Raw genomic sequence first — 288,358 nt, forward strand, 5'->3', positions numbered from 1 at the left:
TCAGTAGAGTCTTAGAAATATAGCACAGATGCTGACAAAGAAAAATCAATGGGTCTCAGCAAATAGCTTGAAAGGCCTGGTCGGAGCACAGAACTTCAGAGTGCAGAAAGTCAGGGTCTTCACAGGGAAGGTCTTCTCTAGTCTAGGAACACACACTAACATAACATTTTGATATTTACAACTAAACCAAATGTTGCAGGTGTCCATTTTTTCCACCAATCATCACAGTAGTCTTCATGAGAACGGAAAACTTCCACTGTCTAAACTGTCCTATAGCAACGATTTATGGATAATCAATGTTAAACGTAACATTATTGACACCATTTTACAAGTCCTGGTTATGTTCCCACTAGTTTAGTATAGGTGAAGCAAAACACTTCACTGTTAAATCTGTCATTCCACAAATGAAATCATCCCTTTCTCACTCATTTCCCTTTTTTAAATGTGGCTTCTCGTTTTAGGCCTACAAAATATTTCTACATAATAAATGCTTTAATTTGTGTTTATTAAGACACTCTAACACAGTTAACCATTCCTCCTTACTCACTCCGTTTGCACCCACAAAATTAGTAACATAGTTGACTCCTGACAGTTATCAATGGGCATAACAGCAGCATTGCACTTTGCCACAGGTAACCTGGACAAACAATCTGCCGCAATTTTTTTTTACCCAGGTATATATTGTACCTCAAAATTGATTTCATCAACACTGTCCACCCACCCTACAATCCTAGGTGTGATGCTTTGATTGTCTTTACATGAAAAACCTAAACCAATGATGTATGATCATTCCTACCACAAAAGGCTAACTTCAACAGAAAAACTTGAACTTCTTTATTGCCCATGCATGCTTTCCAATTAATCACCAAATAGTTGACTTTAGCTCCATTGAGCGCCTTAGAAGCAAACACTATTACTTTCTCCACACCATTACCAATTTGGGAAATATCTGCCCCAAGACCTCTAAGCCTGGCATCAGTAGTCAAAACAGTGTTCCTCCATGTATCAAAATGTCGTAACATTCGTATATTCGCAAGTTGTTATTAAATTTGTTGAAAAGCCATTGCACAATTCTCTGACCATAAAAACATCTTGCCTTTCTTTAAAAGTGATCTCAATGAAGGAACTACTTCTGCAAAGTTAATAATGAATTTGGACTAATGCGCTGCTAGTCCCAGGAATTATCTTAACTGTTCCTTGTCAAGAGGAACCGGCTCTTGAATAATCGACTCAGCCAAGTCCTTCATCGGAAATACTGAGCCCCTGATATCTCACAGTTCCTACTCTGAACTGACAATTCTCTCTGTTGACAGCTAAACCATTCAGTTGTAATCACTTCAAACCTCCAACAACATCTCATCACGCTCTAAACTGTCCTTCCCATATACAAGAATATTATCTTGAAAGAAACTGACCCTAGGGGACCTTTTCAGTACTCATTATCCTCTGAAAACAAGCAGCTGTTGAGGCCAATCTGTGTGGCAATCTTACAAAACGATATGCCCCTAGTGGTGCAACAAATTAAGTAAGTGGCTTTGACTCTTTACTCAAAGCCACTGGATGGTATACTGATGATCAATTCATCACATATAACACAAGTGCAAATTCAATATAGAAATGCCCTTCAGAGATATTAGGTAGAGGTTGTTTGACCACCCATATGCACTTGTTCATATCACATACATCTACACACATGCAAGTGTTGTTGTGTTTGATAGAAGATACACGTAATGCAAGTTTCCAAGTATAAAGTATTTATTTTGTAGAATACAGTTGATAGTATTGACAAATTAAAATGGAAATTACTTAGATTACAGTAAAAACAATTGTGCAATGACTAATGTAAAATTCAAAATTGAAAAGACATGCATTTAAATGTGCAAACAGCTTTGTGTATAGGTCATTGAAGTATTAGAAGTAACTTTCCTTTAAGTAGAAGTGAACTTAATTTAGCTGAACTGCGCACAAATCATTTTGAAGTCTGGCCTTCATGTGACATGCTTGAAAATGTTCGTCATAACTGCAAAATGTTCCGGTTTTAAACAAATGTATTATTTTACTGAGAAACATATTGATTTTGTGATCAAATTTCCAATTTTCACCCTATTTCACATAATGACTGAATAGAATAGCTTGTTCATATTAATGAAGTGCATTACTAAACTGTATTTCTGCAAAGATAATTTTTCTTTCTTTTAAGAATAGTTCATTGTGTATGCAAGGAAACAAATTAAGTTAGAAGGCTAAAATATGATCAATGCCTTTGGGAACTGAGACTTTTGTTTCTAGAACTTAACTTTGTAAGAATGTCTGTAGCTAACTTGCGATAAAGCTTTACAATCTGCATGCATTTTGGTGGGAAAGGCAGCTCTCCTCCTTCCAGAGGAGAGCTGCCTTTGATCGGTCAGGTATGATCATTCTACTTGATTGATTGAGTCTCGGCAAGAGGCGCAACTAGAGCCAAATTTCAGGGGGAGGGGCTACTAAAAAATTCTGGAGGGGGGCGATTCTTCCAACAATATGCAGAAGGGGTAAAAACAAAGCCTCGTTTGCAAGTAAATGGTCTTTTAAAGACCTGTGAAGTACTTGGGTGCAGCTGTGTGTGTTCCCCGGAAGCTGTCTCAGCGTGGCTGACTCACACGACGGGGGGGCTAAAGCTCTTTGAGCCCAATGGGCGTTGCACACCTGGTCTCGGCTGAGTTTCATGAACTGCCTTTTATGGGGAATACTCCTTTCTTTTGAACTTGAACTCTTAATGGGTTCTACTAACTCTGAAATCTGGATTCTAGATTTTGAATAGGGTATATTCCTTTATCGAACCGGCTTGATGCATTATTTGTTTGATTGATTTTAACCAAACCTTTTTATGAGGTTTCTGTATCTTTGAAAAATGTATTAATTAATATGAATAAAGAAAACGAATACAAGAAAATTACTAATCTGAGAAGAAAGCTTTTGAAACATAGCCAAAACTACCATCATTGACTGAACTGGAAATTGTATTTGAAATTTGCTAGTGATGTCGAAATAGCTCTTTCAGTCATAATACAGTGACCAAGATCTGTCACCAGACCAATGCAGAGAAGGGGCTTAACCCTGTAAGTAATGGTATTAGAAATGGTGACCCATATTATTTAAATTTGGCCTCAATCCACTCTATCACAGTCCATCACCCTGGTACAGCAAGTCCTTGTTCAGCTGCACTCCCTCTCAACGTCATCTCCTAACTCCTCCTTACCAATATTCTACCATGAGCTAATACATCTCCATTACATCATACAATCCCCCTACATCACTAAATGAATAACCACAACACCACAAATCTCGATACTGCTGTCATTGTGTCTCTGAAAACCAATGTGCGAGCCTTGTTTTGAAAGAATGAATGAATGAATGAATGAATTGAGTTTTCTAAAGCGCACGTAGCTGCCCTGAGGCGTCCAAGCACTAAGAATACCAACTGAGGCTTAGGTAGCTTGAGGGAGGGAAGTCTTACCCAACTACTAGTTGATGAACAGAAGCGTTTTCAGCTGTTTGCGGAAGGAAGTGATGTCGGGGTTAGATCTTAAATGCTGGGGAAGGGCATTCCATAGCTTGGCCACATGTATAGCTCATCTTACTGTGGACAGAGCGTACCTGTTCTGTACATGAAAACTCAAGAGACCTGACCTACAGCTTTTGATATGTTTAACCTTCTCACACTCTCAAAACCTAAAGTGACATCCACTGCAATATCTGGGTGTTGCTCAGTTGAATATGCATTATAGTTTTTGTATTGAGTGATGAAACACAGACCCTCCCCAAATCATTTTCCCATAAATATGCAGTGTATCGCCCTTGGTGTCTACACTTGCAAGGTCGTTGGTTTGCTGCTAATTTGCAGAGCCTCATGCATACCTGACCCACACACTGCTTTCTATACTCTGACTTTACAGTGGCAGAAAAACAATGTGTCAGATTTACAAGCCCCTTGCGCCTCATTTACGCCGCCGTTGCTTCACTTTTGTGACGTAGTGGCGGCGCAAATCCTGCTCCATGGTGCGGGGGTACTTACAACGTGACGCATCTGGGAGATGTGTCACGTTGTAATGCCCTGCGCCACATGTAGGCGTTCCTGTGCAGGGGGGGGGCCTGAAGCAGGCGTAAGGATTGACGCAGCATTAACTATATAGGGCTCCCAGAGCATTGCTGGAGCTGCGTCGAGCTTACGACGCAACTCCAGCAATGCGTCACTTTTACGGCACAGATGCGTCACGCATCTGTGCCGTTTTTGCCCCTTGGTGCGCCGCATTGTAAATGTGGCGCATACATGATGGCGGAGCTGTGGCGCACAATAACTGCTGCATCCCTGCTGATTTGCAGAGATGCGCCTGTTATTGTAAATATGCCCCAATGCATCTAACTGCTGACTCAATGCACAATGTGTTTAATCAACCCTAATACCGACCATTATCAACTGCGGCTTAGAAACACGTCCACCCCCTCTAACCCAGACTATAATAGGAAATACGATCTCGAAATGAAAACAATTTAACCAACTCAAGTACTGGATCTGATGCATCTAAAATGCCATTGTATAGTCCGCTTTTACAGCTAATAACAATCACTTCAAATGCGTTCATTGCTTGATTCCACTGCTCAAATATTTCTAAATTGTTACTAACTGCTAACAAGACTATTATATGAGCCAAACAAACTTCAGTGATTGATATACAAAACCACACACACCGCCTAATTAATGTAAAAAACACCCCTTGCTTAAACTGTAGTGACAAGAACATATGGATGTCCAGCTGCAAAGCGATGTTTTTAAATTTATTTTAAAAACTGGGTCAGTCTAAATTCTAGCAAAAGAAGGGTCTAAGATAGAGGAGGCAGAACAAGATGTGGCCTATCGACCAGAACTGTCTATTTTAGAACAGAGAAGAGGACTCGAATCCAGGCCTCGGTTCAACATTCTGTGATTCTAACTTAGTCATGCTAAATAAAGACTTAACTGATTCTTGTGTAAAGTGCCCCTGGGTCAATTCATGCATTAAGGACCGTCACATATGAGAAAAGGACATCGGGGCATATTATCAAGGGATTTATGTCTGCTTTTTTGGCTTTAAAAGCCAAGAAAGCGGAGATAAAATTATCTCCCTATCAGCAACAGGGTGCTAACACGCAAATTTGCATGTTAGCACCCTTTTTCTCTACGCTTCCCCTTGCATCTCTAATGAGATTCAAAGGGGTCATTCCAGAGAAAAATAATAGGAGAAATGTTGTTAAGCGACATTTCTCCTATTATCAAGGATATCGCTAACCCTGTTAGTGATAAAAAAGCAGCGCTAACCGCGGTTAGCGCTGCTTTTTTTACACCTGGTATTTTCCTGACTTAGCCATGATATCCTATGGAAGATGGACATCATGGTCAAGATTGTGAGCCCCTATCATCAAGCTAACGCCAAACTTTGAGAGATTATTGTTGGTTTTCCAGCGATAATCTCTCAATTGGCAGTTAGCGCAAGGATTTTTATCACTTCTGAGATAACCGTTGCTAATAGCACGCTATCCCAGTGATAAAAATCCACGCTACCCGGTGATAATTATCCTAGCGCTAAGTGCGCTTTGCGATAATTATCGCTGGGGCTTGATAATATGGCCCATCATTTCAAAAAAAATATTCTCTTGACAAGGATATAACTGTCTTCTTTCACTCACAATAAAGTGTCCCTCATAAGGCTTGAAAAGTCACACATAAACGCACTACACACACAGGAATGTCACACATAAGCAAATTGAAACCTTAGTAGGTATGCAAGACAGACGTAAAACAATTGTAGCTGTGTCAGCAGCAAGTATTTCAGCATCTGGGAAGCCTTACTGTGAAGTAGTGCTCACACAGCTGATAGCCCTTATGGGGCTTCCTGTTCAGAGACATAGAAGTAAGATGAAAATAACAAAGAACAACTAGTCTGCTGACAGAGAACAATAACAGGCCCAATCTGGGAGGGCATAACCAGCTCTCTCCTCTGGTCATCCTTCAGGTCAACTGAAACTATGCCCCGATGTTGCTTGCCCATCCCCATACCACCTCCTCCTACACTGCTTGACCCATCCCTCCAACCCACCCCCTCAACGCTGCTTGTTTACTTTGCTGGCATTTAACCAACACTTTTTTTTTTTTTACAAAGAATGATCGCAGTGCTCTGTACTTAAATTTAACAAGAGATGATGTATGGTGTTATTTTATATTAACTCTCTTTTATATATATGCTGGTACTGCTCAGTTCAAACTTTTGTTGCTTAATTGGATTGTTTGTGTACGTTTTTTGTTTAGTTGCCGTTTCATGGGCTCGCGATGGATTATGCTTTGGATTTTCAAGTCTCTTTTCAGTGTCCAGTCCTGGTTGCATGGTCTTCACTCAATGGCTGAGTCACCCTGATTTTAAAGCTTTCAATAGGTAGCACTTAAGTGAGGCTACCCCATTGTCCATTAAAATTGCCTCATTTAAAGAAGCCTGTAGTACTGACCCTTTGCCATTATCAAAGCTTCGTCAATTGTATACTTCTTTTATTAAGGACAGTCACCATGTATGTTTGAATTGCATTTCTTTAACTGGAGCTTGTCATAAGTTGTTTTGGCATACATTTCTTTAATTGATAGCCATGCAGTGTAATGTTGAGCATATATTACTTTAATTGAAACCTGGCCTTGTGTTTTACTTGCATTTCTTTAGGGCCTGTTATAGTGCACTTTTTCATGCACATTTGTGTAATTCAGGGCTCCCACATCATGTGTACCTATTCATTTCTTTGATTGGGGCAGGGTGACTTCGTGGGACAAGAATTTTTTTTTTAAAGAATCATGATGCATTTGTGCACGTGCATAGCGATGTATGCCTGAAGGTACATCACCACACTGCAGTTTTGTTTTGTTTTCTGATGTTGCTCCACATCAAAAAACAGGTATTTTAATTCTTGTTTTTCCTTCTTTATAATGAGGAACATAGCCAAAAATTCACATACTGAAATTGAGAGGTGAGCCCAATTGGCTTTGCCAATTCTTGTTTTTTTATTCTATTTTTGTATTTATTTTGTACAAATGAAGCACTGGTTATATGGCATATCTATTCCAAATATTGCCTCCCACCAAGCGATGGCTTTCAGTTGCCCTTGCCACTGCCAAGGTGTGTAAGCTACGGCTGGCAATCACCCAACCCAAAATGTACAAAATGGCCTCATATGTACAAATAATAGTTCATAGACTGCAAGGACAGATGGCCACATTCCTCAACACATGGTCACCTTTCCTGAACTCGAAAGGAAGAGGCTAGCTCTTAAGAAAGAAAAAAAAGAAAAAAGAAAAAAGAAAGAAAGAAAGAAAGAAAGAAAGAAAGAAAGAAAGAAAGAAAGAAAGAAAGAAAGAAAGAAAAAAAGAAAAAAAAATAAGAAAAAGAAAAAGAAACAAACAAACAAAGTCCAGTGTTACTCTATGTTATGTCTCATGGATGAACCTCATTGCTCCCATCTCCACTACAGAGTGACAACAGTCCATTGTCCACCATGCAGCTTAAGTGATGTTTGCACTCAGCGTGATGGGTGAACAGAGGAAGTCAAGGCGGAAGGTTGATGGTCGTACACTGGTCTTAGCAGAGGAATCGTATTATCTAGTTTCCCTTTTAAAATACGCCCTCCTATTCTGTTTTGGTATCCCTCTTGTCACCTGCCAGCCTCACTGATCTACTGTGGATCGGGTGTTCCGGTTCTTGGAGGCAGATTGGTACTCTATGCTATCCATACTGATATATTCTCCACACCCCGCTATTGTCAATCCTTGATTAACATGTGATTTCTTTCATTTTCTTGTGTAGATCTTATGTTATGTTATGTTATGTTATCGTGTCTTATAAAGCACGACAGCTGCCCCAGCGAAGGGGCGTCCCAGCGCTATTGCAGGAAGGACTGAACAGAACAAAAGAAGCAGACAAGGAGTAAGACGCAGAGAAAAGATAAGTCTTAATGGCTTTTCTGAATGCTAAATAGATTACAAGGCCACAGATCTGCCCAGGGAGTGAGTTCCAGAGAGTGGCAGCTCTGTAACGAAAAGAGCGGACACCGGTCCTAACTCTATGTGTCCAGAGAACCACCACCAGGTGATCGGAGAAGCCGTGTAGGGGCGTATGGCAGCAGAAGATCAGCCAAGATGGGAGGAGTGGTCAGTTTCAAAATCTTGAAAGACATACATAGGATTTTGAATTCAATGCGTCTGGTCACAGGTAGCCAATGAAGACGGGTAATGGCGTTTGACAAAGAGCAAGATTTGCGCAGACCTAAGAGTGTTCTTGCTGATTCGTTCTGTGCCCTTTGCAACCTCGAAACCTCCGCTTTATTGGATCCTAAATAGAGGGAACAGGCATAATCGAGTCTCGACATAACCGTCGCCAGAATGATGACCTGATGCGTAGATGCGTATAAAAAAAACAGCAAGGGTCTAAGCCCCCGTAGGAGACCAAAACAGGTCCCTGCCATTTATTTGTATGGACCCGATAGTTTAGAGAAGAGTCCAACCAAACCCCTAAGTTTTTTACTGCCTGTTTTGGAGAAGGAGGTGTACCTAGGCTGACTGGCCACCACAGCTCACTCCCCCGACCATGGTCCTTACCTACTAACAGTACCTCTGACTTGTTGGAATTCAGTTGGAGGCAGTTACTGTTCATCCACTCGGCCACTGCCACAAGGTCGACCTGAAACTTAAGGGCGGCTCGCTCGGTGTTATTAGAGAGTGCCACCACCAACTGAGTATCATCAGCAAAGGAGACCATGGTCAGACACCTGCTGCTGGCTACTGCCGCTAAAGGTTGAACATAGATATTAAATAACAGGGGACTGAGGGAGGAGCCGTGTGGCACCCTTGTTTCACTGGATATTCGCCAGAAGCAAACGGGGGGACAGTTACCGTAAATGACCTCTCATAGAGAAATGAAGCAAGCCACTCCAGAGCCAAGCTTGTAATTGCAACCTCCGCGAGGCGTCTCAGCAGTATATCATGAGACACTGTGTCAAATGCGGCGCTTAGATCTAACAAGATCAACGCCGACGTTTGACCCTCATCCTTTGCTGACTAGAGATGTTCTGTAACAGCTAAGAGAGCTAACTCCGTGCTTTGGCCCGGCCTGAAACCATTCTGGGAGGGGTCCAGGATGTTATTCGCGGACAGAAAATCAGACAGAAGCGAGTTCACATAAGCCTCTGTGATCTTTGCTGCCCAGGGAAGCAAGGAAATAGGACAATAGTTTCTTGGTGTGGCTGGGTCGAGTACAGGTTTCTTAAGTAATGGAATTACTTTAGCCTGTTTCCAGGCCCTGGGCACAGTAGCTTGATCCTACTGCAAAGAGCTACCAGTTGATCAACCGGGATCGGCGGAAAGATGGGAAGACTATTAGCCTGTTGACTGCAGCGTGCCACCAGCACGTTACTATGTGCGATCGGGAAGGACCTGTAGATGTTATCCACCTTTTTCACAAAAAAGGTGGCCAGGTCCTCGCACTGTTTATTGGACTTCATGGTCGACCTGGCCATGATTTGCTGGGATTGCAAACTGGCAAGTATGGAAAAAGTTCTCTTAGAGGGATTAGTGCTCTCGCAGATTTGGTTGAAAATAAAAACTGCATGTGCCTGATATAAGGCCTTATGATACCTTTTAATAGCTCAAGTGTTTCAACTTTATTATTTCTTAAAACGGAGAAACCTTCCACCGGAAGGCCATCCGCGGAGCCTGGGGGACATATCCCACATGTATGGGAATGCAGCCCACTTGAATTATAATCGTACACTCCTTGTGAGAGAGTGATACCCCGGAGCACCCTACAACCAGTATAACGTCAACCAACACGAGGTTTGCGCCCTACCAATTCTTCATTCAACGTCCACCTTTTAATAGCTGCCAGATAGATGACTTTAGCAGTCGGACTGGAGTCTCTTCTCCAGATCCGCTCTAGTCTCTTATAACCCTTGCGCATATTGGCAAGTTTATTCTTAAACCATGGAGGTGTTTTGGTTTTACGATTGACTAACCATTTCATAGGGATTAAGCTGTCCAGTGGGTGCTCTATCCACTCAGAGAATACCCTGTGTGCCTAGTTAGTCCTCTGGCAAATTTGGGCGAGTAGCCAAGAGGCAAGCATCAAGGTGATCCCAGTTCAATTTATACCACAGCCGTTCAGAGAGGTGGACTGAACCTTAGTCAGAGCAGAAATGACACCATGCAGGGACATTGAGACCAAAAAATTAACCGTCCATCCCATCATAATCAGTGCATGCATTGTGATTTGAGGTATGTTAGTAAAAACTGGGTCTAATAGGTGCCCTGCAATGTGGGTAGGGCCTGAGACCAGCTGCAACAGGGTTTCTTGCCTTGAGGCCCTCATGGGTGAGTAGTCGCATTCTATAAGATTACTGATTGATTCATTGTTTAGCAAACTCACTTTACAGAGCGGTGAATCAAACAGTGTATGTATTTCATTATTTAAGGGAGTAACACAACAGGACAAGCGGCATGCCAAACAAATCCTCGAAAAACGAAACAGCCGATTAATAGACGGCGGGCGTCAGAAGACGATTTCATCGGGTTTCCAGAGACCAGCCATGGTACTAAACCCTCGCAAATAGGACGGTACTCGAAGTCAATTCTTCGATTCAGGGGAGTTCAACGTTACTGCAATAAACCCGTACGACCGGATGAGCAGCAGCCCTCAGTTCCGGCAGTAGAGTTATCCGGCAGCCTCGCAACAATACAGGAGTAATAATCCAGGACCTAATCACGTCGTTAAGTAGTACCACGTACCCAAATGGCAGGCTCTCACGTTTAAGACTCACAGCAACTGTTGATGTAAAAAAAGGAAAATGCAGAATTCCTGAGGAAGGCGAACGGCCGAAACGCGTTGAAGGGAATATATTCTGTATTTAAAGAAAGAAGTTATAAATTGTTTAGATATTTTATGGATCATTTAATGCAAAATTATTGTCATGTGCTATATGTAAAAAAACTTTGTACAAAAATAACAAAAATGTGTGGATAAAATATAGAAATGAAATAAGATTTAAGAGAAAATAATAGATACACTTTTAAGAAATAAAACTAGAAATACTTAACAGAAGCTACTTGGTGGAAATTGATTTATCCAAAACATCGTCTTCCTTACTCAAAAGTACAAGTGCACGTAACCCGGTGTGTACGGTTCGTTTTTTACAAAAAGTTTCATTATTTATGTACCATACTAAAGTACTAGTTTTGCTTTACACATGAAAAGTTTTAAAAATAATTAAAATAAAAGGGACTGAGTGAAATTCGTTTTTATTTTTATTTCAGACTTAGTCTATTAAAGTGCAAGAGCTTGGTGGGAGGGGGTGACGTAAATATCAATATTTTGTAAGTATATATTTGTATTTGTGCAGAACGTATTGTCACTTGTTGCCATGTGAATGGTCTCACTTGAATCTACGCCCCCGATGTAGCCTGCCTGTAGATGCATGTGGCAGTGTTGTCTTTGTTCATCTGATTTAGAGAGTTTCCATTGGCTGAAGTAAAAATGCATCTTTAAATCTCCCAGGTAACTGAAGCTTCTACATCTCTATAAATAAACCTTGCAATGCGTTTCAATCCTGCAAACCTCTTACTTGACTCCTGGGATTCAGAAACATGAGCCTTCCAAAACATTCCAAACCCAGCAACATTCTAAGAGATTATCCTGTCCTAACATTAATATCCCAAATGGATGTTCTTCACTTGACTCTGGAGGAATTGCCATATTTCATCTTTAGAAAATAAATCTCCTGGAGGCCTCTGTAGGCTTCTTTTAGAGACATCATTGATTACACTCCTGTGTCTTGTTTAAAGAAAGTCAAGGCTCTGTGTACACGAAAAGAAAGAACCCATCCCTCAGCTCTCTTAGCAGCCCTGACTCTTTCAATATCCACTGCAGCTGGGCTCAGTCTGTGCTCCAGGACACGCCTTCTCAGAGAACATTAACACGTTGTATCAATTTATTACCTTTCATATATTAATGCATGTATTCATTTCACGAGTAAGTAAAATTAAGAAACCACAAAAAGACAAACTGGGGGCTACAAAGCTGGCAATATGTGGAAGAGCTGCTAAGTCGAGAGGTTCCGAGTCATTAAAAGTGAAAAGAAATCTTTCTGAAACCATGCACAAAAATGTGAATTACAATGTGTGTGACTGCAACTGTAATACGTGAAGTAATATACTGTTCTAGTAAGCCTCTACCTCTCAATATTTTTATCATAATATAAGCGAGTTCTGTGACAACTCGTTTATACTAAAAAGTTAACTTCACTAGTAACTTGGTGTAAGTAAATAGGTGTGGCGCCCAATTTGTTCAAGGGCACTATCATAGGAAGGGGCTTGTAGAGCATGCAACTCGTAAGTAGTGATGCTGTTGACATGGCCATGGCAGAAACGCAGCATGTATTGTAAGACATTTTATTTTAATTTGTGATGCAACAAATAGAAACACTATCATGAGTACAAAAAAAGGTAAGCATAAATGTGGTTAAACTAGTCATACAAATTAATATATTGTATTTGGGCATTGAATTCAACATTATTTTCTGCATTCAAAATAAATATATGATCTCCCCAACTTCATCAAATCACCACTCTCTTCCAAAATACTCCCTACCTCCACTCTCTGGCTCATCCAAACCTCTTTTACTACTATGAACTCCCAAATAATCCTTTCTAAACTCTTCCCTCCTGTATCCGTCCTTTGCTCTATTTATCTAATCTACAGTCTCTCAGAATCGGCCCAAACCCATTTGACTACTAAGAACTCCCAAATAATCCTTTCTTAACTGTTCTCTTCTCTATCTATCCTCCAGGGGCTGCTCCTCCATTTCAGCAGAGGAGCGTCACCCCACTGAGAAAAGCAGCAGGCCAGAACCCAAAAATAAAAAGACAATAAAGTTTATTTATTACTATTTAATTTTTCAGCAACCAACCCATCCCAGACTGAGTGTCACAACGGGACGGGCCAGTGCGGTCGAGTGACAGCAGGGAACTGTGGGCTTAAGTTTAAAATGTGCATGTCATTTGGCCACCTTGCGATGGCCACCTAGACATCCACAGTTTAAACTCCTCTAACCTATCTGTTGTAGACAGCTCGATTAGACAAAGTGAAGGTCTCCATGCTATTGAGAGTGCTGAGTGAGGCTGCTCCTTCTAATCCTGACGCTGCTCTCAGGCAGGCCAGAGCACCGCCAGGATTGGTTGGGGGAGTTGGCTGGGTCTTGTGCTGCAACTGCCATCAAAGACTGAAGAAGGAGGACGTTGCGTCGCGGAGGAAGGTAAGTCTATTTTCTTTTATTTATGTATTTATTTGTTTTGTCACCTAGTCCACCACCCCCGGTACATGCCAGCCACCACTGATATCGTCTATTCTATTCATCCAAATAACAAACTCACAAGTCTACCTCTCCCACCGCTCCCAACAACTATTTCTATTTCCCCCTAATAATCCACCTCTAATTCACTTCTGGGTTCCAGAATAGCGAGCTACTCACCGAAAATCACTTCAATACTTCTTCAGGGTTAGTAAGCGCTATATAAATTCAATTACAATTACAATGTTAGTACAAGTGTGTTTGGAAAGTACATTTGATAATATGAAATAAATTGCCAGAAAATATGTTTTGAAAAGATGTTTGCATGCCCCAGAAGTACACAAAAGAGGTGTCAGTCAGATAGGTTGCTGTGACAGATGCTTTGTTCTTGGGCACAGGAAGTCTTGCGATGTGACCACCAGCTCAGTAATTGCTTTTTTTTGTTTGGTTTACGTGCACTGTGTCTGCCCATGGTGTCCCTTTGTTATATAGAAGTGAAAAACAGAAGCTAAAAAGACTTGTTGTATATGAATTTAGGACTCTAGTGTAATTTTCCCGATTCATGCTCATATATAGGTATAAATCACCCTATCCTTATATAGGCATAGAAATCATAACCATATTTAGACTTGGCCTATGCAGTCCAAATACGGCATGGATACTTCCACTAGTTCCGAAAATCCACAACGATTTCTTGGAAAAACCCGCCTTCAGCAGTCAGGGACTTCCCCTTGCTTGAATATTGATTTATCCAAGAACTTATGGAGTTTTCAAAGAACTAAGTCTTTGATGATGTTATTATGTCCAAACTTACGTCAAACCAGGCACCTTCAAGGTATAAATATGCCCACACGTGCCCAAGCAAACACATGGTGGTTTGGAGCAGTTCGACTATCTACATACCCAACGCATCTCGCTGAAGCAAGTGCCGAAGGAAGCCAACCCTCCAGCAGACGCACTGAGAGAGACGCTGTCTTTTCTCCTGCCGAGAAATCCAGCTCCAGTGTTTCCAAGCTGCCCTTGCGGGTTGTTGGGAAATCGAGTCCTGAGAGAGGGATACCAGACCTCCTTCATTCTAAACCAAGGTGCGGAGCTGATTAGACCCTTAGAGAATTCTTGGATAGATTCTTGGCAAAGAATACTGAAACTAAGATGCACCTCACTTACTTCTTCCCTCGTACTAGACCTAGGTTAGGTACATCGGGGTAGGCGTATTTTAGAAGCACCAGTTGAGTACTTTTAGTCTTTATTTATTCATGCATGTATTCTATGTATTTAATGGCTTAGAAACCATATCATGCTTTTAAAATATTAATTTATAATACTCTTGGTACTGTACGCATTGTACTTTGCTACCAGTATTAAGATTGTAGCAGTTCATTTCCTCTGCATGAGAAAGAAGACTGTTCAATAAAAACATTTTTATTGAAAACGCCTGTCTCTCTATTTCTCTGCACCTGTGGTGAAACGAAGCATGCACGATTGACTGAGTGAAATAACTATCTATTGTTTCCGCAACTCTAGAGATACATTTCTTATTCTTGGGAAACAAAGTTGTCATGTTTATGCGGTTATCAGAAACTAATCCCTTCTTGTGTATTCGGGAAAGTTTCTAGTGATCTCTGAGCTAGCTGGCACTCACAATTAAGTCTAGTGTATTCGATAGAGACCTAGTAGACCTCAGTCCTACGTCAAAACTATAGGATATATTATTCCAATGCGCAGAGCCTATTGGGAATATAGGAACTACACTACAGATTGGCTCTTTGAAGAGGAGCGGGAGAGAGCACGGTCGCCCTAATGGTGTGGAGTGCAGGGTGCAACCTTCATTTGCACATAGAGTTAGTGGAGCACAGGAAGAAAGAGTGCAAGTTCTCTCTGCACCTCAGTGGGTGTGAGCATTGCAAGCTTTTGTCACACACAAAGCAAAACAGTTATCACATGAGGATCAACATTGCAAGATTCGATCCCACGTATGGTAAGAAATTGTGTTGGTATTCGGATTGTCTATTGGTTTGGATGTTTACATATGTGTGGCCTGGATGCAAGTGCATATTGAGCTGTGTGTGCATTTAGAAGCTTGTACCTATGTTATTCTATCTGCGGGTGTTAATGTATGCTGCTAGGCCTTGTCCTACTCTTTCTGCTTGTGTACATGTATGTATATATGATGCTTCTGCATGCACTATAGAAAGCCAAGCCTATTGGCTTTCTCAATGATTGTTCAGAAATGGCAGCAATTAGGGACCACTGGAGTCAAGCTATCCTGGCTGAAGACGGCTGATACCCAGAAACCGGTCCTAGGGTGCGTGATTCCGGTCCAGGAAAGACATGGCTGGGCAGTTCGGGCTGGACTGTTCCCTTCAACTGTTATTTTTGCATTTGTCACCCTGAGTGGGATGGGTATGCTCAGACGTGAGTCCCATGCTCTCCACACCACTGGAGTCAAGCTATCCTGGCTGAAGACAGCTGATAGCCAGAAGCCGGTCCTAGGATGCTTGATACCGGTCCAGGAAAGACATGGCTTGGCAGTTCGGGCTGGACTGTTCCCATGAGGCACAGGGTCAAGGCTGATTTGCATATGTCCATGTCTGAACTGGGGTGGTGTGGAGTGGAGTGCAAAAAAATGATGGATTTAGGCCCAGATCTCTGTACTGGGGTGAATGTATGACATTGTTCTGCATTCTGTCCATCAACTGTTGTTTTAGCAATTAGGGACAGTCCATAAGAAACATCAGGAAGTTACATGGCAGCTCTAATGGACTCAAAGATGGATGGCATACCTCATATGTGACTGACTAGGAAAAAGCATTTGCCCCAAGACTGACTTTGCTGTATTCAGAGCTCACTGCCGGAAGTGTGCTGGACACTGAAAGAGCTGATGGAGCAAGGTTTCATACGTAACGAAACTTGATTGGATTCAAACCTCTCGAAATAACATGTAACGAAATAACCAACATGTTTTATGAATTCTAATAATTGCACCACACAACATTTCTTGTAGGGGAAGCTTTACTATGTGCTTTTCTAACAAGTAAACCGGGTGTCTTAATATGGCTGCCGAAAACGCGGGAACCCTTCTGCGCATGCTTCTACTGCATCAACGTAGTATGATGTACTTATCTTTTGGTGGAAATTCTGTGCAGCAGCGCAGTAGTGCCAGAAATGGCCGCTTCAAATTTCACATGCTAATGCATATGCTTTTGATTAAACTAAACCTCATGTGCCTTGCTAATTTGCTAATGCAATAGTTAATATAAAGTAATGGGGTTCGAGTAGAAATAAGTGGTATTCAGTGCATTCATGTATTTTTGTATTCTAACGTGTCTCTCTTTGACTCTATTGATAACTCGTATTTGGGCCTGAAGGGTGTTTATATTCTCCATCTTGGATTTGAGGTGCATGCGCACTCGAACTCCGAAAACCTTGAAGTTCCGGCATTGAAACTCTGCCAAGTCCCATCTTACTAGTGATGCGCGTGGGAACCTCACCTCGTGACCCGGAGAAAGGAGGAACTTAAAATAAAATGTTTTACATTGTATATGAAACTAAACGAACTAATGCTGGGTGGAAAAAAATCATGAGAAAGTAAATTATGGGTGGTAACCTAGTTCAATTAACTAAAGGGAAATTACTTCATACTGGTATGGTGTGATGACCTATCGCCGTCTTTCTGACCAATCAAATACAGGGAATAAATGATTTTGCAACATTTGGGGGGTGATACATACCCTGCTGGAAAATGGTATAACTAAGGTAGGCTTAGCCATTTATATTGTCTGACTTGTCACAGACCTGTCACTGACCCAACGTATGCTGAAAAAATAATCATGGGTGCTTCAGACCTCAGAGGGCTGGTCGAGCACTCTGAAAGAAGATTCGGGAGAAGTCTCTGTCCATTAGTAGGAGAACGAGAGTAGCTGCAGAAAGGGGTGTGACGCAGGTGTTGCACTTACCGGAGGTTATCTGTCCTGTCTTTCCTCTGTCCTGACTTGTTGGCTCATGATTAGTCAGGAGCCCTTTCTTGCCAGCCCTTGGCCAGGGGTTGTTCTTCGCACCATTCTAGGTAAATATATATCTGTGTGGTATGACCATGTGCAATTTCCCTTTTTCACCTTTCCCAGGTACCAATGTCTAGAAATTTTACTAAGTCTTTAATAGTGTATTCTTTGATCAATATTTTTCTACTTGAAAAGTCTGATTCTCATGTAAAGTGCTCTGGGTCAAATCATGCATTAAGTACTGTTCCATACGAGAAAACTGCATAATTGAAAACATAATCTCTTGACATGGATACAGCGATCTTCTTTCACTCACAATAAAGTGTCACTCATAAGTCATGAAAAGTCACACATAAACGCACTACACACATGGGAATGTCACACATAAGCAAATGGAAAGCTTAGTAGTTATGCACAACAGACTTAAAATAATTGCAGTTGTTCTCCCGCATCAGCAGCAAATATTTTACCATCTCAGAAGCTGGTTAATGGCTTCTCTGTGAAGGAGCACTCCCACAGCTGATTTCTCTTACGGGCTTCTTGTTCAGAGACATAGAAGTAAGATGACGATAACAAAGAACAAGTCTGCTGACTTAGAACAATAACGTGCCCCATCTGGGCAGCCATAACCAGCTCTCTCCTCTGGTTATCCGTCAGGTCAACTAAAGTTATGCCCCAATGTTGCTTGCCCATCCCCATACCCCCTCCCCCTACACTGCTTGACCCATCCCCCTAACTGGATCCCTCATTGCTGCTTGTTTACTTTCCTGGCATTTAACCCATTTTTTTTTTTACAAAGAATGATCAAAGTGTCCTGTATTTAAATTTGACAAAAAAATATGTATGGTATTATTTTATAGTAACTCTCTTTTGTATATGCTGGTGCTGCTCAGTTCAAATGTTTGTCAGTTAACTGGATTGTTTGTGTACTTTTTTTGTTTAGTTGGCATTTTATGGGCTCTCAATGGATTATGCTCTGGATTTTCAAGTCCCTTTTCAGTGTCCAGTCATCATTGCTAACCCTGGGCGGAGTTCGCGGAGTTGCACTACGCGGAACTCTGCGAAGGTAAAAAAAAACCTCTGCCACACTACCCGGAGCCCTGCAACTGACAGAGTAGGATAGAAAACTGTTCGCAGTAATTGCACAGAGCCGGATGCTTGTTCGCACTGTGCAATCATCGAGAATGGCAAATGCACAATGCAAGAGGTCCCTGCTTTTCTTTTTTGCCGCTCGAGTAGATTTTTTTCTTGAGCGGCAGCTTTCTCAACGCAGACGGGCTGTTACTCAATGCGAGCGGTTGCGAGCATACACGACCACTTGCAATGAGAAACCTGACCCCGCGTTGAGAAATCTCGCCAGGAGGTTGATTTTCCACACTCACGCTCGCCAACTTGATGTTGGCGATCGCAAACGAGGAAAAATCCCGCCGGGAGGTTGATTTTCTTAGCTCGCGGTCACCAACTTGACGTTGACGAGCGCAAGCGAGGTAAGAAACTCCCTTCCTCTATGCGAGGCAGAGTTTTTCAGAACTCTGCGAGCTCCACGTAACGCGGAAAACTCTGCAAACTCTGCGAGCGGAGCGGAGTTCACCGCCCAGGGTTAATAATTGCATGGTGTGCACTCAATGGCTTTGTCACCCTTATTTTAAAGCTTTCAATAGGTAGATCTTTAATGAGGCTACCTCATTGTCCATTAAAATTGCCTCATTTAAAGAAGCATGTAGTACTGACCCTTCGCTATTATCAAAGCATAGTCAATTGTATACTTGTTTATTTTAGGACAGTCACCATTTATGTTTGAATAGCATTTCTTTAACTGGAGCTTGTCATAAGCTGTTTTTGGTATACATTTCTTTAATTGAAAGACATGCAGTAAAATATTTAGCATATATTACTTTAATTGACGCCTGTACTTGTGTTTTATGCGCATTTCTTTAATTGAGGCCTGTTATAGTGCACTTTTCCATGCACATTTGTGTAATTCAGGGCTCCCACAGTACATTTGCTATTCATTTATTTGATTGGGGCCATGGTAACTTCTTAGACAATAATTTAATTTAAAAAACAGCTTCATGATACATTTGAGCACATGCATAGCACACTGCAGCTTTTTTCCCCCCGATTTTGCTCCACATCAAAAAACAGGCATTTTAATTCTTGTTTTTCCTTCTTTCCGATGAGGAAAAGCATCAGCAAAAAGCTTTGGCAAAGCCAAAAAAGCAGATACTGATAGTGAGAAGCGAGACCAATTGGCTTTGCCGATGCTTGGTTTTTTAATTTCATTTTTAATTTCTTTTTTTTTTTACAAATGAAGCACTGGTTATATGGCATATCAATTCCAAATATCGCCTCTCACCAAGTGATGGTTTTCAGTTGCCCTTGCCACGGCCAAGGTGTGTAAGCTACGGCACTGGCAATCACCCAATACAAAATGTACAAAATGGCCTCATATGTACAAATAATAGTTCATAGACTGCAAGATCAGAGGGCCACATTCCTCAACACATGGCCACCTTTTCTGAATTCGAGAGGAAGAGACTAGGGCTTCAGAAAGGAAGAAAGAAAGAAAGAAAGAAAGAAAGAAAGAAAGAAAGAAAGAAAGAAAGAAAGAAAGAAAGAAAGAAAGAAAGAAAGAAAGAAAGAAAGAAAGAAAGAAAGAAAGAAAGAAAGAAAGAAAGTCTAGTGTCACTCGATGTCATGTCTCATGGATGAACCTCATTACTCCAGTCTCCACTACAGGGTGACAACAGTCCATTGGCCACCTTGCGACTTAAGTGATGATTGCACTCAGCTGTAGGGGTGGAGAGAAGAAGAGAAGGTGGAAGGTTGTTGGTCGTACGCAGGTCTTAGCAGGGGAATCAAATTACCTAGTTTGCCTACCCTCTCCTATTCTGTTATGGTATCCCTCTTGTTACCTACCACTCTCCCCGAACTACTGTGGATTGGTTCTTGAAGGCAGATTGGTACTCTATGCTATCCATACTGATATATTTTCCCAAGCCCGCCATTTTCAATCCTTGATTATTGTGATTTCCTTCAATTTCTTATGTAGATCATCTGTTTTGCGCCTTGAGACGTTCATGGGTGAGTAGTCACACTCTATAAGATTACTGATTGATTAATTGTTTAGAAACTCACTTTACAGAGCAGTGAATCAAACAGTGTATGTATTTTATTACTTATGTACCATACTAAAGAACTAGTTTTACTTTATACATGAAAAGTTTTAAAAAGAATGAAAATAAAAGGGACTGAGTGAAATTAGTGTTTTTTTTTAATGCTAGACTTAGTCTATTTAAGTGCAAGAGCTTGGTGGGAGGGGGTGACACATATATCAATAGTTTGTAATAACATATTTCTATTTGTGTAGAACGTATTGTCACTTGTTGCCATGTGAGTGGTCTCACTTGAATATACTTGCCCCTATGCAGCCTCCCTATAGATGCATGTGGTAGTGTTGTCTTTGTTCATCTTTATTACAGAGTTTCCATTGGCTGATTGCTGCAGCTTCTCTGCAGTGTACCAAGTAAAAATGCATCTTTAAATCTCCCAGGTAACTGAAGCTTCTACATCTCTATAAATAAACCTTGCAATGCTTTTCAATCCTGCAAACTTCTTACTTGACTCCTGGGATTCAGAAACATGAGCCTTCCAAAACCAGCAACATTCTAAGAGATTATCCTGTTCTAACATTAATATCCCAAATGGATGTTCTTCATGTGACTCTGGAGGAATTGTCATATTTTTAGAAAATAAATCTCCTGGAGGCCTCTGTGGGCCTCTTTTAGAGACATCATTGATTACACTCCTGTTTCTTGTTTAAACAGAGTCAAGACTCCGTGTACACGAAAAGAAAAATAACTCATCCCTCATTTCCCCTAGCAGCCCTGACCCTTATTTATTTATTTATTTTATTTATTTTGAAGGTTTTATATAGCACGAACATGACCCTTGTGGGTATCAGAGTGCTATACAAGTGAGGTAGTTAAACAAAGGAGACAATTTACAGACGAATAATAGTATTTAGAAATAAAGTCTTAAGTTCCTGCTGGTTGTTCTAAGAGTCCGCATCAATGTTCAAGTGAATTTCGACACAAGAAGAGATTTGACTTCTTTTTTGAAGTAGACAGTTGAAGGGTTAAGTCTGGTTTCTGGGGGTAGTGCATTCCAAATCCTTGGAGCAAACCCAGAGAAAGCACGGTTATAAGTTTTCTTCTTGGCAAATCTTTGAGGCTTTAGAATAAAGTTGCTGGTGCTCCTGGGTGATCTGTTTCCACATGAAAGCTCCAGTTTCTGGGCCAGATACCTCGGGGTGTTGTGATGTATGGCTTTATGCGTCATGCAGACGATTTTTCATTGAATTCTTGCTTCAAAGGGTAGCCAATTGAGCGCTTTGAAGTCAGGGGAGATGTGGTTATTTCTTTTGGAGCCTGTGATGAGCCTGGCCGCTGAGTTGAGTGATGCTCTTAGGGGGGGCAGTTGTAGATCTAGGGAGTCCACAGAGAGTTGCACTACCATATTCTAGTCTGGGAATTACTAGTGCTTGGACTGCCAGTTTGAAGTTGTTTACTGGGAGGAAGTGTTTTAATTTTCTCAGAGTGCTCATCTGAAAGTTTGCTCCTTTTGCTGCGGCACTGATGTGTTTTTGCATGTTTAGGTTACTCTCAGAGATTTTGCTGAATCTATTAAAAGAGGTTGGCAGTTAAACGCTGTAAGTTGTTTAAGCCAATCATGTATGTTGGCTGGTTAGTTAGGTGGGGTGATTAGTAAGAATTCGGTTTTGAGGGAGTTTAGTTTGAGGTGGTGTTCAGTCAACCATGACTGAGTATTTCGGAAAGTTAGATTGAGAGGTTTGATGTCATCCAGAGAATTTATCTTTAAGTATAGTTGAGTGTCGTCTGCGTACTTGTGAAAGTGGATATTTGATGATTCGAGAATCTCAGTGAGCGGCTCCATGAATAAGTTAAACAGTGTAGTTGAGAGGGAGGAGCCCAGCGGGACTCCTAATGTGACTGGGACTGTCATGGACAGAGATTGGTTGACCTTGAACCTTTGGGATCTATTCAGTAGGAAAGAGGTAAGCCAATTCAGTACTGACCCCGATAAGCCCATTCTGTATTGCAAGAGATCTAGAAGATTATCATGTTTGAAGGTGTCACAGACAGAAGATAAGTCAAGCAGGATAAGTAGGCAGGTTTTGTTCTAGTCTAGGATTCTTAGTGCGTCATCTACTATGTAGGTCATAGCAGATTCAGGTAAAAACAAATGATTCCCTTGGTTGTCTCAGTTATCTACTATATCGTCCTAGCACCTTACTCGCTAAGATCTCTTCCTCTAGGTATGTAAAGTTCATCAAACACACTAATCAATCATTCAGCTGTGATGAGTCTTTACTAGAAGTGAAACAACAAAAGCACTTACAATCTAAAAAGGTAAATACATAGCCAAGAAAAACATTCTCTCATAATCTGATTTTTATATAAAAACAGTGAAAACAATAGACTTAATCTGCCACAAAGAATTCAGATTTTTGTCAGTTCGTCATATAATTATTTTTGTGACAGAGAATGAATTTAATCCAAGTAAATACAATACATACATCATATAAGCATTCTATATTTAACAACTAGACATTTTGTGTTTAATCATGTGCAGAAAAAACATATAATATAAAATTCACAAATAAAATTCATTAAAAAGTGTTGACGCGTTTCGGTGGATCCTGCGTCGACATCCACCGAAACTAGAATATGGGATGACGAGTCCTTCAGAGAGTTACACTGAGCCAATGAGGCCTTAAGTAGGTCTGTTTTCAGGAGTTCCGTTTTTTTCGTGAAGGAGTAGGAAAACTCTTTGCAGCTGGGTGGCATACCTTGACCAGCTTAGGGAGGGTGAGCTAAGCCACTAGATTGAGTTTTGACTAGTTCAAATAGTTTTTTGGGTCTGTTCTTGGCTGATTTTTGAAAAAGGTTGCTTTTGAGTGTCTGATCTTTCTTTAATACAAAGGCCATAAACTCAATTTTATCTCTCCCTAAACCGAGGAAAGTTGGAGCAACTAAAGCAATTTTAAAGATTTATAGGCTCCAATGCATCCCAGTGGCAACTTACGGTGCCGAAATTTGGGGGTCAGTAAAAACCCCCTCATTACAAAGAGAAGAGAATCGGCTCTGTAGGAAGCTACTGGGGGCTCCCATTTCATCATCAGGGTTTATTTGTCACTCGGAGCTGAATGCGCCCTATATTAGTGACTTTATTGCAGCCAGGCCTGCATTATTTTGGTTAGCTATCTGGGCAAATGAATATGCCAGTCTAACACATGACATTTTGAGGGAATGTTTAGCTTGTGATAAATGGAATAAGATCCCATGGTTCCGTGGTATACAAGAGAGTCTGTCTAGTATAGGCAGGGGCAACCTCTTTGAAAATCCATCTCATATACAGAGGACTGACAAAAAAGAAGTCCAACTTGAACTGTATGCCAATTACAGGGAAAAAAGATTGTCAGAAGAGATGAAAAAACAAACTGTTGTGTCCTATATTAACAATGGTTTATTAACCCAGCAACTTCCGTTGTATTTGACATTACCAATGTGTTACTGGGAAAGATCTCTATTGTTTAGACTGAAAGCAGGAACGGTAAAATTTTTACTTTGTTTTCCCTTGGGACACACCGTAGATGACAAGATTCCGTGTCCTTGTGACGGAACCAGTAAACAAAACGATCTACATTTCTTCTTCATGTGTAAGTTTTATATGAAATACATTAAATGGTTTCTAGCACCATATTTTAAAAAACGTAGACCTATTTCCTTGAACCAGTCTTATTTGATGCTTTTAAAATTGGAGGACAATGAACTCATATTTCGCACAAGCTGTTTTTTAAAAGTCATTTTTAATGTACGTAGAAGTATGGAACACCCTTGAACTATCAATGACTATTGTTCTTTTCTTGCACTTTTGATGTGCGTGACTCAGTAAATGCACTAATAATGTACTTTATAGTGTCTATTTGTACCTATTGTAACTGTAATTGTAAATGTTAAATTGTTTTTAAAGTGTGCTTTTATGGATTTTTGAAATCCGAATAAAGATTTTTGAATTGAATACGAGTTTCTGGTGGATCGGAGCAGATTGAGATGATCTGTGGAAGGCGATGACCTCCACCCCCTTTCAGCTAATCTAAGGGCTTGTCTGTCCTCGTTGAGTCTGCCGTCATACCAAGGTTTAAATCTTGTGTGGAGATCCTCTGCAACTGTAGAGGCGCGGTTGTATCGAAGACGGAGGACATGGAGTTAAAGTAGTGTTGTGTCAAAGCTTGAACATCAGTTAGGTCTTCCGGGGGAGCAGGAGTTTGACACTGGCAGATGTGGATAGGTCTGTTAGGGTTTTTTTAGATTCCTCTTCCATATGTTAGGTCTCACAGGTTGTACTGAGCGTAGTTTAACTGATTCCTTGATGAAGAAGGTGATGGCATGATGATCGGACCAATCACAAGGGAGGATTGTACTAAGCTGGATAGCTTCTGGGTTGGCAATAACCAAGTCAAGGGTTGAACCTTTGACATGTGTTGTTTTTTTTGCAGATTTGGGTGAGGTCAAGGACGGAAAGGAATGTTTTGAGGCTTTTTTTTGCTGTATTGTTAGGGTCGTTCCAGTGGAGATTGAAATCGCCAAGGAATATTTGGGTATTAGGTTGACCGGTGTGAGTGGTCACAATATCCATAAATTCCTCGATGAAGGTGAAGTTATCGCCTGGCGGGTGGTAGAATATGTGCAATGAGCAAATTGGTTTGTTATTACTTGTGATATCTAAGCAGAGGTATTCACAAGAGGATAGATCTGGTGAAGGTGAGCTGTTCACTGAGAGACTGTTCCGGTGAATGCAGGCAATTTGCATATGGCCATGTCTGAACTGGGGTGGTGTTGAGTGCAAAAAAACGATGGATTTAGGCCCAGATCTTTGTACTGGGGTGAATGTATGACATTGTTCTGCATTCTGTCCATCAACTGTGTTTTTTGCAGGCAATACCGCCTCCTAGTCTATAAGGTCTGTCTAGTCTGGTGATGTCATGATCGGGGGAAACCAGAATGTCTAGGATCGGCGTGGAAGACTCATTTAGCCATGTTTTGGTTAGGAATAGGAGGTCAGGTTCATGAGTGAGTATTAGGTCAGCTATGTCAGCTGCGTGTTTTAAGGCTGATCTACAATTTAGTAGAATGCATTTGAGACGCAGCTTTTTGGTAGTAGGAGGTTCCAGTGTTAATGGAACTTGCATCAGATTCTCCAGGGTTAGACGTCTGTTGTTGTGAGTAGGGGCTCTGTGTGTAATGCAATGGATGGTTTCGATTTGGGAGGGTTTATTCGGATTGAACAGGTCTACTGTGGTTTGGCTGGGTGTGGGGGGATCGTAGGAAAGGAGTAGGGAATGTATATCCTTGGCAGTTAGAGTATTTTTACTGCGGAACAGTCGGGTTGTAGAATTGCGGTTAGGTACTGTTCTCCATCTTGGGGGTGGATGCTTAGGGGATCGTAAATGCACCTGATGCTGGAGTGTGGGGCTGTTGCTGTGAGAGTTCCAGTTCTTATCATCTGCTTGATCTTGTGTTGTTGCAAGATCAGGTTCCGTAGCGTTTGGAGGTCATCTTTAATATATTGTAGAGAGAAGGACCCTTCCAATATCCACTGCAGCTGGGCTCAGTCTGTGCACCAGGAGATGCCTTCTTAGAGAACATTAACATGCTTTAATCATGTATTACCTTTCATATACTAATTTCTCTATTCATTTCACGAGTAAATAAAATTAAGAAACCACAGACAGACAAACTTTGGGATAGAAAGCTGCCAATATGATGGTAAAGCTGCTTCATCTAGAGGTTACGAGTCATTAAAACTAAAAGAAAAACTTTCTAAAACCATGCACAAAAATGTGAATTCCAATGTGTGTGACTGCAACTGTAATACGTGAAAAAACCACTGTTTTAGTAAGCCTCTACCTCTCGATATTTTTATCATAATAAGCAAATTTTGTGACAACTTGTTTATACTAAAAAGTTAACTTCACTAGTGAATAGGTGTGGCGTATAATTTGTTCATGGGCACTATCATAGGAAGGTGCTTTTGGAGCAGGTGACATGTAGGTAGTGATGCTGTTGACATGGCCAAGGCAGAAACGCAGCATGTACTGTTAGACACTTTATTTTAATTTGTGATGCAACAAATAGAAACACTATCATAAGTACAAAAAAAGTGCGCATAAATGTAGTTGAAATAGTAATACAAATTAATAAATTGTATGTGGGCATTATATTCGACATTATGTTCTGCATTCAAAATAAATAAATACATAAATAAATAATCTCCCGAAACCTCATCAAATCACCACTATAGGACTCATCCTGTTCCTTTTCCAAAATATCCCCTACCTCCACTCTCTGACTCTTCCAAACCTCTTTTACTACTATGAACTCGCAAATAATCCTTTCTAAACTCTTCCCTCTATCTATCCTTCTGGGGCGGCTCCTCCAGTTGAGCAGAGGAGCACCACCACTAAGAAAATAACTGAAAAATAAATACTAATACAGTTTATTTATTATCATTTTATTTTTCAGCAATCAACCAATTCTGAATTGAGTGTCAGGACAGGGCGGGGCCAGTGCTGCCCAGTTTAAAAGTCTCATTAGCTGGCCGTCTTGCGACGGCCAGCCATACATGAGCAACTTAAACTTCTCTAACTTAGCTGCCTCATACAGCTGGGTTAGACAAAAGCGCAGGTCTCCAATGCTCTTGAGAGTGCTGAGTGAGGCTGCTACCTCCAATCCTGGTGCTGCTCTCATGCTGGTGAGAGCAGCGCCAGGATTGGTTAGAGGAGTTGGCCGGGTCCCGCACTGCAGCCTGCAATCAAAGACCGAAGGATTGGGACATCGCGTCACGTAGTGGAGTAAGGTAAGTCTATCTTATTGTTTTTTTTTCCGTAACTCGCCTCACCACCCTCGGTACATGCCAGCCACCACTGCTATTCTCTATCGTATTCATCCAACTAAGACTCATAAGTCTATCACTCCTGATAACAATTTATATTTCCCCCTAATAATCCACCTCTAATTCGCTTCTGGGTTCTGGAGTAGCGCGCTACTCGCCAAAATTCACTTCAACACCTCGTCAGGGGTAGTAAGCGCTTTATAAATAGAATTACAATGTTAGTGCAAGTGTGCTTGGAAAGTATATTTGTTAATATGAAAGAAATTGCCAAAGCTATTTTTTTAAAAGATGCCACAGAATACACAAAAGAGGCATCAGATAGGTTGCAATGTCAGATGGTTTGTTCTCACGCACAGGAAATCTTGCGATGCGAGCACCAGCCCAGTAATTGCGGGGCATATTACCAAGGGGGGGACGATAGGCAATTATCGCCGATTTAGCAGCCGTTTCGTCCGCTAAGTGCTGATAATTCTATCGCCCTATTAGCAAGCTGTTGCTAACTGATGTTAGCGACAGCTTTCAGGCGATAGCGAGCGGTTTGGGCCCCGCTTTGCATGTCAGCGATGTTTATTGCTAATGACATGCAAAGTGGGCGTACCCATCCAGTTAGCAACTGAAAGCAGTCGCTAACGTCGCTATCGCCTATTAGCAAGGCAGGCGTAGCATTGGAAATATTCGCACTAAGCGCGAATACTAACACCTGCCCAGACCAGTTCTTAGCCATGGTATCCAATGGGAGGTGGATAAAATGGCTAAGAGCATTTCGTCGCTAATGCATGAATATCGCTGTATTCGCAGCGATATTCGCACATTTTGCCGCTATCGCTGGATATTTTAGCACAATGGAGAAAAACGTTACTAATAGCATGTTTTCTCCGCTAACATATCCAGCGATAGGCAGCGATAAAAAAAATCGTCGCTAAGCCTATTTAGCGATAAATATCGCTACTTGTTGGTAATATGCCCCTGCTTTATTTTTGTTTGGGAAATGTGCACTGCTTCTGCCCTAAGATGTCCCTTTGTTATATAGAAGTGAAAGCATAGGACAAAACGATTGGCTCTTTGAAGAGGAGCAGGAGAAATCAAGGCCAACCTAATGGCGTGGAGTGTGCGGTGCAACCTTCATATGCACCCACGAATAAGCGGAGCACAGGCAGAAACAGTGCAAGTTCTCTCCGCACCCCAGAGGGTATGAGCACACAAACACAAAACACTTATCACGTGAGGATCAGCATTGCGAGATTCCATCACACGTATGGTAAGAAATTGTGTCGGTATTTGGTTTGTCTATGGGCTTCACTGTGTACATCTGTGTGCATATTGGGCAGTGTATGCATTTAGAAGCTTGTACGTATGTTACTCTAGCTACAGGTGTTAATGTATGCTCCTTGTGTCTTACTCTTTTTGCTTGTGTACATGTATGTATATAGGATGCCTTTGCATGTACTATAAAAAGCCATGCCTATCAGCTTTATCAATGATTGTAAGGAAATGGCAGCAAATAGGGACAGTCCATAAGAAACATCCTGAACTTACATGGCAGCTCTAATGGACTCAACGATGGACGGCATACCTCCTATGGGACTGACTGTAAAATAGCATTTGCCCCAAGACTGACTTTGCTAAACTCAGATCTCACTCCCAGAATTGTGCTGGACACTGTAAGAGCCCTGTAGAGGTACCGCTGGCACTGCTCCACGCTACGGCTCATAATCCCGGGCATGTTTGTGCCATCTCCCCCGAGTGATATTAAAATTGCCCACACTGAATAGTTTTATTAATGGGTGATCCTTCCCCTGGCAGATTTGAAACTAAAAATGTAAAAATAAAATATTACCAGGACGTCGGCAGCCTACTTCGCCTACACAATCTCTTTCAACTCACCTCAACCTGACTCTCAACAAAAGTCACATTCTTACAACAAACAACAAAGTGCTGGCATGAATGCTTAAATCAATCTCAGCCGGTGACAGTCACTCGGGCCTCGGGTTGTACTCCAGACCATTGTTTCTCACCACTAGGCCTCTCCAGACAGAGAGCAGACATATGCAAATCAGTCTCAGCCCTACTCCAATGGGAACAGTCTGACCGGCCAGGCCAGGACCCTTCCTGACGGGTACACAAGGAACCCCAGACCAGTCTCAGGCTTCTTAGGCCTCATCGGTGAGGTATAGCTTGAGTCCTGCTGTACAGTGGACGCGGACCTACCTAGGCATACTCTGCAAGGAACAACGAGGTCAAGGAAGGAATCCATCTCAGCTACTAGAGATCCTTTGGGTCCACATGCCAGATCATTGTTTTGCCCACTATGCCACTCTAGGCAGAACTGCCAGGGTGGGTTCCTCCAGATGGGAACATAGGCAACCCCACACTGGTTAGAGTCTACTCAGGCCCTCACAGTGAAGTACAGCTTGAGGCTTGTGGAGTTCAGTCAATTTATTACTTATTCTATTTTGAAAGTGCAAACTTAGCTTCAGTATTTTAGAGAATAATGCATGAGTGATTGGACAGCAAGGGTAGAGATTGACCTTTTCAATATAACATCCACGTTTAGAAAAGACGATCAGTTGGAGCATGGCAAGAATTCAGATAGTGTTCTAGAAATATTTTGGGAAACTGACTTGAAGATCAGACATAGTTGATATACGTTGAGTAACCGCAAAATGGAATATTTAGGGATACTATTTGCGAAGGAGGTATTTAACCAGAGAAATCCTTCGGATTGTTAAAACACCCAATATCTCCTGAAAGAACAATTTGTTTCTTTGCTGGGTCTCACAGAGTTGTATGCACAGTTTAAACCTTTCTAGATACAATCTTTAATACTTCTGTGAAATAAAAAAAGAAAATGTGTTTGGGGACAGAAAATTCATGCTGAACATCAATGAGAGACTGCATGGAATTTAAGGGGCGGATTTACAAGGCCCTTGCGCTATTTTTGCGTCCGTTTTAACATGGGAAAAGTGACGCAAAAGTGGCGCAAGAGGCTTGTAAATCTGCCCCTAAGTTCTTATTTCCCATGTACAGAGCACCTTAGAGAAAGACTCCCACTTAGTTTCAGGCCTAAAGTCAGAGCTCTGCTGCAGACTGCTCCAGGAGACTAGGTACTGACAATCTATGTGGTGTTCCCAGAATCAGAAGCCACACTTTGAATGATAAAGTATTGATTTCCATGGTTCCATAACCTCGGGTGTTCTAAGCATGTTATTAAATGTGTTGTACATAAATAGCAACACCCATAATGTAAAATATTTGAAATACAATTGCATTGATTCATTACATTTTTAGTTTAAGCAAAAAATATTTAAAATAAGCACCTCCAACCCTGCAGTAATCTGATGCTTCCTTAAACAAACTTAGTGACTGACTAGCAATATGAACCAGAATAACTCCAAGAAATTGCTCTTGAGCACTGTAACACGTGCATGGGTCATGACGTTGGGATGTTGAACTAAAAAGCTATTCTTTAATATATGAATTTGCCCAGTGACCTTCAAAAGAGCCAACACTAGCCTAAAACAGATGTTTTTAAAATCCTGTTGATTGTGTGTTGATCACAAACTACAAAAACAGATTGAGAGAACATTTTCAACCAAACCCTGGGTGCTGCAGTATACATCAATGCGGACCCACTTCAATGGCATCTACCAACATCGAGTGCAATAATCAGAGTAACACAGGGGAAGAATTCCCCACATTGATCCCCATATCATTCTTTTTCGGGCGCCCGCACCCTTTTGTATTATCTGCTATGGTTGAAAGTACCCTTTGAATCCTGCTACTGGGGATATTCCCCTCTTTCACTCCTCCCCAACGTCTGTCCAGCGGACCCAAACCTTTGTGAACTTTTGGCGTCTTCCCCTTGCCTGGTATATCAGTACCTTGACCTGTCTACACCACTCAATGTTGAACAACCAGCCCTTCACTGATGGAACCATCGGAATCTCCCTGCATCATATGATACCACGTTGAGGACCTGCCAGGATTATATTACACAGGAGGAGTGGGTATCCGCCAAGGGTCACCTCCCTCCACATGCCCAGGACTATTATCCAAGGAGTGAATGCTAGGGTACCTCCCACCATCCCTGCAAGCCTCTGTTGTATGCCCTTCCAGAAACACTTCACTCCCAAATTGGTTATGGACTCGTTATTAAGAATGGACGCCCTTGGAATGCCCCTTCCTAATAGCGAATCGCTAAACCTATTTTGTGAGTTGTTAATTGATTAGAGACTCGCAAAATAGGGTTAGTAAATTGAGCTTACCTATTTTGCGGTCGGAAAGGGGGCGAAATCTCCTTTGCGACTGCAAAATACAGTCGTACCCAGGCACCTTTAGTTCTCCCTAAGGTGGGCAAAGCTCAATGCCAGATCCGGGTCTGATGAGGCAGCATACATGGCCTCTCCATCCAGAAGCTCTTCCTTCATTTCCAATACAATTTTTGTCCTGACAGCTCTCTTGCTCATCATATTGGCTATGAGTTGGCTCCTCGCAACTGCCTTATACGTCCGCCAGAGGACAACCTTGGCAGCCCTTTTGCACAAGGTTAGGGATCCCAGATGGGGACCCTAGGATGGTAGAGAGGTCCTCAATTAAGGGGATGGAAGGGATACCTCCTCTCTGTCATAAACTCAAATAAACATTAGTATCCCCTCTGGAACCAGGAAGGTTCCTGTAGAAGAGGTAAAGAGATGGGGGATGGTCAGTATGCCAGATGGTAGCACAGAAGGGAAAGAGACCCTTTTCTTTATATAACCCTCACTCACTCTAGTAGTGACATGCTTCATCCTCTGGTTCACCCCACCTCCTAAAGGTCGGGTGGGCTCAACCATGTTTCAGGGAGTACTTATGAAGACTGGGTGTATGGGGGCGTAACTTTAAAGATAAAATTCACTTCCACTCCAAAAGTATCCTTTATTTGTTGGGTGGGAGGGAAGGGTAAAAAAAAGGTCGGTCGGACCCGTATCCGCAACGGTCCGCTTGACATCGAAATAGGGTCCACATTTGTGAAGGTTGAATATTGCTGCATAGTTTCATTTTTACAAAGAATATTCTACGCCCTCCCCCTTAATATCACTTTAAAATAAAATGCTACTTCAGCTTTATGTATATATACATAATAATAATAAATAAATATATATATGCTTTATTGTTTGATTAATAAAAATCATTACAGTAGTGAACGTGTAAACAGTAACAAGTTCAAAATTTATTGATTCCTAAATCCATACATATTGCCTTCTGTGTGCATCTTAAATACAGCCCTTAATCCATTAATAACATCACGATTAATTAGCAGGTGGTGAACAATTAAAGTGTTTAGCAATAAATATTTACAAAGAAAAAACTAGGTCAGGACCCATTCAAATTGAATCGAATTTGAAAAAAGATGCTTGGAATATTTGAAGACACACAGGTTTATGTCATTGTTTATAAGCTTCGATGAGTTGCTCTATAAGTTCTTGCTTTTCTTTGTCAGGTAAGAAGCTGGATTGTGCTGCATTCAGGTTCTGAAAAAGATTCAGTACAATGGAGTATGAGTATGTTTAACCATTGCGCTTACCATATTGCTTGTGCAATAACATTATCCATTTAAAGTTCAAAAAACACAGTTGTGGCCCATATTACTCTATTAAAGTATGCAAGAACATATATGGTCATGATAATCTTGTACAAACACACCTACATTGGGAAAGCCAAATCGTAGATAAAAGAAAACATTTGTTGTGAGTTGGGAGTTAACAATACAACTAAACTCTTCCGGATCCCTGCTTCAGCTTTTGAAATGAAGGGTGCATCAGATGTTTCTAACAACCCATGTAAAATGACCCTCACCTGTAAATTGTATGGTGTTGATATAAAATGTAGAGTACTCCTGGATAATTGTAACATTGTCAATTAAACACGAGGGTGCGGCAATCACAGGTACTACAAACATGCAAACTTTCAGTTCCTGATTACCAAGTAAGCAAAGTAGGCACCAGCCTATGGACCCCACTCTCTTCGGGGGCCCGCGACAACGGATCAAAATAATATTGATTTGTTATTGAAATAAAATTTCAATCAAGCTTTCTGAAATTGAATGCGGAGAGGGCCCCAAAATTTTGATTGCCCAGGGGCCTCCGCCAGGGCTGGACTGGATGTAGCAGGCACAGGGCGTTTACCGGGTGGGCCGCCAGGGTGGGGCCAGTTTCGGACCCCGTGGCGTTTTTGTTACCGGGGGCTGGTTGTGCACCATAGCTGCAATATCGACCTCCTGTAACGAAAGCAGCTGCAGTGTTTTCCTCGCGCACCACCAACCCCGCCCCAACCCCACTCCAGCGATACCGACTCTATTGTCAGGGCCGGTTTGCATTTATTTATTTTTTATTTGCAAAGTTTTATATTGCACTGGCTAGACGCGGAGGTATCAGAGCGCTTTACATGACATGGGGATCTGTCAGTTACAGGTTCCATAATTACATAGATAAGTAGGAGACAAGAAGAAACATGAGATTACACAATAATTTGAGATTATTAGCGCGAACACACATCTTATGGGGAGTGAAGAGGTAGAGGGGAATGGTAAACGGGGGTAGGGAATACAGGTTGCAAAACACACCGAGGAGAGGAAAACTATGTCCGATGTCCGGCTGGGTAGGTGCCGGCCGAGGGGTGAACCAGAGCCAAACTCGTCAATAGCTGCATATGACCGCTCCACCTGGCATCAGCCAAAGTTGCTCTGGCACCGCGGCTTTACATGAGGATAGTTATGCATTCCTAGTCCGGCCCTGGCTCCACAGGGTTTCATCTGGCACTGCAAACACCTTCTGCATCCAGGTTATGCAGTCAGGTTAGGACAACTCTCGCTTGGAATCCCCAGCAGGGGGCGCCCATCTTTTTTATACCGGTCACCACAGAGGAATAATCACCGACTCCAGTAATCTTCTGATGCTTACTGTATGACACTGAAACCCATGCACATGCTGGTCTGGCTCTCTTACCTAGTTGAGGGTAACAGAGCTCTTGAGGTTTGCTGAACCCTGCCGTTAGAGGTTTTAGAACGGTGAAGCTTCAGCAACAAAAACGACTGTGCTTTTAGTCACCGTCTCCAATCCTGAATTTAAAAATAACTTTGTGCCCAGAGTAGCCTACGTATTAGAGTTACTCCATATACTGACGGTTTCATTTGGTAAACCTGCCAGGGAACGGATTTGTTAATGCCTTATGCCTTATGACTGAAATAAGCATTTTTGGGCTTGGGTTACAACCAATACTCAGAGCCACTAGAATTATTATGCAGCAAAGGAGTACCAAGTTATGCAGCAGGGTAACTAAATAATGCAGCAGGAAAAGGTACATTCTTCGGCATAATGCGGGACATTTTGTGATAGTATTGCTTCATTATTTTGCGATATTTACACATAGTAAAACTGTCTGTGCAAAGATTCCACCTTGTTAACAACCAAACACAGCAATAGGCAGCTGCAAGTTGATCAATCAACATTTGCACAGGGCCTTCCACTGTGTTAGACCTGCCAGCCTTGGCGTGATTTCTCCTGATATTTTGCCTTCTGGCCTGTTTTGCTGACTTCATTTTTACTGGCTTTAGGATGCCCTAGGCTCTGTACTCAAAACATGGTAACATTGGTTTATCTACAGTTGGCATATTTAATTTACTTATAAGTTCCTAGTAAAGTGCACTATATTTGCCCATGGCATGTAAATTAAATGGTACTATTGGGCCTGCAGCACTGCTTGTGCCACCCACTTCAGTAGCCCTTTAAACAATTTTCAGGACTGCCACTGCAGACCCTGTGTGTGCAATTTTGAACTTCCATTTCGGCCTGGCAAGTTAACCTACTTCATATAGGGGTTGTGGGGTGCACACCTTTTTCTTCTGGTTAATTTTTTGAAATTGCATTCTTAACCATAATGTTCCTGGTTTGCGTGCTTGTCGGTGCAGTGCCATACCCAAATGGCACCCATATTAGTGACAACATAAATAGAAGGAGCAACATTTTGCTTCAAACCGGCAACACAGCTTCATAGCGCCACTCTGGCAAACAGTTTGTTCCCATCACATTTCAACCAATGTTTGTCAACGTAAACCATTCTCTGCAAATCCATCTAAATATTCAACAGTTCTTTCAATCCACACGTGGGATATTGTGCCATTTTCAACACGATTAGTGCAGGGGTTCATCCAAAACAGCGTTTATTGCGAAAAACCAATGCATTTCGGGCATCAAGTGCCCTTCATCAGGGTAAGCTGGAAACAACAATAAAACAAATGTTCATTACCATCTTAGCAATACTGAACCTCTGAAATCAACACACTGTATCAATACACAATATCAAATTTGTAGCCTTTCCCATACTAATTACCTTCATAGTGGCCTTTAAGGAAAGCAAAACAAATGTTACCCTCGTCTTCATGGAAAGCTGATCTGCCTCCCAAAGGGATTCCCAACACTCCCTCCCGTTCTGGACTACAAACTTTGACCCCTCTTTTGAATGTGATCTGTACATTTCCTAATCCTTGTTACTTATCTCCTGGATGCTTATTCAGAGTTTACACCCAATCCGTTCTTCAAGCCCAATCCCTGTCAGCGCCTCACCTTTCACAACTAATTTCCCTACACTCCTCTACATTCACCCTACTTGCAGCGCATTCCCTACTAATCACCCAGCCTCTTACGTCCTCAATCACCTCCTCCCATTACCCATAATGCAGTTTGCTCAAACGTCAGAATTAATCTGATACGTATGATAATACTACCAAAATTCCTTTACTTATTCCGCTCAATTCCTTTGGCTCTAGGTAACTTATTCTTTAGAAACTTGGAAGGTATCTTCAGTAGTTTTATATGGGGATATCATAAATCCCGCAGATCTATGACTCTCTTAAAAGGGACTATCGAAGCAGGAGGGCTGAACTTTCCGGATTTTAAATGATACTTTTGGTCCGCTTATGTTGGACGCATGAGATACTTAATTAATTCGGAAGGATCAGACAATCGACCTTACTTTTTAACGTTTATGTTCGATAAGAATGCTAAGTTTTTCCTTTGGAGGATTAACAACCCTAATTATTTTAAAAGAGTACGGTTCAAGACCGCAAGAGATTTGGTAAAAATCTGGCGCAATATACAGGCTTTTTGTAATTTGACTTTCTTTCACCCTAATTTAATTTTATGGTGAAATCCGGGCTTACCTGGGATATTTAACGATGGAGCCGCCAATATATGGCGAGCGTACGGAATAAAAACACTCGGAGACTTATATGGCGCCCAAGGGCTGCTGAGCTTTGAGAGCCTTAAAACACTATATAATGTTACTGATACTATGCGATACAAGTATATGCAAATATATGATTTCCTGATTCGAAAAATGCAGCTTCAGAGTATTTCAGAGCCCACTGTTATCTGGGAGAGTCTGTATTCTCAAAAGAATAAGTCCCTAATAAGTCACTGTTATAAACGCTTTATTACATATAGTGATTGTAGTATCTTGGTGGAGAAATGGAGTAGGATGCTAGGGAGTAATATTAGTTCAGCAGCAATCAACAGATCCTTGGGCAATATCCATAAAGTTGTTCTCTCCTCAAGTTTAAGACTGCAACCATTTAAGACAACTTGCATGCGCTATCACACCCCTGAAAGAATTTCTAAATGGGCTTCTAACAGTAGCTATACTGATAGAACTAAATGCCCCAAATGCTCGTTGGCTGCAGCAGACTTGGTGCATATGCTGTATACTTGCCCTAAGATATCTGAATTCTGGACATCGGTCGAGAATGTAATGAAATTAAAATTAGTATGTACATTTTCCCTGGATCCTGCTTTAGTTCTGCTCGATGTTAATATCGCGAACACTCCACATAAGTCTATAATTACAATCGTGCTATCATGCGCAAAACTTATAATTGCCTGCGCCTGGATTTCCCCTACATCCCTACACTTCATGGAATGGTGGTCATTACTTAATGAGATTCATTGTATGGGATTTACTCTGGCTAGGATTAGAGGTAATAAGGCCTTGGTTAAATTTGATAAGATTTGGGGGTCTGTTATTTGCTGAAACGAATACTTATACAAGGCCCACTTAGCACATGAATATTGATTTATAATATTTGCTTGCAACATGAACTACACTTGATGTGTCTGGGTCTAATGAGAATTCATTTATTATGATACGTTTATCCTGCCCATGATCTGAAATTCCTTTTTTTTTCTTCTTCTTTTTCTCATTGTTAACTTCTTGATATGTTTGTTTTTAATTACATTTCTTTCCTGTGCTGTTAATAAAAAATGTTTTTAAAAAACAAATACTTTACACATTGCCTCTTAAGTTTGGCTTGACTGCTCTGTGCTAAGATAGTATTTTCACTTGTCTATTTCTGTCACATAACTCAATTTCTTAAATTTTTCCACTGCCCCATTTTTTCAAACTGCAATATCTTTACAATATCCAAATTTGTTTTTATGGCAATAGTACTTATTTATTTCCCACTTTCCCACTATTGTTACATATATGTCTGATGTCACAACTTACTGCCTCTCTGTCTCACTATGTGAACATAACTTTTTCCTACAATTACACAAACAATCCATTTCATTATAACTCAAGGTGTTTGCACCTCAAACCGTGTGATACTATTTGGAATTTGCGCCAAAATGGAAACCTTTGTTGCTCATTTAAGATCTGGAGGGTAATAAGCCAGCTTCCCAGGTCAGCAGAGGCGTTACGGACTGGCACTATCTTTAGAGATCCATGTCTCCTGGTGGTAATCTCTGTAACATCAGTGCATCCACTGGTGCAGTGGACACACAGATTTCACAGATGAATATCAAGTAGGATCAGTGTTTGTTTGGCTTACTCTGCATTCACTTTTTGTTTTCTCCCTGACCAAGAGGGCCATTGCTTGTTTTCCCTGTCCAGGTTCACTATGTTTCTTGTAGACACGGGCAGCACCTGCCCTACCTTCCAGTCAGATGAGGCTCTGTTGTGGCAAGCCAGCAGTTCTCTTGAATCTAAATGTGGTGGGAAACTGCATGTTTAGTTGGGCAGGAACTCTGCTAATCTTGGGAGTTTCGCCCACACCAATAAACTCTAGTGTGCCTATTCATGTGTAAATCTACAAATGTAGATTTACTGTGTTTAAATATACTCTCACACTTTTGAGTAACTTTACTAAGTTTGGCTACTCACCATTTACAAGTGTAAAGTTACTTACAAGTGGAAACTTACCTGTCAGTACCACCTGAAATAGGGGGTCGAGTCAGTAAAAACAGTGAAATACAACTGTAAAGTTACTAAAAGTATTGACTTTGCGACCGCATTTGATGTTTCGACCACTTGACGTAGGTCTCCACAATGGGGTTGGAGATCACAGTATGGTAAACTATAGAGAACGTTTTGAAGATTGTAAAGTTTTAAATCATTTGAAAATATTTTTTTATGTTGATTATTAAGCTTAAATATTTTATATATTTATTTTAAATGAAGAATAATATGACAAATGTTACAGCATTAATAACTTAGATTTAAATGTAAAAATTAATTATTTTGAATGTATTACATTAAAATAAAATAATTTTTCGGACGTTGAATTAAAAAAAAGCCAACTAAATTTAAAAATTATATTTTAATATTATGTTTTTTAAATGATTAAAAGTGATATAGAGAATTAATTGCCAGTGATTTCATAACATTTAACGTACATTAATGTTACATACATTTTTAAAATGAAAAAAGTGTTATTGCAAGTAAGTACCTTTAGAAGGGCAGCTAGTGAATAGCAATGGATTATTGTTTTGTGGGGGGAGGCATGTCCTTCCCTAAAACCCTTTGTAAAAACCACCCCCCCCCCTTATTCATCCCTGAACTTTGCCACTTTAGAAGCAAGTGCTCCCAATTCCAGCCACTAACCTTTCTCCCTTCAAGATTCACCATGAAAATGTGTTGTTATGTATGTGGAGATCTCCACAGTCGTGCGGAGATCTCCTCACAGAAAATATAGGCGAGGAGAAGGTATAGGGCCTCTATTTTCTAATTCAGCTCTCAATTTCTTCAATCGCTAACATGTATAGAATTCTGGCGCTGGTTGAACCAGTACCCTCATCTCTACACAACGTATTCTGTATGCCAATCTACCCTTCTGCAATTAAAATGATTCTTCATTAGGACTGCAGAAATTGAGATAACTTTAGCTTGAAAATGATCCTTCGCTCAACTCCTAAACACACACCATTTCAAATAACCTTCGAAGGGCACTTCCATTTTTGCCATTAATTAATTGAGTAGCAATGGGGCAGGCACAAAGGAACGACGTTTATACATAGAAAAGTGTTGAACTTGGCCCTCTCTGCAGGATCATCCTCAAACTTTTTGTCTTCACCCTCATTCTTTCTGAACCCGTTTTTGTAGGCTTTTAGGATTCTGCACCCTTAACAACTGCTAACCAGAGCTAATGTGTTTGTGCCCTCACCTTTAAACATGGTGAAATATGGCTTATACCCAATTGTCACATTTAATTTTTTTGTAACTCTCCTAAAGTGAACTACGTGTACCCAGGGCCTGTAAATGAAATGTTACTAGTGGGCCTGTAGCACTGATTGTGTCACCCAATTAAGAAGCCCTTTTAAACATCTCAGGCCTGCCACTGCAGGCCAGAACCTTACTTTTTAATGAATATAAGTCACCACTAGGGTAGGCCCTAAGCAGCACAGAGGGCTGCAGGCACTGCATTTTAAAAGTTGGGCATGTACTTTTAAGTTTTACATATCCTAGTAGTAAAAAAAGCCTAACCTAGCTTTTCATTACAACAAGGCCTACTTAACCCTTAGGATAACATTGGAGGTGCCTTAATGCATTTAATAAGTAATAATTTTCAACTGGGAGTAAGTAGGAATTTTGAGTTTGGTGTCTAAAGAATTGTTATTTAAAACCCTATTTAATGGTAAGTCAGATTTTAAGTCGCAATTCTCAAAAATGACATTCTTACACAGTTTTTTTCACTTTTGGAAAGTTGGCATAGTCTTGCCCTAACCATTTGGTGCCTGCAGCCTGTTATCCTGGGTCACATGACTAGGCGTAGATGGCAGGTGTCCTTTGTGTATTGCTCTCAGACAGTGAGACAAAGATGGAATAGGTGCTGGCAGGATGGGCAATCATCTACCACACTTGCACATTACATAGAGTCAGCCAGAGAACACTCACAAAGGCTTTTACCCTAGTCTTTTATGTCCCCGACAAGCTGTGGAGAGGGTAGGGAGACAGGGCACTGAAGGCCCCTCTGGGGGTGGAAATCTGCAGAAACATTTCCTATTTCAAAATGGGCACCAGTTAAAAATAATGGACCCTCAAACACAACTCTTTAGTACACCTCTGAACCCGTGGAAGACTCAGAACAACAGCTGTGCTGCTCTGCAAGAAGAACTGCTACTCTGTTGCCCTGCTGCCTAAATGAAATGACTAGAACTGCATATTGGTCACAGAACCACCAGAGTCACGCCAAGGGCTTGTTGGCTGGCCCCCTGATCAGGGACAGAAATGGCTCTAACCATCTTGAATCAAGCATCTGGACTCTACTTGCTGTGAGTCTTGCCCTTCAAGTGGCGCCATCCGAGTCCTAGACCTTTTGAAGTGGGCCTGAAGGTTCTCTGCCAGTCCACCTGTTGTCCTGTAAGCAGAACCGATGCAGCACAATGCATCCAAGTGCAGCCGCATTGGTACCGTCACAGCATGACGCATTCTTAATGCAGGCCTTCACATCGCATGCCGCTCACATCGATAGCATCCTCGATGATGACATGGGAGTCCACATCTCATCCTCGCAGCGCCTCCGCACAACGCATCTATGATGCAGGACTGTGCACTGCAAGCACCTCCTCATCAGCATCCTCCACGACAACTCAAGACTCCACATCATAGGCCCGAAGCTCCTTTGTACCACCGCTGCATGATACATCTCCACCGCTGGATCTTGTAATGTTCCGCAACTAGAATTTAAGATACATTGTTCAGCGGGCCAAACTTGGTCCCTGTATCGTGCCCACGCTCCATTACATTTCGCAATGGCCACAGATTGGTTTCCTGGCTGTATAAGTCGCTCCTTGAGATGGTGTCTGATACGCCACTGTTTTCACACAACAGGTGGAAAGTGGAAACTCGCAGGTAGTTTCAAGGGAAAGAGGGGAGAATTATAAGAACATGTACACACAGGTTTGAGGACCCCCCCCCCCGTACACAGTTATACTACCTGCATTTCACTTACCTCACACCCAACAGACCAAATGCAATGCTACATTCAGATGCCATGAGTTGTCATTGTTGTAGTCTTGTGGACTGAGGTCATATTCACATGGTGTACAGTTGCCCATTGTTGGTTCCATTTGGGATTGAGGTTATTGGGAATCTGGGATGTTTTTTAAATAGGAAGGCATTGTTTAAGGTAGAAACATGCCTGCTGAGCTCAAATATCAAGAAATGGGCAAGAAAAAGTGGTAATAATTTTTTTGATTTAGCTCATTGCAACAATGCATTGGTGATCTCTTGATGGACCGCTTCGCTGCATGTGGGAAAAGGATGATAATAAATGTGAGATAGTAGAGGGTGCGGCCCTCAACTGCAAAGAGCACTGTGGAGTGCAAAGAAAACCATTAACAGACCAATTTTGGGAGGCGGTTTAGACCTTTCTTGAAACTGAGGATCAGCATCGAGCATGTTAAACTACTATACTTTGAAGTATGTGATACCACTCCACCCTTTGGTTGTAGATTCGGTATGCCCAGTCATTTAAATGGCCCATTACTGAGTACCAGTACTTTTTTAATTTGAGAGGGAGAGTACCTGCACTTCTCAAGAGAGATGTAATAGCTTTAATTGGGAGGTACCAGAACTTTTCTAAAACAAACAGGTACTGACATTTCTATTTTTTCATTTCAAGCACTGGGTATGCCTATGTGTACTACATATTCTTGATATTCAGGCTTGAAGTAGTGATCTGGGAAAAGATAGGAGGCTGCTAGTGGCTGTGTTGGATTTTTTAGAAGGATATTATCATGAAATGTACTAAGCTGGAATGTTGCATGGAAATTAACAATTATTATTCATTTCTCATCACAATTTTGTCTTCACAATACAAAAAAACATGTAAACGACCTGGGTTTGCCGACACAATAGTTTTGGTACTAACTGTATGGCCTCCTTTACTGTGCAATTGCATCTCTTTCTTATTTGAGGCGAATCGACCACCCAAAGGATGATATGCAACATTATGCCAACAACAAATGAAGATGTTCTTTTAGTTTGGTTACTTGTTTTATGATTCAGGGAGAATAAGTTAATATTTGTTGTCAGTGAATTGCTGTCCTACAACCGGCATGATTACTGTTAGCGGCAAAGGAGACTGGCAGACTTCTTAAGAAAAGGATTCTCCATTTGTTCATGACAGAACATCGTTAGTGATCCAGTGGTTCTAAAATATCAGGTGGTTTACTATATTACTACTTGACTGAGGAAGAGCTGATAAGGATGGGCTAGATAAAGCTAGAGTTGACATCCTTTCCTTATAACTAGATTGATTGAACAGACTTCGAAAGGGGGGCGTGGCCACGGAGGCGACTAAGATGGCCGCCTTTGTTTGAAGCTCCGCTGTCCGGGAAGCTTACTGACGACATCCTGAGGGCCTGAGGCGTCGTTAGCACCGCTCCCCTCATCCATCCCGCAGCTGTGGCGTTTGCTGCCGTTTGACGCCAGACTTGGGCTCGGGGGTGCCCGGGAGGAGACACTACGGTGGAGGAGCAGGTCGCCTCCCCACCGGCGACCGCTCTCCCTGCGCCTGGATCGCGGGCAATTTCTGTGCTGGGGCGCTGCGCCTACTGTTAGGGGTCCACTTTGGGTGCCGGGTGCCTATGCTCCTCTTTCCTGGGTGCCGGCCTGGGGGTCTGCCCGTGCTAGCTCTGAGGTTCTGGGCAGCGCACAGCCTCGGGCCTAGTGCGCGGGCCGGGACCGGCGGCTAGAGTAGCGGCTGCCCCAGGCGGGGATCGGGGGCGGGCCGGGCGCCGGTGGTTCGGGACTGCCACGAGCCTGGGCGGCCCCACCTTACTCCCCCTGTAGGGCCCCCCTATGCCCGTCAGTGGCGCGGAGCGGGGCGAAATCTGATCTCTCGACGGTCTGCCCGCCCTGGGCCGCCATCTTATCTGGTGGTCCCACAAACGGCGCGGTGAGCGCTCTAACGGCCAGCAGCCACACGAAGACCTCACCAGATACACAGTTATTGCAGAGTCGTGCCCGGCCACATGGTCAATTGCGGTGCACTGGAAGACCGATCCCCTGGTTGTTGCCTACCTTATTGCCTGCCTGGGCCTGTCCTAACAACCCATTCTGTCCTGCCTGCACGGCCTACATATTGCAGACACTCTGAACGCCGTGAGCCTTGAATGTCGGTTGCCCCATTGCCGTTCTACTTTGCGCTTCCGCGCTAGGCCTCTACACTTGCCTCCCGCCTGACTAATTAGCTGCGGCAAGCGGCGGGCTTACCCTCGACTGTCATGGGGAAAAGAGATCCTAACCAGCGTAAACTCAGTTTCGATAAAACCCCCCTGCTTAACAGTGATGCTACCATGGGCGCCACGTCGGAAGCGGTGCCACCCACTCAGCTAGACAACGCCACTACACTGGTTGCAACCATGATGTCCGAAATGAGAGCTGGGTTCAAGGCACTAGACAAAAGATTCAATACCCTGGAACAAAAACTCGCGGACATGGGCTCCAAAGTACAGGCCCATGATCGCCGTCTGGACGTGGCTGAAGCCCGCATTACGGATATGGAAGACTCGGGCTCTAAAACACTGAAACGTCTTGATAGAGTAGAGAAGATCTTGAAGGAGGTGGCCATTAAAAATGAGGACTTAGAGGAGCGCAGACGACGCAATACCATTCGCATTTTGGGTGTGGCGGAATCGACCCAAACCTTCCGGATGGACGTCTTTGTGGAAAAGCTTCTCATTGACCTGTTCGGAAGGGACCAATTTACTCAGGGGTTTGTGGTGGAAAGGGCGCACCGATCACTGGGACCGCGACCGCAGCCTGGCCTTCCGCCACGCCCCATCATCGCCAGGATCATGAACTTCAGGGACCGAGATGCGGCCCTGCGGGCCGCTCGAGAGAAAGGTCAAATTCGATGGCAAGGCGACTCACTGTCATTCTACCCTGACTTCACCGCCATGGTCCAGGAGGCAAGACGGAAGTACACCGGGGTACAGGCCACACTGCCAAATCTGGGCCTGAAATACGGTATGCTTTACCCCGCACGCCTACGGGTGGAAGTGGCTGGCAGGGCCTGCATCTTTGACTCCCCATCGAAAGTGCAGGAGTTTTGTCACACCTATAAGGGCAAAGGTTCCCAGAGCTCGAACAACTCCAGGGCGCCGTCACCAGCACAGGGAGACACTCAACAAAGCGTGGATCTGTTCACTGACGCTGGGCATGGCTGACAATTGTTCTCTTAGTTTTGCTCACGCTCCAAGATTGTGGTCCATAAATGTTGCTGCCGGTGACTCACTGGATTGACTACTCCACAATAGTGATTTGATAGCCCGGATGTCGAGGCGTCGCTACCCCCCCTGGCGATCGCCGTATTGACTGGGGAATTTCTTGTTTTTTGTTTTACGGAGGTTTCTACTGCAACTGTGCTTCCACTGTTCATGATGTTATATCTTCCCTCCGCACGGGGTGGGATGGTCCTCTTTGGGTTTTGCAAGAGGCTGGGTGGAGGGAGGGAAGGGGTTTTTGTTGGGTTTTGTTTTGTTTACAGGTGTCCAAAAGTCTATACAGTCACTGTTTCGATACTAACCGGTTCATGCTACAGGTCATTTAGCCCCACTTCACCCCCATGGCCACATTAGGATTACAGTTGGGCCCCTCGGAATTGTCAATAATGACCTGGAATGATAGGGGTCTGAACAACGACAGAAAGTGCAAACAGGTATTGAACTATATAACCAGGAACAAAATAGATATTGTCTTCCTACAGGAGACTCATCTGACCACTGACTCCGCTACTAGGGTGGCCAGAAGTTGGGGCACGCATCGCTTCTTTGCTAACTACAACAGATACTCCAGGGGGGTGGCAATTTACGTCCACAAGCGGCTCCCATTTAAACCGCACCACACTGTCCTCGATAGGGATGGCAGATATGTCATTGTTACGGGAACCCTGATGGGACATAGGATCACACTCATTGGGATATATGGCCCTAATACAGACACTCCCGCTTTCTTCAATGACATACTGGTACACTTATTAAACTCGGACCCAGGCCTACTACTGATGGGCGGTGATTTTAATCTACTCTTCGATCCGCCAAGGGACAGCACGGCGACTACCCCAGACGCGCGACCCCACTCACGCCCCGTCCTACGTGACATCTGCACGCAATTCTCCCTGGTGGACATTGAGGCGTTGCTGCACACTTCTACACCGGCCTATTCCCACTATTCGGGGTTTCACGACACCTGAACCAGAATTGACTATTGGCTGCTATCCCCGGAGGTGGTTGGGTGGGTGACGGACCTACTTACGCTCCCGCGCACGCTATCCGATCATTCTCCCATAGTACTTCGGTTGAGGAAACCGCGGGAGGGGGGTTATGAAAGGAAGTGGCGCTTTCCTGGGTAGGCTTTACTGGATCCAGTTTTCACAGAGGAACTCAGGGAGGCCATAGTTGACTACTTTGACTTAAACACGGGCTCGGTAGACACCTGGGCTGTTCTCTGGGAGGGGTTTAAGGCAACCATCAGGGGTGTATGCATTGCAAAACACACTGGAATGCTTTGTGATGTACGGGCTGCCCTCTCACGCATAGAGCGCGACATAGCGGCGCTGGATACGGCACAGTTTCTTCAACACACAGAGGAAAGGGAACGCAGGCGCTTACAATTGATGGTGGAATTTAGGGAAGAGGCAGAACGAGAGCTCCGATTCTTGACCAGATCGTATACGGCCAGACAATATGGGGAGGGTGATAGACCTGGCAGACTACTAGCACACCTACTCAGTCCCCCCCACTCCTCTTCCTACATCACAGAGCTTAGAGGACCGACGGGAGACATGGTACGCACCACGCCTGAGATCTGTGACACCTTTCTATCCTACTACACCAATCTCTACACCTCCACACTTTCTGACGATGCTGATGAGAGAGGGGATTATCTGAATGAGATTGCAACGGTGTACTTAGATAAAAAGATGATTGATTTTTTGGCGGATCCCATAACAGCAGATAGTGTAGAGGAGGCCATTGACTCTTCGGCCCCGGGGCTGGATGGGTTTTCAGCCGATTTCTACAAGGCTTACAAGGATCTGCTGGTTCCCCAATTGGTGGTAATGTACGCCGAGGCGCTCGAAACTGTTTGTTTGCCCCCCACGCTGAGAGAGGCAGTCATTGTGCTATTGCCTAAGTCGGGCAAAGACGCTACACTCTGCGAATCCTGCCGCCCACTGTCCCTACTGAATCTTGATTATAAGATCCTAGCGAAAGTGCTCGCCATGCGCCTCTCGCTCTTGATGGAATCCATAGTTTCGCCTGCCCAATCAGGCTTTATCCCTCACCGCTCCACATCCCTCAACCTCCGCACCCTATTTTCCGTCCTGCACCGGGTAGACCCCGACACACCAGCGGCTGCGATACTATTGGATGCCGAAAAGGCGTTTGACTCCTTAGAGTGGCCTTTTCTAATGTCTGTGATGCGCCGCATGGGAATCCCGGAATGCTTGGTCAACACAGTTGAATTATTGTATACTCTGCCCGTCGCTCGACAGCGCTTAAATGGTACACTCACTCCCCAGTTCCGACTGGCGCGCGGTACGAGACAGGGCTGCCCCCTATCCCCACTGTTATACATTCTGGTAATGTACCCATTGGTCCGTCATTTCCAGGAGAGGCACTTAAATCGCGGCCTCCAATTTCGCACGGGCCCACTTCTTGTCTCGCTATATGCGGATGATACCATCCTCTATGTCAGACAACCTCAAACCAATCTGGAGCCATTACTCCTAGAAATCACCCGATTTAGCAAATATTCTGGCCTTCGTATTAACTGGCATAAATCGGTCATATTCCCGCTAACACCCAGTACTGTTGAATGGCCCAACTCTTTCCCCCTCGCGTGGTGCCGACATTCCGTGAAATATTTAGGCATCCATATACATTTGGAGACGGATTCCATTCTCAGATTGAATTACAGTACTGTACTGACGGCCCTGGAGGGGCAGGTTGAAAGATGGAATAGACTCCCACTGTCCATGGCTGGTCGCGTCGCTATCATCAAAACGATAGTATTACCTAGGTTTCTATACCTGTTCAACAATATACCCATACCCCTCACCAAGGTTTTATTCACGCAGCTCCGCTCTTTCCTCTTGACACTGGTGTGGGGCAACAAGACCCCACGGGTGGCATGGCGCGTGCTAACGCTCCCATATGAACGGGGTGGACTGGGCGTCCCTGACTTTTATCTTTACTTTCTGGTGGCGCAATGCTCATACGCATACCCATGGTTTCATCCTGACGCCAGAATCCCATATCTGAAGCCAGAGGCCGATTTGGTGTTGCCGGGTTCACTATCTACCACACTCCCGTCGGGCTTCCCGAGAGATCCGAAGGATATCCAGACGGTGTCGGCTACGTGCTGGGCGTGGGGGAGACTGGGCCGCCTGGGCGACCTCCCGCAACTGTATTCCCAGGCCCTTCCGCTGCCGAACGCCACTTGGCTCCTGATAACTGGGGAAACGGTGGTGCGTCAAACGTTGACCAAGTTCCACATAACCTCGATCAGGGATTTATTCCCGGAAGGGCACGCATTCACACTGACGGAGGATCACGTTTTACTGAGAGGACATTCATGGACTCTTTTGTCCTTACCAGACTACGCTCCTTACTACGCGCTTCCTTCTCCTCGTTTCCCCTCCCCCCCGAGGAGATGACACCCCTCACTTTTATCATTCAACACCCATCGAGCGCGCACCTGGTCTCCAAATTGTACCGAATGTGCAGCGACCTCCTTCCCTCTCGAGATCAGGTTGTACGTGCTGCCTGGGAGGCAGACTTGGGATATTCCATCTCGGATGACCAATGGCTGTGGTGCTGCAGAGCGACCAAAAACGTATCTATCAACAGCAAACACAAACTTTTACATTTCAAGTTTCTGCGTAGGCTGTACTTTACACCAGTGCGACTCCACAGGATAGACTCATCACGATCTCACACCTGGCCAATTCGCAGATTTCGCTCACCTTTCATGGACCTGTCCTAAGTTACATGACTATTGGTCCCAAGTACACACAACGCTCAGTTCCATGCTCCACTTAACCCTGGCCCCAATACCGGAAATTGCTCTGCTGGGATATGTGGCGGAATTTCCAAAGGCAGTGCGCAGACTAGCGGCGCTGGGCTTTCTACTTGCCAAACGAGAAGTTGCGCTGGGATGGTGCGACCGGCGACCCCCACTACACAGCTCCTGGCTCCGGAGCATGGCTCATTGCAACCTCAACAGTACTGAATACTCGGAAATGGTCCCTTCCGCATCCAGGCCCGTCGACATCTGGGGCCCATACCGTGCGTATATAGCTAGCACCGTTGAGAGTACTCAACATGCCCCTGCACCCGAGGTGGCCCCGGAGGGTATTGGTTGAGGGGTAGGGATATGCCCTGTTGTTGGCCCCTAGATAGATTCACACTTGGTGGAATCTCCCCCGTTCCCCTTTGGTCAGGTGCCTCGTTGATTGGGAAATTGCTCTGTATATGTGCACGATTGGTAATGCTGAGTGGGAGTGCTGCCCTAAGTGATCACAGTAGATATGGTCCCCTGACGTGGATTTTTATCCCTATCTTGGCCACACAAGTGGAGTATGGTTGGTAAATTGTACAATTAACGACTGTGACTAGAGTAACACCTTATGAACAGTCATTTCATATTGCACTTGTATACTTCTCTTTATTTGTTATTTCTTTTTGGAAAAATTTAACTAAATTACAAGTATGTTTATTCATGAAAATCCTGAAAAAAAGTTCTTCTGTAATGCCACGTCACATCTGTTTTGCACACGGTACATACTGCGTTATGAACATTAATGCCAAACGCCACCGGGCCTCCGGGCTGTCGGTAACGAGGCTGTGTCATCCCATCGCACACCTTGTCATTGCCAATACTGTCATGCTGCCGCCCCCCGGGTTGTATTTACAACAAGGGGTGGTGAGGGACAGAGTCTCTGAATTAAGCAGAAAGCTCTCACCCAGTCAAGAGATCAGGGCTAGATCCAACACCGTTTTTTAGCTCACTGCACCATCCCAGTTTCAGAACCTGGCTGTATGCAAATTAATCTGTTCCTGTCCCAGTGCATGATGGGAACAGGGCAAACCAAACTACAAAAGCCAATTCTTACACTGGGAAGGAAACAAGCTCCCGGGGACCGGTTTCTGGCATTACAGCCGTCTTCGGCCCGGTCTGCTTGAATCCTGATGGTGCAATGAGCAAGGGTCTCACATCTGAGAATACCCTTCCACGCTTAGGGTGGACAAAAATATTTACAACAAGGGGTGGTGAGGGACAGAGTCTCTGAATTAAGCAGAAAGCTCTCACCCAGTCAAGAGATCAGGGCTAGATCCAACACCGTTTTTTAGCTCACTGCACCATCCCAGTTTCAGAACCTGGCTGTATGCAAATTAGTCTGTTCCTGTCCCAGTGCATGATGGGAACAGGGCAAACCAAACTACAAAAGCCAATTCTTACACTGGGAAGGAAACAAGCCCCCGGGTTGTAGGCACAAAAGCGGTGTACCGTATAAAATATGCAATAAACAGTTGAACACCAAAAAAAAAAGAAAAAAAAAAACAGACTTCGAAATCAATTAAACAAAGCAAATGAGCCAACTTTAAAAGTAGGCCACCTCCGAAGTACATGATTATTGATTTAAGTCTCGTACATAGTGCACAAGGAACTTACCTTAGAAGCACAGATTAATGCCACAGTGTCTTCCTGCATTTCAGCTTAAGCTTTTGAGCAACAGTCTAAATGTAATCTCTCCAAATGCAGACATATTGTGGTGGCTGCATCTATCCTGCAGAGGAATGATTATAGTAATGTCTGCAATCTGGGTCTCACTGGCAAACCTCTTGCAGCGATAAAGCTAATTCGAAACACTGGTATCTAATTGGATTTAGCTTTATGAAAGTTTGATCATATTTCAAAGGTCATGCACAAGCTCAAGCTTCACTGGTTACCTGTTGCCCGTAGAATTCAGTTTATGGCTTTAAACCTAGTTCCCAAGCCTCTCCATGGCACAGGGCTCCCTGACCCCCAAGCATGCATCGCAAAACATGAACCAGCAGATTCATTGCATTCTCCTTCAAGATTCTTGCAACAGTTCCTTGGTTTAGAATGGTTTACTTTAGAGGAAACTATTTCTTAATTCTAGCAGCCAAAGCCCAGGATCAACTATCTACCGCTACGCGATTGATCGACGAAAATCTCATTTCATTTGTAGGGGTGCATCATAATCCCATCTAGAACACATCCGCATATAATCTTGCAATTATATCAACGTGAAGTGTTAGGATTGTGAAATGTAATAATGTAACTACGTACATGTTTTAGGTTACTGACAAATCGTATGGAATAAATATAACTAGCAGGTAAAACTAACTTGAAGAATTTGTTTTGTGAAATTAATGTTACTCATATATATTGAATGTGTTTAACAATGATGTTTGTATAATTTGGAAACATGTTAGTTAAAACACAACAGGGTAATGCCAATTTATAATGCTAAAAGCGACAAGTTCTTATGATAGCTAAAATCGTAGGCCTGAAATGCAAGTCCCTGAAAACTCTTGCTTTAGAATTATTAGTTGAATTTCATGTGCACTATAGAATCTATTCTTTCTCATGTTTGCCTTGCAGGTGGATAAACATTCATTTAGGGAAAATAATGCACTTATTTTAGTAGCTAGGCAAGGAGGGAAGAAGTTACAATCGTGTGGCTTGGATCGATAAAGGTAAAGACACCGGGTTTCACAAGGGAGAAGACCTGGGAGCCAAGGAGGAAATGTAGCCAAGGTTGTACATGGAGAACACCCTGGAAAAGTATGACTAGGACTGTACCCAGAGTAGAGGACCTGCGCAAAGTGCACTATGGGAATTCTACCTGTGGAAAACTGTTTGTTGGAATTAGGGAAATGTTCCACTTCTTTTTGCTACCAGAGGGAGAGTATCTCAGAACAAGCTCTTTCTAATGATAGTGGCCTTATGCTACTCGACTCATTGATTTTTTTATTACTTTTCATAAACCTTTTTATTGGATTTCAATCTTATACATGTCATACATTAGTCATACCATACTCGACTGTTGCAACATTACAATCAGAATTATCATTGTCGTAGTAAATAGCAGCGTGGAAGTCCCCCAAGTAGGTATGAATGTAATATATCCTTGGGATGTAATCTGCCACCCTCTCCATGGGGGATGCTGAAAGTTACCGAGGAGGTGGTCGCTGGCATAGTCGTACCCCACCCGTATGACAGTCTATAGTCCATAGTCGACTTCTTAGGAAGACTCCACGCACTGACACCTTTTTCCTTTTCATTGAAAATGCTTACGAAGGAATGTCACAAGAGTAGGGATAGATTAATGCTTCTTACTTATCAACGCTCGATGCAGGTAAATTTGGGCTCATGTTTCTTTATTTTCTGTATCCTGCTTCTTGAATTAATAGTTTTGATCCTGCTGCATCGTCTAAATTGAATACGTAGATTTGGCTTCATGCTAATTCCTTTGTATTTCTGTACTCTTGTGTCTCTATGTACAGCTATTGTTGGCTTCATAAAAAATGAACTAATCCTACATAGTTGTCCACCAGTTATTATGTATCACGGAGAGTTATTGGTTAATTAACTGTATATTAAACGATTTTCTCCCCTTCACACTTTCATGCTGCGAAAAAGAACAATAGGATTGTGTCTTTAGAGAAGGTCTAGAACTAAAGGGTCCGGCCCTTTCACAATCTATTGGGAGTCAAAATACTGTGATACTTGGAATGATACATTATTTTTTCACACAAATTCCAACAGGTTTGACCTGCCAAAGTGTATGTGGGAATATAGTGTGCAGTTTTCACAATTCCTGAAATGCTAATTTAGGGGCTAAATTGTGTTTTTTCTCAAATTTCACTACAGAGACACTCAGACACTAAGACTTCCTGAGAATAATATGCCATCTAGACAGATCAAGAAAAGGGTCAGGTTGGGTGGAAATCCCTTATTTCTAAAGGAAATGCTGACCCTTAAGGGGTATCTGGTGTAAGGATTTCCTCAACCATATGAGTAAAACGATTGTGAATATTTCACTAATGGGTTCTCTGGGTGTATGTCTAAATATCAATCACATCCATTCTGTGTCCTTAATATGGACTATAAATGTATAATCCTATTTGTGGCGATTTCCCATTAACTATAAACAACAGTTAGGCCACAATATTTATGTCTGACAAGATTCTGACAAAGATATTCTGGCACCACACCAGGCTCTTTTTTGGATTTAACACTTCCTCTTGAAATAAGAAGATTTTTGGTACCACTAAATTCTACATTCTGCCCAAATTATGGAATTGACTACATATACTTACTGTCTGTTCAAAATCTTCTTCTGTAAAGCCCATGTATTTCTTGGCTATGGAATAGTCCGTGTCCAAGGTTGAATCACACACCAGTGAACCGTCTGAGCTTAAAGAATAGTTTGCTTTATCTTTCTTAAATCTGTGAATGAAAGAGGGAATATTAATCTAATAACTGCTGGCAGCTTTTATACCAATCTAATCAAAAGACTCCAGTCGTCCCATCTTATGAATTTGTTTATAAAACTGCAATTCATGACTCTACAATCAATAACAAACATCTGGTTAATCTTACAACACTCATTTTCAGCATATTAGAAAAATGTAAGAAGGTGCCTAATAGATGTGAAACCTCTCCATCCCCAGCCCATGTTACTATTTTGTGAGTTGTTATTGTCACTAATCTCTTCAAATTTGTGGATTATTCAAAATGTACTTAGGTACAACAGGGACCTAGGGCCTCATTGAACATTTGGAAGGATCTGAAAATACTCCCATTTCTTGTGGAACTGCAAAGACAGAGGACAAACGGTCAGCTGAATTGCTCCACCACATTCCTCCACCACAGAATCATGTGGTGGAGAAAATTTAGCTGGTGGATTCAACTCTGATAGCTGGGTCAAAGGTGAAGGTACTGTGTTCTTGCAATGCATCCAGTCTCCCATCTCAGAGACTCAACTGCTCCCATTGAGTGGCAGAGAGAGTCCTTGAGTCTTTGCAACCAGAAATATCTTTAACCCCTTGCGTGCGGGGCGTATTCCCCGCCTGTGCTGACTCCGCCTTGCGCGGGCGGAGTCATGACGGAACGGTTCCGTCATCAGCACAGCTCAACCGATGCTGATGACGGAACCGTTCTGTCATCAGCACGCAAGGGGTTAAAAAACCTCTTAGAAAAAAATCAATATGTTAATGCACACCATAACCATAAATTTATCAAACAGTAGAACACAATATTCTGGAAGCAAAGTAATAAGACAAAACATGGTCCTATTTTTAACAGGTTTACACAATTGCCTGGAACGGTCTGCTATTATTTTTAGACACTGTTTGGATTTTGGGTAAGATAAGTTTTTATATTTGTTATTTTGCAACCTGATGTCAATTTTTTCTCTCAAAGTCCTTCATTACGAGCAGCCCAATTAAAGTTGTGAGTTTTATCGTTGCTGATAAAATCTAAATCTGCAGAGTGGGAATGTTTCGGGAGCAATAAATACCACCCCCAATTTTGGGGGGATAACAGGCATATTTTGGTGCTTTCCACGCCGAATCTGCAAACGCCAGCAAATACTAGATGTTTGTCCTTTGATAAATGTAAGCAGATTGGACCTGCCGATAATTATCACAAAACCTATAGTTGTGATATGTGCAGTAACAGGAGTTAACACACAGATCACATTTAAGCAGGCCGCTCATACTGAGTGCCTATGTGTTGAGACGCACTTAAATGTTGATATATGTTTCCCTCTGCCTGTTCAAGGAGGCATGAAATAATAATTGTTTCTTGGTAATCTTCTGGGCAAAGTGGAATGTGTTTTGATTAATATATTTAATGAGTATATTTGAATTCGTTTTTTTATATCACTGAGGGGTCTGTTTTTTACATTCTCAAGCATTGCAGTACAGCAGCCCGAAATTCTGTGCTCTATTACATGAGAAGGAGAGAACAAAACAGCGTGGTGAATTATTATAGGGAACTATTAAATTAATTTGAGCGGTGGACATGTGAGTTTTTTATTTGGATATAAAAAGGATAGTGGAGGGATAGAGAGGGAAGGGTTTGCATATATATAGCGCTTGCTACCCCTGATGAGGTGTTGAAGTGCTTTTCAGTGGGTAGCACGCTACTCCGGAACCCAAGCAGGATTAGTGGGGAATTAGTATAGGGAAATACTAATTTAATTTGAGCAGTGGAAATGTGAATCTGTTAGTTCAATTGAAAAGGATGGTGAAGGGGTACTGAGATATGGCCCTCTCCTCCTCTCTTACTAGCGCTGGCGCACAATCAAGCTGCTGAAGTGTCACGCACACATATTTGCACCATATGCAAAGGTGTAAAGTGAGTCTAGTATAGGTTTTGCACTAGAAGGGTACCCTTCCTGTACAAAATGCTATGCTTCGACTAACTTTAAACTTTTTCTGACTTTGTATGTGTGCTATACAGTGCAGCATAAATGCAAAGTCAAAAGTGAAAGGTGAAATAAAGACGTTTGTCCTTGATCGCGCCTATTAAAAAGGGTGTTATTTTATGATGCAAAAACCCTGTCTGGATAGGAGTTGCACAAAAACTATTGGTGGTTGAATGGGAATGCACATGCACAACCTATGGATCTCCCACCTTTGGCGTTAAGTAATGCAAATCAGCGCTAGGAACTGCTTTGCGCTACTTTCAAATACATTTCCAGTCTATATTTGCATTGGAGCTTGCTAGCAATGCTATTTAAAGTATCAAATTAATAGTCACATTAAATCCAAAAACTTGCCAAATTTGGACTAAATGTAACTATTACAGGAAAGGAGTTTTAAGAACTTACTATACTAAAGTTACCTAAAGTAACTGAAGCAGCCTCTTCTGATTGGTCAGACTCTGAAAGACAGAGCCAAGCTGCTCTCTGAGTAGGTGTGAAGAGGCTGCAACAATACAGCCATTTGGTGGGTGGAGATCTGGTTCCTGGAGAATGGAGAGGAAGGGGATTGTCTGATAAGCTGGATGTCAAAGGCAGCAGAACAGATGTCATAGGACCCAGCTCAGCCCCCACTTCTTGATCTTGAGCCATTTGGCAGACCTGCTAGTATATTATGAGAGGGGCTGGAAGGGGAGTGTAGTCAGACGGCTTTCACTCAGAAAGACTGAACCTGCAGCACTCGCAAGCCTCCACAAAGAAAGGACTATGACTCACTCAAAGGAAAAGATGTGTACGCTCTGATCAGGAACAGGTAAAACAGAGTTGGCAGAAGTCACGTGCCAAACTAAAGAGAGGATCACCTCAGCTGACCAGTTGCAACTCGATCTTTCCTGGACTGTGCAAGTGCATTGTGGCAAATTGAGTCCTAGCACCTAAGAGGCAATCCAGAGTCTCTGAACCCTCAGCCTGAGCTAGTGGAGCCTTATTTTCCTCAAAGAAACTCAGAACCAACAAGATCTCAAAGTTTGGAAACTTTCTGAAAAGTTTTGCAGAAAAACTCCAGGAGGAGACCGACTCGACACCGAGAGTCAAGCTGCCAAGGTCACTTCACGAATCATCATGACCTTGTTCATATGTCCCTCTGAAAGCTCTGGAGCTCTTCATCATCGACACTGAGGACAAACACTTTTCAGAGGTTCACTGAGGTATCATGCTACAACAGGCTGTCATTGTTGAATCAAACTCCGGGTCCGAGAAGCCCGAGGACCCGCTAACAAGCCTGTTGATGAGAGAAAAGCTTAGAGAAAAGGACCAAGTCTGAACTAAACTTTTGAATGGGACCTAGCCTTCAGCCTATCTGACCCACGCTCCATCATGGTTGGCCTTAAACTTTGACTTTGTCCCAGTCCACCATGACCAGATAGACGTGAATGGCGCTTTAATCTGGTTGGCACTAGAATGCACAATTTTTTTATTTAATCATCGAAAATTCATATCTACGTTTCTCTTTATTGGAGTTTTGTTGTTTTGAAGATAAGAATAATGTCTATTTTTAAAAATCAGTGCTCAATTTTTATTGCGTTGTGTGTTTTATTTATTTACTGTTTTGATGGTATTAAATGCTTTACTCATACATGTCTCCTAATAAATTAAGCCTGACTGCTTGTTTGCTAAGCTACCAAGAGTTGAGCAAGGATTAATTTACTGAGACTTGACTGGATCTATTTGTGATTGCGGTATTATTACCAGCCGAGGGTGAATACCACCACCTACTAATAACCCACTTTCCTACAGCATGATGCAGAGTTAGTATTTATTAGAACCTGTTTTTTTTTAAGAAGGCCTATGCCCACTGTAAATGTCACCTGGTTTTACGTGCCTAAATATGTTACTGGGAAAACAATGGGTGCGTGCTGACTATGCGTACCATTGTGTCATATATTGATTAAATGTTGAAAAGAGTTTGGCACAGAGAAACATTTTTATTAATTTGCACCAGCTAACCTATTTTCACAACATTTGTTATAAAAAAGCTTACTTGTTATCACCACCCACTCTTGGTAAAGCTCCATGTTTCCTGCCTAGTTAATGATTCTCTTTAGACTGAATACAAAGTTCTTCTTAGGAAGGATTCTGAAAGAATTCCTATTTTCTACCTTCTACAGTGTTATTTGGGCAACTGCCTCTTATATTTCTAAGTCACAACACTTTAAGCCTATTTGAATATATGTGGGTCATTTTAAACTTTCCCAAAAATGCACTGAAGCACATTCCCAAAATGCAGAAGAGCACAGTAGCTGTGGCATAGAAATGCCATTCAGGTGAAACCTGAATAACACCTTCATTGTAGCCAAGCCAGATATAGTCAGGGGTTGAGCACTTCCGCAATATAATCGATTTTTTGCTGGCTCTGAACTGGTACTAAGTAAAGAAGGGTTTTATTGGCATTGGTCATGGCTAATATCCCAAAATTACATTGCACTTTAAATGACAGAGAGTCCCATTAGGTTCAGGAGGACAGAATCTGTGTCAGATCTCCAAGTTAATATCTAATAAGGCAAACCAGTGGCATTTAGAATAATGGTACAGATGTTATTTTTGTATATAATGGGTTTAATGTGGGGGATTTCTCGAAACTCGTAATGCAAAATTCCCAAAATTATGCAAATTATGCTGGTGTCATTTACATTTTGCTGGTTCCAGATAGTTTACACTATAGAACAGTTAGTGATACCACAACTGACACCATCAACTTCATATATTATAAAGTGTAAAGCAGTTTGAGATATTATTAAATCTTACTGTATCAAAGGATGCTTTGTCAAATCTGGATCACAAGCACCGGTTATGTAACTTGACCATGGACACTGCTGTTGAATACAGGAAATATGGTTGTAAATGTCTGCAATATCTGCCAAAGAGCAGATAAAAGCATTGAAAAGTCGGAGAGATATCGATCATACATCAGTAAAATGTATATCACCTACCGCCCGCTGAGATGAAGAGTAACATAATATAAAGCAACGCACCTTAACATAACAAAACATAACATCGCATAACACAACACAATGCAATGTAACATAGCATCACATACCATAGCATAACATAATGCAATATAACATTACATTACCTATGGAGACTAATCAGATTTTGGAAATTATATTCATTAAATTACTTTTTTTTCCAGATAATGTTACAAGTAACTTTGCTAGTAGGCGATACTTCAGGGGTGACGGTTTACAAGGCTTACAGTAAAAAGTAGGGTTTTAGAATAACAGGATTAAGGGATAGCATGTCAGAGGGTGGTGAGGAGTGGTTTGTTCCATCAAAGTGAACAAGCAAGTAAGTAAGTGAGCATTGACACTTAAACAGTACAATGTGCAGAGCACAACATTTCTGGGTGCTTCTAGACAGTGGTGTAGCTGGGGGGGCTTTTTGGGGGGAGGCAGAGGCGAGCAAGTCGTCTGTTGATAACCTACCCCCTGAGCACAAGTCGTCTGTCGACCCCCCCTCCTCCCGGGAATAAGTCGTCTGTCGACCGCCGCCTCCCACCCACCACCTCCGTTCTCACCTGTACGGGGTGGCAAACACAGGGATCGCCCCGGGCAGCAATAGGTCTAGCTAGGCCACTGTTTACACAATTATAGTGCTGAGATTCTATTATATTCACATGTTTCTGCCCTTGGATATTTGGAGGAGGGGTATTTATAGAGCGCAGCGTTCGCTCCGGAAGGAGCATCATGGCGCTGAAAGTCCTTGAAGCCAGGTCGCAGAGTGGTAGGGGGGAGGCTAGATGGAAGCTTTGGTCCAATCGTCGGGAAGATTAAAGATCCATGTTTTGAGAAGTTTTCTAAAAGGCTTCTCAAATGTCTGAAGTCTTAGGTGTCTGGGCATACTGTTCGAGGCTTTGATAGCCAGGGTGCTTAGGGTTTTTCCGCCTTTAGACTTCAGATTGAACTTGGTGGAGGTCATGAAATTTTCTTGGGAAGATCGAAGGGAACGACTCGGGTTGTAGTGTGGGAAGCGTCTGGTAAGATAGATGGGACCCGTTTTGTTAAAGGCTCGGAAGGCAACGGTGAGGATCTTGAAGAGTATTCTCTTGTGCAGGGGAAGCCAATGTAAGGTCTTTAGGGCTGCGGAGATTGAGGATTTACGAGGTAATTTTAGGACAAGGCGGGCGGCAGTGTGTAAGACACTTTGGAGTTTGGAGAGGGCGGACTTCTTGGTACCTGCCAGGAGGCCGTTACAGTAGTCCACGCGCGAGAGAATGAGGGCTACTGTTACCGTTTTTCTAGAGTCTAGGGGGAGAAAGTCGAAGAACTTTCTCAGGGATTTGATTATGCCGAAGCATTTGCCGGCTACGGTCGTGGCATGATGGTCAAATGAAAGATCAGAGTCAAAAAGAACCCCGAGGTTTCTTGCAGTAGTGACGGTCTGGGGGGGGGGGGGGCAGCTGAGTTGTCAGGCCACCAAAGGGCAGGACAGAAAGAGGCGTTCTTTCCGATGGGGAGGATCTCTGTTTTATTTGAGTTGCAACGGAGGTGGTTTGAGTCCATCCATTGGAATACAGCAGTTAGGCAGTGTTTGAGATTGAGCTCTGCCTTGTTGGAATTGTCGTCTAGGGGGATGATCAACTGAGTATCATCGGCATATGAGGTGACAGTTATGCCGAATGATTCTATCAGAGTGAGAAGAGGGATGAGGTAAATGTTAAAAAGGAGGGGGCTTAGGATGGACCCTTGGGGGACTCCGGAGGAAACCGTTTTCTCATTGGATTGAAAAGGGCCCAGGGTGACAGTTTGGGACCTATCGCTGAGAAAAGATCTGATCCATGATAGGGCTGAGTCAGAGATGCCGATGTCCATTAATCTGTTGATCAGGATGGAATGGGATATGGTGTCGAAAGCTGCCGTGAGGTCAAGAAGGATCAGAATGGCCTTCTTCCTTTGGTCTTGCAGCGTTTTAATGGTGTCGGTAAGTTCAATTAAGGCAGTTTCGGTTGAATGTTTAGGCCGGAACCCGGATTGCTGGGGATGGAGTATGTTGTGGTTTTCCAGAAAGGATTTAAGTTCTTTGTGGACTAGCTGTTCTGTTATTTTACCCAGAGCGGGGAGAAGGGTGATAGGACGGAGATTGGTCAAGTCCACTGGGGATTTATTAGCTTTTTTCATAAGTGGTTTGACAACACCCTTTTTCCATAAGCGAGGAACAGATCCAGAACTGAGGGACAGGTTGAGGATGTCATTGACGATAGGGTTGATCTCATCAATGATTAGATGAAGAATCTTAGGGGGGCAGGGGTCGGAGGGGGAGCCGGATTTGCAGGAAAGAATCGCTTCTCTGGTTTGGGCCAGAGTGACCGGGGTGAAGTTTTTAAGACTGTCAGCAGTCAAGCAAGGTTGATCGGGATGGGGAAGTTTATGGGTGATAAGGGGAGGGGGGAAGTTTTTTTGAATGGAGGTAATTTTTTCGTCAAAGTATTCTGAGATCTTGTCGCATAGCTCTTGGGATGGGGGGATTTCGGGTTGGAGTGCTTTGGGATGGGTGAAGATCTTTACTATCGTAAATAAGGTTTTTTGCTTTTGGCTGGCTTCTTTAATGGTCTTTACGTAGAACGCTCTCTTGGCCGATTTAATGGCGGAGAGATAGTTTTTCCTCTGAAGTATGTAGGCGCTGCGGTCGTCATTGTCGTAGGTTCGACGCCATTTACGTTCCGCTTTCCTGCAGAGTAGATGTGCGGAGGCTAAATCAGGTGTGAACCAGGGGGCTTTGTTTTTAGTTTTCTTCAGGATTCTATCATGATGATTAGTGGGGCTCCGTTTTACAATTTCTTGTGAGAGCCAGTTATGGAAGCGGTCTGCGTCTCTATCGATGTTTCCGGATAGAGAGGGGGAGCTGGTTTGGGAGATGGGATTAAGAATGAGATTTTTCTGCGTTTGCGTTTGCGTTTGCGTTTATTGATGCTTGGAATTTGTTCACTTCTCCTTCCTGGTTCCCTAGGATTACAAGAGCCAGAGTAGGAGGTATATTTTTTACTATTTGTCACCCAAGAGTTGTAACACTCTTCCTTTGCAGTTTCAGACTTTTGGTAAAGCAATAATGAAAATCTTGTTCCTTTCTAAGATCTAGAACTTGTTGACGCTGGACAGGTCCAGGTATGTAGACTAGTCTATTAAAGAATAGTCAGTGCTTTATTTGTAGGAGAAAAAAAAGTGGCAGCGGCCAAGGTATTTCTCACGAGACCACTGCAGCTTGCGCTACCCACTGCCTCTGCCAATCAGGGCCGGACTGGTTTCCCTGTCGGTGGGGGCTAGTTTTGTTGTAGGGGACCTGCCGGTCACATCCCTACTTGCAGCGCTTCTAAATCAACAAAACCGACACCCACCGGCAGTGAAACAAGTCCCTATCCTGCCAGCCCACTGAAGCACACAGTAGCTAGGCCTACCCTGCTGCCAGTGATGCCAAATGCCATAACACTCCTTCAAAGCTCACCTTTAATAATTTCAGGTCACCCAAAGGTATAAGAATATACTGGACGCACAGGAATTATATATATTTTTTGCTGTTACTCTCGCTGATGTCTTGTGCTTTAAAACTGGGTCTAAACTGGGGTGGCATGGTGAGCAAAATACCGATAGATTTAACCCAGATCTCTTGACTAAGGATGAATGTTTGATTTACTCTGCATTCTGTATATCATCTGAGTGTATTTTGCTAAAAACAATGAGTGGTGGACTGTAAAAAACAAGTGCTGGTGTTAATAATTAAGTGCCAGTGCCTAGAACAGCCAAACTGTTAGAGGGAAACGAGGGGAACCCAGTAAATGGCTCGGGACCATGGGTATCTAGTATTTATCTAAGAAAACAAGTGGTCCTTAGCATATAGGAATAAGAAAAGACACAATATTGTATAGACCACAATGGGCTACTATATCATTTTAGATTCCTTGTCCAGCCGGGCAAGGAATGTTTATTGATTTGATAAATTTGTTGGATTTAGAAATACAACACATAACCCAAAACAATAGGGTTATAGTAGGGCACAGTCCTGTGCCGTACGTAGGGAAGAAGGGAAAGTAGGTGAAAGAAATATCAGGCAAACATGGTGAGCTTGCAGGTCACTGATATAAATTTACATTGACAGTGTATCCAGGAGTTATTCATACAAACAATAATACAATAGGGTCACATGTATGAATTACTCTACAAGGAGTCGACGTTTCGATCCCAAGCTCGGTTATAGAGGGATCATCTTCAGGACATGAAAATAATTTTGCCTGAATAGAGCTTTTTTTAGAAAAACGCCTGTTGTGGAAAAAAGCAAGGGGGAAAAAACGTACATATAGTCAATTTTGATATAAGGCAGGTAATCAGTCAGCACTTGCTTTGCAATTACAGTATTCGGAATCGCAGTGACAGGAGTGGCCATTCGGCGTGAGCATTCTGTGCAATCCTTTTTGAGAGTCATGCTACTGTGGGGTTGAGCATTATGTGAACAATCCAGGTTTAAAACAGCTTTCTGGTGGAGACAGTCTCTAAGATAAGGATGTCACGTGAAAGTGATACAGGTTCTAATATTTTGCGCAGAGATAGTGAGGCAGATAGCCGTGATCAAGATGTGATGCCGAGTGAAAGTGAAGGTTAGGTAAAGGGACGTTGTCGTGCTATAAGGGTATCCCTGATAATGATTTGGTAACCAGTGGCAGGGAAACCTACCAAGTTATTGTCTGCGAAAGATCTCTTCAATTGGAGTGACCTGAATGTTGGGACTGCCGAGCGTTGCCCTGTTGGGAATAATGATTTAATTTAGTAAGCATTTTGGCAGTATTGGTGGTCTGAGTGGTCCAAGTGTGTCAAATTTACCGTTTCTAGGTTATCCCTTTAATATGGGGCAATATTTCAGGCGATGCTTGCGGGCTCAGTGAAGGTACCAGGGTTCCTCATTCAGTCTTAGCGTCACTGTTAGATACAGAATTGACTGAGTCATTCACTTGTAAAGGGAAACTTTTAAGTGTAAACCATTAGGTCAGAATACAGTATTACCTGTTGATTACTTTAAAATAGCTTAAAAGGTGCGCCGGAATTATGCATACAATGTGCCAGTGCCGCGATTTTCTACACACATTAGTTGCGTTGCTGTTGGTAAAAGAAAGACTTTATCAGTCATGAGCTTTCTATGGAGATTTTTAATACTGTGGAGATTAGAATCAGCATTACCAGGTGAATAAGCGTCCTCAAAAGGGAAGCACTTATTGAGAATAGTGGCTTGTATTTTGTAGTTGTAGGCTTCTGCCAGATAGGATCACTGTGGGAGTAATGCGGAGAGAATGATTACAAAAAGGTATTGCGGGATAATGGGCGGAGGTACATTAGAACAAGGGCTGTGTTACCGTAAGGATTCCGGTTACAGCCGTGGTGCATGCCCCTTGGGGGTCGCGGGCTGCGGGAAGAGCGATCTCTATGGGGGAAAAATGAGTAAAGGATTAATGTGGAATTGGGAGGCAGCTAGTTACCTAGCGGTGAGCGTTATCTTACCCGATTAGAGTTCTTTTGGAATATGATGCAGGCGTGCAGCGTGGTTGATGGCACCGAATTAGCGGGACGGCCAGAATGATGATGACTGGTATTATTGTTTGTATGAATAACTCCTGGATACACTGTCAATGTAAATTTATATCAGTGACCTGCAAGCTCACCATGTTTGCCTGATATTTCTTTCACCTACTTTCCCTTCTTCCCTACGTACGGCACAGGACTGTGCCCTACTATAACCCTATTGTTTTGGGTTATGTGTTGTATTTCTAAATCCAACAAATTTATCAAATCAATAAACATTCCTTGCCCGGCTGGACAAGGAATCTAAAATGATATAGTAGCCCATTGTGGTCTATACAATATTGTGTCTTTTCTTATTCCTATATGCTAAGGACCACTTGTTTTCTTAGAAGAACAGCCAAACAGCAGCACAAATTAAGCACTGAGAAAATCTCTGTATTTAGATTTAAAAGCACAGTTAGATAAGTGCCTGAATACATTCTGATTTTGCTGTTTGAATTCTACAAGTACCATTCATTCATTCATTCATCAGTAAACCGTGTTTTTTAAGGACCAGATTAGGAGATATCTTCGGGTATCAGGTTTAGAGAGATACACAGTGATACAATGGTTTACATAGAAACAAACCAGGAGATGTCTGAAACATCATCAAGGAACTCTTTTTGTGTGAATACCATGTGCACATAAGCAATTTAAAGATGCCTTAGGCATCTGCAGTTGTATGACATTACAACGCTGGCTTTTATCCCGCGAGCCATTACGACGTTGTTTTTACAACGCAAGTCGTTACAATGACTTGCGCTGTAAGCGCTGGATAGTGGAATAGTTTAATTTTATATTCCAACTCCAGCCTACGTTACAGTAGGGAAGGTGTTAGAATACAAAATTAAACTATTCCTTTTCCAACAGCGCCCTCCAACGCATGTCGTTGAAACGACTTGCGTTGTAAAAGCAGCGTCGTAATGGTAGCGCGTGGTAATGCCCGCATTGTGATGGCTGCTCACCGCATCGGTTGATTTAGACAAGTATATGTTTTTGGGAATGCAATGTGCTTCAGAAGATAGATGTGTGGGCATAGAATTCTCTAGTTGACACATCTTTAAATAAGGCCCTACTTGGTCAATTCGTCACAAGTGCTTGTGCATTAATGGATTGAAACACCACTCAAATGTTTTTTCACCTACTCTTCTCCTGCATCAATCAAGAACTGAGTCCAATTTGAGCTCACAAACATTTTACACTAGATTTTTAGGTATGATGCCACATAAGGGTGGCATGAGGGAGACTAGGAGAGTTGAGGCGTAGGGGGATCTGACAGGAGGGATGGGCAGATAGCATTGAGGTACATACATGGAGTCAGTGGGGCTGGGAGGTACAAGGTACGAAGGTGGTATACAGGCATAGGAGACTAGGGTAGCATCGAGTATAAGGGGAATGCACCAGATGAGGGCAGGTGGATGAGGCACTGCCCAGGGAGAAATGGGCAGGGAGGCACAGAGATTAACTGGCATGGAGGTGCCAGTGGTCCATGCGCAGGAGGCAAAGAGTCATGGAGACATGGATAACGCGACACTGAGGCAAGGGTAAGCATATACAAGGGACATAATGTGGCATGGGTCAATTGAAATAAAGGAATGGGCATTGCCTGGAAGGCAAATTCAGAGAGTTAAGTACTGTAAGGCACCTGAGGGGTGGTGTCAGGGAGGCCAAGGGAAGGTTTCCAGGCCTCTCGTGGGTCATTGTTGCATTAAGGCTGCTGTAGACAGCTGCCTTAAAGGGATATCACAAACGCCCAAAAACGAGCATCAGATTGCACCAAAGGTCTTGGTACCCGGAATAAGGATGCACATGAATAATATTGCCCAGATCCCCAGAAATCCTTGCATCAGTGGTGAGCCTCTCTCAGTGCATTTATTTCTCTCTGTCCGTTGCTCAGCATACCCTGCCACACTTCTTGCCTGCTCCTAAAGGGGCCATTCACTGCCGAAAAAACAGTACTCCTTACCCAGTCCTGCATCACTAACAATCACCAACAACAGGCATTCTGGAGGTATGGTTTGATGATATCAGCTTGGCTTTTAAGATGTATTGAGAAGTCAATTACCAAATGGGCCCTTTAACACCTTCCATGGCCTCAAGCTTGTCTTCCTCCTTGTCTGTCTTACATCCATCCAGTCTGCCCATCTACTCGGCCCATAATAGAGACATTTCACTCTGTATTGCTCAACGATTGCTTACTCAATTTGATGGCTTTCTTGCTCCTTTTCTCTGCCAGGTCGATTTGAGTTTATTAACTGTGAACGAAGCCAGTGATAGATTCAGGATGACTACACTGTGAAAACAGTTCCTGGCCCTTGGCTAGCCTTGTCTTCCTGAAATAGATGCACCACGAGAGGATTGCCTGCAAGCAGGACAGATTTTCCAAAATGCACACATTCCAACAATTTGTAAGTTGGCATAGGCAGTGCCAGTTCTCCTCAAGGAATCATTACACCAGTGTTCAGGAGGGTTAGCTATCAGCATGACCAGCACAGGCCAGATAAAAAACAAGTTTTACAAAATGACAAAGTTAAAGTGCAAATAATAACATTGGTTTGGCATCTGAAATGCTCTTGATGTTTGCTTCCTAGCACGCAAACTATTCATTGGGGTATTTTACCACCTGCCAGTTGGACAACCTGTCCTCAGAGAGGAAAGATTTTGACATAGGCAGGAAAATAATTGTTACTCAAAAAGAAGGACCCTGCTGCAGACATGCATGGACAAACCAGAGGTAAGATAGTCATTGCACTAAGACATTAACAGCAGAAATATATGTACACTGCACATCAAAGGTTTAAATCCCAATAAGATAGCTCACCAGGATAATGCAACAGCAACAAATAATTGAATTTAACCTGCGGGCACAAGTTTCTAATCTCAGTAGGTCACCTGCCCTGCTCTGAGCCATTAAACTAAATACTAAATGTACCTGCAGTCAATGCATAGTTTATGTTAGCATCTTTTCTGGGTATAGTAAATAAGGAATTTTAATAACCCGGCTTAGATATGAGGAGGGTGGAAACTGCATTTTTGTGTAGGTCTGATGGAATAAAAGGAATACATTTCCTGAGTATTTATATCATGAAGAATGATGAAGTGGTAATTGCATTAACATGCCCATCAAAAGAAAGATTACAGTCGAAAAGAAGTCCCAAGTTCCTGATCTTGTCTACGGTAGGGGACTGTGTTCCGAGATCTTGTGCCACCAACTGGAACACCTAAAAGATGAGTTTTGACCAAAGAGTAGAACTGCAGTCTTGTTTGAATTTAACTTCAGGAAACTGTGGGACACCCATATCTTTATCTGGACCATGGAGTCATGACATCTAGAAGCAGTGTTATCCGGGTTATTGGCCACTGACACCACGATTATGGTGTCATCAGCATAGGATACCACTGCAAAAGCTAAAGGATTTGAATAATTTGGCTAATGGAGTCACATAAATGTTGAAGAGTGTAGGGTTCAATGATGAGCCCTGCGGGGACCCACATGGCAGAGAAAAGGAGGGGACGTTGAAATGTTAGATTTGACTAGAGCAATTACCTGGCTTGCTTTCTATGTAAGTATCTAATCAAATATATTTCTTATGCAAACTCTGATTGTGCCCAATGTCCTTTATCCAGTGATTATTAGTTATTACCAGAAGACTGTGAAATAGCATGCAGACCTGGGAATACTGGGTCAAACTCTCAATTTTTCCAGCTTTACGGACAAGTAATGCCCAAATCAGCACATATGTAACCCCTGATTACAGAAGGAGGTAAATGCATAGGTGGCCTTATCTCTCAGTTGTGCTGAAGGGGTGGGTGCTGCCCACATCCCCAACAGCTCTCTTTGCAAGTCCTGGCCTGGTGTCCCAGAGTTTGCAGACCCATTCATTCCATGCCTGGAGATCCCCAAAAATCTATAGTTGCCTGGAGCAGTATTCCTCTTGGGGATACAGCTCCGGACAACTCGTAATTAGGGCCATTAGACGTCCCTCCCAAACTACTTTATCTCTATATCATTTGATCTGCTAGAACTGGGAACATATGCTTGCACTCACTGTTAAAGACTGTACAGACGGTGTCAAATTCTGAACAGGTTGGTCAAGACCCATTGTGAAGTGAAAGAAGTTCCTAAAAAGGGCTTCAGGCGTATTTGCCAAGCAGAATCTGGTAACCAATATCACTGCAAAGGAGAACCGGTGAACCACCTGCAGGTCAGTCTCCTCTTGCCTGCCCAGTACACACACAACTCAACACCCCTCCATGGGATCAGTACAGTAAATCAGTCCCATTTTTTGGGTAACCCCCTTTTTCTGCTACTAGAAATCCCACCAATTATGCCTTACTCCAGGGGTGGGTTACGATCAGCGCTCGAGTCGGGGTACCACGCGGGTGGACGGCGTCCCCCCACTTATTTTACCGGGAGCTCGATAACTATAAACTGCAACTGAGTGCAAGCCACCTTTCGTGACGTCACTTCCTGTTGTGACGTCAGCGTCCCCCCACTTCTTTTTTTGGGACTTGTGCCCTGGTTACAATGAGGTGTGCTGGAGAATTGTACGGATGAAAAGAGGCCGATTCCTTGCCTCACAATCCCTTAAATGTCCCGTCCCAGGCACTTCCTGTTTATGTCAGGCCCTGCTTTAGAGGCAAAACAAACAACAGACTCCCTCCTTGGCCCGCTCCTGCCCTTAGAACGACTGATGGCGCCACTCCATCATTTGCTGGGGGCATCTGGGCAGTTGTGAAAAGCTATTGAAATTGATCAAAACCTAGATATGCAGGATCAACGTTAGATGAATTACCACCAGGAATCTACACAGCGCTAGCCAGCCACTCTCAAACTGCCACACCCTTTTTGACCAGTGGTCTGTATTGAAACATGGACGACATGTCTCTCCTGCTCTCAGTCATTTCATTGGCTTACTGTGTAAGTCAACATGACTGTAGATGGAGAGAGCAGTAACATTCGATTGGACCTCTCCCTTCTGCAGTTTACATGATATTTAAACAGTTTTAAAATGTTACCAATATTATAATCCAACAGAAAAAGCTTGCACTTTGCTATTTATTGGCTTTGTTCACATCTTCATTTTGTTTGTCCCTAAAAACGTTTCTTTTTTTGGCCACACTGGCATTTCGGATTTTTTATTTGTATTTTTTTCTTGGTTTCAAAATTTATGGATACAATTTATTTATTTTTGCTCCCAATGTAACATCCTAAACCACCATTGTTGAACTGGCGCAGTGAAAGTTTACATATATGTTGACCACCCCTTGTCTTGATTTAGTCATTTGAAGAGACGATAGTCGCTCTGAAAGTAGCCATCTTTAACTTCCGGTCCCATTATTGTGGACTTTTTATTGCACCATGGAACTCTGGTAGCATCAATGAGAACACAGATGGACTTACTATATGCTTTCTGGTGCTCCTTAGACGGAACACTGCAGTGCTTAATTTGAGCCATGGGTCCGGTGCTCGGCACCAGCACTTAATTGGTTTCTGGTGCTCTGCACCAGCACTTATTTGCCATCACCACCACACGTATGACACTCTGCCAATCATCTGATGAGCAGGAAAATGGTTATTTACGAATACAGTATACATTAGAAAAGTCAAACCGCTGCCTCCCCAGCCAGTCATTTAGCTTTTGGGGACCTGGATTAAGCTGGACTGTCGCACTTGCAGCCGTGAGAGATGGTTAGTGACTGTTTTTTGTACCGTCATTGGCAGCGATGACGGGGCAATTGGTGATGCAAGCTGCAGTGGTTGTAGTGTCCTGCTGGACACATTTTAGTGTTCTGCCTGTGTTTGCACCCCAAACCAAACACCCACCCATCACAGGCATCACTGGTCAAAGCAAATAAAAGGGGCTGGGTGCACGTGCCCTGGGCCAGTTCCAGTACCCTACTACGGCGTGTCAGTGTGGTAGTTTATCCAGCAGGTAGGCCTAGGGCCCGAGACACCACAATGGCGATGAGCTGGCCGATCCCCGCGTCTGTGCTGGCAGCTCCTTCACTGGTCTTTGGGGGGGGGGGTTGTAGCCCAAGTCTAGGGCATCCACCGCACCAGCTGCCGGCGGCCAAGAGCTATGAAACAGGGGGAAGTGTTACAGCTAGCTCGAGGCGCTTCCCCACTGCCGACCACCCTGCCAGAGGCGAGACATCTACCCGCTCCGACACTGTCCACGTGGCAGAAAGAAAACTGCGCCAACACTGAAGCAGACGGAGTACCCATACTGACACCCGTCAGCTGCCAAATGCCTGCCGGGAAGGAGGAAATAGAACTAGCCACAGCGGTGCAAGAGGTATGACGCCCCCCCCCCCCCCCCCCACACACCTGCTGAAGTGCCCGTTGGCGGCGCTGCCTGCCCCCTTTTCCCCCCAAAGGTGCAGATAGGCCCATAGCGAGGCCTAAGGAAGAGCGACTTCGCCAAGGCTGCCTTTCGAAACCCAGCCAGCTGAGGTGAAGAGTGAGGCCGTGCCAGTGTCTGCAGCCTTTGCGGTAGCCAATCAGAGTGTTACCCGCCACAGGCCAAGAACATAACGGCCAGAGTTTGTGGCCTGAAAAGGACCCCGACATGCAAGATTCGACATGGCACAGCAGAAGCTACCCATCCCCACTTGGCATCTGTGTCCCTACCTGCCGGTAAGCAGGTAGTCTTTGTCTAATTCTGCTGGCTGAGGTCTTCCAACCGCAAGGCCGTCCCCGATGGGAGGCGCTCCACCAGCTGGGGTGGAAATGAAGCGGCACCTGCAAGGCGAGCCCCAGATGATTCCAAGTGAAGCTGCCACCTTGGGAAACGACGTGGAAAGCGTCTGCAGCACCACCTAGTTGACGCTTCGCCACACTACACCCAGCAACTGCTGCCTCAATATGGGGACTGAGCCCTGCTGCACCTGCTAGTGCCCAAGACACGGAGGCTGCTGGGCCTCTCAGAAACCACCTGCAATGTCACCCAGTGACATTGAGCAGTACTGCATTCCAGCAAAAGAGAGCAATCTAGAAACAAGCCCCCATAAAAGTCTCTCCATGCAGACCTACATATGCGGTAATGATGTAAGGACGTCAAGGAAAAAGTTGAACTTTAGTACACACCCAGCACCACAGAAAGTGGCAGCAGCACCCTGGGCAGCCACTCACCACCTTACACTCCAGACAAAAACCACAGCTCCAAGGGAAGAGAGGGATTCGCACTACACAGAGCCCTTGCCAAAAGAGCTGTCAGAGGCACAACAAAAAGCCAAGGCTGTGAAGCCACGGCAGTCATGGATAATCCAGTGTGAAAGACTCAGAAAACCCCTACTGCTGCAAGCCCACGAAGGGCGCAAGGAGAATGTGAGCTGCGCACACACAACCCCAGTGGCTACCGACACCACTGCAGTGGTGAATAACCAACAACGCAAGCCAGAAGAACGGGCATGCAAGTGCCAGAAGAGGACGCCCAAGATGAAGACGGAGTGCACGAAGCCAGAGGTGTGCAGAAGGCCGTACCCGCGAACCTGACAGCAAGGGCAGGCGCCCGGGAGAGAGAGAGTCCTCTCCACAGAGAAGAAGTAATGCTGAATGCAGCAGAGAGCCTCCACATTGCCACTGCACCAGCAAAGCCCCTCAGCGAGCCGAAGACAGCAAAGTGTTCTCACTCACACTGCCTCAAGAAGGAGGCACCAGTGACCCAAGACAGGCTAGAGGAGAGTCGCACACTCCACGTGGCCAGCCACCACCACAACATATACTCCAATGACAGGCGAAACATGGCCAGAAGCCACATTCGCATAGAAAGCAAGGAGTACGTCACTCGAATGGTGACTGACCCCGCCAAGCATGACTGAACAAAGGCAGGATGAAGCACCAAAATGGCGCAGCCACAAAGCACAAGCATGACGCCCTCGAACAAAGATAACCTGCCATCCTGGCAGAGAAGCACTGCGAAAATCCCCAGAGGAGGGGATGGGGACTGAAAGAGATCCAGGAGAAGAAGCATGTCCTAGGGACAGGACAGACCTGCCACAGGTCCGCAGCAAGTAAAGACAGTCCTAAGAACTGGAAACGACCAGCGAGATGTCCATGTGACGCAAACATGAGACATGTGGCAGGACGCAACATCCAAGTGAGGAACCTGGTCGGAAGGAGGAGAAGAGCGTGGCTGAATGCCACTTAGCGACGGAGAAGAGCATGGCAGGACGCCAGTCTGCAGAAGAGGAATGAAGAGTGGCAGGACGCCACAGTGCAAACAACAACCACAGGTGCGCAAGAGGGAAAAGGATAAGAGTGAAAGGACAAAGGACTGGAGAAGGTGATCATCAGCAAAAGCCAGCCACCGGGGTGCAGGGATGTCACTGGAGACAGCTTTGCGGGAGGACCAACCTTAAGCCGCCAGCAAGCGTGATCTGCGTCCAGCTCCCCACGCTTCACAGTGCGACCGTCTACTCACCTGTCACCGGCTGCTTGACATCGATGGCATCACATCTAGCAAGTGCACCTGCCAGAATGGCAAATGGAGAATATCTTCCCATTCATTCCTATGGGCCTCCAAGCCCATAGGAATGAATGAATAGGTATTCCTTATTAGCGATTCTCAATTTGATATTAAGGAATATTAAGGATTTGCTAATATTTTAGCACTTCCTACCTACATTCAATTTTGCGAGTCGTTAATAGTAAAATTCGCTATTAAGGATTCGCAAATTTGATTTTACCTACATCTGGCCTCTAATCGCACTTGGCACCACTAGCACTAAATCTGGTCCTGTTTACCTCTAAGAACTACAAACATGTTTAGATAAATATCAAAGCTTAGAAAGGTACTAGGGACTTTTTTTATCTTCTTTTTAACTGCTCTACCTTCTCTGAATCTGAGGACTGTTTGCTGTACAGGACATTGCCTCTATTTTTGTGTGGTTGCTGTCTCATACCTTACCTCCACCCAAACCAATACACCCTCCTAGAGTAAACCTTGGCTGCTCGATCAAGCTACTGTCAGAGGGTCATGTATGTAAAAGCAGTCTTAAAGTAACCTGTGTAGTGCACAGTAGCCCTGCCCTCTCAACACCAGTGATAAATGACAGTACCCTCAGAGGATAATTCACTGGCTACCACAGGGCCTGGACAGAAGGCCTAATATCATTTGTCACAATTTAGCAAAACACAGAATGGGTTTAATTTGATCCAAGCCAATTGTTTATTTGATTTAGTACTATGACGAAATTATGCCCTCCTAGAGCAAATGTTGTTTTGAGAGCAAGAACAAGAGGTATAAATAGGTGGAACAGAAATATAAAAATAGAAGGAAGGGTAATGTAATTGGGTTAAATTATGAAAGCAAGAAAAATAGAAGGAGGGGTTGAGAAAAATGAAGATTTTAGGAGTAACTAGTAGAGATTATGGCTAGATAAATCTAAAGTAAAACAAGGCAGCACTGTAGGAAAGTCATACTTTTTGCCCTGATCACCCCCATTTTGACTGATACTGGTAGTTACTGACTATTAAAGTGTCCTGCTAACCAGGCCCAGGATCAGTGCTCTGTCATAGATGTAAATATAACTGGACAAGACAGCCTATCAGTAAGTCCCTAGTATATGGTAGGGCATGTAGGTATAGAGAACCCCAGTGAACTTAATGCAGTTAAGTGGGCACTGCTGTGGTGTCTAGTGTCATTTTAAAGCCAGGCCTGCCTTGCAAGCTGCTTTTAAAATAAAACTGTCCAAATTCGACTTTGAAATTATAGGTGGCAACCTAACTTTTTATTACACACAAGTCACCCCTAAGGTCTGCCCTTGGTGCCGCAAGGGTAAGGTGCCTTGTTATAAAAAGCAGGGACATTATAAATTATGCTTTATATGCCATGGTGTGGAACCAAACAACCGAAATTGTTTTCCCCCATTGGCTCCATAGGCTAACATAGGTCAGCTTTATTAAAGAAATAAAGTCTAACTGTTTATTGGAGTTAGCTAGCAACTTCATTCAAAGTATCAAAATAATAGTTACGATAAATCCAACAACTTGCCAAGATCGGATTTATTGTAACTATTATAGGAAAGTCGTTTTAGAATTCACTATCCTTAAGTTACCTAAAACAGTTGTAGCAGCTTCTTCTGATTGGCCTGCCTCTGACAGCCTGAGCTAAGCTGCTCCCTGAGTAGGTGTGAAGAGGCCTGGGACTGAGACAATACACCCATTTGGTGAGAGGAGATTTGCATCCTGGAAAAGCCAGTGAAAGGAAGGGGGCTAGAGATAAAGGGAACTTCAAAGGAAGAAGAAAAGATGTACCAGGACCCAGGCCAGCCCCCATTTCCTTAATCCCTAGCTAAATAGGAGCCCCCCAAATTAAATGAGGAGAAGGGCTGGAAGGTGATTGTAGTGTAATATTATCCATACCTCTCGGTTGGGTTAGCCTGACACACTCTGCAAGGAGATCATTTCTCTATTTTGATTTTTGGAGAATGCTGCATTATCGGTCAAAATATACACCCTTTCCAGGAAGTGGTAATAGAAGAGGGTGGCAAATTGAACCCCATTGTTTGGGGTGCCCCCCACCTCTTAGCAGCCCAGAATGGAGAATAAATATGGGGGGTCTGCAGGAGCCCCTCAGATCCCTACCTGAAATATGTGGAGAAGAAGGACTGTTCTGCTGGACTCTTAGAATGCACAACAGAAGGTTTTCACTCAGAAGGACGGCCCCTGCTGCACTCTCAATGCTCCTCAAAAGAAAGGACTGTGCCTGTCTCAAAGGAAAATGAGTGGACTCCCTGAGCAGCAACAGGTAGAAAAGTGCTGGAAGAAACCACCTGCAATATTCACTGAAAGGACTACTCCAACTGACCAGTTTCACCTGGATCTTTCCGACTGACCAGATGCATTGTAGGAGATTGAGTTCCAGACCTCCAGAGGAAAACTAGAGCTTCTGAACCCTTCAGCTACCCGTCTCGGACGTCAAGGTCAAAGACCTCCAGAGACCCATTGAGGCATCAAGCTGAAACAGGCCGCTGTGGTTGAATCGAGCATCAACTAAGGTAAAATCTTCTCGGGGATCTAGAACTCATTGTATCCAACCCGTGCTCTATTGCAGTCAGCCTGAAACTTTGACTTTGCCCAGTCCAGCACACACCAGATAGCCGCAAGTGGCGCTTTAAGCCTTTTGGCTCTAGAAAGCATTTTTTTTATTTAATCTTTACAAATTCATAATTTTGGTGTCATTTGAAAAATAAAAATATTCTCCATTTTCATAAATTGGTGTTGGATTTTTATGGTGTTGTGTCTTTCATCCATTTATTGTTTTGGTGATAATAGATGCTTTACACACCTGCCTCTTAAGTTAAGCCTGACTGCTTATCTCCCAATCTACCAAAGGTTGAGCAAGGATTAATTTATTGAGACTTGACTTAACGTTATTAGTGATTGCGGTATTATTACCAGTTGAAGTTACCTACCTTCTCCAACTAATAACCCATCTTCCAACAAACGCAAATTGCTGCCCTGCGTGACTCTGCCCCAGGGAGGCGTTCCATGAGTAGGTTTTCCCACATATCCACTCATGTATTGGTATTATCACATTACCAGATTTACCATTAGTAGTAGACCTGGGAATGCATCAGAATGCTACACCTGATGCCTGTCTTGAAGTGGTGGTGGCATCCTGGCAACTCCCTCATCTGGTTCTGGAAAGATCCTGCCTTCCCCTTTCAAGAGTTTATGTTGTCTAGGTTGACAAAAGGCTGGTATCAAGTCCCTTTGTGTGTGTTGGAGGCAGCCCTTTGAAATGTAATTGAGGAAGGGAACAGCTCCACTCCACCCATCCGGGCAGGACAGTCCACCCAGACAACCCGCTTCGTCTTATCATCTATGTGGAATACACCAAGGCCAACTGCCAAGGTATTTACAGTAAACATATCCAGGACACAGACTGCAGGCATCAAATGGTGGGGACAGGTAAATGATAACTTTCTAAAAGTGGCATTTTCAATATTGTGACATAAAGCCTGACTTTACAATTGAAGATTTAAATGACAATTTATTGGATTCCAAACATCATACCTTTAACTGCTCCCAAACAAAAGTTAGCACATATAGAATGTAATAAGGAAATCCAATGTTATCCTATGGGAGAGGTAGGCCTTCGAGCAGTGAAAAACAAATGTAGGATTTTTTTAATACCAGAAATGTAAAACTCAAAAACACGTGTCCTACTTTTTAAAAACAATGCACCTGCCCCTATGGACTGTTTAGGGCCTACCCTAGCAGATGAATTATATATATTAAAAAGGGGGGTTTAGGCCTGGATAAAGGTCTATATTGCCAGGTTGAAATGGCATTTTAAAACTGTGCTACAAGCTGCAATGGGAGTCCTCAGACATCATTTAAAAGGCTACTTTAGTCAGTGGCACAATGAGTGCAGCTGGCTCACTAGTAGCATTTAATTTACAGGCCGTGGGTACAAGTAGTACGACTGCATGTGATTTTACCCCGTGCATTTCTACACCCAGTAAAATGTGCAGCAACAAAGGGACATGTGTGATCAACAGGAGTGGCCACCCACTAGGGGATACCGCTCTGCCTGACATGTAATCAGGCCCAAGTAGAAAGCTGGTCCTCAAAGGAGAGATGTCGAGTGAAATAAGCAGGGTTGTGCAAGAAAAACCAAAACAGTGGAATGTCATTGATCATTATTTGATGTCCCTTAATGCTTTTCCCTTTTTGCACTGGCTTCCTATTAAAAAACGGATTGAATTCGGCAGGCCCTCTTGGCCCGGCCAAACAGTCATGCACACTTTGCACTTTGCATGTTCTCCACCCAGGCTGCATTACAGCCTGGGTAGAGAACATGACCAGGCTTCCACTCTCTCTCTGAGTGCTGAACCACAGCACTCAGACCAATCACAACACTGCTATGATCAGTGTCATGATTAGCCAGGAGTGTCTGGAAGCTTGGGTGCTTCCAGTTCCTGACCTGCGTAGGAGAGGCAGCAACTTGCAACTGCTGGCGACAGCACCAGCAGGTACGTTTAATTTTTTCTTTACTCCCCTCCCCACATTCCCCCGTCCCGCTGTCTCTGTCTCCTACCAACTGCCACTGACTGCATGATTCAGGACCTGAACTTCTTAAACAAAGTTCTCAGTGGTATATACCCAATAGATCCTTGCAGCCTTCATCTGATTTCAATCTTGTGATTCTCAAAGCTAGAAGAGCCACCGGAGGTTGTAGAAGCTTTGTAGCTGGCATGAGCGGCGGAGTGCAATTTCCTTCAAAGTAGTGAACATTCACTTCATGCCTATTCAATTTCATGCCTCTCCCTTGTAAGGAAGTATCTAGGCAGACGTTTGCACCAAATTCAAAGATGGGGGATTCTGTGTGACGAGTGCAAGGACATGGATCAATTGAACACATTTCAATCAAGTTTTTAGCAAAACATGGGACCCATTGCTGATTCTGGTTACTAATAAACCAGAATCTCAGGTCCAGCTCTTCCATTTGGCGAGGTCAAGAAGGAACATTACGGTGCCACCTAGTAATTTTACTAAATAACAGCAAAAGGCCAAATTAAATAAAATTTTGCATGCAGCTAAGAAAATCATTTTGCCATTCATGCTTCAATTAATGTGATTGTTATAAGCAGAAAACATATAAGATGTAACAAATATGGAACCTTAAAACCAAAATAAGATCTAGGCGCAGGAGCGATGTTCTCTATTTCCTGTAACATTAACCCATATTTCACTTACCTCAAAATGCATTTTATTTTCCAACAACTCTTTGTACAGAACTGGGTCTTGGATGGTGTGATAACCATGTCCAATTCGTTCAGCCTTTAGTATTTCCACTGCCTGTCAATACAAAATATTTTATTTAAGGTTGTTTTGTTCAATATTCATTTTACTGGTCTATTTGTGCACTGCACATGACACAGATTCAACAATGACAATATTGGCATATGACTTATAAACATGTCTGTATCATATATGAGGCCAACTACTATCTTACATTCAACCCAGAACAGTTTGTTATTTAGCATCTGGTGTTGTCAATATAGCAACATTGCCAACATATGAGTAAAGTCTTAATCTGCACATATATTTTATGAATGATGTTGGACACTGACCAGTCTAAAGCCCATCCAACTGAATGAGCACGTCACCTACAAATGTGTCAGAAACACACAACTATTCAAACAAATGCGACTTACATTGTGTTCATGCTTCACTCCCTGAGGCTATCAAGAGACTGGGTAGTTGTATTATCTGTACTCAGTAAGACATGGCACCTAAAATACAACGGGGCCGATTCACAGAACTAACTTAGGACAAAATCCTAAACTTACTACTTTTGGTATTCACAGAAGTTAGGATTTTGTCTGAAGTTTGTCTTAAGACAGACTTAAGACAGACTTAAGTTAGGATTTTGTCTTAAGTCTGTCTTAAGTCTGTCTTAAGACAAACTTAAGACAAAATCCTAACTTCTGTGAATACCAAAAGTAGTAAGTTTAGGATTTTGTCTCAAGTTAGTTTTGTGAATCGGGCCCAACATATCTTTACATCAGCAGCACTGTCATTGTTGACTCATGCTATCCCGAAAATATCTGATAACTGAAGTCAAGGTGCCAGGTGCACCATTTTTTGGGAATTTCAGGGGTATATTTACAAAGGTATAGAATGTTACTTGTAGCGACGATCTAGTGGAGCTATGCCCTTCTCCACATTTACAAAGCGGCAGTAAGACATTTTGCGTGCCCCTTTACACGCATCACACATCACTTAGCATGAAAGGGGCAAGCAATGGGCGTTGCTGTGGGCGATCCACTGCAACACCTGTTGCTTTTTTACGGTGCCCCATATTTACAAGGATCTGTAAATCTGATGCAGAGCCAAAAACTAAAGCCATGCAGAAACATTTTATTTCTCTTTGTTTTTGCTCTTTCTATGAGTGTTGCGTTCTGCAGCACACATTGAAAGAGCTAAAACGCCTTTAATGATTGTTTATGGGCAAGAAGGTGTCCCTTCCTGCACATAAACAAACATTAAATAATGACAATTTGTTATTTCTATGTGTGCTGCATTCTGCAATGCAATGCAACGCAGTCACCCTTGCACTATGGTGCAAGGGTGTCTGTGTTGGCCCCAGGCAGCTAATTTTAGCGCCAGTACTAGGGAAAACACAGGGGTGTGCCGAATTATTGAAAATACGGCGCATCCCTAAGTTTTGGAAATGTCGGAGTACGGCTCTTCCAAATTTGGCGCAGCTCCGCACTATGACATTTTATTGTATATATACTGCTACAGTGTGATGAAGCTGCATGAAGCATTGCAAGTCCCCAGCATTCAGTCCAACACCCAGCTTAAAGTCTAGCACTGGGCAAATATTTTCAGGGCTATGAAGATGCCGAAACGGGTTGCAGTGTGATGCTGGAGTGCCTTCTCTACTGCTGGAGGTGTTTAGGATGTAGAGGATGTAGAGGATATCTCGCTGTGGGATGATCAGAGTATTCATTGCAGTTGATAATGATAAAACAATACATTAAAAAGACAGAGTTAGGGTCTAGTTTGTAAAAAAAACTTAAGTGCATGGGCTCTGTGTTTTTAAAACGTAAGTGCATGAGCCTGTTTTTAAAACATAAGTGCATGGGCCCTGTGTTTTTAAAACAAAAGTGCAACGGCCTGTGTTTTTAAAACATGTGCATGGGCCCAGTGTTTTTCAAACATAAGTGCATGAGCCCTGTGTTTTTAAAACATAAGTGCATTAGCCATGCCTTTTAAAAAAAAAAGTGCATGGGCCCTGTGTTTTTCACACATAGGTGCATAAGCCCTGTATTTTTAAAACATAAGTGCATGGGCCATGTGTTTTCAAAATATAAGTGCATGGGCCCTGTGTTTTTAAAACATAAGTGCATGAGCCTGTGTTTTTAAAACATAAGTGTATGGGCCCTGTGTTTTTAAAACATAAGTGCAACAGCCTGTGTTTTTAAAACATGTGCATGGGCCCTGTGTTTTTCAAACATAGGTGCATAAGCCCTGTATTTTTAAAACATAAGTGCATGGGCCATGTGTTTTCAAAACATAAGTGCATGGCCCTGTGTTTTTAAAACATAAGTGCATGAGCCTGTGTTTTTAAAACATAAGTGCATGGGGCCCTGTGTTTTTAAAACATAAGTGAATTGGCCCTGTGTTTTAAAAAAAATGAGTGCATGGGCCCTGTGTTTTTAAACGTAAGTCCATGGGCACTGTGTTTTAAAACCATAAGTGCATGGGCCCTGTGTTTTTAAAACATTAGTGCATGGTGCCCTGTATTTTTAAAACATAAGTGCATTGGCCCTGTCTTTAAAAAAAATAGTGCATGGACCCTGTGTTTTAAAAAAAATAAGTGCATGGCCCCTGTGTTTTTCAAACATAGGTGCATAAGCCCTGTATTTTTAAAGCATAAGTGCATGGGCCATGTGTTTTCAAAACATAAGTGCATGGGGCCCTATATTTTAAAACATAAGTACATTGGCCCTGTGTTTTAAAACAATGAGTGCAAGAGCCCTGTGTTTTTAAACGTAAGTCCATGGGCACTGTGTTTTCAAACCATATGTGCATGGGCCCTGTGTTTTTAAAACATAAGTGCATGGTGCCCTGTATTTTTAAAACATAAGCGCATTGGCCCTGTCTCTTAAAAAATTAGTCCATGGGCCCTGTGTTTTTAAAACATAAGTGCATGGTGCCCTGTATTTTTAAAACATAAGTGCATTGGCCCTGTCTTTAAAAAAAATAGTGCATGGACCCTGTGTTTTAAAAAAAATAAGTGCATGGCCCCTGTGTTTTAAAAAAAATAAGTGCATGGCCCCTGTGTTTTTCAAACATAGGTGCATAAGCCCTGTATTTTTAAAGCATAAGTGCATGGGCCATGTGTTTTCAAAACATAAGTGCATGGGGCCCTATATTTTAAAACATAAGTACATTGGCCCTGTGTTTTAAAACAATGAGTGCAAGAGCCCTGTGTTTTTAAACGTAAGTCCATGGGCACTGTGTTTTAAAACCATAAGTGCATGGGCCCTGTGTTTTTAAAACATTAGTGCATGGTGCCCTGTATTTTTAAAACATAAGTGCATTGGCCCTGTCTCTTAAAAAATTAGTCCATGGGCCCTGTGTTTTTAAAACATAAGTGCATGGTGCCCTGTATTTTTAAAACATAAGTGCATTGGCCCTGTCTTTAAAAAAAATAGTGCATGGACCCTGTGTTTTAAAAAAAATAAGTGCATGGCCCCTGTGTTTTTCAAACATAGGTGCATAAGCCCTGTATTTTTAAAGCATAAGTGCATGGGCCATGTGTTTTCAAAACATAAGTGCATGGGGCCCTATATTTTAAAACATAAGTACATTGGCCCTGTGTTTTAAAACAATGAGTGCAAGAGCCCTGTGTTTTTAAACGTAAGTCCATGGGCACTGTGTTTTAAAACAATGAGTGCAAGAGCCCTGTGTTTTTAAACATAAGTACATTGGCCCTGTGTTTTAAAACAATGAGTGCAAGAGCCCTGTGTTTTAAAACCATATGTGCATGGGCCCTGTGTTTTTAAAACATAAGTGCATTGGCCCTGTCTTTTAAAAAATTAGTGCTGGAGGTGTTTTGGATGGAGAGGATATCTCACTGTGGGATGATCAGAATATTCATTTCAGTTGATAATGATAAAACTATACATTAAAGGGGCAGAGGTAGGGTCTAGTTTGTAAAAAAACGTAAGTGCATGAGCCTGTGTTTTTAAAACATAAGTGCATGGGCCCTGTATTTTTAAAACGTAAGTGCAACAGCCTGTGTTTTTAAAACATAAGTGCATGGGCACTGTGTTTTTCAAACATAAGTGCATGAGCCCTGTGTTTTTAAAACATAAGTGTATGGGCCCTGTGTTTTAAAAACATAAGTGCATGCGCCCTGTATTTTGAAAACATAAGTGCATTGGCCCTGTCTTTTAAAAAAATAAGTGCATGGGCCCTGTGTTTATCAAACATAGGTGCATAAGCCCTGTATTTTTAAAACATAAGTGCATGGCGCCCTGTATTTTTAAAACATAAGTGCATTGGCCCTGTGTTTTATAAAAATGAGTGCATGGGCCCTGTGTTTTTAAACGTAAGTCCATGGGCACTGTGTTTTAAAACCATAAGTGCATGGACCCTGTGTTTTTAAAACATAAGTGCATGGTGGCCTGTATTTTTAAAACATAAGTGCATTGGCCCTGTCTTTTAAAAAATTAGTGCATGGGCCCTGTGTTTTTAAACGTAAGTCCATGGGCACTGTGTTTTAAAACCATAAGTGCATGGACACTGTGTTTTTAAAACATAAGTGCATGGTGCCCTGTATTTTTAAAACATAAGCGCATTTGCCCTGTCTTTTAAAAAATTAGTGCATGGGCCCTGTGTTTTTAAACATAAGTGCATGGGCACTCTGTTTTAAAAACATAAGTGCATGAGCCTGTAAGGATGAGTTTCTCTTGGCCCATTTTTCCAGTGGCATTTGGTTGTTATTATTCCATGATATATGCATTGATCTAAACAGATAAAGCCGCTATCCTTTTCTCATCTGAAGTTTTATTCTTACCTCCTTGACCACTGATGGGGGACCGGCTTCTCCGGCGTGAACTGTTCTATGGATGCCACAACGTACAGCTTCCTGCAAAAACACATGACAAAGGTATCTGAGAACCAGGGTTAAAGTTACTGTAGATACTTCTAAGACTGACTTACATCAGACGTATACACAACTGAATATAGAGTTAGTGACAATGTGGTGGTAAATGACGGAAAAGGTCAGGATCAGTTTCTCCAGCACCCTGATTATGTTTTGCCTAGATACAGAGAAAGGACTAAAACAAGCAGGACTGTCACAAAAGTAGCGGCGGCTCCTCCGCAATGGCGGAGGAGCGTCGTCCTACTGGCTTTGAGCCAGCAGGTGAACATTTAAACGATTACCTAAATCGTTTTGTTGTTCATTTGCCGGCTCTGAGCCTGCGCTTTCAAGGAGGGGTGGGGCCATGGGATGGGGGGGGGTGCTATGTGCACTCTCTAAGTGCGCATATGTGTTTGGCCGGCCATCTCAGGCTGTCCAAACACACATGCGCACTTAGGTTTCTCCAGCCTGGCTGCATTGAACAGGCGGACTGGAGAAACCCCACAGACTCCCTAGTCTGAGCGGAGCGTCTTTTCAGCCCGCTCAGACCAATTAATGCCCTGATCTCATAGCTTGAGAGCAGCGTGGGGATTGCACAGGGAATATGTCCCAGTGCATGCTGGGATCCTGGGACCAGAAAGAGAACACGGAGGGCCAACGCGATGCGGGAGGTAGCCGCAGCCGCAGCCCCAGGTAGGTGGTTTTTACATTTCTTTTATTATAAATACCCCCACCCCGAAGTGCTCACCCTCCCACGCTGCCTCGCACCCCCCTCCACCCACCCCCACCTCTTCTTTGTGTCAGCCGCCACTGCACAAAAGAAGGCACCTGGGGGCCTTGCCTCAAGCCCCGCACATTTTACATGTTTTTTAAATGTCAAAACAGAAGTCCGGATGTCACTTTTTTATGCATCTAGCCTGGCAACACCACTACTTGGTGCCAAATACTCTGTTTTCTTTCCTCAGATTGGTCTTTTTAATTCTGAGGGGATCCTTTCTTCAGACACCAAAGAAAGGTCCCGCAAAAATGTTAGCCAGCAGCTTCTGATATGCCTGATCACAACCATGACAGCGATTGTCCTTCGTGTTGAGTAAGAATAATATTAATTCTAATTCCAAGAAATGAGACAATTATAAAAGAATATTTATTTTTGAGATTAAGATAAAATTATGTTTGAAGATGTTCGCCTCCTATAAATCCAAGAGTACTGGGCACTGTTACTCCACAGCCCGGGGTGGATTTCTCTTCCAACCCTGATTTCCAAACCCACCAGAGGCCCGCGCTTCTAGGGGAGTGTGCACTTGGCAGTCCACAATTAGTGGAGAAATGTGGCTCAGTGGTTAGAGCAGAAGACCCTGATGCAGAGGTCTAGCCCAGGACCAGGGTTCAATTCCCCGCCTCGGCGGGTCTTGGGCTCAAAATTCCACGGACCTGATCATTCTCGCCTCGGTGCCTATTCCAATCATGGAGTCCCACTCTGCAACTCTGGGCAATAGCTTGCTTAATCTCCACAACGGCCCCCACAACGCTAAGGATGCCTAGCCTCCACCTTGGGGGTGCCCAGGAGTGGACGCCTCACAGGGAAAGCCAGGATGGGTTCCACAGTGGTATTCGTACAAGCGCCTTGAGACCCTTGCGGGTGAGTAGTGCGCTATACAAGTATCCATTTACATTTACAATTTACATTTTCAGTCATGTAGTTCTCCCCAAGGGTCCATTTTTGTGCTCTGGTGTAAATGTATGGAGCAGGCGGAGCAGAGCAGGCCTGATCATCTATCCTTGTACAGCAGTGTTGCAGGAATGCACCTTCACTGTAACAGGTAATACACTAACATTAGGACAATAAAGATACATGGCTAACACAGTACCAGGCAACATCTCAGAGCCTAGAACCATGCAGAACCTTTTGACATTTACAAAAGACCAGTAGAGGCCAATGTCAAAGAAGAGTGGCGGGGTGGGGGGAGGAGACGATGACAATGAAAAAAGGGGGAAAAAATAAGAACTTACCTGCCGCCTATAGCCAGCCGCATCGCCGGTCTTCTGCTCCTCTTGTGGCTCCACTGCAGGCCTAGGCTCCCAAACTCCTCTGTCGCCAATCCTCAAGGTGCTCTCATGCATGACAGCAGCCTCAGGATTGGCCTGAGAGCCCTCAATTTGCGCTCCCAGGGAGACCGTCCACCAATGCAGCTCGGTTTGGAGACAGCTTCAGTGCTCAGACGGCCGGCCAAACCGACATGCGCACTGACAGCAGGGCGTATCACTACCCGTCGGTGCCTGTCATCCCACCTGCCCCATCCCAAGACTCAGCTGGGAAACACAATAAAACGATAATAAACCCAAGTTTTTTATCATTTTATTTGTATTTTGTTTATGCGGCTGCCAGGGGGGCGACACTCCTCAACCATAGTGGACGAACCACAGCTGAAAAAGGTCTTCTCTGAGCTCTGAGAGTGGATTCATGAGTTTCAGACTCAGAACTCTATCAGATTGGATGGCGTTGCTCCACATTAAACACGTGCCCATATAAGTATTTCTTAGATAGTAGAAGAGCTAAAACGTGTAAGATACCATATTCCAATTTGGATCCATGAAACGCTGTACAAAACAACAATAACCTTTTACACACTATTCCAGGGACCAAGAACCTTCAAAATCCTCTAAAATTATTACAAATGACCTCCTTGTGGCACTACAACACCAACCGCAAGAGTCTAGTCTGTAAAATAACTAACTCAGACTACAGCTTATCGGTTTTAGTCTGGAATATCCAATTTTAAATATGGAGATACCACAATATCATAACCAACATATCGAGACCCAAGATATGGAAGAGGTAAATATAAATAGGTAAACTATACTATCTATACTAACTGTAGATAACTATACCTAATTCCACATATATGTACCTTCAAGATATATATATCGATATTTCTTCACGGTACAAAGATGTGGGGTCAGCTTCCCAAAAGGTTCATCCAATGCTCCTGATTTTACCTCTTTAGATTAACCTATGTGGGTCACAGCCCAAACGATCAGGTCAACTACAGCCTAGATTTCTTCCAATACATGCACAAACTCATGGTTTAGTGATGACACACTAGTGTTCACACAAGGGCCTCTAGGGCAACTAACACTGCCCAGCTCCCTTACTGCCACTATCCACAACAGACGTACTGACACTGTTCACGTACGTTGCACATTAGGACGTGTGAGCTCCACTGACAAATCTCCCACCCAACGCTCAAGGATTTAGTTGCGATGAATCTACACCCTTTGATTTGGAGCCCCCACACCCCTACTGGAATAAACCTACAGTAAGTATAGTCAAAAAAATAACTGACATGGGGCAGACAAGAGGTAGGGACATGATTAATATCCAATGGAGGCTTCTTCAAAAATGCTACCCACCCCCTGCAGACAACAGCTGCCACAAGAACTGCAAAACTGCACCAAAGGCTAATCATTGGTGAGTGGCGTACTATAAAAAAACTGCATAACAGAACACAGCATAACATGTATTTAATTAAAGTATTCATATGGTGCCAGTGCGTGCCTACCTGTCATGCCAGTGCCCTAAGGTCATAGATCCAACTGCACTTTATCCTACACCATCTGTGACTTTTACATCTTATCTTATCTTATCTTATGCTGTATTTATAAAGCGCACTGACACCAGAGGTTTCCTGGCGCTGTGATTAAGATTGAGGGTGAGGGCCATAGCTTAGATGAGGTTCGAGAAGAGCCAAGTTTTTAGGCTCTTTCGGAAGCTTAGCAGGGTGTCAGAGGTTTTAATTAGGAGGGGAAGGGAGTTCCACAGTTTGGGTGCTAGATAGCTGAATCTGCGGCCGCCCAGTTTCTTTAGTTTAACCACCGGAGTGGTGAGGAGGTGGAGATGGGCAGAACAAAGTTTACGAGCCGGACAGTGAGAGTTGATTAGAGATTTCAGGAAAGCCGGGCCCTTGGTCTGCCGGGCCCTATATACCAGGCAGCCTATTTTAAAAGCAGCTCTTTGTTCAATGGGCAGCCAGTGCAGCTTGGCCAAGAGGGGTCTAGCAGATTGCCATTTGGGGGCTTTGCAAATAAGCCTAGCTGCCTGGTTCTGCACCAATTGAAGACGATGAAGGAGGGACTTAGGTAGTCCCCAGTAAAGAGAATTAGAGAAGTCCAGGCGGGAGAGGACAAGAGAAATAACGATTTGCACCAAGGATTTGTAGGAGAGTAGATGGGAGATTTTACGAATTTTTCGTAACTGGAACATGCTGGCCGAAATGATGGTACCGACATGGGATTTAAGAGAGAGGTCGGTGTACATGTCATACATACAACAAGAATCACTCAATTTTTGTATGTGAATGCGACGCTTACCTCCTAATATGGTTTGAATGTCATAATATATTTAGCAAAAATATGGTCTGAAAGAAATATTGCGTCTTAGTATCGCTTACAAAATTAACTTCCTCTTGGGCGATAATTTTCAAAAGATATTTAGAACCCAGCATCTTTGTGAGACGTTGTGGTTACGATATTCTGGTACCATACCCAGTCACTACTGTGATATTAGGCCCAGATACATCAAACAAAAATCCACTCGCAAAGGAGCAGATTCTCAGAATCTGCCCCTTTGCGACCGGTATTTTTGCATTCGGGATGCATCATCCCAAATGCAAAAATCGCAAATTGAGAATTCGCTAAATTGCGATTACTTGCATTTAAGGAATCTCAAATTAAGATTCCTTAAACGCAATGCAAGTTTAAATAATAGCGATTTCGCTAATAGGGCACGCAAATTACCATGAAGTACAACTTCATGGTAATTTGCAAAAACTTTGAAAAATGCACTAAAGTTCATTTTTCAAAGATTCATGTTTCGCACACACATGCCCCAAGGGCATGTGTGTGTGCAACATATGTGCACAGATCAATTTCAGGGTGTCCTTTGGACACCCCTGCACCCTTGAAATCGCAATCTCAATTTGCGACTCGCTATTGAGGAGGGTGGATTGTCTGGGAGGATCCAGATTGGTAATGGCCTGAGACAGGGGTGTGTACTAGCCCCGTTGCTTTTTTCCCTGTTCCTAGCGGACCTACCCCAGCATTTAAGAGAGGTCCGAGGGGCTAGTCCAAAGATAGGAGGTAACCATATATCGTGTCTGCTATATGCAGACGATTTGGTGATTTTGGACCAGACAGAGATAGGACTGCAGAGGAAATTAAACATGTTCTATAAATACTGCTTAAATAAAACATTAGTAGTGAACATGGAGAAGACCAAAATACTATGCTCCGGCAGAAGTAAGACCCGGTTTTCTTGGTGCCTAGGCACGGAATTACTCGAGAAGGTAACAGAATACAGATACCTGGGAATATGGTTCACGAATAATCTGAATTGGACCACCCATCTGGAAGCACTAAAAATGAGGGCGACGTCTTCCACGAAGGGCTTAAAAAGATTTAATAGTTTTTATGGAGAAATGTCAGACGGGCCTGTTATAAAGGCCTATCTAGCTATGGTCCCCGCGCAATTTCTATACGGGGCAGAGGTCCTTTTTTTGAGCGGGAAAAAATGTTGGGATAAAGAGGAGGGTTTGATCCTGAAAAGTTTGTTCTCACTGCCAAAATCATAATGGTACAAGCAGTAAGATTAGAGGTGGGAGTTACCTCATGGGCAATAACTACAAGGATGGCCCTAATACGTTTCTGGCAGCGTCTAGGGACCGGGGAGACACCTAAAAAAATCTCACAGTGGTGTAAAGAAGAAATTGCCTCTAGTGAGTTACCTTGGGCGAAAGAAACAAGGGCAGCATTAAGAGAAGCATATGGAATGCTGGGATTAGAATTATGTACGCAGCTAGGACACGCCATAATAGGCAAAAAAGAACTACGGGCTTTGGGGTCCGACGTGTCCCGTACAAGCGATAGAGAGTACCTCCTCCAGAAAGTTTCGGTGTCCCATATGACCCAAATATGGGCCTCAGAAGACCAGCCGTATCCCTATTCAGATAAGTTGCTGAATCACCGTCTCAGACGAGAGGTACTAAAAGTGAGATTGGGAATAAACCCTGGCTACGTAAACAATAGGACTAAAAACCTCATGATAAATAAGGATGGTAACTGCACTTGTATGCTAGGTACCCCCTGCGATATTATACACATTTTATTAGACTGTATGATGGTTCTTGATATACGTAAGGAGATTTTATACCCAATATTTAAAAAATACAGGATTATGAATAGGAAGCAAGCAGCCAACCTCTTAGTGGAAATGACAAATTTGGATATAGCCTGTGCCTTGGGGAAATACATGTATAGATTGAGGGCGTTTCTCCAGTGTAAAGAGTCATAGGTGCAAGTAATCCCCCGGATATAAAATGTGATTGCAATTAAATAGTAATGTACACATGGTTGGAAGGTCTTGGTCATATATGTTTTATTCATTGTGATTTTAATAACTTAGGAGGATATTGATTTTTAACAAAAGGAGCCGTGTTATCATCTGGGAAATGATCACGTGCTGCATTTTTATAACTGTGTAATATTATGTGTTTTTATAAAGTTTTATAAAATGTAAAATACACAATTTTATGGTTGTAACAAACCAAATAAAGTTTTCTATGACTGACTGACTGACTGACTATTTGCGATTCGCAAAGTGAGAATGTCTTCCCATTAATTCCTATGGGCCTCTAGGCCCATAGGAATGAATGGTGAGGTATTCCTTAATTGCAAGTCGCAATTAAAGAATTTTAAGAAATCGCAATTTTTTTGGCAATTTCTTGATGCATTGCATTTTGCAATTCCTTATTTGCGAATCCTTTTTTTTCGCAAATAAGGAATAGCAAAATGTATGCTTGATGCACCTGGGGGAAAGTCTTCGAGCTCACATCATGCACAGAAATCCCTTTATTGACACACCTGAAGAGCCCTAGCAGCTCACCTCAACCCTGTTCTGCTCATACACGTCTATCTCACTACTGAGTCATCCGCAGCACTCTCGCGGAGGTACTACATTTTCACTTCCACTATTTATTAAGAAATTCCCCAGGCTCTTGTAGTGCAGGAATTTTCTGGCCTGCATGAAATGAAATGAAATGAAATGAAATCTGATTTGTAGAGCGCATGGCTGCCCGAAAGCGTCCCAGCGCTTGCTTAGGGAACCCGTCCTGGTATTCCTCTGCGAGATAACCCATTACTGGGCATTCCCAAGGTGAAAGCCAGGCATCCCGCTGCGAGGGGCCGTTGTGGAGATTAAGCAAGCTATTGCCCAGAGTTACAGAGTGGGACTCCATGATTGGAATAGGCACCGAGGCGAGAATTGTCAGGTCTGGGGAAATTTGAGGTCAAGACCCGCCGAGGCGGGGAATTGAACCCTGGTCCCGGACCAGACCTCTGCATCAGGGTCTGCCGCTCCAACCACTTGAGCCACACTTCTCCAATAGACATAACAATGCATAGACACAACTTGGATAGTACATCAAGTGATGAGTTCTTTGGAAACAGCAGTTTTCCCTCTTCTGAGCTATTAAGGTTGTCGTTTACCAACCCACGCAATTTTCTACAAGAATCTAAACCCCATTGCATTCTTACAGTTTGCAGAAGAAGTGTAAACCATATATGTTGGGCATGTCCCAGTTGGAGATAAACCCTCATTTGTGTTGGAATTGGAAGATACGTTTGGCCTGAATCTACCTTGGAAGTGGGGGTCCCGGTTCAAATCCCGCCCTACGCTCATCAATCACTGATTCTGGACAAATCACTTAGAGCCTAATCACAACTACGGCGGTCCATCAGATCCCCATAGTCACAGTGGCAGTCCGTAGACCACCAGATTGGCGGTTCACCCACAGTATTAAGAGTTCATTGGTTGGACGGCTGCAACCGCCAAGATCCTTGATCCTGCGGCAGTGGCACTGCGGTCTGAGGCTGCAATATGCTGGCGGCATCACAGTGGCACTGCCAAGCACTTTACAAGTTTCCTCACTGCCTTCCTTTTCATGCCGCCATGAAAAGGGTGGCAGTGAGGAAACGCAGTGCTTGGTGGTGAATGTATGGGGGGCACATGTTGGGCCCGCCTGTACTTTGCACCCTCTGTTCCTGCAAAGAAGCATTTCCTTCCATGCAGGAGCGGGCTACAGTGGTCTCACGGCGGTGCATGTCTAAGACACACCTACGTGCCTTAGATACGCACTGCTATGGGACCGCCGCAGCAGGACCGCCCGACCTGGATATCAGTTGGAATCCGATGGGCGGTCTGACTACGGGTTTGACGGTCTTGCAGGGGGGCGCTGGTGTGACGGGCTGCTGCAAGACCGCCAAACCCATAATCAGGTACTTAACCTCCCTGTGCCTAAAAAACACAAGAAACGTGTAACATATTCTGGTGGGTATGTAAACCCCCTTAGTGCTCTCTGGCTGGATTGGCACTATATAAATTGCAATCAATTTAAAATAAACAAGTTTGTTGCAGCCATATGGTATGCTGACCTCGTCGCCTACCTTTCAGATGCCAGCCATGAGGATATGTTCTGTCAGCTGCTTTACTTCAATGACAACAAAACCCAGTGCTAAGGAGAGATTGACTGGTAGGCAACCTACCAGTTTTCGGGGAAATAAAAAGCCTGATTAGCCCTGAAATACGTATGTGCAACATGTTCATACCTGTTATTTAATTATTTTGGGGTGGAGAGCTGCGCCAGAACCTTCTACTCCATGCACAACATTCTGAATCCCAACAAGTTAGAATCAGCATCCATTAGAGGCCAATAATGGAGGGGAAGACAAAATGGCTAATGTTTCAAAAGAATGTAAGAACGGTAAAACAAAATACCTAGCTCTTCCATGTGGCCTTGAGGTATATCTTAGACCTTTAGCCAACATCCCTTTGCATGCTTTTAATACTGGAAATTCTGTGTTCGAAGATGTTATGTAGAAAGTAAAACTACAAGTCCCAGAATGCACTGTCCGGGCTAGAAGTCTCATACATGACTCGGGCCACTTGGTAGTTACATGAAACAAGATATTTTGCAATAGTTTATAGTATAAGATAGATTGTCACTAGGCCATAAGCGCACTAGACTATACATTAAACCCAATATTATTCGTTTATTCAATGTTTAGATATTACAAATATGGAGTAATACAATAAAAAATTTTTTTTATTTAGTTGAACATTGTACAGCATTTAGCTAGCTATATATTTATGTGCATTTCTAGCCTTTGTAACCAAGTTAAATGTTATTAAACGTATGGCATTAGTCCAGGAAATTTTAGGTTTTCTCGTAACTACCCATCTCGCTGAGGCATTACACGCGACCCGGAAGCAACAGCAAAGGTTTACAGTGGGAACTATTGAATTAAGAAACATTCTTTCCATGGATTTCGTTGAAAAAACAACTAATATTTTGAGAAGTTGGCATAAATAAATTAGCTTGATGTTTTAATAGTCAATGAAGATCAAAGCTAGTCCAAGAGGGCTTGTGTGGCACGTACAAGGCAAGTGTCCTCCTGTCATTCATCAACCAAGAAAAATCTAGTTCCTTCTTGTGGCCAATAGGAGACAACAGGGCCGATTCTATTCTCAACCTACAAGTGACTGGATGTCCGCCCAAACTCAGTAGGCCACCCGGTGGCAACAACTTCCGCTCCTGTGTCAAATGGCCTTTCAAATAATCTTGATTAGAATACATTAACGAGTTTTTGTGATGTGCATGCCTTTCTTTAAACCAAGGAACTAAGGGCATTGTCTGGGGAGGGGAGCGGAAGGTGGGGGCAGGTGGGAAGGGGGGGGACGGAATGTAAAAAAGTAAATATATACCTTACCACAACAACTCTACGTCTCTCCTCCAGCCACGGCCCGTGTAGGGCGTATGACCGGGCGGTGACGTGGGTGTAAAATACGGGAAACGGAAGATTACAGGTAAGTAACATAAAAAATAAATAAAACGAATTTCGTTGCACGTGCTGCAACGCCCAATGCGATGCAGCGCGCGCAACAAAATTTGTTTTATTTATTTTTTAAATTTTTTATGTTACTTACCTGTAATCGTCCGTTTCCCGTATTTTAACCCCCCCCCCCCCCCCCCCCCCACCCCACGTCACCGCCTAGTGGAATGCCCTACACGGGCCGTGGCTGCTCTCCTCTGAGTCGGACTTGAACTACGGGAAGCAGAAAGCACCCAAGAAACACCCAGGCTTCCCTGATCAATCACAACGCTGCAATGCAGTGTTGTGATTGGTCTGAGCACCGTGAGTCAGCACTCAGATGGAGACTGCGGGTCTGGGCATGTTTTCCACCCAGGCTGTAATGCAGTCTGCATGGAGCAAGACTGTTTGGCCAGCCCAAGAGTGTCAGCCAAACATTCATGAGCACTTTAAGTGGGCAAACCACTCTCCCCTGTCCTGCTCAGAGAGCAGAGCAGCCCCACTCTCCCCGTCCGCAAAACAGCAGGAACAAATAAAATGATAATAACATTGACTTATTATCATTTTTCCTTTAGTTACACTGCTTAAAAGCAGTGGGGTGACGCAAATCCACATTAGCGAAGGAGACGCCACTGCTGGGCATTGCATGTTATTCCACAGTCCGAGCCTCATTCGTATAAAGGTTGGTAAAAGGGGTGGTAATGAGGCCAAGCAGTAGTGCATATCCACCACTGGTCTCTTTAATGCCTCTGCATTGCCCCGCCCCCTAAACCAGTGTGTCAACAAGATTCCGATAGGAAGAATCTACTCTACAGCATTCATGACACAAAGTCACCCCTCTTATCCTTGGCCTGCCTTTTAAAATTCTGTGAGACAGACATGCCTATGTAATAGTAGAGCAAAGTTTACAAACCTCATAAGCTTTCCTATGCCCCGGATAGCTCTTGCCATGCAGTGATTCGTCCCCGGCAAGGTCAATGGCAACAACTGTATCATTCCAATACTTCTTGGCAAGTTCAACAATCTCTGGTGACCAATCTGTTAAGAAGGTACATCTCAAATTAAAGTGAGTTATTCAAATACATTTTCTGCATTGCCAAGCCTAAGTTAAGTTTACTTATCAACAAAGTACTGTCTCCAGCATTATCCATATACAGTTCATATTTGCACAGTGCTGGGGGAGGGGGGGGGGGGGGTGAATGCCCTGATTACTTGCACACAATATTCCTCCTCCTCATCACAATCATTATTTCTGAGATAGCAAATGTTTACCCTAAATATTCTATTATTATCATCTTAGAAGCCCTCTACTACTGGGAGAGCATAGACTTGACACCCTCTAGCAGGAAGTCATTAAATATCCTTATAGGCAAAATGACCAAATAAGCAAATGACCAACGCAACCACAAGCCACAGCTCAAGCTTGAGGGAGGTCTAAATGAGGAAAAGTAAAAACTCAGTGTAACGAAGATCACAAGTAAGCAATCATTCAATTACCACCTCATTCCATTTCATAATCACAGTCATTATCGGCGAAAACACACCTAACAGACAAGAATATATTGTCATGCAATACACAAGGATAAGAAATGTATTGCATATGCATAACTTTTAATATATACAAAACATAAAGCAGTTTGATACAATGCACAAAGGAGGACTGCTGTGCAAAACACAGCTCCTGTCTCCCGAAAATGGTGTTTGTAGAGCAGAAGAAATTTGTTTGGAGGTTTCCAGAGGAATCCCGCACACTTATTGGAGCAAACCAAAGTGGGCACTGAAAAGGCTTCCTATTGCTGTCTATTTGACATTTAAAGGGGAAACCTATCCAACATTTCCTGTACATAAATGTGAAAGGCATCTTGTGCTGGTGTCCCAATCCAGAGGTCATGAAAATGGAGACATAAGAGGAGGTACAAGAGAGGTAGTCCCCAAATACCCATCACAAATCACATAATCGATCCCAGACTCCTTGTCTGAAGAAGTTGCAGTACTGAGATAAAACATAACATTATCCTGGTTGTCATGTAAATCTCAAAAAATGTTCCATAAAATTTGGGACAAAGGAGAAGAACTACTCCCTCCAGTAGAAAGCAGCGTAAAGATTTTCTCCGTAAGAAAACCCCAAGTTTTCCAAGTCTGCAAGCAAACATGCCAGTTATCAAAGTGAGGAATTTATAAGATAGAACTATTTTGAATCATTTTAAAAGTGAACAAAGGGAGTCCCTCGCATGGGCCAGAAAATGAGGAGATCCCAAGAAGGATATTGGCCACTCAGCTCCTCCTCGTGGTATTGAAGATCCACAGGAGAAGAGTGGCATAAGGCAATACCTTTTCAACGCTGACCCTGAAAGACCCAAAATCTTTGATGGCTGCCAGATAGTTGCAGAGACAGAAAGTCCCAACAATAATCCTTCCGTCAAGATATCCAGCATTTCACATGCGTCCCTGGAAAGAGGGAGAAGGTGCTACAGCATCTCAGGATAACAGGACACTGTGATTGTTCGATGGCCATGTCTACTTCATTTGGCTAGCCTCTTCACTGAAGCGGCAAGCCACCTTCCAAGACATCAGCCAGAAGAGGAGAATACACACTAATTCTGTCATCGGCCATAGACAGAGAATAAGAATCCACTTCTGATGCTCCTACTGACTTCCTTCAGAGAAGGTAGAAGAAAATGTCCTATGTCCTGAAGGGGTCCATTCACAAGACCCTCTCCTTTGTTCTTTTCTTCAGAAGACTGGGGATCAGTGGAATATGGGACAGGTAACGATCCAGTGATCAGGAACTGACAAAATATACAACCCATGCTTTATGATCACATACTCTGCAGCAGAAAGCCAGTATGTAGAAAGTACCCAAGTCTGAAAATAAGTCCACCAGTGAATTTGACAGGAGGTAGAAAACAATCTATGGATCTCTGCAATATAGCTGGCATTTCGTGAAAAAATATGAATTTTTGATTGATTGTTTGGAAACAGATGAATTTTATTTGTGATGCAAATATATATTTGAGTTACACAACCTTATATTTAGATAGTCTTCTGATGATTGGAAAGGTTGTTCTGTAAATGTTAGTATTACGCATCAGATGCTTGCATCTGCTCTCCAGCAAAATAATGAGAATTTGAAGAACTCTAAAATAATATCCTTCTAAGTAAGGCGGTATCTCACAACTAGCATTTGTGTGACCTGTTTCACTTGCCATGGAAAGAGAACATATCTTATAACCTGTCACTTCTTTTCGCAACACATCCTTTTTTTAAAATAATATTTCTCTATTGGTCATCTTTACTCAAGAGATATTTTATGTTTTATACTTCTCATCCATCATCGTCTGAAGAAGTCTCAAAGCTTTATTGAACCAAATGTTGACTGACAATTTAGTTTGTTGTATCTCAATAAATGTCTTTGTATCCGTGTCTACAGGCATTTTAAATAGTGTATAATTCAATAAGTTTATTACTTACTTACAATTCATTCTAGGTCCATGTACATTCTAAAACATACCACTTTTGCTTGCTAATATGTAAATTACATTTTTATTTCTGAATCTTTCTCCTCCCTCTTTCTCTTTTTTCTCAGCTCCCTCTCCCTCCTCCCTCCTGGTTTCTTTTTTTTGTTACTTTCTTTGATCTGCTGACAAATAATATTTTGAATATTTTGTAATCAAATTGTTATCATATTGATACATCCAGATATCTGTATCTATAGACCAATTTTTACTTGTAATGTCGTTTCTTTCTCATTAGACTATTGAGTACTCTGTATTTTGTGCTAATAAACTTTCTTTCTCAAATTTAAAAAAGAAGGAAAACTGATAAGGAAGAATATGACAAAGGATCTCAAGTGCAGAAGATCAAATGAAGGAATTCAAATGGCCATGAGGGTGAGGGAGGCTGGACCTAGAGAAACCACAGAGAACAGAAGGCAATTAGAAAGGTTTATTGGACTTATTGAATAGCACAAAGAAAGTGTTGCTAGGCGGTAGACTTGAAGAATGGCTCTGGCTCAGCTGGAGGTCCTGTTGAAACTTTACGCCCATAAGAGCCAAGCTTGCATATGCCTTCTGCCTGCCTCCCTCCCTCCACCCAAGATGTGACCTTATGGCCAGAGTTGCCGACTTTGGAAATGGGTAACCAGGTTCGAGTCTCAGCCTCGGCACGACATCCTGTGATTCAGGGCAAATCTCTTAATCTCCCCATACCAATAAACAATAAATGAAAACTGGTGGTCATGTAAAAGCACTCTAAATTGTCGCTATATAAAGACGACGATAAATGAAGAGAGGTAAAAACAAAGCCTTAACATATGGTAAGACAGATCTGCACAAAGTGAATCCAGAAAACCTGAATAAATCGCTGCTTCCTGGCTTAAATTGTGTGATCATAGGAAAAACTCTTTTTTCTTCATTATCGCATATGAATGCACTTTCAAATACGTGAGATCAGAATACCAGTAGTAGAAAAACCTTTTGTGTTAGATTAGACTATAATGTTGCTCTATAACAATATGGGCCAAGAGGGTTTATATGACAATTGTCTTGCCTCTTAGTTCACTAATGGATCATGTTTAAAAACTAACAGCATTAGTAAGCATTTATCGGTGCAGTGCTATAAAGTGACATAATATTGTCAAAGCTTCCACATGATAAAGAAACCCCCCAGGCATTTTGGGGAATGATTGTCCACAGTGGGTTTCGTATTGTTCGAGTATTTGCATATTTCTGCACAAGTAGATTCTCTCCCTCTTTGTAATGACTTTTTACCACAGTGAATGGTTATCAATAAAAAGAAGTTTCAAAAACATAAATAAATAGAACCAACAACTTTCACTCCAGATATATATCAAAACACCGCTGACTCATCCATTTCCGTGATGCGGCCAGTACCATACACAAAACGAAAATCCTGTTTTCTATAGATCTGTTTCCTGACAGGGCTCTCTGGGAAGATTCATATGTATTCAACTAGACAACGTTTTTTTAACGTTTCCTAAAGTGGAGGCAAGCTATAGATTATTCACATGAAGTAAATTGTTATTAGGGTAGGAGATGAGCTCCTCCCCATCCTGCTTTCACTTATTCACTCACCTTTGTTTCAAAGTAATTGCTTTTTTATGCAGTTATGACATTTCTCTTTGTTTATACTAGCTTCTGCTTCATAGCAAAACACATTTTGAGCACTTTAGCTCATAAATAGTTCTCCAATAATAAAGTAACTTTGCTTGAAGTGCTTTCCCCTAATAAAATATAGAGGAAATTGGTAAAACTATTGAATAGGTCGAACAAGGGATAGTAAGAAATGCATATTTTAAAACACTAATTATTGTATGTGTTCTGATATTCTGGAGCCAGGGTAGGGCTCTGTTTTATAAACTTCTGCTGCAGATGAGATCTTCAAGGACAAGCGTTTCTGACTCCTAACACCCCCAGCAGCCAGAGGGCCCTGACAGTTTTCCTTCCGTCCTAAGAAGATGTGTTAGGTAGGTTTCGTTTTGAAGGTTAGAAGAGCTAATTGAATGTGCCCTGCCAGGCAGAGGCCAGCAGGACACACCAAGGACTTGTTGTTTGCTCTAAAAGTCTGAGACATGTTTGTGTTTGCTAAATGTCTAAGGAGTGAACGATTAATGGTCCAACTAGGTACTTAAATGTACAACCGCCCGCAGAAAAGGCAAAACAAAATTGTGTTTAGGCTAGCTGGAGAAAGTAGAGTGAATACATTCTTTCTACTAACAATTCAGTTTTAAGCCTGTATAAAACTACACATCTACTACAGGACTTTAACATACACATATATGCAGGCCTCGACTACAAAGGCATACATTAAATATATGTATTCAACAGTTCCTAGAATTGCTGGGTTGTCAGTGGACGGACGATCAATCAAAATATGAAATTATTTCACAGTGAAAATTTAAAAAAATATTCTGTAATTTATACATGCATCTAATGATGTGAATATTCATCATCTCCATATTAATGATTGGATTTTTGTAATCGGAGAATAAATTCAATAAAAGTTAACTATGCTATATTAAAATACACACTTTTATCATTTCAGCATTCCAAATGTATTGCATTGTAGACAGCTACAAACTATGTAATGACAGAATTGTGGGGACGCGAGGACGATACGCTGGTCTCGCCACCAGAGGTCGCAGCTAACACTGCGCTGACACACAAGGCCGCGACACCGGGGTCGTGTCACATGCCGCGGGATGGATCCTCCCAATGGCTACTGGATGGCAGCGATCATTGGGAGTAGTGACCATTGCCCAGATGCATCAAAGTACTGTTTTGCGATTCCTAATTTGCGAAAATTACCGAATCGCAAATTAGGAATCTCAAAATGGTATGCATCATTTTTTTCGCATTTTTTTTGTGATTCGGTAAAAATCGCAATTTTTACCGAATCGCATAAAAATGCGATTTTCAAATTGCGAATTCGCAATTCCCATTCATTCCCATGGGCTGAAATGCCCATAGGAATGAATGGGAATTGCGAATTCGCAATTTGAAATCGGAATTCAACAAAGCATTTCAAGGGTGGAGAGGGGGGTCCAAAGGACCCTCCCCTGCACCCATGAAATGCACTTTTACCTGTAAGTTACATACACACATGTCCTAAGGACATGTGTGTCTGTAACTTAACAGTTTAAAAAATGCATTTTGTGCATTTTTAAACAATTTTGCAAATTACCACGAGGTTCAACTTCGTGGTAATTTGCACTTGCAATTTGTAAAATCGCAAATGTTTTAACAATGATGCATTGCATTTAAGGAATCGCAAATTTGCGATTCCTTAAAAGCAATCGCATTTTTGGAATTCGCTAAAAATAGCGATTTTCCAAAAATGCTTGATGCATCCCAGAATCCAAATTTAGGAAGTGCAAACGGCCGATTTTTGCAATTCGCACCGTTTGCACTTCCTAAAAAGGTTGATGCATCTAGGCACATTACACTTGACATACCACAAGACCACTGTGACCAACCACACGCCAGTTAACCCCACCTTCACAAGATATGACACCAGTAACACCCTGAGTACAATGATACAATGTGATTGATGTATTGACTGTGTTCTACGCGCCGGGAAACCCTTTTTGGGTAGCTGTTTGCGCCCTACAAGTTTAAAAAATAAATAAAATATAGACTTGTGGAGATTACATGCATTGTTATGGCTTGAGTCAATAAATGATGTTATATTCATGTTATTGTAAAACCAATAAAACATATTCAAACAAAAAAAATGACAGAATTGTGGGAGTTGTACATTACCTGGCATATGCCGCAGACAGCACAAAATGGATCTCACTTTTACGTTGAAGTCACTCTCACCTTCCTTCAACCCCTGATTAACCAGATCAACCACCTCATCAGGAGTGAGGTCTCCTCTGTGGATCGAAAGATAAAAAGATTACTCAGCACAACTTCATTTTCCAGCCGTGGCCCGTGCAGGTAAAGAGCGGTGGGGCGGCAGCTGCCATTTTCAGACCACGCAGATGATACTTTAACACCTGACATTTGGTTAAAAGGTCGATGACAAAACAACAATTTGGGGGCCTCATCTACAAACTTTTGACTTAAGGCAGCACAGCAGGCCTTCCTGCTGCTCCGCTGTGTGTCAAAAGAAAAGGGCAGGTATGCACCTTATCTACAAGATACAGCGCATTACGGTCCTTCTCCCCTGCGGTGGTGCACAAACAGCAGCCGTGCGCCAGCATAGACACCCTTACATCATGTTGCAAGGGTGTCTGCGTTGCGGAGATGATTATTGTTGTGAAGGAAGGGACACCTTCCTGCACCAAAGCAATAACTGGTGGCACTTTCCTCTTACTACATGTGCTGCAGAATGGCGGCATTAAGTTCGTGTAGATATGGCCCTAAAGATCTTTGCAGGGCAATTGGTAGGTGTAAAAGGTGTGGATTGTCGCCCAAGGTCATGTTGGAGCATGGGTGTCAAGGCTGTCAACCCCCAAAGACCTGGGCCAAGTTTTTCTCTGTGAACTGCAGAACCCTAGTGTATCATGAACTAGATATGTTTGATTTTCTGGGACAGTACCGGCCTGGTGCAGACTTTCTCACGGAGACATGGATCAGAGAGGACTCTTCCTCAGACCTACTCCAAGCTATCCCAACAGGTTATGACATTAAAAGGCTAGATACACTAGACAAGGTCAGAGAGGGGGAGATATTGCAATACTTTTCAAGCAAGAAATTCAATGCATTTTATCACAGCTTAGCATTGAGGGAAGTGAAGCAGCCATCTTGTTGGAGCTTTGATTTATCGCCCTCCAGGGACCACCACTACCTTTGTCGCAACAGTAGCAGATGTCTTTGCCCCTAGTTAACCATAAAAGGTCACCTTCTCGTTGCTGGAGTATTGGATGGGGCTTCTAATTAATATATAGCTCAATGAGCAAAAAGAAGAAGAGGAAAGAGTAAATCTTAGGTAATAGTATTTCTCAAGAGTGTGGTAAATAGATAAATGAAGTGCCCTGACTAGGAATAAAAGTTACATATTTAATTACTTCAAAAACTATTTTAAAGGTTTCATGTTTTTTTAATTAAGTTCATCATTAATTTATTGTATTGTGTGTACAAGGCTTACAGATATTAGATGGACTAAGGCCTACTATCATTTAGCAGATGTAAACTCTACTTTTGTCTACGTCATGTGAGCCTAATAGAAACCTTACCATATGCTATATCCATCCTTCTGGTTTCAGGTGTCTAAATGTGCCTCTCTCCTATCCAGAGAACCTACATCCTAGAGCTGCAAACAGTTCTGAAATCTGTGGGTATGCAATCTCTAAGAATAGCGAAGATGTAGTTCAAACATTTTGAAAAATCAATTGTGTCAAAGCTGTTTCCTTTAACCATCAAAGATAAACGTGCCTTGATGATCAATGCCTTTCATCTAAAAATTGCATTCAACAACTTAGTCTGGCTGAAATTCTTAAGTAAAGCCTTTTTCCTATTTTCTACGCTCACTTGCTACGCAATTGTCTCCTTTCATTTTTTTCTTACCATCCCTTTTGTTTCTGCTCCTTCTTCCTTAACCGTATTACCTTCCTCCCTCCTACTTCCAGAGGAGAAATCTTTATATGCCCTCAGGCCTATCCACTTTTTTATGTTTTTCCTCTACTCATTCACCCGAAGTTTACAACCCCGTCACTCGTATTTTTAATCAATCCGTACAAAATTCTCTGTACCTGGATCCTTTACACTCCCTGTGGCCGTTTTTACTTTTTACCTATTATCATGGTGCTGTGTTCCACCATCCGTGCTCTTTCCGTTCTTTAGAATCTACAATCAAAAATTCACCACCCAAAATTATTTATTTTCTGATTTACTTTTCATATCATTCACCCCAATGTCCTTTTATTAGGATTTGTTGGAGGTTTTATTTAATTATTTCATATTTTGTTTAATCCTCGGAAGCATACATTTAATAATGGCTGCTATGTTTTGATATTGTTTTCTACATTCGCGTAATTGCTATTTCTGACAAAACTGTTTTTTTTAATATTCACATATTGTAGTCTCAGAACTGTCCTATTAAACCATATATCACTCTCAATTTCAATGTTGAAACAGGTTCACATAATTCAATATATGACTGACTTTGTAAATCATGAAATTGGAAACCCATATCTTTCTATCGGTCATTAAGTGAACTATATATAGTTAGTTTAGAAAATGTAATTGTTCTGCAAATTATTTACAGATATAAAAATAAGAAACAACTCTGTGTCCCTGAAAAACTAGACATAAGTCAAAAGTGGAATCATAGCCGAATGGTAAGTCAACTTTGGCTACTCTGAAAATGGTGTTTTATCAGTGAATGCAACTTTATGTAAGCCTGATGCTGTTTAGAGACACTTCGAAAGTTACTATGCCTAGTAAGGTTCTTATGTTATTTGGCTCATTTCACATGAGGTCATTTGATATTAATTTAGCGTGGGGAGGGGATGTCTCTGGTATAAACTGTTCACCCAGAATTCACTCATGGTCTGGAACAACATTTTCATATCCATCATGACCACCCCAATGCTGCTCCAATTTAGGAAAGAGTTGAAGATGAACACTACTTCACAACTCATTAACAGGCTTCTAACCGCCCACCTCTCTCCTATCACTTGCTGACTTTATATGCTTGTCTTCGACTGAGTACAGTGCTCCGCAGCCTTTTGTCTAGGTCTGTTTTATAGAAGTACCACATACATACATACATACATACACATGGTTTCTTCAAGTTTAACACGCGCCTTGTAATTCCAAATAAATAGGTTGCCTTGTTATTTTCAGATTTATTATCCCCATTTTTTATGAAGTTTGTTCCCTTAGCTATATAGCCCTTTCAGGTTTGAATGTATCAATTATTGTAGCAGTACAGCGGAACTAGAGCCTACAGGTAAGCAGGGCCCTCTGCTCTCCTACTTTTTGTTTTTTTATTCCAGCCACGAGGTCAGAGGGCGACATATCATAGCACACATATTTCCTTATGCTCCTCACTGACTCTAGGGAGAAGTTTATGTGTACCAGAAGTAGCAGATATTTTTCACTGGTACCACTTCGCATGTATCATTGGCCTACATCCCAGAGACACAGCACAGACCAAACTGACACCAATGATGAAAACAGATACTGCCTCTTAAGGTGGAAGGTGGTTGTGACATCAGTACCTCAAATAAATATGAAATGCAAGTGAGGGAACACAGCGACAGCCATCACCTTTTCTTCCATTGAAAACAACCTACTTGTAGAACCAGAAAGGCTGCCAGCAGTGGCCTCCACCACATACTCTTTGCTTCAACCACTGGTTAAAGTCCCAACAACCCTTGTAAGTAACCCATTTACTGCCCTTTACAGCTGCGGTGGAGTGGAAGTTATATAGTGGAAACCTACCAGGGGAATATATTACTTATGGTTTTACGCGATTAATACAAGATTGTGAACGTCAACTGGAGACTAACATATTTATCTTTTTAAGCAGGGGTAAGCAAGTAATTTAACTTTAATTACATGGTGTTCTTTCAACTACATAGGTAGATTTGAAGACCTCAAAAAGGGCTGCAGCGTAGGTGCTACACCAGATTCCCTTCCTCCATTGACTAGGTAATGTGAAGAAGCATCTTGCTATTTTCTATGCAATATAAACAAATGTTTCAAACCTACAAAATCTGACGGAGGGAAAGCTTCCAATTTGTCAGACCACTAGCAGTCATTCAGGACATCATTCCAACCCATCGTTCTTTTGCTCACCGTGGCCCCCATCAGTTTGGAACCAGCCATATGCAAACAAGTCTTGACCTTGCTCCAAGAGAAACAGCCCAGCCCAACCTGAACCGAAACACAAGCAACCCAAGACACATTTCGCTTTGATATTTCAACTTTGAAGTTATTTCTAAATGATTAATTTTTAAAATCACTACCTTCAAAAGTGAAATATTATAGCCTTGTAGCCCGCCGTAGCGGGCTATACCAGCTATTAAAGGCCCGCTGAATCGTTAAAGGCCCAAGCCGAAGGCGAGGGACTTTAACGAGACAGCGGGACTTTAATTGCCAGTATAGCCCTGCTACGAAGGGCTATAAGGCTATTAGAACATTCTGCCACTAGATGGCAGAATGTTCTAACAAATTAAACAAAGGGTTCTCGAAGCAAATCCCCTCGAGCTTGGAGAAGCCTTTGTAGAACATTGGAATGTTGCTCTGCGGGCCTTCACCGGCCCGTAGAAGCAGGGAGTACTCCATTGTCTGCAATGGAGCTCCCAACATTCCAATGTTCTAATTGTTATTAGAACATTGTGATGTTGGGAGCTCCATTGAGAACAATGGAGTGCTCCGGGCTTATAATGGCTGGTATAAGCCTGGAGCTCCAACATTCCAATGTTTCTTTGTTCACAGCTCTGGCTGTGAACAAAGGCTTCAAGGAGCCTGAGGGGATTCCAATCCGCTCACGCTCCCATAAGGCTTTGTTTTTTTTGTTAGAACATTCTGCCCTCTGGTGGCAGAATGTTCTAATAGCCTTATAGCCCTTTGTAGCTGGGCTATACCGGCTATTAAATTCCCTCTCCCTTGTTAAAGGCCCTCGCCGAGGGCCTTTAATATAGCCTTATAGCCCACCGTAGCGGGCTATACCGGATATTAAAGGCCCGCTGAATCGTTAAAGGCCCAAGCCGAAGGCGAGGGACTTTAACGAGACAGCGGGATTTTAATTGCCCGTATAGCCCTGCTACGAAGGTCTATAAGGCTATTAGAACATTCTGCCACTAGAGGGCAGAATGTTCTAACAAATTAAACAAAGGGTTCTCGAAGCTCGAGGGATATAAATCCCCTCGAGCTTCGAGAAGCCTTTGTAGAACATTGGAATGTTGCTCTGCAGGCCTTTACCGGCCCGTAGAAGCTGGGAGCACTCCATTGTCTGCAATGGAACTCCCAGCATTCCAATGTTCTAATAGCCGGTGTAGCCCTCTACGGCGGGCTATAAGGCTATAACAAATGGCAAACAAAGGATAAGGAGCATTATACAATAAAGGTCTTCCAAGACATGAAATGACTTACTCCTTTTGTCCCCAGGGAATGGGATCCACCTTGCAGTTTGCCAAGATGTGAGGGTTATATCTAACCTCCACGTAAATAACTCCTTCCTTGGCTTTTGTTTCAACAAATTCGTAGGCTATTCTTTTCACTGCTTCGCGGTCACCCCTGAGGAGATAAAACAATACATTTACTAATTGTTCATTATTTCACACTAGAAGTAGGCTTAACATCACAGAGGAAATATTATAATGAAAATAACCAGCACACAACACTATTTTATTCAGTAAACAGCTCCATTATGAGTAAATCGGGACAACACTTAAAGATGTTTCTAGGATACCAGTTATCATGCTTGACCAATCAGGCATATGCATTAAAGTATTCTTTGCTAACGAAAGGGATACTCCTTGTCCATTTTATTGTCTATCCTTGTTAATCAATTAAGTACCATAGCCCTCCCAAATAATGCAAATTGTCAGTTTTTAACACTAGCTTGGAAGAAATGGTAACATATCCGAATATTGAGGATAAAAACATTGACTTACATAAGGACAGACTGCAGAATATCAACTCCCACTCTATTGTGAAGGTGAATATAAGTGCATATAGGTAAATATAGATTGAATATTGTTAACTTCAAATATACATACTTTAAAAAAACAAATGTATGTATGTACGTGTGTATATACATATATATATATCAAACTACAAAGAGGTCCAGAAAACCGAAGACGCACACTATCAGCGGGTGCTCTGCGCAGGGGTCGGACCCAGACCCGTATTTCATTCACTATTTGTTCAAAAGACGCGGCACTCAAGGGAAGATGTAATATTCAAAGTGATTTATTGAATAAAGCTCAACCGACGTGTTTCAGCCTCCACAGCTTTGATCACTGTAGGTGAGTCCCTTCTTTGTGCACTTATTTATACGCCCACATGATCTTAATATTGCATTGTGGGCAATGTAGTGAGCAAATTTAGAAGAAATTACAATTTTACACATCGTAACATTATTGAATGTCACGATGTGTAAAATTGTAATCTTCCTTTTTAATCACTTGATAAGAATGGCTTCTAAATTTGCGCACTACATTGCCCACAATGCAATATTAAGATGATGTGGGCGTATAAATAAGTGCAACAAAGAAGGGAATCATCTACCGTGATCAAAGCCGTGGAGGCTGAAACGCGTCGGTTGAGCTTTATTCAATAAATCACTTTGAATATTACATCTTCCCTTGAGTGCTGCGTCTTTTGAACAAAAAAAAAATATATATATATATATCAACACTATATAAATGCAACCTGTGGCCGTTTTAATTTGTGAGATTAAGTCCCCTTGAATCCTGAGGGTTCTTAGGGTCCAACTAGCCCACTAGGTACCTCCAGTAAGCGCCACAGAGCTGCGTTGCAGAGAGGTGTACAAAGGGGTACGGCCTGGACCACTTCTCTGCAACGCAGCACAGTGGCGCTTACTGGAAACACCTGGTGGGCTAGTTAACCTCCAGGGGCCCGCAGGATTGAAGGGGAATTATTTCCCAACTTAAAACGCGCCACAGGGCATGTTTGCACACGTCACCTCAGGCCCCGTCCACTCCCTTCCCCACTGTGTAAACACGCCCGTGTCCGTTTTAAGTTGGGAGATTAAGTCCCCTTGAATTCTGAAGGTCCCTAGGGTAAAAGTAGCACACTAGGTACCTCCAGTAAGCGCTGTTGCAGAGAGGTGTAAAAAGGGGTACGGCCTGGACCACCTCTCTGCAACACAGCACAATGGCGCTTATTGAAAGCACCTGGTGGGCTAGTTGGCCAAAAGGGGCTCTCAGGATTGAAGGGGAGTTATTTCCTCAACTTAAAACACGCCACAGGGCGTGTTTGCACATCTCACCTCAGGGCCTGTCCCCTCCCTTCGCCCCTGTGTAAACGCTCCCTGTGTCCGTTTTAAGTTGGGGGATTAAGTCCCCTTGAATCCTGAGGGTCCCTGGGGTCAAACTAGCCCACTAGGTACCTCCAGTAAGCGCCACAGAGCTGCGTTGCAGAGAAGTGTAAAAAGGGGCGTGGCCTCTGAACACCTCTCTGCAATGTAGCTCCCTGGCTCATACTGGAGATACCTGGTGGGCTAGTTGGCCCCAAGGACCCTCAGGATTGAAGAGGAATTTATTCTTCAACTTAAAACGCACCACAGGGCGCATTTGCAAATGATGAAGGAAGGGGGCGGGGTCTGAGGTGACATGTCTGCAAACACACCCTGTGGCAGGTTTTAAGTTGGAAAATTAATTCCTCCTCAATCCTGAGGGTCCCTAGGGGCCAACTAGACCACCAGGTACAACCAGTATGCGCCAGAGAGCTGTGTTGCAGAGAGGTGTTCAGAGGCCAGGACCCTTTTACAACACTGTGCAATGCAGCTCTGTGGCGCTTACTGGTAGTCCCTGGTGGGCTAGTTGGCCCCCAGGGACCCTCAGGATTGAAGATAAATTATTTCCTCAACTTAAAACGTGCCACAGGGCGTGTTTTGGACACATATCACCTCAGGCCACGCCCCTTCCCTTCACCACTGTGCAAACGCACCCCGTGGCGTGTTTTAAGTTGGAGGATTAACTGAGGGTCCCTCGGGTGCAACTAGCCCACCAGCTACCTCCATTAAGCGTCACAGAGCTGCGTTGCAGAGAGGTGTAAAAAGGGGCATGGCCTCAGAATACCTCTCTGCAACGCAGCCCCCTAGTGCATACTGGAGGTTCCTGGTGAGCTAGTTGGCCCCCACGGACCCCCGGTATTCAAGAGGAATTTGTTCCCCATCTGCAAACGCGCCAGGGGGCACGTTTGAATAGTGCTGCAGTGAGGGGGCGGGCCCTTCGAGCGATGCCGGGGTTTTTTCCCCTTTTTTTTAAGAAGGGCCCCCTTCTTTTCCTATTTTTTTGGCCCTGGGACCCCATCACCCAGGGCCTGACCCCTTTTTTATTTTTATTTGTTATTAATAATTTGGAAGGGGGCCGCGTGTCCCCCCTCCCAAGGCCTTAATCGGCCCCAGGGACCCCATCCCCAGGGGCATGGCATTTATTTTTTTTGTTAAATCTTTAGGAGGGGGGCTGCATTGCCCCCCTCCTCAGGCCATTTATGGCCCCGGGGACGCCATCCCCCGGGGCCGGCCTTTGTTAATTTTTTTTATTTGGTTTAATTTTATTTTGGGGAGTGGGCCACGTGGCCCCCCTCCTGGGCCACTTATGGCCCCGTGGACCCCATCCCCCGGGGCCTGGCCTCTCGTTGGGGACCGTGGGGGGTCCCCAATCCCCGCACAGTCCCTGCCGGCTCCCCACCTCCTGCGGGAGCTGGCATTGCTTTTCCACATGAGGAGCTGCTAAGATGCAGCTCCCCGTGTGGATCCAGCCGACGAGCCCTCCCCTTCATGTGTACAGGCAATGAAACGGAGGCGCGCAAGGGTCTGTATTGTGGTACGTAAGGCTTTGAAGTTTGAATTTAAGTCTGTGATATTTGCCGCCGAGACGTACCGTGCTTGTGGGTCCATCCCAGCTATATACAATCAGAGGTTTAAAAAAAATGTGTTTAGGGCAATTCATTGGGACACAAGACTCTAAAGAGAAAACCAGAGGGCATGTTTTCAATTATCAAGCTGTTTGCTTTGCAATTAACGTTTCCAGCAGGAGGTTATGTGCATATGATGAAACGAAGGAGCCTTTGTTTTTTAGTATGCTGGTTTGTTTAAACCATACGGGCGTATCGATTAGGTAAAAGCTACTAGCACAATGTGGGGCAGCAACGTGTGCTTTGTTGCTTTACTGGACATGCGATCCAACATGTAACATTCGAAGAACAAAGGCTTGGTTGTTTTTAAAATTTATTTTAGCCATAGACATTGAAAATGTGCAAGGCTACCTAGGGCTCCTCAGTTGAAAGAATTAAAAGGTTAGTTCTTCAGTTCACAAACTCTCGGGTTCGCTACTGGTCCAGATTTCGATGAGCAAGGCCTGCAAAACACTTCCATTCAATATTAATAATTAGATCTGGTGTTAGTCAAAACCTTTTGACTTCAGTAAAATTAATGTATCACATACTTACTTAAAGGGGCTTTCAGGCAACTATCTTCAGCCTTTGGTCTGTTGTCTAATTTACATTTTTTTTACGCACACTACAGCATACAGCAAGGGGCAATGGGTCATCCTACTTGAGCTACTGATTAACTTCACTTTGAGTGACTGCATTTTGCTCCTTCACAATGAGCACATTCACACATAAGACAGTTCTCTTCAGTGCTAGTGTTTTTGTTCTTACTTCATAATCACTTCAGTGTTGAATTTGTTTTAGAGCCTGATGTGCTAGCAGGACGTGTTTAATGTAAGAAAGGCACAGTCCGGTCTGATCAGTTCCGGTATCCTGCCAATGGTGTTGAAAATAACTGTTGGAGTGCGTTTTGTTTATCTGACTCCAATTACTTCACAGCACAATAGGTAGTGTAGATTTCTGTATTAAGTTATGCCTTCTTTCTTTCTTGCAGTCTTTCCTTTCTTTCCTTTTTCCTTCTTTCTGACTTTCCTTCTTTCTTGCTTTTGTTCTTGCTTTCTTTCTTTCTTACTTTCTGTCTTGATAACTTCCTTTTTCTTTCTTGGCTTCCTTCTTTCCTTTCTTCTTACTTTCTCCTATTTGGTTCCTTTTTTTAGCCTTCGTTCTTTCTTTCCTTTTTGCTTTTTTCCTTCCTTCTGTTTTCGTGCGTTTGTTATTTCTTTGTTTCCATCTTTCTTTCTTTCCTATCTCCTTCCTTTGGTCTTTTCTTCTTTCTTTCAATCCTTCTTGCCTCATTTCTTTCCTTCCATCCTCCCTTCTTCCTTTCTTTCCTTCTGTCCTGCCCAACCGACCCAACAAATAAACTGGGAAAACCCAGCCGATGCTCTGGCTTGGCTCTGTGAGCCCTTTAATGAGCAGAGCTATCAAAATATTTCCAAGTGTGCAGAATCCCTTCAATGTTGTTCTAACATCTTCGAACAAAGGTTGATGAAGTTCCCAAAAACCAGGTAAAAAAATGCTTTATTAAAAACAAGCACTGGCAAAACCATTAGGTCTTTAGAAGGCACCGGCTTTTGACTTTGTCAGTGCTGGCCAACCCCTACCATAGATACCCTGGCTGCTGAAGTACAGGAGGATGCATGAGGTAAGAGCTAAACGGTTTTCAGAGGGGAGGAAAGGATCTTTAGTGAGTGGCAGAGTGGCAGACAGTTCACAGACAGGTCCCATAAAACAAGCATTTGCAATTCAATAGGTCTCGCATATACGCGAATTTGAGCTATTGACATTGCAAATAACAAAGCCTTTTATTTGTGTTTTAGTTTTTAAAACAGAAATAAAAGGCATTGTTATTTATAATGCCAATAGCTTAAACTTGCGTACATGCGAGACCTATTGCATTGCAAATGCTTGTTTATATAATTTAGTAGAAACTGAAGCCATTTTGTGTTGAGTCTGAAGCAGAACTAGTTTGGGCTTTGGAGCAGAAGAGAACGGTTGCCTAAGTGCGTATTCACAGTAGGCAACAGATTTCATATAAATACCAATCAATAGCAGTATATTGATGTGCATTTGCGCTTGTGAAGTATACATATGTATGTGTATAAGTAAAGAGAATGGGTATTTAGGTATATATCTATGGGCATGTATGTTAGTGGAACAATATATAGATCTATGCTATGACAGTGAAGATTATTGTGGCTAAATTAAATATGCTACTGGAGAGAATGTATACTAATACATGTATGCCCTCCCCCCACTCCCCTTTTATACCACAGAACAAATGTCAGATTTTCTGTTATTGCCATAGAGCAACCCATCTAATGTGGAAAGAACACTCTTCTTCCTCAGAGATTATTTGCTAGTATGTCTTTAGAGTATACTGCTGATGCTCACAAGGCCTATTCAGTCTGCCTGCATCTCACTTCTTAAATTTGTATTATATATAAATGTATTTGTTTATAACTACTAAACAAGCCATACATAAAGTATGCAAAGGGTAATGTGTTATGTACTACCAAATTTGAGTTAGGGAATAGTCCTCATGATACACTTGAGGTTTTGCTTCTTGTAAATCACCTCCCCTCCCATCCAGAACATTGCTGACAAATAATAGATTACACTTTGCCCATAGATCGATAGATAGATAGATACATAGATAGATAGATAGATAGATAGATAGATAGATAGATAGATAGATAGATAGATAGATAGATAGATAGATAGATAGATAAATAGATGTTTTCTTTCCTGCAATTGAAAAGCTTTCTGTTAACTAATAGATACAGAAGCTAAAAGGAAGCCAGTTAATTGGGGGGACCATGATATTTGGTCATTTAATGTTAGCTGTAAATGATGGATCCCCGATCAGTGTCATGTATGTGCATGTTTGCATTCTGCTGAGGGGATTACCAGGTATTCGTTCCCGCAGCTCTCTGATGGATGTCACATGCGGAGTCCCCAGATAGATCATGTGGTCTGTGTTTTCTCCTTTGTACTGCCGGTCACCGGTGTATTCAACTGTGTAGCCTTGGACCGAGTCATGTATGTGCACGAAACTTGCATGATCGAGGTAACTATTAGCAGTGATACTACGTGTCTCTCGGACCTCTTTCAAGTGCTCGCCGTCCTTTTTCCCAGCCAACACCCCCCCGTACCCCCCCCCCCCCCCTGAGTGGCAGCAATCTGAGGGATAGCCCCGGGCGTCACAAGCTCTAGCTACACCTCTGCCCTTGATATTTAGTTTACAGACCAAACAGTCTACTTAGTGCTTCACATTCTCATTCCTATGGCAGGATGTCCTGCTCAGTTAATAACCATCTTGCTATTAGCCCCCCCCCCCCCCATTACCATTGCCAATAGATTTATCCATTTGAGTGGATTAGAGTCCTACGATTGACTGGACCAAACTGAATCTTTCCAGTCTCAAAGAATCCTGGACGCCCTCCAGATATTTCCATCTCAGCAACCCAAAGAGTCTTATGATGCTGTACTGGAATATTGCAGGTCTTGCTGCTAAGGTTAGTGACCCGAGGTGGGTGTCTTATGACAAACGCTTCCACATATTCTGTCTTCAAGAAACATGGGCAATTGATAATAGCTTTTTTCTGGAGGGATTCACTACTTATTTTGTACCTGTAGTGCCTTCACAGGCCAGTAGGGCCAAGAGGGGCTTAATTAAGTGGCAAGCTCGCACACTGCAGGGTGTACGTCTTACATTGCCGGATATTCTCCAATGGTTTTAACTAATTTCTAAGCTAACAAGGGAGTACGATCTGAGCCCTCCAGAATCCCTCGCCTGGGTCGAGTCTTGAATTCTATATCAGATATGGGTGATGGCCAACCGCTAATCGATTTTAATTCTCACCTATGTAATCTTTCCCCAGAGGGTGGTGCCTCCAATGGTAGTAGTTGGTTGAATGAAGGCTTCAGTTTTGTTCACTCACAGGAGGAGCAGGAGTTAAATGAGCTCTTAGATACTTACAACCTGATCTTCAATAAGGAGAAATTGGCGAATTCCCTGAATTCCACAATTTGTCCAACTTATAAAGGGAGGAGCAGTGGTTCGCTTATCCATTTTATATTGTCTCAGCACCACTATATCTGCTCATTTCTCATTTTAATATCATGTTCAGCCCTTTTTAGCAACCACAATCATTATCATACGTAGTGCTGCAGCGTGGGGGCGGGGCCTCCGCGCAATGCCGTTTTTTTTCCCTTTTTTTTAAAGAAGGGGAGCTGTGTGGGTCCCCTTTATTCCTATTTTTTGGGCCCTGGGGACCCCATCCCCAGGGCCTGGCCTCTTTTTTATTTATTTTTTATAAATAATTTGGAAGGGGGCCGCGTGGCCCCCCTCCCAAGGCCTTAATCGGCCCCGGGGACCCCATCCCCCGGGGCAAGGCCTTTATTTTTTTGGTTAAATCTTTAGGAGGGGGGCTACGTTGCTCCCTCCTCTGGCCACTTATGGCCCCGGGGACCCCATCCCCCGGGGCCGGCCTTTTTAAAAAAAAATAATTCTTTTATTTTGAGGAGGGGGACCGTGACCCCCTCCCCATCCCCCGGGGCCTGGCCTCTCGTTGGGGACTGTGGGGGGTCCCCAATCCCTCCATGGTCCCAGCCGGCTCCCCGCCTCCTGCGGTAGCCGACATTTCTTTTCCACATGGGGAGCTGCTAAGATGCAGCTTCCCGTGTGGAAAAGCAATTTGGTTTGCATTTTGAAAAAGAGAGCAGGTTTTCCTGCTCTCTTTTTCAAAATGAAAACCAAGTTTGCTATGCCAGGGTGGGAGCCACGAGGCTCCCGCCCTGCCATAGCAAACTACAATGTCCCGGGGGTGGGCACCGAGGGACACTCCAGGAGTCGGCCCCTTGGGGGTGGCGGTCCCCAGGGCCATCACAAGGCTCCAGGAGGTTGGCTGCGCGGACCCCTCCCAACCTTTTCAAAGCCCCGGGGGTGGTGGTCCCCGGGGCTTTGGGGTCCATAACGGACCCCTAAATTTAAAATCTTAGTGCCCCGGGGAGATGGAAGTCCCAGGGGCGTATGGGGGGCTCAAGCCGCCCCCACACAGGTTTCTTTAACAACAACAAAATCCCTGAGGGTGGCGGTCCCCGGGGCTGCGGGGGGCTCTAATGAAGCCCCGGGGGGTGGCGGTCTCCTGGGCTTGGGGGGGGCCTTTGAACCCCCCCCCACACCCACTTATATTGAAGCCCTGGGGGGTGGCGGTCCCCGGGGCTGGGGGGTGCTGTGAGCCCCCCGGTACATAATTATTTTAAGCCCCGGGGTTGACGGTCCCCGGGGGCCCCTCTGGACCCCCTATTCACATAAAAACATGGCCCCCGGGACTTGGCCCCCCAGGGACTCATTATTAATGAAGCGCGGGAGCCCGTGCTTTGTTTTAGCAGCAGGATCCGCACACCCTGCGCGGACTTAGAATTCACTCCCCAGCACACGTCTATTGTTAGTAAGGTTTCCCGAATTAGCAAACAGAACAATCAGAGATATATCACAGTCAGATACAAGTGTAAACATTGTTTTTCTTCTTTTCGGTATTTTATTCATGTAGCTTTTCCACCACTGCTCCCAACAGCCAAAACGTGTTTTGTCGCGCCTGAGATGTAGTCCCGCGAATTTCTCAGGGCTAATTAATCCGAGTATAACGTCTTTGATTTGTGGGGATAATTCCGGACCACAAAGGGTTTCTATTGCGAGCGGCGTCCCACTCTGAAGTTCTAGTGGTTCTTAATCCCTTCTATGCTGATGACGGCCCCCGTCCGCCATGCACCACGGTGGGCGTGTGCTGGTGACAGCTGGGGGACGTCATGAACCTGCTCACTCTTCAAAGGCGCAGCACAGCGCGAAAATCGCGGCCGCGCCCAAGGGGTTAAAACTCCTCTTTGTTTCGAAAGTCACCAAGCTCCGTGTGCTCAAATGTCTATCTTTCCTGACGCCACTCCATGTCATCCGAGTATGGCCCAGTGTGGATTTTGCCAATTTAAAGAAATATATATAATTGGGGGCCCTGGGGGTCCTTGTGGGACCCCCTAACCAGGCCTAGGGGGTTTCTACCCTGCCCCCTTTTTGCGTATTGCGCCTTTATTTCTCTGCCAACACTTCCTGATTTGAAGTGTTGACAGCTAATTAGCATACAGCTCGTGATCGGGAGGGTGCGCGGATCCTGCGTTGCCATAGATATATATGTGATTGTACTTTTGATTTTCTCAGCAACTACTGACAGACTCTTATCATCCCTTTTTAGAGACACTAACTGAATTCATAGCGCCAAGACGTCCAAGGGCAATCGTTGCGCTTTACAAATCGCAATACTAAATAAATAAATAAATAAATGAATTTACACCATTTAACAAAAAAGGCACGACTCTGAACCAAGGGCTACCTCTTAGCCAAATTTGGTGTCATTCCGTTCAGCAGTTCGGGCTGTAACCGCGACTAAAGGTTCCTATGGGAAATTGCATGGGGAAAACGCGTTTTGGGACCCCCTTTTTTCTCGGCCCGCGCTTGACGAATCACCCCAAAACTTTAAGGATAGGAGTGGACCGGAGCGCCCCACGAGTTTTGAAAATGTCACGAAGATTCGTCGACCAAAGTTATTGGAAATAGAATGTTGCCGATTTCCTATGGAAAATAGGTCCTAACTATAACTACCCACTGGCGACCGCCAGTTGGTAATATATACAGATATATGTGCGCGTGTCTGCATGTGCAGATTTATATTTTTGTACAGAGTGACACACACAAACATATTGACTGTAACAACAAAGGTTAAAGGTGGCCTTCAAATACTAAAGCTACAGTATTGAAACCAAAAAAAACACTGGAGTATAATTTGCATAATTAGATTTCAGACTTCAATGATGCAATATGTGCAGTCTCCCCAGCAGACCCTAAAAAACCGGATCAACTCCGTAAATTTCAAAAACATCTTCTACCAGTCTGTAGGGAGCTGATTAATTTATTCCTGACCTCGGCATCTGTACCACTCGCATGGAAGCATGCTAAAGTAACACCGCTATTAAAAAAACCTTCTTTAGAGCCATCCAAGCTGGAAAACTTTTGCCCTATATCGCGACTCCCTTATCTGGCCAAAGCTACTGAATCTCATGTGAACGCCATCCTCACAGAGTTTGTAGGGCTCAATGAGATATTGGATTCCTCACAAAACGGTTTCAGATCACGCCACAGTACCGAATCCACCCTGTTGGCAGTGACGGAGCAACTTCGAAGCAGTTTGGATGAAGGAAACTCCGCGGCTCTAATTCTCCTTGACCTAAGCGCCGCTTTCGATACAGTATCCCATGAGATCCTATTGCGCCGCCTGCAGGGGATAGGTATCAGGGGTGTGGCCTTGGCCTGGTTCAGATCTTTTCCTGAATGGTAGAACTTTCCAGGTCACTGTACCACCCCACTGTTCGCAGGAGTACGCCATCCATTACGGAGTTTCGCAGGGATCAATATTGAGCTCTATACTCTTTAATATCTACCTGCAACCCCTTGCAGTGTTAGCAAAAAATCAAAGGACTGTCATTAGTGTCTTACACTGATGACACCGAACTGGTTATTTCCTTTCCTAAAAAATAACCTTTTTAAATTTAAGGAGGACATGCTGGCTATTGCCGACTGGATGACAGCATACTGCCTGCAGTTAAATGTGAGTAAATCCGAGATTCTTCTGCTTGGGAGTGACAGTAATTTGTGGTCAAAGCAATGGTGGCTAAAATAGTTGAGGCCTGCACCGCTGCCTAAGGAGGCAGTGAAAATTTTGGGAATATGGATTCACAGTGGGCTGTCCTTGAAAACCCAAACAAAAGTGGTCGCAGGGGTTTATTTTGGGCTTCTGCGAGGACTCAAGCCCCTTTTAGGGTTTTCTGACTCGCAAACACGCCAGACCATTATCCAAGCTACAATTTTATCTAGGCTGGACTGTAATTCCCTTTACCTAGGCGCTAATAAATCTGGATCCAGTGCCTACAAAGGTTACAAAATGCGCCAGCACGAACTCTTTATGCTCTCCCAAAATCTTGCTGTGGTAAAGCTTTTACCTAAGCTACACTGGCTACCTGTTGATAAAAGAATCAAGTTTAAAAACATTGTGCTTTGCTCACAAAATTCTGACCCAACAAGCACCTCCTGTCTTAGTGGATCTGCTAGCGCCTTATTTACCGCGGCATACATTGCGCTCAGCCGATCAGTATTTAGCTTGTACCCCCCCTCCCCGAGTCCTACGTGCAAGTGCTGAGGGTTGCTCTTTTAAGGCATTGGCGTCCGGACTCTGGAATTCTCTTCTTGTGTCTATCAGAGGTATTGGGACCCATCTAGCTTTTAGAAAGGCCGTAAAAACCTGGTAATTCCCGACTTAACTTTACTCCCTCTGCATTTTCATTCTGCAGCGTTTACCTGGAAGGTGCTGGGATGCCCCGTTGCAGGGACATAACATAAGAAACCGTGGCCAGGAGACTGCGTGGTGGCTAATTTTAATAATCCCTGGCAAATTGGCAAACTTTGCCAACTCCCTTCAATTGACATTAGGCCCACTAGAGATAGTCGCCTTCTCCCTGACCAGCGGCGCAGCTGGGGGGGCAGTGGAGGCGGATTGCCCCAGGTGGCACTATTTAGGGGGGGGAGGCCGTGGGGCACTCGTGGCACGTTGTGACGGCCTTTATAATTTATTTGGGACACTCACTGACACTACTGTCAGTCATTACAGTATTGTCAGTTACCCCAAATAAATTATAAAGGCCGCCGCACAGGCCTACTAGGACCGAGCTGCCCCATTTTTAGGTTTTGACTGGCCATGCGCTTTGCGCATGTGCCAAAAAACCTCTTGAGTTGTGTGTATGGGTCGGGATACGCCCCCTCCTCCGATTGGCTAGCTCCATAAATGGAGGCTAGCCATTGGGAGAGGGCTCCGTCAGTCAATCTCGGACCAGATTCGGGGGCGTTCCCGAGAATCTTTGGCTTTTGGCTACGTCACCCTACGTCAGCCAAAAGCCGGGAACGCCCCTGAATCTGGTCTGGCATTGCCGGCACCTGCCTTCCTCCTCTGCGTGTTCGTTCCCGCCCTGCCCCCCCCCCTCCCGCTCTCCCTGTGTTCGTTCCCGCCCCCCCCCCTCCCGCTCTCCGTGTGTTTCATTTAGGCAATTTATGCGTGTTCGTTCCCGCCCCTGTCCCCCCCCCTCAATTTTCTGAATTGAATTGAATCGCCGCCCGGCCCGCGACCAGGAAGTCAGGCAGGACGGGGGCGGTACTGCGGGACACTCGTCATTCCCCAGGCCGCGCTCTGATTGGCTGCCGGCCCGGGACCTAAGTGGAGGAAGAAGCAGCCTGCAACCGGCGCCTTCTAAGCCGCCGACCGGAGACCGAGGAGAGTCCCGAGGAGCGGGAGCTCTCCAGCCGCCGACGAGACCCGGTGAGTGCCTGAGAAGGCAGATTCGCCCTTTTGCGAACACAAACATGCCTGCTCTATCTGCCCCAACGATCCCTGCCGCGAAGCAGGCGACGGAATCCCGGCCGTGACGTCACAGTGGAGCTCTACGACCTGCGAGGGACTGAAGGGGCAGCGCGCGAGCTTAGGCCTCGTGTCCCGTGAGCGCGAGCAGGTCGTCGCGAGACAGGATGTTCCATTGGAAGGCGACAGGGGGCATTGTAGTGGGAGGAAACAAGGGCACTGAGGCACAGGTGAAAAAAAACAAGGCAAGGAGGAAAGCTGGGCAGGTCTACGAGGAAGCTAGGGCGATGTAGTCTATCTTCTGTGCCCAGTGTTGGGCAGCCAAAAGAGCTATCATGTGTTCCACCGTAGACGATCATTGCTGTATTTTGAGTTTGTCCCGACGACGGCCATGTTCGTGTCAGGCGAAACTTCAACGGACTGCCTTACGCTGAAGTGTTGTGCCTGATATTAACATGGACGTTGCTGGAAACGATCTCGAGTCTCGTTGCTACGTGGGGTTTACTACGTGGGGTGGGTTTAAAGTCTGGTAGCGTCTTCAAGCATGTTACATTGTTTGGTGGGGAATATCTTCAGTCGTTAATAATCTGCAGATTTTTATGTTTTGCTGTTTCTCAGCGTAAACATTACTGTTAACCAGCTACGGTGCACTGGTGTCTTGGAGACTGGCTCCACTGCATCTATCCAACGGTACAGGTAAGACGCTTTAGTATCGGAGTCAGGCTCTCTGTATATGATATTGCCACAAGCAGAGCTGCCAAGGTTTCAGATTGCTATGTGGGACATTTTTATTATGCTAGTGTAATTATGAGTGACGTTTCATTGACTATGAGTGCGACAGTCTCCCAATCAAAATCAAGTAATGAAGACTGCCTGAGAAGGCAGATTCGCCCTTTTGCGAACGCAAACATGCCTGCTCTATCTGCCCCTGTGTTCCTGGATGCTTTCCGGCGCCTTCTACGCCGCCGACCGGAGACCGAGGAGAGTCCCGAGGAGCGGGAGCTCTCCAGCTGCCGACGAGACCCGGTAAGTGCCTGAGAAGGCAGATTCGCCCTTTTGCGAACGCAAACATGCCTGCTCTATCTGCCCCTGCGCATTTATGTCTAATGTTAATTTTCAGTGTAAATAGTGTAATACTTTATAAGTACCATGTCATGGATCCCAACCTTAAGATGCAATGTTACCAGTGTGTCCCCCACCAAGATGAGGCGCCTCACCCCTCTCCTGGTCAATGACGTCACCTGTGTCATCATCAGTGACTTCCCCCAGTGGATGATCCCATTTGTTCTCATGTTTCACACGTGTGATCGCGTACCCATGGCTGTCCTGATCTGAGGATTGCTGCAGTCAGCACCAAAGGCCTCGGTCATGGCTGGCTCCTGGTCCTTGCATTCACGCAGCGCTCTGCGGCTCACATAGAGGCCTTGCGGCGCTGTGACCTTGTCTGGAAGGGGGTGGAGGTGCACGTGGCACGGACGGGGAGCGTGTTGGCGGTATGGCCCCTATTCAATAAACTATGCAGTGGGTGTGATGCTGTGGCCTGCTTGTGTTGGCAGTACAACAGGGCGATGCATATTCTTTGTGGTGCTTTACATCCTCTCTCCCCCTGCTCAGGGGGCACATACGTTAGGAGGGAATAATTCTCCTCATAAAAGATATGACGAGTTAAAAATATGGGAGTGGGTGTTCTCTAGGCTAGTCAGTGATGCGCTGGGTGATATTGCCAGTAGGGCGCTGTTTTTTTAATTCTTCTTCTTTTTTTAATATAAATTATTGTCCAGGGATGTGGAGCCCTCGACATTCCGGTTCCCTGGGTGTATCCTGTGAGTGGCGAGTTTTCTCCTGGGATACTCCGTATAGTGCTGAGTGCCTGTTATTCATTGAGCCACCTTACGCAGCGCTGTAGGGTGCTAAGAATCCTTCATGGTGTTCTGGGGTGCTGCCTGGGTGTTTTAGTGGAGTGCTTGTTTTCGGTGCTGGGTATTCCCAGTGCCCGTGCTGTGGGTGATTGCTCGGCTGTGAAGTGGAGTTTTTCTTCCAGTCTACACTGCATACTGGTGGATAATTGTATTTCACGCGTCTCGCTCTGGAATTTTCTGCACGTCTTGGGTCTTTGTTTTTTCAGGGCCTTGCTCGATATTGCTTTTTCGGGTCTGGGGATTGACAGCACGGCTGTCAAACACACATATACATACAGTAGGCTATGCATCCTCCCCTTTCAGCCATTGGCTTTCCTCGACCAGTCTCGTTCAGCCATTGGCTTGAGGTTTTCGTGGCTCAGTCAAATGTGCTATTCAAATCAAGCGTTTGCATTGAACTAGGGACCCAGGGGACTAGTTTACAACTGTACACTTTTCTGCCTCTCCTCAGGAGGGGGGGGGGGGAGAGGGGGGATGTTGTTCCCTCCTGTGTTTCTCTGTTATGTGCTGACGCTGTTTTGCACATTAAAACCAGTTCTGCTGGCTTTGACAATGCTTATATCTGGCTGCTGAGATCTTCTCTCATCAGTATGTCTAGAGAATAAGGGCCTTATGGGAGAGCACTACCTGTTACTTTGGCCCTGCCTGGGAGTACTGTCTGTTTCCGGCGTGGTTGTTAGTGTGTGTTTCTTCCTTCTTATTCCCTCTTTTTTCACCATTCTATCCTCCCCATCCTTGTATTTCCTTGCTTTCATATTTTCCTATCTTTTAATTGTTCATATCCCTCCTTTTCTTCCTTCATCGCCTCCCTCTTTACAGTCACTCTAATACTTCACTCTTTCCATCCTTATCTCTTTACTCATCCACTTTGTTCTTTCTCTTATGTCCGACGTCATCCAGCAAACGTAGGTATTGGCTCTCATCTGGAGAATGTGCTAGCCTGGAAATCACCCGGGGGAAGGAAGAGGGGCGGGGGAGCAGCAGAACAAAACTTGTGATTTTGCTCATCTTCACTTTTGCAGTAGGAAAGATGCTCTTTGCTTCAAACTGCCCCTTCCCTATTTCAGCTGAAAAAGAATATGAATCTAAAAAATGTGACCTTTTCTATTTAGATCACCTTATTTTCCTCGCTTTATCATGTCTATTAAGCCTTCTCAATCTCCAGAAAATCTTGCTTCATGTCAAACCTTTTCTTTGCCTCCTATTCCATTTGTAGGTCTGTGCAGTGCTTTGATGTCTCTCTTGAGGCCTGATTGCCATTATGTAAAAACTGAATAAATAAAATAATAAAAAGCAGTTGAGGCCAGAGAGGTTTAGGTAAGAGTCAGAAGTCTCTGGACCCAGGAGAAGCTCAAACCCGCGCAGAGAAACTGTAGAGGGTACTAAGGTATCAGTATGTGATGGGCTTCAGGACAATGTAAAGCACCTTGAGGTTGTCGCTTGTCTTACTTTAGTCTTGTGCAGAAACCACTGACGGACCCAGAGGTAGATTGAGTTTCCAGACGTGAAATATGTGTGCTCACTTGCTTGAGTGCCCAACGGTGCACGCAAGGCATCTAAGATCATGGAAGTTGGGGGGTTGTTGGGGGGAAGTTGGAAGCACTATAGTTCTCCACAGTCACCAGCTCAGCCATCCCAATGTACTCATGGGCGGCGTAGGTTTATGTTGGTCACATCATGTGTGAAATACTACCGTAGGACCGCGTGGGAATCAGTTTGACCATTTGCAAGGGACGTGACCCACTCCGCCAGCTTCTCAAAATGGAGGCATTAGTAAAAAAAATGTTAAGGACTTGTGATAAGTGTGCACCTGCTTTGAGAGTTGTGAAGGAGAGCTAATGAACTCACCCTGTACCATGGCAGCCTGCCCTCTCGCAGCCTGCCCTCTCGCAACCTGTCCTCTCCCAGCCTGCCCTCTCCCAGCCTGTCCCCTCCCTGCCCTTTCCCAGCCTGTCCTCTTCCAGCCTGTCCTCTTCCAGCCTGTCCTCTTCCAGCCTGCCCTCTCCCAGCCTGTGCCCTCCATGACCTTTCCCAGCCTGTCCTCTCCCAGCTTGTCCACTTCCAGCCTGCCCTCTCCCAACCTGCCCTCTCCCAGCCTGTCCCCTCCCAGCCTGTCCCCTCCCTGCCCTCTCCCAGCCTGTCCTCTCCCAGCCTGTCCTCTCGCAGCCTGTCCTCTCGCAGCCTACCCTCTCGCAGCCTGCCCACTCCCAGCCTGCCCACTCCCAGCCTGCCCACTCCCAGCCTGCCCACTCCCAGCCTGCCCACTCCCAGCCTGCCCTCTCCCAGCCTGCCCACTCCCAGCCTGCCCACTCCCAGCCTGCCCACTCACAGCCTGCCCACTCCCAGCCTGCCCACTCGCAGCCTGCCCACTCGCAGCCTGCCCACTCGCAGCCTGCCCACTCGCAGCCTGTCCTCTCGCAGCCTGTCCTCTCGCAGCCTGTCCTCTCGCAGCCTGTCCTCTCCCGGCCTGCCCACTCCCAGCCTGCCCTCTCCCAGCCTGTCCCCTCCCTGCCCTTTCCCAGCCTGCCCTCTCCCAGCCTGTCCCCTCCATGACCTTTCCCAGCCTGTCCTCTCCCAGCTTGTCCACTTCCAGCCTGCCCTCTCCCAACCTGCCCTCTCCCAGCCTGTCCCCTCCCTGCCCTCTCCCAGCCTGCCCTCTCCCAGCCTGTCCCCTCCCTGCCCTCTCCCAGCCTGTCCTCTCCCTGCCTGTTGTCGTGTCCCGGCGGCAGCAGGCAAGTGCGTGCACTGCGTCCCCGAAGTAACAGCCCTAAAGCAAGCAAGAAGTACGCCCCCCTCCCACCAATCCCTGTTAGGTAGTGGAAACTGTCCAAACTGGGGTGCAGACAGCCCCTCTCACCTTTCGGCCTGGTACCACTGCACCAGCCGCACTACTTCCCTACTGACCGTTCTCCACTTCAGCCCCGTCTAAATTACAATTCCTGCTTGTGAACCTTTTGCCTGCTTGTGCTTGTTTTCGTGACCCTGTTGCCTGCTTGTGCCTCCGTGTGCCCCTGTTGCCTGCTTGTGCCTCCGTGTGCCCCTGTTGCCTGCTTGTGCCTCCGTTTTCGTGCCCCTGTTGCCTGCTTGTGCCTCAGTTTTCGTGCCCCTGTCGCCTGCTTGTGCCTCAGTTTTCGTGCCCCTGTCGCCTGCTTGTGCCTCCGTGTGCCCCTGTTGCCTGCTTGTGCCTCCATGTGCCCCTGTTGCCTGCTTGTACCTCCGTGTGCCCCTGTTGCCTGCTTGTACCTCCGTGTGCCCCTGTTGCCTGCTTGTGCCTCCGTGTGCCCCTGTTGCCTGCTTGTGCCTCAGTTTTCGTGCCCCTGTCGCCTGCATGTGCCTCCGTGCCCCTGTTGCCTGCTTGTGCCTCCGTGTGCCCCTGTTGCCTGCTTGTGCCTCCGTGTGCCCCTGTTGCCTGCTTGTGCCTCCGTGTGCCCCTGTTGCCTGCTTGTGCCTCCGTGTGCCCCTGTTGCCTGCTTGTGCCTCCGTGTGCCCCTGTTGCCTGCTTGTGCCTCCGTTTTCGTGCCCCTGTCGCCTGCTTGTGCCTCAGTTTTCGTGCCCCTGTCCCCTGCTTGTGCCTCAGTTTTCGTGCCCCTGTCGCCTGCTTGTGCCTCCGTGTGCCCCTGTTGCCTGCTTGTGCCTCCGTGTGCCCCTGTTGCCTGCTTGTACCTCCGTGTGCCCCTGTTGCCTGCTTGTACCTCCGTGTGCCCCTGTTGCCTGCTTGTGCCTCCGTGTGACCCTGTTGCCTGCTTGTGCCTCAGTTTTCGTGCCCCTGTCGCCTGCATGTGCCTCCGTGCCCCTGTTGCCTGCTTGTGCCTCCGTGTGCCCCTGTTGCCTGCTTGTGCCTCCGTGTGCCCCTGTTGCCTGCTTGTGCCTCCGTGTGCCCCTGTTGCCTGCTTGTGCCTCCGTGTGCCCCTGTTGCCTGCTTGTGCCTCCGTGTGCCCCTGTTGCCTGCTTGTGCTGTGTGGGTGTGTGGAGGGCTCTGTGTGGCTGTGTGTGTGTGGGGAGCTTTGTGTGGCTGTGTGTGTGGGGGGCTCTGTGTGGGTGTGTGTGGGGGGCTCTGTGTGTGTTTGTGTGTGTCATTTGCGAGAGATAAAGCTAGTGGCATTGTAAATGACAATGCCATTTATTTATGTTAAAAAAAAACATAAATAAAAATAATGTCAAGAGCAATGCCAATAGCTCTAACTTTAACAAAGGCAAAACCATTGCATTGTAAATGCTTGTTTTGAAGTGCAAGCACACGGTCGCAACTGCTGCCTGCAGCGCACGCACCACCACCTAGCGTAGTGGTGGTGGTGTGGTTGTGCGCGCGCCTCGACCGAGGTCAGAGGGGAAAGCCTAATGAGCTCTCTCAGCTCAGGTTCCGGGATCCAGCCGACGAGCCCTCCTCTTCATGTGTACAGGCAATCAAACAGAGGCGCGCAAGGGTCTGTATTTTAGTACGTACAGGCTTTTAAGTTTGAATTTAAGTCTGTGATATTTGCCGCCGCGACGTACCGTGCTTGTGGGTCCATCCCAGCTATCTACAATCAGAGGGTTTAAAAAAATGTGTTTATGGCAATTCATTGGCACACAAGACTCTAAAGAGAAAACCAGAGGGCATGTTTTCAATTATCAAGCTGTTTGCTTTGCAATCAAAGTTTCCAGCAGGAGGTTATGTGCATATGATGAAACGAAGGAGACTGGCTTGCCTTTGTTTTTTAGCATGCTGGTTTGTTTAAACCATACGAGCATATCTATTAGGTAACAGCTACTAGCAAAATGTGGGGCAGCAACGTGTGCTTTGTTGCTTTACTGGACATGCGATCCAACATGTAACATTCGAAGAACAAAGGTTTGGTTGTTTTTAAAATTAATTTTAGCCATAGAAATTGAAAATGTGCAAGGCTACCTAGGGCTCCTCAGTTGAAAGAATTAAAAGGTTAGTTCGTCAGATTGCAAACTCTCGGGTTCGCTAATGGTCCCGATTTCGATGCACAAGGCCTGCAAAACACTTCCATCCAATATTAATAATTAGATCTGGTGTTAGTCAAAACCTTTTGACTTGACTAAAATTAATGTATCACATACTTACTTAAAGGGGCTTTCAGGCAACTATCTTCAGCCTTTGGTCTGTTGTCTAATTTACATTTTTCTTCCGCACACTACAGCATACAGCAAGGGGCAATAATTCATCCTACTTAAGCTACTGATTAACTTCACTTTGAGTGACTGCATTTTGCTCTTTCACAATGAGCACATCCACACATAAGATAGTTCTCTTCAGTGCTAGTGTTTTTGATCTTACTTTATAATCACTTCAGTGTTGCATTTGTTTTTAGAGCCTGATGTTATAGCAGGATGTGTTTAATGTAAGAAATATAATATCAACAGTGGTATGGTTGGGATACCCGACACCCCCTCTCAACACAATCCCCAAGAATGGGAAGACGGAAACGGATCTGAACTTTTGGAAGGCGGGAGGGAGTTACCCTCCCGGCCGTATTTATTAAAATATGAAACAAAATTAAAACATTAAAATAACAGTTTCATATCATGTACAATTTCATTTACACATTACGATGTTCTTGGCTAACCTTAACACATCTCTAATACAAAGGTTCTCCTAGCCGATACTAACATCCTGTAAATGCATTTCTCCAAATTGAAATTGTACATCCTAACATTACGGGCCAACGGCAAGGTCGTAACCGGTGTCAGATCCCTACTACCAGAACTCCCCCCTCACCTGTGAGGGGCGGGCGCACAGAGGACTGTACCTCTGTGCCAACTTCCAATTTCCCTTGTCTTAACGGGGGCCCCTGTTTACTCGACGCCATCTTAGTGGTCGTCCGAGGACTCGTGTGAGGTGTCTAGAAGGTAGCGTAGACCCCCCTCCCACCCCACACTGCTCACCACATCTGCCGTCGCAGATGTCCTGGCCCCGGGAAATTCCCAGGAGGGGCCCATAGCACCCCCTCCCCAGGGAGGGGCCTTGACCGCCTTCCCTTTCGGCGTCCCCATCCTTAGAAGGGGACCGCCTCCCCGTTTGAGGGGCCAATGGCCGCCTCCCCCCGGGCGCTCCCATCCATAATGGGTGACGCCCCACCTCTAGGGATCTTCCAATTACTGCTCACCGATCATGACCTTACCGCCCGACCAAAAAATAAATACGACATTTTAAACTAAGAGAGAAAACAACAGACAATTATACTGAGCAATTCAAAGTATAACTTCCACTAAGCACTACATTTAACTCTGCTGCAAACTTTGTCGAAATACATGCTGAAAGATCAACCACTTTATTACATATCGAATTCTTCAACTTTATTCACAACAACCTGTAAAAGAAACAGTATCATGTCACTCGACTTTATTCAAAAACAAATCGCTGTCATCAGGGGCTGGTGGGTGGGTCAAAATTGGCTCTTCGTTCCGTCTCGAGCTCACATGCAACGGGGAGGTGCAGCTTCAGAGCACAGGAACAAGAGGATGCTTCCTTGGCTTGTTGCTCCTTTTATCCTTCTTCGGGCGGGTGTGTACCCTCCTCCAATCCGCCTACGGGGCGTGGCCAACGGCGTAGGTGTCTAGGACAGCCCCCTCTTGGGCGGGAAAAGGCGCGCCCCGGCTACGCCGCTTCGGGCATACCAGCCGAGACTCGCCTCCCGCCCAAAATGGCTTCCCGGGGGGATCGGGGTACTCCACCATACGTTCGGGGGGACCGAGCTGTCGCCCCTTTCCATATGGTTGGGATACCCGACACCCCCTCTCAACACAATCCCCAAGAATGGGAAGATGGAAACGGATCTGAACTTTTGGAAGGCGGGAGGGAGTTACCCTCCCGGCCGTATTTATTAAAATATGAAACAAAATTAAAACATTAAAATAACAGTTTCATATCATGTACAATTTCATTTACACATTACGATGTTCTTGGCTAACCTTAACACATCTCTAATACAAAGGTTCTCCTAGCCGATACTAACATCCTGTAAATGCATTTCTCCAAATTGAAATTGTACATCCTAACATTACGGGCCAACGGCAAGGTCGTAACCGGTGTCAGATCCCTACTACCAGAACTCCCCCCTCACCTGTGAGGGGCGGGCGCACAGAGGACTGTACCTCTGTGCCAACTTCCGATTTCCCTTGTCTTAACGGGGCCCCTGTTTACTCGACGCCATCTTAGTGGTCGTCCGAGGACTCGTGTGAGGTGTCTAGAAGGTAGCGTAGACCCCCCTCCCACCCCACACTGCTCACCACATCTGCCGTCGCAGATGTCCTGGCCCCGGGAAATTCCCAGGAGGGGCCCATAGCCCCCCTCCCCAGGGAGGGGCCTTGACCGCCTTCCCTTTCGGCGTCCCCATCCTTAGAAGGGGACCGCCTCCCCGTTTGAGGGGCCAATGGCCGCCTCCCCCCGGGCGCTCCCATCCATAATGGGTGACGCCCCACCTCTAGGGATCTTCCAATTACTGCTCACCGATCATGACCTTACCGCCACAGGCCGGATAGTTGACCGGCTATCCGGACCCCCCACAAAACTCCTACTTAAAGGTCATGGCTGCACAAACTCTTTAACCAAGCTACGAAGTCTCCTATGAATAAAGCATTCCCCTCCCGGGACAAATGAACCCCATCCTCCAGGTACATATGGTCCCCCCTGATACATCCATGAGGAATAGAATGCAATGTACATGTCCGGAACAACCTACCAAGTTTGTTATTCACTTTCTTTACCGACTGGTTTAAAGCTGGCACAGACATAGCCCCCCGCCACACTTTCCGTGGAATCATGTGGGACCATGCGATCGTGCACCCCGGGACCCTTCTCGCCAACCAACTTACTGTGGATAAAATTAATTCGAGAAGTACTCGCCGACCCGTGGCCACCAAATCATTGCCCCCAAGATGCACTATGATTACAGACGGCGGTGACCTTGCCCGCCCTAACAGACCCTCCATGAAATTTTGAAACTGGTCAATACAGAGCCCGCCCCTTCCGTAGAAGGTCACCCTGTACCCGTATTCCCCAGCCACGTGAATCATGTCACCGGCTTTGAATACGTCCGCGGCACGCCTCACGTATGAGTGGCCGACGACCCACACCACTCTTCTCTCAGCCGGTGATCTTTGACCGCTGGTCCCCAGGTGTTGGGTCAACTGCACAGTCCGCCCCGCAAAGCCTGCTCGCGAAACTGTAAACCAAACTGTTAGACGGACCGGGAGGGTCGGCCGAGGTTACGGGGAGAGGTCTCCAGGGAGAGCCGTCTCCAACGACTGTACAGATAAGCAACTTCCCCCCCACAGACGGACACCACACAAGGTTGAAGGTTAACAAGACTTTATATGCAATTCTTAGGTTACGATGATGGATACAAGGAGGTCTGGACTCAGGGGTCCCCTCGGTTCTAGTCTCTGGTTTAGGAAAGGGGTAGCGGGACAGTCTTTGTTACCAACGAGTGGAAAATAGCTCTCAATCCTCGAGCTCGGCGTTCTAGATGATCGGGCCGCGGCGGAGCCAGGCAGGTCCCGAGATGGACGAAGGAAAACGACGGTCCGCGGCGGAGCCTGCAGGTCCCGGTGAAGATGGCAGTTACAACGGTCCGCGGCCACGCCAGCAGGTCCCGACGACGATGAAGGTGATGAAGATTACGACGGCTGTGGCAGCGCCAACAGGCAGGACGATGGTGCACAAGACAGAGCTACGGCAGCGCCAGTAGTCCGTCCAGGATGAGTTCCTCTTTACGTCTCTCGACTCCAAGATACAACTGCCTTCCTGCTCTGGAGCTGCCCCAGTTATAGGGCTGGCGTGCTTTGATGTCCGGACCCTCGCACTTGGAGGTCGGGAGGTCCGGGATGAGGGAGTCCAGACACCCAGCAGGGGGGTGGAGCCAGCGCCCGGGGAGGCGATGGGCGAGCGGCACTTGGTGGGGGAGAGCCATCGGCACCTCTTTCTCCTATTGACTTGCCAAGTAGCCCGCTCACCTCCTGGGTGGAGGGTGGTGCCGGAATGTCTGAGGCCGGCCCAGGCCCAGGGTTGAGGTCGATCGGGGGCCAGGCGGCCTCGTGGTGGAGTGTCCAAGATGGCGCCCCAGGCTGGGCGCGTGGGCCGGCAGTGGATCGGACCCACGAGGTCGACATGCTCGAGGGCAGGGGTCCCTGAGGGGACGGAGGACGTGCAATGGTGGTGTGTGGTACTTGCGGGACTGGACTCAGGCCTGGTTGGGCCGGGGGAGAGCGGCCCTTCATGTGGCCTGTCCAACATGCGTCCCCCCCAGCTGAAGGCGGGGAGAGTTACCCATCCTCTTGGGGACTCTCCTCGTCGAGGCGGAAAAACCGGGACAGGCCATCCGCGTTGGCGTGATCTGGCCCAGGCCGGTGTTCGACTGTGAAGTCCATACCTTGCAAGGAGATGGACCAGCGTAGCAACTTTGGGTTCTCCCCCCGCATATGCATCAGCCACTGCAGGGGTCGGTGGTCGGTCTGCACCCGAAAGTGGGTGCCAAAAAGGTAGGGCCGGAGCTTCTTGAGGGCCCATACCACAGCGAAGGCTTCCCTCTCTATGGTGCTCCAGCGTTGCTCCCGTGGTAGGAGTCTCCGGCTGATGAAGGCCACCGGTTGATCAAGGCCTTCGGTATTCACTTGAGACAGGACTGCCCCAATGCCCTGGTCGGAGGCGTCCGTCTGGACGACGAACTCCCGGCTGTAGTCTGGGGCCTGGAGCACAGGGGCGGAACACATGGCGGCCTTCAATTGTTCAAATGCAGTTTGACACTCTGGGGTCCAGGTGACTTTCTTGGGCTGGTTCTTTGACGTGAGTTCTGTGAGGGGCCCCACTATGGTACCATAGTCTTTCACGAACCTTCGGTAATAGCCCGTGAGGCCCAGGAAGGCTCGTACCTCGGTTTGGGTGATGGGGGGCTGCCAAGCCTGGATGGCGGCAATTTTCAGCTGTAGAGGGGCCACTAGGCCGCTTCCCACCTGGTGTCCGAGGTAGGTTACAGACCCTTGCCCAATTTGACACTTGCTGGCCTTGATCGTGAGGCCAGCTCGCTGAAGGGCTTGCAGCACTGCTCGGAGGTGGTGGAGGTGCTCGGTCCAATGGTGGCTGTATACAGCGATGTCGTCTAGGTAGGCGGCGCTGAATCCTTCGAGCCCCGCCAGGACCTGATTGACGAGCCGTTGGAATGTTGCTGGGGCATTCTTCATGCCGAAGGGCATGACCGTGAAATGGTAATGGCCATCGGGGGTGGAGAAGGCAGAACGTTCTTGCGCCCGGGGTGTGAGGCCGATCTGCCAATAGCCTGCTGTCAGGTCGAAGATGCTGAGGTAGCGGGCAGCTCCCATTCGGTCGACTAGTTCATCTGCCCGGGGGATGGGATGCGCGTCTGTTCTGGTGACCGCATTCAAGCCCCGGTAGTCGACGCAGAACCGGAGTTCTGGTGTGGTGCCGGGGGCAGCTGCTTTGGGGACCAGTACGACAGGGCTGGCCCAGGGACTGTCTGAGGGCTCGATGACCCCGAGCGTGAGCATCTTGGCTATTTCTTCCTGGATGCAGGCCCGTACCCGGTCTGGCACGCGGTAGGCCCGGTGGCGGATAGGGGGGCTGTCCCCGGTGTCCACATCGTGCACACACCAGGAGGTGACACCTGGGGTGAGGGAGAACAGGCTGGCGAACTGTGATAGGAGGGCTTGACACTCTTGGCGTTGTTCTCCGGTGAGGGCCTCTGAGAGCCGGACCCCATCCACGGAGCCGTCTTGCTCTTGAGTCCGTAGGAGGTCAGGGAGAGGCTCGGAGTCTTCTTCAACCCCAGTGTCTGTGGCCATCAGGAGGCTGAGCTCTGTTCGCACAAAGTGGGGCTTTAGTCTGTTAGCGTGGAGGACCCGGAGAGGGTTCCGGGAGGATTCCATGTCGATGAGATAGGTGGCAGGACCCTTGCGCTCTATTACTTTGAAGGGCCCCGTCCATTTGTCTTGTAGGGCGCATGGCTCAGTGGGGGACATCACCCATACCTGTTGGCCAGGTTCGAATTCAATGGATGAGGCATTCTGGTCATACCATTTTTTCATGTCCTCTTGACTGGCCTCTAGGTTGGCCTTCGCTAGTTCTCTGAACCGCCGGGTCTGGTTGCGGAGGGTGAGGAGGTACCGGAAGACATCTGGAGGGTTCTTTAACGGAGGCATCTCCCAGCCTTCTTTGACGAGACTGAGCGGCCCTCGCACTGGGTGTCCATATAGCAGTTCAAATGGGCTGAAGCCCAGGGATTTCTGGGGGACCTCTCGATACGCGAAGAGGAGGCACGGCAGCAGCACATCCCACTGGCGACGGAGGGGCTCTTCCAACCCCCCGATCATTCCCTTTAGCGTGCGGTTGAACCGCTCAACGAGTCCGTTCCCTTGAGGGTGATAGGGGGTTGTGAATCGGTAGGTAACCCCGCACTGTTGCCAGAGGGACTTCATGTATTTGGAAATAAAGTTCGTGCCTCTGTCGCTGACGACTTCTCGGGGGAAGCCCACACGGGAGAAGATCCCCATCAGGGCCCGGCCGACTACCGGGGCTGTCACAGTTCGCAGGGGAACAGCCTCAGGGTAGCGGGTGGCGTGGTCCACTAGCACCAAGATGAATCGATGGCCTTGTTTTGTGCGTGGGTCCAAGGGCCCCACAATGTCTATTCCGACTCTCTCAAACGGGGTAGTGACCACGGGAAAAGGTTGCAGGGGGGCCTTTAGTTTGCGGCCGCTCTTTCCACTGGCTTGGCACGTGGGGCAAGATCGGCAATGCTGGTGCACATCGTTCCTCATTTTGGGCCAGAAGAAGTGGGTCACTAGGCGACTGTAGGTTTTATCTTGTCCCAGATGTCCTGCCAGGGGGACATCGTGGGCCAGGTTTAACAGGAAGTCTCTGAAACGGAGGGGTACCACTAGTACTCGGTTGCTCCCCAGCTCGGCGATTCTTTGCTCGCTGTACAGCAGATCATTGTCCCAGTAGACCCAATGAGTTCCGGAGGTATCCCCTGCGCTTTGGGCGAGCGCTTGCTGGCGGAGTCCCTCGAGGGAGGGACAGGTCTTCTGTTCTTGGCGAAATTGTTCTTGCGTGGGCCCCCCTTCTTGAGGCCACTGGTCGAGGTTAGCGAGGTCGGTAGGTTGAGCTGGTTCGGAGGGAATGTTACGGTCGGTGTTTTCGGCGGGGGCGACCGGAGGCGGTGGCGCCGGCCATTCGGGTTCTTCTGGTCGGTGGTTGGCACGGGCGGCCATGGAACGGGTGGTGACGCACGCCCAGTCCGGGACGCCCAACATCCCCAGGTGTTCCTTTCGCTCCACGGCGGCCCACTGAGAGCTTTCCAGGTCATTGCCCAGGAGGCAGTCTACGGGGGCATCGTCTCGGACCGTTACTTTCAACATGCCGGAGACCCCCCCCCATTCGAAGGGAAAGCAGGCCATCCGACACAGGCTTTCTGAGTTATCGGCTGATCGTACAGGGCAGAGAATGTTCGGTAGATACTGTTCTGGGGCCACCAGGTGACAGCGGACGGCTGTTACACTGGCCCCGGTGTCACGAAGGGCTTCGGCCTGGCGTCCATTGATGCTCACCCATTGGCTGTACTTCTGGGTGTTAGCGGGTAGGGGGACCCGCGGGACCATGTCTTTCCCCCCTAAGCAGGCTAGAGTCATGGCGGCTGGCTCCCACTCTTGATGCTCTTGTTCGTATTCTTCCTGTTCCTCGGAGATCTGTTCTTCCCCTAGGGCTGCAGCGGCCACTTGGCGGGGTCTTGGGCTCTGGTACTGCGGGCAGTTTGGGTCGTTCGCATAGTGGCCGACTCGTTGACATCGGTGACACGTGACATTGGCTCTGTACCCCGGTCGCGCTGGGGTGCTGCCCCGGTTGGCCGGGGGGGTGGTGTTGGTAGCGGGGGCGACCGGGGCGTTGTCTCTTCCTCGCCCTTGGCCCCCTCCTCCTCCTCTGGGTCGGTGCTGACCATTGTTGTTCCGGTTCTGTTCGTAGGACCCATTCCGGCCCACTCTGGTGATCTCCCACCGGTCAGCTTCGGCTGCGAGCTGCCGGGGATCCGTTAACTTGCTGTCGAGGAGGTGCTGGCGGAGTTCAATGAAGCAATTGTTCGACAGATGCTCCCATACCATCAGATTAAATAGTTGCTCGTAGGTCGTGACGTTGCTTCCTCGGATCCAGCCCTCGAAGGCTCGGCTAAAGTATGTTACATAGTCCACCCAAGTTGTACCCGGGATGCGGGTGCAGTCTCGGAACCTCTGACGGTACATCTCGGGTGTGAGACCATAGCGGGTGAGGAGTGCCGCTTTCATATGGTCGTAGGAGGTCATCTGGTGGTCCGGGAGCTGTAGCAGGGTGTCGCGGCCCTCATTGAGGAATCTTCCCCAGAGACCGGCTCCCCAGTCGCTTCTATCGATCCGGTGTGCAGTCATAGCGATTTCATAGGCTTTAAACCATTGCTGGATGTCGTCCTCTCTGAAATATTCTCGGACAACATCCTTGGGGATGTGTACCTTTTTGTCTGTGGCCCCGGAGGTGGGGGGTCGCTCGGGCACCCCTGCTTCTTTATTCTGCTTGCGTAGGTTGATCTCGGCTAGGTTCCGTTCGTGTTCGTACGCTAGTTTCTTTTCCTCGAGCTCCCTTTGTCTCTGTTTCTCCTCTCTTTCTTCTCGGAGACGCAGGTGCTCTAAGTTGATTTTTTGTTCGGCCAACTTAAGTTCAACGTCCATTTTGAGTCGGGCCATTTCTAGTTCGTGTAGTCGGGTCCTTTCTCTTTCCTGGATCTCGTCTTGCGAGAGACCCGTTCTTTGCCCTTCAGGGGCCGTGGTCGTTTTTTCTACGGTGCTTTGATCAGGGGTTCCGGCAGCCCCGGTCTCTGCCCAAGATTCTAGGGCATGCTTAAAATCGTCCTTGGTACTCAGTCCGGTGGTAGCGATACCCAGTTCGATGCAGAATTGTTTTAGTTCACGATGGTTGTACTCCTCCAATTTCTCCATTTGGAATTTCTCGGTTGATCCGCTCTCTTTCGTGGTCATTGTGACTTCGTCGTGGGGTGAGCTACTCTCTGTACGTTTATGCGGTGATTCGGATCGCGCCGCTGGCCACCAATGTTAGACGGACCGGGAGGGTCGGCCGAGGTTACGGGGAGAGGTCTCCAGGGAGAGCCGTCTCCAACGACTGTACAGATAAGCAACTTCCCCCCCACAGACGGACACCACACAAGGTTGAAGGTTAACGAGACTTTATATGCAATTCTTAGGTTACGATGATGGATACAAGGAGGTCTGGACTCAGGGGTCCCCTCGGTTCTAGTCTCTGGTTTAGGAAAGGGGTAGCGGGACAGTCTTTGTTACCAACGAGTGGAAAATAGCTCTCAATCCTCGAGCTCGGCGTTCTAGATGATCGGGCCGCGGCGGAGCCAGGCAGGTCCCGAGATGGACGAAGGAAAACGACGGTCCGCGGCGGAGCCTGCAGGTCCCGGTGAAGATGGCAGTTACAACGGTCCGCGGCCACGCCAGCAGGTCCCGACGACGATGAAGGTGATGAAGATTACGACGGCTGTGGCAGCGCCAACAGGCAGGACGATGGTGCACAAGACAGAGCTACGGCAGCGCCAGTAGTCCGTCCAGGATGAGTTCCTCTTTACGTCTCTCGACTCCAAGATACAACTGCCTTCCTGCTCTGGAGCTGCCCCAGTTATAGGGCTGGCGTGCTTTGATGTCCGGACCCTCGCACTTGGAGGTCGGGAGGTCCGGGATGAGGGAGTCCAGACACCCAGCAGGGGGGTGGAGCCAGCGCCCGGGGAGGCGATGGGCGAGCGGCACTTGGTGGGGGAGAGCCATCGGCACCTCTTTCTCCTATTGACTTGCCAAGTAGCCCGCTCACCTCCTGGGTGGAGGGTGGTGCCGGAATGTCTGAGGCCGGCCCAGGCCCAGGGTTGAGGTCGATCGGGGGCCAGGCGGCCTCGTGGTGGAGTGTCCAAGATGGCGCCCCAGGCTGGGCGCGTGGGCCGGCAGTGGATCGGACCCACGAGGTCGACATGCTCGAGGGCAGGGGTCCCTGAGGGGACGGAGGACGTGCAATGGTGGTGTGTGGTACTTGCGGGACTGGACTCAGGCCTGGTTGGGCCGGGGGAGAGCGGCCCTTCATGTGGCCTGTCCAACACAAACAAAAACAAGAAGCGTGAGTGCATGACATTAGCTTCACAACATGTGCAACCGCACATACCTCTTATAACAATTCGAGGACCAACGCCCCAACTGTTTCACTTTATCCACACTCAAACCCCTGGCTGTAGCTTCTGTAGCAGCACCTATCCGGAATGAGTGGGTCCCAAAATCGCCCGGGTTCAAGCCCGCTGCCGCGATTGCCATTGTCAACACCCGCTGAAACTGAAACCTGGTCAGTGGGGTGGCGTCGGTATGTCTCAGCAAGGTCCCCTCCCATGATGCCGCCCTCAGCGCTAAATACTCCTCCACGCATTTCACCGGGCACATGGGAGACCCAGGAATCCGCTGAACTACCACACTGTCCCCGATCGCCCCCTGATCGCTCTTGGATCTGGCAATTGAGACTACCATTGTCTCCCCCTTAATTTGAATGTGTTCTCGACACAAACCTCCCCCGGTATCCTGCTTGTTCCTCGCTACCAATTCGCTTACCCGCATAGCCCCATGGAACGCTAATGCAAAAGCGGCCCGGAACAGCACTGTCTCTGATTGAGATGAACATGTCGCAGGAAGTACGGACATTAATAAGGACAACCTTTCCAAACCTATCGGGTGCCTCTCATCCACTCTGCGACCCTCAAGGCGTTGCCACCCACGCAGCGCCTTCTGTACCAGAAAGGACGCTGTGGGGTCCTGAATGCCATGAGCCCGTGCCATGAAAGAAATGGCGGCCCGGTGCCTATTGGCCGTAGCCACTGATTTGCCTGCCTGGTGTAAAGATACCAGAAATTTCAGGACATACTCTTCCTGCCCCCAGTGTTCCCCCCTAGCTGAACCCAAAAAGGACCAATAAGAACGGAACGCCCCTTCATATGCCTTCCTTGTCCTGGGTGCTAGACTCTCTCCCACGAGGTTTTGTAATCCGGGGCACCGAGAGACCAGAGAGCTTCGGGAAATGGTGCAGCCACCGAGTCCGCTGAGGGCAGAAAACCCCGGAAGGCCTGCATATGGGAACGAGAGAGCGCATCAGCTGCCTGGTTTAGTACCCCTGGCACGTGTCTTGCCCTAAAGTGGACATTTAGTCTCATGCATAACAGGACAATTTCCTTCAGTAATTTCAAAATCCATTTGCAGCGTGCTGCCTGACTATTGATACACTCAACCACGGTCATATTATCAGACCAGAATACCACAGAGCGATCACGAAACCCTTCTGGCCAAGTTTCCAAGGCCACCAGAATGGGGAAGAGTTCCAGAAACCCAATGTTACCAGTGAGTCCATTATCGTGCCACCAATCAGGCCAGGTTCGTGCCGACCATTGATTGCCGAATATCGCACCAAAACCTACACTCCCCGCCGAGTCGGTCCACAACCCCAGTTCTTCCGATGAAACTGGTGGTTCGGTCCACACAACTCGACCGTTGAAATCCGCCAGAAATGCCAGCCATATAAGCATATCCTGGCGAACCTCCGTTGACAGTCTTGTGGGGTGGTGCCCTTCCCTGAGGCCCACCATGGCTTGTGCGATAGAACGGGAAAAGGGGCGAGCCATCGGTATTACTCTGAGGGCAAAGTTAAGCTGACCCACAGCCTGTTGTAACTGATGGAGAGTTACTTTCTTTTCGCCGAGACAAGTCTTTAGCGAGGCCCTGAACTTCATCACCTTCTCTCTGGGCAAGCGGAAGCACCCCTCTACAGAATCGAGCTCAATTCCAAGAAACTCGAGTGTAGTGGATGGCCCCACCGTCTTACCGGGTGCCAGCGGCACGCCAAACTCCTCCATCAGATTACAGAATTCCCTCAAGGCCTGTGCACATTCAGTGTCCCCGGCTGCCCCCAGAAACAGAAAATCATCAAGATAATGCATAACATGCGTAAAGCCCGTGGCTCTTGTGAACGCCCATTGCAGAAAACTACTGAATTTCTCAAAATACGCACAAGAGATGGAGCAACCCATTGGCATACATTTATCCATGTAATAGCGTCCCTGAAACATAAAACCTAGGAGACGCTGATCATCTGGGTGTACCGGGAGCAATCGGAACGCTGACTCGATGTCTGATTTAGCCATCAGCGCTCCGGGCCCCAGGCGATTCAAAATGGCGATGGCCTCATCAAAGGATGCGTACCGCACCGAACAGACTCCTGGGTCAATCGCATCGTTCACCGAAAGGCCCCTAGGAGCTGACAAATTATGTATTAACCTGAACTCCCCTGGGTCCTTTTTGGGGACCACTCCCAAAGGTGAACAAACAAAATTGCCAACCGGTGGTATGTCATATGGTCCAGCAACCCGACCTCGGGCCACTTCCTTCCCAATCTTTGCCTGTACCACCACCGTATTCTGTTGAAACGATAGTTGGTTCTTACATTGTGCTTCCCCCCCGAAAATCCCCCGCCGGGATGCGGAAACCATATGAGAAACCGTCTCGCAACACCCCGGCGGAGATATGATCCGGGTATTCGTTCAGCCAAGGGATCAGTGCCATAATATCAACCGGGGTAGGTAATGACGCCCCATGGTCTATTTTAGACCTGTTTGGCACCTCCTCTACCTCCCGTATCACCAGTCTTGGCTCTGCACATACTCTCGGGGTGCGAGGACTGTCCACACCCTGCACACTCATGCCTGAACCTGCAAGAACCTTGTGGCCTGGAACACTTGCCTCTGTTAAAGCTCCAGCAGACCCCTTTCTTACCCGAGTTGCTATTATTCTTTGTGTTCTGATCACTGTTTGTCCCCGCCCGAAAGGGCGCCCCTAAAGAATGGCGGGAAGGCTCAACACCGTTTCCGCCTAAAGATGGCGACTTCGCCGTGCTCGACCTCTCAATTTTTTGCCAGGAAATGGAGTCGAAACAATCCCACGTCAGGGATGAGTCGTGCTCCTTGGACTTACGGAATATGCTATCATAACAACACCATTGATTGCCCCCGTATGTTTCATAAAACTCCATGATACGTGTCTGATAAACGGCTAATTCAACCAATAATTCGGGCCTACGTTCCCCCATAATTGCAGTGAACATTCCAAACGCTCTGGCCCAATTGGCGATCGTTTCATCTACTCTGAAACCCGCCATCTTTGCGCGCCATACACTAGGATGCAAAAACTCTTTCTGGTTTTTTACATGCTCAATCTCATAGTGATCGGTCAACAAGGAAAACATGTTCACATATTTATCTGCCCAAATCCTCTCTTTCACATCAATTGGGATATGTTGAACGACTTTTCCCCTCCTTGAGGGTACCGATCCCTCCCCCGCCATTGGCAATGGCTGCTTACCTGGACCGGTAGCTGTGACCGTCGTCGCTGCTGACCCAACGCCCGATACTGGTTGTTCCACGGGAGCCTGCGGGGAAACAAGAGGACAGGGTGCCTTCACAGCATCTTTCGATTGCCGCAACTGCTTCATTATCGACCTGGCTTCCTCAGCCGTGGCCCCCTCATTCTCTCTGCCCAACCATGCCGCCAACTGGGCAGCCAGCTCAGGAGGCATATCTTCCTCGTTCACAGGAGTGACCACCACAGGGATCGGTTGTCCCGCATTCGGGACCGGAACTGGGGCCTCGGTCGGGGTGACCGGGTTCGCTGGAGGTGATTCGGGAACCGGGGCCTCCCCACCCGATGCCCCCTTCTTGGCCCTTCTACCTCTCCCGTTAGGGACCACTCCCGGCAATGCTGGTCCGATGACTTTCTTCGGTCCACCCACACCATTCATTGCCGCCATCTGCTTCTTCATGTCCGCCATGTCCTTTATCAGCATACGAAGCATCTGGTCGGTTCCGACCCTCTTTCCGACCTTCTTGCCAGGCATCGTCCACAGATACTCCTCGAGGTCCTAGGTCAGGAAGCTTCGAACTCGCTGAAAGAAAAAACACAAAATTAAATTCTCAAAATTGGCTCTTCGTTCCGTCTCGAGCTCACGTGCAACGGGGAGGTGCAGCTTCAGAGCACAGGAACAAGAGGATGCTTCCTTGGCTTGTTGCTCCTTTTATCCTTCTTCGGGCGGGCGTGTACCCTCCTCCAATCCGCCTACGGGGCGTGGCCAACGGCGTAGGTGTCTAGGACAGCCCCCTCTTGGGCGGGAAAAGGCGCGCCCCAGCTACGCCGCTTCGGGCATACCAGCCGAGACTCGCCTCCCGCCCAAAATGGCTTCCCGGGGGGATCGGGGTACTCCACCATACGTTCGGGGGGACCGAGCGGTCGCCCCTTTCCATTCTGTCGGGTGCAAAACTGATTACTTCAAAACATATCTGAAAACATTTTACATTCCGTTACTTCATAGAACAACGAGCTTGGCTAACCATTCAAGCTCTCTTCTCCTTTTTATAATATAAATCCACACTGTGAGATAAACATCAGTTTATCAAATAGTTATTCATTGATAAACGTAATTTTTTCACATGATTTTCATTTAATTAAAGTGCAATTCACAGTTCATCAAAATTACAGCGGCGCATTGTTAGAAAAGAGTGACTAAACAAGTGACACAATAAGTGCAGTGGTGACATTCAAAGTGTACTATATACAGTGAGTCAAGGAAGAAAAAAGAAAAAGATAAAGAGATGAACTGGCCAGTATGTATCTCAATTAAGGATTTTACAGTGTGTTGTTTTAATGGGAATGTTTGACAAATGAAAATCCTATACTGGTCCAAACAAAAAAGCGTCGACCTTTCGACCCTCTGGACGCCTTGATTGTGGGTCTAGGGCGGGTCTTCTTCAGGACATGGAAAAGAGAGTGCGCCAAATGGATCTTTCCACAGTTAGGGCCTGTGAAGTGGTGAATGTGGTCGAATTACTCAAATCCAATTTTGTGTGAGACTAAGACCCAACAAACTGGGGCTTCCTTAGTTGGCCAAGCCTTGGCGATATACTGCCGTTATCATCATGTGACCGAAATCGCAAATTGTCTCGGATCCGGTAGCATTTAAATTTCTAGTTATTCGGGGTCTTGTCGGTGCACAATTCACACGACCTGAGAAAGAATTCTCGGTTCTGTCCCCGGTTCAGACTCTCACTCGACTCTCGAGCTAGCAGCGTATATCGCTGTCGTTCGTGTGCTTCCCAGGGTTAAAGACCGTCACCGGCCGATACTAGATCGCGGACAACGCGCGCAAGGACGCCCGAGCACGTAGGCGTTCTCTCGTTGCTAGGTAACCCATATAATGTAAGAAAGGCACAGTCCGGTCTCATCAGTTCCATTATCCTGCCAATGGTGTTGAAAATAACTGTTGGAGTGCGTTTTGTTTATCTGACTTCAGCTACTTCACAGCATAATAGGTTGTGTAGATTTCTGTATTAAGTTATGCCTTCTTTCTTTCTTGCAGTCTTTCCTTTCTTTCCTTTTTCCTTCTTTCTGGCTTTCATTCTTTCTTGCTTTTGTTCTTGCTTTCTTTCTTTCTTACTTTCTGTCTTGCTATCTTCCTTTTTCTTTCTTGGCTTCCTTCTTTCCTTTCTTCTTACTTTCTCCTTTTTGGTTCCATTTTTTAGCCTTCGTTCTTTCTTTCCTTTTTGCTTTCTTTTTTCCTTTTTTCTTTTTTTCCTTCCTTCTGTTTTCGTGCGTTTGTTATTTCTTTGTTTCCATCTTTCTTTCTTTCCTATCTCCTTCCTTTGGTCTTTTTTCTTTCTTTCAATCATCCTTCTTGCCTCATTTCTTTCCTTCCATTCTCCCTTTTTCCTTTCTTTTCTTCTGTCCTGCCCAACCCACCCAACAAATAAACTGGGAAAACCCAGCCGATGCTCTGGCTTGGCTCTGCGAGCCCTTTAATGAGTAGAGCTATCAAAATATTTCCAAGTGTGCAGAATCCCTTCAATGTTGTTCTAACATCTTCGAACAAAGGTTGATGAAGGTCCCAAACACCAGATATAAAATGCTTTATTAAAAACAAGCACTGGCAAAACCATTAGGTCTATAGAAGGCACCAGCTTTTGACTTTGTCAGTGCTGGCCAACCCCAACCATAGATACCCTGGCTGCTGAAGCACAGGAGGCTGCGTGGGGTAAGAGTTAAACGGTTTTCAGAGGGGAGGACAGGATCTTTAGAGAGTGGCAGAGTAGCAGACAGTTCACAGACAAGTCCCATAATACAAGCATTTGCAATTCAATAGGTCTCGCATATACGTGAGTTTGAGCTATTGACATTGCAAATAACGAAGCCTTTTATTTGTGTTTTAGTTTTTAAAACAGAAATAAAAGGCATTGTCATTTATAATGCCAATAGCTCAAACTCAAGTACATGCGAGACCTATTGCATTGCAAATGCTTGTTTATATAATTTAGTAGAAACTGAAGCCATTTTGTGTTGAGTCTGAAGCAGAACTAGTTTGGTCTCTGGAGCAGAAGAGAACAGTTGCCTAAGTGCGTATTCACAGTAGGCAACAGATTTCATATAAATACCAATCAATAGCATTATATTGATGTGCATTTGCGCTTGTGATGTGTACATATGTATGTGTATAAGTAAAGAGAATGGGTATTTAGGTATATATCTATGGGCATGTATGTTAGTGGAATAATATATAGATCTATGCTATGACAGTGAAAATTATTGTGGCTAAATTAAATATGCTACTGAAGAAAATGTATACTAATACATGTATGCCCTCCCCGCACTCCCATTTTATACCACAGAACAAATGTCAGATTTTCTGTTATTGCCATAGAGCAACCCATCTAATGCGGAAAAAACACTCTTTTTCCTCAGAGATTATTTGCTAGTATGTCTTTAGAGTATACCATATCTGCTGATGCTCACAAGGCCTATTCAGCGTGCCTGCATCTCACTGTACGGATTTAATCCACTATCTCTTCTTAAATTTTTATTATATATAAATGTATTTGTTTATAACTACTGAACAAGCCATACATAAAGTATGCAAAGGGTAACGTGTTATGTACTACCAATTTTGAGTTAGGGAATAGTCCTCATGATTAAGCATGAGCGAATTTTGCGGATCTCGCGTTCGCGAATTTTGCGGATTTGCGGATTCGCAATCCGCAAAATCCGCGAATTCCCGCGAATTTGCGGATTTTTTTTTTTTGTGTTCGCCCGTGTTTCTGCCAGTTCGCGAGGGTTTTGTACACTTTCGCAAATTGCGAACTTACCTGTCGGGTCGCAAGTTTCGCGAACTTGTTGTTTCTACGTGTCCAGCCTGTTTGGGACACTCTTCTTCATCACTGCCACTCTCTGTCACCACTGCCACTCTCTGACTACTCATGCCACCCTCTGGCCCACCCATGCCACCCTCTGTTTCATCGCCACACCCTCTGGTTGTCCAGTGTACATTATTTTAGGCAAAGCAAAGCACACCTTCCCTGCCTCAAGTGACCTGAATTAATTTGGGGCTGATTAATGTGTCACAGAATATTTTTTTAGCTGGCACCTGCTTCCTTAGTGCGCCCTGATTAGTGATCTTTTGCACTTGCTAAGTGCTTTCATTGTTGCAAAATTAGTTACAACACATGCCCTGCCCCAACTGACAATAATGAATTAGGGGCTGATTAATGGATTTTAACTTCCAGCCTGGCTCCTGCTTGTCTCCCTTAGCTGTAATTCAGGACCTTTGTGGCATATGTGTAACTATTCTGAGGTTCAGAGCAGGGTCACATAATAGTTTCAACTGGCAACTGAACTCTGGAGGGGCCCCTCAGGAAGCACTACAGGAAATGGCTACTAATGATGAGCCTGAACTTTTGAACCTGGTAAGTAGTTACTTTCAGTTTTGCTAAGATCGTATTTCTGCAATTTTGCACTTATTCGCGGGGCGCGAACTCACGCGAACTCACGCGAACAGTGCGAGCAGTGCGAGCAAAATCCGCTGCTCGCGGATTTGCGGATTTTGCGGGAGATTCGCAAATCTCGCGGATTGCGGATTTCCCGAACATCCGCAAAATCCGCGAGCGGAACGGATTTTCCGCCCATGCCTACTCATGATACACTTGAGGCTTTGCTTCTTGTAAATCACTTCCCCTTCCATCCAGAACATTGCTGACAAATAATAGATTACACTTTGCCATTAGATCGATAGATCGATATATAGATATATAGATAGATAGATAGACAGATAGACAGATAGATAGATAGATAGATAGATAGATAGATAGATAGATAGATAGATAGATAGATAGATAGATAGATAGATAGATAGATAGATAGACAGATGTTTTTTTTCCTGAATTGAAAAGCTTTCTATTAACTAATAGATACAGAAGATAAAAGGAAGCCAGTTAATTGGGGGGACCATGATATTTGGTCATTTAATGTCAGCTGTAGATGATGGATCCCCGATCAGTGTCATGTATGTGCATGTTTGCATTGTGCTGAGGGGATTACCAGGTATTCGTTCCCGCAGCTCTCTGATGGATGTCACATGCGGAATCCCCAGATAGATCATGCGGTCTGTGTTTTCTCCTTTGTACTGCCGGTCACCGGTGTATTCAACTGTGTAGCCTTGGACCGTGTCATGTATGTGCACGGAACTTGCATGATCAAGGTAACTTTTAGCAGTGATACTACGTGTCTCTCTGACCTCTTTCAAGTGCTCGCCGTCCTTTTTCCCAGCCAACACCCCCCGTTCCCCCCCGAGTGGCAGCAATCTGAGGGATAGACCTGGGCGTCACCAGCTCTAGCTACACCTCTGCCCCTGATATTTAGTTTACAGACCAAACAGTCTACTTAGTGCTTCACATTCTCATTCCTATGGCAGGATGTCCAGCTCAGTTAAGGACCATCTTGCTATTAGCCCCCCCCCCCATTACCATTGCCAATAGATTTTTCCATTTGAGTGGATTAGAGTCCTACGATTGACTGGACCAAACTGAATCTTTCCAGTCTCAAAGAATCCTGGACGCCCTCCAGATATTTCCATCTCAGCAACCCAAAGAGTCTTATGATGCTGTACTGGAATGTTGCAGGTCTTGCTGATAAGGTTAGTGACCCTAGGTGGGTGTCTTATGTCAAACCCTTCCACATATTCTGTCTTCAAGAAACATGGGCAATTGATAATAGCTTTTTTCTGGAGGGATTCACTACTTATTTTGTACCTGCAGTGCCTTCACCAGCCAGTAGGGCCAAGAGGGGCATAATTAAGTGGCAAGCTCACACACTGCAGGGTGTACGACTTACATTCCCTAGATATTCTCCAATGGTTTTAACTAATTTCTAAGTTAACAAGGGAGGACGATCTGAGCCCTCCGGAATCCCTCGCCTGGGTCGAGTCTTGAATTCTATATCAGATATGGCCAATCGCTCATCGATTTTAATTCTCGCCTATGTAATCTTTCCCCAGATGTTGGTGCCTTCAATGGTAGTAGTTGGTTGAATGAAGGCTTACGTTTTGTTCACTCACAGGAGGAGCAGGAGTTAAATGAGCTCTTACATACTTACAACCTGATCTTCAATAAGGAGAAATTGGCGAATACACTGAATTCCGCAATTTGTCCAACTTATAAAGGGAGGAGCAGTGGTTCGCTTATCGATTTTATATTGTCTCAGCACCACTATATCTGCTCATTTCTCATTTTAATATCATGTTCATCCCTTTTAGCAACCACAATCATTATCCCTAACCCTGGACATTGCATTGGGCCCAAAACCACAGTCAAGGGGTGCCTTCATTAGCTTGTCCATCGTGGACAAAGGGAGAAGCCTGAATTGGGCTCAGATAGACCCTCAGCTTCTACAAACATCTCTTTTATCTTCCTGCCTGCATGATTTTAATATGTGTCTGGATAGTGACACAGGGGGTGGGGTGTTGACAGCATATGAAGCCTAGTTCGAGGGTTTGCAAACATCTGACAGTCATAACCACTAGCACTCAGGATTCACACATCCCCAAATGGTTTGATAGGGAGTGTTTGAGAACTCTGTGCCATTTGAAGGCAGACCTGAAGCAGTCCTCGAGGGGTGGGCAACTGATTAGAAATCGCAGGTGGGCTTACAAGTTGGCTCAAATGAAGTGTAGACACAATTTATAGGAGTCATCCTGGGAGGAGCTCTCTCAAGCCTATGAAACGGGGGATACTTGCCTTTTGTGCAGGCAACAGGCCTTGCATTTCTGAGGGCCCTGGCTTATTTTTAAGGGTAGTGGGGTAGATGGTAAAATTCCTGGTGCATCTGATAAAACTGGTAACCACGTGGTGTTCACATTGGTAACAAGACAAAATATCGAATTACCAAAATATTGAAGTCAAAATATAGAATGGACAGAATATCGAATGGACAGAATATAGTTGTGAAAAATATCGATTTGAAGGTAAGTAATTTAATATCGGATAGTAATTTTTACCCCTACGCTATCCAACGCTTTCCCTACTGTTGCACTCTCTGGAGTGGGAATGGTAATTTTTACCCCTACGCTATCCAACGCATTCCCTACTGTTGCACTCTCTGGAGTGGGAATAGTAAGTTTTTACCCCTACGCTATCCAACGCTTTCCCTACTGTTGCACTCTCTGGAGTGGCAATAGTAATTTTTACCCCTACGCTATCCAACGCTTTCCCAACTGTTGCACTCACTGGAGTGGGAATACTAAATGTTATATTTATTATTTCATTAATTTTAAATTAGTTTTAAGACATTTAAAAAAAATCGATATTTTGACTATATTTTTAAAATTATATTTTTGATTCGATATTTTTGTACTTACCTGTTTGTAGATTAGAATTCGATATTTTTGCATTGTATATTTTTTCTTCGATATTTTGGTAATTCTATATTTTTGAATTTGATATTATGTCAGTGATCTGTTCACATTAGATGAAATCCAACAAGGAATTCTTGCCTTGTCCAGAAACCAGTCCCCGGGCCCAGATAGTATACCGCCAGATCTGTTTAAAGCTAAAATTGAGGTTTGGGCCCAGCTATTAATGTAGGTCTTGAATGCAGTTGCACAGGAGGGGTTGCTACCCTCCTGGTCTACCGTCGGGATCGTCCCCATATTTAAGAAGTGGGACAAAGAGAATCCACTATGCTATCGGTCAATCTCACTATTGGACGCTACGGCTAAGGTTTTGGGGAGGGAGGTTTTATATATGCTGTCTGACTGAGCTAAAGAGAATAACATCTTGAGTGACATCCTGCATGGATTCAGGGTGGGGAGGTCGACTGCAGACCAATGCCCAACCTCCATTTAATTATCATCAAATATACAGTGGCTCGGTCTGAATCGCTACACCTCACATTTATGGACCTTACATCCACTTTTGACAGGATGAATTTTGCGAAATTGTGGGCTTTGCTCAGTGAGTTAGGGGGTCGATCCTAGTATTGTGGCATTATTATCTGTTCTGCATTTATCAACTTCAGCCTCAGTGCGGTTTTCTCAACAAGCAGCATGTAACTGATCATTTTCAACAAGCTGTGGGGTTCGCTGGGGTGCATAATTGCACCTTTTTTGTTTACTTTGTATGTGAATGGGTTAGAGTCTCTGCTCCTATTGGTGTTGGCCGACTGCCCTAAAATTAGGAACAGATTTCTCCCTGTTTTGCTATATGCGGACGATGCGGTCCTGATGGCTCGGAAATCTACAAGCAGTAAGACCTTTAAGGTATCCAATTTTACTTTGTACGAAGTCAAGGCTTTTCCTTATCTGGGGGTTTTATTTGACATAGAAAAAGGTTGGAAACCCCAGGTGGAGGCCAAAAGATCATAGAGTCCGTAAAAACTATGGGAGCATTTTTTAGTTTATCAAATAAGCTTGGGTCCAGGGCATCAAGGGATCGCTTACAAATCTATCAAGCAAAGTGTATTGCACAGCTGCGCTATGGCGCGAGGATTGCGGGTACACTAAGGTGGATCGGATTCAGATTATGAAGAACAACTTTCTGCGCATTTTGACCCAGGCACCGCAGTCCACCCTGACGTTATCTGTCCACACGGAATTGGGGCTTGATTATGTCTTGGACCTAGTAGCCCTAAGCACGTTCCTGTGCTGGATTAAGATTTGGATCAGAGAGGAGCTGAAGTTAAGTCAGCTGATTCTTGAGGACTGTCTGTCTCTGGACCGGGTAATTAGCATACCATGGTTTGCTCATGTTGAGGCATCTTTTTTCTCTCTAGGTAGGCCTGATATTTTTATGAATCCAACTGCTCTCTCCGCCCACAAGTTGGGGAGAATTAAAAGATTGTTCCTAGAACGCTCCCGTTTGGAGAGGTAAAGCCAGCAGTTCGGGGCAATATGCTTCTAAAAACTGTACAAGAGTTGAGAGACATACCTGGGCTTGGTTTGCTCACAGCATGACAGGTTTTTACTGGGAAGGTTTAGGTTTAATCAATTGCATCATTTTTTGGCTTCCACGCTTGGGTGGATTCGACCTGAGGAAAGGGCACCCTGCGGCTGCGACAATGTGTCTCCACAGGATTTGCTCAATTTTTAATGTTTTGCTCTTACTTCAATTGGTCGAGGAAGCATTTTTTAATCCCTTTGCTGAAATCATTGCACTTTGAACAAGTTAGGCCCACCTTGTTCTATTTACAGATGCTACCAATGGTGCAGGGGACTTTTACTGTTTTATCCTATTTACGGACTGTCTGGGCATTTAGGGAAATGAGACCTGATTAACGGTTTTATGTGTTCCGTGTTTTTGTATGTAACTGTATTGTCTGTTTTCATTGTTATTAATGAAACTGATTTTATCATATTGGATCTGCATTCTTTTATGGTGATTTTATTTACGGGATACAAATTTATTGAATTGACATGATGGTAGCTGAATGAATTTCTAGATAAATATGGTAGAGGTCCTGCGCTTAATCAGGAACTCATTCGGCCTTATTTAAAATATGGCAGAAAAAGTTGGGGAATCATTTTTAAGGACTTTGTTATGGCCAGTCATTTCTGCATGAAAGGCTGCTACAGACAATTGTGAATATCAATGGGTGGTGTGCATTATTAGGGTCACACTTTACTGTGATTTCTGAACAGTGTTTGTAATGCGATGGGGCAGAAAAAATGTCTGGTATTGAAGTTCTTGGACATTTTTTCTGCTCCGCTTATAGACCGGCCTGACCTAAATCAGTGTATTAGCCTCTTGTCACCCCACAAATTCTTCCTTGACTGACTGCTCATAAACTTGGTCTCAACTACAGGGGCAAGTCAGCACTGATGTACAGCTTATTCTTGACAATCCTACATTTGGTTCACTGGTGAACTTACAATACCACACTAAAAACCTCTTATGAGTCACGCTTCATCTAAGACGGGCACTAGAAAATGGCGGACGAAGACAACACCAGGCCTTTTGCTCCTAAGCCAAGCATCTGAAATTAATTTCAAATTTAGATAAAGTATGATACCTACCTCCTTCACTTATAATAACACCTCATCCACCTAATATGGTAGACCATTTTTGAGGACACTCCCCTTTACTTACAAGGACGCACCCCTCATACTGTACATAACACTCCTCTTCTGTATCCCTTGCTCTACATACACCATCCCTATAGCTTCCTTCTCATGTACGCTTACTTTTGAACAGGGCACCACTGCTTTGTATCTATACTAAGCTATTTAGATACCCCTACAGACATTCATACATATTACTGGAGTGAGAAACAAAAATGCTCCAGTCAACAAACTAAAGATCCAACTTACGCGATTACAGGCATGAAAATCATGAACTTGGAAAGGAACTCAGTGAGACTGGCCGGCCCTTTGCAACTCAGATGCTGCCGAAGATCATCAGGATTGTCTGCGGGTAGCTGAATTTGCCTCTTTCTGAAAATAGGAAAGGAATTCCATTACATGAGGATATTGAGTTTAAGATGTTGGTGCACATTTAAAATATTAACATCACCATCAGGAGCAGCTGGTATAATCATATTGGCATAATGCAATTGCTAGCGATGGTAAAGTTTTATAAGTAAATGACAATATCATAAACATATGGTTATACTATATTATGACATTAAGAAGGAGAATCAATGTTCAAACTTTAAATATAAGGCACTAAACCAGGGGGAAAAAAGTAAATTTCCTTGAATATGCAGATGCAGCACAACTTTCAAGTACAACATTTTAATTTATAATCACAATTAGAGGATTGAATGGTGAAGCAAGGATAAAAAAGTCTATATTTAGACGATAAACAGAGAGCACTTGAAAGATGTCTGTAAGAAAGTGATACCAAGAAAAATGTGCACAATAAAATGTGTCATCTAGAAATTAAAGGGCTAATGTCAGATAAATGAAAAAAATCAATAAATACATATTTAAGGAAACAGTTGATAAAAGGGAAAGAGGCTGAGGGTCTTATTTAGAGTTTAAAGAACGGGGCACTGCTTCACAAAAGTGGTGAAGGTCCAATCGACTATATTACAAATGCATTATAATCAACATCACTTGTAATACTGTGAGGTTGGACATCCACTACATTAATGATGGATGTTCCTGACCACAAAACCACAAATAAGGCCCTAAGACTGTTCCTGGCAACAAAACCCCAAATAAGGCCCTCAGACTATTGTACAGTGGAGCAAGGAGGTCTCTGTATTTAATACCAGTCTGAAATCTAAACGTAATTGATCAAAGAGTAAATTGCCAGGAGTTTGTTGCCATAAATGTGTTGTTTCAATTGTATGGCCGCAGTGCTTTCAATTAGCTTTGCTTGAATATTAACTTTCCCAACCAGCCAGGAGTTATTTTGGTTTTTCGCATCAGCCGAGGGTTCTTTGGCAGAGGAAAGGACTGGCTATTTTTAAGGCAGTCAGGAAAAACACCCTCTGCCAGAGAAATGTCCACTTCATTAATCCACAGGGTGCAAGGTGATAGCTAAGTTGATTAGTTGTAGTGGCACAAACCAGGTTCATGAATTGTTTAGAAACTTATACTTTCGATGTAGTCCTACTCAGGTCATTTTAGGATATTCATTAAGTTTTAGCTAGGCATTTCTGGATTTTCTTTTCACAGAGGGCTTTTACAGACTTTTAGACAAACGAGCTGAACTGATTCCATTTTTCCACCAGATTAGAACTTCCCTTATACAGACAGATTTGCTCTGTTGCTACTCTGTCCCCATCCAGTTTCTGACTTCACTGGAACTGTCAGGACTCACCAAGGACAGAGATAGTCTGCTCTACAGCTGCTTTGTTCCTCAGTACCACTCCTAAGTCGCGTTGGTACGTCGATTGCCCAATTGTCAGCCGCTGGTGATCAGACTTGGTTGTAACTGTCAACTAATAAGAACCCTCTGTGGCACTGGCTGCCTTTTGACCAGAAACTTTGGGCTTTCACAAGAAAATGTGTGTGCATTTGTCATTAACTTAGGGAATGTCTTTGAATACTTGTTGCCACTTCACCATCACCAATACGCATGCACCCATTCTCAGAGCACTGAATTCCCAAGTGGAGTTCATTAGCCTATCGCGATTTTGGGATAGACACCCCTTTAACTTGGAACACACAGTCCATCATCTGATTTTCAGACTACATTAATTTCTCCTGATGAAGACCCGCAAATTACTGGGGGTCAAAACATCAAGTGTTCGCATCAAAACCATTTAAAGTTAATGTTATATCTGTTAGCTAACAGTTGAATGCACATTATGATACAATTCAAGAATGCTGTTCATTATTCCTATGTTAATTTATTGACAGTTTAGGTGTAGTATGTTGTGTGAATCACTTAAGCACCAAGCATGTTTTTCCACATGTTCACGTATTAGTTTTCACAGTTCCAAGATGAAGGTTTTATTTTGGAAAGAAGCCTAGATTTTAAGAAACGTAAATTTGAATATTAGTTCCTGAACTGAAGTTGAAGCTGCATAAAAAATGAGCAATAAACTAGATATGTGCAAATGTGTTTTTTTAATGGAGATGTATTCCAGTCGCATACTTACTTCACACCCAATCAGCAGTGTGAGAGACATACTCAAGTGCAACATAATAAACCATGTTTTAATTTAGTGCTTCTTACCTCTGAATTTGTCATTTCTAAGCACTGCAAATAACAGATGTAACAGTTACCCGATGTAACGGTCTTTAATGCACAAATTACAGAAGAATAAAAAACTAAGTTAGACCCCCAACCCGCATAAATTTGGACCGAAGTCCTAATGTCTCCCCTAAGGGCTGGTGAGGCAATAGCCCCGATCTGTCCCCCCCCCCCCCCCGGCTAGGCAGAAAGCCTACTTGGCACCTGGGCTATTTCTTTTTCTTAGTGTAGGGGTGGGGGCTGCCGAGAATGGGCATGCCTATGCCCCCAGCCCCCACCCAAAAAAAATGGGCACAGTCGTTCTTAGCACCTGCTCCACTGCGGGGGGCAGAAAGCCCATTAGACAGCAGAGACTATTTTGTTTTCTTATTGTGGGGTGGGGGCTGCCCAGAATGGGCATGCCAATGCCCCCACCCCCAAAAACATATTGGCTACAGTCTTTCTGCCCCCCCCTGGGGTGGCATATCAGGGCAATAGCCATTGATCCCCCCCCAGCGGGACAGAAAGCCCACTAGGCATCAGGGACTATATTTCTTCTTTATGTAGGGGTGGTCTCCCTAGGTGCCGGCTGAGCTAGGGCCCAAAATCCACAGCTAGGCATATTTCATAAATAGGGTCAGTTTTCAATGAAAAAATGTGATGTGTCCATGTTGCGTTTTTGGCCATTTCCTTACATGGGCACTAGGCCTTTCCACACTAGTGAGGTACAATTTTTATAGGGCGACTTGGGGGAATGCTGGGTGGAAGGATGTTTGTGGCTCCCCTCAGGTTCCAGAGCTTTCCATCACAGAAATGGGAGGAAAATGTGTTTTCTTTTTACAAATCTGGTGACAGCCACACAAGTCACCCCCATTCTGGATTCCCCTGGGTGTCAAGTTTCCAAAAATCTACAGGTTTGCTACTTTTCCCTACGTGCTGGCTGATCTAGGGCCAGAAGTCGGCAGCTAGGCACACTGCAAAAAAAAGGGTCAGTGTCCAGTGAAAAAATGTGATGTGTCTACGTTGTGTTTTGGCGGTGTCCTTTTGCGGGCACTAGGCCTACCTACAAAAGTAAGGTACCATTTGTATCAGGAGACTTAGGGGAACACAGAATAGTAGAGCAAGTGTTATTACCAATTGTCTATCTATGCATTTCTGCCTTCCAAATGTAAGCCAGTGTGTAAAAAAAAAGTCATTTTGAAAAATGCCCTCTAATTCACATGCTACTTTGAGTACCCACAAATTCAAAGATGTGCAAATAACGACTGCTTCTAAACTCCATTTCTTATTCCCATTTCGGAAGTACATAGTTTTTCTTGATACCTATTTTTCACTCTTTATATTTTACCAAATGTTATGTTATGTTATAACGTTTTGTAGAGTGCACAGCTGCCTCAGCGAAGGGGCGTTCCGGCGCTGAGCAACGGAAAGGAGAATCTGCAGAAAATGAAAGACCTACGGCGGAGGGAAAAGATGGGTCTTGATGGCCTTACGAAAAGCAAGGTAGTTGTTAATACTGCTGTTTGATACAAATGAATTGCCGTATGCCCAGTACACAATAAAAAACCATTGCAAGTGCAGCTCAGTTATTGGCTCTTAAGGGCTTATAAATTCTTAGTGAACTTATAAGCGGATCTATGACAGAATTTCGACAGACAGAATTTCGACCTACACAAATATCGGCGTAATAATATCGATAGCAAAAATATCGACGCCCTATGTACAACATGGTAAGTACCAAAATATCGAAAAAATAATATCGATGTTAAAAATATTGTTGTTCAATATATCGATTTTTTAAAAATTTAAAATAACATAAAAAATACTGTAAATAATACTTATTAATTACTTAAACATATTTAAATATATGTAATAATGGTAAACAAATTAATAATACATATTTAATGTAAAAAATAATAATTAAAAATCATATATAATATATACTTACTTAACAATAATTACTATTCCCACTCCAGTGGGTGCAACAGTAGGGAAAACTGACCCTTAACCCTAAAAATAGCCCTTTACCCAAAAACCTAAAACTGACCCTGAACCCTAAAAATACCCCTTTACCCAAAAACTGAAAACTGACCCTGAACCCAAAAAATACCCCTTTACCCAAGAACTGAAAACTGACCCTGAACCCAAAAAATACCCCTTTACCCAAAAACTGAAAACTGACCCTGAACCCTAAAAATACCCCTTTACCCAAAAATTGAAAACTGACCCTGAACCCTAAAAATACCCCTTTACCCAAAAACTGAAAACTGACCCTGAACCCTAAAAATACCCCTTTACCCAAAAACTAAAAACTGACCCTGAACCCTAAAAATACCCTTTTACCCAAAAACTGAAAACTGACCCTGACCCCCAAAAATACCCCTTTACCCAAAAACTGAAAACTGACCCTGAACCCTAAAAATACCACTTTACCCAAAAACTGAAAACTGACCCTGAATCCTAAAAATACCCCTTTTCCCAAAAACTGAAAACTGACCCTGAACCCTAAAAATACCCCTTTACCCCAAAAACCAAAACTGACCCAGAACACTAAAAATACCCCTTTACCCAAAAACCCAAAACTGACCCTGAACCCGAAAAATACTCCTTTACCCAAAATTAAATATTACAATTAAATTACTTCCCACCCTATTCCCCTATAAACCCACAACCCGCTCCAGTAGTAAAACATATAATTTAGTTAAAAATATACATAAATTATCAATTAATTATTCTATTAATCAATTAAAATAATTCATTGCCAATTAATATTTAATAGCAAAATAAATAAATCAATAAAAAATAATTATTTCATTACAAATAAATGACTTCCCACCCTATTCCCCTATAAACCCACAACCCGCTCCAGTAGTAAAACATATAATTTACTTAAAAAAATACATAAATTATCAATTAATTAATCAATTAATCAATGAAAATAATTCAGTGCCAATTAATATTGAATTGCAAGATAAATTAATCATTAAAAAATAATTATTTAATTACAAATAAATTACTTCCCACCCTATTCCCCTATAAACCCACAACCCGCCCCAGTAGTAAAACATATAATTTACTTAAAAATATACATAAATTAACAATTAATTAATCAATTAATCAATTAAAATAATTCATTGCAAAGTAATATTTAATTGAAGAATAAATTAATCATTGAAAAATAATTATTTAATTACAAATAAATTACTTCCCACCCTATTCCCCCATAAACCCACAACCCGCTCTGGTACTAAAACATATTATTTACTTTTATATATTTTTTCTTTATAAAAACATATTAAACACATATAACAATTAATTTAAATACTTAACTAAAATTTCTAACACATATTAGTAAATCGAAATTACTTACATCGATATATATATGCTATCGATATAAGTAATTTCGATATTACTTACCTTAGGGTCGATATTCTGGCCATCGATATTCTGGCCATCGATATTCTGTCCCATCGATATTAGCAACTCGATATAAGTGTAAGTCGAAATTTAAAAACCGATATTTTGACTGTTTACCCTTATAAGCCCTATATATCCCCACAACCAGAAGGGTCCAGCGGACATAACGGTAGATTGTTTAAAAAATGTGCCATAGTTAAGAGAAGTTACAGGTGAAAACGTAGGCACAAATGGCTGCTTTTTTAACTCAATTTCAAAATGTAAATATTTTAACTGTTACTTTCTAGGGGGAAACCTTGAAGGAGCTACACAAATGACCCGTTGCTGAATTCAGAATTTTTGTCTACTTTTCATAAATGTATACTTTTCCGGGATCCTTTATTGGTTTCCATTTCTACCACTAACTGGCAGGAGGTTGCAAGCACAGAAAATAGGAAAAATTGGCTATGTCCCAGTAAAATGTCAAAACTGTGAAGAAAAATGTGGGTTTCATACAAAGGTCTGCCTGTTCCTGAAAGCTAGAAAGATGGTGATTTTACTACCGCAAACTCTTTGATGAAACCATTAGATATGACCACATGGGCTGTATTACATTTTTATGTATCTTCATGTATTCATATGCATATTGGAAATGACGAATATGGTGGTATGATGTTACAACGCGATCTTTTAGATCGCAGTACATCACAACGCAGGTTTTACAATGCAAGTCGTTACCACGACTTGCGCTGTAGGGTGCTGGACTTAGGAATAGTTTAATTTACTTTTCCAACGCCAGCCTACGTACAGTAGGGAAGGTGTTGGAATAGTAAATCTACTATTCCTTAGTCTAGAGCGCCCTCCAGCGCAAGTTGTGGTAACGACTTGCGTTGTAAAAGACGCGTGGTAAGGCCAGCGCGGTGTTTTGACCACGTTGTCATGGATGTTCCCCACGAATATTGAGTAATTTTGTTGCTCTTTCAGCCTGACCTGAATTTCCTATTTATCAGATTGTGAACTTTAACACGACTCACTTGGGGACCACCAGTCACTCACCAGAGCACAAAGAGGATGCTTTTTAACAGGCCACTGGATAGACTTGATTCAGAAAAGGGGGTGGTGATGAACTGAGTGTCTGAATTAAGCAGACCACTCTTACCCAGTCCAAAGATCAGGGCTTGATCCATCACCGTTTTTTAGCTCACTGCACCATCCCAGCTCAGAACCTGGCTACATGCAAATTAGTCTGTTCCTGTCCCAGTGCATGATGGGAACAGGGCAAACCAAACTACCCAGCCAATTCTTATACTGGGAAGGAAACAAGCTTCCGGGGACCGGTTTCTGGCATTTCAGCCGTCGTCGGCCCGGCTTGCTTGAATCCTGATGGTGCAATGAGCAAGGGACTCACATCTGAGTATACCCTTCCACGCTTATGGTGGGCAAAATGATTCAGAAAAGGGGGTGGTGATGAACAGAGTGTCTGAATTAAGCAGACCACTCTTACCCAGTCCAAAGATCAGGGCTTGATGAATCACCGTTTTTTAGCTCACTGCACCATTCCAGCTCAGAACCTGGCTACATGCAAATTTGTCTGTTCCTGTCCCAGTGCATGATGGGAACAGGGCAAACCAAACTACCAAGCCAATTCTTATACTGGGAAGGAAACAAGCTTCCGGGGACCGGTTTCTGGCATTTCAGCCATCGTCGGCCCGGCTTGCTTGAATCCTGATGGTGCAATGAGCAAGGGACTCACATCTGAGTATACCCTTCCACGCTTATGGTGGACAAAATGATTCAGAAAAGGGGGTGGTGATGAACAGAGTGTCTGAATTAAGCAGACCACTCTTACCCAGTCCAAAGATCAGGGCTTGAGCCATCACCGTTTTTTAGCTCACTGCACCATCCCAGCTCAGAACCTGGCTACATGCAAATTAGTCTGTTCCTGTCCCAGTGCATGATGGGAACAGGGCAAACCAAACTACCAAGCCAATTCTTATACTGGGAAGGAAACAAGCTTCCGGGGACGGGTTTCTGGCATTTCAGCCATCGTCGGCCCGGCTTGCTTGAATCCTGATGGTGCAATGAGCAAGGGACTCACATCTGAGTATACCCTTCCACGCTTATGGTGGACAAAATGATTCAGAAAAGGGGGTGGTGATGAACAGAGTGTCTGAATTAAGCAGACCACTCTTACCCAGTCCAAAGATCAGGGCTTGATCCATCACCGTTTTTTATCTCACTGCACCATCCCAGCTCAGAACCTGGCTACATGCAAATTAGTCTGTTCCTGTCCCAGTGCATGATGGCAACAGGGCAAACCAAACTACCAAGCCAATTCTTATACTGGGAAGGAAACAAGTCTCCGGGGACCGGTTTCTGGCATTTCAGCTGTCGTCGGCCCGGCTTGCTTGAATCCTGATGGTGCAATGAGCAAGGGACTCACATCTGAGTATACCCTTCCACGCTTATGGTGGACAAAATGATTCAGAAAAGGGGGTGGTGATGAACAGAGTGTCTGAATTAAGCAGACCAATCTTACCCAGTCCAAGGATCAGGGCTTAATCCATCACCGTTTTTTAGCTCACTGCACCATCCCAGCTCAGAACCTGGCTACATATGCAAATTAGTCTGTTCCTGTCCCAGTGCATGATGGGAACAGGGCAAACCAAACTACCAAGCCAATTCTTATACTGGGAAGGAAACAAGCTTCCAGGAACCGGTTTCTGGCATTTCAGCCATCGTCGGCCCGGCTTGCTTGAATCCTGATGGTGCAATGAGCAAGGGACTCACATCTGAGTATACCCTTCCACGCTTATGGTGGACAAAATGATTCAGAAAAGGGGGTGGTGATGAACAGAGTGCCTGAATTAAGCAGACCACTCTTACCCAGTCCAAAGATCAGGGCTTGATCCATCACCGTTTTTTATCTCACTGCACCATCCCAGCTCAGAACCTGGCTACATGCAAATTAGTCTGTTCCTGTCCCAGTGCATGATGGGAACAGGGCAAACCAAACTACCAAGCCAATTCTTATACTAGGAAGGAAACAAGCTTCCGGGGACCGGTTTCTGGCATTTCAGCCGTCGTCGGCCCGGCTTGCTTGAATCCTGATGGTGCAATGAGCAAGAGACTCACATCTGAGTATACCCTTCCACGCTTATGGTGGACAAAATGATTCAGAAAAGGGGGTGGTGATGAACAGAGTGTCTGAATTAAGCAGACCACTCTTACCCAGTCCAAAGATCAGGGCTTGATCCATCACCGTTTTTTAGCTCACTGCACCATCCCAGCTCTGAACCTGACTACATGCAAATTAGTCTGTTCCTGTCCCAGTGCATGATGGGAACAGGGCAAACCAAACTACCAAGCCAATTCTTATACTGGGAAGGAAACAAGCTTCCGGGGACCGGTTTCTGGCATTTCAGCCGTCGTCGGCCCGGCTTGCTTGAATCCTGATCAGGATTCAAGCAAGCCGGGCCGACGACGGCTGAAATGCCAGAAACCGGTCCCCAGAAGCTTGTCTCCTTTCTGGTGAAGAATTGGCTTGGTAGTTTAGTCTGCCCTGTTCCCATGATGCACTGGGCCAGGGACAGACTGATTTGCATATAGCCAGGTTCTGAGCTGGGATGGTGCAGTGAGCTAAATAACGGTGATGGATCAAACCCTGATCTTTGGACTGGGTAAGAGTGGTCTGCTTAATTCAGACACTCTGTTCATCACCACCCCCTTTTCTGAATCGTTTTTGGCCACTATAGGTGTGTCAGGGTATACTCAGACATGAGTCCCTTGCTCACTGCACCATCAGGATTCAAGCAAGCCGGGCCGACGATGGCTGAAATGCCAGAAACCGGTCCCCGGAAGCTTGTCTCCTTCCTGGTGAAGAATTGGCTTGGTAGTTTAGTCTGCCCTGTTCCCATGATGCACTGAGCCAGGGACAGACTGATTTGCATATAGCCAGGTTCTGAGCTGGGATGGTGCAGTTAGCTAAATAACGGTGATGGATCAAACCCTGATCTTTGGACTGGGTAAGAGTGGTCTGCTTAATTCAGACACTCTGTTCATCACCACCCCCTTTTCTGAATCGTTTTTGGCCACTATAGGTGTGGCGGAGTATACTCAGACATGACTCCCTTACTCACTGCACCATCAGGATTCAAGCAAGCCGGGCGGACGCCGGCTGAAATGCCAGAAACCGGTCCCCGGAAGCTTGTCTCCTTTCTGGTGAAGAATTGGCTTGGTAGTTTAGTCTGCCCTGTTCCCATGATGCACAGGGCCAGCGACAGACTGATTTGCATATAGCCAGGTTCTGAGCTGGGATGGTGCAGCGAGCTAAATAACGGTGATGGATCAAACCTTGATCTTTGGACTGGGTAAGAGTGGTCTGCTTAATTCAGACACTCTGTTCATCACCACCCCTTTTTCTGAATCGTTTTTGGCCACTATAGGTGTGGCAGGGTATACTCAGACATGAGTCCCTTGCTCACTGCACCATCAGGATTCAAGCAAGCCGGGCCGACGACGGCTGAAATGCCAGAAACCGGTCCCCGGAAGCTTGTCTCCTTTCTGGTGAAGAATTGGCATGGTAGTTTAGTCTGCCCTGTTCCCATGATGCACAGGGCCAGCGACAGACTGATTTGCATGTAGCCAGGTTCTGAGCTGGGATGGTGCAGCGAGCTAAATAACGGTGATGGATCAAACCCTGATCTTTGGACTGGGTAAGAGTGATCTGCTTAATTCAGACACTCTGTTCATCACCACCCCTTTTTCTGAATCGTTTTTGGCCACTATAGATGTGGCAGGGTATACTCAGACATGAGTCCCTTGCTCACTGCACCATCAGGATTCAAGCAAGCCGGGCCGACGACGGCTGAAATGCCAGAAACCGGTCCCCGGAAGCTTGTCTCCTTTCTGGTGAAGAATTGGCTTGGTAGTTTAGTCTGCCCTGTTCCCATGATGCACTGGGCCAGGGACAGACTGGTTTGCATATAGCCAGGTTCTGAGCTGGGATGGTGCAGTGAGCTAAATAACGGTGATGGATCAAACCCTGATCTTTGGACTGGGTAAGAGTGGTCTGCTTAATTCAGACACTCTGTTCATCACCACCCCCTTTTCTGAATCGTTTTTGGCCACTATAGGTGTGGCAGGGTATACTCAGACATGAGTCCCTTGCTCACTGCACCATCAGGATTCAAGCAAACCGGGCCGATGACGGCTGAAATGCCAGAAACCGGTCCCCGGAAGCTTGTCTCCTTTCTGGTGAAGAATTGGCTTGGTCGTTTAGTCTGCCCTGTTCCCATGATGCACTGGGCCAGGGACAGACTGGTTTGCATATAGCCAGGTTCTGAGCTGGGATGGTGCAGTGAGCTAAATAACGGTGATGGATCAAACCCTGATCTTTGGACTGGGTAAGAGTGGTCTGCTTAATTCAGACACTCTGTTCATCACCACCCCCTTTTCTGAATCGTTTTTGGCCACTATAGGTGTGGCAGGGTATACTCAGACATGAGTCCCTTGCTCACTGCACCATCAGGATTCAAGCAAGCCGGGCCGATGACGGCTGAAATGCCAGAAACCGGTCCCCGGAAGCTTGTCTCCTTTCTGGTGAAGAATTGGCTTGGTCGTTTAGTCTGCCCTGTTCCCATGATGCACTGGGCCAGGGACAGACTGATTTGCATATAGCCAGGTTCTGAGATGGGATGGTGCAGTGAGCTAAATAACGGTGATGGATCAAACTCTGCTCTTTGGACTGGGTAAGAGTGGTCTGCTTAATTCATCACCACCCCTTTTCTGAATCACTGGATAGACTTGGCTGCATAATTTGCTGTGTACAAGCATGTATATGTAAAGTGCAGTACTAAGTACTGGGTGGAGTTTATACTCTCCAATTTACCATCATATGTGTGCACCTTCAGGCCACAATATATTACTTTTCATTCTGGATAAGCCTGTGAAGTAAGCAATTTAACTAAAATTGTTGTTCAAAACAAAAAACATAACCACATAACCTCAGCGTCACTCCCCTGCATTTCTAGCAAAGGCACTTTTCCACTGAGCTCCTAGGCCCCAAACCCCCTGGCTCTACCTACAGAATTAGATCTTCCATCCTTTGTAACCTCATCAATGGAACCTCTCTTATCTACATCTGAGCACTGAGAAAAGTCTTGAAGGGTTACATGAAGCTGTGGCAATCCATCAAGACCACCACACCCCACCTGCCTTTTGGATTTATGGTTGTTATCCAGTATCCTCAAATCATTATGACGTAGAGCAAAATTAATTTTTCATTGTAGGGGTGCATTATATTCACACTTGTAGACTGCATCCGCATATAATCTTATGTTGTGTTAACCTAAGTGTTAAAATCTTATAACATGGTAACATGAATGTTACTTATTACGCCACTATATAGAATACGTGAAGAATTAATGTTAAGTAATTGAATGTGAGCACCAGAAACACTAACAGAAGTACTTGTGTTGCTCAACTGACAACCATTTATTACTGAATGTGTTTATTAATCGTGTCATGTTATATGTAGGTAGGAATATTAATTGAATGTGCCTTATTTCTACATAAATTCGTAACACTCATGTTCCATTTCACTAATGTCAGCTGAATTCTGTGGCCTGAAATGCATTTTCCCTGGAAGCTCTTCCATTAGAATTAACAGCTGAATTTCATGTGCATGTTGGATTCTGTTCTTTCTCACATTTCTGTTGCAGGTGGAAGAATCATCTAGAATAATTTCTTTGTTTTAGTAGTTAGGTGAGAAGGCAAGACGATACATTGAACATTGATATTGATAGTGGATAATTGTTGTACTTTCTCATCGGAGAGGGCCTGGGATTCAAGGTCGTCTCACTGCTGCACAGGGGCATCGCTTCCAATGGAAAAGTACCTTTGAGGATGTGGTGTAACCAGATGGCGTGTCCCGTGAAGGACTCTGGGTAGTCATCTTCTAAATTGATGTATCTTAACTAGGGCACTTCTTTGACAAGAGAACGAGAGAGAGAGCATCTCAGAAAAAGCTCCGTAGCTTCATGCTACCTGACCCAAAATATGTGGGGACACTTCTAAGGAAGATCTCACAGGCTGACAACTTAACTGATCCTACTCTGGGAAATGCTCATGTACTAACCTCACGTTATTGTTAGTGTAGGGACAGATTAATGCTTTATTCCCACAAAATTTTGATGCAGGAGAACTTGGACGTGTGTTCCCTAATCTTTTGCATCCTGATTCTTGAACTACTTGTTCTGTGCGTGTCGTTCGAACTGGCTTTGTATTAGCCCAAATGTACTCCTACACCCTATTTCTGAGATGTCTGTAAGTTCAGTTATTTTTGGCATTGTAGTACGACATCTAACCCTATTTGGTAGTCTGTAATTCTTAAGAGTCATGGGAATTGGAATTAAACTGATTGACCCGCTAACAATTTCTCCACCCCCACACGCTTTCGTGCTGAGAAAAATACTATTGACTTGAGGCTTTAGAGCAGATCTAGAATGTGACACCTGGCTCCTTCAATTACATACATATTATTCACCCTTTTTGCATACATTTCTATTGCACAAGTGTCACCAGGCCTATCTGATCACCAGAAAAGGAGTTTTAAGCAGTATTAGCGAGAGAGGGCCTTAGAATCCACCCACATAAAGCCTTTCTACTCTACAAGCATTTGATTGCGCAGAAGGAGTGTGATTCTGCTAAATATGAGTTTTTTGTTTGTACTAAATGCCTTCTTCATGCATTTAGCTCCAAGACTTGTTTTATCAATTGTGTAATACCTTTAAAAGAGGAAATGATAACTGATTTTCCATTATTATGGACACATTTCTTAACTACAAGGAATCTTGGTACATTTCTGTATTTTGTAAAAAATTTAATTTGGATAAAAACTACTGCAACAGTTATTTTTTTGTGTTTTATATTTTACCCTCTACAGGTCCAACTACATGTGCAGACGGACCTCATACTAAATTAATTAATTTGATGTGACAATATTTTAGACAGCTCACCTGGAAAAATATAATATTGTCTCTAGCCGAATGCTTGCATCCAGGTGCACATGAAGCTCCACCTAAAAAGATACACATAATTGAAATTAAATCAATACCTATTTTGAGCAGTCCTAACGTATTTAATTTCAATTTGCTTTAACTGAAATGTTTTCCAATCTGAATATTTTATCCAGGATAGTAATAAAGAATCGCATAATTTATTGCAGTGCTGTAGTCCAATCTATCTTGAAAGATAAATATTACACCACCATTCATCTTCAATCATTGCGTCACCGCTCTACCAAGACCATAGAGTGATGAGAGTTGGGCAAATATTAACTAAGACTTCCGCCACGCAAAAGTGCTTGATCCTGTTCTCTCGGTTGACCAGGTCTATGGGTATAGTCAAAGTGTGATTGGACCACAGCACTCTTCCCAACCACCCTCGAAGTCAGATCCTTCATCCACAACCTGCAAGACATGGCCAAAAGTTGAGCCAACATAACTAACAGAAGCAAAGTCAATGGTTTGAGTTCTTGATATCATGGATGTCATGAATGTTGATGTGACATACGATTTCACTAGTGATGTCAACAGTGCTGTAATTTTAGCTGTGTCTATGAAATTAAAGGGCATATTTACAAGTCCCAATTGACACAGGAACGTCACTTTATTTGAGGTTCTGGTGGCAATACGGGATTTGCCTTATTTGCAAGGCAGTATTAAGCCACTTAATGTGGTGAACTGCCATTACAACGCGGCTGTTTCACCGCATGTCATTACATTGCATGCGTTACAAAGCATGAGATGTAACAATGCGTAACCATTACTACGCATACCATTACATCGCATGAGCTTTTACAACGCATGCTATGTAATGGCTAGCCACATCGTTGTGAGGCAACTGAGGCTCTTCCGTTTCCTCACAATGACGTGCACCGTGCACCGACCCTCAGATGACGCTAGAACCAGGGGAGAGGAATCACGAGGCGAGAGAGGTAACGGCGATTGGGAGTTACTTTTTTAGGGTTTAGGTCAGTGTCTGGGGTAATGCAGGGTAGTGTTTCAGTGTAGGGACTGGACTGAGGGTAGGGGGAGGGTCGTACTGGGGTAGTGTTTTAGGGTTTAGGGTAGTGCCGGAGGGTCCTGCAGGGCAGTGTTTCAGTGTAGGGACCGGACAGGGGGCGGGGGAGGGTCGTGCAGGGGGTAGTGTTTTAGGGATTAGGGTAGTGTGGTGTTTGTGTAGTGTAGGGTAGTGTTTTAGGGTTTAGGGTAATGCCGGAGGGTCCTGCAGGGTAGTGTTTCAGTGTAGGGACCGGGCTGGGGGTGGGGGAGGGTCGTGCAGCGGGTAGTGTTTTAGGGATTTGGGTAGTGTGGTGTTTGTGTAGTGTAGGGTAGTGTTTTAGGGTTTAGTGTAGTGTCGGGGGTCGTGCAGGGTAGTGTGTGAGTGTAGGGATAGGACTGGGGGTAGGGGGAGGGTCGTGCAGGGGATAGTGTTTTAGGGTTTAGGGTAGTATTGTTGTGTTTGTGTAGTGTAGGGTAGTGTTTTTAGGGTTTAGGGTGGTGTCGGGGTCGTGCAGGGTAGTGTTTGCACGGATGACTAAAGCAAGGGGAAGTTCCCTGGTGTCATACGCTGACGACACCCAACTGGTGATCACCCTGTCTAACAATCCCAGCCAGGACAGAGCGAAATTGAAAGAAAACATATTGGCCTTTGCAGAGTGGATGACAGATAACTTCCTGCAGCTGAACTCTGCTAAATCTGAGATCCTTCTGAATGGCAAAGACGCCCTACTTTGGAACTACGAATAGTGGCCTCTGGCTTCATGCTTGACAAAGATCTCACCTTTGAGACACATGCCAAATCAGTGGCCGGGAAATGTTTTGGGCTGCTGCGCTGCCTTAAACAGATACTTGGCCTATTTGATGCCCAAACGCGACAGCTGATCATTCAAGCCTCTATACTGGCCCGATTGGACTACTGCAATGTGCTTCTTTTGGGCTCTAATAAGTCTGTGCTGAATCGACTGCAGCGGGTCCAGAAAGCTGCAGCACGCGCCATCATCGCCGTCCCCAAGTACAGCCATGTCTCCAACCTCCTTTACCGCTTGCATTGGCTGCCCCTTTAACACTGAGTGCATTTTAAAGCGCTCTGCACTATGCATAAGATTTTGACAGGCATCGGCCCAGATATTCTGAGCGACCTGTGCACCCTCTACTCTCCACCGCGAGCGCTGCGCTCGGCATATTTGATCCTCGCACGAATCCCACGCATTTGAAGGACCAGATCCGGCAGTCGCTCCTTCAGGCCACTGGCCGCCGCCCTATGGAACTCTCTCCCTCTTCACATCCGCAGCAACTTTGATCACCAAGTCTTCAGACGGCTTGTGAAGACTTGGCTTTTCTCTCAACTTTAATTCCTCGCCTGCCCTCCACTTCGTCTGGCTTCGGCGCTGGGACGCTTCATTGCTGAGGCAGCCATGCGCTCTACAAGTATTCTAATCTAATCTAATATAGTGTTTGAGTTTAGGGACCGGACTGGGGGTGGGGGGAGGGTCATGCTGGGGGTAGTGTTTTAGGGTTTAGGGTAGTGTTGTGGTGTTTGTATAGTGAAGGGTAGTGTTTTAGGGTTTAGGGTAGTGTTGGGGGGTCGTGCAGGGTAGTGTTTGAGTGTAGGGACCGGACTGGGGGTCAGTGGAGGGTCGTGCTGGGGGTAGTGTTTTGGGGTTTAGGGTGGTGTTTTAGGGTTTAGGGTAGTGTTTTAGGGTTTAGGGTAGTGTCGGGGGTAAAGTCACTTACCTTTCAAACTTTTACCAGGAGTATACCTTTACAACGCATGCCTTTGCGTTGTAATGGCATGCATGGTAAAGGTATAGTTGTGGTAAAAGTTTGCGATGTAATGGTATGTCGTTGTCATTGACATTGCGTAGTAATACCTGCGTTGTAATGGCACTCGTGGAATTGGTATGCGATGTAAGGAGTCATATTCCTTAACGTGGCTTAATGCTGCCTTGTAAATACTGCACCCTTTCACGATATCCTTAGGGTGAAAGAGGTGGGCAATGGGTGTTTCAGTGGGCGTAATGCCGCAACACCCACTGATTTTGATACTGCCTCATATTTACAAGGATGGCAAAAATGTGGACCAGCGCGAAAATTAAGATAAAAAACCTGATCTTAACATGACACAACAAGGAGAAATGCTTTATTTCTCCTCGTTTTTGCTGTTTCTATTTGTGCTGCATTGCGCAGCACAGATAGAAACAGCAAAACGCTATGCATGATTGTTTAAGGGCAGGAAGGTGTCCCTTCCTGGACATAAACAATCATTTAAAATATGACGAGTTGCAAATTCTATGTGTGCTGCACAAAGCAGCAAACATAGAAGTTACAAATTGCCATTTAAGATTCATTATGTGCAGGAAGGGACACCTTCCGGCACATGGGTCAAGGGTGTCTGCGTCAGCGCTAGGCAGCTGTAATTAGCGCCAGCGCACGGGGAAACGCAAGGCTGCACAGTATTGTTGTAAATGTGGTGCAGTCTTGCGTCTCAGAAGTGGTGGAGTGCGCCGTTAAGCCAAAAAGGCTAATGTCGCGCTCCGTCACTTCTTTGTGAATATGCCCCTCAATGTTCTGTCATGGCTAGTGCATTAGGAACAAATGATTTCCACAATATACGCCTCTTGCCCCGGAACCACAAAGTATGGTAATCATTACTCTTTGTAGAGATTTGATGGCTCTGTCAAAGTTGTTCGGTGTGTACCGAAATCCCGTCTGATCATTGGAGAGTACCATGGGAATTATTGGCCCCATAATCCAAGGCAATGGAATTACTCGAATGCACATTCAGTCACATTTGTGAGAATCAATCAATGAGTACACATAAAGTTTAGCAAACCTTTCTCTTTTTGCAAAGATGTATTTCTCAAATCAAAATACAGTGGTGTGATCCAAAATGTGCTGATAGTGCAGACGACGAGATGCTCAACAAAGTGTGAAAATAATTTGCAGGATCACAAAAAAGCACCATCTGCACTCAATGGTGGTTGTATTACTTCTAAACAGAAAGAATCCTGTAATTTGCTTTGTGAGGTATCCTCAAAGATTTAGGGCCATATGTATCATCATCCAGTTTTGCGATTCTCAAATATCGATTTTTAAGAAATCGCTATTTGAGAATTGCAAATAAGTATGTATGTACAAAACCGCATTTGTTTTGCGATTTCTTAAAATTCCTTTATTGCGATTCGCAAATTGCGAATCGCAATTAAGGAATACTCGGCCACATGCATCAAGGTATTTAGGAGTCGCAAACGGTGCGATTCGGTAACATCGGCCGTTTGCGATTCCTAAATATCTTTTTGGTATGCATCAATCATTTTTGGTAAAATCGCTATTATTAGCGATTTCCAAAAATGCGATTGCTTCTAAGGAATCACAAATTTGCGATTCCTTAAAAGCAATGCATGATTGTTTTTAAAATTGCGAATTCGCAATTAGGGGGTGCAAATTACCACGAGGGTGAACCTCGTGGTAATTTGCGAAAAATAATTAAAATGCTCAAATTAGCATTTTAAACACTGTCATGTTACAGACACACATGTCCTTGGGACGTGTGTGTGTGAAACATCCACTTTAAAATACATTTCAGGGGTGCAGGGGGGGGTCCTTTGGACCCCCCCTGCACCCATGGAATGCATTAACATTTTGCGAATTCTAATTTGCGAATTCGCAATTCCCATTGATTCCTATGGGCCTTTTGGCCCATAGGAATCAATGGGAAATGCGAAATCGCAAATTAGAATTCGTATAATATTTGCGATTCGGTAAAAATTGCGGTTTTTACCGAATCGCAAATATTATGCGAAAATATACATGCATTCCGTTTTGCGAATTCCAAATTGCGATTCCCTATTTTTCGCAATTTGGAATTCGCAAACGGCCTGGATGATGCATGTGGCCGACTTTCCCATTCATTTCTATGGGCCAGGAGGCCCATAGGAATGAATGGGAAGTTATTGTCAATTTGCGATTCGCAATTTGCGAATCGCAAATTGAGAATAATTTCAAGGGTGCAGGGATGTCCAAAGGACACCCTGTTGCACCCCTGAAATATGCATGGGTGCACATGTGGCGCACATACATGCCCTAAGGGCATGTATGTGCGTCACATGGCACTTTGAAAAATTCAAAAATGTGCATTTTTCATGGAATTCGCATCTTACCAACAACTAGAAGTTGGTGGTAATTTGCGATTCCTTAAGGACATTTTGACATTTTTTTCAGCATCATACATTGCATTTAAGGAATCGCAAAATTTGCGATTCCTTAAATGCAATTGCAAAATAAGGTATCGCAAATTTTGTGATTCCTTGTTTTGCACCAGATTTTGGTTTATACATATCATTTAGCAAATTCGCATTCGCAAAGGCTGAAATTCTGCGAATTTTTGCCTTTGCGAATGCAAATTTGCTTGATACATATGGCCCCTAATCACATTACAACCGTGCATGTGACTGTCGACGTTTCGACCTAAACTATCTTCACCTTTTGTATAGCACTATTGTATTTTGATTTGAGAAATGCATCTTTGCAAAAAGAGAAAGGCTTTTTTTTTAAAGAGTATCCATTGAGTGATTGTCACAGAATGGGACTGAATTGTCCATCGATTAATTATCTCTTCTGGTAATAAGACGAATGAGTCCCACAGGAATCTTGTTTCGACCATAGTTGTCCCTCTTTCCCACATAGCTTGCTTCGCGGGTATGGCTATATACCTATAAAACAGTGCTTACTGTCTTGAAAAGTTTTCTTCTCTAATATTTCGTTTTATGCAATGCACACACACACTTATAATCGCAGTATCTTAACCTTGCATGTTGCACTAGGACACTCAATAAACTCTACATGCTTCCTGCGCTAGTTATAGCCAGTGGTTCGAGCGCAGCAATCTCCAAAACCTAGAACATATTTGTGCCTTGAATCCTTTTCTCTTCTTGTTGTTACAGATGTATTTTAAATGCATTCTCACTGTAGGTAACTGTCCATGCAGCACATTTGCAAATTACCATGCTTTGGTGCTGCCGCTTTGTTAATGTTCTTTTTCTTTTCTTGTTTTGTAGGTCACCAGTGGCGAAGATGATGCAAAGAAGAATCGAAGGACCAGACCAGTCAGAGGACCTCCAGGTTAAGCAAGAACTCAGGAAACATCATTTATGACAAGGATCCATGGATGCTGCCACTGGGGTGAGTAATCTTAGTAACAAGCAAAAAGTAATTGCTGGGTGCAGTTTAAGTAGTAAAGTGCATCCAAGATGGCTGCCGTCCTCACAAGGCCTCAAACTGTCATGGCATCGTGGTCATGGGCCTTTAACAATCAGGATCCTTAGAGGTGCAAGCGTTTGCTGGTCACCTCCACCACAATGCCTCAAGCTTTAGGCACCTGAGACTAGGCCTGGGCGGTAAATTCCGTTCAGCTTGCGGAATTTGGGTAATTTCGCGTTCCGCTGAGAACACAGAGTTGCCAAAAACTCCGCGATCCGTGGCTTTGCAGAATTTTTTGCTTGTTCGCACTTTCAAAATGAGTCTTCGCAAATTATTTCCCCCCAAGCACGCAAACAGCAAACAGCAATTCTGCGTGTTCGAGGAACTCTGCGTGCTCGTGGAGATTTGTCATCGTTTCGCTGAGCTTTGCGAAGCGCGACTACGCAAAGTCTGCCCACACCTACCTGAGACCCTATTTAAGCTAGACACCCTCGACAGTAAGTCTATTAGGGCTTTCAAAGATATTGAGCACATAAACTCAAAAATCTTAGGTGGGCAACAACGCCCAAAAAGCTTGAAGTCACTCATACCTGCATAAACTGAATAAAACCACGTCGATGAAATAGTCTTTTTTGCACAATGTCCCGAGATTTAGAACTCAATTCCTAAAGATTCCTGACTTTGGCGGACATATTGAGCGGTTAGCGCTCTAGTTGCTAACTCTGGGGGCATAAATTCACCGCGGACGCGAAGCTGGCACGCCGAAGGCGCGCCTAAGGCAAGCCCGTCCGTGCCTGGATGCTGCCGGCTGCCAGGGAACTCTGCCAATTTTTAACAGAAGATGACCATTTTAAGGTACTCAAAGGATGCGCTGCTGCATCTAAGGGTGAACACTTTCGGCATGGGCTGTGTGGGAGATATCTCAGTAGAAAGGGGGACACAAGGTTGTAGGAGTGATAAATGTGGGTGGTCGGTGATACTTACCCTGCAAACAGTAGATCCCCCCTACTCCCAGACCCGAAGCAATCAAACCGTAAAAGAACTAAGCACTGGGAAGAATGCCCAGGTGAAGGCAGCACAGGAGCCTTTCCAGGGCTTGTATATCAATGCTTGATCTATTCCTAAGCCCTCTGCTGAATTGTGGGACTTGCTGGAGGATTTGAAGCCAGACATTTGTCTCATATCTGAGACCTGGTTGCAAAACCACTCCACACCGGTCTTGGCAATCGCGTATCCGGTGGAGTATACTGTCACTACATTAGAAAGGGTGAGCCTGACCATAGCCTCTTGCACCCCACATTACATCAAAACACTGGACACAGTGTTGATGGCCGGTATGGAACTAATGGTGTTTCGGCTGGAGTCTTTGAAGGGGGCCATCTGGATGGGGGCTGTAGTATATAATCCCCCAGGAGAAAGCAAACAATTGTTTTGTGCTTTATTACTGGAGACCCTCACCCCATACAGCCTGCAATCTGACTACTTTTTTCTGGTCAGGGATTTTACTCATCACCTTGATTGAGGTAATATAAATTTTATGATCAATTGTGTCCCCTATCGTAGACCCCAACGGCTCCATGTACATGCTTCTAGTACATGTAAGTTCCCTCCACAACCTACCATGAAGACGCAAATACATTTGCGTCCAACGTTAACATGTCCTCTTTCAGATGCACCATGAATGGGTCCGATATCCAGTTCCTAAGTGTGCCTTGCCAACGTCTTTATGTGGTACACTTTTATGATTTCTAGCTCTGGCGAGTTAGGCCCTGATTTCTGCCATCGAGCCTCTTTCTCCCTTCTGCCTCTAAAGGCCGCAGCCTGCTGCTTCCTGACCCTTGACTTACTCCCTGTGTGGCGAGCTGTGCCAGGTTCGGCCAGCCTTGCCTGCCAAGACCGTATTCAACCTTCATGTTATCTGCTCCGCTCCTCGAAAAATACATTCCTGTCTAGTAGTTTAGGTAAACATCCTTCCCCAGCTGCAGAGAAAAGGGCCCGGCCTCACTGTCTCCATGCAAGTAATTCATAGCTTCCGTTACCATGGTAGGCCCATGGCCCCTCACATCTCATGTAGACACGTAGTCGCATATGCACGCACTAGCAGTCAGTATAGAATAGCCTCTGCCCGAGAGACCTTTCCTTCTAGATAATACAGTTCCTCAAATACAAGATATTAGATATGATTTGGGATTAGGTTGTTCTGACATCCCAGACTTCTGTCTCCTCATGAAGGGCTAAATGTCAAGTCCCCTTCACCCTCCAGTTTCCACGTCAATCATACGTCATGCTGCTGCGCGCGCATCTCTGCCACATGTTTTTGCTGACTCTGCAGGATCCTTCTAGGGATCCACCCACTTATGACACCTTTATGTGACGTTTCCAGCACACACCTCCGTGTACGCCCTAGTGCACGCCTTCTATTACGTATTTCTGTTCTTATCTCGTTTCTCTCAGCTGTTACGCCTTCTGCATTCAAAGCTACTGTATGAAATGACTATATATATGATTCCATGATAATAAATCATTGCACATGTCCATTGCAATTCCCACCCTGAACCCTCGTGGCGATGGGTCATGCTACCATTGGCTCGAGCCAATTCCTTTGTTAAGGAATAAAACCCTTTTTCAACCTCAGATACCACGGATTCTGCCTTCTTCTTTTGACTGAGTTATTCTTATTGAACTTTACCGCATAAATTCCGTATAGGTAATTAAATTTTACCACAGAATTGGCGCCCGAACAGGGACCCCTCCCCCACCTCGGGCGCCAGCGGTGCATTGCAGGCCTGGCCCCCTGCCCCAGCGCTGACGGACAACTACGCGTACCCGCAGGATTTCCTGTATCTCCCTCAGGCCAACGGAGGTGACCGAGGCTGCGATCGACACCCAGACGAGGCGGTGAGGAGTGCGGAGGATCCCGACCAGAGCCTAGCTGAGAGAGCAGAGTCCGAGGTATCCGGAGGCCCACCAGTTCCGAAGTTCCGAAGTGCTTACGTCACGAGTCGAGTCCAGTCGAGTCCAGTCCAGTGTCAAGTTTCCGAGGCCTTCCGTTCCGTGCTTCCCGGTGAGTACCATTGCTGGGGACGCATCTAGACGAGCGCATTAATTTGTGCCGGTCAAGATGGGTTTGGGTACACAGACCTGGTCTGCACTGTTTAGCGGTGTATCTGTACTGTTTAGCAGTATATCCTGTCTGCACTGTTTAGCGGTGTATCTGTACTGTTTAGCAGTACATCCAGTATCATGCCATTAGCTAGTTTTATTCTAATTATTATTGTTCGCTCTGAAATGTTTTAGTATGTTTTAATGTCGTGGTATGAGTGATTGTTCGATCTGCATTATTGTGTTTACTGTATTAGTTGTGTCCGAAGTCGAGTAAGTATCAAGCCCAGAGTAGCACGGCTGAAACATGCCGCTGTTCTCCAAACTAAGACAGATAGGAACCAGAAAAGGGATTCTAGAAGAAGCAGTGCCCGTTCCACCTAGGGACACTCCAGGGCACTTTATGTACCACAAGCACGGCCTAGACGCTGTATTATATCTCGATTTGTGGGTAGACTATACTAAAGATTTAGCAGAGAATCAAAGATGGCCCGCTACTGGGACATGGGATGCCGAGTGCATCATGAGAGTAGAAGAAGCATTATGGAAAAAGAAAGCCAGACAGTCTCAGAAAGACGCCATTGAACTATGGCGTAAAGAATCGCACAGACGTACAGAAAAAGCACTCAGAAAAGCAGAGAAACATAAAGAGGATTCAGACAAGGCCCAAGAAAACGTATTAGTCGAGGAGGGGATACGAGTAAAAACAGAACAAGTAGACCGACAGCGAAACACTCTTATGAATGGTATGTATCCTTTACTGGCCGAGGGTTTACCTAAAGCCACTCCAGAAATACCGAAGGATCTGCCCCCTCCCTTGCTCCCGACTAAAGTATATCACAAGACCACAAAGGACATTTTCCTTTCTTCCTATCTAGACGATGTAGCCCCTGAATATGTTAATACCGCACCGCCCCGCACACCCCCTACTGGCGGCGCTCGACCCCGAGATAGTCAACCCCCACCTCCGCGACAAGTTACTCCTCCTCCCGTTCCAACACTTCCGGCTGTCCTTCCATCTCTTCCCGCACCCATTCCTCCTACTTTACACTCCACGAATCCCTTCGGATCCGGCGCCTCAGGAGGCGCGTCAGGAGGGGCGATAGGTTTTCAAACCCCACCACCAACACATCGATGGACTCATAGGGATCTAGCACAACAACGTACACCTCAAGCAGCCGATTTTGACATATACAAAGAACGTCTTGCAGATTGTAGATATGATCCAGTACCCGGTAAAAAGAATGACGATAGAATGATGCTCGCATCAGTACGATTGCGACGAGTTACAAACTTTTTATTGACACTACCTGGAATGGTTGATCATCTAGATAGAATATATCATTTTGTCCAAACAGGGGTAGGCCCTGAAAGTATTGGCGAAGCCATGGCTTACCAAAAAGTCGATACTCAAGGCAAGATATTACGGTTTTTCATAAACTGCCTAATAAGAGAACAGGATAGGCCGGGTGCAAACCCGGAAGAAATAAAAGCACTTCATAGATGGGGTCAGAATATAGCAGACGGGAATCATGATAAACAGGCTTGTATAGAAAATATGTACCGAAGGATCAGAAATGCAGTAATAAAGATACATGAAAGAAGACAGCCAGCACCAGAAGTAGATTCAGACAAACTTGAATCCTCGGGGGAGGAGGACGCACCAGAAGAGACAGGAGGACAAGCACAATTACCAGTTAGAGAAATGATAGCATATGTAGGTAAGGGAAGACCCCATAATAACTCAATGCGTCCGGTACGTCCAGAAAGTAAAAGAGTCTTTCGAACTGCCATGTCAAATCCAAAGACCCCCGAACACCTATTCCAGGCCACTGACAGAATACTACAAGAACGAATGGGGTACCATGTACTCAATTCCATGGATGAACAAGAATTGGCCAGGTCAGCCGTACAATGGACTGACGATCCTGATACATATAGTGATGATGGTTTAGTACAGACTTTTTTAAACCTTTCCCCTGACGAACAGAAATTGGCTGGTATATACATGGTTCAGCATCTCATTACATTATTCAAGGGCCAACATTCTGATCCAAGTCCCTTACCTGATATATTAATAGAACTACTCTCGCCACAATGGAGAGGTTTAGGTACTGACTTAATTAAAGTAATTCTAGAACATCGACACAGGTACAATACTTTTCTGAATACACGTTTTGTTCCAGCTCCACCCATAGACAGAAAAACGTATTACATAGACAGACAGAACCCCTTGCGAGAAGTGCATCCGGTCCAGAATGCCGATAATACGCTCAGACGCGTGTTTGTGTACACGCCCATAACTAAAATAGAATTATTGGAAATGAAAAAATTAGTGCCCAGCCATGACAAAGATCCAGCAGGTTTTCATCTTGAAATAAAAGACATGTTACTCATGGGTGATTACACTTATCCTGACCTTATGAAAATATTGAAAGTACTACTGCCTGCTGGTATTTACGAGAAACTCAAAGAAAAAGAATGGGAAGTTGGAAATGCAAAGATTGATTGGGCTGCATTAGAAAACGAAGAAAACACCCGAGTTCCAGGCCTAGGGCTTGGAGACAAAGTTAAAGCGTTACCAGGATTGTTAGTGCAAGTATTGCCACGTTTATTAGCAACTAAAAAGGAGGACTGGGATGCTATCTCAGCCTGTAAACAGAAACCCGATGAAGACACTAGCGATTTTTATTCCCGTTTTGAGAAATGTTTTGGTATCAATAGTGGCCTAAAAGCAAGTAGCGAGTCATATCCACATCTTTTCGTAACGAAACTAGTCGAAAATTCCTTGCCCCAAGTTAAGAATCGTGTACAAAAAGTCGAGAGCACGTGGCAAGCAAATACACCCTCACAAATGTTACAAATGTTACAGTACCACCAGAATAGAATTAGAGAGGAACACGAACACGAACAGAGACGCATGAAAGACACAAAAATGAAAATGTTGGTTGCTCAGTCAGTTCCAGCTGACGGTCAGACAAGCATTGGAAATGCAATAGGTCTCGGATTTATTTGAGTTAGAGCTAATGGCATTGTAAATGGCAATGTATTTTAGCCAGGTGTTATGGAGTGTATGCATGTGGTGTGTAATGGAATTATGTGGTATGGATTGGAATTGTTCACCCTGCGCACTCACTGCTCGGCACTCACTGCTCGGCACTCACTGCTCGGCACTCACTGCTCGGCACTCACTGCTCGGCACTCACTGCTCGGCACTCACTGCTCGGCACTCACTACTCTGCACTCACTACTCTGCACTCACTACTCTGCACTCACTACTCTGCACTCACTACTCTGCACTCACTACTCTGCACTCACTACTCTGCACTCACTACTCTGCACTCACTACTCTGCACTCACTACTCTGCACTCACTACTCTGTACTCTGCACTCACTACTCTGCACTCACTACTCTGCACTCACTACTCTGCACTCACTACTCTGCACTCACTACTCTGCACTCACTACTCTGCACTCACTACTCTGCACTCACCACTCACTACTCTGCACTCACTACTCTGCACTCACCACTCACTACTCTGCACTCACTACTCTGCACTCACCACTCACTACTCTGCACTCACTACTCTGCACTCACTACTCTGCACTCACTACTCTGCACTCACTACTCTGCACTCACTACTCTGCACTCACTACTCTGCACTCACCACTCACTACTCTGCACTCACTACTCTGCACTCACCACTCACTACTCTGCACTCACTACTCTGCACTCTGCACTCACTACTCTGCACTCTGCACTCACTACTCTGCACTCACTACTCTGCACTCACTACTCACTACTCTGGACTCACTACTCACTACTCTGGACTCACTACTCACTACTCTGGACTCACTACTCTGGACTCACTACTCTGGACTCACCACTCACTACTCTGCACTCACTACTCTGCACTCACTACTCTGCACTCACTACTCTGCACTCACTACTCTGCACTCACTACTCTGGACTCACTACTCACTACTCTGGACTCACTACTCTGCACTCACTACTCTGCACTCACTACTCTGCACTCACTACTCTGCACTCACCACTCACTACTCTGCACTCACTACTCTGCACTCACCACTCACTACTCTGCACTCACTACTCTGTACTCTGCACTCACTACTCTGCACTCACTACTCTGTACTCTGCACTCACTACTCTGCACTCACTACTCTGCACTCTGCACTCACTACTCTGCACTCTGCACTCACTACTCTGCACTCACCACTCACTACTCTGCACTCACTACTCTGCACTCACCACTCACTACTCTGTACTCACCACTCACTACTCTGCACTCACCACTCACTACTCTGCACTCACCACTCACTACTCTGCACTCACCACTCACTACTCTGCACTCACCACTCACTACTCTGCACTCACCACTCATTACTCTGCACTCACCACTCACTACTCTGCACTCACTACTCTGTACTCTGCACTCACTACTCTGCACTCACTACTCTGTACTCTGCACTCACTACTCTGCACTCACCACTCACTACTCTGTACTCACCACTCACTACTCTGCACTCACCACTCACTACTCTGCACTCACCACTCACTACTCTGCACTCACTACTCACTACTCTGCACTCACTACTCTGTACTCTGCACTCACTACTCTGCACTCACTACTCTGCACTCACTACTCTGCACTCACTACTCTGCACTCACTACTCACTACTCTGCAATCACTACTCACTACTCTGCACTCACCACTCACTACTCTGCACTCACCACTCACTACTCTGCACTCACCACTCACTACTCTGCACTCACCACTCACTACTCTGCACTCACTACTCACTACTCTGCACTCACTACTCACTACTCTGCACTCACCACTCACTACTCTGCACTCACAATTCACTACTCTGCACTCACCACTCACTACTCTGCACTCACCACTCACTACTCTGCACTCACTACTCACTACTCTGCACTCACTACTCTGCACTCACTACTCTGCACTCACTACTCTGCACTCACTACTCTGTACTCTGCACTCACTACTCTGCGCTCACTACTCTGTACTCTGCACTCACTACTCTGCACTCACTACTCTGCACTCACTACTCTGCACTCACTACTCTGCACTCACTACTCTGCGCTCACTACTCTGCGCTCACTACTCTGCGCTCACTACTCTGCGCTCACTACTCTGTACTCTGCACTCACTACTCTGCACTCACTACTCTGCACTCACTACTCGGCACTCACTACTCACTACTCTGCACTCACTACTCTGCACTCACCACTCACTACTCTGCACTCACTACTCTGCACTCACCACTCACTACTCTGTACTCACCACTCATTACTCTGCACTCACCACTCACTACTCTGCACTCACTACTCACTACTCTGCACTCACCACTCACTACTCTGCACTCACCACTCACTACTCTGCACTCACTACTCTGTACTCTGCACTCACTACTCTGCACTCACCACTCACTACTCTGCACTCACTACTCTGTACTCTGCACTCACTACTCTGTACTCTGCACTCACTACTCTGTACTCTGCACTCACTACTCTGTACTCTGCACTCACTACTCTGTACTCTGCACTCACTACTCTGCACTCACTACTCTGCACTCTGCACTCACTACTCTGCACTCTGCACTCACTACTCTGCACTCACTACTCTGCACTCACCACTCACTACTCTGCACTCACTACTCTGCACTCACCACTCACTACTCTGCACTCACTACTCTGCACTCACCACTCACTACTCTGTACTCACCACTCACTACTCTGCACTCACCACTCACTACTCTGCACTCACCACTCACTACTCTGCACTCACCACTCACTACTCTGCACTCACCACTCACTACTCTGCACTCACCACTCACTACTCTGCACTCACTACTCTGTACTCTGCACTCACTACTCTGCACTCACTACTCTGTACTCTGCACTCACTACTCTGCACTCACTACCACTACTCTGCACTCACCACTCACTACTCTGCACTCACCACTCACTACTCTGCACTCACCACTCACTACTCTGCACTCACTACTCACTACTCTGCACTCACTACTCACTACTCTGCACTCACTACTCTGTACTCTGCACTCACTACTCTGCACTCACTACTCTGTACTCTGCACTCACTACTCTGTACTCTGCACTCACTACTCTGTACTCTGCACTCACTACTCTGTACTCTGCACTCACTACTCTGTACTCTGCACTCACTACTCTGTACTCTGCACTCACTACTCTGCACTCACTACTCTGCACTCTGCACTCACTACTCTGCACTCTGCACTCACTACTCTGCACTCACTACTCTGCACTCACCACTCACTACTCTGCACTCACTACTCTGCACTCACCACTCACTACTCTGCACTCACTACTCTGCACTCACCACTCACTACTCTGCACTCACTACTCACTACTCTGCACTCACCACTCACTACTCTGCACTCACTACTCTGCACTCACTACTCTGCACTCACTACTCTGCACTCACTACTCTGCACTCACTACTCTGCACTCACTACTCTGCACTCACTACTCACTACTCTGCACTCACTACTCACTACTCTGCACTCACTACTCACTACTCTGCACTCACTACTCTGCAATCACCACTCACTACTCTGCACTCACTACTCTGCACTCACTACTCTGCACTCACTACTCTGCACTCACTACTCTGCACTCACTACTCACTACTCTGCACTCACTACTCACTACTCTGCACTCACTACTCACTACTCTGCACTCACTACTCACTACTCTGCACTCACCACTCACTACTCTGCACTCACCACTCACTACTCTGCACTCACTACTCTGCACTCACTACTCTGCACTCACTACTCTGCACTCACTACTCTGCACTCACTTCTCTGCACTCACTTCTCTGCACTCACTACTCTGCACTCACTACTCTGGACTCACTACTCTGGACTCACTACTCTGGACTCACTACTCACTACTCTGGACTCACTACTCACTACTCTGCACTCACTACTCTGGACTCACTACTCACTACTCTGGACTCACTACTCACTACTCTGCACTCACTACTCACTACTCTGCACTCACTACTCACTACTCTGCACTCACTTCTCACTACTCTGCACTCACTACTCTGCACTCACTACTCTGCACTCACTACTCTGCACTCACTACTCTGGACTCACTACTCTGGACTCACTACTCTGGACTCACTACTCTGCACTCACTACTCTGCACTCACTACTCTGCACTCACTACTCTGCACTCACTACTCTGCACTCACTACTCTGCACTCACTACTCTGCACTCACTACTCTGGACTCACTACTCACTACTCTGGACTCTGCACTCACTACTCAGCACTCTGCACTCACTACTCACTACTCTGCACTCACTACTCTGCACTCACTACTCACTACTCTGCACTCACTACTCACTACTCTGCACTCACGATTCTGCACTCACTACTCATTACTCTGCACTCACTACTCTGCACTCACTACTCTGCACTCACTACTCACTACTCTGCACTCACTACTCTGCACTCACTACTCACTACTCTGCACTCACTACTCTGCACTCACTACTCACTACTCTGCACTCACTACTCTGCACTGACTACTCTGCACTCACTACTCACTACTCTGCACTCACTACTCACTACTCTGCACTCACTACTCACTACTCTGCACTCACTACTCACTACTCTGCACTCACTACTCTGGACTCACTACTCACTACTCTGGACTCACTACTCACTACTCTGCACTCACTACTCACTACTCTGCACTCACTACTCACTACTCTGCACTCACTTCTCACTACTCTGCACTCACTACTCTGCACTCACTACTCTGCACTCACTACTCTGCACTCACTACTCTGCACTCACTACTCACTACTCTGCACTCACTACTCACTACTCTGTACTCACTACTCACTACTCTGGACTCACTACTCTGCACTCACTACTCACTACTCACTACTCTGCACTCACTACTCTGCACTCACCACTCACTACTCTGCACTCACTACTCTGCACTCACCACTCACTACTCTGCACTCACTACTCACTACTCTGCACTCACCACTCACTACTCTGCACTCACTACTCTGCACTCACCACTCACTACTCTGCACTCACTACTCTGCACTCACCACTCACTACTCTGCACTCACTACTCACTACTCTGCACTCACTACTCTGCACTCACTACTCACTACTCTGCACTCACTACTCTGCATTCACTACTCACTACTCTGCACTCACCACTCACTACTCTGCACTCACTACTCTGCACTCACTACTCTGCACTCACTACTCTGCACTCACTACTCTGCACTCACTACTCTGCACTCACTACTCACTACTCTGCACTCACTACTCTGCACTCACTACTCACTACTCTGCACTCACTACTCTGCACTCACTACTCTGCACTCACTACTCTGCACTCACTACTCTGCACTCACTACTCTGCACTCACTACTCTGCACTCACTACTCTGCACTCACTACTCACTACTCTGCACTCACTACTCACTACTCTGCACTCACTACTCTGCACTCACTACTCACTACTCTGCACTCACTACTCTGCACTCACTACTCTGCACTCACTACTCTGCACTCACTACTCTGGACTCACTACTCTGGACTCACTACTCTGGACTCACTACTCTGCACTCACTACTCACTACTCTGCACTCACTACTCACTACTCTGCACTCACCACTCACTACTCTGCACTCACCACTCACTACTCTGCACTCACCACTCACTACTCTGTACTCACCACTCACTACTCTGTACTCACCACTCACTACTCTGCACTCACTACTCACTACTCTGCACTCACTACTCTGCACTCACTACTCTGCACTCACTACTCTGCACTCACTACTCTGCACTCACTACTCTGGACTCACTACTCTGGACTCACTACTCTGCACTCACTACTCTGCACTCACTACTCTGCACTCACTACTCTGCACTCACTACTCTGCACTCACTACTCTGCACTCACTACTCTGCACTCACTACTCTGCACTCACTACTCTGCACTCACTACTCACTACTCTGCACTCAATACTCACTACTCTGCACTCACTACTCACTACTCTGCACTCACTACTCTGCACTCACCACTCACTACTCTGCACTCACTACTCTGCACTCACTACTCTGCACTCACTACTCTGCACTCACTACTCTGCACTCACTACTCTGCACTCACTACTCACTACTCTGCACTCACTACTCACTACTCTGCACTCACTACTCACTACTCTGCACTCACCACTCACTACTCTGCACTCACCACTCACTACTCTGCACTCACCACTCACTACTCTGCACTCACTACTCACCACTCACTACTCTGCACTCACTACTCTGCACTCACTACTCTGCACTCACTACTCTGCACTCACTACTCTGGACTCACTACTCTGCACTCACTACTCTGGACTCACTACTCTGGACTCACTACTCTGCACTCACTACTCTGCACTCACTACTCTGCACTCACTACTCTGCACTCACTACTCTGCACTCACTACTCTGCACTCACTACTCTGGACTCACTACTCACTACTCTGGACTCTGCACTCACTACTCAGCACTCTGCACTCACTACTCACTACTCTGCACTCACTACTCTGCACTCACTACTCACTACTCTGCACTCACTACTCTGCACTCACTACTCACTACTCTGCACTCACTACTCTGCACTCACGATTCTGCACTCACTACTCATTACTCTGCACTCACTACTCTGCACTCACTACTCTGCACTCACTACTCACTACTCTGCACTCACTACTCTGCACTCACTACTCACTACTCTGCACTCACTACTCTGCACTCACTACTCTGCACTCACTACTCACTACTCTGCACTCACTACTCTGCACTGACTACTCTGCACTCACTACTCACTACTCTGCACTCACTACTCACTACTCTGCACTCACTACTCTGCACTCACTACTCACTACTCTGCACTCACTACTCACTACTCTGCACTCACTACTCTGCACTCACTACTCACTACTCTGCACTCACTACTCTGCACTCACTACTCACTACTCTGCACTCACTACTCTGCACTCACTACTCACTACTCTGCACTCACTACTCTGCACTCACGATTCTGCACTCACTACTCATTACTCTGCACTCACTACTCTGCACTCACTACTCTGCACTCACTACTCACTACTCTGCACTCACTACTCTGCACTCACTACTCACTACTCTGCACTCACTACTCTGCACTCACTACTCACTACTCTGCACTCACTACTCTGCACTGACTACTCTGCACTCACTACTCACTACTCTGCACTCACTACTCACTACTCTGCACTCACTACTCTGCACTCACTACTCACTACTCTGCACTCACTACTCACTACTCTGCACTCACTACTCTGGACTCACTACTCACTACTCTGGACTCACTACTCACTACTCTGCACTCACTACTCACTACTCTGGACTCACTACTCACTACTCTGCACTCACTACTCTGCACTCACTACTCTGCACTCACTACTCTGCACTCACTACTCTGCACTCACTACTCTGCACTCACTACTCTGCACTCACTACTCACTACTCTGCACTCACTACTCACTACTCTGTACTCACTACTCACTACTCTGGACTCACTACTCTGCACTCACTACTCACTACTCACTACTCTGCACTCACTACTCTGCACTCACCACTCACTACTCTGCACTCACTACTCTGCACTCACCACTCACTACTCTGCACTCACTACTCACTACTCTGCACTCACCACTCACTACTCTGCACTCACTACTCTGCACTCACCACTCACTACTCTGCACTCACTACTCTGCACTCACCACTCACTACTCTGCACTCACTACTCTGCACTCACCACTCACTACTCTGCACTCACTACTCACTACTCTGCACTCACTACTCTGCACTCACCACTCACTACTCTGCACTCACCACTCACTACTCTGCACTCACTACTCACTACTCTGCACTCACTACTCTGCATTCACTACTCACTACTCTGCACTCACTACTCACTACTCTGCACTCACTACTCTGCACTCACCACTCACTACTCTGCACTCACTACTCTGCACTCACTACTCTGCACTCACTACTCTGCACTCACTACTCACTAGTCTGCACTCACTACTCACTACTGTGCACTCACTACTCACTACTGTGCACTCACTACTCACTACTGTGCACTCACTACTCTGCACTCACTACTCACTACTCTGCACTCACTACTCTGCACTCACTACTCTGCACTCACTACTCACCACTCACTACTCTGCACTCACTACTCTGCACTCACTACTCTGGACTCACTACTCTGCACTCACTACTCTGCCCTCACTACTCTGCCCTCACTACTCTGCACTCACTACTCTGCACTCACTACTCTGCACTCACTACTCTGGACTCACTACTCACTACTCTGGACTCTGCACTCACTACTCAGCACTCTGCACTCACTACTCACTACTCTGCACTCACTACTCTGCACTCACTACTCACTACTCTGCACTCACTACTCTGCACTCACTACTCTGCACTCACTACTCTGCACTCACGATTCTGCACTCACTACTCATTACTCTGCACTCACTACTCTGCACTCACTACTCTGCACTCACTACTCACTACTCTGCACTCACTACTCTGCACTCACTACTCTGCACTCACTACTCCCTACTCTGCACTCACTACTCTGCACTGACTACTCTGCACTCACTACTCACTACTCTGCACTCACTACTCACTACTCTGCACTCACTACTCTGCACTCACTACTCACTACTCTGCACTCACTACTCACTACTCTGCACTCACTACTCACTACTCTGCACTCACTACTCTGGACTCACTACTCACTACTCTGGACTCACTACTCACTACTCTGCACTCACTACTCACTACTCTGCACTCACTACTCTGCACTCACTACTCTGCACTCACTACTCTGCACTCACTACTCTGCACTCACTACTCTGCACTCACTACTCACTACTCACTACTCTGCACTCACTACTCTGCACTCACTACTCTGCACTCACCACTCACTACTCTGCACTCACTACTCACTACTCTGCACTCACCACTCACTACTCTGCACTCACTACTCTGCACTCACCACTCACTACTCTGCACTCACTACTCTGCACTCACCACTCACTATTCTGCACTCACTACTCTGCACTCACCACTCACTACTCTGCACTCACTACTCACTACTCTGCACTCACTACTCTGCACTCACCACTCACTACTCTGCACTCACCACTCACTACTCTGCACTCACTACTCACTACTCTGCACTCACTACTCTGCATTCACTACTCACTACTCTGCACTCACTACTCCCTACTCTGCACTCACTACTCTGCACTCACCACTCACTACTCTGCACTCACTACTCTGCACTCACTACTCTGCACTCACTACTCTGCACTCACTACTCTGCACTCACTACTCTGCACTCACTACTCACTAGTCTGCACTCACTACTCACTACTGTGCACTCACTACTCACTACTGTGCACTCACTACTCTGCACTCACTACTCACTACTCTGCACTCACTACTCACTACTCTGCACTCACTACTCACTACTCTGCACTCACTACTCTGCACTCACGATTCTGCACTCACTACTCACTACTCTGCACTCACTACTCACTAGTCTGCACTCACTACTCACTACTGTGCACTCACTACTCTGCACTCACTAGTCTGCACTCACTACTCACTACTGTGCACTCACTACTCTGCACTCACTACTCTGCACTCACTACTCTGCACTCACTACTCTGCACCCACCACTCACTACTCTGCACTCACTACTCTGCAACCACCACTCACTACTCTGCACTCACTACTCTGCACTCACTACTCTGCACTCACTACTCTGCACTCACTACTCACTACTCTGCACTCACTACTCACTACTCTGCACTCACTACTCACTACTCTGCACTCACTACTCAGCACTCTGCACTCACTACTCAGCACTCTGCACTCACTACTCACTACTCTGCACTCACTACTCTGCACTCACTACTCACTACTCTGCACTCACTACTCTGCACTCACTACTCAGCACTCTGCACTCACTACTCAGCACTCTGCACTCACTACTCAGCACTCTGCACTCACTACTCACTACTCTGCACTCACTACTCTGCACTCACTACTCACTACTCTGCACTCACTACTCACTACTCTGCACTCACTACTCAGCACTCTGCACTCACTACTCACTACTCTGCACTCACTACTCTGCACTCACTACTCACTACTCTGCACTCACTACTCTGCACTCACTACTCACTAATCTGCACTCACTACTCTGCACTCACGATTCTGCACTCACTACTCACTACTCTGCACTCACTACTCACTAGTCTGCACTCACTACTCACTACTGTGCACTCACTACTCTGCACTCACTACTCTGCACTCACTACTCTGCACTCACTACTCTGCACTCACTACTCAGCACTCTGCCCTCACTACTCAGCACTCTGCACTCACTACTCAGCACTCTGCACTCACTACTCAGCACTCTGCACTCACTACTCACTACTCTGCACTCACTACTCTGCACTCACTACTCTGCACTCACTACTCACTACTCTGCACTCACTACTCTGCACTCACTACTCACTACTCTGCACTCACTACTCTGCACTCACTACTCTGCACTCACTACTCTGCACTCACTACTCTGCACTCACTACTCACTACTGTGCACTCACTACTGTGCACTCACTACTCACTACTGTGCACTCACTACTCACTACTGTGCACTCACTACTCACTACTGTGCACTCACTACTCACTAGTCTGCACTCACTACTCACTACTGTGCACTCACTACTCTGCGCTCACTACTCTGCGCTCACTACTCTGCACTTACTACTCTGCACTCACTACTCTGCACTCACTACTCTGCACTCACTACTCTGCACTCACTACTCTGCACTCACTACTCTGCACTCTGGAAACTCACTACTCAGCACTCTGCACTCAGCTGGTGGTGTCTGTGTGTGCATGGCAGTGGTGGTGTGCGTGTGTGCATGGCAGTGGTGGTGTGCGTGTGTGCATGGCAGTGGTGGTGTGCGTGTGTGCATGGCAGTGGTGGTGTGCGTGTGTGCATGGCAGTGGTGGTGTGCGTGTGTGCATGGCAGTGGTGGTGTGCGTGTGTGCATGGCAGTGGTGGTGTGCGTGTGTGCATGGCAGTGGTGGTGTCTGTGTGTGCATGGCAGTGGTGGTGTGCGTGTGTGCATGGCAGTGGTGGTGTGCGTGTGTGCATGGCAGTGGTGGTGTGCGTGTGTGCATGGCAGTGGTGGTGTGCGTGTGTGCATGGCAGTGGTGGTGTGCGTGTGTGCATGGCAGTGGTGGTGTCTGTGTGTGCATGGCAGTGGTGGTGTCTGTGTGTGCATGGCAGTGGTGGTGTCCGTGTGTGCATGGCAGTGGTGGTGTCCGTGTGTGCATGGCAGTGGTGGTGTGCGTGTGTGCATGGCAGTGGTGGTGTCTGTGTGTGCATGGCAGTGGTGGTGTGCGTGTGTGCATGGCAGTGGTGGTGTGCGTGTGTGCATGGCAGTGGTGGTGTCCGTGTGTGCATGGCAGTGGTGGTGTGCGTGTGTGCATGGCAGTGGTGGTGTCTGTGTGTGCATGGCAGTGGTGGTGTACGTGTGCATGGAACCTACTTGCAATCAGACGTGTTGGTTGTCAGCAGAATGCTTCGTTACTGCTGCCGGTAATGCTGCCGGATGCTAGGACGTGAAGAGCACACCACTCACTCCAGTCGGGTCCAGCAACTTTTTGAATATCCGACCTCACTTCCTTCCAGAGGAGGATGCGAGGTCACAGCCACGACACACACAACCACTGCCCGGGTCTCCATACTATTAGGCAGTGAGTCAGTGTTCATCTTTCTTTTCCCGCTCGCCAGCAGTTAAGTCACCCATTCTTTCAGCTCAGTTTGATTCTGGTGGTTAAGTGACACCGCGGGAGCATTTCTTCATCGCTCCAGCGGTACTTAGTAATCGTCTCGGGCGGCATCAATGCTGTAGCGGCTGGGAGCCGACAGAGGACGCACTAACAGCAACAGTCAGTGAGGTAATAAATAGCATGTGAATAAATGTGACATGCAGTAGACACGGCCCTGATAGGTAAGTGCCGGTGCTAAGCACCAGAAAGCACCGGCACAATTAGCAAAGCAACCCGCTTCTACCTATGTACTGGCGACCTTAGGCCTGCTGCTTCAGCTGCAGGGGGCGCGCGCAGCCGTGAACAGCGGCTGCGCGCGAGCACTGGCACGCAATCTGAGAGGCAGGGACGGCACGCGACTGGGGCAAGCCGGTGTGTCCTGTTGAAAGAGGGTGCCCCTCCTTAGGAGCTCGGTGACTTGTTGGGGGCCTGTTGACGACTGTGCACCTGCCCGTCCTTGTGCAAGACAGTCTGTCCAGTGCTCACCCTCATTTGGCGAACGTCACCATGGAGCGCAAAGACACGCCGAGATGAGGTAGGAAGGGGGGTGGTGTCTGTGTGTGCGTGCGCATGCGCTGCGGCGAGGGGGGATGTTCTGTATGTGTGTGTGTGTGTATGTGCGGCGAGGGGTCTGTATGTGTGTGCGTGCGTGTGAGTCTGCTTCCAAGGAGCCATGGGAGACAGGAAGTGCGCGCGACCTGATCCCAGTTCCAAGGTTGCGCGTGCACCTCGCTTGTCTGTCTCCCTTGACTCCTTGAAAGCCAGAATGATTGCAATAGAGTCTCGGAACGACAGATTGCTTCGCAATCTGTTCGCAGTTCCGAGACCTAAAAAAGGGCACGACACAGTCTAATAATACAACAGTTCCCGTTAAAGGGACATGCAACTATTGTAAACAGCCAGGTCACTATATAAACGATTGTGCAGTTTTGAAACATAATATAGCTACGGGTAAAACTAAAGAGAGACCGCGTCCTCCTAGACAGGACCAGGTCCAACAACAAGTACCACAGAATATCCAGCCTATGCAAGCCTCACAACAGACAGTACAGACAGTAGCGGTACCACAGCCCCAACCGATTGCTGCAACTCAACATGCATCACAGCAGATGTACCAGTATGCTCAGACTGATTACCCCGATTATCAGCGATACACATGAAACAGCCTAGAGAGGGAAGTTGGCTTGCCTCTTATCGAGGTTCCTGTAGATCAAGAGGGTCCTTATGTACACAGTCAAGTATTAGGGAAAGACAGAAAGTTTTTAATTGATACAGGGGCAAGCCGAACAACGATAAGTCACGATGAGGTCCCAGGGGCACCCCTCTCAGGCTCACAGAATGTTTCCCTTGGTTTTTCAGGCAAGCCTATTATTAATGAAGTATCGCAACCACTTCCCCTTGCAGTTGGTCCTTTAACACGTACTACAGATTTACTGCTCACAAAGTCATGTCCAGAAAACCTGTTAGGTATCAAGACTCTGAAAGCTCTAGGAGCTGTTATTTGCTGTTCTCCGGAAGGAGTGCGGTTGTTTCTACGTGACTTTAAAGGTCACTATGTGTTGAGAGATATTGATCCCCGATTACAGAATGTACCTGTACATTTATGGGCGCAAGGCCCCACTGATGTAGGTTGTATGCACATTACACCATATCGAGTCACACTCAAGCCAGGTGTCGTTTTACCACGAATTCGACAATACAAGTTACCCCCCGATGCTGTAGTGGCTTTACTGAAAATCATTGAAGAGCTCATTGCACAAGGAGTGGTTGTGGAAACCAACTCGAATTTATGTAATTCTCCTATCATTCCAATTCTTAAACGTACAGATCCCAATGCACCACCAGTTTACCGATTGGTTATTGATTTGCGCGAATTGAATAAATGCATTGTACCACAGTACCCTGTGGTCCCAGATATCTCATCTCTATTGACAGCCGTTGACTCTAAGGCAACGTTCTTTACTGTAATTGACCTCAAGAACGCCTTCTTTAGCGTCCCAATCGATCCGGAAAGCCAATACTTGTTCGGATTCTGTTTAAATGGACGAAGTTTCAAATTTGCACGCGCACCTCAAGGATTCACAGAAAGCCCCAGCATCTATAGCCAAGCACTGAAAAGACAACTAGACAGTATACACATGCCTGAAAACACTGCCCTACTCCAGTATGTCGATGACCTACTGATCACCGCCCGAAGTGAACCTGAATGTGAACTAGCGTCACTGACGGTTTTACATTTCCTGGCTGACAAGGGGCACAAGGTATCCCCTTCGAAGCTGCAATTCTGTGTTCAGCAAGTTGTTTACTTAGGCCACTTGCTGTCCAAATGGGGGAGGCAGCTAACGCCCGATCGCATCCAGTTAATTGCAAACATGTTACCACCCAAGACACAAAAGGAGGTGCGGGCTTTTATAGGCCTCACTTCTTACTGCAGACAATGGATCCCTCAGTATGCATTGCTGGCAAAGCCACTCATTCAGTTAACAACTCAGGAGGCAGCGTCTTCGACTGTCCTCCCTTGGACTCAGGAACATACACAAGCTTTTGACGACTTAAAGAAAGCCTTATGTCAAGCACCAGTTTTAGCGACACCATGTTACAGCAAGCCTTTTACACTTTTTGTCACAGAACGTGAAGGTACTGCATTATCGGTACTCACGCAGGATCAAGCAGGCTCACACAAACCGTGTGCTTACTTTTCTAGTACATTGGATCCAGTAGCCCAGGCTCTGCCTGCGTGCTTAAAATCAGTGGCAGCAACAGCTCTAGCAATCAGACAAAGTGATTCAATAGTGTTAGGACATCCATTGACAGTACAAGTTCCACACTCCGTGGAAGTTCTTTTAAATCGAACACAGACTCAACACTTGACTATAGCAAGATTGACAGGTTATGAATTGACATTATTTCAGCCACACATAGAAATTAGACGTTGCAATACATTGAATCCTGCTACACTTTTGCCATTAACTGAAACAGACCCATTGGCACATGATTGCATTGAAGTCATTACTATCACGACGAAACCCAGACAAGACTTGACAGACACTCCATTACCAGATCCAGACCTGACACTTTATGTGGATGGTTCATGTATGAGAACAAATACAGGAGAATTAGTGGCCGCCTACGCAGTCACAACAGAAACTGAAGTCATAGAAACAAATCGTATCGACATCCTGTCAGCACAAGCAGCAGAGCTCATCGCTCTGACACAAGCCTGTATTCAAGCTAAGAACAAGAGAGTTAACATATACACAGATTCCCGTTATGCATTCGGAGTTGTTCACGATTTCGGTGTCCTCTGGCGAGAGAGAGGTTTTTTGACTTCTCACGGTGCCAAAATTCAACACGGTCCCCTCATTCAAACTCTGTTAGATGCAATACATCTGCCTACAGCGATATCCATCATGAAGTGTAAGGCACATACAAAGGTTACAGATACTGTTTCCCAGGGTAACGACCTGGCAGACCGAACCGCAAAACATACAGCTCAGAATCAGATTCATGCCACTGACCTGACAAAGACAATAGTCTCGACACCGACACATTGCATGACAGTTAAGGATCCAGCCCTAGATGTAATTGACATACAGACACATGCTACACCAGATGAAATAAAGAAATGGATTGAACTAGGAGGGACCCAGACAGAACAAGGATGGATGACGAAGGGAAAATCTATATGGTTTCTCCCCGACTCTATGGTTCAGGTTATCATTAATACAGTACACAGTCCAGCACATTTAGGAGAAAAAGCCATGTTAGACAGTATTCAACACCTCTGGTTCAATAAACACTTACGAGCAGCAGCCAAACAGAAAGTGCGTACTTGCATGATTTGTTGTCAGTTCAACCCAGGTAGAGGTGTTCCCGTAGAACAAGGTGGTTTTCATCCTCCCGATCACCCTTTTGAAGTCCTCCAGATGGATTATATTCAGATGGAACGATGTCGAGGTTTCAAATATGTCCTCGTAGTTGTATGTGCACTTTCCCGTTGGACGGAAGCATATCCAGTCCCAGATTACACTGCTCCGACCACTGCCAAGCAGCTGGTTCGTGAATTCTTCCCTCGATATGGTTTGCCCCGTGTTGTATACTCAGACAACGGTCAGCCATTCTCGTCCGAGCTTATGAAGCAGGTATCACTCCTGCTAGGCTATCAATGGAAGTTCCACTGTGTCCGACATCCTGAAGCAGCAGGTCTCGTAGAGAGACACAATCAGACCCTGAAAACTCGTCTAGCAAAAATCTGTAAGGAGAAGGGTGTCAACTGGATCGTAGCTTTGCCAGTCGCCCTTTTTTATATGAGGATGGTAGCCCATTCCAGAACAGGGCTATCCCCGTATGAGGTGGTCTTCGGTAGACCACCGAATATGTGGGGGACGCCTTTGCCCAGAAAAATTACCGATGTCGATTGTAATATGTTGACAGATTACCTTGCCTCCTTGATGTCTGCACTACAATCATGTCGTTCACAGGTCGCTGCAGCTTTTCCCGACAACACCGAGGTGAAACCGCACAACGTCGTTCCAGGAGATACTGTGCTTATAAGAAATTTCGACAGGAAAAGTCCGCTGGAGCCCAGGTGGCAGGCGCCGAAGTTGGTACTTCTCACCACGAGGACTGCAATCAAGGTCGAGGGCCGCAAAGGGTGGCTGCACTCCAGTCACGTGAAGAAATTCCGTGCATTGCCAGAGACTGACTCACCCTCCCCCTCTAAGGACTGTCCAGATTCTAGTGACTCTAAACTTCCCCTGATAGAGAAAACTCCACAACAGGAGTATAAAATGAAATTAAGGTCTAGCAAGTCAGACAGTTTAATTGTTTAAGTCCTCCCCTAGGTGAATCGGTTGAACGTGTTTTCTGACATGTATCCCCTAGACCCCAAGAGAGAGAGAGATAGACAGAAACAGCTTAAGAAACGTGAATATTGCAAATCTCTTCGCAGCCACTGCATTGTGACTTTATTGGTTATGTTTTTTCTGAGCCTTCTGATTATTGCTGCAAGTGTGCTTCTACACATATACTATCCTATATTCAAACGTGCAAATTCTTCCTTCAACGTCACTGCCGAGCATTCTTTTAGCGAACTGCCCCCACACGAACTGTCTTACAGACTTGCGCTGCGCAACAATACATTCATTAGTATGTTACATCATTCCCATCAGACCAGCAATGCTACTAATTGTTGGATATGTGGCCGACTCCCTCCCTATCAGAAATACAAAGGAGTTCTGCCTCTTTTTCCGTACCCGTTCACACATAATGGGTCCTGTGGTGCATGGTTTAGTTTGATTAATTCCTTGGATTCAGACTCCGTAGTTTACCAGGGTAACTGGGTATGGGGAAACCTGAACACTGTTTTGCATAAAGTATGTTTCCCTGACAAGGAGGGTCTTCCCAAAAGGACAGGAACTGATCTAGAAAACGAAGTATATGGATTAGGTAACTTTACACTTAACCTTATGATTCTCAGTGTTGAATCCGAAGTAGAACCAGTCTTGCCCGCCATGTCCGTACTCCCAGTTAAAGGTGAATTATGTGTCAGAAAAAATGGTTCAGTACACCTGGGTCACAGTAGATGTACTACTGTGATCGAATTCAGTGATAAGGGCAAGTCTACCTTTAAAGCTTCACGTCATTCCTACTTCGTTTGTGGTCATACCGCATATCTACGCTTACCTCTAGATTGGGATGGCACCTGTTACATTGCATTCCTTCTGCCACCTGTTTTCCTAGCTCCTCCTGACTATCATAGGAACACTCATCTAGTACACAATAGACCACAGAGAGATCTCCCGATTGTCGACTATACTGAAACGGCATGGGAGCAATACACAGATTTCAATAAAGGTTTCTTTCCCTACTTAGGTGCTGTCTTTAATAGTAAACTGATACGAAAATTAACTAGAACCCTTGAAGCTGTAGTGAATGAAACTACTTCTGCCCTAGGTAACTTAACAGAGGAGCAGTCTGCTATGCGGATTGTTGTTCTTCAAACTCGTCTCGTCCTTGAGGTCATCCTGGCCGATAGGGGCGGAGCCTGTAAGGTCATCGGGTCGAGCTGCTGTGTTTTCAATACAGAAAACGCGCCATCAGTATACAAAGCTATAACCCGTCTTCATAAGATTGCAAGTCTGATACATCAGAATCCAGGCACCTGGACTTGGTCCGGTTGGTTCTGGACAACGTTGTCAGCCTGGGGATGGAAAGTCCTATCCTTCCTAGGTATTGGCCTTCTCATAGTATTCAGTTGTTGCCTATGTCTGCAATGTGGGCCAGCGATTTGCACTTGTGCGCCACATCATGTATCCCTCATTCGAGTCCTCATTCGAAACGCCCTAAGAAGAAAGAAGAGCAAATGATGTTACATGAACAGATTGATAGATTAATGAGGATTGATATATCATGAAGGGTCCGTAGGGGACAAGGAGGGAATGAGGTAATATAAATTTTATGATCAATTGTGTCCCCTATCGTCGTAGACCCCAACGGCTCCATGTACATGCTTCTAGTACATGTAAGTTCCCTCCACAACCTGCCATGAAGACGCAAATACATTTGCGTCCAACGTTAACATGTCCTCTTTCAGATGCACCATGAATGGGTCCGATATCCAGTTCCTAAGTGTGCCTTGCCAACGTCTTTATGTGGTACACTTTTATGATTTCTAGCTCTGGCGAGTTAGGCCCTGATTTCTGCCATCGAGCCTCTTTCTCCCTTCTGCCTCTAAAGGCCGCAGCCTGCTGCTTCCTGACCCTTGACTTACTCCCTGCGCGGCGAGCTGTGCCAGGTTCGGCCAGCCTTGCCTGCCAAGACCGTATTCAACCTTCATGTTATCTGCTCCGCTCCTCGAAAAATACATTCCTGTCTAGTAGTTTAGGTAAACATCCTTCCCCAGCTGCAGAGAAAAGGGCCCGGCCTCACTGTCTCCATGCAAGTAATTCATAGCTTCCGTTACCATGGTAGGCCCATGGCCCCTCACATCTCATGTAGACACGTAGTCGCATATGCACGCACTAGCAGTCAGTATAGAATAGCCTCTGCCCGAGAGACCTTTCCTTCTAGATAATACAGTTCCTCAAATACAAGATATTAGATATGATTTGGGATTAGGTTGTTCTGACATCCCAGACTTCTGTCTCCTCTTGAAGGGCTAAATGTCAAGTCCCCTTCACCCTCCAGTTTCCACGTCAATCATACGTCATGCTGCTGCGCGCGCATCTCTGCCACATGTTTTTGCTGACTCTGCAGGATCCTTCTAGGGATCCACCCACTTATGACACCTTTATGTGACGTTTCCAGCACACACCTCCGTGTACGCCCTAGTGCACGCCTTCTGTTACGTATTTCTGTTCTTATCTCGTTTCTCTCAGCTGTTACGCCTTCTGCATTCAAAGCTACTGTATGAAATGACTATATATATGATTCCATGATAATAAATCATTGTACATGTCCATTGCAATTCCCACCCTGAACCCTCGTGGCGATGGGTCATGCTACCATTGGCTCGAGCCAATTCCTTTGTTAAGGAATAAAACCCTTTTTCAACCTCAGATACCACGGATTCTGCCTTCTTCTTTTGACTGAGTTATTCTTATTGAACTTTACCGCATAAATTCCGTATAGGTAATTAAATTTTACCACATGATGACCCTTCCAGCACAGACTCAGAATGCATATTGTCGGTCAGAGAGTCGCTAGGTCTCTCTTCGAGAATTCATTAACCCACACATGTTGCAGGTCATCCCCTGGACAATATCTTCTCAAACATATGTTTATCGGTAGAACCTCCATTGGCACTAACCTGGACCGATTACCTGGCACTCAAATTTGCCTTTAGTAGGCCAGATTTAGGAAGCCAGCCCCAACGTAGAGTGAATTCTCGCAGAGCGTGGAGGAAAGTCACCTCTATAGCGTTTAGTCGGGCATTTAGACCCCCCTCATTCGATAGAGGGGTGGGAAGTGACAAAGCTTAGACAGATGGCAGGCTTCCATTTGTGACACCTTAAATAGCATTGCTCCGATAAGAGCGGTGTGCACGCAGGAAAGGGCTGTTTCAGCCCCTAGGTACTTAGAATGCCTTAAAAAGGAAAAAGCCCTATGTAGAGGTAGAGAGAGAAAATGGAGGAAAACTAAGCAGCCAGAGGATAAACAGGCCTATTTACCGTTACACAAAGCCTATTTAAAAAGCTGTAATACAGCAAGTAGAGACCATTTAGGCACGCAAATACGGGAGGCAAATATCTCCTCTAAGGAGCTCTTTAAGATACTTAAGGAGTTTACAAACCCTAAAGTAAATAGTCCCTCTATGCCCCCTACACAAATGCTCTGTGATGACTTAGCAAAACATTTCAAGGAGAAGATTGATAAAAATGTATAGCTCCCTAGTGGTAGAAGAAGTGTCGAAGGGGTTGGACCCCTCTTGGAGAGACTCTTCACTACCTAAACTCGACTCCTTCAGAACTATCACTACAGAGCAAGTGGAATCTGTTTTCGCGTGGACGAAATTAGGTTGCCCGACAGACCCGACTGTGCTGTTTATAATGTCAGAACTTGCACCTGTTTTAGCCCCCTCGCAAGCGGAGGTGTGTAACATCTCTCTGGTCACGGACACATTTCCTAGGAAATGGAAGAAGACACATATAAAATCTCTGCTGAAGAAGGCGCTGGCAGATCCGGCAGACATGCAAAACTATAGACCAATCTCCCTCCTTCCATGCTGTTCTAAGGTCATGGAGACACTGATCAATCGACAACTAACGGGCTATCTGGAGCAGCATTATTTATTAGACCCCTCCCAATCGGGCTTCCGTGCAGGTCATAGCACCGAAGCTGCCTTTGCGGAAGTCACAGATACTCTAAGAATGTCATTGGATAGAGGGATTCCCACTATGATGGTGCTCCTAGACCTGTGGGCAGCCTTCAACACCATCTCTCACAGTATCCTGTTGGATAGGCTGCGAGAGATTGGTGTTGGAGATTTGGCCTGGACATGGCTACAAAACGTTTTGAACAACAGAACACAATGTGTTCAATTGGACACATTTGCATCTCAGACCATTGGAGTGGACAAGAGGGTTCCTCGGCGATCCATCTTAAGCCCTACCTTGTTCAATATCTATGTGGCTCCGCTGGCTGCCATCATTAGATCTTGCGGTTTTGAGACAATCTCGTATGCGGACGACACTCAGCTGATAATCCCCATTGAGCGGATCCTGCGGCAACCAGAGCAAAGTTTAAGTCCTGCATGCTGAAAATTGCCACATGGATGAGCAAGAACTTCCTCCAGGAAAATCCAATTAAACCGAGATTCTCTTGTTCAGGAAGACTATGGAGTTATGTTCATCAGACTAGTGGCCTGTGGGACTTGGGGAGACACCTAATAAAAAAAAACAGGCAAGGAACCTGGGAATCATGATCAATATTAAACTTTCGCTGGAGGAGCATGTGAAATCAGTATCGGGCACTTGCTTTGAAATAATGCAGATGCTGAGAAAGATTTTTCCGTGGATACCTTTGGAGGCCAGAAAGACCTTAATAAAGGCACTACTAGTTAGTAGATTAGATTACGGTAATTCACTACTAGTAGGAATCGGGGTGGATCTTGCATCTAGGCTACAAGTTGTGGAAAACACAGCGGCATTGATGGTCCTTAACAAACCAGTTCGTACCCCGTCACGACCTCTCTTGCAACTTCTGCACTGGCTGCCTATGAGGAAGAGGATTCAGAAAAGGGGGTGGTGATGAACAGAGTGTCTGAATTAAGCAGACCACTCTTACCCAGTCCAAAGATCAGGGCTTGATTCATCACCGTTATTTAGCTCACTGCACCATCCCAGCTCAGAACCTGGCTATATGCAAATCAGTCTGTCCCTGGCCCAGTGCATCATGGGAACAGGGCAGACCAAACTACCAAGCCAATTCTTCACCGGAAAGGAGACAAGCTTCCGGGGACCGGTTTCTGGCATTTCAGCCGTCGTCGGCCCGGCTTGCTTGAATCCTGATGGTGCAGTGAGCAAGGGACTCATGTCTGATTATACCCTGCCACACCTTTAGTGGCCAAAAACGATTCAGAAAAGGGGGTGGTGATGAACAGAGTGTCTGAATTAAGCAGACCACTCTTACCCAGTCCAAAGATCAGGGATTGAGCCATCACCGTTATTTAGCTCACTGCACCATCCCAGCTCAGAACCTGGCTATATGCAAATCAGTCTGTCCCTGGCCCAGTGCATCATAGGAACAGGGCAGACCAAACTGCCAAGCCAATTCTTCACTTGAAAGGAGACAAGCTTCCGGGGACCGGTTTCTGGCATTTCAGCCGTCGTCGGCCCGGCTTGCTTGAATCCTGATGGTGCAGTGAGCAAGGGACTCATGTCTGATTATACCCTGCCACACCTTTAGTGGCCAAAAACGATTCAGAAAAGGGGGTGGTGATGAACAGAGTGTCTGAATTAAGCAGACCACTCTTACCCAGTCCAAAGATCAGGGATTGAGCCATCACCGTTATTTAGCTCACTGCACCATCCCAGCTCAGAACCTGGCTATATGCAAATCAGTCTGTCCCTGGCCCAGTGCATCATGGGAACAGGGCAGACCAAACTACCAAGCCAATTCTTCACCGGAAAGGAGACAAGCTTCCGGGGACCGGTTTCTGGCATTTCAGCCGTCGTCGGCCCAGCTTGCTTGAATCCTGATGGTGCAGTGAGCAAGGGACTCATGTCTGAGTATACCCTGCCACACCTATAGTGGCCAAAAACGATTCAGAAAAGGGGGTGGTGATGAACAGAGTGTCTGAATAAAGCAGACCACTCTTACCCAGTCCAAAGATCAGGGCTTGATCCATCACCGTTATTTAGCTCACTGCACCATCCCAGCTCAGAACCTGGCTATATGCAAATCAGTCTGTCCCTGGCCCAGTGCATCATTGGAACAGGGCAGACCAAACTACTAAGCCAATTCTTCACCGGAAACTGGGTGAGAGTATTCTGCTTAATTCAGAAACTCTGTCCATCACCACCCCTTGTTGTTAAATATTTTGTCCACCATAAGCGTGGAAGGGTATACTCAGATGTGAGTCCCTTTTTCATTGCACCATCAGGATTCAAGCAAGCCGGGCCGACGATGGCTGAAATGCCAGAAACCGGTTCCCGGAAGCTTGTTTCCTTCCCAGTGTAAGAATTGGCTTGGTAGTTTGGTTTTCCCTTTTTCCCATCATGCACTGGGACAGGAACAGACTAATTTGCATATAGCCAGGTTCTGAGCTGGGATGGTGCAGTGAGCTAAAAAACGGTGTTGGATCTAACCCTGATCTCTTGACTGGGTGAGATTATTCTGCTTAATTCAGAAACTCTGTCCATCACCACCCCTTGTTGTTAAATATTTTGTCCACCATAAGCGTGGAAGGGTATACTCAGATGTGAGTCCCTTGCTCATTGCACCATCAGGATTCAAGCAAGCCGGGCCGACGACGGCTGAAATGCCAGAAACCGGTCCCCAGAAGCTTGTTTCCTTCCCAGTGTAAGAATTGGCTTGGTAGTTTGGTTTGCCCTGTTCCCATCATGCACTGGGACAGGAACAGACTAATTTGCATATAGCCAGGTTCTGAGCTGGGATGGTGCAGTGAGCTAAAAAACGGTGTTGGATCTAGCCCTGATCTCTTGACTGGGTGAGAGTATTCTGCTTAATTCAGAAACTCTGTCCATCACCACCCCTTGTTGTTAAATATGAGGAAGAGAGCAGTGTTTAAGCTCTGGACGATAGTGTTTAAAGCACGGCAGGAGACAGGTCCGGCGTACTTAATGAAGAAGTTAATTCCTTATGCCCCTGTTCGCTTACTCAGATTGAGCAATCGGAATTTGCTCTGTCCCTGCAAAATTAGTAAAGTCAAAATGGGTGGGCGTGCATTCTCTCATCTTGCCCCTTTCCATTGGAACAGATACCAGACGAGATACAAGCTTGCACAACTTTTGTGCAGTTTAAAAAGCAGCTGAAAACCTGGTTCTTCTAATCGCCACTCTGTCTTAGCTACCGGTACTGTGCAGCCAAAGGCGCCAAGAAATACCCTGTGGGGATGATTCGTTGGGCACTACAAATCCTAATAATAAAAAGAGATCAGTAGAATTTCTTCCTAATATCAATTCCAAGAGTAATTAAAATACTACTGTTCGAACATGACCTCTCAGTTTGTCAACCACAATATTGAACAGCCCTCTGAGGTGAACCCCTTACCTGAAAGAAAGGTGACACCTTACTCCTGGTTCGCTCAAAAATCCTGAGTCTCCTGGGGCCGTGCTTAGTATAGAGCACACTTTCCCTGTTTGCACCACGGCGCACCTTAGAACAGGTGCGCCTGGCACAAACAGGGAAAGTGCGCCCTATTACATTGAATGTCAGCCCTAGGGGCAACGCATCCAAGTGAAAAATGGAGTGGCTTTGAAGCAGCAGCTCCGGGTTTCACTGTGCGGACGCCAACCCAACTGCCCTTTTAAGGAGGATTAGAGATCCACTTGCAGGAGGGTGCAGTGAGTGATTGCACCTGCCTGCAAGTGGATGTCCCCACTCTAGAGTCCTGCCACCAAGGGCATGTATGTGCGTCACATGGCACTTTGAAATATGCAAAAATGTGCATTTTTCAAGGAATTCGCAACTTACCACCAACTTGAAGTTGGTGGTAATTTGCGATTCCTTAAGGACAATTTGCACATTTTTTTTGCTTCATACATTGCATTTACGGAATCGCTAAATTTGCGATTCCTTAAATGCAATTGCAAAATAAGGAATCGCAAATTTTGCCATTCCCTATTCTGCACCAGATTTTCCTTAATACATACCATTTAGCAAATTTGCATTCGCAAACGCGTTTGCGAATGCGAATTTGCTTGATACATATGGCGCAAAGTCTTTAGGCCAGAAATGAGAACAGCTTCATCTAATCAGATGTGTATTTGAAATTTAAAATTTCTATTCAAAAATCAAGATTGATCCTTTCGAAGTCCAGTCAACTGTTTTGGAACGCAACCATTTAAAAAACTACTGAATGGGTTTATATCAAACACCAAAAGAATATATTCTGGGTAAAGTTTGTAAAGATAAGCATGGTGTAATTCCATTTGGCAGTTTTTGCAGCAGCAAAAAGAAAACATTCGTGAGACTGAAAATGTGAACCACCGCTTTTTAGACCTCTCCCCCCCTCCCCCCCCCCCACCTCCAAACTGGACCACTCTGCAAAACATTTACATAACAATGTAAGCTGAATGTACTAGGTAAATAATGTCACATCTGTTTTCAATTTTGTGGGAAAAGTAACATTAAAGTCCAAATTTTTTCAGTTCTTTCTAGTTATACTGGAATAATTACAAGTCACATGCCACATATGTAAGATATTCGGAATGCAAACGCAAAGTTCTGATCTTGGCAACATTACAAAAATTTTAAATAAATCAACCAGACTGTAGCTCTAAAACTCATACAAATATTTAAACTATTTGTAAAACAACATTGAACTTGGCGGAATGGCAAAATGTATAGTACATCAGATTACTATACACATTAAAAACAATCTCTTTTTGGGTGCATAATCACTCCTGTCAATCACGGAATTCCATATAAAAAACCTACACTAAGAACTTGCACACTTTGAGATGTTCTGTCAAAAGGTGCTAAAGTCTTTAGCAAATGAATAAAAGGTCTTCCTATGGCAAGTGAAGTGCAAGTCTCAAACCCTGACAAAGTGGACACACACACAAACACGCACACATACACAACCACACACACACACAACAACAGTGTAGTTATGGTTGCAACGCAGATTCAACTGGAAAGGCATTTGGGGTTTGCCTATAACTTTGGCGACATTTGACTAATCTGCAGACAAATGTCCTGCCAAACAGCATAAGTGTCTAAATTTCAGCAGGGAACTTTGCCCACAGATGGATACGGGAGGGAAACAGAAAAAGGTCAGCAAAGTTGTATTTCAACGTGAACCTCCATCCAGAAAAAATAAGTGCCGGGGTTCCCATCAGGAGGTAGCTTGCACCAATTTCTCATGATAGCACAGCTTAAAACAGAACCAACTACTAACCATGAAAGTGGCAAGAGGATGTGGTATAATGGCCAGAGCTGCCGACTTCGAAGCTGGGCAACCAGGTTTGAGCATCGGCGTCAGCTCAACATCCTGTGATTCTGGGCAAATCATTTAATTTCCCCGTATATGAATATGCTCGTAACTAGTGCAGGTGAAAAGCGCTGGTGTTGATGATTAAGTGCCGGTGCTGAGCATGGGAAACCCCCGGCTCAAATTAAGCCCTGATCTCCATTCTAAACTTTGTTCTGCCTGTAACTGCCGAACAGTGTTACTTCAAAATGGCAGCTGTAGGGAAGTGCCCTTTTCGTATGGGCACCCCCCTACTTTTTGCCCCAGTGCGGATGGTTATGCTTTGAAAGTGCACTGGAGCCTGCTGTCCAGGCCCCAATGCCAGTGCTCTATCCCTAAAACTGATATGTGTGAAATGGAAACCCCAATTGGCATAGGACTTTAATCCCCTTATAGATCCCTAATATATGCTACCAGTGGTATCCAGGACATGGGTGTTAATGGGGTCACAAGGCCTGTAGCACAGTTTGTGACACCCTGAGTGAGCCAGTAAACTACTGACAGCACAACTTTGCCCTCGACATGTGTTGCAAAGGCAATGCACTATTTTGAATAAATGCCAGAAACCCATAAGGAAAGCCTCTTAAAGCCCAGAAGGCAAGGTGTATCATATTACAGGTGTGGATATGTAACTGTAAGCTTATATGTCCCTATAGTGGCCTCTACCATTAAAGGACACTATCAGTGACAGACGGTTCATAGGATAGCATGTAATGACACACATGCAAAACCAAGGTTGGCAGCTTCATTATGGTACCGCTTTAATATGTTGTGTTTGGTATCAAACAACATGCCACATTTACCCTGGCACAAATCTCATGTCGAGGACAATGTGGCATGCACCCAGGTGGCTACATCAGAGGTTGCCCACCTGGTTGCCCCGGTCTTTCCTGTGCTCCGGCAGACAGTCCGCACTTGCTGCCACCAATACAGGAATCTGACCCCCTGCCAGGAGGTGTTAACTCTTCCCGGAGTCAGAAACAATGGCCTGGACAGGAAAGAGGTTACACGTTCCTCCCTAACAGATGGCTAGTGAAGTAGCACATTAAGGAGGTGAGCTTCCAATGCTGCACGGCTTGTGATGTGCAACTAGACTGCCTCCTAAAACGGTAACCAGACCTCCCCCTGCCCCCAGGCTTATTTGCACCCGAGCAGGTGGAAAAAATAGGTATTCAGGAGGTATACACCCACAGAAGGCTGGATACACCTCTAGGGTGGACTAGCTGGTCTGTACAGCTAAGGAAGACTTCTGCCACTTTTAAAAGTGGTAGAATAGTGGGTTCTGGGTAGAAAAGGTGACCTACAACTCAGGATGTGGTCACCTCTGGGGCGAATTCACCGCTGGGGCTAGTAGCCCATTGGCCGTTTGCAACCAAATGCCTAATGCCACTAAATCTAGGATTTAAGGGCTACCCCTTATACCAGAAGTTCTGAAACAACAGGACCTGCACAAATCAAAAGAGGGATACTCTGCATCTGTGGCAACACTTCTGGAACTGCATGATCGAGGCTCGTCCTAAGATAAAGCTTGGTTCCTCCAGACCTATGAGAGCAAGAAGCAACCTCAAACTCCCCTGGACTATGGCACTAGTTCCCTGCAAACTGCAGGTAAAACAACACTCCAGATCCGAAGAATCGGTAGCCATTCGGTCCTCTGAGAGATCACGCAAATCCAGATGGTGTAGTGGATTGTGGGAACTGTAGTCTTGCCCACCACAAAGTAGCCAGCTGCTGTGCTTACCACTGCCAAGGCTTGTTAGCCGTTAGCCCGCAACTGACCCCTTCACTAGACACTGCCTCCATAGGGACTCTACAGCTGCCCCCTTGTTGAGATTTTGCACCATGGTCCCCTGCAGCAGTGTGTAAACGGTAAAAGTGGCTCTCCCAAGGCTCCCATTCAGCACCAGGGACAGCAAGGACAACTCTGCACCCGGGCTCTAGGGGCCAGGTAAGATTGAACTGACTGTTTTGGCTTGGTCCTGGGACCCGCATCAGCTTTCCCTTTGTTGGATTCCATGGAACTCCACCTGCAAGTGACCGATTGTCAGTACCACTTTTTACCATTGACTGCAAAGCAAAAATTCTTCAGTATCGAATTGCTGTGATTTATGTTTTCTTCTAAAATCATAACTCTGGTTATATGTATCTGATCACGTTCACTGTGGTGTCTAAATTAATATAAAAAAACAGTTTAAAAAAATTGGTATCAGATTTTTTTCGAGTTGTGTTAATTCCTTATCGTCCATGTTGCAACTCTGAAATGCTTGAAACATGTTCCTCCAGTAGATCCTGACTGATCTTTGCCGCTCCACCAGGACTGAGCTAAGGATTTATCATAGTGACTCCAAGGACCAAGGGGTATGTGAGAGTATTGTATGGTGAAGCCTAACCAGCATCATCACATAATGCTCCACCTGCCTAAGGCAACAAATTATAATGTCATTTACATGAGTGCCTTTATTTTGCTGGTGTACATCAATTAATTAGTTAACTCCTTGTCCGCGGCGGTAATTCCGCCGCGGGCTGGGGGGGGAGTCATGCGGCACCGCCATGCTCGTGACAGAACCACTCTGCCACGGGCGAGCTGTGCTAATGACAGAGTGGTGCCGTCACGGCCCACCCGCTCATCAATTCAGCCGCGCAGGTGCGGAATTGATGCAGCGTGGGCGGGGCTGCCGTGGCGTGACGGAAACACTCCGTCACTAGCACAGCGTGCCCGTGGCTCTTGACGGAATGGTTCCGTCACAAGCTCGGAACGGGTTAAAGAGGTATGTGCAATACAAAATGAATTTTATGGAAAGGAATTTTGGTCAATCTCAGTAGGTTATTCCTGATTATTCACAAATCCAGATCTTCAAATCGTACAAGGAGCATTTTTAGGTCGAGCTAGAGTTGCGCATGCATAGCATGCGGTCTAGCTCGACAACTATTGTTTTCAGTTTCCTGGGAATCTGAGACAGTGTTCGACCACGCGCCTCTGCTGTCTCAGATTTGTCCGTGTGAGCGCGCTTTCGTAACTGGCTGCTGGCAGCTTGCTGGAGACAGCTTGAGTACTTTCGGTGCCGATTTCTCCTCGTGGGCGCGCACGCGCCGTGCACATCCCGTGCCTCAGATTCACAGCCTCTCTCAATCACACACAGCCACACTCACGCATGCGCACACACACATACACCCACGAAGGCACAATGCATCGGGACACACAGACACACATATACACACACACAGCTAACAGACACACAGCCACACATATACATACACACGCACAGCTACACACGTGCACACACACAGTTACACCCACACACGCGCCCCACCCCCCCACTCACCGGGCTCTTCTTCCTTCCTCGCACCGTTATGCATTTCCTGCTCTCTACCGAAACCCGCATCACTCCTGGAATCCCTGCTTTCTTCTCCTGGAATCCCGGCTTGCTTGTGGGCTCCCTCTGCCTCCAAGGTGCCACGCTCCGGACGAGCTACGTCACCGCTACCCTGCTACAGAGGCGGGGAATCTGCCGGAACTTCGCAGGCTCCTGCCTATCGAAGTAGAGCCCGCCTCTCTCGCCTGCGTTCCATGCCTCGGAGCTATAATTCTGACTGCCTTCTGTAAACTACGTCACAACCCTCACGTTACAAGAACATTTGGATTAAGTTAATAAATAAAATACAGCAGAGTACTTGGTTCTAACGTTGGCTCGTGTGTTGGAAGCACTTTTGTTTCTCAGAGTAGTGTCTGCTGATTCTATGCTAAAAACATTCATTTCTGGCTAGTCAAAGGCAGTCCTTCAAGGACCCCAGCCACGGTGGAAACTGTTACTTCACCAGGTTGGGGTGAGCTGCGAGTTGCCATGGAGAATTTCTGTGGGATGCATTTAAAGACTACTTTTCTGGCTGGGCAGCGGGGATGCTTGGAATTCACGTGCACACAGTGCATTGTGGGGCCTAGTTGTTGAATGGTGTTGCTTTCCCTGGTGGCCGTGGTGATGTCTGGCTTTGCTAGTCTGCCCTACGTTTTATAATTTATTTGTGTATCAACAGCATCTCTTTCCACCCTACCCAGTGCTACAGCGATTTACTGTGGAAAGTGAACAAATAACCTACATATGAAGGAGGCCTCATTTTAAAGATGTTGATATGAATAAGCAGGTATCGCGGACAGCGCTGCCCTGCCAGCCTCGACTGACCTGACCCATGTTATCCATGCAAGGTGCCCTCCATTCCATTGTAGAGCGATTCACGTCACGCGCATTAGCTGATTGGCTGTAAAATGACGAACGTATTTTGAAGTTGGAAATTATTTTACTAGGAACGCATAATTGCTTCACTATTAAAAGGTGGAGCAGCCTGATACACTGAGGTATGTATAACTGCTTGCAACTTGCTTCCGGGTAGACGTATGAACAGTGCCGACACGCACCATTTTTTTCAAAACAGATTTTATTGGGGTTTTTGCATATATGATGCATCACAGTGGTCTATTCAGTGCAGTCAGTCAAGATATTGTTCCCCATAGGACTTTTTCTCATCTGGACCATGATAAATGTGCAAAGCACAAAATATTAGTATGCGTAGTTTTACAGCTGAGGAAATTCAGAGGTGTACTAAAAGCACGTTTAAGAATACACACGGTGGAACATGTTAGTAACTGCTCAAACCTGGGAAAGAGGCTACATTTGTGCAAATGCAAGTTAGGTAATTTCGAACATCTGCAAAAGACCTTTAAAAGCTTCCATTCCTGGTCAATACCCCAGCGTGAAATCTGAAAAATATGTTAAGAGGTCTTGTAGCTAAAGTTCTGTGTAACATGGATAAGCCATCCTTTAGTATTGTATTAGTGGGTAACATTCACCAGGCACCAGCTATTCACTTCGCGGTACGTGGAATACCAATAATGTGTTGTGGGTCAACAAATCGGTATTTTAGGAATCAAAAACTGTAGTCAACATTGAAACTTAGTGACACGTTCTTTGCATCACACTATGTTCCTGGAAAATATTTTTTGATTCATATTAAGATCGGGTGCACTAGCAAGGAGAAGACAAGGTCAGGAGCGTTGAAGGTGGCAGGGAATAGACTTTATATAACCAGCAATGCTGCCATTCTTACCCAGTCTTGGTTCAGCACATTCGCTGCCAGGGATCTCACACCCCCTCACCCTCACACATCTCCTCACCCTCACACCCCCTCATCCTCACCCTCACACCCCCTCATCTTCACCCTCACACCCCTTACACCCCCTCAATCTCTCACCCCCTCACCCTCACACCCCCTCACCCTTACCCTCACAACCCCTCACACCCCCTCACCCTCACCCACCCTCTCACACTCACTCACCCTCTCACCCCCTCTCACCCTCACACACTCCTCTCGCACCCTCACACCCTCACACCCCCTCACCCTCACACATCTCCTCACCCTCACACCCCCTCCCTCTCACACCCCCCTCATCCTCACCCTAACACCCCCTCATCTTCACCCTCACACCCCTTAAACCCCCTCAATCTCTCACCCCTCACCCTCACACCCCCTCACCCTTACCCTCACAACCCCTCACACGCCCTCACCCCCACCCACCCTCTCACACTCACTCACCCTCTCACCCCCTCTCACCCTCACACACTCCTCTCGCACCCTCACACCCTCTCACCCTCACCCTCACACTCCAAACACCCTCACCCTCACACACCCTCTCACCCTCACACACCCTCTCACCCTCACACACCCTCTCACCCCCTCACCCTCACACCCCCTCACACACCCCCTCTCACCCTCACACCCCCTCACCCCGGTCACCCTCACCCCATCACCCTCCCTCATCCTCACCCCCCCAATCCTCACCCTCACACCCCCTCACCCTCACAACCGCACACCCTCCCCCTCACACACCCCCACACCTTCACACCCCCACACCCTCGCACCCCTCACCCTCACCCTCACACCCCCTCGCCTTCACACACCCTCACCTTCACACCCCCTCACCCTCACACCACCTCACCCTCACCCTCTCATCGCCTCACCCACCCTCACACACCCTCGCACACCCTCACTCACCCTCACACACCCTCACACAGCCTCACTCACCCTCACACCCTCACACCCCCTCACCCTCACACCCCCTCACCCTCACACCCCCTCACTCACCCTAACAACCTCACCCTCACACCCCCTCACCCTCACACCCCCTCACCCATACAACCTTGCCCTCACACCCCCTCACCCTCACCCTCACACACCCTCACCCTCACACTCCCTCACCCTCACACTCCCTCACCCTCACACTCCCTCACACACCCTCACTCACACGTACACACCCTCACCAGCATAGCATAACAAAACATAGCATAGCATAACAAAACACAGCATAGCATAGCATAACAAAGAAAGCATAGGATATCAAAACATAGCATAGCAAAACATAGAATAGCATAACAAAACATAGCATAGCATACCAAAAAACAGCAAGCATAACAACACAAAGCATAGGATAGCAAAACAAAACATAGCATAACAAAACAAAACATAGCATAGCAACACACAACAAAGCATAGCATAACAAAACACAACAAAACATAGCATAGCATAACAAAACAAAGCATAGCATAACATAACATAGCATAGTATAACAGAACATAGCAGAGCATAACAAAGCATAGCATAACATAACAAAAAAAGCATAGGATAGCAAAACATAACATAGCATAGCATAAGAAAGAGCGGCATAGCATAACAAAACACAGCATAGCATAGCATAACAAAAAAAGCATAGGATAGCAAAGCATAGCATAGGATAACAAAGCATAGCATAGCAAAGCATAGCATAACAAAACACAACAAAACATAGCCTAGCATAACAAAACACAACATAGCATAGCATAGCAAAACAAAGCATAGCATAACAAAACATAGCATAACAAAACATAGCATAACAAAACGTAGCATAACAAAACAAAACACAATAAAACATAGCATAGCATAACAAAACAAAGCATAGGATAGCAAAACTAAACATAGCATAGCATAACAAAACAAAGCATAGGATAGCAAAACAAAACATAACAAAACAGCATAACGTAACAAAACATAGCATAACAAAATACAACAACACATAGCATAACAAAACATAGTAAAACACAACAAAACATAGCATAGCTTAACAAAACACAACAAAACATAGCATAGCAAAACAAAACATATAATAGCATAGCAAAACATAGCATACCAAACACAACAAAACATAGCATATCATAACAAAACAGCCTAGCAAAACAGAGTATAGCATAATAAAACAGAACAAAACATAGCATAGCATAACAAAACATAGCATAGCAAAACATAGAATAGCATACCAAAACATAGCATAGCATACCAAAACTCAGCAGAACATAACAATTCAAAGCATAGGATAGCAAAACATAGCATAACAAAACAAAACATAGGATAGCAAAACAAAACATAGCATAGCATACAGCATCACTCTGCACCACGACAGCATCACTCAAGGGCACCACAACATCACTATGCACTACCACAGCATCACTGAACGCCACAGCATCACTCGTTCGCCATCAGAACATCACTCAGCGCCACCACAGCATCAATCTGTGCAACCATCAACAACACCTGGTTCAAATATGTTCTCCCAATGTTTCAAGCGTTATTACAAATGTAACAAGAAGATGTTAATATTTCACTTCTGTTCTTGGATTTTTGTCACAAAAAAATACACTGAACATAATCTTCACAAACGTTATTTACAAAACTTTAAGCTATTGCCATTATAAATTACAATAACTTTTATTTAAGTATTAATTATTGGAAATAAATGTAAAGCCATTGTTATTTGTAATATCAATATATGTAAGTCACGTAAATACAACACGTATTGCATTACAAATGCTATAGGTGTCACATTTGCGAAAGTTATAACTATTGGCATTGTAAATAACAAAGCTATTAATTTCTCTACTTTCAAAAACAAAACAAATAAAAAATGTGTCATTTACAATACCAATAGCTCAAACTTTCCTAATGCGAGACCTATTGCATTGCAAATGCTTGTTTCTCTTTGCTCCAATGTGGAATGTGTGGATCCTTGGAAGATTTGAGGATTTCTGCAATCAGATTGACTGGCAGCAACTGGAATTTATTGTTGCAGCAGAAGATATTGAATGCCAGGCAACAAAGCCTGCATCCTGCAAATAGTGACAGGTGGGGCACAAGGAATTGGGAAGCCTCTCCTAACTACAAAGGGGATGTAGGTGCATCCTAGCAGTGCAGGTGATGCCCTCCAATGAAGAAGATGTCCACATTACTCTAGCAGGTTTCACAAACACAATTTTAGGTTCACAGGTTTGTACGTTTGCAGTTAGGTCAAAACTTTTTTTAAACAATTCACTATCCTTTTTTGCAAATCCTCATAAAAACTTAAAACAACAAATATTGAAGAGCAAATGTGCATGGCAAAGGCTGTGTACAGTGGACTCTGTCAGGCTCAGTGCTTTACCACTTGCTAGGCCTTGTGCCAACAGCCAAGAGTGCACTAGCAGATGCCATGCACAGCTGGTCCAGTGCACATGTCAATAGACCATGCACAGGTGATTTGAGTCAAAGAGTCAGGACGCAAGGCCCAGCATCGGGCCAGGCCCTGCACGTAGAGGGCCTCATTCATGAAAAGTGTTGCATCACTGCGGAAAAACAGTGATGCAATACTTTTCAGTGCACCTTCCTTGCGACACCATGGATGCGCCATATTTACTGTACGGCACTGCATGCCACAAGGATTTACAGATACGTCAGTGTTTCTGACGTATCTGTAGGTGCAAAATTGGAACATTGCTTAAGTGTGTTTGAAAACAGACGAAACTCCAGCAACTCAAGCCCCATGTCAAAAGCCCTGCATTACTCCTTACGCCTGCTTCAAGCAGGCATAAGGATTTGACGTGGTGACGCCCTAGAAGTGGCGCAGTGAAATTTAAGTAACTGCATTAAGCACAGCTGTCCACTACAAGTGCTCATAATATACCAGAAACAAAAGCATGTAAATGTCTGAACCCAAAACATTAAGTTTTAGAGAGGAAGAGATAGAGGAGCTATTAAAAAGACCCTCCACATTAAATCCTGGCAATACAAGTACCGCTCCTGGGCAACAATAAGAATTGGAAAAGTTAACACAGCTTAAGAAAAACAGATCCGCACATCCCTCCAAGGTGAAGTCCTATTAGAACACTTGAGAGCAGGCCAAATTCCTGTTGGTCTGCAGGTTAAAAGCGTCCCTGTTATATTTACAGACCAGCCAGCCCTGAAAAGTACCACGCATCAGGCGTGAGACTAATGCATTTCCGTGTGGTGGTCCGCATCACCGAACTGAAATGCAAAGTCACGCATAATAGCTATTGCGCTCTTTGGCTGTCAAGCCGTTCTAGCTCTGGTAATTATGCACCCTTGCAATGCTAAACTAAAGTTGGAGTGGCTCCCAGCAGGGTTTAGGGTCTATATTTATTTTTCCAAAAATCCCCCTACTGTCTAAGGACCGCTGTCTTTGAAAATTTATGGGCTTCGGCAGCTCTCTTGCTTGGCTGCTACAATGTAACAATTATTCAATTCCAACTGCGCAGCATACAGATGTTCACATGACAGATGTAACGTCCTGCTGTGTGCTAGTTTTCGCAAGCGTGTGGCTGCTGTACCTGAGTTGCGGTGGCTGTGGGGGCTGCAGTGGCAATGAATGCTGCTCGCACCACAGTAATCATATTTTAAAAATATGATCGACATCCACGACCGGCGGCGAACCCAACCCAACCCTGAGGACAGGACTGCAGTGACTGCTGGATCCCAGAACACACCACTGTACATCTCTGCCACTGAATCTTCATGCTGCTGGAGTGGTTGTGGCCACGAGGCGGTCGGGCCCGTACCGTGATAATAATTTTTTTTTTTTTTAATTATATTAGCATGCTGGTTACCTTCGCCCGTGTGCACTGCCTGTGTTACAGCTGAAGTCTAGGTGTGTCTGGTGATCACTCAATTTCCAGCTGCGACATACAGCCTAACAAAATTCGAATTGGGCCGGTAGGGGTGAGCCATTGGTGGTCCTGGTCCAATTACTTTCAGTGCAGCGGTGTCAGAGCCTGGTACAGCTCTGTGACAGTCCTGCTGGCCTGATGGTGGGCCGCTGGCTGCGTGGCTAGGCAGATAGCGGCGCGCTGACCGTTTCCGACCGCTCATGGTAATAATGATTTTTATAGGGTTGCCTGTCACTCCCCCTCCTCTTGCCATGCCGTGTCTCTAACCCTCCTCTCATCCACTCTACTTCCCCTGCTCTTGCCCCCACTCCCCGGAATATCTCCCCTTGCCAGATTTTTCCCCTACCTATATGTTCCTTTTTGTTTGTCTCAACCATACTTGTAACTAAAATTGCCATGCTCTAATAACTGTGTAACTTTTGTAAAACTGTAACCTGCAATTTATTGTCTGATACCCATGTAAAGCGCTCGGATACCTCCGGGTCTAGCCAGCGCTATTTAAAACCTTTTAAATAAAATAAATATGTGCCACGCTGGTGGCTAGTTGCGCGCCAACCGGGACGGACCGCATCGCTCTGGGTATATGATTTTTAAGGTTGAGTTGAGTCGTATTGGAAATAAAGATCGCCATAGCGTGCACCCTTGCTGTTACCTATGTTTTGTGCCTCAGCCTGGGCTTCAATGCCTGGCTGTGGAGTCCGCGAGCCAGCTGATTGCTGACTCTTTAATTTGAATTACTTAGACAAGCTGTCTGACCATCCATGTAGTTGGAGCCTGACATCCAGTTTGGGCCGGGTCCCAGAGCAGCCTTCAGTCGACCTTTGCTCTGCATCACATTGATTGCCAGGGAGAAGCCAGAGGGGCCCAGTGGGCAAAGGCTGGCTAAAGCAGGATCTGCTGTTTGTCTGCATCTCCCAGATGCGTCACGTTGTAAATACCCCGCACCATGGCGCATCTTTTTCACCGCCGCTGCGTCACAAAAGTGACACAACGGCAGCGCAAGGGGCTTGTAAATATGGCTCCGAGTATTCTAATGTGCCGATCCGTAGCTGCTTCCTGTTATGTGCTTCATGCGAATTGTAACGCCGTGAATCCTGATTTGTTAATCCAAACACTTTGCATTCTGAGATTAATTGTTTTCTCCTTTCCTATCATAATTTACAGGGTATACAAATCCCAGAATACTGGGAACACCTAGTTATAACAAAATGCTGACGTTTTGTGATCAATAGGAACCTTTAATTTCAGCTGCTCTGCAGCAGTTTCAAGGTCTTTTTAGGGTTTCTCACAGCTCAAAGGGGTATAATTTGTAATATTATCCATTCCCATGGACTTCATTGCTTGGTTTTGCTCTGGAGAAATTGTCACTCATAATCGTTGAAATGTCACTCATAATTGCACTGAAATTTAAAAAATGTCACACATAGCATTCTGAAACCTTGGCAGCTATGGTCTCCCCCCCCCCACCCCCAGGTCCCAGCCAGGGATACTCCAACAAAAAGGTCTAATGGCCCTTTAACTCCGGCTTTTGTTATGTGCGATGCTCGATTTTGACTAGCCCCTTCTCCACCGGCACGGAGCTGCTCTAAACAAAAGCAGACACAACGCGCAGGCGCCACTGAAAGAGTCTCCGTGTCAGAAAATGAATGACACCTGGACGAGTTCAGCAAATGTGGCACCCCGCCGAAAGAGGCTGGCCTTGCAGCAAGGTATGCATAGTGTGCAATGAGTCAAATAGTGGGTAGACGGCGTCTAACCTCGACATCTGCAACCACCCCCACAAATTAAGCAGTGACTGTAATGAAGTTATCGCGATGCAGCCTTTAGGTTGAACTCATTTCGTTTCTTATCTTGCCCACTTGTAAATATTTCTCTTTTTAACGTCGCTGCAGAAAAGGCTCCCTGTGTGACTTTCAGGTCCCCGTCCCTGCCGTTCCATACATTTTCAGAAACGCATTTTTATCTAGAACTTAAATAGATCGCTTTTACCTTCGGCTTGTTAAAGGCAGTCATGTTTTCCGCTCTGTCGCGAGCGCTTCCTGTTTCAGCTACTAATGGACCAAGTTCAAGTGCAATTATATCCAGTGCCTTTGAACTTTGCCCTTTGGAGCTGTGTAAGCCCCGCCCATGCTTCCTCTTCCAGGCGTGCTTTGTAGAAAGACAGTCGCTCTGCTCTGCGGTGCTTTCAGTGACAGCCGCAGGCAGCTTTTGAACCAGGTATTGCTTGGCTACCAGGGCGCGCGGGCAGCAGATAAACACTGTGCTGTGCAACATTGTGTAACAGGTATCAATCAGCAAAGAGAAAAAATGAGTTAAAATGGGTCACGAGATGGCGATGTGTGAGTATCATTTATAGCTCCGCCATACTGCCCAGAGCCTAAGGTCTTCCTGTCTCTCAAGGCCCAACAGCTCAGTCGCTTATCTGGCACACTTGCTGCACAGCTCAGTTTCACTGGGTCTCTCATTGATGCAGCTGCACAGCTCAATGGCATGGGTCTCTACTTATCACTCTGGCTGCACAGCTCAGCCTCACCGGGTTTCTCATCTGTCACCCTGATTGCACAGCTCAGTCTCACTGACTCTCTCATCTATCACTCTGGAGCTGCACAGCTCACTCTCACTGGGTCTCCTCTCATCTGTCAAACTGGCTGCACAGCTCTGTCTCACTGGGTCTCTCATCTGCTACACTGATTGAACTGTTCGGTCTCATCTGGTTTCTCATCTGTCACCCTGATTTTCCAGCTCAGTTGCACTGGATCCCTCACCTGTCACTCTGGCTGCACTGTTCAGTCTCATTGGGTCTCCTATCCGTCAGTCTGGAACTGCACAGCTTAGCGTGACACTGGGCCCGATTCACAGAACTAACTTAAGACAAAATCCTAAACTTACTACTTTCGGTATTCACCGAAGGCATTAAGTAGTAGTAAAGTTAGGATGTTGTCTTAAGTCTGTCTTAAGTCAGTCTTAAGTCTGTCTTAAGTTTGACATAAGTCAAACTTAAGACACAATCCTAACTTTACTACTACTAAATGCCTTCTGTGAATACCAAAAGTAGTACGTTTAGGATTTTGTCTTAAGTTAGTCCTATGAATCGGCCCCTTGGTCTCTCATCTGTCAAACTGGCTGCGCAGCTCTGACTCAGGGGGTCTCCTATTTTCCACACTGGTTGCACAGCTCAGTGTTACCAGGTTTCTCATCTGTCACCCTGGCGGCGCAGCTCAGTCTACACAGGAATCCCAGCGGCTCTGGGCACTGTGGGGAGGAAACTGTGTGCAAGTGCTGTGGGAGGCTTGGATTGCTAGTGTGCTGCAGTGTGGTATTGCAGGAGTCTACCACCTGTATTGACTGGACTGGACTGAATTTGAAGCCAGAGAAGCCACAACATGGCATTATTGGAAAATCATTACTAAGGGGACTTTCTGATATTGAATGACAGAAGGTCTAGGTGGCGCTAGAGAGCAGTGTGACCAGTACGAGCAGCGAGAGCTAGGGCGGCGTGCAGAGCAGCTGCAGCAGCCGAGTCCCGGGTCCCGGGCCCCACCAGGACTGTTCGGAAGGCCGTGAGCCGCAGACCCGCACCAAGACCGCCGAGGTTAGCACCACTGTACCACTGCGGGCTAGAACAGGTGCCCGGCGAGCGGTGAGCAGACCGCGGAGAGCACGGTGAAAAAATGCGGTGAGACAGTCCAGAGAGAGGCGTGCAGCTTGTGGGGGAGCAGCGTGGACCTGTCCCAGTCTACCAGTCCACCGGGCTTCCTCGACTTTCCCTGAACCTTCCCCTGGACGGCCGAGCGGTCCGGCGGGAAGACCGGCGGCGGTGTGGTGGCAGTGAGAGCAGAGCCCAAGTGAACCTGTTGGACGTGTTGGGGTTCTTTCCGGAGGGGAAAAACAAACGAATGCCCACCTGGTTACACAAAACCGGACCACTTACTAGGCAGTGCCGAAATTTTAGCTGCTGGCAGTAGAGCGTACCTGAGAACTGCAACCACACGGCTGCCCACAGAGAAGCCCACGAGAAGCATCAGGAGCAGCCCAGCGCCTCACTACGTGGGAGGTAAGTGGTGGAGGCAAGCGCGTCTGCCGATAGAGGCAGCTGAGAAGTAAGAGCCCGGGGAGCAGACCGAGGGGCTGCCCGACTAGGTCTCTCAGCCTGCGGTTCCCCCGTGTGCCCCGTGTGCCCCGCTTGCCCCCCCTCCCCCTTCAAGATGTGCAAACAATCATAGAAATTTATATAAAAAATATAAAACCTGCCCTTGACTCTGCACAATCTCGCACAGATCCACAGTGACACTCCTTGTTATTCTTGCGGCTTACCAGCAGTGTCAACAGCATCAATAGCATTACCAGTGCCACAGCCGCCTCAGCAGTCACCCCTTTCAGGCCTGCTTACCGCCGTCCTTAAAACTGACCCCTGAAGTCCCCAAACCCCTTTTGTCAAGTGTACAGTTGAGTGTTCATTCCAAAAACGTAAAGCGTGTGCAGCTACCCTACGAAATTCGCCTCTAGATACAGGCGATGACGTACCGATACAAATACACAAAGATTCTGGGCGCAGTAGCCCCCCTTGCCAATTGTGTGTGCCTGTAGAGCCAGACACTTACACAAGTCTTACAACTCAAATATAGGTGACATATTCCAACAAGGAGTCTCACAAGCATCGAACTACACCGCACAGAGCCCCAGTTAACGGCACCTAAGGATGACGCTTAAAAAGACCCATTCTAATATGGAGGAGGAGGCGGAGGTGAACCCTGAATGCTCAGCACAAAGAAGGATAACAAGGAGCATAAGCTCTCTCAAAAACCCAGGAAACAGTTAATGGCAATTCCCTCCCTCAAGGACTCATTACACACTTTCTTCAGGCCTCCAGTGGCCCAACTGCCTGGGACGAGAGACAACGAGAGTCTGAGAGTGTCTCCACGCTGGAGCCACCAAAGACCAATCAGGACCAGAGGGATCTTAATTCCTGCGAGTGTGCCATCACTGAGAAAACCGGGAGTCCCGATGCATGTCTTCAGCCTGCCGTCAGGGCGAAGAGCCCGATCAGGATTACAGCCGACATTCACGTGAGACCCACAGTGGGGGCGAACGAGGAGAAAGATACTGTGGAACAATACGAGTTATTCGCAGCCATTTCTCCAAAGCGCACAGGCAAGCGACTGAACACAACGGAGACACCCCGGGTAAAACAGAAGACAACCTCCCCGGGAATGGAGGCACTAACAACATCATTTTTGCAAAAAATAGAACAGTCCATTGTACGAACACTCAAACAACACCTATAAATCCAGGAAGAACCGACGTCCTGAGAACATCACAAACGGAGGGATGGAGCCCGCCGGGCCGAACACATCAGCAAGACGTAACCGAAGAAGTCATCTTCAAAGAATTAAACCTGTCTGCTATAAGAGAAGTTAAGGACACAATGGCCAGGGCGCTGCTATTGCAGTCCACGAAGTTGGAAGTACAAATCGACCTGTTGTACTCAATTGCCCAGCACCTGGTGCGCCAAGACGATAAGTTGGCAAAACTAGAGGCTCTTCTCGACGCCCACAGCGCCAACGCGGCCAATATCAACTCCTGCGCTGCCATTATAGAACAAGCATTTACAATGCAATGGTTTTGCCTTTGTTAAAGTTAGAGCTATTGGCATTGCTCTTGACATTATTTTTATTTATGTTTTTTTTAACATAAATAAATGGCATTGTCATTTACAATGCCAATAGCTTAATCTCTCGCAAATGCCACACACAAACACCCACAGAGAGCCCCCCCACACACACACACAGCGCCCCCCCACACAACCACACAGCGCCCTCCACACATACACCCACACAGAGCCCCCCCCACACAGAGCAGAAGTATGCTACATTTAATGCGAGTCACAGGGCTTTAGATCTCATCCACAGAGGATACCAGACCCTTCTGGTGTGCATTAGTTATCATTCTGCGCAGTCTGTATTCGATCCATCAATCTCGGCGTCACTGGAGAGCGCGAGATACCCGGAAAAATAAACTGCGCGCGCATGACGCAGCCCCCACCTCCCAATCCTGACAGGAGCCGTTCAACACCCCCTTCGTACGCTGCGCTAGCCTCCAATTTTAAAGAGCAGTTTAGCTAAGAAATGGCACTTAAGTGAGGCACACTGATATATCCGCGGTAAACACAAGTACAATAACCGAGAATATGAAAATATATTTTTTTTAAACCCAGCAATAGAAGCTAAAGAATTGAAGCACTGAACATACAAAGTAAACTGTCGTAGTAGGTGAATGCACAACAATACACAGTGGGCAAAACTGGACTGCAAACCACAGGAAGACTGTCACAGATTGGGACGTCCTCCAGGATGTGAACAGGAGATACCACGCCACCAACAGAGATAAGAACACCACTTCGCCGAGGACACAAAGCAAAACGCACTTTAATAAAAAGCTGCCAACAACAACATTACTGTTTAAGCCGGATTTGTTTATTTTTATCTGTGTGCCTGCCAAAAAAGCTGCGTTTCTAGCGCGACTACCACGCCCCGGGTAAAATTATTCCCTATTCTGCTTAAAATAACGTTTCCCATTCAGTGAAGTAATTTTCGGGGGGGGCGGTGGCCCCTCCACGCTGAATGTGTCCTTTTATCCATTTCAAAATTCAGATAAATGTACTAATAAACACGGTGACTCAAAGTGGAGCATTTCCAGAATAACAGTGAAAAACGCAGGCAACGCCTGATGACAGATCTCAAGTGGTCACGTCAGGTGTGGATTCGTTTCCAGGGACTGTTTACCTGGGAATTCTGGAACGTGTGGTTGTGTATTTATTGCCATGGCGAAATGCACGTGTACAACAAGACGTTTGGCTTTTCCTGCCTTACTAAAAGAGACAGCACGTGTTTTAAAGTTAATATTTATCATTTTCCATGCTCCCTTCGAAACAAAGAAGAATGTCGGGAACGCCCCCGTGTCTGTAGTCCTTGCTTGCTAGAAAAACATATAAATCCATAACATAGTGAGGGGGTGTCCTTTGGGAGTTAGTAATAAGGACTAAGGTTAATATTTCCACATTCTACGCAACATCGGAGGCTTCCACATGTGCCCGTTTCCTAGTGCTGTTGTTCTACCTTCGGTGCTTAGTCAAGAGATAAGAATGCAGATATTTTGAGCGGACATCTCACCAGCCTGTTGCATTCTCAGTCGTGGGTCTCTCCAGAAGAAGCGGCAGAGGCCTTGGACTATGTCAATGACAGGCTGGCAAAAAAGACGCCAATCTATGCACCCGCCATTAACTTACCTTACTAAAAGAGACAGCACGTGTTTTAAAGTTAATATTTATCATTTTCCATGCTCCCTTCGAAACAAAGAAGACGTGTGCATGAGTATCACAATATGGCTGCCGCCTGTAACGCACCAGATACAGTGACTTTCATCATTTTCTTTTACAGAGAGCATCTTGTGACAGCCTCGTTCACAGTTCCATCATTAACTTTCCAAATAGACACAAGGTGCAGTCAGAGCGTCTCTTCCGTTTCTTTATAAGGTTTAGTCCCGGCAATAGATTAGCATGGTAGCAAAACTGTTCCTCCGTTCATGTGTACTGCTAAGACGGTTAGACAAGAAAACAGTAAGGTGTGCCTCATCTGGAACCAAGAATCCGCTCCAATCACCGGTCAGCCCGTGCAAGCCCAGAAGCAGCGAGGTCCATCCATCTTTTGCAATCTGCAGGAGCCGCTCGTCCGAGGGGATCTTCCAATGCACCACCCAACCCTAACCCGAGAACTAAAGGTGAGAAATCCCCAATGACCTACCAAAGTTTTGAAATTCTAGGCGTGGCAGCAGACAAAGAAGATTGACTATGCTGCCTGCCTCTACCCGAAAAATGACCTCTTAACTAGCGATAAATAAAGGATTTATATGCTGAGGCTGCTCAGCCCATTTTGCAAATATGTGCTTAAAAGCCAAGAGCTTTCCGTATTGGTGGTGCACGCAGCAGGCCCGACTAGTCAACTCCAGATCCCTAGCCAAAAGACTACTGTGTGTAAATCATTTAAGTAAAGGGTCTGGTTTTCCCTCAAACAAACACTGGCCACTAAAAGGATGTTCAGCACCTGGGTGTGGACGTTCCCTGTCAAGCCTTTAGATCTCATCTACGCATATCAGCTTCAAGCCAACACAATGGCCCGGTTGCAGCATCAACCACATCCAGATAAGTCTGCATGGCTCTTTCGCCACTTCAATACCAAGAAATCTCAGATGTGACTTCGCAAATAGTCATGTAAACTGAAGACCACCGTGGAGGGTAACTTCCACAACCCTTTTGCACTCTAGGTCCTCGGATGCAGAGCATTACATGATCTTAACAACAGACTGCCTTATACAAACACCTTGGTCACCAGAATATCCAGTCTCTTAGCCTACCTGTTAGGAAGAACATAGAAAGAAAAATACTTTGCTTTTACTTGGCAGAAGGTGCCTGACCAACCAAACTTTGTAGTGTAGAACAGAAAGACTGGAACGGCACATCAGAGGGATCTGAGGCAACGTCCTCCGCATCTCCCGGGGTTCCCTCCAGGCCACGGGAGCCCCGCGGGCGCCGCCATACTTTTTGCCGTCTTCCTTCTTCCCCCGGGCTGCCGGGGGCGGGCACTTCCGGCCGGCCGCGCTAGGATTGGCCGGCCGGCCAGTCACGGGGCGGGAAACGGGGGAGGAGAGACGCAGAAGTGCCGGCAATGCCGGAACAGATTCGGGGGCGTTCCCGGCTTTCGCCTGACGTCGCGTGACGTCGGCAAAAGCCAAAGAATGTCGGGAACGCCACCGTGTCTGGTCCGGCATTGACGGACAGGCCCCTCGTCCAATGGCTAGGCTCCATTTACGGAGCCAGCCAATGAATGACGAGGGCCGACCCAAAGCACACTACAGTTCTCATCAGGTTTTCGCCTGCGCGAAAAAGATGCGCAGAGCGCATCTTTTTGGCGAGGCAAAACCTAAAAATGGGCAAGTTTACCTGAAGTTCTCAAGGACATGCTGGTACTAGCCAAGGGACAAGGAGAGATGATTCCTCAAGAACATGACCCACAAAAGTTATCGGCCTCAACGACAGTGCATGCTGAAACGACCAACCATTGCACTGCGGTTAGCAGCCCACCAAAGGAGCCATTGGTCGGGCCTAGCAATAATACCACTTTGGCAGGGAATGGGGACTGTGAGGTTTTGGATCTTGACACCACAAGTGACGACTCACTCATCGCTGCTCCTCCGGCAGCGAAGGCTGAAGGTGCACCGGCATGCGCAAAAGCTCGCTGTCAAGGAGGGCCAAAAAAAGATTAAAGAAACAACTGAAGAAATCCAAAGCAGACATATACTACCGGCAACACAAACCTCTGGTGCCACAGAAATTAAAAGCAGCCCAAAACCACTCTTTCCCATTTTCATCCCCAAACAGGAAACCAAGGCCAGGAAGCCCAGAGATGCACCTCCCGTCCTAGGAGAGGCCCAAAGACATCAGATCCTTCATTGGGAGGGTCAAACCAATGAGGAGGCTCAACTGAGGACATCCCATGTGGTAGCCGGTGCACAACCCAGCGCCTCAGGCTGGGTGCGCCAACACAAGACAGAGACAAACCATAACTTAAACCAGGGCGTGCAGCAAGGACTGCCGAGTGCGGAAGGATTACCAAATGAGGCGCTAGACAGACAGCAGCCAGGAGCCACATATAACAATCTTCTAATTATCAATCCAAACCAGGGCGAGCGGCAAAGACTGCCTAGAGAGGAAGGTCTATCGAACGAGGCGCCAAACAGACAGCAGCCAGGAGACACCTACAAAAACCCTCTAAACCTAAATTATCAGAGGCACATTTTCTTGGGAGAACGGCAGACTCGGTGCTCCACTCAACACAGAAATCAATTAGAAACTTATGAGGTGCTGCTCACTCCCAGATACTTAGCTAAAGGCTCCTACGACATTCTAAACAGGTCCAACATCGCCCGCTCCTTGGTCACATTGATTCCCTGGCACAAATCACTTCTGAGAAGATTGAGTGGGTGAAGTTCAAGAGTCTGGAGACAGACACCCATGGTGACTCTACTTTAGTCGGATTTGTAGAACAGAAAGTCCAACAGGCTGTCCTCAAGGAAGCAACACAACTGGCAGAATGGGGCATTGAAGTCACTGTCCTCAGGGCACCAAAATACCCACACGTCCTCACGCCCACTCAGGGCCTTCAAGAACATGCTTCTGTCCTCAAAGGTACAAGGCCCATCAGCCTAGACGGGGGGGACGAAAATAGGGAGACGAAGAACCCCGCTAAAAATTAACATCCTGCAAAACGACAGGCAGTGGAGAGTGCAGCGGCCTCAGCAAGGACTGGACCACACAGTGGACACATGGAGGCAGGGTCCCTAACCAAATATATACCCATGGAAACAGTGCATGCTTAAACCCACTCAGGGGTCAAGATGACAAGCTAACCATCATTTCATGGAATATTGCCGGGCTAAGTAATATTTTTAGGGACATGGCCACTCATGATTACCTGGCACAGGGGGACATATTGTGCTTTCAGGAGACCTGGGCGAGGACAACCACCCCAATAGGCGGCTTCTACGAACACTTTAAATCAGCAACCAAAAGGACGATCTTTGGACGCCCGTCAGGGGGCCTTTCCATCTTCGTAAGCCATGCCTGTAAATTTAAGATCACTGAACTAAAATTGGTGTTACCTGACCTGCAAGCCATCAGAGGGGTTGAAATCGGGTCAAAAGTCCTGTCCCGTCCCCTTCTATTAATCAATTGTTACATCAATCTGATCAAATATAGAACGCCTCAGGCTATGGAACCACTCACCACTACACTGGAAGATCTACTCTTAAGCCTTGCACACCATGATGTAATAATAGTGGGCGACTTCAACATAAGAGGCCTGGGTCTGACCCCCGCTGGACCCCCAAGCAATAAGTTAGCCCCTTTGATTGAATTTCTCTAAAATTTTAAACTGCAATCAACCCACGGAATACAAAAAATGAGCCATCCCGCATGGACCGCCAAACCGACCTTTAGGAATGTCTCCTCCATAGACTATATTTTAACTAATGCAGGGCTGGCTCATAAACTTTGCGACTTCACTGTGGACGACAGAGATGAAAGCGACCACAGGCCTCTCTGTGCCACATTTAATCTGGCACGGGAACAGGTGGAATCCCAGAAAATAGTCGGAGCAACCACAGGCGAAGAACATCATCTAGTTCTCAAAAGAATAAAATGGTCGACCAATCTTAGCCACAGACTGTCAGATTTTGTAGCCAGTAGGGAGGCAGAACTCAGGTCACAAGATATAGAGAACATTACACACTTCTGGGAAATACTGACCAAGGATTTATTGAAGTGCCTGGGTAACACCAACCAACTAAGAAGCTGTCAAAATAACACCAGGCCAAGACACCTAAAATCGCGGAGTTTGACACAGAGCAAGCGCGCACTCAACATGGCAATTAGGGCAAAAAAGAAAGGCAATCATTTGCCAGGGAGGTCTTCCATCTCTGCCCTGCGAGCCAACCATAAAAAGAAAGTCTGGGAGCTGAAAAGGCAGCGGACAGAACAAAACTGGCTTACAGTGTTTTCATTAATTAAAGAAAAAGATAACAGTAAGTTATGCCGTTACATCAACAGCCTGACCCCTAGTGGAGCGCACAAGGAAAACAGTGTTGCAGGGAATGTGTGGGAACAGTATGCCAAGGGGCTGTACACTTGCGAGTTAAACCGGGCTAACCCCGGCAGTCTAGAGTGGTCCAAGGCGGCAGCTGTAACCATCGAAACTCAAAGAGCGCTGATTGAAGTCCCAAGACAGAGTCGACCCGCAAAGTACACAGAGGAGGAGGTTTTAAAGTACATTAAGGCCATCAGAACCGATGGAGCTCCTGGCCCAAATGGAATCGCTGCCCAGGTTTTTAAAACCGCCTCAGCCTTTTTTGCAACCACACTTACCCCACTATTCAATCACTCATTCGCTACTGCAATCCTGCCAACCTCCTGGAAAGGCTCAGTCCTATTTCCCATTCACAAGAAGGGTGACCACTCAAACCCGGCCAACTACAGGCTCATAGCCCTTTCAGATATAGAAGCCAAGGTATACGCCCGCCTTCTATTAAGGGACTTGGAGGCCTGGGTGGATAAGAACTGCATTCTCCCGCCCTCACAGACCGGCTTCAGGGCTAATAGTTCCACCCTGGATAACATCATAACGCTTTCATACCTTGCGAAGAAGGCCAACACGAGGAATAAGCTGACACTGTATTGCTGTTTTATAGACTACTCTACGGCCTTCGATCGAGAGAACAGAAGTCGACTATGGGCTAAACTTGAGTCCTGGGGGCTCCCCAAGTCCTGCTAAAAGCCATAAAGGCACTCTATGAGGGAACATGGGTCCTGGTGAAATTAAGTCCCACAATTACAACAGCAAGAATGAACACCAACTCTGGCTAAAGCAGGGGTGCGTCTTGGCCCCCCCTACTTTTCAACTTGTATACAGGGGTCATGGGGCAAGCCCTGAAAGATGCCAACTTAGTACCTCCAAGATTGGGGAAGCTGGTCTTGGGCACGCTCCAGTACGCTGACGATACAGTGGTTATGGACCACACTAGGGTGGGTCTTCTAAGAGCTTTAAACAGCCTGGCAACATACAACAAGGAAAATGACCTACGGATCAACGTGAGTAAAATCAATATAGTAATCTTCGGTAAACACCACATAACAAAGAAGCAACATGGTCCTTGGGGGAGCACCAAATTATTACTGCCTCATCCTATAACTATCTGGGAGTCTGGGTGTCTGAGAGGGCCTCTGCAGCCAAACACCTAAAGGAGCTAAAACCAAGAATAGACAAAATAATTCTGTCTTTAAGACGCTTAAGCTACCGCTTTGCCAGCCCCTCAGTAGAACGGATGCTGACAGTACTTAGGCTAGCAAAACTCATTCCCTCCATTACGTACGCCCACATTGCCTACCCTGGTGCACTCGAGAAAGTGGTCAACGCGGCCCAGGCAAAAGCGTATAAGATGGTGCTACAGGTCCCTAGACAGGCCAGGAACAACAGGCTAAGGCTAGAAATAGGCCTGAAACGACCAGAGTTGGTACTACTGGGGGACCTGATAAAATACTACCTCAGAGCACTGAAAGCTCCCGAAAACACCCTAAAGCACTTCTTAAAAACTATATTTGGTGAAGTGGGCTCCCCATGGCACTCCAAGGTGGCACAAGGCATTGACTTATTGAAAATCGAGGGGAAGAGCTTACCCCTTCACGAAATTCCATACTCTGCCTGGGCGCAAGCCGTAAAGCGCCAAGTCCAGACCATCTTGTTCGAGCTTGATCTCTTATCGCTACGGCACAATCCCTTAACTCTGGGCCTGGATAAGTCTTACATTCCTGGCAAACCCCAACCATACCTGCAAGACGCACTAACAACCCATGCGAGAAAGAAAATACTGTACCTGCGCCTCTTGGCCCTCATGATCAAGGACTTCAACCGAAAATGGGCACGAATGGATGTTGCCATCGCCTGCCGATTATGCAACTACCGCAGAGAGTCTTGGTTACACCTGCTGTGTTGCTGTACAAAGTTGGTTAGCGACCGTCATCGTTTGTTGCGCCCGGCCTTATGGAATCTAGGCCATAGAACATGCAGAGAGGTCTTGGACTGGTGCTTCTCAGAAACTATGACCTGTCTATTAGCTAGGGTCGGCAAGTTTACCCACCAAGTCAAAAGGGCACTCGACCTCCATCAAAAGGCCACAAATCCTAAGGGTCCCTACACTGTGTAAGGAGCGCCATCTGGAGCCCTATGGATGTCAGCTTACAGTTAACTTAGGGAGTTCCCGTAAAGTAACTGGATCTACTGGACCCAGAAATTAAATCAGGGTTAGACAAGAGTCCAATAAAGAACCCATCCACTGTGAACTGGCTGTGCAGTGTGAATGACCATGCCGAACTTCCACACTTCCCCTAGAAGAACCCATCCACTGTCAACTGGCTGTGCAGTGTGAATGACCATGCCGAACTTCCACACTTCCTCTAGACTCTAGAAGGTGTGAAGTTATGGAACATACAAAACCCTTTCTTCTTTTAATAGTACTTTGATTGGACAAAAGTGGTAAAAACAATCAGTACTCTATCTTAAAACTGTACATATGGTTTTACTGGGAGATGGGTCTGCCAGGGGGGGGGTGGGGGGGGGGGGGGTTCCTTGTGTTTTATACTGTAAAGATTTGAAGTAATCGCACAGCTTATTACAATTTGATTAGTTACACAGGACTCTCATCTTCCACTCTGGCTGCACAGCTCAGTCTCATTGAGTTTCCCCTCTGCCACACTGTGTGCACAGCTCAGTCTCACTTGGTTTCTCATCTGTCACTCTAGCGGTCAGTGGAGTCTCACTGGGTCTCTCATTCATCACTCTGGAGCTGCACAGCTCTGTCTCACTGGGTCTCTCATCTGCCACACTGGTTGCACAGCTCAGTCTCAATGGGATTCTTATCAGTCACCCTACCTACAAAGCTCAGTCTCACTAGGTCTCTCTTTTGTCACCCAGGCTGTGCAGCTCAGTCTCCCCAGAGCTCTAATTTGCCGCTTTCTCTGCTCAGCTCTGTCTCACTGTTTTTCTCCTCTGCCACACTGATTACATAGCTCATTCTCAATGGTGTTCTCATCAGTCACTCTGGAGCTGCACAGCTCTGTCTCAATGGGTCTCTCATTTGCCACACTGGTTGCACAGCTCAGTCTTGCTAGGTCTCTCAAGTTCACACTGGCACTGGCTGCACAGCTCGGCCTCTCTGGTTTTCCTGCCTATCACACTGGCTGCACAGCTCAGCCTCTCTGGTTCTCCTGTCTATCACACTAGCCGCACAGCTGGTTCTCCTATCATACTGGCTGCACAGCTCGGACTCTATGGTTCTCCTATCACACTAGCTGCACAGCTCGGCTGCTTTGGTTCTCCTGTCTAACACAGTGGCTGCACAGCTTAGCTTCTATGGTTCTCCTGTCTGTCACACTGGCTGCAGAGCTCGGCCTCTCTTTGTCTAGTGTCTATCACACTGGCTGCACAGCTCTGCCACTTTGGTTCACCTGTCTATCACACTGGCTGCACAGCTCGGCCTCTCTGGTTCTCTTGTCTATCAGACTAGCTGCACAGCTCGGCCCCTTTGGTTCTCCTGTCTGTCACACTGGCTGCACACCTCGGCCTCTCTTTTTCTTCTGTCTGTTACACTGGCTACACATCTTAGCCCCTTTGATTCTCCTGTCTATCGCACTAGCTGCACAGCTCGGCCTCTCTGGTTCTCCTGTCTATCACACTGGCTGCACAGCTTGGCCTCTCTGGTTCTCCTGTCTATCACACTGGCTGCACAGCTCGGCCTCTATGGTTCTCCTATCATACTGGCTGCACAGCTTGGCCTCTCTGGTTCTCCTATCACACTGGCTGCACAGCTCGGCATCTCTTTTTCGGCTGTCTATTACACTGGATACACATCTTAGCCCCTTTGATTCTCCTGTCTATCACACTGGTTGCACAGCTTGGACTCTATGGTTCTCCTGTCTGTCACACTGGCTGCACAGCTTGGCCTCTCTTTTTCTCCTGTCTATTACACTTGCTACACATCTTAGCCCCTTTGATTCTCCTGTCTATTGCACTGGCTGCACAGCTCGGCCTCTCTGGTTCTCCTATCACACTGGCTGCAAAGCTCGGCCTCTATGGTTCTGGCTGCACAGCTCGGCCTCTCTGGTTCTCCTGTCTATCACACTGGCTGCACAGCTCGGCCTCTATGGTAATCCTGTCTGTCACACTGGCTGCACAGCTCGACCCCTTTGGTTCTCCTGTCTATCACACTGGCTGCACAGCTTGGCCTCTCTGGTTCTCCTGTCTATCACACTGGCTGCACAGGTCGGCCCCTTTCGTTCTCCTGTCTATCACACTGGCTGCACAGCTCCGCCTGTATGGTTCTCCTATCACACTGGCTGCACAGCTCGGCCTCTATGGTTCTCCTATCACACTGGCTGCACGGCTCGGCCTCTATGGTTCTCCTATCACACTGGCTGCACAGCTCGGCATCTCTTTTTCGGCTGTCTATTACACTGGCTACACATCTTAGCCGCTTTGATTCTCCCGTCTATCATACTGGTTGCACAGCTTGGACTCTATGGTTCTCCTGTCTGTCACACTGGCTGCACAGCTTGCCCTCTCTTTTTCTCCTGTCTATTACACTGGCTACACATCTTAGCCCCTTTGATTCTCCTGTCTATCGCACTGGCTGCACAGCTCAGCCTCTCTGGTTCTCCTATCACACTGGCTGCACAGCTCGGCCTCTATGGTTCTGGCTGCACAGCTCGGCCTCTCTGGTTCTCCTGTCTATCACACTGACTGCACAGCTCGGCCTCTATGGTTCTCCTGTCTGTGAACACTGGCTATACAGTTCGGCCTCTTTGGTTCTCCTGTCTATCACACTGGCTGCACAGCTTGGCCTCTCTGGTTCTCCTGTCTATCACACTGGCTGCACAGCTCGGCCTCTATGGTTCTCCTGTCTATCACACTGGCTGCACAGCTCGGCCTCTCTGGTTTTCCTATCACACTGGCTGCACAGCTCAGCTTTTATGGTTCTCCTATCACACTGGCTGCACAGCTCGGTCTCTCTGGTTCTCCTGTCTATCACACTGGCTGGACAGCTCAGCCTCTCTGGTTCTCCTATCACACTGGCTGCACAGTTCGGCCTCTATGTTTCTCTTATCACACTGGCTGCACAGCTCGGCCTCTATGGTTCTCCTATCACACTGGCTGCACAGCTCAGCTTTTATGGTTCTCCTATCACACTGGCTGCACAGCTCGGTCTCTCTGGTTCTCCTGTCTATCACACTGGCTGGACAGCTCAGCCTCTCTGGTTCTCCTATCACACTGGCTGCACAGTTTGGCCTCTATGTTTCTCTTATCACACTGACTGCACAGCTCGGCATCTCTTTTTCCGCTGTCTATTACACTGGCTACACTTTTTATCTCCTTTGGTTCTCCTGTCTATCACACTGGCTGCACAGCTCGGCCTCTATGGTTCTCCTATCACACTGGCTGCACAGCTCGGCCTCTATGGTTCTCCTATCACACTGGCTGCACAGCTCGGCCTCTACGGTTCTCCTATCACACTGGCTGCACAGCTCGGCCTCTATGGTTCTCCTATCACACTGGCTGCACAGCTCGGCCTCTATGGTTCTCCTATCACACTGGCTGCACAGCTCGGCCTCTATGGTTCTCCTATCACACTGGCTGCACAGCTCGGCCTCTATGGTTCTCTTATCACACTGGCTGCACAGCTTGGCCTCTGTGATTCTCCTGTCTATCACACTGGCTGCACAGCTCGGCCTCTATGGTTCTCCTATCACACTGGCTGCACAGCTCGGCCTCTACGGTTCTCCTATCACACTGGCTGCACAGCTCGGCCTCTTTGTCTTTCCCTTTTCACACCGCGTGCAGCCAGGCCTCCTAGGTCTGTCAGATCAGTGGCCGGTTTCTGATGGCAGTAGAGAGCACCAAGCTGCCCTAACAGTGTTGCCCTTTCTTGTGTTGCTACGCCTAGCAGTGTGATACATTAAAGACGCAACAGCCTGTGATAGTAGTAACCGGTTCTGTATCCCAGCAGCAGCCACCTGCAGGGGAGGTAGCGCTGCTCTGGCACAGGCATCCTCGATGCGCTTTCTAGTAAGCGTCAGAATGGGTCAGACTTGGAGTTTTCCTGCCAGGGTTTCCCACTCCGAGCTGCATTTATGACCAGGTTATGTAAATCGCTCCTGGAGAGGAGGGGGAGGGGGGGGGGTCTTTTCTCCGCTGTCCTTCTCCACAGGGAACGCTGTTTCCTCACCCTCTGTGCCCGCGGCAGCCTGGCAGTCCATTGCAGGTGGATGCAGGTAATCAGCAGGTCCTACTACTTCATGGGTGATGCCGGCAGTGATGATCAGTCTGGTAGGCGGGAAGAGCAAAACACAGAAGATGATGGACGAAATGTTGCACATTGGCAAAACATTCACCCCCAGTCACAGATCTGAGTTTAATCCATCGTTATTTTGCTCACCACGCCACCCCAGTTCAGACATGGCCATATGAAAATCAGTTTTGACCCTGTGCCTCATGGGAACAGTCCAGCCCGAACTGCCAAGCCATGTCTTCCCTGGACCGGAATCAAGCATCCCAGGACCAGTTTCTGGCTATCAGCCTTCTTCAGCCTGGATAGCTTGATTCCGGTGGCGTAGTGAGCACCAGACCCACGTCTGGGCATACCCTTCCCACATAGGGCGAACAGCAAGACACACGGGGGAAGAGACCAGCATTGGCACATGGGTTTAAAGCTGCCCTTGCAGGTTGGCGACATGCTCGGCTGGCAGCCTCCTCTAGCTAAATCACCTGGGCAGGCTGAGCTTTGATTCAATGTTGTGATGTAACCTAGCAAAAGGTGAACCACTAGATGACACCAAATTACAAGGCAAAGCTTAATAAACCTTGGGGCAGATTTACAAGAAAGTGACACATCTATAGAGATGCGTCACTTTCCCTGAGCCACCCTGAGAAAACCTTGCCCCCCATGGGTGTGCCATATGTACACTGCGGCGCACCATGGTGCTAGGATTGACAGATGCAGCAGAAATTCTGATGCATCTGTTAGCGCAAAAGTCACACATTGCAGGAGTCGTGTTGTGTCATTGTGTTGTGTCACTCCTTCGCCTGCTCCAAACCGGCGTAGGGTTTTGACGCAGTAGCGTCCTAGAAGTAGTGCAGTAAAATATTGTAGATTTTCCCCCGTCACTTTTACAAGGCTTTTTTTGCGTGGGAATGTCCACCCTGCATACATTATACCTGATGATGATTTAATGTGACGCAGGGCTTTACCATGTGACACATCTCCCTAGATGCGTCACGTTGTAAATGGGTCACATTTTTACGCCGCCGCTGCGTCACAAAAAGTGATGCAGCAGGGTTGCAAAAATGACGCAAGGGGCTTGTAAATCTGCCCCCTTGTGGGCCTTATTTAGAAGACCATAGTGTCATTTTTTTTGACGCACCAGCGGTGGGATGGGCTTGCCCACATTACAAGGCCACATAAAGTCATCCTGCATGACTTTTCATGACCTTGTAAATATGGGCCCCTTTCACACATTATTCTGCGTGAAAGGGGCGTCCCATGGGTGTTGCTGTGGGTGTTGCCACACAACATCCATGGAACCTGACACATTTCCAGATGTACAACGATTTGTAAAACTGGGAATGCTTCAGAATCTACACCTTCCAGGGGAGGCGTAGAAGTGGCGCAACGAGGAGAAATACTTTAATTTCTCCTTGTTTTTTCCTTTTTCTACAGCACGCAGAGACAGACTAAAATGCCATCAATTATTGTTTTTGTGCATTCCTTCCTGCACAAAAACAATTATCTCCCCAACGTAGGCACCCTTGCAACACGATGCAAAGGGGCCTGTGCTGGCGCATTGCAGCCAATTGTGCGCCAGCGCGGGGAAGAGCGCACAGATGCATCGTATAGTTGTTAATACAACCTATCTCTGTGCTTTTAAAATGACGCAGCAAAATGGCTTGCAGTGCAGCCTCGTTTTTTTGTAAATGAGGCCCAGTAATTTTTAATAGAAGGGAAGAACTGTCCCAACAGCAGAATCCTGTTTTACTTGGAGTGCAAGCATTCTTACACCGTGCATTTTCCTAGGCAGACAGTAGCCTATTCCGGTTTGTAGGGAAAAGCTGGCAAATCAGACTCTGCTTTTCTCTCCTACATTCAGAATCTTGTAGCAAAGCTGAAAGCAGATCACAGGATTGGCTTAATGCAAAATGATACCCACCCTGTGAAATTTGAGGAGAGGTCAAAAGTCTCCCATGCTCACAGTTGTTCATTAACACTGGGCTGCATGGGGGCCCTAGAAGTTCTGAGCCCCATCCCACAATGTGCAGCAGGCACTGCTGGGGGCTGTGTTACGTCCCTGTACTACAGGGCAATGTGTACTGTGTCAGTGGCTACGCACACCCTTTCCAGATCAAGGAGGATACTTAGAAAAAAATGTCACAGCGTGGTATTATGCCAATATTGGTAGAACCGCACCCCGAAATATTTTTTAACGCAAGGATGCACTGTATATATGGGGCTCCACTGCTGTCCTCTAGCGCTGACGCTAAAAAAGCTACTTAGCGCCAGCGCAGGCACTCTTGCGCCATGATGCAAGGGTGCCTGCACTGCAGGGGTGATTGTTTATGTGCAGGAAGGTCAACAATCTTTAAAGGTAATTTTTTTTTCTATGTTTGCGGCAGAATGTAGCACACATAGAAAGAGCAAAATACGAGGAGAAATTAATAATTTCTCCTCTTTTCGTATCCTAAGACCAGGTTTTATCTGGCTTCATTTTTTGGTGCTGCCCCATCCTTGTAAATATGGGGCAGCGTCAAAAAGCAATGGGTATTGGGACGGAACACCTGCTGCACGCCCCTTTCACTCTAATTGAAGCGTGAAAAGGGCTTTATTTACAAGGCGGCGTTAAGCCATGTTAAGTGGCTTAATACAGCTTGTAAATAAGGAGAAGGGGATATCGCCACCAGAGCATCACTAGGCGGCGATAACCCCTTGTAAATATGCCCCCAAGTATCGACACTTCGCAATATTTGTCCACCTCTGAGTAACAAACTGTCTATAAATGCAGGGATTGATACACATTATTTTCTGGGGTCAGCTTTTGCCTTACAGCCACTTACCTTTAGGTCAAATGTGCAGTCTCAATTGGCCCTTTTGTTTGCCAGGGGCATTTCCTGATGTCCTTCAAAGGTGGCATCTTGAGCCATCATGGCAACCCTGTTGAGCCCGAGGTTTGGCATACTGTCTCGGTTCACTGACAGAATATCTGTAACTAAAACATTGTGTGGACAAAATATTGTGCCAAAAATATAGAAGACCAAAATATCGAGAAAGAAGGTGCAAATAGCTAAGAATAGATATACTATTCTTAACTCTACATATACTTAACTTGGAGATATATGTTGTCACGGTACATATATGTGGAGTTATACATAGAAGACTTTGCTTACCCATAGAAACCTATCTTCACAATATTTTTGTCCTGAATATTCTTGACATGATATTTTGCCAACACAATTTTTTCGCCAGATATTTTGTCTAAACACCTTCTGGGACACATTTTTAAACAGTTAAACTGTTTTTAAACAGTTACACGACAGAGAATTATTGGATGTCTTGAATAAGAAACAAACCTCCCGTTTGTGCTCACAGTTAACAACTGTTCCTCATTTAGTCAATCAGAATGCACTGATTAAAGTTCCATGTCAAAAGTCATGAGCTACACCATCAAAAATTGATGTACGAAGGACTGTCTCTTTTTATTATATGAATGATGATCAAGGAGTGATGTAACTCCGAAACGCGTTGGGCACCCGTTGACAAATAAAGCGTTTTTCTTAAAAACGAGGCCACGGCACCAGTGAGGTTTTCTTTCTCGTGTACTGGATTTCGAGTTGATAATATTCCTTATAACTGATCTTCTATTTGTATACACCTTTTGTGAACCATCCATTATGAGTATATGCCTATTGGGACAACAATTACTGTATATCCAAATTAAAAAAAATATTTGCATGGATTATGTTGACGTAACATTTCAGCAGTTCTTGGAATGAAGAGATTCCAAGAACCGATGAAACGGAGTGTCAACAAAATCCATACTAAGATATTTTTTTAATTTTGATATTTAGTAATTGATTGTCCCTATAGGTATATTGTCATAATGGATGGTTCACAAAAGGTGTATACAAATAGAGGATCTGTTATAAGCAATATTAAATATTGACATTTCTATACAGATGATTTTGATCGATTATGAGCTTGAATGTTTATTTAGCTTTGCAATTATATTACATTGTTCTTGTACTGTATATATACTGAATAATACACAGTGTGTAGATTGATATGCACCTGAATCATTGTAATATATATATATATATATATATATATATATATATACACATATATATATATATACACATATACATATATATATATATATATATATATATATATATATATATATATATATATATATACATATATATATATACATATATATATATATATATTTGGTTTTTTTTTGGTTTATGAACAGAGAACCAACAACTAAGCAGGGATATGGCATGACTAAGAGACTAAGCACTATTACCAGCATTATTCGTTAGCTACTGCACTAGGATGACTCAGGATCAGATGGACAGCACCCCACCCCTGCACACAAAGGAGTACAGTGATGACAGGAAGCCCATGCCACTGGAATGAATATCCTTTAAGGCCATCTTGGTTGATTATGTTATGTCAGGGTCAGTCTGGGAAAGAAAATAGGCCCGGGCATAAAAAAAAAAGTGGCCCTCATAAGTGAATTTGATAGCTAAAAAAGTGACCTATCTTTGCAAATTAGGGTAGTTTTGACCATTTAAAGACAAACTGTATATGTGTTTTGCAAGGTATGGAAGACTGCATGGATTTGAGTTTGTTACAAACAATGATAGTTTTCATATCAGGGAAATCAACAGTAAAAGCCAGCCCAGCAGACCAAAAACACAGCCCATGATAAACAGTCAAAAAAGGGCCCACAAACCGTCCTGTAAGATCAACTCATGGGGCACTTTTCCTGTGTGAAGTGTCTCCTATCTTTTACACCACACTAGGCCCCACTATTTACTGTTGCAAGAGATAGCACCAGAATACACCCTGCGGATCCAGACAGTACCTGGTCCAATCCCCTTGTGCTTTGTCCTCATACGCAAAGGTTTAAAGTTATAGAGAAATATATAGGGTGCTGGGGCCGGGGTTTATGTGGTGACTAATTATGGGAGTGAAATACCTTGGTTTCCTTCTACCTCTTGGTTCCTTCCTCGTGTTCATGGAACCAAGGTGCAGGCAATGCCATTCACAAGCAATACTTCTGTATGGGCTATAGCTTAATATTTTTCAAAGTCCTTAAGCCCTCCCAAGCTCACGAGACTCGTGGCTCATGACAAGCTGAGCTTGTCATGAGCATGGGGGCGCTGTGCGCGCCCTCCTTCCCCCCCCCAGCACAGCGGGGAAATCAGTCCCACAGTGAAGGGGTTAAATGTCACCTAATCAGACCAAACCGAACAGTCCTGGCTGACAAATCCCATAAATCCCTGTGGGTTCATCTTGGTGGGACAAGATGAATCTGCTGGAGCAGCTCCTTGATTTGAACACTGTTGGTTCAATGGAGGCCAGAGCCCACAGACCAGAAGTTGGCAGTGAGATGGATCAAGATGGCTGCTGAGCCCAGTCTCCCTAACTCTTTCCCCATCACAATGCAGACAGCACAGCCTCCCTGGCCTCACTCATATCACAACGGGGAAGCAGCCAAGCCAATTCCTATTTCTTTGTGCTGCCCATTAGAAAAGGTGCAAAATATGACCTCTCTTGGTCTCTCACAAATCACTAGCATTAAAGGCTGACATCTCTTTGACTGTGAGGTGCAAAAACAAAGAAATCACTTTTCAACTAGAATGATTTTAACTGTGATGGATATACGAGTAAAAATTATAACCCTCTTCAGATGCGGATCATGTGGTATAGGCACTTCACATACATATAAGCAAGCAATACATCTATAGTTAATGCAAGGAATTAACCCCTTCCACACTCATGACGAGCTGGGCTCGTCATGGTGTAGCCTCCTCGCACACTGATGACGAGCCCAGCTCGTCATGAAATCATGTAAATCTGAAAAGTTCAGCACCGGGGGGGAATTGCTGCAGCGGCGATGGTGTTAAGAGAAAATAATCAGTGTTGAGGTAGTTGAGATCTTAAAACAGTGATTCCAAACAAGCAATTCCTTAAAGGACAATAAACAATAATGTGCCTCAATTCCAATTATTTTATCAAAAACACTATTGGTTGTGAACCAGAAATTAAAAAACCCAATGATTAAAACATTTATCACATTGATTTCATTACCAATTGCATCTCTTTACCTTTATCTGTAATATTGTATCCAAAGGTAAATTACAAATACAGAAAGATTTTAAACATCTTGCATGCAGGGCAAATTTTCGTGCTGTGCTGGGATATAAATAAGTAGGCGGGATTTGGACGGCAGTGGGCCATCATCCGCACATGCCCACCATGACACTTGACGGCTACCGGCTGTCACAAGCATGCAAGGGGTTAAAAAACACAAAATGCAAATATTATATAAACAGAAAAACTGTCAAAAACTGTTGACACTGCGTTTCGGCGAGATTTTAGTAGTTTCTCGCCTTCTTCAGGACAAACAAATTTTATTTCAGTTTCTCTGGATAACAAAAACACATAATGTTATGTTATCAACACCAACAGCTACCTGGTATACAAAGATTGCTTTGCAGCGCATAGCAGTGACTAACGCGGCAGCGTTTTTAATTGTTCCCATTTTCTCTATTTTATTTTGTTTATGTTTGTTTTACCTTGTTCTTAGCCAGCAGTGTCGCCCCTCACTCGCACTGTAATTGTTGTTGCACCGCGCTTGGCGGGTCCCTGCATTCCCCGGTCTCCTCTAAACTTTGAGCGCCATATTGGGGGTAGTTTCCTGGACGCCTGGCGGCGCCAGTTCTGCTAGCAGACCAGCTGTCGCAAGGACACGCTGGCCTGCATATAAGGAGGGCATTCTAGGCGGGCTCACTCGTTATCAACACCTACAGCTACCTGGTATACAAAGATAGCTTTGCAGCGCATAGCAGTGACTAACGCGGCAGCGTTTTTAACCCCTTCCATGCGGCCGCGATTCCCCAGGACACGCTGGCCTGCATATAAAGCAATCCATCATACGCGCAGCGTTCTCACGCAGCGTTCTTGCCGTAGTGACACCGGAGTCACGCCAGAGTCCAGCCCGTCTGCGCCCGTCAGCGTCCCGGAGGCGACCGGTGCGACGGGTTGGGCTGGTTTTAGGCGGCTTCTCCATTCTCGTCGTCATTATGCTCCGATATACGGCGGGGGAGCACCGGTCCCTACAAAAGGTGGGGGGCTCCTGTCACAAAGTTTTTCTGGGTCGTTACAAGGGTAAGAGACGGTGTCCTGGCTGTGGATGGCTGCCACATAAGACACGAACTACCTTATTAGACAGGGAGGAAGACAGCGTGGAGCATCTCTGTCTGCTCTTAAATACTAGATCACTGAGCAGACACGCTTTGGATATCTATGATCTCTTGGTAACAGAAAAGCCTCTCTGCTTGATGTTGACTGAGACGTGGTTAGGTGAACTCTCTAACCCCGATATCGCCACAGCGATTCCCCCCGATTACAATATCTTTAGGCAAGATAGATTGAAAGGGCGGGGAGGTGGTGTGTCACTTGTGGTAAACAAACGTGCCACTTGTACCACCATTCCTATGGATGTCATCATGGGATGTGAATCTCTTGCCTTTTCTATAGCACTATCGCCTCATCAATCCTTTAAAGGACTTCTAGTCTATAGGCCCCCGGGACCGACAGGCTCCTTCTTCGAAGAGCTCCAGTCGATAGTTTCGGCACTGGTGCTGAGATCCGAGCACTGTGTATTGGCTGGTGATTTCAATATCCATATGGACGATGGACTGGACGTAGACACGATCAAAATGATTGATGTTACGGCCCCTCTAGGCCTTTCTCCGTATCTCTTTGGACCGACGCATGAAAAAGGCCATACCCTGGATCAGGTCTTCTCGATTACTTCTATAGAGATGCTGGTGCCTCTGCAGGTGCTCTGGTCGGATCACAGGCTGGTCAAATACTATGTGTCAGAGGCAAAAAAAAATCTAGTGCTCCTCCTCTGCAGTTATGTCAAGTGTTGAGGGCGTACATTCAGGTGACTCCAGAATTGCTGGCACAGGCATGCCTGGATCACCCCTGTCCTATGACAGGAGACCTGGAAAGGGATTTAGAATTGCTGCAAGCGTGGCTGATGGACAGGCTGGATGATCTTGCCCCTGTGATGCCCTCCCGCAAAACAGCTAAACGGGTTTCCGCCCCTTGGTTTACCGAAGCACTGGCGGCTTCGCGGCGGCAGTGCAAGGTGGCAGAGAGGGCTTGGCGCTCGCAATATGACTCCGCGGCAAAGCTTGCTTACAGGACTTCTGTCAAAGCCTACCATCGTGACATCCTCTTTGAAAAAAAAGAGGCTATTTTGCGAGGAGGATTGAGACTGCCTCTAATTCGTGCAAAGAGATATTCGCTATCGTGAGAGAATTTGAGGCGTGGGTTAGCGCCCTTGCCAACTTTTTTACCTCCAAGATTAAATCGATCCAGGACTCTTTCCCCCTGAGGGTGGTTGTTTCATCTCCCTGCACTGAGGGTGTCTCAGACTTAACAGCATGTACGGATCCGGTTCTGGCAGACTTTCCGCCACTCTCAGTTTCCTTGTCCTTGGAACTTATGGCCAACCTTAAATCGGGATCGCCTCTTGACGCGTGCCCGGCCAAATTTTTGGCAAAGGTGGCAGAAGTTATAAATCCCATTGTGAATCCCATTTTGAACCGCTCCTTGAGTGAGGGAGTGGTCCCGCTGGCCTGGAAGCAGGCGATGATCATCCCTCTACTCAAGAAGCCTGGCTTGGATTCGGAGGTTTTGGCCAATTACAGGCCCATTTCTCTCCTGCCCGCTTTTGCTAAGATCCTGGAGAAGCACGCGCATATTGTGCTCTCCAATTATTTGGAATCCCAGGATTTGTTGCATTCCACCCAATCCGGCTTCCGCACCAACTTGAGCACCGAAACGGCGCTCTTGGAAGTTTCGGAGGCAATTAAGGAGGTACTGGATTCAGGAGACAAAGCGATGCTTGTGATGCTCGATCTGTCGGTGGCCTTCGACACCGTCCCCCATGAGGGTCTCCTCGCCAGACTTTATGAGATCAGTCTGAGGGGGACGGTGTTCAGCTGGTTTAGATCTTTTTTGGCTGGCCGTCGACAAACGGTCTGGGCCTCTTCCTGCTCTGCCGAGATGCCGTCATTGGGAGTCGGAGTCCCGCAGGGCTCAGTGTTGAGCCCGACTCTTTTTAACATCTTTATGACCCCCCTGGCGGCACTGGCGGAGTCTTTCGGGGCCCAGATCGTTTCCTATGCCGATGATACCCAGCTCCTCTTTACGTGCGGGAAAGGAGTAGATTTTGACAGAGAGAGTATCCGCGGTTGCCTTGGGGCTGTCTTTAATTGGTTCCAGCTTAACAGCCTCAAGTGCAACTCGGATAAATCGGAGGTACTCTTCTTCGGCTGCAGATCGGACCCAGATTGGCAGGAATGGTGGCCTGCCAATATGTTTCCTCCGGCAGGATCTTCCCAGCTAGCCAAGAATCTGGGGATCAAGATCGATAATGGCCTGACATTGAGATCCCAGATCCTGAGCCTCACTGGTACTTGCTTTGGCCTCCTCAGGATGCTCCGCAAGTTTCTTCCTCTGCTCCCGGAGGATCATAGGAAGATCACGGTTCAGGCCATAATTGGCTCGAGAATGGACTATTCGAACGTCCTTTATCTCGGCTTGCCGGAGTATCTTTTGCAACGGCGGTAGGTGGTCCAGAATTCGGCAGCACGGGCCATTTTTGGACTACCCGGCCGAGCTAGAACTTCGGGCCTCCTGCAGTCACTTCATTGGCTGCCCATCCGGAAGCGGATAGTTTTTAAGGCCTTGACCTTGGCCCATAAGGCTCTTCACGCTTCTGGAGCAAAATATCTCCAAAAGAGGCTAGCTTTCTATCGCCCTGCCCGTTCCCTGAGATCTGAGTCTCTGTTTCTCGCCGTGATCCCCCATGTAAAAAGGGCACGTACAGGGGCCGGTCTTTCAGGTTGCTGGCACCACAGCTTTGGAATACTTTGCCAGTGACATTGCGTAGCACCTCCAATTTGTTGGCTTTCAGGAAGGGCCTGAAAACCTGGCTTTTTACTCTTTAGATATGAGTCTTGACTTTTTGCTTATGGTCTTTTATTCTCTGCTTTTTTTCTCTGTTATGTTTTTTTGGTACAGGTCTGCAATAAAGCGCCGGGACACTCTTTGAGTAGCCGTGCGCTATACAAGACAAATATAACATAACATAACATAACATAACATAATGGCATAAAAACATATTCCATTTAACGCCTTAATCGCGGCGGTTTTTCCGCTGCGGTGCGGGCGTTCTAAAGAGTGGGCGGGGCTCCGTCGGCCGTTGGCATGCAAGGGGTTAATATATCATACATTTGAAACACTTTAAACTAAAGCTAGCAACTTAATAGAAAAAACCTCCACAAATGTATAAATCACATACATATATGAATATGCATGCACTGTGACCTTTGCTTTATGACCTCCCAATCATTAATACAAGCAATGTTTTTTGTGCGTATATCACATGATCCTGGTTGACTCGTATTTATTTATCTATCCATTTGAAGAGGATAGAACAACCTTATAGGCAAAAGAACATGAAAAAAGAGCCTTACCAAATAAAGTCATATTGAGACCCTTCAACAAGTTGTCTTTTGGCTCAACGTTCAAATGGAAGGCTCCTATTTCCCTCTAGTGGTATACTGCTGATGACATTCTATCAAAATATAGAGGACTGTTAAGACTAGGCATAAACACTAGTCTTCTATTTATGAAACAACTATTTTAAAAATACACCCACCTACGTGGTCATCTGTGAACTTTACGTGACCCTCACTTGAACGTCTTAAAACACTAATCCCAAATTCCAATTGAAAATTGTCACTCACAATATCTTTGGTAGAGAGTTTGAAATCTTCAAGGCAAGGGCACAATTTTAGCAGTTGCCCTAACATGCTGTACCTTCTAGTCTCTTTTATAATGGTTACTCGCCAATAATAAAAATACAAAATAATCCAAATAAACATAAGAGGTGGAGATTTGACACTTGAGAGGAAAAGGAGAGAACAATATTTTATGTCGAAATTCATCACCTACAGGAATGGATTAAATAGCAAGGAAGAATGGGAAAGGCTCGTATTATAACATAGTTTTGAATCTCCTATTCTCCCCCCTTTCATTAGTAATAGACTCTCACAATACCCAGAATCCAGTATCACTGTAATGGTGGGCAGTGACCCTAAGTTCGTCTAGTGACAATTTACCATACAACTTTACAATTATTTTTTTTAATCTCTATAATGGACAGATTGGAGATGCTGTTGTAAAGATGCAATCCCATTAGAATCCGCTTTAGACATCTTCATGCCATGTAATACGAATAGGATTTCCCGCAATATCAGTGGTCTTCAGTCAAAAAACATTTTGGCTTGAGACATTAGACTACATTAAGTCAGCTTTAATCATTATTCCTTAGTCAGTTATGATATTAGTTCAGGCTAAATTTTTGATTTCGTGGACCACTTATGTGCAGGAAGGAATGTGTCCTTCCTGCACATTAACAATAATTTTTTTTTAAATTACATTTTGCAACTTCTATGTGTGCTACAATGAGTAGCACAATTAGAAGTTAAAAAACACAATTTAAATATTGTTGATGTGCAGGAAGGGACACCTTCCTGTACATAAACAATCTTCCCCTGCAACTCAGACACTCATGCACTATGGTGCAAGAGTGCCTGCGTTTACGCTAGGCAGCGAAGTTTAGCGCCAGCGCAGGGGGAAAAGCAGGGCTTCACCATATTGTTGTAAATATTGCGCAGCCCTGAATTTCTAAAGTGATGCAGTGTGTTGTTAGCCTTCTTGGCTTAACTACACACTTCACCACTTTACTTGTAAATATGGCCCAAAGAGTTCTGAGGTTGACGCTGACATTTTCACTGTACTTCTACTGTGGTTTATGACTATTTAAAGGCTTTTATAGGCTTCTACCAACATTGTACAATAAAATTCTCAAGGTTGGAATGCTGAACTATAATCTTTATGACAACATTTACACTGAAAAGAAATGTCTTGTTTTAGCCTCTGCCTTTTATTTCCAATTGCCTGTTTTCATTTACATTTTTGTAAAGCACTAGAACAGACCAGGAGACACCTTGGTGCTGTTGAAGCAGATAACAGATCATTCTAGCAGCACAGCTGTGAACTATGGCTTTTGGTGTAGAGGCCAGATTTAAGAAGAAAAGGAGACAAGTTATGAGAGCTTTGCTAAATTTTAGCAGATTAGGCCTCTGACGAATTGACAATATGAGATGGTTCCACATTGATGTTGCCGACCTCCAAATTTTTACACTCTTCATCTGCTCTTACTCTCCTTACATTTTAGGGAGCACATCCCAGCAACAGTTGTATGCATTTGGGATTTGCATAGCTAGCAACTGGCCCATCTCATAGGTTTCAACTAATCAGCTTACTTTGGATTCAAGGATGTGAATCTGTTTTTCTTTACTATAGGTGTGGGCCTATGGTCCCAGCATGCAGGTGACAAGGAAGATATGTGCCCCATTGAATAGACTGTCACTTTATTTTTATGTATATCAATTTATGAACCTTTAATGTGGCACACCACAGTCGTAGCACTCAAAGTCGGACACGGAAGGAGTATAATGCTTAACGAAGGCAAACGAGTTAATTTATTAGAGGAGCACCTAGGATCGATGTCTTCTAAATCAGCCCTGGCCCACCTATGGGAAATGCATGTTTGTCTAAAAGTGGCGTAGATAACCCGTTTGCCGCCCATGGCGGCCCCTGAGATTGCCGCCCTCGAAGGCCGCAGGTAAGGGAGGGGGGTGTTGGCGATACCTGCATTTGTCGCCCCGAGAGTGCCGCAGGTAAGAGTAGGGGAGGCCGCCGCCCCCAAAACTGGGGTCGCCTGGGGCGGACCGCCCTCACCCGCCCTCCCATGCTACTCCACCGTTGTCAATAGTCAGGGCACAAGTCCTATCAAAAGATGTGGAGGGACTGACCAATTTAGGCAGTATGCAAGTGACATCATGATGCGGGCCTTCACAGCACATGACGTCACGACACGTGACATTCCAGGTGGTATCACAGTAAGTGACCTCACTGGAAGTGACATCACAAAAAGTGACATCAGATACTAAGATCTATTTGAACAGCGAGACTCTTTTGTTACTTGCAATTCATAAATTGTAATCTTTCTAGTAGACCATAGTGAGCTATGAAGGGCATTAGACTTCTACAGCTTGTAACCCTGACTGTCTCATGTAAAACATCGTGTACATTGATTTGCACACGTGATTAATTTTGAAAGGATAATGTGTATGTTATGTAAAGCACTCTAACACTTTGCATTGGGCTGAGTAGAGTTATAAAATAAATAAAATAGTACTTTTTAAATTGTTATTGGTGTAAATACTGGGACAGACAAACCCATCTGACATTCTTACAGTGAATGCAGTTATATACAGGGACTGAACAAAGTCAGAAGGATGCCTCTCTTAGGTACCTGTGAAGAGATACCAAGCTATGTGCTAAGTGTGAGGTCCCAGGCCGCCTCCAGTCAGATACTTGAACAAAAGGAGGCCTGATGACCCCTTAACTTCTGCCTTTATTGTTAGCACAGCTGGAGGTGATGTCACACAAATCTACTGATTCAGGCGAATGCTTATACCACTATATGAACTGCCACCAAAGCAATGAAGCTTACAGTTGTTATATAATTTTGCTTGTGGAGGGATGACAGAAAGTAAGACAAAAAGGAACAAGGTGTTGTGAAAAAAGAGTACTGTCACGAATAAAAAGCAAACATTGGGTAGACTGGCAAGACAGGGATGCGTTTGGCCCTGGCAGATTGCCAAGGCCCATTGAATCCAAGACACACACTTTGTGCCCAGAGATAATTGCTACTCCTAAACACTAGTGATTCCTGGAACTATACATAAAGAACACATTTCATGGAACCATGACCACAGCTGTTCCTAAACCTGGGAAGGATCCTGTCATGTCACGTCCCTGAGCTAACACCCAATTTAATTTCTCAAAAAAGGCTTTAGGATCTAAACAAAAGGCCTGGTTGATACACTAAGGAAATAAATAATGGGCTGACACAGTGTTCTCAGATTGGATTTGAACTGGGTCACTCACTGAAGACAAATTGAGGACATTTTCACATCTTTTCTGGCAGGTCCATGAAGATCCAGAAGAGAAGATCAGTTTCTCCTGAGACACAAAACAGTTGCTGTGTGCGAAATATTGTTAGATCTGCACAGCAGGCACATGAACCTTCTGAACTACCATAATATTAAGGGCACTCAGCTGTTGCCTAGTTGTCCCTTCCTCAACCTCACATCTTTTCTGATGTACTGATGTTCTGGCTGCATTTACACAATCCAGACTAAGAAAACAAGGTCTCAGTTGGTCTACATAGAGTGGTAAGTATATAGTGTGTATTGTGCTCAACAGAATTTAGGAGCTAGAAACCATAAAACAAATTACTTCCTGATTAGGCCTAAGGAGCTCTAGGAATTCATTTGAGCAAGGAGCATCATAATGGACCACAGCAATCAGATTGTCTTGCAGGAAATTTAGAGGCTGTCAGGTGAAGGTCTCAAACTCAGACACCATAACCCAGGTAGCAGCCACCCGGGCCCGGTAGGAGTGGTTAGGTCACCAGACTTCGTGTTACTTGCACCAAACACATGAGGAACCCCTTGTGGTAATTACCTACCGGGTACTGTGAAGCCTGGTTAGTCCACAGTTCAGGGTAGTTCCAGTACTACCAGGTATCCGACGAGATAGTCCTATGGTTGATGTGAGTGTGCAGCCACATCATCCTTCTTAGTTTTAGTTGTAGATAGTATACCCCTTGTTTTGGTCCTGACGAATCACCTGCAGATTATTCATTTGGCGAGAAACATGTTGACCTACCACGTATAAGAGCGCCACAACCTGAGATATGACCTCACCTTAGCGCCTTATACCTTTTGTTTTTACCTAGGGTAGGAGACCCCTTGATTAAAATTGTTTTCGTAGGTACTCCCAACCCTATTTTACATTCACTCCAAATACACCAATACACAATACACACTCATCTACACACACCAGGTCCCTCACCCACACTTCACCAAACGGCTGTTGGAAAAAGATTTCCGTTAAAGTGCCCCTACTATAGGGAGAGTAAGTCAGGCGCTACAGAGCTTAGTAGCAAACAACGCTTTATCAGATGTCTGGGGAAAAAAAAGGGCAGATAATAAGGGCTTTACATATTATTCCGCTCCGCACCAAACCTGTGTAAGATTGGACTACTTTTTTGTTTCAAGCACAGCTCTCTCGGACTCGAGGATAGAAAGACTCCCGCGGATCCTTAGTGATCATAATCCCCTTGTGCTTACAATAACTAAGCCAACAACACTAGACAGCAAAGAATGTGGACTTTAGAAAGAGGGCTTCTACAAGAAGATAAATATGTGGAACATATGAAAAAATGGATTAGGGAATTCTTCGGGATCAACAGGGGTAGTGCTGCTACAGGGGTAGTCTGGGATGCTTTTAAGGCGGGGGTTCGGGGTGAGACGCTGAGCTTTAATTCTTTTAAACGAAAGCAGGAACAGTTGCGGAATATAGAATTAGCGGGGGCAGTACTCAAGGCTGAGGAGGAGTTGGAGAAGTGTGTCATGACTGGAACCCCAATAAATACTGTTATGATAGAACTCTTGAAAGCTAAAGGGGTGGCAGAGGGAGATATTGCCAGAAAAGCTGCGACAATATACACGACAAAAAGAGAGAGATGCCATGAATTCAGTGAGACATTAGGGAGAACTCTGGCTATACGGACAAGGCAACAAGAAGCATCGGGGACTGTGAGAGAGATCAGGGATACCTCAGGCAGGACTCATACAGACTCAGAGGAAATAAGGGAAGTCTTTAGAACCTTCTATGAGAAATTGTATGACGAACCATTGGGGGGAGATATCCGGGGAATTAGAGATTACTTGCAGGAGATCCCGGTAGTTAAGTTAATGGAGGAGGATGCAGAAGGTCTGGAAGAGGTCTTGCAGGTAGAAGAAATCAAGGATGCTATCTTAAACCTCCCTTCAGGGAAAGCAGCGGGCCCTGATCAAATCCCAATCGAGTTCTATAAAGTGTTCTGGGACACCCTAGAAGGGGATATAATTAAGACAATGCAGCAGGCACAGACAGGTGAATCTATTCCTGGATCATGGGGGGGCGCGGAAATCGTGATAATTCTGAAAAAAGGGAAGCCTCCGGAAGAACCTGGATCGTACAGGCTCATCACTTTAATGAATACGGATACTAAGGTATTTTCTAAAGCTTTGGCAACAAGATATGCCAGGGTAATAGATAAGGTGGTGAGCAGTAGTCAGCATGGTTTCATACCTGGAAGGGGCACCACCCACCACACACGTAAGGTGATAACTCTATTTGATGCCACAGCAGTCACAGGGGACCCGTTGGCGGTTATGCTGTTAGACGCTGAAAAGGCATTTGATCGGGTCTCCTGGGACTACCTCTGGCACGTAATGGAAATATCAGGTGTTAAAAAGCGAGTTGTTAAAGCAATCCAGGCATTATATCCAGATCCAGTGGCTTCTGTGCGAGTGAATGCGGGGTCCACAGGACAATTTCGGATAAGGAGAGGTACGAGACAGGGGTGCCCTTGCTCACCGCTTTTATTCGCTATGTATATGGATTCACTGATCCGCAGAATAGAGATGTGTGAGCTAGTAACACCTTTACCTACACGTATTGGCCATTGTAAGATACTAGCATACGCCGACGACGTGGCAGTGATTACGCCGACCCCTATGGAGGCTATAGTGCAAGTTGAAATTGAGGCCCTGAGGTTTGGGCAGATTTCGGGCTACAAACTGAACACGGCCAAGACACAGATAATCAAAAATTGTCATTCTATCTGCACAGATAGCCGAGTGGTGCAGGCAGGAACATACTTAGGGGTGACTATCTCGGCTGATCTAGATAGCTTAGTAGAAAAGAACATAACACCCTTAATCAATAAAGTGCGGAAGGACTTGGATAGATTGGATAATCTACATCTTTCTATTGTGGGGCGGACGAATGTAGTAAAAATGTTGGTCTTACCCAAGTTTTTATATTTTTTCAGAGCAATACCCTTATTATTTGAGGCCAAGCTGTTTAAGAACATCAAATTTATGATTAATAGATTCATCTGGGCAAAGGGGAAAACTAGGAGGGCACTCAGGTTTATGACACTTCCACAGGAGAGGGGAGGGTGGGCACTGCCAGATTTAAAGCTATACTATTGGGCAGCAGCTTTACAATATATGGTAGGATTGGTGGGGGGGGCAGAGTCTGAAGGCTGGACCGAGTTTGGCTCATTGGCGATATACGGACTAGTTTTGGGACCAGAAGCTGAGAATGTGTTTTTGAAATATACGGAGGCTAGCTATTTTAAAAGGACACGGTTTAAGACGCTTATAGCGGCTCATACAGTTTGGAAAGCTTTTGCTAAAAGGTTTGGGCTGGGGAAGTATAAATTTTATACTAGATTGAAAGAAAATCCAAATTTTCCAGAGGAGGTTTTTGCTGGCCCCATTTTTACGGAGTGGGAAAGGAAGGGAGTCAGAAGGGTAGGGGACGTTTTGGGGCAACAAGGGGTCTACCAGTTTTCTGAATTACAGACAAAGTTTGCTTTAGACACTAGACAATTTTACAAATATTTACAAATAAGGAGTTTTTTGTATAATAAGAAGGGAGGACCGGCGGGCTTCAGCAAAAACCCTATTATGGAAGTGATCCAAGTAGGGGAGGATTGCACAATAAAGAGGTTCTATGCTGAATTGATAACCTCAAACCAGGATGATATGGAAAAATGGGCAGACAAATGGAAAAATAGCTTGGATATTAGGGGGAGAAGCTCTAGATGTCTCTAGAAAAGGGATATACGCTGTTGTGCTCGGCGCCTCTCCAGGCACAACACTATAAAACTATATACCATCTATATCATACGCCTGCAAAGATAGCTCAGTGGGGAGGCACAACAGGCATCAGCTGTTTTAGGTGTGGAAGCCTGGATGCAGATTTGCTACATGTGTTTGCAACATGCCCTCACCTGCAACTGCTCAAAAAAGGCATCGAGGGTTTTATAAACAGGGTATTAGGAACCAAAACTCTCTTACCCCCTTCGATAGTTCTGCTGGGAGTGAACGAGGATGAGGGGCAAATGCAGGGTGGGGGGAATTCTTGTTTGTAGCTTTGTCAGTTATGAGACTTTGCATAGCATCTGCATGGTTAGACCCTCTGCCACCTTCATTTCATCATTGGTTGGCCAAACTATTAGCAGTATATAATTTGGAGACTGAGATATATGCAAGGAAAGGGAAAAAGGGAAGGAAGCTTGGTAAGCAAATTTGGGGTCCCATTACCCGATGGAAAGAAGGGAGCATGGATTGAAGTATTAGAAATGTATATGCTTATTGTGTGCTGGACTATATATATGTGAGTTCTTGATGTTTGCCTTAGACCCCTCTGTTTTCTATTGTTTGGTAATTATTATTTAATCCTGGTACTAGATGCTAAATTGAAGAGACTCTATGTATTAGAAAGATTCGAAGTATGTCAATTGCTTTCCCCTGTGATTGTATTGTGGCTTATTCTTCAACAGAGAAGAAAAAATGAAATACTTTATATTTAGCTCTGTTGTAACATTTTGCCGTGCCCTGCACGTAAAAGTGAAAAATTTCTAATTAAAATTTTTTTTAAAAAAAAAGTCACATCAGATACTAAGATCTATTTTAACACAGAGATGCTTTTGTTACTTGCAATTCATACATTGTAATCCTTCTAGTAGACCATAGTGAGCTATGAAGGGCATTTGACTTCTACAGCTTGTAACCCTGACTGTCTCAAGTAACGAATCTTGTACATTGATTTGCACACTTACATGATGAGTAGCGTTATAAAAGAAATAAAATAGTGCTATTTAAATTGTCATTTGTGTAAATACCGGGACAGACAAACCCATCTGACATTCTTACACTGCATGCAGTTATTTACAGGGACTGAACAAAGTCAGAAGGATGCCTCTCTTAGGTACCTGTGAAGAGATAACAATCTGTGTGCTTTTGTTTCCTCTCAGTTGCATTTGCATGCAAGTGTGAGGTTCCAGGCCACCCCCAGTCAGATACTTGATCAAAATGAGACCTGATGGCCCCTTAACTTCTGCCTTTATTGTTAGCACAGCTGGAGGTGATGTCACACAAATCTACTGATTCAGGCGAATGCTTTTCTCACTATATGAACTGCCACTAAAGAAATGACACTTACAGTTGTTATATAATCTTGCGTGTGGACGGATGACAGAAAGTAAGGAACAAGGTAGAAGGTGTTGTGAAAAAAGAGTACTGTCACAAATAAAAATCAAACATTGGGTAGACTGACAAGATAAATATGTGTTTGGCCCTGGCAGATTACCAAGGCCCATTGAATCAAATACACACACTTTGTTACTCTGCCCAGAGATAATTGCTACGCCTAAGCACTAGTGATTCCTGGAACTATACATAAAGTACACATTTCATGGAACCATGACCACAGCTGTTCCTAAACCTGGGAAGGATCCTGTCATGTACGTCCCTGCGCTAACACCCAATTTAATTTCTCAACAAAGGCTTTAGGATCTTAACCAAAGTCCTGGTTGATACACTAAGGAAATAAATAATGGGCTGACACAGTGTTCTCAGATTGGATTAGAACTGGGTCACTCACTGAAGACAAATTGAGGACATTTTCACATCTTTTCTGGCAGGTTTATGAAGATCCAGAAGAGAGTTTCTCCTTAGACACAAAACAGTTGCTGTGTGTGAAATATTGTTAGATCTGCACAGCAGGCACATGAACCTTCTGAACTACCATAATATTAAGGGGCACTCAGCTGTTGCCTAGTTGTCCCTTCCTCAACCTCACATTTGTTCTGATGTACTGATGTTCTGGCTGCATTTACACAATCCAGACTAAGAAAACAAGGTCTCAGCTGGTCTACATAGAGTGGTAAGTAAAGTGACACCCCCTGCACCCTTGCCAAATTCGGTATTTACCGATTCGGTACTGGAACTACCCTGAACTGTGGACTAACCAGGCTTCACAGTACCCGGTAGGTAATTAACACAAGAGGTTCTTCATGTGTTTGGTGCAAGTAGCACAAAGTCTGTAGACCTAACCACTCCTACCGGGCCCGGGTGGCGGCTACCTGGGTTATGGTGTCTGAGTTTGAGACCTTCACCTGACAGCCTCTAAATTTCCTGCAAGACAATCTGATTGCTGTGGTCAATTATGATGCTCTTGTAGTATTGCTCCTTGCTCAAATGAATTCCTAGAGCTGCTTAGGCCTAACCAGGAAGTAATTTGTTTTATGGTTTCTAGCTCCTAAATTCTGTTGAGCACGATACACACTATGGGCCCGATGTAGGTAAATCCCATTTACCGAATTTCAAATACCGAATTTTACCGATTCGGTATTTCAAAATCGGTAAATGGGATGTAGGTCCCAACATCTGGAATCGTTACCGATTCCTTACAAATTCGGTATTTACCGATTCGGTAAATACCGATTCGGTATTTGACTTTAATCCTATGGGCTTCAAAGGCCCATAGGATTCAATAGCAAATACCGATTCGATTCAGGGTAGTTCCAGTACTACCAGGTATCCGACGAGATAGTCCTATGGTTGATGTGAGTGTGCAGCCACATCATCCTTCTTAGTTTTAGTTGTAGATAGTATACCCCTTGTTTTGGTCCCGACGAATCACCTGCAGACTATTCATTTGGCGAGAAACATGTTGACCTACCACGTATAAGAGCGCCACAACCTGAGATATAACCTCAGCTTAGCGCCTTATACCTTTTGTTTTTACCTAGGGTAGGAGACCCCTTGATTAAAATAGTTTTCGTAGGTACTCCCAACCCTATTTTACATTCACTCCAAATACACCAATACACAATACACACTCATCTACACACACCAGGTCCCTCACCCACACTTCACCAAACGGCTGTTGGAAAAAGATCTCCGTTAAAGTGCCCCTACTATAGGGAGCCCGTCGGGTATTAATGAAGCATGACACCCGACAGGGTGTGTGAGAGCATTATAATCCAATAAAAAGGATTCCCAACTTTCAACTACTTTGGTCAGGATGGTTTATATTCCCTGTGTATTGACTCATCCAAGAGGAACAGCATATCTATTTTATTTAACACCATAACCCAGGTGCCACCACTCCCCCCAACAGAGCTGGACAGAACACTGCCAGACGCACTTTTCAGATCTCGTTGCCGCATTCCAGGAGGGACATCGAGAAGCCCTGGCAGTTCAACTGACATGAATCTAGAGCCAGACTCCACAATCCAGAGATTAACTCTTTGGGTGTGCACACACTTCCGGAACTTGTTTTAAAATGGAGTGTTCATGCACCTAACAAAACATTTAGACATGTATAATAAACTTCAGTCAGGTTTCCCAGTGCTGCAGTCTCCAGATCTTCACAAGAACTGTTAGGTGGTCAACCTAGCAGTCAAGACACCCTTTAGAATCTGTACTCATCAGCTGATTTGGACATAGACCAGAGACTAGACCACCAAAGCAGGATGCAGTGTAAAAGATAAGGTTCACAACACTGTTTATAACACTCTGATAGAGCCACTTGGTTAAAAAAAAGAAATCTACACAAGACCTCATTAGCATAAGTAACACCATTGGGAACCCGATTTTGATCCAACCCTCAGCAACGGGTATATGGAAATTACAGAGTAGTTTTACGAAAAGATAGATGGGGATCCACCCCAGGTAGAGCCCTGAGACCCAGAAATGATAAGACAAAGAAAGCAGGAATCAGCATTCCAGAGGAGGCCCCAATATTCAGAATTAATAGAAATTCAGAACTGAATGTGACTCATAAAATGAAGCCCCAAGAAGCCGAGCGTAGCATGTCAGAAGTGGCCCGCTTATATTGATGCAAAACCCCCAATGCAGCGCACAGAACTAAGCTCAACCAACCAGATGAGATTCAACGAATGGAGCATGTTACACATATTAGGTTTCCTAGGCTGAGCTCAATACTCCTTATGCAGAACAATACCACATATGCCAGGTGGTCGTCCTTGACTGGCCACAACACGGCAGAGAAGACTCTCATAGCCTAAATCATTTCACCAATAGGCAACCCTTAGACATGGGTACAAGGCACCAACGAATATGGCCTCGGGTGCTAAACGCAATCCTCCAGGTGAGGTCCCAGAACCAGACACAAAAACAACAGTGTTAGATTCCAGGACTGAAAATAGCATTGAATGCAAAGTCACCAGGAAGACGACATCCCTCAAGGTGAAACCTCAGGAATTGGAGGCAAGACTTCCAAGTGGCCTTCAAAAATGTACACAACACAGCAGATAAAACACATTGAATGGGCCACAATGATTCATAAATGTTCTCTACTTCTGGACAAAAGTATTCCAGATGTGGCTTCTAGAGTTGTATTGGGGGTGAGGTCACCAGAGGCAAAACAAGGGTACGGGGGTATCAGAGCAGGGTATACGTAGGAATGTGAGGAGTCTTGGGGTAATGGGCATGAGTAAGAAGAGGAGAGAGGAGTATATTCAAAGTGATCTCCAGAAAGAATTACAGAATGTTTAACAATCAATTAACCATGACATATTTTGGGAGGCTCTACTTAGAAAGTAAGTGTAGAAGAAAACAATTCCAGGAAACAGCAGTGAATAAGGTGGAAGAGAACCAGTCAAAACCAGAACCGAGGATCTTGAGGGATAGTGAAAGGACTGACTAGAAAATAACTTGAGAAATAAATAAGGAATAAAGAAGTGAGAAATAAATTATATCAAAGAGTTGATTATCATCTGGAAGCGTGGGCTGACCTGTTTGGGCATTATCTCTTCTGCCTTTGCTCCTGTCAGGGAGACACTGTGACTCTGATTCCTTTGCTCCGGGACGCGGCTCTTGACCCCGAGCTGCCACCGTCTGGACCAGGACCCGCCCTCACCGCCCACACCGCTGCGGGACTGCGAGGCATTTCCAACACCTGAAGCCTCTTCCCGCAGCGGCCCCGCCCCCCGCCCGGTGCTTTCTGCATTAACTTTCGCAGCACCCGCTGCGCGGGTGCTACTCATCTGGAAGCGTGGGCTGACCTGTTTGGGCATTATCTCTTCTGCCTTTGCTCCTGTCAGGGAGACACTGTGACTCTGATTCCTTTGCTCCGGGACGCGGCTCTTGACCCCGAGCTGCCACCGTCTGGACCAGGACCCGCCCTCACCGCCCACACCGCTGCGGGACTGCGAGGCACTTCCAACACCTGAAGCCTCTTCCCGCAGCGGCCACGCCCTTCTCGTTTAGGAGGATATAAACAGCCTATCCGTCTCGCGCAGCGGGACGAAGCTCGGCCGAAGCCCGGGCAAAGGGCGGGCCCTCTGAGGCCCTCGTAGGCCAGCGTAGGCCGGGCCTGGCCCACTTTCTTTTGTCTACAATATTGGGACTGTACCCAGTGTTAAGGGTGGTGGATATAGCATTGATGCCTGCTGAGGGCGGCATTGGGAAGGCGGGGGGTACACGAAACGGGACCCTGGATAATTACTTCCCAAAGGCCCTGCTTGATAGTGATAGGGAAACCTCCTTGACTGAGCGTAGAGCAGAACGTCGGCGCTCAATTGAAAATATGAAAAATAGGCCACTCACTGATACCATTCTTACCCCTGCCCCTCAGGAGGGTGGCTCTCTCAATACTTGTGAGGTTCTAGCATCGCTGGAGGATGTTCCGCTCTTATTGCGGGACTGTACCCCTCCTTCCACATGTTTACCTACTGAACAGGCTGCCCCCCCCCGCCCCCCCATTAGCCCCATTTGCACCTCAGTGGATTTAATAACCCAGCCCTCCACTGTAGCGAAACCAAGGAAGCCTAGGCCGAAATAGAAAGTTGCAATTGAGACGCATGGTCCCCCCCCTAGCAAGAAGAGAAGGAAGCTGAGGGGTGGGCAGGGTAAAGCTAGAATACCCCATTCCGACTTTGGGAAAGTTACTAAGGCCCATCCCACTCCCAGCATGTCAACCATGGAGACCACAGAAATTCCTCCACCCCTGACACCATCGCAAGCAGTGACTCCCTCTGTTTTGGGCCCAAACACAACAGATCATGACACCCATCCCACCGCCACTTCACTGGGGAATCTAGAATTCCTACTTAGATCTTTACTCCTTCCCATAAATGAGAGTATCAAAAAAGTGGAGATTAGGCTTACCATCTTGGAGACGACTATAAGCAGCATGGTTACTTTAGCCAAGGCCCAAGCGACTGGGGTCACTCAACCATCAACCTCTGCTAAGCAACCTCCTAATAATGTTTCTATAGTGCAAAATCAGCCCCCCAAACCTAACCCCCAGCCCCCTGGCAGGGTTCCCGCCGATCATCAAAGACCGCCTCGCCAAAAGACACAAAACACCCCAGCCCCAGCTCCAGTTGGCGACTCACAGAAGGGACCAACAGGGGCACCCATAGGGAACACACGGGAGGACCAGGGTAGCGGCAAACCTTCTAGAGCTCCTGTTACCAAAAGGCCGCAAGTGGAGATCCCCCCACAAGCAGTCCCCTTTGTGGTCGTTTTGACTGGTGTCCCTCCTCTACCTGAAAACAAGAGAGAGGGATATGCTCAGCTGAAAAACAAAATAATGCACTGGCTGCGCACTTATAGACCCATTGCATACAATATCGATGGAGAAATAGTGCACGTCAGGCGGCTCAATTGGTTGGGTAACAGACGTAAGGATATTGAGGGAGACCTGGTGGTGGTTAATTTTAGAGACCCACGGGCAGTGGATTATATATTAAATTGGCCCACTGGAAATGGAGACACTTGCATTACCCCGAGGGCTTTGACATACTTTTACCCTAGAACTGGGATGTTTCCGCCATCCTATACTAACGGTCTGCTACCTCCCCACCCCAACCCCCCGCCTTCACATAACATCAGGTATGCCCCTTATGGACAATACCCCGCACAGGCGGCTGACTTCTCGGGCTGGTCCTTGGTACCCCAGAGAAGCATCAGGAATGCCGACAGAAGAATGGAGCACCTGAGGCCCTTCACCCCTCTGGAGATGGGTAACAGGTTCTCCATGCTATCGGGTCTAGAAGACTGCGACTGAAGTCTACAGTCAAAGGGGGAGAAGGGTGGTTGCATAAGTAGTGTCCTCTCACAGGGTATTGCGTTTGAAGAACAAAGGGAGGCAAGAGGAAGTGACAATAGCCAGGCGGGGGACAGTAATTTACCACCGACACCATATGGCTATGTGGAAGCCCCTGCCACCACTAACGAGGGGGAAAGGAGAGGGAGCAAGGGTATTTCGGTATTGACCTCCATAGACCATAGGGATATCCACCTGATATCCTGGAATGTGGCTGGTTTAAAAAGGAAGATGGAGCTCCCGGAATGGCACACATTCATCGAGAAGTTCGATGTCTGCCTATTCCAGGAAACTTGGAGTCTCCACCCTTTATACAAATCAGGATATACTACATATTTTGCCCCTGCAGTAAGTGGTGGGAAGGGTAGACCAGCGGGAGGACTACTGGTTTGGATCAAAATTGATCTGAACTGGGATATTGCTATAAATACCTCTGTATGTAGGGACCTCCTTCACCTATCTTGCAGGGGATTGGCTGGGGGGATTAGGTTGGAACTATTCAATGTTTATGCTAGAGGGTCACCGGGGGACACATCCTCAGAAACACTAACTAGTCTGGACTTAGTATTAGCGAGATGTCCACACTTGGCAAAAATTATTGTAGGTGGGGATTTCAATTGTACATTTGAGCCCTTGAGTGGGGACGATCCCCTGGGCACCGAGGGAGAAGATTCTAGATGGTCCATTCCAGCCTTGTCGTTACCCCTATCCGAAAATGGTCAGCAAGGGCAATCCAAATTAATGCCCTAACCAGGGAACATAAACTAAGAGCTCTTAATGGTAGGACCAACTCGGATAGAGATGGTGCGATGACATTCAATAGGCTCAGCGGCCCATCTAGAATAGATTATATCCTGTTAGACGTCAGACTATGGAAATACCTTCTAGATATGGAGGTGGTGGCTACACAGGATAGTGACCATAATCCCCTTTGTACAAAGCTTAGGTGGGGCAACGTTAAGACGGGAGAGTTACGTGCTCCCCTGAGGCTGACCAAAGAGGTGGTTCCCTATAATAGTAATCGTAGGCTGAAATGGGACAAGGCCCAATTAAATGAAGATCAACTAGGGAGTATAAAATCACTTGTGGAAGATCTTACCCTGGACCTGTCAGCACGGGAACAGGAACCTAGAAATGTATTAGAGTTACCAATCTCCTTAGAAATAGTTCACAAGAATACAATTGAGCAGGTGAGCCAATATTTTTCAAAAGGGATTAATTTTAAGACCAGCAATGTACCGCCCATCTCCACCAATCACTGGTACAATGCCCAGTGCAAGGGTAAAAGGAAGGAGCTAGCAGCTGCCCTCCTCAAAAAAGATCCCTCACTAGTTAGAGCGGCTAGGAAGGATTATTCGAGGGTTGTAGCAGCTGCCAAACGAGAATGGGAAGAAAAACATTGGCAGGATCTTTATGGGGCGGTCTCCACGAGGAACTCGAGGCTGTTTTGGGACCTAATTAACAAATCTAGGCAACAGAGCTCACAACCATTAGCCACCCATATAACAAGTAAGCAATGGGTCGACCACTTTTCCGCAATATATGGCGGAAATGAAGCTGACCTCCCTTTAATGGTAGATACGGGGGAGAAGGGGGATATGCAAGGGAGCTTGAGGAGCCATTTCTGCCCTTGGAAGTATTAGCGGCAATTAGACGTCTGACCCCGAAGAAGGCGGCTGGCCCAGATGGGATTCCGGGGGACCTTTTGATAAAGGAACCCAAGGCTTGGGCAGAATTAATCGCCCTCATAATGAATTACATCGCCAGGGGGCACCCTGTGCCAGACTCCTGGAAGGGCGCTGAGGTGGTCACAGTGTTTAAAAAAGAGGATAGAGAGGACCCTGCCAATTACAGACCTATCAGTCTGATAGATGTGATACAGAAAGTGGTTGGCAGGGTCATCATCTCAAGGGTTGGAGTATGGATGGAAGAGGAACAAATCCTCTCCCACCTACAAGCAGGTTTTCGACAGAGGGTGGGGACGATGGACCAGGTCTTTCGCTTTTTTGGCATCTATTGGAAGTCAGTTACCATCAATAGAGGCAGTCTCTATATGGCTTTTATCGATCTCAGGATGTCTTTCGACCTGGTCCCTCGAGCAAGGCTGTGGGAGACATTAGAAAAGATGGGCGTTCCGGGGCCGCTTCTGAGCTTCATCGTAAGACTCCATGAGGGGAATTACGCGAGGATCAGATGGGGGACCCAGGGTCAACTAACTGAAAGGGTGCCCGTGAAGAGAGGAGTGCGACAGGGATGTGTCATGGCACCGACCCTCTTCTCCCTGTTCGTGAATGGGGTGGTAGAATATCTGAGGGGGGAGGTGGCTGACGCACCATCCCTGGCGGGGGAACGAATCCCCACCCTACTCTTCGCGGACGACACCCTATTGATCTCCAAATCCCCGGTGGGACTCCAAAGGCTTTTAAATCGCTTTAACATCTTTTGTATAGACAGAGGACTTACCATCAATACCTCAAAAACTAAACTCATGGCCTTTTCACCCTCTAAAAGATTCAGGAACAATTTTACACTCAATGGGGCTCCTTTGGAGCTGGTGGAATCCTTCGACTATTTGGGGGTAAGAGTCAATAGTAGGATGAGCTGGAAGGACCACCTGGCTAAAATGTTACTTAGCCATAAAAGAGTGGCAGGGGTGACACTGAGGGAGCATCGAGAATCAACAAGCAAACCTGTGGCCCCAGCTATGGCGATATATGAGGGCCAGATACTCCCGTCTGCACTATATGGCTCCGAGCTGTGGGGGTTTGAAAATGTGTCTGAGTTAGTAACTGCGGAAAAGAAGTTCCTTAGGGAATTGGTGGCTCTTCCCGTCTCCACTCCGTTAATCCCCCTGCGACTCGATCTAGGTAGGAGACCCATTAAAGATCTGGTGCGGTTGCGCCCTTTACTGTTTTGGGTGAGGCTGCGGAGGACTGAGGAGCTTGCTAATTATGCTGCCGTTCTGGATGAATTGATATCGTTAGACACCGGTAATAAAATTAGATGGTTGCATAATTTGAGGCTGCTGGTAATGCAACTGGGCCTAAGGGATGCATGGGAGAGCCAAATGCCACCTCCCAAATCAGTGATTAAGAAGATATATTGGGAGTGGGCACAGGCCGAGTTAATATGCAGTGGGGCTGGGGGTCCACTTACCGAGCGGTTTTTAAAGATTAAATGGCTCGGGAAGTTGGAACCTTTCCTCGACCTTATAACCAAGCCTTTAAATAGAACACTCTATTTAAAGTTAAGGTACGGGACCCTCCCGGTATATGACTATACATCGGGGTGGTCTACTGTTGATGGCCCTGCACGCAAATGCCCGCGGTGCGCGGCCCCGAAGGAGACTGTGGCGCACCTACTGTTTGCCTGCCCCGCATATAAAATTGCTAGGAGGATATGGCTGAAACCAGTATGCAAGGGGTTGGGTTTGAGGTGCCATCGAATGGCTTTAAGAGTTCTCTCCACTGACACTACTTCAACTGTCATGGTGTGCGGGGTGGCTAAATTTATGGGCAGCGCTTGGCTGACCCGCATCAGGAGGTTAAAACAGCAAACGCCGCTCTGAATAATAGACCACAACCGCTGCCCCTTGGTCCTATGCAAACCTGAGTTAGTATAGCCTGTTGTATTCTCAGCACATTGCTAACACTGTACTGTTGAGAAACTTTACCAATTGTAACATCTGATGTACAGTAATTATGTAATGGTTCCATTTTAATCTTGAATATAACTGTGTAGGTTTTAACTATTGCTTTTACCTTTTTAATGGATTGTATGTATAATTGTTGGAAATGTTACTCTTTTATGGTGAAGTTTTTACCGAATAAAGATATTCATTCATTCATTCATTCATTATCAAAACGTCTGCGTATTAACTACAAGCTGGACGGGAAAGCCTGCTTTCAACTGCTTCAAAGAATACAGAAATACATGCTGCTACCCACCCGTTCTCTCATTAATTTGGTGTCAAGTGAATTATTTATTTATGGAACATTCCGCCGAGACTGCTGCGTCATGGCGCTGGAAGCAGCTGCTTCTCAGGGCCATGGTTCTTTCGGCGTCTTTTGCGCTGACGGTGCTGTCCATTGCATGGAACATCTCTCGAAATGCATCTTAAAGTCTGCAGGTCAGCGCCTAGAGGAGGGTTGGTTAAAAATAGGGGCTAAGTAACTAAGATTAAGCCCATGCCTCTTGGAGAAACGAAGAGCACGTTCAAAAAACAAAAGAAGGAGGCCATTAATCTTTATTTGAAGTTAATGCATGGTGCTAATTAAGAGGCAATTGCAGTCTAGACATAAGAATGTGTCTTGGGTACAGGCGGCGGTGGAGCTGTCACTAAAGGAACATATACTGTAATTCATTTGGTAGCTCAGTTGGTAGGTGTAAGAAGAAGAGGACTGAGCTAGATTTCACACCGAACCTTTACACTGTGCTCATATAAAAATGAAAAACAATTGTTCTGAAGCCTACTAAACAGTCTGCAAAACAAGCCACATTTTGGGTCATACCAAAGGTTTAGTCAGTCTTCAGACACAGCTGGCCAAAAGGCAAGCAATTATCGACCAAGGGAGTGTTAACTGAAGGTCATTTAACTGAAACACCCCCCATTCCATAAAAAAACCTAATATCCCTTATCAACCATCTTCTGTCTCAACCAGTTTCTGTAACTACCTCATAATCTAAGGGCCCGATTCACACAGGAAAACTGAGACGAAAGTCTAACTTTATGACTTTTGGTATTCACAAAGGGCGTTTACGAGTAGTAATGTTAGACTTTGGGTCTTAACCCATTGCGAGCCTCTGTTGGCCAACGGCCGTTGCGAGCACTTCCTCCGTAGTGCTGCGCTCGTCTGTTGGCCGACTCGGCCCCGCCCACTTGATTAAACCACCGCACTGCAGCGGAACTGCTGTCGCGGTTAAGCGGTTAACTGAGACTAAAGTCTAACTTTACTACTGGTAAATGCCCTTTGTGAATACAGAAAGTCATAAAGTTAGTCTTTCGTCTCAGTTTTCCTGTGTGAATCGGGCACTACGTTTTATACTATTTCAATGAAAAGCTTTAATGCATTTTGTATTGGTACAAAAATCGAACAAATATTCATTGGCATCATTTTGCTGCTTGCGTAACATGGAATAGTCACGAGATTGTTTCAGTCAATATACATGAAAGTGTTTTTACCAGGGAAGAGCATATGTTAAATTGAGCTTGCTTTTTTGTGTTCTTTTGGAGTTGTCTTCAGATCTAAAATGTAAACAATAAAAGTAAGTGTGATTCAAACTAAGGGGCATATTTAAAATGGAAGTGACGGAGCGTGGCATTAGCCTCCTTGGCTTAACACCAAGCTCTGCCACTTCTGAATCGCAGGGCTTCCCCATATTTACAACAATATGGTGCAGATCTGCATTTCCCCCTGTGCAGGTGCTAATTAGCTGCCTAGCGCCAATGCAAGCAGCCTTGCACCATAGTGCAAGGGTGCCTGCATTGCACAGAAGATTGTTTATGTGCAGGAAGGTGTCCCTTCCTGCACATAAACAATCTTTAAATGGTGTTTTGTAACTTCTATGTGTGCTGCTGAATGCAGCACACATAGAAATTGCAAAACGTCATTTAATGATTGTTTATGTGCAGGAATGGACACCTTCTTGCCCATGAACAATCAATGGCGTTTTGCTGTTTCCATGTGTGTTGCACAACACAACACACATGGAAACAGCAAAAACGGGGAGAAATTAAACATTTCTCCTCATTTTGCCAGGTTAAGACAAGGTTTTCATTGTTCTAAATGTTGGTGCTGCGCCATATTTACGCCATCCTTGTAAATATGAGGCAGCATCAAAATCAGAGGGTGTTGAGGTGGTACGCCCACCGCAACACCCATTGCCCTCCCCTTTCACGCTAAGTATAGTATGAAACAGTGCCTTATTTACAAAGCATTGTTAAGCCACGTTAAGTGGCTTAACACTGCCTTTTAAATCAGGTGAATGCACTATTGTCACCACAACGTCCAAAAAAGTGACATTTCAATGGAGATAGGGGCTTGTAAATACGCCTCTTAATTTGTTATGTCACATCTCTCACATTCCCATGTCCTTTCATGGTAGCTTAGCTCGTCCAAGTTTTTGCATCGCATTCTGGGACTGGTCCTGTTTATCATGTTATACAATCAGGACATAGGGGGCTATACATAAAGATAACTTACATTAGGGTGATTAACACATATCCTCCTATACTTTTGAGTAACTTTACTACTTTTGGCTATCCGCTATTTATGAGTGTAAAATTACCCTAAAACAGTGAGTGGATTCATATTTTTGAGTGTAAGATACTACTACCAAAAAGGTGAAGTACTAAGTCCAGCACCACACATGGCCAACCTTGGATATTGCAACACCTCCCTACTGTAAGTGATCTCCCTAAGGTAAAGTAAAGGGAAAAGTATTAAAAAAAACTTTCATTAAACCCGAGAAAATTAGTAAAGTATTTTTAATATTGTAATTTACTTTTATATATTTATTTTGCATGTACAACAAAATAAAAACAAAATGCCACATCTCTCTTAGCTTAGTTTTATTTTAAAATGTAAATAATTTGAACACATCACATTAAATAAAAAATATTCTTATGTAGTCTAAATTAAAACAAATAATTGCCACCTAAATGAAAAAATCTACATACTTTAATAATTATTAAAGTTGATAAAAGTGATGTATGGAAATAATTAGAAGTAATTTAATCATATTGTAATGCAAATTAATATCAGATTCATTTAAAAAGTGTTTATTAAACTATTTAAGAGTTTGAATCCTGCAAATGCTGGCAAAGTTTGAGGTGCAAGAAAATCTAGCAATTTTTTTAAATTTACTCATTTTTGGATTTTGAAAAATAGAGACGCAATTTGAGGCACTCTTTTTTACACAAGCGCCCCAAAATTACAAATCTTTTCCCTCCCAAAATCCCAGCACCCACTTTTTCTCAAGTAGGTGAAATATGGGCAAAGCCTTATCTTCATTTATCAATGTATTAATATTTTTCTTTCAGTTTGGTGTTTTGTAGAGCACACATGTGGCCTAGGGGACATAACTAAGCGCAAGTATATGAAGACGCTGCTATACAGATCGTTAAATAGGTTGAATGGTGGTTCTTGTTAATTTTGGTGTGAGCACAGCTCTGAAATCTGGTAGATGGTGCCTGTGCATTTGGCTAGGCATATAGGCCTAGAGTTAGCTCTCGCTCATGAAATGATGGGTAAAGTTTGGAGCTGGTGAAGCTCCCTTTATTAGGCGCAACCAGAAGATAGGTTGCATTTTTAAAGAGGCAGAAAAGGGAAAAGTCAGGCCTTTGCTTCTTTCGGCCTGCATCACACCTGCTTCAGCGAGAGGCAGGATGGATGGAACAGCTGGCTGGGCATGGCACTGAGGCTTTAAACACCCATTCTGAGTCAGTAGCAAGCAGGTCCACGAATGCCCAGATTCTGTATAGAGGTCTGCCGTCTGAATGGAAACATGCCATGAATTACCCTCTATTAAAGAAGGCGGGAATGGATCCTAATCAGCCCTCCAACTTCCAGCCTGTCTCTCTACTACCAATCTTTTCTAAGATTCTAGAGAATCATGTGAATCAAACCTTAACTGAATTTGATACCACCCAGGATATACTACCCCCTTATCAATCTGGGTTCAGAGCGGGCTTCTCTACGGAAACTAATGTATTAGGAGTTACAGAGAATATTCGAGGCCTTGTGGGCAAAGGAGAGACGGTGGCCCTTATATTGCTAGATTTAAGTGCTGCTTTTGATTCTGTATCGCACATGGTCTTAATTAGCACACTTCGCTGTCTTGGTATCTGTGGCCCAGCACTGGAATGGCTTATTTCCTTCCTAACTGGAAGGACATTCCAGGTCTTCTACCAAACAGCATGCTCAGACACTTATGTTTTTGAACATGGTGTACCTCAGTGCTCTATACTAAGTCCCCTTCTATTTAATTTGTATATGAGCCCTCTGGCTAAAGTAGCAGAAGAATCAGGTCTATTAATGTATTCATACGCGGATGATTCACAATTAATTTTCTCCCTCACATCTGAGAATATAGACGCCGCATCGACTCTCAAACGCGGATTAACAAAAATAGCTAGTTGGATGCAGGACAACTTCCTCCAATTAAATGGGGAAAAAACGGAAGTTATCATCTTAGGTAAAAATAAAAACCTGTGGGGCCCTCAACACTGGCCAAATGAAATGGGTAAGATCCCGGTTCCAGTAGCACAAGCACGCAATTTAGGGGTCATCATTGATGACTCTCTTAAGATGCACAAACAGGCTGAAAAAACTGCAACTACGTGCTTCGCCATCTTAAAATGGCTGAAAAAGATATGCTGGATGCTGCCGGAGCCAACAAGGAAGACCGTGGTCAATGCCTTGATTACTTCAAGGATTGACTACGGGAATGTCCTATATTTAGGATCACATAAAGCAACCATCCGTAAATTACAGACAATTCAAAACTCAGCTGCCAGATTAATATGTAGTATTCCCAGATTTACCCCCACTACTCAATATCTTCGGGATCTTCACTGGTTGAAGGTGGAAAACCTAATCAAATTTAAGGCGTTATGCTTTATGCATAAAATCAACTCTGCTAAAGCCCCGAAATACCTTTTGTCGTTGGCCCTTCCCTACCGTCCATCTCGCTCTCTGCGCTCTTCCACACAAAGAAAATGTACTATTCCTATAATCAAGCTGTCCCTTATGGGAGGCAAATCTTTCCGCTATCAAGGGCCTGTATTATGGAACTCCTTGCCTCTCTCAGTACGCAATGAAGATAACTATCTGAAATTCCGCAAAATTTTTAAAACCTGGCTTTTTAACATCTAGACCCTCTCCATCCTTTGGCTCAGACATCCTACAAATTTCGTGCCGGAAAACCCTTTGTGGGTAGCTGTCGCGCGTAACAAATGCAATAAATAAATAAAATATAGAGGTGCCGGTGATTTGTCACTCTGCTAAATGAGGGTGGTGCCTCCATGTGTGGGCTTTGACTGGTAAAAGATTTCGCCTAAGACAGGTTGTCAGCCTTAGAATTCTGCTGAAGACAATATGTTGGAGGCTAGATCATGGTGGGAACCTGTGACCGTCTCAGACCAAAGTAATCATGGGATAACCCACTTTTGTCAATACTACTATTGTGCTGCAGTTGCCACATAGCATTACTAGAGGGCAGCAGTATGACCATAAGGGCAGAGATAGGCTTTAAATCTGCTTGCTGACATACCTCTTGTTCGTGTTGGTTTTTGCTAGTCCTATGGAGTGGAAGACTACAATAAGCAAGTCAAGGAGTAATGAGGAATGAGTAGCCTGTATCTGAGGTGAAGGGGAGGGCGGGGCATGTGGAAGGAAAACAGCAAGATGAACAAAGCTTCCAAGTGCAATATGATGCTTTGAAGGTTGAAGGATTTGCAATGTTTGGTGCATAAATGTGCATAGTGAGTGAGGCTCTTCCCAGAATATAAGTAGCACGCCCTTTGGGAGTATTTATAGGCCAGAAATGTCAGGCAGGTATATGGAATATGAGACCAAGAAACACATAGGGAAGCTTGCGCTATTTATCTGCACGATAGAAAGACACTGGTGAAATAAATACAAAGGGACCCAGGCTGCACAAAAAATGCTTATAGTGGTTCAGTTAACCTTAGCAGGGATTCCTGATCCCCCACACCTCTCTGCCTGTGAAATCTTTTGGGACCTTTAGACACCCCCATCTCATTGCCCCTCAAATGTCCCCCCCAGAATCCCACATCCAGAGCATGAACACCCTTCTTCTTGGCCCTCCATTTGCATTCTCCCAGTAACCAGGTGCTTTTGCCACTTTTCAGCCTCCATTGACCGGTTGGATGCACATTGATCGGCCTGCCATATCCACTTACCACTCCTTACTGCCCCTCTCAGCACACCCCAACTACACTTCTTTAATTCAGATATACATGATCTGCCTCAATATAAGCTTGACCTTCCCTCTGTGGATCATATACCCAATCTAAGGAGGACAAATCACTTGTCAAGCACTCCAAACTATCTGCAGACACTGCCAATCCATCCACAGCTGCCAATGTTGCATACCATGATTATTCCCTATGCCCCATCCAACCAATTGCCTCAGGGGCCGTCTCCTTGTCCCGTTTGTCTGCCCCCCTTATTTACCAAGTTGTAATGCTCTCAGATGTCATAGCAGGCATCTCCGCTTGCTGTTCACCCACTTTTCCCTCTCGTTCTGAGGAGCCCCAAATGTGCTCAGGTGACCATTCCTCCAAGCGTCACTCCACGTTCGCCTTCCTTCTGTTTCTCTACCTTATATAAGCACTTTCAGTATCAGCACACCAATTGTCACTTTTTGTGTGCTCCCATGTGGTGGGTGAATGAAGAAGAGAGTACCGCACAAGGAGTTGGCCCCATGCAACCAGTCCTTCTACAGCCCGAGAGGCCTCTTTCAATACCATAACCACAGTAGGTCTGTGTGGTTCCCTCTTGTGGTTGGTAATAGAAACTTTCATAAGCCTATTTCTCAAGTCCCCCCAACCCTTTTGGGGCACCGCCCATGGAGTAAGGGGAGCAGTATAAAAACTAGGGTAGCCCACCAAAAAAAAAAACCACAAGCCTCCTATCTCCAATTTCATAGGGCACCCCAATGCCTCTTTTAATACTGCACCCCAATATTTGGCTGCCCCCAACTCATAAATGGGGTGGAGCAGTAAAAGAAAATGTGAGTTCCCTATCTTAAGGACCACTCTACTTGATCACCCCATCTGTCTGCTGAAGGGGGTGTGACACTGCTTGTTTACCCACAACCAGCATCAGTCCCCTATGCTCCTCCTCTGACCCCTACTCTCCACCTAGGCTCGCTCAGTGCCCCAGACTCCGCCTACATCTATGGTCCCTTCTTCTTCCCAGGTACTGCCTTTCCTCTGTGACCACACCAAGGAACTCCACCTATGCCTGCTCTTTTCCAAGTTCCTGCTCTCACTTTGCCTCTGTGACATCACCCACCCACGCTCCTCCCACACCTGTAACCCCTCCCCTCAGCAACCCCATTCAGGTTTGCATCCTTGCTCCACCCCAGCACACTCATCACCTGTGCCTCCTCCTGGACACTATTCCTGGACCCACTCTTGGTGTTGCCACACACATACACACACAATGGACCTAAAACTGGTACTTTGAATGCTATACATTTCCAGAACATTTACCACAATGTTTCTCCATAATGTTTATTCACTTAAATGTCATTGGCATTATTATATAGCACATACTGCAAGTGCTATGGCATTGCAGTGCCTTCTGCAGACCTGAGGCAACATTAAAAATGGTTCTGATGTGATCATGAGAGAAACGTGTGGGTTAAAATAACACTGGGGATATATTTCAAGAAATGTAGGGGCATATTTACAACCTCCTATCAAAACCATAACATCACTTTTTTAGACATTGTGGTGGCGATACGGGCTTCGCCTTATTTACAAAGCAGCAATAAAGCTGCCTTGTAAATAAGGCACCCTTTCACAGTATACTTAGCGTGAAAGGGGTGTGCAATGGGTGTTGTGATGGACGTTCCACCGCAGCACTCATTGATTTGGACGCTGCCCCATATTTACAAGGGTGGCATAAATATGGGGTAGTGCCTAAATTAAGACCAGGGAAAACCTGGTCTTAACAGGTCGCAACGATGAGAAATGCATTATTTCTCCTCGTTTTTGCTGTTTTATGTATGCTGCATTGTGCAGCACACATAAAAACAGCAAACCGCCATGCATGATTGTTTATGTGCAGGAAGGTGTCTCTTCCTGCACATAAACATCTGTTTAAAAAATGACGAGTTGCAACTTCTATTTGTGCTGCACAAAGCAACACACATAGAAGTTACAAATTGCCATTTAAGATTGTTTATGTGCAGGAAGGGACACCTTCCTGCACATAAACAATCGTTCCCCACAACACATGCCCCCTTGCACAATGGTGCAAAGGTGCCTGCTCTGGCACTAGGCAGCTAAATTAGGTGCCAGTGCAGAAGTAAATGCAGAGCTGCACCGTATTGTTGTAAATATGGTGCAGTCCTGCGTTTCAGAAGTGGCGGAGTGCGGCGTTAAGCCAAGAAAGCTAACGCAGAGCTCCGTCACTTCTTAGTAAATATGAGCCCGATTCATGAAACTAAATTGCACTCGCAAAGGACAAGATTCTGAGAATCTGGCCCTTTGCGAGTGTGATTTTTGCATTTGGGATTCATCATCCCAAATGCAAAAATCGCTATTTGCGAAATCGCATATTTGCGAGGTATTGGATGGACACCAGATTTGCATATATTACCTTGAAACGAAAGCCTATTCCAGAGCAAGTCTTCACCCTCACTCTCATCCCCGTCATAAAACAAGGACAAACAAAATTAATTTTAATAGTTGATTCCGACAAAAGACACATAGTCATCATGAAAAATAGAAAAAATTATGAGTTCACGTTTAATTAACTTTCCTGGCTCACAATTATGAGAATATTCAAATCTGCAACCCAAATGAGAGTGCATGACTTTTCTGCAGAAATGTAGATGTCCATTTTCACAGACAAAATCCAGAATTCTTCCTGAGTGCAAATTTCATGAAGAGTCAAACAGCTGCCTACATTCCCAAAGTCCTCTTAGGTTAAATATCAAACAACACATTCTTGTGTTCTCACAGGACATGAGTGGAGGAAACACCAGAGTTCAGCCATTTTAGAGGGGTCTTTGGGTACACAACTCATCTAATGTAAAGTGGAGAAATCTGTGTCGTCATCACTGCAGTAAAGGTTCTACAAAACCCACACTGTTACTTCATTTTTACATTTCAAATGCAGCCAAAATAAACTGAAAATAACAAATGCGAAAACATGATATACTTTTACAACTTCCCGTTCTCAAACAGTACTCTGTATTTGAGGACTCATTTTGGTCAGGGAAGAGGTTAATGCCCGAACTGGTCACAAGCAAGTGTGGCTTTTGGTAAAAACAAAATGGTTACCAAAAATTCAGAAGTGGCATGCACTAACTTCTTATCGAGCATAATACTTGCTTACTCCTGCTCTAAATATGTATTGAATAGGGCAGGTGAGAGCAAGAAATAGTAGGGGTGCCACATGCCCGAGAGCTGAGCAGGGCCGGATTGGAAACCGAAAGGAGACCTAGCAATTTTGTTGGACCACACCCTGGGGAAGCACTGCCTGGCTAAGGGAGGCTTTAAACCCTTGCTTGCTGCTCTTGTTACTAGGGCCGATATTGCCCAATGGCTGCAAAACCTGCCCCCAGTAACAAAAGTGGCTCCCACTGCTGCAAAGCCGATCCCACCCTTCCAACCTCCCGTGGAAACACCCGATGCCCGCTATGGCCAGTTCAGCCCTGGACATAATTGACAAAAGAAAGACTCTGCAGTGTTAGCTTAGTACACGGTGTGCTCAGTGCACAGAGGTGTAATTTGATCAAATAAGAATGTTTGTTGTAAAGAATTAAAAATGACAAGCAAGAGAAGTTACAAAAAAGTGCACTGGTTCAGTAACATAGCAAGTTTGCAATCAGTGACTCAACGAAGGGAAATGCAAGGCAGCTGTGTTACAGATGAACTAGGCTTGTGTCTTGGACATCCTTGGAGAATGAAGATTGGTTACTGTGATTGTGCACCATCAGTCACAGGCTCAAGTTCATGAAAAGTTCAATGGTTACTTTTTCAAGTAGGAACAGAGATTAGTTTTTTTCACATGGTTTGACACATTTTTAAAGGCTTATGGCTAACTTGGTGAGACAGCAGCACATATAGCTTTGAATATCAACAGTTTTTATAGATTTTATGTATACTTTTTCAGGATTATACTGGTGTGTAATTGTAAGACCATATGGAGTTCTTTGATAACCTCCTCTTTGCTCAATAACATAGGGGCCCATTATGATGTCGGGCAGATGCGGTCTGTCAGACACCAGAAGCAGCGGTCCGACCTCCGTAGTACGATGCTGTTAGTCAGGCTGCTGCAGACTGGGGAAAAGTCAGACACCTCTGACGGTATCCGAGATCCCCTTGGTGCGTTGGTCAGACAGATAATCCACAAATGGCGGCAGTGCCTGCTCGGGCACTGCCGTCAAGATTATAATGTCCGCTTCCAACAACTGGAAAGGCCGACATGGAAAGGCTGTTGGAAAGTGACTTTCGGGGCCTCTAGTGGTGCCCCCTTCCCCCTGTGGCCTCCCCTATGGTGCCACCCCCAAAACATTCATGTCCTGTGTGGTGTTGTGTCAACACTCAATGGTGTTGTGAAGATTTATGTGTGCAGGTAGCACGAAGGTGGAATCAACCTGACTACACGGATATGGTGTTGGTTGCACACCGGCTGCAATATCTACATTGAAGATTCAAACAAGTCACGAATGACGAATTTAGTGCTTTGATGCTGCCAGCTATGATTCATCTCTATTTAGGAAAGAGTGATACAAGTCATAAGAGGTCACAAAGAGGATCATTCTACTGTTTTGCTGTTTCTACAAAAGAACCTTTAATGAACAAAGCCTCATAAACAAGAAATGTGGGTTCCACCTTGAGGCAAAATTATTTTTACTCTTCCCAAACTAAAGAAGCAGTGACATTTCCAACACAAAAATCTTTTCCTGGCTCTTCAAGAAATCACCCAGCCCTTGTCCTGAGGAGAAATTGTAAAGGAATTAGGGGTTGAAATGTGTAGACCACGAATAATGGGGTATCCTTGCACAACGTAGATCAAAATGGAGGACTACAAATTAATATTCAGTGAAAAAGAAAAACAATACCATCAAGTCCATATTAGATAGCTTGGACCCCATACTGTATACCAAGGGTATCTGTTGTCAATTTATCACTCTGGTTCTCAACTGTAGGACTAGTTTAACATTGACTTTCACATGTTTTTTCTTGCTTTATTCGTTTATGCTTTAAGATTGGTTTGCCACAATGAACAGAAAGGTTTTTTTTTTATTTGTACATTTCATATTAGAACGTTGATATTTCTCTCTTGCTTGAAAAGATATTGAAGTTTGAAAAGTAATATGAGCATTTGTAAAAAAATATCCAGAGGTCATATTTATTGAGTAAAAAAGAAGTTCAATTGTTCAAATCACGCAGCCACCTATTTTAATGTCGTGTTTATATTTATAGAGGTCCTAGGTGGGTGTTGTAAAGGGCCCAACACCTCTATGTTGACACAACTGTGATGCAGGCTTAGCCTTGTACTTGCCACACGGGGCATGGATTTTTTTAAACTGTATTTTTTCTATTGTAGCTTGTGCTGCAGCCCACGGCACAAGCTGCAATAGAAAATATACATTTTCCAACAGCCGTGAAGGCGGTCGCATCATAAACATGGAAGTGGACTGCTGACTCCTTGTCGGGTGCTCGCATTCCACTACGGTCCGACATTGTAATGGGGCCCATAGTGGCAAAGAAGGTTAATGACAATATTATGCTCATCACTTCACAACCCGATATGGGATGAATCAGTGCCTACAAATCATAAATTAGCACCATGGACAGGTATATGTCCGCAGGACCTTGGTAGCTGAGTTGTGGTGTGGTCCATCCATGTCTTCAAGGGGAGCCACTATTACCTGTGGGGGTAATGAGAAGTCATGAGTATTTGGAATATTGTTTAATGACATATGTTGTGTGTAACTTTGTGCACAAGTTACTAAGAAGGACACGATTTCTGGAAAGGGGCGACCACTCGGTCCCCCCGCACGTATGGCAGAGTACCACGATCCCCCCGGGAAGCCATCTTGGGCGGGAGGCGTGTCTCGGCTGGTATGCCCGAAGCGGCGTAGCCGGGGCGCGCTTTTTCCCGCCCTAGAGTGGGCTGGCCTAGACACTGACGCGGCTGGCCACGCCCTCGGGGCAGGCAGGGGCGGGTTTACGCCCGCCCTGAAGACGGATAAAAGGGGACGCAAGACCCGAAGGCATCCTCTTGTTCCTGTGCTCTGAAGCTGCACCTCCTCGCTGCACGTGAGCTCGAGACGGAACGAAGAGCCAATTTTGAGCGTTGTAATCTTTCTTTTGTCTTACAGATACTCTGTCGGAGAAATGCCCAAGAAAGGCGGGAAGAGAATGACGACCGAACAGATGGTTCGGGTCCTCATGAAGGAGATGACCGAGCTAAAGAAGCGGGTGGCGGAGAGAGACGGGGAAAGGGGGCCGGAACGTCCGTCGGCTGGAGCAGCTCCAGGAGGGAGAGCCAAGAGGCCAAGGAGGGGACCAGCTGGGGGAGACGTCCCGGTTCCCTGTACCCCGCTCGAAGCGCCAACCCCAGTACCGGCGGAGGGGAATCCGATTCCCGTGGTGGTCACCCCGGTGTCCAATGAAGATACGCCGCCCGAGCTGGCAGCACAACTTGCAGCGTGGTTGGGCGAAAGTAGTGAGGGCGCCACGGCTGCCGAGGCGCAGGCGCTGATGAAGCAATTGCGCGAGAAACGGGAAGCAGCCAAGGTGTCCGCGCCGGTTGCAGTAGTTGACAAGCCACAAGGGACGATTGCGACCGCAGAGGCAGCGTCCGGTGCAGGTAAGCGGCCATTGCCGATTGCGAGGGATGAGTCAGCACCCTCTCGTAGAGAAAGGTTGGGTCAACATGTGCCTTTGGCAATTAAGGAAAAGATTTGGGCAGGGGAATATGTGAACATCTTCTCGTTGCTTGTTGATCATTATGAAGTGGAGCATGTTAAGGGTCAGAAAGACCTCATGCATCCGAGTGTTTGGCGCGCAAAAATGGCCGCCTTTAAAGTGAATGAAAATATTGGCAATTGGGGCAATGCATGGGGAATCTTTACGTCGATATTGGGGGAACGTAGGCCCGAGTTGCTTTCCGAGTTGCCGACCTATCAGTCGCGAATCATGGGGAACTCGACATCATACCAGGGTAACCATTGGTTTTGCTACGATAATCTTTTTAGAAAGGCTAAAGAGCATAATAAAAGCTTGACCTGGGATTGTTATGATTCTTTGACATGGGATAAAATGAAGGAGACAGGTATGTTGAAAATGCCATTGGTAGGAAGTAATGTTGGCGAATCCTCCCGCCAATATGGGGGGACGCCCTTTCGTTCAGGTACGGGTACCGACGATCAGTCGAGACCTGCCGGCAATACAGGAAAAAGGGGGTTGTGCTTTAATTTCAACAGAGGTAAATGTACTAGGCCCCAGGGATCGTGTAAATTTAAACATGAATGTAGTGGGTGCGGGTCGCCCCATCCTGAGTCCACGTGCAGAGCCAAAACGGGTGATAACGGGGGGAGAGGAGGCGCCAAACAGGTCTAACATAGTCCGAGGGGCGCCTTTACCTACCCCGATTGATACCTTGGCGATGATTCCCTGGCTCAGTGAATACCCGGATCGTACTTCTGCTGGGGTGCTGCGGAACGGATTTTCGTATGGTTTCCGCATCCCGGTAGGGGACTTTCAGGGTGTGGAGAAGTGTAAAAATCAACTTTCGGTCCTGCAGCATACGACCGTGGTACAGGATAAGATCCGGAAAGAGGTTACTCGAGGTCGGGTCGCCGGCCCGTTTAGTGTACCCCCGGTGCATGATTTTGTTTGTTCTCCTTTAGGGGTGGTCCCCAAGAAGGACCCGGGGGAGTTCCGATTGATTCATAATTTATCAGCTCCACGTGGTCTTTCTGTTAACGATGCAATAGATCCGGAAGTATGTTCGGTGCGGTACGCATCCTTCGATGAGGCCGTAGCCATTTTGAATCGCCTGGGGCCCGGGGCGCTGATGGCGAAGTCAGATATCGAGTCAGCGTTCCGATTGCTCCCGGTACACCCAGACGACCAGCGTCTCCTGGGTTTCATGTTTCAGGGTTGTTATTACATGGATAAGTGTATGCCGATGGGGTGCTCTATATCTTGTGCCTATTTCGAGAAATTCAGTAGTTTTCTACAATGGGTCTTCACAAAGAAGACGGGTTTCCACCATGTAATGCATTACCTTGATGATTTTCTGTTCCTTGGGGCAGCCGGGGATCTCGAATGTGGCCGGGCCTTGGCCGAATTTTGTATGTTAATGAAGCAGTTTGGTGTGCCATTGGCACCAGGTAAGACGGTGGGTCCTACGACTTGCCTTGAGTTTCTGGGGATCGAGTTAGACTCCAGTGAGGGTTGTTTTCGTTTGCCAGCTGACAAAGTGTTAAAGTTCAGGGCAGCCCTCCGAGTGTGTATAAATGGATCTAAAGTTACGCTGCATCAATTACAGCAGTTGGTGGGACAGTTGAATTTTGCCCTGAGGGTAATACCAATGGCCCGCCCCTTCTCCCGTTCAATTGCCCAAGCTATGGTCGGCCTAAAGGAGGGCCATCATCGCACGAGACTATCGGCTGAGGTCCGCCAGGACATGCGCATTTGGTTAGCATTCCTGGCGGACTTTAATGGTCGAGTCGTCTGGAACAAACCAGCCGTGTCCTCGGAAGAGCTGGGGCTATGGACCGATTCAGCAGGTAGCATAGGTTTTGGTGCCATCTTCGGCACAAAATGGTCGGCACAAAGGTGGCCGACATGGTGGCATGACAATGGTCTGACAAGTAATATTGCTTTCCTTGAACTTTTCCCCATTTTGGTGGCCCTGAGAACCTGGCCCGAAGGGTTCAAAGATCACTCTGTGATCTATTGGTCTGACAATATGACCGTGGTCGAGTGCATCAATAGCCAGGCTGCACGATGTAAAATGATTTTAAGACTGCTCAAAGAAATTGTTTTACTGTGTATGCAACTGAATGTGCTATTCAGAGCAAAACATGTCCCGGGGGTAATGAATCAGGCGGCTGATGCACTGTCTCGTTTTCATATGCAGGCTTTCTCGGGTTTCCTTCCCACAGCGGACCCAGAGCCGGCACCCTTTCCCGAAGCTCTCTGGTCTCTCGGTGCCCCGAACTTCGTCACCTCGTGGGAGAGAGTCTAGCACCAAGGACGAGGAAGGCACATGAAGGGGCGTTTCGGTCCTATTTAGCCTTTTGGGGGCCCGATAGAGAGGGGCTGTGGGGCCACGAGGAATGGGTAGTGAATTTTCTGATGTCCTTACGTAGGGCTGGGAAATCGGTGGCTACGGCCCAGAGGCATCGTGCTGCCATTTCCTTTGTTGCCAGGGCTCATGGTATCCAGGACCCGACAGCGTCTTTCGTTGTACAGAAAGCGCTGCGTCGGTGGCAACGCCTTGAAGGTCGCAGAGTAGATGAGAGGCGCCCGATAGGTTTGGATAGGTTGGCCCAGTTGTTGGCCACACTCCCTTCCACATGTTCATCTCAGTTTGAGACAGTGTTGTTCCGAGCCGCTTTTACGCTGGCATTTCATGGGGCGATGCGGGTAAGCGAACTGGTGGCAAGGAACAAACAGGATGTGACAGGGGGTTTGTGCCAGGAACATGTTCAGATCAGAGGTGAGACAATGACTGTCTCCTTTGTCAGGTCCAAGACCGATCAAGGTGGGATGGGTGACTGCATAATCATACGCAGGATTCCCGGGTCCTCCATGTGTCCGGTAAAGTGTTTAGAAGAATACCTAGCACGAAGGGTGGCATCATGGGGGGGGACCTTGTTGAGACACGCGGACGCCACCCCACTGACGAAATTTCAGTTTCAGCGGGTGCTTGCGATGTCAATTGCCGCTGCGGGTTTGAACCCGGGCGAGTTTGGGACCCATTCCTTTCGGATAGGGGCTGCTACAGAAGCTACAGCTAGGGGTCTTAATGTTGAACAAGTGAAACGAGTGGGGCGTTGGTCCTCCAATTGTTATAAGAGGTATGTGCGGTTACACATGTTGTGAAGCTGTAATGATGTACTCACGCCTCTTGTTTTTGTTTGGTTTTCAGTTGCGCAAGCCTACGAGGCGGGGCGGACTATGCAGTCGACCCAACACCGGGCCAGCGGTCAGACATCACCGGCTGTGAAAAAGGAGGTGTGGGTCGTGGGCCACTCACACGTGAGGCGTGCCGCGGACGTATTCAAAGCAGGTGACATGATTCACGTAGCTGGGGAATACGGGTACAGGGTGTCCTTCTACGGAAGAGGCGGTCTCTGTATTGACCAGTTTCAAACATTTTTCGAGGGTTTGTTAGGGCGGACGAGGTCACCGCCGTCTATAGTCATAGTACATCTAGGGGGCAATGATTTGGTCACCACCGGTAGACGACTTCTCCTGGAGGCAATGCTTTCCACTGTAAGTTGGTTGGCGAGGAGAGTTCCGGGGTGCATAATTGCGTGGTCCCATATGATCCCACGAAAGGTGTGGCGAGGGGCTATTTCTATTCATGCTTTGAATCATTCTGTTAGAAAGCTTAATAACAAAGTGAGTAGGTTGTTCCGTTCCAGGACATTGCATTCTATTTCGCATGGCTGTAGTAGTGATGACAGTATGTATTTGGGGGATGGTGTGCATTTGTCTCGGGTGGGGAATGAGTTACTCATAGGAGACTTCTTAGCATGGTTAAAAACGTTAAAACATGACCTTTAGGTAGGAGCTTTGTGGGGGGTCCGGATAGCCGGTCAACTATCCGGCCTGTGGCGGTAAGGTCATGATCGGTGAGCACTAATTGGAAGATCCCTATGAGTGGGCGTCACCCAACACGGATGGGAGCGCTCGGGAGAGGTGGCCATTGGCCCCTCAACGGGGAGGCGGTCCCTTCTAAGGATGGGTCGCCGAAAGAAAAGGAAAGGCGGTCAAGGCCCCTTCCTGGGTAGGAGGGGTTACAGCCCCCTCCTGGGGAATTTCCCGGGGCCAGTGACGTCTGCGACGGCAGATGTGGTAAGTTGTGTGGGGTTCGGGGGGAGGTCTACGCAACCTTCTAGATACCTCACACGAGTCCTCGAACGACCTTTAAATGGCGTCGAGTTTATTGGTGCCCCCGTCAAGTCAAGGGAAATTGGTAGTTGCACTGGAGGTACGCCTCAGTCCTGTCGCCCCTCCCAAGTGGGGGGGGTATTTCTGGTTAGGGATCTTGACACCGGTTACGACCTTGCCGTTGGCCCTTAAACGTTAGGATGTACAATTTCAAAATTTCAAGTCAATGTTTTGTAGGATGTTAGTTCGGCTAGGAGAACCTCTGTATTAGAGAATCTGTTAAGGTTAGCCAAACATCGCAATGTGGTAATGAAATTGTACATTAATATAATGTTTTAATTTTTGTTTTAATAAATACGGCCGGGAGGGTCACTCCCTCCCTCTTCCAAAAACTTCAAGAACTGTTTCCGGTTTCCCTCCTTTGGGGATTGTGTTGAGAGGGGGTGGCGGGTATCTCAGCCATATGGAAAGGGGCGACCACTCGGTCCCCCCGCACGTATGGCAGAGTACCACGATCCCCCCGGGAAGCCATCTTGGGCGGGAGGCGTGTCTCGGCTGGTATGCCCGAAGCGGCGTAGCCGGGGCGCGCTTTTTCCCGCCCTAGAGTGGGCTGGCCTAGACACTGACGCGGCTGGCCACGCCCTCGGGGCAGGCAGGGGCGGGTTTACGCCCGCCCTGAAGACGGATAAAAGGGGACGCAAGACCCGAAGGCATCCTCTTGTTCCTGTGCTCTGAAGCTGCACCTCCTCGCTGCACGTGAGCTCGAGACGGAACGAAGAGCCAATTTTGACCCACCCACCAGCCCCTGAAGACAGCAAGTGGTTTTAATAATGTCTGAATAAAAATTTGATGGATAACTCTGATTTTCGTTTACAGGTTATGGTGATTATCGTGATGACTTTGAGTATGCAATAAAGTCTGGTCAATTTGTGTTATGTTTTGCAAATAAAGTATTTCTGCTTTTGTGTTTATCAGTAAGCATGCTTTTAATAAAGTGGTTGTTGCTACTATCTTTTCATAGTTAGTCATTTAGTAATTTAGTTAGCATTGTCGTATTTATTTTGGTCGGGCGGTAAGGTCATGATCGGTGAGCACTAATTGGAAGATCCCTATGAGTGGGCGTCACCCAACACGGATGGGAGCGCTCGGGAGAGGTGGGCATTGGCCCCTCACGGGGAGGCGGTCCCTTCTAAGGATGGGTCGCCGAAAGAAAAGGAAAGGCGGTCAAGGCCCCTTCCTGGGTAGGAGGGGTTACAGCCCCCTCCTGGGGAATTTCCCGGGGCCAGTGACGTCTGCGACGGCAGATGTGGTAAGTTGTGTGGGGTTTGGGGGGAGGTCTACGCTACCTTCTAGATACCTCACACGAGTCCTCGAACGACCTTTAAATGGCGTCGAGTTTATTGGTGCCCCCGTCAAGTCAAGGGAAATTGGTAGTTGCACTGGAGGTACGCCTCAGTCCTGTCGCCCCTCCCAAGTGGGGGGGTATTTCTGGTTAGGGATCTTGACACCGGTTACGACCTTGCCGTTGGCCCTTAAACGTTAGGATGTACAATTTCAAAATTTCAAGTCAATGTTTTGTAGGATGTTAGTTCGGCTAGGAGAACCTCTGTATTAGAGAATCTGTTAAGGTTAGCCAAACATCGCAATGTGGTAATGAAATTGTACATTAATATAATGTTTTAATTTTTGTTTTAATAAATACGGCCGGGAGGGTCACTCCCTCCCTCTTCCAAAAACTTCAAGAACTGTTTCCGGTTTCCCTCCTTTGGGGATTGTGTTGAGAGGGGGTGGCGGGTATCTCAGCCATATGTATTTGTGTCTCAGCATTCATGGTACAGGTCCACACGGATACAAAATGGCTGTATCATGCCACTAGTATGGGAAAATCTTGAACATACGGTTTGCATCATTCATCAAAACTGCGCTGAGGATGGTGTAGCTTTTTATGATGTTGAAGAAGAAGGACATCAGTTCAGCTTCATGATAGGGCGGTGTCTCACTATCAAATGCAAACCTCCCCAGTTGGATCTCACTATCATTGCAGCATCTGCTGTAGTGCCCAGGGCCTGTGCCACGCTAGACCACTATGAGTTTGAGGGTATTGGTGACTTGCCACAGTAGTAGCTCGCAGATGAGAAGTGAAGAAGTGTGCCTCAATGGTTAGAGCGGCAGACCCTGATGCAGAGGTCTGGCCCGGGACCAGGGTTCAATTCCCGCCTTGGTGGGTCTTGGGCTCAATTTCCTCAGACCTGATCATTCTCGCCAACTCTCGGCAATGGCTTGCTTATTCTCCGCAAGGGCCCCAACAGTGCTGGGATGCCTGGCTTCACCTTGGGGGTGCCCAGGAGTGGACATTTCACAGGGAAAAGCCAGGAAGGGTTCCACAGCTGTATGCGTACAGCGCCAGGAAACCCCGGTTGGGGTATAAGTGCGCTTTACAAGTACAAATTCATTTCATGAATGGTTTTGCCAGCTGTATATCAGGTGATTCTCAGATTGGACCCAGGGGCTTAGTTTTGCAGTGCGGATACCAGGTTAATCTTAAATAACATGGCAGGTGTGCCCAGTTATAGCTGGATCTTAATGACACCTTTCGTCAGCTAATTCTTTGTAGACATTCATAGTGGGTGTAGTAATGGTATGTTGTTCTTTGTGGAACATCTCAAAAACACTTGATAGAATGCACCCCTAATTTCCGATGGGTGTTTTAGTTGTTTATAGAATGGGGTCTCATGTCACATGTCTTTTTAGCAAAATTCATGGGGGTATCAAGTACGATATTCATGTTGGAATAAGTCACCGCAGGATATAGCTGTAATTATTTATCAGCCAGCAAGTTTCACTATAAGATTATGGTTGATGGGAAACTGAGTTTAAAATTCATGTTCCCTTTTTAACATTTCAGTTACCCCTGAGGAAGGGCTACAGAGCCCGAAATGCATTGGGTGAAATAAATTTAAAGCTACCCGGGATGAACTAATAATTCCCACGTGTCACAGTGAATGCCTGGATGGGAACGACTGTGCCCTTCGAAAAAGTTTGGAATTACGTTGCCTTGCAGTGAACGGATAAAGTGTGGGAGGAGTTTGAATAAAAAAAATAGATTAAACATGGAGTATTGTTTGGAAAGTGGTTCATTATGGAGAAGTTCCGCATTCTATAGGCAGTGCGACATACAGTTGGCGCGTGACGACGTGCCACATATTCTCAATCTTTGTAGAACATTGCATGTATTATTTGTATCTTGATGTATTCAACAAGTTTGCGTTTTGTTTTGAGATGCACTTTTCAGGGCCCAGGGATCTCGTTTCCCAGTTTGTCACCTTTGCAACATTTGATTTCGGGGTTGTTGAGGCGATTTCAGGAAGAACCGAAGACCTGGCTCTCTGACCGCCATGGCCATCCGACCGAGGCTCACAGAAGAACCCCAGCGCCTGGAGACCCCCGGGGTGAGAAGTGGCGCTTTACAAGACCCACTGATTGATTGATGCATGTCTACTTTCACATTGTTTACAGGTCTGTACATGTCGTAAGCACGAGCATGTGGCTTCTTCAGCAATGATTCTGGTGCAACAGGTTTTCCACTTCGAGGAAATACAAAGTGGAATCTTTATTGACTGTGCGATTAATTAAAATCTTTACAGCATAAAACCCATGAACACCCCCCCCCCCCCGAGAGCCTGTCGCCCAATAAAACCCTATGTACAACTTTAAAAATAACATGACGTGTATTTTCGCTACTTTATGTCCGTTAAAAAAAACATTTTTATTTAGTCCTTATCTTCCCTCCTTCGAGAATTTAGATCTTGTGTGGGAGTTCAGCATAGTTATTCTTGGCAAAATACCAGCTAGCGCCTTGAGACCCTCCGGGTAAGTAGAGCGCTCTATAAATGCCTATGATTGATTGATTGATTGAATATACTTCGTGAGGCCCTAAACCAACCCTGCTTTGATTTTTAGTCTGGTGATTCCACTTGCTTTACACGCTGATTTAACCTTCAGCTGATATGGTTGGGGTTCCAGATGGTACTTCGAGGAAATATACTCCCTTGATTTGTCTACACCCTTGTTCGCAATGATTGCTTTTTTTCTGTTTTTCATTTTTGTATGTCGGTGTCTTCTTTTACACTTTGCTGACGTTTGCTTTTGATTAGGTGGATTTGCAAATGATTTTTTCATGCTTGTTGATCTACATAATATTTCATGTGTGCCCGCCTAAATGAGATTTTGACTTCCTAGTTGTTTCAGTTTGCTGGACTTCCTTCTGTACAAGGCTGATCTCGGGCACTCTCTGGCGTTTTCTTTTTTGCAGTTTTATAAAGAGCGAACATGGTCCTAAGGAATTAGTGCATTTTACACGAACACCAGATTACATAAAACATTTTTATTTTAGGCACTGAAAAATTAAGTGGCTTGGCCCGAATAACACAATGGTGAGTCGAGGCCGGGACTCGAACCTGGTCCATAGTCCTAAAGTCTGCAGTTCTTACCTCACATCCTCTCCTTGCCTTTCCTTCTCTTTGTTATGTTGCCTTTCAATGTACAGAGAATTTGGGGGCTTATTTACAATGCCCTTGCGCCGGCAATGTGTCACTTTTAATATGGGAAAAAGTGACGTACCGGCGGCCTACTGTGCTTGTAAATAAACCCCTTAATGAGTATGTCCCACTAGGTAATTCCTTCTTCACATTGTACAGCGATTATATCAGAAGGTATTTTTGACTTTCCTGTTGCACCATTACCACTATTAGTTTCCCTCACACTCCTGGTTCTCTGTGTTAACCAGTCTTACTTTAACTTGCTTCCTCTAATATTTTTAGGGGTTTAAAAATGTATGCAATTTCCTTTTTCGTAAATATAGGTGATTTGGGAAAAATGACATGAAAATACACAAAAAAGCAAACCGTTATTTAGGGGCATATTATCAAGAAACGGCGTTAAAATTATCGCCGCATTAGTGGCAGAAAACTACCGCTAAAGTGGCGATAATGGGCTTAATAATATGCCCTTGAGAATTCCAATAGAAGCCCATGTTCTGGTGTCAACTTGGGCTTCTCTTGGAATTCTCAAAGGCATATTAACAAGCCAATTATAGCCGCTTTAGCGGCAGTTTTCTGCCGCTAAAGCGGCGATAATTTTAACGCCGTTTCTTGATAATATGCCCCTTAGTTCTATATACTCGCGTCAATTTTGGATGCAGGGACATTTTTAGCGCAAAAAAAACCAAACAAATAGCACTAAAACCACAACTACCCCAAACAACCGCCTACGTTGTTCACCTGGTTCCAGCACTTTTGCGGTATAATTTTGCCATAAACGGCGGTGGAATTACGTGAGTGGTGTAATGAGTAATTTTAAGAATTCTGTGAACCTGTGAGTACAGATTCCTGAAATTACTGAGTCATAATTTGAATCGCCCAGGCCTAATTAGCGTGCCCACTGGGCCAGGCTTCAACCACAGCTACATAGTAGATAGTTTAAAAGTTGTTTCCCCCTATTCCTTAAATTTTTTATAATCCCAGTTATTCAAAAGAATAGAATCTGCCCCTTGAAGGTCTGTACGGAAATCTCAAGGGGGCACACCAAGCAAGGCCTGTTTTCGCCCGGATCTATCTGCAGCACAGCCACTTTAGGTCTGCTTGTGGTTTTTTTTTTTTAGTTTAAAAAAGCTTTATTGAAGTAAATATAAAGTGTAAATAACAATACCAAAGAGAAAAAAAAGTTGTAGTAAGATTTAAATGAGATGAACAAAATATAACAATAAAGAGAATCACCCTAAATGGGGCCCATAAGCAGTACTAAGGGAAAAAGCTTTTTTTTTTTTTAAAAAAAGATGTTCATTTTAAAGGAGAAAGAAAAGAGAAGAAGGGGAGAAGAAGAGAAGAAAGAAGAAAAAGAAAAAAGAGGAGAAGGAAAAAGAGAAAAGAGGAAGGGAATAGCCTAATAAAATGGCTCATACATTTGTATAAAAAGACATTAAGAACATTAATAATAAAAAAAAATTAAACAAAAGAATAGGGTGCATCATAAGGTATCTAAACTTTAAACAGATCTAGAAAGAAAGTCGGTCAACGGCAGCCATACTAAACCCCTTTTGATTAGCAAAGCGGTCGTGGTGGCAAAGGCACGATCAAGTCTATGACGATGGCATAGCAGGTTCCACCAGGCATTATAAGATAGTTTGGAAGTGTCTTTCCAGTTGGTGGTGACGACCTGGAAGGAAATTGCCAAAGCAAGGTCAATAAATTTACGAAAATTACAATGAGCATCCCAAATAGGTGAAGAGCCACCTAAGAAAATATGTACAATTTCAAAAGGAAAAGAAGTGTTCAAAATTTTGTTCAACTGTGACCAAATTTTCAACCAGAAAGATTTAACAAGGGGACAATAAAAAAACATGTGCATGAAATCAGCGGTATCATGAGAACAGGACCAACATCTTTGAGACTCGAGTAATTTGAATTTGCATAAATCATAAGGTGTAAAAAATAGTCTGTTATAGAAAAAGTAACATGTCTGTGTAGTACTAGCAGAACGGGAAACAGTATGTATTTTAGACCAAATAGCATCCCATGACTGAAAGGAAAATTCCTGGGCTAGGTCCTGTTCCCAGAGCAATTCAAGTTTAGTTTTAGATCTAGTAGTATTGGAGAAAAAAAGGGTCTTACAAATTACAGCTGCTTTAAGGGGGAGTGAAAAGTTTGGCAAAGAGAGGGAAGTTGGGGAAGAGATGGGTAATGAAGATTGTTGTGAAATGTAGTCAGTGAGAAGACGTTTGAAAGCGTGATATTGAGGAGAATGTACATTGGAAATATGGAAAGTGTCACAAATCTGAGAAAAATTAAGAAGTGCATTGTCTTTGAATATTTGAGTGTAAGTCATAATACCTTTATCAATCCACTCCTTCCAAAAAAGTGCTTTGTTAGAAAGTCTAAGGAATTTGTTATACCAGATAGGAGTAAGGGAGTGTAATTCAGCTTGCGATAGGAAAGAGCGGAAAAGAGATGAGGAGAATGTCTTAGAGTGTTTGAGAGTAGGAGCAAGGAAACGTATCGGCGGGTGGGTGAGACGAGTAGCCTTAAGGAAGGAAAAGGGGGCAATTTGCTCAAGTTCCAAAGAGCTCCAGGCAGTTATGGGGGGAGAAGCAGAATCATCCAAAAACGACCATATCTGTTTGAGAGTGAAAGCGGAATGTAAACATGAAATCTTGGGAAAGTTTACACCACCCAAGTGTTTGGATTGTTGTAGGCGAGAGAGAGATAAGCGAGCATTACGATTATTCCATAAGAATTTGGTTAGCAGGCTGTTTATGGATTTAAAAAAATAGAGTGGGAGAGAAATAGGAAGCATAGAAAGATAAAAGTTAACGATAGGAAGTAACATCATTTTGACCATTGCAAGCCTACCCCACCAGGACAAGAAGAGGGGAGACCAACCGTTTATAAGGGAAGTGAGTTTTTTAAGAATATCCTTATGGTTAATTTTGATAGTTTCTCTGATGGTGTTGCCATAAAGAATACCAAGACATTTGATATGAGCAGGATTCCATTCAAAACCAGAACCATGAAAGAGATGAGATAGACAAAATTTATTGAGAGGTAAAACTTCGGATTTGTCAATATTCAATTTATATCCTGAGACTAAAGAGTAAGCCCGCAACAAGGATAAAAGAGCAGGGAAAGAAGTAGATGGTTTGGAGATATAAAGCATGATGTCATCTGCATAGGCTGTATATTTGATCTCGGTACAAAAGGGGGTGGTGATGGACGGAGCATCTATATCAATCAAACACTCACACCCAGTCAAAAGATCTGGGTTTAATCCATCACCGTTCTTTAGCCCAATCTGCCACCCCAGTTCAGACATGGCTATATGCAAATCAGTCTGACCCTGTGCCTCATGGGAACAGTCCAGCCCGAACTGCCAAGCCATGTCTTCCCTGGACCAGAAACAAGCTTCCGAGGACCGGTTTCTGGCATTCCAGCCGTCTTCAGCCCGGCTTGCTTGAATCCAGTGGCAAAGTGAGCAAGGGGCTCACGTCTGAGCAAACCCTGCTACACTTATGGCGGCCAAAAGCGGTACAAAAGGGGGTGGTGATGGACAGAGCATCTGAATCAATCAAACACTCACACCCAGTCAAAAGATCTGGGTTTAATCCATCACCGTTCTTTATCCCACTCTGCCACCCCAGTTCAGACATGGCTATATGCAAATCAGTCTGACCCTGTGCCTCATGGGAACAGTCCAGCCCGAACTGCCAAGCCATGTCTTCCCTGGACCGGAAACAAGCTTCCGAGGACCGGTTTCTGGCATTCCAGCCGTCTTCAGCCCGGCTTGCTTGAATCCAGTGGCAAAGTGAGCAAGGGACTCACGTCTGAGCAAACCCTGCCACACTTATGGCGGCCAAAAGCGGTACAAAAGGGGGTGGTGATGGACGGAGCATCTGAATCAATCAAACACTCACACCCAGTCAAAAGATCTGGGTTTAATCCATCACCGTTCTTTAGCCCACTCTGCCACCCCAGTTCAGACATGGCTATATGCAAATCAGTCTGACCCTGTGCCTCATGGGAACAGTCCAGCCCGAACTGCCAAGCCATGTCTTCCCTGGACCGGAAACAAGCTTCCGAGGACCCGTTTCTGGCATTCCAGCCGTCTTCAGCCCGGCTTGCTTGAATCCAGTGGCAAAGTGAGCAAGGGACTCACATCTGAGCAAACCCTGCCACACTTATGGCAGCCAAAAGCGGTACAAAAGGGGGTGGTGATGGACGGAGCATCTGAATCAATCAAACACTCACACCCAGTCAAAAGATCTGGGTTTAATCCATCACCGTTCTTTAGCCTACTCTGCCACCCCAGTTCAGACATGGCTATATGCAAATCAGTCTGACCCTGTGCCTCATGGGAGCAGTCCAGCCCGAACTGCCAAGCCATGTCTTCCCTGGACCGGAAACAAGCTTCCGAGGACCGGTTTCTGGCATTCCAGCCGTCTTCAGCCCGGCTTGCTTGAATCCAGTGGCAAAGTAAGCAAGGGACTCACGTCTGAGCAAACCCTGCCATACTTATGGCGGCCAAAAGCGGTACAAAAGGGGGTGGTGATGGACGGAGCATCTGAATCAATCAAACACTCACACCCAGTCAAAAGATCTGGGTTTAATCCATCCATCACCGTTCTTTAGCCCACTCTGCCACCCCAGTTCAGACATGTGCCTCATGGGAACAGTCCAGCCCGAACTGCACAGGGTCAGACTGATTTGCATACAGCCATGTCTGAACTGGGGTGGCTGAGTGGGCTAAAGAACGGTGATGGATTAAACCCAGATCTTTTGACTGGGTGTGAGTGTTTGATTGATTCAGATGCTCCGTCCATCACCACCCCCTTTTGTAACGCTTTTGGCCGCCATAAGTGTGGCAGGGTATGCTCAGACGTGAGTCCCTTGCTCACTTTGCCTCTGGATTCAAGCAAGCCAGGCTGACGATGGCTGGAATGCCAGAAACCGGTCCTCGGAAGCTTGTTTCCGGTCCAGGGAAGACATGGCTTGGCAGTTCGGGCTGGACTGTTCCCATGAGGCACAGGGTCAGACTGATTTGCATATAGCCATGTCTGAACTGGGGTGGCAGAGTGGGATAAAGAACGGTGATGGATTAAACCCAGATCTTTTGACTGGGTGTGAGTGTTTGATTGATTCAGATGCTCCGTCCATCACCACCCCCTTTTGTAACGCTTTTGGCCGCCATAAGTGTGGCAGGGTATGCTCAGACGTGAGTCCCTTGCTCACTTTGCCACTGGATTCAAGCAAGCCGGGCTGAAGACGGCTGGAATGCCAGAAACCGGTCCTCGGAAGCTTGTTTCCGGTCCAGGGAAGACATGGCTTGGCAGTTGGGGCTGGACTGTTCCCATGAGGCACAGGGTCAGACTGATTTGCATATAGCCATGTCTGAACTGGGGTGGCAGAGTGGGCTAAAGAATGGTGATGGAATAAACCCAGATCTTTTGATTGGGTGTGAGTGTTTGATTGATTCAGATGCTCCGTCCATCACCACCCCCTTTTGTAACGCTTTTGGCCGCCATAAGTGTGGCAGGGTATGCTCAGACGTGAGTCCCTTGCTCACTTTGCCACTGGATTCAAGCAAGCCGGGCTGAAGACGGCTGGAATGCCAGAAACTGGTCCTCGGAAGCTTGTTTCCGGTCCAGGGAAGACATGGCTTGGCAGTTCGGGCTGGACTGTTCCCATGAGGTGCAGGGTCAGACTGATTTGCATATAGCCATGTCTGAACTGGGGTGGCAGAGTGGGCTAAAGAACGGTGATGGATTAAACCCAGATCTTTTGACTGGGTGTGAGTGTTTGATTGATTCAGATGCTCCGTCCATCACCACCCCCTTTTGTACCGCTTTTGGCCGCCATAAGTGTGGCAGGGTATGCTCAGACATGAGTCCCTTGCTCACTTTGCCACTGGATTCAAGCAAGCCGGGCTGAAGACGGCTGGAATGCCAGAAACCGGTCCTCTGAAGCTTTTTTCCGGTCTAGGGAAGACATGGCTTGGCAGTTCGGGCTGGACTGTTCCCATGAGGCACAGGGCCAGACTGATTTGCATATAGCCATGTCTGAACTGGGGTGGCAGAGTGGGCTAAGGAACGGTGATGGATTAAACCCAGATCTTTTGACTGGGTGTGAGTGTTTGATTGATTCAGATGCTCCATCAATCACCACCCCCTTTCGTAACGGATATTTGATCTTAACATTTTTATAATGAAAGCCAGTGAAAGAAGAGGAGCGAAGAATTGTTTCTAAAAACGGTTCTAAAGCAAGCACAAATAAAAGAGGTGAGAGGGGACAACCTTGCCGAGTGCCTCTACGAAGAGAAAAGTAATTAGAATGAGCACCATTAACCCAAATAGAAGTAGAGGGGGCAGAATAAAGTAAGTGAATATAGCGAATATTAGAAGGACTAAAACCATGCCATCTTAAAGCCCCAAACATAAAATTCCAGTTAACACGATCGAAGGCCTACTCCGCATCTAATGTAATAGCCGCAATAGGGGATTTCATCTTAGAAGCAAGGTTAATGATATTAAGAAGAGTTCTTGAATTATCCGTGATGGAGCGACCCTTGACGAAGCCAGACTGATAAATATTGGTGAGATCAGGGATGATTTGATTAATCCGCAAAGCTAAGACCTTTGCAAAAAATTTGCAATCAGTATTTATAAGAGAGATAGGCCGATGTGGGGTCTTTGTCTTTTTTGGGAAGGAGACAGAGCATGGCTTGAGTAAAAGAGCCTTGTGATTCGCCTTCAACAAGAAAAGAGTTAATTAAGGAGAGTAAATGTGGTATTAAAATGGATTTAAAATGCAAATAGAAACGTACTGTAAAACCATCTGGGCCAGGCGTTTTATCCTTAGGTAAAAGAGTAATGGCATTAAGTATTTCAGTGTCAGATATAGGGGCGTCTAAAGATGAGAGATCAACAATATCTGAAGGGGATTTAGGGATAGACTGGAAAAAAGAGTCAATCTGTGCTGAGGAAGGATTGGATTCTGGAGTGTACAGATTAGAATAATATTCAACAAAACAATCAAGAATTTTAGCATCCGAAGAGTGAGAAACACCTTGAGAATCCGTAATAGAAATAATGTTAGTCTTTTGCTTTTTAATTTTAAGGTAGTTGGCAAGCGCTTTTCCCGCCTTATTGCGGCCGCCATACATTTTTGCATTAAATTTAAGAAGATTATTAGATGCAGAATCCCATGAGTGTTTATTAAACTGCATTTTGGCTTGAATGAGAGAGGACAGCGTATCTGGGGAATTAGTAGTGAAGTATAAGTGCTCCAAATGCTTAATTTGTTTGAGGATATGGGTGGATTGGGCCATGGCTTTCTTCTTCTTACGAGACACAAAGTCAATAATACAACCTCTAGCAGCGGCCTTAAAGGCGTCCCATATTAAATAAAATTCAGAAACGGAATGAAGATTAGTTTGGAAAAATTCCGTCATGAACGAAGACAAATGCTCTACAAATAAAGGGTCTAAAAGGAGGGAGTTATTGAAGCGCCAGCGTTTGGAAGAGGAGATAGGAGAGGGATAATCCATATCCAAGATAATTGGGGCATGATCGGAAATAAGGAGGGGGCGTGGCTTGGGCGCCGATGGCGATGGTCGCCTGAGAGCTCGGCTCCGGGACTAAGCCCGAAATTATCCTGAACATCGGAGGCTGAGGGGCGCCCCAGACCCCGCATTCGGTTGAGCGAGGCGACGACACCCTGCCGGGGGCCTTGGTGGAGTTTGGACGGGGGTGGCTTCGAAGAAATGCCGAAGTTTGCGGAGTTGCGGAGTGCGACCCAACATGGCGCCCGGACCCCTTTGTCCCCTTGATCGAAAATACGGAGTTGAGGAGATCGCGCGGGTGTCACTTGGCACCCGGCTTCACCATCCTCAGTTGTTTTAGACATTGGACATTGGCAGGTTCGGACCTTCTACAACGGGTTCATACTCGATTAGACGACCGGGCGGGTGCCCACGCACTAGAGGGCACCGGGCGCGGGTGCCCTCTGTTCCAGGCGGTGGTCTGTACCGCGACTCCGCAACTACCTACGATTTCCTGGCCAGCCCAACTACATGGATGGCGCGACACTCTGGCGCCACAGGTCAACCGAGGGAGTTGGTGGCCCTCGCCCCGGAGCTATAGTGGGTGAACGGGCCTGCCCGACTCGGCGACGGCTGTCTCCGCCCCCTTATCGGTGCCCTCGGACGCCGTGGCGGTGGCGTGAGCCGAAGCGGCGGAGTCTCCACAGGCTCTGGAGAAGGAGATCGCCCGTACCAGACTTGAGAACGAAATCCCCGGAAGGTCGTGCTGGACACTTGTACACGGAGACGCCTACTCCGGGACCCTCGCGGAGAGCCCCTGGCAGCATGGGGAAACCTAAAGGAGCCAAGGGATCCAGCCAGACCACCTCAGACTCTGAAGCCCAGGACAAGGAAGAGCATGGAGACCCTAAACGACCTGGTGGCGCACCACTCCAGCAACAATTCGACCGTGTACTGGAAGCGATAGAGGCAACTCGGTCGGCCCTCCAACAGGACATTGCCCAGGTGGCGACCGGCCTGGGCCTCCTTAGGGCAGACCATGGTAAACTCTCAGACCGGGTCAAGGAGGTGGAGGGCACGGTGAAGACTTTAGAACCGGCGCAGAGAACCCTGGCTGCGACGATAAAGGATGCCATGTCCCGAATCGAGACCCTCGAACGGAGGGCGGAGGATGCGGAAGGCCGCAACAGGAGGAATAACATTCGGGTGGTGGGCCTGCCGGAAAAAATCGAGGATGGCGATATGGTGCGATACTTGGAGACCTGGCTCCGAGACACGGTGGTCCCGGAGGGCCTGTCCTCCTTTTACACTCTAGAACGGGCCCACAGAGTCCCAGCACGGCCCCCACAGCAGGGACGAGCCCCAAGGCCAGTGGTGGCGCGGTTGCTACATTTCCGGGACAGAGACCTGATCCTAAATGCCGCCAGGCATAATGGCCCGTTCCAGGTTGCAAACAGTCAGGTGAATATCTTCCCTGACTACACCTACGAGACGCAGCGCAAGCGGTTCTCCTTC

At 45.5% G+C, this 288,358-nt stretch overlaps 1 protein-coding gene across 2 annotated transcripts; it reads right to left on the reverse strand.

The window, feature by feature from the left end:
• Positions 1–32,495: 32,495 nt before the first annotated feature.
• Positions 32,496–212,831, reverse strand: LOC147706118 (adenosine deaminase-like). 2 transcript variants are annotated; one of them, XM_086932552.1, is made up of 11 exons: positions 212,752–212,831; positions 162,201–162,262; positions 148,470–148,592; positions 104,851–104,994; positions 99,562–99,677; positions 93,195–93,319; positions 82,292–82,363; positions 77,452–77,553; positions 57,949–58,016; positions 53,036–53,165; positions 32,496–32,875 (listed from the first exon to the last, which is right to left on the reverse strand). In XM_086932552.1, the coding sequence occupies exons 1-11, from the start codon at positions 212,773–212,775 to the stop codon at positions 32,789–32,791; spliced, it is 1,053 nt and encodes a 350-aa protein (XP_086788678.1). In that variant the 5' UTR covers positions 212,776–212,831; the 3' UTR covers positions 32,496–32,788. The 2 variants fall into 2 exon arrangements, with proteins under 2 accessions (XP_086788678.1, XP_086788679.1); XM_086932553.1 differs by lacking the exon at positions 162,201–162,262 and having other exon boundaries at positions 212,752–212,825.
• Positions 212,832–288,358: the final 75,527 nt, after the last annotated feature.

Source organism: Lissotriton vulgaris, chromosome 7, assembly GCF_964263255.1.
Source record: "Lissotriton vulgaris chromosome 7, aLisVul1.2, whole genome shotgun sequence".
Classification (NCBI taxonomy): domain Eukaryota; kingdom Metazoa; phylum Chordata; class Amphibia; order Caudata; family Salamandridae; genus Lissotriton; species Lissotriton vulgaris.

Bases quoted from the DNA above. Each gene is read 5' to 3' on its own strand.
- LOC147706118 (XM_086932552.1), bottom strand. From the start codon at position 212,775: ATGACTGCCTTTAACAAGCCGAAG. The intron at 77,554-82,291 runs GTAAGAATAAAA...TTGTATTGACAG, and splicing joins CCCCATCAGTGGTCAAGGAG to GCAGTGGAAATACTAAAGGC. The intron at 53,166-57,948 runs GTAAGATTTAAT...TTTCATTCACAG, and splicing joins ACAAAGCATCCTTTGATACA to ATTTAAGAAAGATAAAGCAA.